At 43.0% G+C, this 288,358-nt stretch overlaps 2 protein-coding genes, 1 non-coding gene and 1 pseudogene across 5 annotated transcripts; 1 reads left to right on the forward strand and 3 right to left on the reverse strand.

Moving 5' to 3' along the window:
* The first annotated feature begins 664 nt into the window (after positions 1-664).
* Positions 665-101,016, forward strand: UHRF2 (ubiquitin like with PHD and ring finger domains 2). 3 transcript variants are annotated; one of them, XM_033237301.1, is made up of 16 exons: positions 665-1,155; positions 8,114-8,344; positions 21,485-21,744; positions 46,579-46,797; positions 68,947-69,056; positions 71,404-71,590; positions 75,376-75,499; positions 75,730-75,837; positions 80,529-80,633; positions 87,745-87,851; positions 91,129-91,291; positions 91,956-92,096; positions 93,776-93,872; positions 94,536-94,693; positions 98,523-98,621; positions 99,997-101,016. In XM_033237301.1, exons 1-16 carry the CDS (start codon positions 1,003-1,005, stop codon positions 100,141-100,143), a joined length of 2,409 nt encoding a protein of 802 aa, XP_033093192.1. In that variant the 5' UTR covers positions 665-1,002; the 3' UTR covers positions 100,144-101,016. The 3 variants fall into 3 exon arrangements, with proteins under 3 accessions (XP_033093192.1, XP_033093193.1, XP_033093194.1); XM_033237302.1 differs by lacking the exon at positions 46,579-46,797; XM_033237303.1 differs by lacking the exons at positions 98,523-98,621; positions 99,997-101,016 and having other exon boundaries at positions 94,483-94,614.
* A 20,868-nt stretch (positions 101,017-121,884) lies between these two features.
* GLDC (glycine decarboxylase) lies at positions 121,885-242,510 on the reverse strand. The gene is made up of 25 exons (XM_033237305.1): positions 241,979-242,510; positions 241,346-241,424; positions 217,730-217,865; positions 206,768-206,932; positions 202,149-202,226; positions 200,691-200,838; positions 200,133-200,329; positions 197,693-197,789; positions 191,135-191,240; positions 188,248-188,387; positions 186,631-186,711; positions 183,714-183,811; positions 183,128-183,212; positions 182,911-182,952; positions 181,357-181,499; positions 156,639-156,714; positions 149,600-149,725; positions 147,232-147,381; positions 145,268-145,380; positions 143,939-144,080; positions 141,379-141,490; positions 130,111-130,206; positions 125,486-125,658; positions 124,136-124,216; positions 121,885-122,564 (listed from the first exon to the last, which is right to left on the reverse strand). The coding sequence occupies exons 1-25, from the start codon at positions 242,231-242,233 to the stop codon at positions 122,421-122,423; spliced, it is 3,063 nt and encodes a 1,020-aa protein (XP_033093196.1). The 5' UTR covers positions 242,234-242,510; the 3' UTR covers positions 121,885-122,420.
* LOC117099519 lies at positions 157,934-158,034 on the reverse strand. Its single transcript, XR_004443854.1, has one exon. It is a non-coding gene; the product is annotated as a small nucleolar RNA U13 (small nucleolar RNA).
* A 32,409-nt stretch (positions 242,511-274,919) lies between the features above and the next one.
* Positions 274,920-277,604, reverse strand: LOC117099236 (annotated as a pseudogene).
* Between the last annotated feature and the right edge of the window lie 10,754 nt (positions 277,605-288,358).

Raw genomic sequence — 288,358 nt, forward strand, 5'->3', positions numbered from 1 at the left:
CCGGCTCCTCCAAGGCCGGAGGGTCGGCTGGGAGCGCTGCAGGTCAGAGAGGGCGATCCCAGCGGGACCCGCGGCCTGAGGCTGGGCCTGGGGCTGCCGCCCCCTCCAGCCGACGGGAAACCCTCGGAAGTGGGTTTCCGCGCGAAAACAGCATTGTGGCCAGGCAGGAAACGCGTTCGCGAAGCAGGAGGGCCCCTGGGGCCTTTCCCGGGCGACCCGACCTGCATGGCCGCGTGGCGGGAGCTTTCCTGTTGAGCGCGGTGGAGCGCCCACGTTTCCTGCAGTTCTTTCTCAGAAGTTTAGGCCGCACCCGCCCGCGCCCCCTTTCCACGATTATACAAGAGCACGCCAGGGTTTCTTATTTTTGGTGTGTTTTTGAGACCGAAGACTCCTATCCGCTAAGCCTAAGGAGACGCCCGCCCCCTCAGCCCTGAAATAAGGCCTCAAAACGGCAACCGATCTGGGCAGCCACGCAACCGCCCGAAACCCAAAGGCTAGAGGGCGTGCCCAGGGGCCAGGTGCAAGCGGTGGGGAAAGTAACGGCTTTTGGTAGCCCCGCCCCTCCGTCCCGCCCTCTCCGCGCCTGCCCATTTTCGTTCCCTCGGGTCTGTAACCGTCTCTCGGGCCGCTTCCTCTTTAAGGCGGAGCCCGGCGTGGATCTCGCGAGATCCGGTTTGGCGCCGTGACCTCCATGTGGGAGCTCCAGCTCTATAAGTAAACACTCTGCGCGGCGCAGACATGGCCTCTTCCTCTTTTTGAGGCGGTGTCTGCAGCAGCGCCTCAGAGTGGTTCCGGTCGTTTCTTCTCAAGTCGGCTGGTAGGTCGTGCGGACTGAGAGTCGGCGCCGCCTGTCGGGCCCGGCGTCCGGTAGGTCCAGTGCGTGCGCTCGCCCGCCTGCCGCGGAGGGCCCGAGCCGCAGGGGAAGCGGCGCGGGCCGGGCGGGGCGCGGCGCCCCGAGCGCAGGGGGAGACAAAGGGGACCGGCTCCTCTCTAGGCGCCAAGATGTGGATCCAGGTTCGCACCATTGATGGCTCCAAGACGTGCACCATTGAGGACGTGTCTCGCAAAGCCACGATTGAGGAGCTGCGCGAGCGGGTGTGGGCGCTGTTCGACGTGCGGCCAGAATGCCAGCGCCTCTTTTACCGGGGCAAGCAGGTGAGGCGCGCCCGCCGCGTCCCTCGCGAATCTGGGGGCTGGAACAGCTGGGCTCCTCTGGACGCACGGGTCCCAGGGCTCGGTGCGCCGCGCTCTGTTGTCACCTGGCTCCGCTGCGGGTGGGCAGCCCCCGCGAGGCGCAGCGTGCGGGGCCCCGTCCCGCCGGGTGGGAGGGAGTGGGTCCCTGCCAGCCCGAACTGGAGGTGCGCCGAGCGGGGTCAGGTGAGGGCGTCCGGGGCGCAAATACCTCGCCGTTTGTTTTTGGTAGGACAGCGGCCGTAGGCACTGGACGCCCAGGTCCCTCGCTTCCCGCGCTCGGCGGGGTCTGGGGCCCCCAGAGGGCGGGGAGGGTAGAGGGCTCTGGCGGCCATGCCTCCGCGCGGGAGACCAGGAGAGCTGGCTGACCCGGCTGAGCGTTCACCTCGCTTCTGTGGCTCTTCCGCGTCTTCGGCTCCTAAAAGGGGGAAAAGTCAGGCATTGAGTTCTCAAGAACCATACCTCTGCTTCCTGACTGTGGTAGAGAATTCGCGCAAACTGAAGATTCGAAGGGTTTCCAGAACTTCTCGTCCCTCTTCCTCGCCGCCTCTCCTAGGTTTGGAATGTCTCGAGGGAGGTTAGAGACCTGGGCATGAAGCAGCTGTCGGTTTAACCGGGTGCCGAGTTTACGACTGCCCAATATAGGCCAGAGTGAAAAGGAGTATAAGACTGTTTTGCTCTTCTTCTCGCCTTCTAATACTCATCTCGTTCACGCTTTTAGCACGGCACGGCAGCATAGCCAGCAGTGCATACTTGAAGGCTGTCTGTGGGCACCTCTGGTATTTTTATGGTCTGGCCAGTCTAAGATTTTTTTTTTTCCTATTCCACAAGTCTGTTACAGTCTATACCCCTAGCCACTCAGACCCATCATATTTTTCTTTGTCTTCATGTTTTTGTTAATACACTAAAAAGTTGGCATCCTGAATTGATAGACCACAGTTTGGCTCCAATCCTGTGGTTTGAAATAAGTGTAGCTCTTTGATTCGGTAGAAGTAGCCTACAGTCGGTAGAAGTAGCCTACAGTCGCAAACTACTTAAAAGGAATATTTTCCTCCCCTTCACAGGCTTAGTCTTCGAAGACTGTCCAGAAATTTCATAGTAACAAATTACACTTTGGGAAGGAGAGAGCTGCTTTTTTTCCCCCCGTTTCTTTCTCTCTTTAAAATAATGTTATAGCACCTTTGATTTGTGTTTGCAGCCAGTTTTGTACTGACTCCTTAGTGTTTGACTTGTAAAAACAGGTATTTAGTTGTAAGCTTTGCTTTTGAAATATTTGTACACTTGTTAATTACTACCTAGATTTGTTTTGCTGTGCCTCAGGTGGCTGATATTGTTTCCTTTCGATCGTAAGTGAAAAGGCATGTAATCATCTGATGCCTTTTATTTTCTAGCTAGGGACAAATAGTACATGAATTCCTAGGACACTGGTGATTTCAGCACCAGAAATAGAAATGAAGGATGTTTCTGGGTGACACCCCTAAAATCTTTATTATCAAATATACTAAAATAATTATCACGTATGGGATTGGGTTAAATTCAAGGCAACAAAGTAGACTTTCAGTAAACCTGGAAGCTCATTCCAGATTCCAGGGAAAACTGATGATAACCGTTGAACTTCTCTTCCAGGATCCTCGTGGGTAATTCAGTACTCTGGTTTCTTCAGCCCAGTGATAAACCAGTAGGGAAGAGGAATAGACCTTTGGTGCCAGCCATTAACTTGGAGACAGAAAAGGAAGGTCATTCGTACCAGCTGTGTGTTCGCTTCCTTAAGGGCTGACAAGTAGCTACGGCAAGAGTGTTCTTTCTTGGTCTTTGGAGCTCCACAGATGAGTTAGCCTGCCTGTAGCAGGTAGCTACTGGATTGGCATAACAGAAAGTCCCCATCCTGTAAAATACCATGTCCTCATTGGGAAAAGGTACCCCTTCTTCAAAATGCTTTACTGCCACGTAGTGAAAAATGTCATAAATGGCAGACAGTACATTTATTTTTGTTTAAGTGGACCCGCCCCACATACTACATTCATGTGTTAGGTTGCAGCTTTTAATCTTTGGTATGTATCAGAATCTCTTATGGATATTTATTATAGATGTTCAGCTCACCCCAGAACTGCAAGTAGTTGAATTTAACAAGACCCCACGGGAGATTCTGATAACACCAGAGTTTAGAAAATGAATGTTGAGAGATAGTCTCCTATTAGTCTCTTACTATTCAAAGTATGGTCCCTGGATTCTCAGGACTAGCAGCATTGGCTTTACCCGGAAACCTCACGCCAGACCTACTGAAGCAGAATCGGTATTTTAACGATCTCCAGGTGATCTGTATGTAAATGAAGTTGGAGAAGCAGTGTTAATTGACTCCCCCCCTTTTTTTTTTTAGCCGAAGTCTTGCCCTGTCGCCGGGCTGAAGTGCAGTGGCGCGATCTCGGCTCACTGCAACCTCCGCCTCCCGGGTTCAAGCGATTCCCCCGCCGCAGCCTCCCAAGTAGCTGGGACTACAGGCGCGCCACCACTCCCGGCTAATTTTTTGTATTTATTTTAGTAGAGACGGGGTTTCACCATTTTGGACAGGATGATCTCTATCTGGGACCTCAGGTGATCCGCCCACCTCGGCTTCCCAAAGTGCTGGGATTACAGGCGTGAGCTACCGTGCCCGGCCTTGACTCCACTTTTGAGTGTCAAAGTGGAAACCTGCAATACAAAGCTATAAGTTCTGGTTAGAGTGGGATAACATTCTGTGAACGTTCTTACCTGGGAAGCTGAGTTTGAGGAACGCGGGGATTGGGTCTTTTCAAGGAAGAGTTACGTTGGTGGATCTCTAAATCATTTGAGAATCCAGAGCTTTTCCTATTTTAAAGGATTCCCTCTCCTGTCATTCTTTCACTCCTTACCGCTGTAGAGATGGCCTTAAAATAGATAATAATGTGGGGCATGAACCATAGTTGAAGAAAAAAGTTGCCCCTCCCCCTTGGCTTTCACACAGAATATAAAAGTCCTTGCTTGTTTAAAGGAATATCGATGTATATATTATATATGATGTATATAATATATATATTATGTGATGGATACATGAAAGTTATTAACTTATCCCTTTACTGGCAGCACTCGTCAGTAGTTGCTTGGGAATGACTTCCCACTGCCCTCTCAGCCACTTCCCACTTGGCATTTGCTTTCTAGTATTCCCTTGCATTATTGTTGCAGTTCCTCTTGTTACCTGGAATTTCTTCTTTCAACTCAGTAAAATTTCGAGAGTGGTCTGACAAAAATTCCTAACAATTTTTGCTGCTTAAGTGTTGTAAATCCTGCATCCCCATCTTCAAGTATGGCAGTTCTCAAACATTTACTTTTGAGACATTGGTGGACCTAAGTTACATGCTTCTGACTCATAGATGTTTGTAATTTCTAAATGACTGCTTCCTGTTTTCCCTACTTGGAGCATAATTTGAGTGTCAGAGATAACTTTCAGTCTTCTTTCATTAAATATGGAAGAACTTCAGTACTTCTCAAGTAAATCATCTCAACACTTCACAGCTCTTCATAGTATGTGAAGCTTTGTGGAATAAAGTTGTGTGAAACTTGTTATTGCAGTAGATAAATGGTCACTGTTGTAGGAAGACTGAGGGAGTACCTATGAATTAGGGAAGGAGTGGATAATCTGGGTTTAAAAAGCCTGTCATAGCAAGCATGATGAAAGGTGGTTATGTGTTACTGTGGATATAACTTATTGTAGGGCCTCATGCCTTGATATGCTAAGACATTTGCTTAGAGACATATGCACTTACGACATTTTTTCCTGTCAAATCAAATTTTAAAAAGTACCACTTGAAACAGCTTGTATTTACTCATGACAGTCATTTAGTAGAAACTAACCAGGAGTTGAATGTAGAATTACCCTCAACGTCCCTCTGACTCTGGTTACTCAAACCTAAGTGGAAAAATGTTCTTTCAGTTTCCAGCAGTTTTATCACTTTAACTGCTATCTTCATTTTTGGAAATATCCTGCTAGTTAATTTGCATGTTTTATACTGTTAGAGTTTTTATTATCTTTAAACACTTGCATTTAAAAATAGTCATAATGTTTATCAGTTCTATGTTATGCTTTTTCAGCTCCTTCAGAATTAGGTATTTTGTTTGAGTTTTTTTGTGGGGGCTGTTGGAGAATGTCAAAACGATGGTGTGAATGCAGTGTTTGCTCCTTGAGTTTTTTGGGGTTTTTTCCTCCTCTATGGGAGTTCAAGACTAGAGGGTGTTCCTTTTTATGTTTTTTTTGTTTAGAGGGTGTTCTTTTTGTTTTGTTTTTAATCAAGGAAGCAATATTCACATCCCTATCCTTATTAAAGCTTATTTGCTTACTGACTTGGGATACTACTTAGGCTTGTTTAGAGTAAGCATGCTAACTTGTGAGGTAGTACATAATTTAATTCCCTGACTGGGAAACTTGTGAAATTCTTGATCCCTTGTTCTACTTGACAAATACGAATACCTATAGTGTTTGAGATTGTGCTTCTTGGGTTCTTGGACCAACAGATTTCAAATTACTGATCTAGTAGATTAAAAGTTTTAAATTCAAGACTTTTATTTCCTTTTGGTTGACTTCTCAAATATGGTGTTACTTTGTTAAGAGTTGTGCATGTTGAAAAGTAATACATATGAAGAGTAGAAAATGAACAATTTAAAAATCGATTATGTTTCTGGGAAAGTGATAGTTCTGGCCTGAAAGGAGTTTAGTTTTCTTGTTTCGTTGTATTATAGTGAAATTGCCAACTGAACTTTATAAAGAAACAAAATGGAGACTTAATTTCCTAGGGCTGTTGTATTAATGTAGCAAAACCTGGGTGGCTTAAAACAGTAGAAATTGACCCTCTCACAGTTCTAGAGGTCTACCAAGTTGTCAGCAGGGCCATCCTTTGATAGCTTTAGCGGGGAGAACCCTTTACACTTTGCTGGAATTTTTCTTTCTTGGCTTGTATTAAGTACATCACTCCAGTCACAGGGCTGCCTTTTTCCTGTGTCTTCACATTGTCTTCCTGCTGCATCTTTCCAAATGTCCCCTTATTGTGAGGACACTAACCATGTTGGATTAGGGCCCTAATGGCTTTGTTTTAACTTAATTACCTCTCTAAAGACCCTATCTCAAAGTGAAGTCACATTCTGAGGTACTGGTGGTTAGGACTTCAACAAAAAATTTTGGCAGGGACATAACTTCCTTAGCCCATAACAGTAGATTTTACGTTTCTTTTGTTAAATTTATTTCCTGATTATCTCTTTAAAAGACTCTTTCCAAATAAGGTCACATTCTCAAGTACCATGGATTAGGATTTCAGCCCATAACTCTTGCCAAAATATGGGTGGGTTGCAAGATAATTTATTCACTATTCATCCTGGAAGACTTCTTGATAAAACTTTATAATTCTTGCAGATGGATAGAATTAGAGAACTTCAGGCAAGTGGAGTAGCATGAGCAAGAATTAGAATTATTCCTTCTTGGTTTTTTTTCTGCTTGACTTAAAAAATAGAAACCTACTGATAATGCTTTATTTTACTCCGTCGCCCAGGCTGGAGTGCAGTGGCCGGATCTCAGCTCACTGCAAGCTCCGCCTCCCGGGTTCATGCCATTCTCCTGCCTCAGCCTCCCAAGTAGCTGGGACTACAGGCGCCCGCCACCTCGCCCGGCTAGTTTTTTTGTATTTTTTAAAGTAGAGACGGGGTTTCATCGTGTTAGCCAGGATGGCCTCGATCTCCTGACCTCGTGATCCGCCCGTCTCGGCCTCCCAAAGTGCTGGGATTACAGGCTTGAGCCACCGCGCCCACCCCCTGATAATGCTTTAGAAAGATAAAATATTTAACTTAATGTCTTTTAAAAAAGTGAAACACTGAGCTGATGACTTAATGTCTTTATGAAAAATGAGGTCATAAAACAACTTTGAAAATTCACATTTCTTGAAGTTGGTACAAGCATTGATTAAAAATAAAACGATGAGAAATTAAATCTAGTTTAGAGTTTTTCTGTTTAGGTCATAAGGTCACAGCAACCATGAAACATTTTGGGTTTGATTGATTGATTGATTGATTGATTGATTTAGAAACAGGGTCTTACTCTGTTGCCCACACTTGAGTGCAGTAGCATGATCATGGCTCACTGTAGCCACGACCTCCTGTGCTAAAGTGATCTCCCGCCTCAGTCTCCTGAGTAGTTGGGACCACAGGCATGTGCAGCCACACCCGCCTAAGTTTTTTATTTATTTTATTTATTTTTATTTTTTGTAGAGATGGGGTTACCCAGACTGGTCTGGAGCTCCTGGGCCCAAGTGATCCTCCCACCTTGACTTCCCAAAATGTTGGGATTACAGATGTGAGGCATGGAACCCAGCCTCTTTTTTTTTTTTTTTTTTTTTTTTTTTTGAGACAGTCTCTCTCTCTCTCTGTTGCCCAGACTGGACTGCAGTGGCACAATCTTGGCTCACTGCAGCCTCCACCTCTGGAGTTCAAGAGATTCTCTTGCCTCTGTCTCCTGAGTAGTGGGATTACAGATGCACCACCACGCCTGGCTAATTTTTGTATTTCTAGTGGAGACGTGGTTTCACCATGTTGGACAGGCTGGTCTTAAACTACTGACCTCGTCATCTGCCCTCCTCGGCCTCCCAAAGTGCTGGGATTACAGGCGTGAGCCACTGCGCCCGGCCCTTTTTTGTTTTGTTTTAATGGCTAGCAGTGTTCTCTGTAGTGAATATGGAGTAACTATTAAGAATTTATTGGGGTCCAGAGAAGACACTGACATCAGAGGCCATTAAGTAATAAGAATGGTTTTAAAATTTCTAAATTGTAGTGCTATGGATTTTAAGTTTTGCTAGGACATTTGAGCAACTGAAAATGTAGAAAGATACATTTTAGAGAAGCATTTCAGTATTCTTTCTTTATTTTCTAGTTGGAAAATGGATATACCTTATTTGACTATGATGTCGGACTGAATGATATAATTCAGCTGCTAGTTCGCCCAGACCCTGATCATCTTCCTGGCACATCTACACAGATTGAGGCTAAACCCTGTTCTAATAGTCCACCTAAAGTAAAGAAAGCTCCAAGAGTAGGACCTTCCAGTCAGCCATCTACATCAGCTTGTGCCCGTCTTATTGATCCTGGCTTTGGAATATATAAGGTATGTTGTTTTCTTCAGACTTACTGTTGTGAGAATACAAATGAATTTCTTTTGTGTTCAGGATGTTTTGAATAAGTAAACATTGATTGCCATTTGAAAATAAAGATTGGGATGTTAATACAGTAACTTTTAAAAGTAGTCTTTTAAAAATTGATATGAAATACATAGACAAATGTACAAGATGTATATGTACAGTTTAAAGAACAGTAAAGGAAATAATTGTGTAATTGAACCAAGGTTAAGAAGTAGATTGATTTGAAATCCTTTTTTTTTTTGGATACGGAGGCTTGCTCTGTCACCCAGGCTGGAGTGCAATGGAACAATCTTGGTTCACTGTAACCTCTGCCTCCCAGGTTCAAGCAATTCTCCTGTCTCAGCCTCCTGTGTAGCTGGGATTACAGGCGTGTGCCACGACACCCAGATAATTTTTGTGTTTTTAGTAGAGACGGGGTTTCACCACATAGGCCAGGCTGGTCTCGAACTCCTGACCTCAGGTGATCTGTCCACCTTGGCCTCCCAAAGTGCTGGGATTTCGGGGGTGAGCCACCTTGCCCAGCCTTAAATACCTTTTTAAAGCCTCATATGTGTCCCTATCAGAACACTTCTCCCTCTGTCTCCCTAAGAGGTAAACTGCTTATTCTGACTTTCATGCTCATTTTGTTTTTCTTTAGTTTTGCTACTTATGTATATTTCTCTAGGCAGTATGTTTTGTCTATTTGAATTTTATATGATGGAATTCTACTTTTCCTCAGCATTGAAAGATTGTCTGCATATAGCTGTGTTTTATTGCTTTTCACTATTATGTCATTCCATTTTATTAACATACCACAGTATATTTAATCTAATGCATAGATACCTGGCCTGTTTCCAGTTTCAACTATTTTAAACAGTGCTGTTTTGAACCTTCTGTTATCCTGGTTCAAGAATTTCTACCTAGGATTAGAAGTGCTAGTTGTTCACCCACAGGGTACTGCCAAACTACTATACTTGGTTCCATTGGTCTATTTGTCTGTCTCTGTTCCTATACTGTTCTGAGTACTGTGGTCTTATGGACTGTTTTGATCTCCCTTTCTCCTATCTCCCCAATTTCTTTTCACTTTCAGGGTCTCTTGGTTTTCTTGGCTTTTAATATTTGCATACAAAAACTGTAGAAATAGCATGTAAAGCTCTACAAATAATGTGATGGGATTCTATGGGAATTGCATCTATAGATGAGCTTGGAGAATCGACATCTTTACAATGTCGAGTCTTTTAATTCATGAATATTAAAAGACTTCTCCATTAACTTAGATCTTTTTCTTTCCTTCTTGTATTTATTTATTTACTTATTTTTTGAGATGGGGTCTTGCTCTGTTATCCAGGCTGTACTGCAGTGACGTGAACACGGCTCACTCTAGCCTTGACCTGCTGAGGTCAAGTGATCTTCCTGCTTGGCCTCCCAAAGTGCTAGGATTACAGGTGTGAGCCATTGTGCCCAGCTAACTTAGATCTTTGACATCTTAATTAGTTCTCTCTTTACATATTTAATATTTTGCTTTATTTCTGATAGCTTTGTTTTTGATGCAATTATTATATATGGTTATCTTCTAAAATAGTAATCTGTTTGCTGATATATAGAAATGAAATTGATGTATTTGACTTTTGTAACCAGCAACCTTTCCTATCTTTGTAACTTCTTAATTCTTTTTTTTTTTGAGACGGAGTCTTGCTCTGTCGCCCGGGCTGGAGTGCAGTGGCCGGATCTCAGCCCACTACAAGCTCCGCCTCCCGGGTTTTACGCCATTCTCCTGCCTCAGCCTCTGGAGTAGCTGGGACTACAGGCGCCCGCCACCTCGCCCGGCTAGTTTTTTTTTTTTTTGTATTTTTAGTAGAGACGGGGTTTCACTGTGTTAGCCAGGATGGTCTCGATCTCCTGACCTCGTGATCCGCCCGTCTCGGCCTCCCAAAGTGCTGGGATTACAGGCTTGAGCCACCGCGCCCGGCCGTAACTTCTTAATTCTTATCAGTTGGGATAAATGGGCACCTATACTCTTTTTCAAAGCATTTAAGACCAAATATTAAAAATCGGTAGATGAAGTAAATTATTCAAAATTCTTCAAATGGAGATAATTTTGGATGTATGGAAAAATGCCAACAGATATAAATATGTATATGGAAAGATTAAGAAGAGATAGAACTATGTTTCCAAAGAAGGTACCAGGCTTGGGTGGCTGAACTGTTGTAAACCTATGAGGAGTAGATCATTATAATGTTACCTAAAATTACCTACAACATAAAGAAGGAAAGCTTCCTATTGCTTTATAAATTGAGTTTAATACTGATACTAAAACATGACAAAAAGCACATCAGCATCACTAACATTGATATAAAACCTAAGTTCTAGTCAGCAAATAGAATTATGGCCGTATTCACTGATTTAACTTGCTTTTAAAAAATTATGGCTGCAGGTCCGGGCACGGTGGCTCAAGCCTTTAATCCCAGCACTTTGGGAGGCTGAGACAGGCGGATCACGAGGTCAGGAGATTGAGACCATCCTGGCTAACACGGTGAAACCCTGTCTCTACTAAAAAATACAAAAAATCTAGCTGGGCCAGGTGGCGGGCGCCTGTAGTCCCAGCTACTCGGGAGGCTGAGGCAGGAGAAAGGCGTAAACCCAGGAGGCGGAGCTTGCAGTGAGCTGAGATCCGGCCACTGCACTCCAGCCTGGGCGACAGAGCGGGACTCTGTCTCAAAAAAAAAATTATGGCTGCTTATTAAAAATATATTACTTAAAGCACATATGGTTTGTCAGGATGTGGGGACAGTTCATTATTATAAAATGTTTCAGTGTAATTCATTGTACTAATAAACCAAAGAAAACAAATTAATTTAAAATGTTTTCTGCATTTAAATACAAATTTGAGTCATTTGTGATTGAAAAAAAACTCTTGGCTGGGCATGGTGGCTCACACCTGTAATCCCAGCACTTTGGGAGGCTGAGGTGGGTGGATCATGAGGTCAGGAGTTCAAGACCAGCCTGGCCAAGATGATGAAACCCCATCTCTACTAAAAATACAAAAAATAAGCTGGACGCAGTGACTGGTGCTTGTAATCCCAGCTACTTAGGAGGCTGAGGCAGGAAAATCGCTTGAACTTGGAGGGTGGAGGTTGTGAGATTGTGCCACTGTACTCCAGCCTGGGTGACGGAGTGAAACTGTCTCAAAAAAAAAAAAAAAGGGAACTCGATAAAAGGAATAGACAGCATAGGTTAATACCTTAAACCACATTCTATACCAATATTCCCTTTAAAGACAAGCCAGATGAGGAAGCCAATTAATGCTTCCTTATTTGACATCTTTCTGGAAGTACTAGATAATGCAATTAGGCAGGAGAACAAAATGAAGTGTAAATATTAGAGAAGGCAAAGTTGTAGCCTATGGATACCTGGGAAAGCTGAGAAAATGTTTTAGAAAGTTATGAGCAATCACTAAAGTGGCTATCTTCAAAGTTAACATTGAGCTACTGATAGCTCAAGGAATTACTACATCAATTAGAACAGGAAAAAAAATTGCAATAACAAGAGGTAAAATCTGGGAATAAGTTAAGACTTATGTAAATTAAAATAGTGCTATGTAGTGGTCACAGGACGGAATTTTTAGCACTGAAAGCCAACTTGCCATTTTTTTCTATATTACTCTGATTTCTTCCACCTTTTAAATACCAGTACTTTCTGCATTTTTTACATTATTACTTTTTTATTTGTGTTACCACCTCCGTCATTACTTTTAAAATAAACTTATTTTAGAACAGTTTTGGATTTACAGCAAAATTGAAGGTAGTAGAGAGAGTTTCCGTATATCGCACACCTAGTTTTCCCTGTTAACATCTTAAGTTAGTATGGTGTATTTGTTGAAATTAATGACCCTTATTTTCTTAGCTTTTACTTCATGTCCTCTTTCTGTTCCAGAATCCCACTAGGATACTATACTGTATATAGTTTTTAAATCTCCTTTGACATTGACTGTGACAATTTCTTGGGTTGGGTTTTTTTGGTTTTTTTTCCTGGTTATGTGACTATTTTGAGGAGTTCTGGTCAGGTGTTTTATAAAATCTCCCCCATTAAGATTCATTTGTTTTCCTTACTTGTCTGCGTTTGGGGAGGAAGACTACAGAGGTGTTTTCATCACGTATATAGAGCACATACTATCAATATTCTGTTTCCTAAGTATAACTTAGGTTTTACATCAGTAATAACATTAACACTGATGTGAACCTTAATCATCTGCTGGGGAGGTGTTTTGTCAAGTTTCTCGACTATTAAACTCACCCCACACCCCCTTCCTGTCTTTCCATACTGTACTGTTTAAGATAAAGTTACTGTAAAGTCCACACTTAAGGAGTGGGAAGTTAATGTACGCCCTCTACAAAAATTATTTAAAATTATTCAACATGGGAGGTGTATTTATTCAGACATTTACATCAGTATGGACTCATGCTCAAATTGTTCCACTTTTGGCCATTAGAAACTCATTTATTTGATGACTGTGTCCCTTTGACATACCCCTATATCCTCCATTATTGTGGGTGTTTTGTTTTTCTTAAGCATTATCTTACTTTCTGGCACTACAGCATGCTTCAGGTACATCTTGTATATTTCCTGCTTCAGTCCTAGAATCAACCATTTCTCCAAGGTTCCTTTAATTGTCAAATGATAGGGGTCGGCCAAGGTGGCTCACGCCTGTTATCCCAGGACTTTGGGAGACTGAGGAGGGTGGATCACTTCAGGTCAGGAGTTTGAGATAAGCCTGGCGAACATGGTGAAACCCCATCTCTACTAAAAATACAAAACAAAAAAAAATTAGCCGGGCGTTGTGGCACATGCCTGTAATCCCAGCTATCGGGAGGCTGAGGCAGAAGAATCTCTTGAACCCAGGAAGTGGAGGTTACGATGAGCCGAGATCGCGTCACTGCACTTCCAGCCTGGGTGACTGAGACTTTGTCTCAAAGTAAATAAATTTAAAAAAATAAAACGAAGATCTTGACTCTAGGTATGCTTCTTACTATTGGTGTGTCATTGCTTTTAGAGCCTTCAACAGACAGCAGGGAAATAATACATATTTGTACTAACCTATGTATAGGTACATCTGTGAATATTTACCTAACCGTCTGTATATTAAGCTTACAATATTACTTTTCAATTACTTTTCATCTTTGACCAGAGTTTAGAATCGGCTGCTTTTGAATGGATTGTTTTGGCAGTGACAGGATGAATTTGCTTTCAAAGGAGGGCCAGTTTATGTATCTGCACATCTGAGATTAATCAAGGTTCAGCAGTTCAGGTCAACTTAAATTTCTGTTTAGCAAACTTCTCAGTACCCCACTATTCCTTCCTCTTCCCTCCCCAGTCTAATTCAGAAGAGCATCATGAGAAATTACTTCTCTCAGCAGGTCTTTGCTTTTTATTTTCGGTGTTAGTGCTTTGGCTCTGAACTACAGTATTTAAACTCTATTTGACATCTCTTCTATTTCCAATTATTGTGTAGTATAGATGTTAAAGACTTGAGCTTTGCCATGAGACCTGGTTTCAAATTTCAGTTCAGCTGCTGCTTGGTTATACAAATTGGGAAGTAAATTTTACATTAAGGCTCCCTTTCCCCATTTAGGAGCACATTGAAATCTAGTAATTCTCAGAAGGCTGCTGTTCATACAGTAATAAATTTAGAGCTGTGTTTAGTCTTAGTTGAAGCTACTGTAGATTTATTTACTTTTGGAGGGATGAACCTTAGTAATTGTCATAGGTATTTGAAATTTTGACTGATGCCTTTTTTTTTTCAGATAGAAGTACATATTTCTGAATAGTTCATTCCGTAAATAGTTGGATATCTAGCATATGTTTGTAATTGGTATTCTGCCTTCACAGAATTTTTATCACATACTGGCTTGTTGACTAAACTGAAAACCATTTAGAAGCTGCTGCTTTTGAAATGATTTGCTTTATTTTTTTTATTTTATTTTTGAGATGGAATCTTACTCTGTCGCCCAGGCTGGAGTGCAGTGAGCCATCTCAGCTCACTGCTACCTCTGCCTCCTGGGTTCAAGCAGTTCTCCTGCTTCAGCCTCTTGAGTAGCTGAGATTGTAGGCACCCGCCACCATGCCTGGCTAATTTTTGTACTTATAGTAGAGACAAGATTTCACCATATTGGCTAGGCTGATCTTGAACTCCTGACTTCAGGTGATCACCTGCCTCGGCCTCCCGAAGTGCTGGGATTACAGGCATGAGCCACTGTGCCTGGCCTAAATTGGTTTGTTTTAAATTTGCATTGGTTTTTTTGTATTTCCCATAGTGCAAGTCTGAGTAGTTAATATATAAAAACTTTAAGTTGATTATAAGTCACGTAAAAATTGGGTGTTTTATTGCTTTTGTCTTGAATTCTTGGTTATGCCACTTGGGAAATTTTTTTTTTTTTTAATAGATGTAGAGCTTTTTGTAGTTGAAATTGCTTTATGGATGAGCAAACCTGTTTGGACTTTTCCTTCTGACTGAAATATTCTTTGAATGTTATGATAAGCAGGTACAAAAGATGAATTTTCAAATTAACTTTATTCAGAACTGGCATAGGTAAACATTTAAACTATATGTTAAGATGAAATTTTAGGCCAGGCACAGTGGCTCACGCCTGTAATCCCAACACTTTGGGAGGTTGAGGCAGGCATATCACCTGAGGTCAGGAGTTTGCAACCATCCTGGCCAACATGGCGAAACTCCGTCTCTACTAAAAATACAAAAATTATCTGGGTGTGGTAATTCCAGCTACTTGGGAGTCTGAGACGGGAAAATCATTTGAACCCAGGAGGCGGAGGTTTCAGTGAGCTTAGACCGTGCCACTGCACTCCTACCTTGCTGACAGAGCAAGACCCCATCTCGAAAAAAAGAGAAATTTTAATCTGAAGTTATTTATTACCCAGTATCATTACTTTGCTCTGTTTTATAACTAAGCAATATTTAACCAGTTTCAGATATTTTCATAGTTACTGCGAGAAACTAGATACCACTACCACATATGGAGAGCCTATGAAAGATTGTACAGAGGCTGGGTCCATCCATTCACATTGTGTGTGCATTTAACATAAATTGAATCACATCGGGTCTAGATTGGGAACTGATTTTCTGCAATAAGATGGACGTTCGAACCTAAGTTGGTTTTAATTTTGGGTTTTGTATATGGAAGCTTTTTATGATACCAGAAACATCGTACTTTTCAAATGACTGTCATCCTGGCCTAAATGATGACGGTTTAGAATGACGGTAAGCCTTTACAGTTTAGCTGAACATGTGGCACTGTTAAACTTCTTACATGTTTTCTTATGCTTATTGTATAATTGAAAGTACTGGAAAGAGGAGAATTATCATTGATATCTTAGTATATTATTACTTTTATCCGTAGCACAGTTCTTGATGTTTAACCTTTTTGATTATGAAATGTATTAGACAATACAAAGAGTACGATCAGTGTCTATAAACACCACCCAAGTTATGAAATAGAATAAGAATACTCCCAGGAACTTACCAATTGCCTCCTCCTGATTATAACTCCCTCTTCCCTAGTTGTAACTGCTACCCACACTTCTATGGTAATCATTTCTTTGTTCTTTACTAACTTTCTTATTAATATTAACCTTTAACAACATATTAATAATCTTTTATTTATGCAACCCTAATCCCTAATTTTCTGGTTTCTGAACTTAACGTAAATAGAACCATATTGCTTTTACTTTTTTTTTTTTTTTGAGACAATCGCATTCTGTCTGTCACTGGACTGTAGTGCAGTGGCGTGATCATAGCTTACTGCAGCCCCAACCTTCTGGGCTTAAGCGATCCTGCCACCTCAGCTTCCTGAATAACTGGGACTACAGGTTGGTGCCACCATACCCAGCTAATTTTCAATTTTTTTGTAGAGACAGGGTTTCACTGTGTTTTCCAGGCTGGTCTTGAACTCCTGGGTTCAAACAGTCCTCCTGCCACTTCCTCCCAAAGTGTTGGGATTACAGTGTGAGCCATCACACCCAGCCCAGCATTTTAAAATTTGTGATTAAAGAAAGATGGGGCTGAGTGTGGTAGCTCATGCCTGTAATCCCAGCACTTTGGGAGGTGGGGGACAAGTAGATAGATCACTTGAGGTCAGGAGTTGGAGACCAGCCTGGCCAACATGGTGAAATTCCATCTCTGCTAAAAGTACAAAAAGTTAGCCACCATGATGGTGGATGCCTGTAATCCCAGCTACTCAGGAGGCTGAAGCAGGAGAATTGCTTGTACCTGGGCGGCAGAGGTCTCAGTGAGCCAGCATCACGCCACTGCACTCCAGCCTGGGCAACAGAGCAAGACTTTGTCTCAGAAAAAAAAAAAAGGAAGATGGTACAATGAAAGAACGATTTGCAGAGTTGGAGAACCTGTGTTCTCAGCGTAACACCCACGTTTTTTACCAGTGTCTCTCTTAAGCAAATGTATTTCTTGTCTGGACCTCATTAGAAAATGGGAATTATTTTGTATTATAATTAAAGGAGGTAAAGTATGTTATGGTAAACTGCTAATGTTTACTAACAGTATGGTAATAAGACTATACTCTGCGGTTTTTTGTTTTTGTTTTTGAGACAGAGTCTTGCACTATCATTCATGCTGGAGTGTAGTGGTGGGATCCACGCCTGGCTAATTTTTGTGTTTTTTAGTAGAGGTGGGGGTTTTGCCATGTTGGCCAGACTGGTCTCTAACTCCTGACCTCAGATGCTCCGCCTGCCTCGGCCTCCCAAAGTGCTGGGATTACAGGCGTGAGCCACTGCACCCAGACTATACTCTTTGAGTTTTAATGAGTCTTAACATTGAGCATATATACTTAGTAAGGAGACAGTTGTTTCATTTGTGTGTACTATATGCTTGCTGGGTTGGCATGTTACATGAATTTTCTCACTTTATTTCAAATACACTGCAAGATGCTGGAACAAATTAAGTAACTTGTTCATGGTTACACCTAGTAGGTGATAGATGAAGAACTTGAACCTAGGTTTACCTGCAGAGCTGAAGTGTTTTCTGCAGAACAAATGATACCTAGTATATAGTAAAACTGTCAAATATTCACTGTTGGTTTTTGTTGTTGTTGTTGATTGCTCCTTGCCTCCCATACTTTAGTTTTTAAAAATATTAGATATTTGGACAGGTAAAACCTTTTCTCTAAATGTGGCTTTTTTTTTGTTTGAGATGGAGTTTCACTCTTTTTGTCCTGGAGTAGTGGCACAATCTTGGCCCACTGCAACCTCCACCTCCTGGGTTCAAGTGATTGTCCCACGTCAACCTCCTGAGTAGCTGGGATTACAGGTGCACACCACCACACCTGGCTAATTATGTACTTTTAGTAGAGACAGGGTTTCACCATGTTAGCCTGGCTGGTCTTGAATTCCTGACCTCAGGTGATCTACCTGCCTTGGCATCCCAAAGTGCTGGGATTACAGGCGTGAGCCACCATGCCTGGCCCTAAATGTGGCTATATGTTTGATGTGAATAAATGCAGCTCTTAAGTATAGAATTATGTGGTTGGCTTAAACTTTTTTTTTTAGCTTTTTAGCTCAGCTCCTCTTCCCCCCCATATTAATCTTTTAAAAATAATTGTATATGATGTTTTGACATCTTTGGGGGCCTTACTGGCTGAGGAGAAATTGCCCTTCTTCCTAGAGCTAGCTTATTCCTGGAGATTGTAAACAGCTGATCAGTGACCCTGCCTTTCATATACAAAACATCTAATCCTGAGTCTATGCACTTAACTACCTCCCTTATCTAACTCTTAAACACCAAGCCAATATTCTGCCATGATCACCCAGGGTCAGGTACCAAACAACTACAGACCACCCCTACAATCCAAAGCCCACTGACATTATTCAAACTAGCCATCTTGTTTCCTCTGCCTTGCCTTTCCCATGGAAAACACAATAAAGGCTCTGGGTCCTAATTTTCGCCGTTCCCTCTGCCTCCTGACCAAACCTAGTGCTTTCCTATATGTCTTCTTCTCTTGGGAAGTAATTGTTCTTTCAGTGGCATTGGCCTCTCCGTGTTGTCACTCAGTTACATCAATAAAAATCTCATGAGTACAATTCAGATGTTCCCACATAGGCAAATTCTGTTTTCCTCTTTTGTCGTCTTGTCTGCTATTTTGCTACTCCTCTAGCTAATTATTTCAGTTCTTAATTTGTACTAGATTACTTAGTTACCATGGCAGGATCTTCTGTGTTCATATTAATCACACAGGCCTAAGTATTTTTCCTCTGAACTGCCTTTAAAATCCAGGCTTTATAACACAGCTTTAATATCTTGCATGCATCTTGGCCTATTCAAGTTTTGCCTGACTTAGTATGTGTATTCAATGTGCAGAAAGTTTTGAATTTAAGAGCATTTCTACCTCCGCCCAGTTTATATGCATTTCTGTGAGTGGTTACTCACAGCAATACTTAGTAGGATACTTACTATACTTAGTAGGATAATATTTTTTTGGCCAGGCAGGGTGCCTCGTGCATGTAATCTCAGCACTATGAGAAACCAAGGAAAGAGGATTGCTTGAGGCCAGGAGTTCAAAACCAGCCTGGGCAACACAGCAAACTCTGTCTCTACAAGAAGTAACGTTAGCTAGGTGTGATGGCATATACCTGTAGTCCTGGCTGCTCAGGAGTTTTGAGTTCAGGAGTAGGAGGCTGCAGTGAGCTGTGATCACACTGCTGCATCCAGCCTGAGCAGCAGATAGCCTGTCTTTTAAAAAAAAAAAAAAAAAAGAAAAGAAAAATTCTTGTTTCCAGTTGTAAATCTAGGTTTACTATATTCAAAGAATGCCCTACCTTTGTGAGTTGATATGTTCTATGTGTTGATGTTCAAACAATGGCAGTATTTTGAGGTTGATTTAGGTTTCTGTTAACTTTAGTTTTATTTTTAGATGTTAAGGTAGCCAGCTATTAGATCTTCGTGCTAGTATCTTACATTTGATAGGCAAATTCAGTACTTCATTTGTGCCTCCTCGTGTTCCTTAGTAAGGCTGATACAGCTTAATGTATTTTTGCTGTTACCATTTTAGTATCAACTATATGCTGCATTCTTTGCAATATTTTCATAGTGGTATATGAAACTTACATTTTGATTTGCTGCAAGAGTAGTAACCTCAGTTTATTCTCCCAAGTATGATGGACCTTAACATTGATTATTTTCATTTTTACTGTGTTATCTACAAGAGACTAAATGTCTTTAAATTTGTCAGTGACTAGTATGGGAGAAATGAGCCTATGTTTATTTGATACATGAATTAATTTATGTTATGTATGACATGCTCCATCTCTGATTGTCATACCCAGCCTGGTTGGCTGTTAGGTTTTTATTTTTTCCTAAACTCTTCATTCTTGTGTAATATCAAACCTTATGTCTTTCAAGCTATTTTATTGCTACAGTGTTCATTACATACACTGCCTTTGGTCAAATGTACCTCTTCTAGTAGTGACAGTTGATAGTTTTTGGTTTGTCTGTATTTCTATCCTCTGTCAGTTTGTGATTTGAAACCTTTTTATATTTTCAGTAACTTAACATCTAAGTTCCTCACTTCTTTTGAAGTTGCTGTTTACCTGTCTTGTCATTTATCAAGGTTCGTGGTATAATGGCAAGAACGTAAGCTTCAAAGTCAAGATGGCTTCAAATCCTAACCTTACATTTCATTAGCTTTAACCTAAAGGAAGTTAATTTCTCAGAGCCTTTGTTTCCATATTTTGTAAAACAGGAATTAAACTTGTTAGGGTTAGACATACCTGAGTAAGGAAACTTGCATGATATCTGGCATACTGATACTTAACTTTTAGTATATACTTCTCCCACAAGGTATGCCATCTATCAGACACCTTAGGAGTGGTGTCTTCTACCTTCAAGGAAAAGGTAACTTGATGAAATAGTGATCTTGTGTTGATTTCATTTTTTCCTTTTTAAGGGCTTAAAAAGAAAGTTGAAAGAATTTCTCTTGGTTATTGTCCTGAAAGGGCTCTGGCCCTTTTTTTTTCCCTTCTTGTTTTTATTTTTGAAACAGAGTCTCACTGTGTTTCCCAGGCTGGAGTGCACTGGCACGATCTCTGCTCACTGCAGCCTCCACCTCCCGGGTTCAAGTGATTCTCCTACCTCAGCCTTCTGAATAGCTGGGATTACAAGCATGCTCCACCATGCCTGGCTAATTTTTGTATTTTTTAGTAGATACTGGGATTTGCCATGTTGGCCAGGCTGGTCTTGAACTCCTGACCTCAAGTGATCCGCCCCTGCCTCGGCCTCCCAAAGTGCTGGGATTACAGTGTGAGCCACCATGCCTGGCCTGATCTTTTAAACAGTGTTTAAAAGGAGAGGATTTTTTATTTTAACCTTCCATTTCATAACTCTTAATTCTCTGATACACCTGTCTTTTAATACTGCTTCCTTTTGTCAGATTGCATGGGTTAGTTCTGGATCAGCCACTTGACTTGACTACATCCATTTTGTGTCTTACAGCCCTGTTCATTTTTATATTTTATCTTTGTTCTTTGAGGTGGTAGATAAACGTATTTGCCTAGTAAGTTACAAACTAGTGATGGAACTTCACCATTTCGTATAGATGTGTTCATTAGACTCTTTTTTTTTTTTTTTATTGTGCATAATTCTCTCATTTTCAAGTTTTGTTTTTCATACTTTACTGTTTTCTGGTTGGACTGATTATGTAAGTTATCTTTAGGATTATGAAGAAATTAATGGAACAGATTAGTCATAATAGTTTAAAGTCCTGGCTTTTCATTAGTGTCATTCTTACTTGATAACTTGGCAAGAATGACTCTTAGGCACATAAGAATTATATTTTCAAAAGTCTAGTGTATACGTCAATAAGGAGTAAAGAAAACACCTATTTCATTGAAGGAAATCAGGAAGAAAGTTAGTTTTCATCTTAGTCAATAGTTTGAAGATAGCACAATTCAGAAAGAATAGTTTTGATCTAATCTTATTAATCACTTTAAACATGAGTAGCTGCAAATATTGTTTACCATGATAACCCACAAATAACTTGAGTTATATTAACGTTTATGAAGCAGTAGACAAAATTAAGCTTCATTAACTGATTTTAAACTTTTTTTAGGTAAATGAATTGGTGGATGCCAGAGATGTCGGCCTTGGTGCTTGGTTTGAAGCACACATACATAGTGTTACTAGAGCTTCTGATGGACGGTCACGTGGCAAAACTCCACTGAAGAATGGCAGTTCTTGTAAAAGGACTAATGGAAATATAAAGCATAAATCCAAAGAGAACACAAATAAATTGGACAGTGTACCCTCTACGTCTAATTCAGACTCTGTTGCTGCTGATGAAGACGTTATTTACCATATCCAGTATGATGAGTAAGTGCTCAAGCTATTGAGGACTTTATTCATATTTTCATTTGTAGAAACAAAGCCTTCTATTGTCAGGATTCTTTTAAATAGTCTTTCTGAAGAAATCCTTTAGAGATTATGTTCAATTTGTTACTTTTTGGTTTTGGTCATTGTACTCTAATAAATAAGGACCCTTTAGCTCTCTATTGTCTCTGGGTCTTAAGTGGTTTATTTTTCAGTATCATAATATTGGCTTAATTTAGGGTGTATGGGTTTCTGTTTGTCTTTTTCTCTATTAGGTGGTCTTTTTTTGAGACAGAGTCTCTCTCTCTGTCGCCCAAGCTGGAGTGCTGAATGGCCTACAACACAGCCTCCTGGGTTCAAGTGACCCTCCTGCCTCAGCCTCCCGAGTAGCTGGGATTATAGGTGTCTATCACCACGCCTGGTTAATTTTTCTATTTTTAGTAGAGACAGGGTTTCACCACGTTGGCCAGACTGGTCTCAAACTCCTGACCTCAAGTGATCCGCCCCCCTTGACCTCCCAAAGTGCTGGGATTACAGGGGTGATCCACTGTGTCCGACCTCTATTACGTATTTTGATATGCATTTTAACAATATTTTGGAAACTATTTTATAACATGTAGTGTAATAGCATTAGAGTGGCATCTGTATGTATATGTTGTGGGGAGTGGGGACAGGATCTCACTTTGTTGCACATGCTGTAGTACAGCAATGTGATCATGACTCACTGCAGTCTCCACCTCCTGGGCTCAAGCGATCTTCCCACCTTAGCCTCCCAAGTAGCTTAGAATACAGGCATGTGTATTACCATGCTTGGCTAATTTTTTTTTTTTAGTTTAGTTTTAAGACAGTGTCTCACTCTGTCACTCAGGCTGGAGTACAGTGGTGCAATCTCTGCTTACTGCAACCTCCGCCTCCCCAGGTTCAAGCTAGTCTCTTGCCTCAGCCTCCCGAGTAGCTAGCATTACAGGCGTGCACCACCACGCCTGGCTAATTTTTGTGTTTTTAATAGACATGGGGTTTCACCATGTTGGCCAGGCTGGTCTCGAACTCCTGATCTCAGGTGATCTTCCCACCTCAGTCTTCCAGAGTGCTGGGATTACAGGCGTAAGCCACCACACCTGGCCGGCTAATTTTTTTGTAGAAATGTGGTCTCACTATAGTGCCCAGGCTGGTCTTGAACTCCTGGGCTCAAGTGATCTCCCGCCTCAGCCTTCCAAAGTGCTGGGATTAAAGGCATGAGCCACTGTGCCCAGTGCAAAATATTTTTTAACAGCTTTTTATTGAGATAGTTCATGTACAGTTTACCTGTTTAAAGAGTATAATTCATTGTTTTTGACATATTACCACAAACTAATTTTAGAGCATCCCCCCAAAAAGAAATCTCATATTGATTATCAGTCACTCCCCAATCCTACTTCCCCAAGAAAATAGGATTGATTGATTGATTTAGAGATGGAATCTTGCTCTGTTGCCCAGGCTGGAGTGCAGTGGTGCAATCTTGGCTCACTGCAACCTCCGCCTTTTGGGTTGAAGTGATTGTCCTACCTCAGCCTCCTGAGTAGCTGGGGACTACAGGTGCCTGCTACCATGCCTGGCTAATTCTTGTTTTTTTTGTTTTGTTTTTTTTTTTGAGACGGAGTCTCGCTCTGTCGCCCAGGCTGGAGTGCAGTGGCGCAATCTCGGCTCACTGCAAGCTCCACTTCCTGGATTCATGCCATTCTTCTGCCTCAGCCTCCCGAGTAGCTAGGACTACAGGCACCCGCCACCACGCCTGGGTAATTTTTTTTTGTATTTTTAGTAGAGACGGGGTTTCACCATGTTAGCCAGGATGGTCTCGATCTCCTGATCTTGTGATCTACCCACCTCAGCCTCTCAAAGTGCTGGGATTACAGTGGTGAGCCACCGCACCTGGCAAATTCTTGTATTTTTTAGTAGAGACTAAATTTGACTGTGTTGGCCAGGCTGGTCTCGAACTCTCTTTACCTCAAGTGTTCTACCCACCTTGGCCTCCCAAAATGCTGGGATTACAGGCCTGAGCCACCATGACCGGCCCAAAATCGGCTATAAACTGTTAGGTTGGAAGTGGTACTAAGAACTTGTCTTGAGGGTTTAGATTCTGACAGTAAACTATTGTCTTTACCCATTTAAAAAATTATAGTATGAAAGTTACTGTTGGGACAGATTTAGTATGTATTAAACACACTAAATGACCTTAAGCCACTAATCAAGTAATACATTAATATGTATGGAAGGTATTATGCTGCCAAATTCTTATGAAGTACAAGTCCAAAATCCTAGAATGGTTGTTATTTTTCATATCACAAAACAGTATAAAAAGACTTCCGTATTCAGATTTCCAGGATATCTGGAAACGAATCAAAAGTAGATCCCTTTAATCTTTACTTTTCTGGTACTTATTGTGGTTGTGGCTAAGCTGCCAACACTGCTTATTTGACATGGTAGATGGTAATAGTACCAACAATTATCTGAGTATTTAGATCCGGGATTGGCCAGAACTGAACAGAAGCTGGCGTAGAAAGGGGTTGAAGTTGGTGTGTAATAGTAAGTGGTCTCTGGGTTTATAAATGCTGCGTCAAAACAGGTAAATAAGTAGAATGTTTTAAGTTCTTGAGTTTTGTTGTGGAAATGGGAGAAATAATTAGGAAAAGTACTACCTTGAATCTGATTTTGGCCAATAAGAGTTATTGTTTGGCAAATAATAATATGCAAAATGGCACAACATAGACACAGAATAAGGAACTTTAAATAGTGAACAAAAGCTTATTAAATTTTACAGTTTTAGGGGCTCGTAAAGTTGCTGTTGAAGTAAGACTATCCAATGGATAGGCCCTACACTTCAGTTTGGTGTATCTTAGAGCACAAAACACAGTACTTTAGCATTTATTTGGCTGCTTTTTTTGTCCGTTAGAATGAATGTTAAGTAAAGGGAAATCTAAATCCAACATGTGAAAAGACTAAAATTACCTGCCCTAATAATTTTACGTGATGGAATTAAATGTTTCAATGCCGGCAACTTGAAGATATGATAGCTGAACTTTCTTTGAAAAATGAAAAATAACAGAAGCTTAGTAACAGGTAAATGTCACCTCTTTAAAAAGAGGAAAGGACTATATAAGATATGAGATGTATAAAATAAATAAGCTTCTGGATAAAAGAAACGTTATGAGCCGATATGGATGTGATACGAAGCTTGTTAAAGTTTCATTCTTTGTGATAATGAGAAAAATGAATTACAAAATATAATGAAGTACATGTTGACTTCAATAAGTCATCAAACAAGTTCTTCTTTGAATGGAGGATGCATTGAAGAAAGCTGGTGAAGTATATAGCCTAACAGTAGTAATGAACAGATTTTTTATTTTATTGTTTTTTAGCCAGAGTCTCGCTCTGTTGCCCAGGCTGGAGTGCAGTGACATGATCTCGGCTCACTGCAACCTCTGCCTCGCGGGTTCAAGTGATTCTCCTGCCTCAGCCTCACAAGTACCTGGGATTACAGGTGCCCGCCACCATACCTGGCTAATTTTTGTATCTTTAGTAGATATGGGGTTTCACCTTGTTGGTCAGGCTGGTCTTGAACTCCAGACCTCAGGTGATCCACCTACCTCAGCCTCCCAAAGTGCTGGGATTACAGGCATGAGCCACTGCACCTGGCCAGATTTTTTTGTTGAGTAGTAAGCTCCAAGTGAGTCTATAAAATGTGGTTGTCATATAGTTATGCTGTAAACCTGTTTTTACTTTATTTTATTTATTTATTTTTGAGACAGAGTCTTGCACTGTGGTCCAGGCTGGAGTACAGTGGTATGATCTCAGCTCACTGCAACCTCTACCTCCTGGTTTCAAGCAATTCTCATGCCTCAGCCTCCCAAGAAGCTAGGATTATAGGCATGCATCACCACACCTGGCTAATGTTTGTATTTTTAGTTGAGTCTGTGTTTCACCATGTTGGCCAAGGTGGTCTTGAACTCCTGAACTCAAGTGATCCACCCACCTTGGCCTCCCAAAGTGCTGGGATTACAGGTGTGAGCCACCACACCCAGCTAGTTTCATTAGAAGTAAGATACCTAGTACAAACCAGATGATGCTGCTGTTGCACTGGACCGGCTGTTCCCTATTAGGAATATTGTCCTCCAACTCCCATGCCTTAAAAACAATACCATCAGGACCTGGTGCATATTCAGAGTAGGACTCAAAATGTAAAACTACAGTGAAGAGTAAAGCTAAATACTTAGCTTAAAAGACCTGGATTATGGTATTTCTCTCAAAGAACTACTTTTTCATTTTTTCCTAGAGTGATAAGCATTATTTGGCAAACTTGTACACAATTGTATCTCCAAACCTGAGTGTAGCAGTGTAGTTTGAACAAGCCATCATTTAGCAAAAGCAGGGAGATGTATTGTACATGAGATAAAAGAAACCTGCCTCCAGAATTCTTTTGGGCTATATAATGTTTATCAGTTAAAATGGAGCTGTTTAAAAGCTATTTTTATAGTAATCTACATATCTAATAGATTACTAGACCAGATTATCGGTCTTTGAAATGAAGCTTCATTAAAACAATTATAAATCATTAAGTGGTTAATATGAAAAAGGGAGAAAAATCAAATGTTCTCGTATTTCATTTTAGTAAGTGTGTACTGTTCAGTTTTATAGCTTCCTCAATGTTCCATCAGTTATCCTCTCTGTAGTTAAGATATTAAAGGTTAAGATTAACATTTTTAAAGGCCCTAAACATCTGAATTCACAAAACTGACAGCAGTCTTGCAAGTAGAGACCCTGAAGCTATTGATGAAGAGTCAGGATGTTGACTGAAGGAAGTAGTGATCTTGAAGGACAGTCATTACATTAGTGTTTTTAATAATATCTGTGTCATACCTTATGATATTTTAGAGAATGTTGTCTTATGTGCCAGACTCTGAGCATAACTTCTTATACAGATGCTACGTAATCTTTAGCACGACTATAATGTAGCTACATTAACTCTTGTATGGGGAAACCAAGGATTAATTACATTATTAGCCAAGGGTCACATCTATTAAATTGTCTGATTCCAGAGCCCAAGAGTTAACCAATATGCAATATTGTGATTCAGCACAGACATGGTACATGTAATTGGTAGTAGCCTACTTGTGTGTTGCCTTCAGAGGTCAACATTTTATATAAATACTTAATTGCAAATATGACCTGAAGACTTGCTGTAGACTTTGCCTGGGATTTAAAGCAAAAAACACACGCAACTTCTATTGAGTTAAACCATAGGTATGGCAACAACTTGGGCTATCCTGTCAAATTTTATCTGTACTCATCATTTGACTGCTTTATCAGTAGACAAATGCTAAAATCTTGATCCTGCTTTTGTGTATAAGAAGCATCTGCTTTCAGTGGATTTTGTTTAGATTCATTTTAATTACTTAGACTAGTGGTACTCAACCCTGGCTACACATTGTCTAGGAAGTTTTCAAAATAATCAGTGCGTGAGACCTCTCCCCACAGAATTTGGAGATAGTCCTTCTGAGGGAGCCCCCTTACCGCTCCCTGGCATTGATGTCTTCAAAACTTCTAATGATTCTAATCATTCCCTGTGATTCTATTTCATTTCTTGTGATTCCCCGTGATAATAATTCCCTATGATTGTAATGTCTAGCCATGGTTGAGAACCCCTGCCTTAGTCCATTTATTCTCAAAATATGGTCATTGGCCAGGAGCATCAGCATCACGTGTTAGAAATGCACATTTTTGGCCTGTGTAATGGCTCATACCTGTAACCCTAGCACTTTGGGAGGCCAAGGTAGGTGGATCACTTGAGCCCAGGAGTTCGAGACTAGCCTAGGCAACATGGCAAAACCCAGTCTCTGCAAAACAAACTCAGCCAGCTATGGTGGTGTGCACCTGTAGTCCCAGCTACTCAGGAAGCTGAAGTGGGATGATGGCTTGAGCCCAGGAGGTGGAGGTTGCAGTGAGTGAATATTGTGCCATTGCACTCCAGCTTGGGTGACATGGTAAGAACCTCTCTCTACCAAAAAAAAAAAAAAGAAGTGCAAATTCTTGGGCTCACTCCAGACATAAGATGAATCAGTCCTGGGGGTGGCTGAGCAATATGAGTTCTAGTAAGTCCTTTGAATGACTCTGATGCACACTTCAGTTTGCAAACAAATCATTGATAGATTCCTTTTGACCCAACCTTATCCATTACTATCAGGCAGCTGCTGCCAAATAGCAGTGTGGGGGAAAGTAGTTGATATATGACAGTTTAAATATATTTTAGAGACCAGAGATGATATGCAATACCTGAAGAATCTGAGCATTCATTCTTACTTTAGTATGTCTACGTGGTTTGTAGCTATTTTTTTTCCATTTTGTTTCCTTATAGATAAAATTATTGGAACTAAGTCTTTTCTAAAATTATATTTCATTGAAGCTAAGTGATCTGTAAGTGACTTTAAATGAGGGACCATTTCTCCACTATACAGTCTTTACCCGTATTAATTTTTCATAGAAATTAATGTCCATAATGTATTTATGGGGAAATTTGTCTGTTAAATTCTTGAGTCGGGGAAATACTATGTAATAGTTGACTGTTCTGAGATCTAAGGTTTTTCTTGCTCTGTTGCCCAGGCTAGAGTGCAGTGGCACAATCTTGGCTCGCTGCAACCTCTGCCTCCTGGGTTCAAGCAATTCTCATGCCTCAGCCTCTCGAGTAGCTGAGATTACAGGTGCCTGGCACCACCACGTCTGGCTAATTTTGGCATTTTTAATAGAGACAAGGTTTCACCATGTTGTCCAGGCTGGTCTCAAACTCCTGACCTCAAGTGATCCACCCGCCTCAGCCTCCCAAAGTGCTGTATTAAAGGTGTGAGCCACCACCTCCAGTCAGTCCTTCTAAGACAAGCTTCCTGAATGGGAGATGGGATTGAACGAGATGTCAGATTCTTCCCTGGTTGTAAAATGCTTTTCCTTGAAATGTTACCAGTGGATGAAGCAGCTCAGTCTCTGTTCATTACAGAATGATCATAATCAACCCATAAATTTTCAGTCAGTTCAAAAGTTCTCTAAACATTGGCATAATTATTTTTTCTTTTTTCTTTTTCTTTTTTTGGAGACAGGGTCTTGCTCCATCACCCAGGTTGAAATGTGGTGGCACAAACATGGCTCACTGCAGCCTCGACTTCTGGGCTGAAGTGAACCTCCTGCCTCAACCTCTCAGGTAGCTGGGACCACAGGTGCACACCACTGTGACGAGTTCAATTTTGATTTTTTTTTTTTTTCTTGGTAGAGATGGGGTCTCACTTTGTTGCCCAGGCTGGTCTCGAACTGTAGGCTCAAGCAATCCTTTCACCTTGGCCTCCCAAAGTGCTGGAAGTACAGGCCTGAGCCACTGTGCCTGGCATGGCATGAAGTTCATAATGATATGGTCTAGGCTTTAATTTTTAGGCCATAGTTACCACACTACCACCTGTTCTCTTCATCCTCTTAAAACCAAGGATTTAGCTTGTACTGTTAGTCAGTCTTACAGGTCAATTAAAAAGGTAAGTGTAAGGAAGCTGTGCTTGTTAGTGACTTGCTTTTCCTTTATTGGTTTATTTAACTTAGTGGTCTAATTTAGAGGTCTTGGGTTATAACTTCTAGCTGATTTCTTTAAGAATCAAAGTAAGGCCGGGCGCGGTGGCTCAAGCCTGTAATCCCAGCACTTTGGGAGGCCGAGACGGGTGGATCACGAGGTCAGGAGATCAAGACCATCCTGGCTAACACGGTGAAACCCCGTCTCTACTAACAATACAAAAAACTAGCCGGGCGAGGTGGCGGGCGCCTGTAGTCCCAGCTACTCGGGAGGCTGAGGCAGGAGAATGGCGTAAACCCGGGAGGCGGAGCTTGCAGTGAGCTGAGATCCGGCCACTGCACTCCAGCCTGGGCCACAGAGCGAGACTCCATCTCAAAAAAAAAAAAAAAAAAAAAAAATCAAAGTAAGCTAGAAAACACCTAGTAGTTTGAACAAGGAGGTGTGTATGTAAAGAAGGAAAATTCTTATGAAAGTTAGTATGTCTGTATCTCATCTTAAGAATGAACAGTTACCTTCGGCTAGGCAAGTTGCAGTCTTTAACTATGGGCAAATGATTGCCAAGAGTCTTTTCATAGTGAAGCCCAAATTAAAGTAGCTTAATCTAGTAATTCTCTTATTAAAATAACACGGTGTGCCAAGCAGTATACAAATACTTCACCTGGATTATCTCATGTAATCCTCATAGAAACTCAATGAAGTAGATATTTTCTTATGTGAAAAGTGGGAATAACTGAGGTTTAAAGAAGTAACTTGCTCAGTGTTAGAGAGCTAGTAAGTCGTAGGCAGATTCCAAAAAGCACATGCTTGTAACTCCTCTGCCATACTACCTCTCAAGAGAAGCATGCTTTTAAAAAACTATTGTAGAGCACCATCTATCTATAGCATATCAGTTTGTTTACATAACTTAAAAATGTGTGTCTCTCAGTCAGAATGCTTTCACAGAACAGATACTATAAACCAGAGAGATTCTTTACTTGTCCATAAACACCTGTATGTACTTCTCTGTGGGGGAAAACACATACTCTTTAGTATTAAAAGGGTTGCTTAAACCAAATGGGTTCAACTGTTACTTTTAATACAGTATCAAGGCTTTACCATGGGATTGAAATCAAATGAAATGTTACAGCATCAGTTAGAATTTTGTGGGTAACTTAGGCTAGGCTATAATTAAAAACTCATCTGGCAAACGTCTTAAAATATGTTGTCATTGCTCCCAGCATTCTTTAAGATTTCTGGAGCTATTCTAAGTCTGTGGTACATGATTTTGAGTAGCCTTAATTATGGCTACTGCAAATAGAAGTCAGTGAGCCAATTCTGAATAAAATCAAGTGGTATTTTTAGATGAAAGTAGTTTTTCCAAAAAGTAACAAAACTGATTTTCTTGAGTATATTGATGTAGTGATCTTTTCCTAAAAGGGTTCCAAAAATGTTTTTAACAGTGTCAAATGTGGTTATTTCTAGGTTTTGATGGGAGAGAGAGTAGGTTTTTCTTGAATTAAGTGTCATGTCGATCTTGAGTACAGGGACCTAGAATGAGTTGTTGAATTTTAGAACCCTGGTAAAATAACCTATCTGCTCTATTGCTTCTTGGTTGTTATTGGTGTCTTTACTAAAGACTTAAGAGTATTTCCTCTGTCTATGACTTGTAGGGTCCTGAGTGGATAGTAATCAAAAGGAGGGAGGAAGAAGTTAGATATGTATGTGATCTTCTCATTGCTCATGTGTTACAGGATCACTTAGTACTTAGAAAAAGGACTTTACAGATACCAGTTGATTTCACCTCTTCAAACTTATATATTGTCCCTTTACATTTATATTTCTCAAAGATGGTCAAAAACACTGCATTTTCACCCATGTAAGGTGTTTAAGAAACAGATTTCTGAGGGGACCCTCTCTCCCTGCCTCCTCATTGTGTGGGTCTAGGAATCTGCTGCTTTTTTTTTTTTTAGACAGTCTTGCTGTTGTTGTCTAGGCTGGAGTGTTGTAATGGCATAATCTCAGCTCACTGCAACCTCCCCCTCCAGGGTTCAAGTGATTCTCCTACCTTAGCCTCCCAAGTAGCTAGGATTATAGGCGTGTACCACCATGCCTGGCTAATTTTTGTATTTTTAGTAGAGACAGCATTTCACTATGTTGGCCAGGCTGGTCTCGAGCTCCTAACCTCAGGTGATTCATGTGCCTTGGCCTCCCAAAGTGCTGGGATTACCGGTGTGAGCCACCACATCCAGCCTAGGAATCTGCTTTTCAAAGAGGTACCACCCTGGCCATTAGGTATACAGAGCAGTGACTCTGTCACAGGCTATATAGTTTAGGCACTGGATTTAGAATTTGGGTTGAGGCCGGGCACAATGGCTCACGCCTGAAATCCTAGCACTTTGGGAGACTGAGGTGGGAGGATCACTTGAGCCCAGGAGTTTGAGGCCAGCTTGGGCAACATAGCAAAACCCCATCTCTATTAAAAAAAAAAAAAAAAAAAAAAAAGGCCGGGCACAGTGGCTCAAGCCTGTAATCCCAGCACTTTGGGAGGCCGAGACAGGCGGATCACGAGGTCAGGAGTTCGAGACCATCCTGGCTAACATGGTGAAACCCCGTCTCTACTAAAAAATACAAAAAGCTAGCCGGACGAGGTGGCTGGCGCCTGTAGTCCCAGCTACACGGGAGGCTGAGGCAGGAGAATGGCTTAAACCCGGGAGGCGGAGCTTGCAGTGAGCTGAGATCCGGCCGCTGACTCCAGCCCAGGCGACAGAGCGAGACTCCGTCTCAAAAAAAAAAAAAAATTGGTTTGAATTCCAGGTCTTCAGTTTATTAAGTTTTTTGTTTTCTCTTAAATTTTTCAGCTTTTAATTTCCTCATCTGTAAATAACTATTTGACCTGTGTTATTTATGTATTGATTGATTGATTGATTGATGGAGCCTTGCTCTGTCTCCCAGGCTGGAGTGCAGTGGTATCATCTTGACCCACTGCATCCTCCACCTCCCAGGTTCTATTGATTCTCCTGCTTCAGCCTCCTGAGTAACTGGGATTACAGGGGCGTTCCACCACATTCGGCTAATTTTGTACTTTTAGTAGAGACGGGGTTTCACCATGTTGACCAGGCTGGTCTCAAACTCCTGACCTCAAGTGATCCGCCTGCCTCGGCCTCCCAAAATCTTGAAATTACAGAGATGAGCCACCACACCTAGCCTGTTTATTTTGAGACAGGGTCTTACTCTCACACAGGTTGGAGTGCAGTGGCACAACCACAGCTCACCGCAGCCTTGACCTCTTGGGTTCAAGTGATCCTCCTACCTCAGCGTCCTAAGTAGCTGGGATCACAGGTGCATGCCTCCATACCTGGCTAATTTAACAACTTTTTCTTTCTGTAGGGACAGGGTCTCCCTGTGTTGCCTACACTGGTCTCAAACTCCTAAGCTCAAGCAATCCTTCCCCCTTGGCCTTCCAAAGTGTTGGGCTTGCAGGCATTAGCCACTGGTACTAGCTCTTTCTTCTAATAATATTGAAAATAATCTGGTGATAGTGGAATAAAACTTTTTGCTTTTCATTTACTAATTAATAAAGACGGGTTTATTTTGGTAAATAACTGCCCCCCCACCCTCTTTTTTCCTTTTTTTGATATAGAGTCTCATTCCCGTCACCCACTCAGGAATGCAGTGGCATGATCTTGGCTCACTGCAGCCTTGACTACCCTGGTTCATGTGATCCTCCTGCCTTAGCCTCCTGAGTAACTGGGACTACAGGCACATGTCACCTCACCTGGATAATTTTTTTTTTTTTTTTTTTTTTTTGGAGACAGTGTCTTGCTCTGTCACCCAGACTGGAGTACAGTGGCTCAGTCTTGCCTCACTGCAACCTCCACCTCCCATGTTCAAACAGTTCTCATACCTCAGCCTCCCAGATAGCTGGGATTATAGGCATGTGCCACCACGCTTGGCTAATTTTTGTATTTTTAGTAGAGACAGGGTTTTACCGTGTTGGCCAGGCTAATCTCGAACTCATGGCCTCAAGTGATCCACCTGCCTCAGCCTCCTAAAGTGCTGGGATTACAGGCATGAGCCACCATGCTTGGTCTAATTTTTTTTTAATTTTTAGTAGAAACAGGGTTTTGCCATGTTGCCCAGGCTGGTTTCAAACTCCTAAGCTGAAGCGATTCGTCTACCTCTGCCCCAGTCTACATATTCTTAAATAATACTTAGATCTGGGTGTGGTGGCTTATTCCTGTAATCCCAGCACTTTGGGAGGCTGAGCCGAGTGGATCACTTGAGGACAGGCGTTTGAGACCAGCCTGGCCAACGTGGTGAAACTCTGTCTCTACTAAAAATACAAAAATTTGCTTGGCATGGTGGTACACACCTGTAGTCCCAGCTACTCGAGAGGCTGAGGCAGGAGAACCACTTGAACCTGAGAAGCGGAGATTGCAGTGAGCCGAGATCGTGCCACTGCACTCCAGCCTGGGCGACAATAAATAAACAAATAAACAAATGATAATACTTAGAAGTTTTATTTTGGGCATACTTTTTTTTTTTTTTGAGACGGAGTCTTGCTCTGTCACCCAGGCTGGAGTGCAGTGATGCAGTCTTGGCTCACTGCACGCTCCGCCCCCTGGGTTCACACCATTCTCCTGCCTCAGCCTCCCGAGTAGCTGGGACCACAGGTGCCCGCTACCACACCCACCCAGCTATTTTTTTTTTTTTTGCATTTTTGGTAGAGACAGGGTTTTACTGTGTTAGCCAGAATGGTCTCAATCTCCTGACCTCATGATCTGCCTGCCTCGGCCTCCCAAAGTGCTGGAATTACAGGCATGAGCCACCGCGCCCAGCTAGCATACTTATTTTTTAACCTAATTATGTTGTTTCTACTGTTAGCAAAACATATGCTGGGCAATCATAGTTTATTACATATTTGATTAAGAGCTTTTTATACAAAAGCGTATTTTTCTATTTAGTAAGTTGGACATGTTTCCAGACATTTGTAGGCCTGGTCTCTCCCAGACACACTATATTTTGAACATGGTACTTGGTCCTCAATGAAAAATTGCTGTTTTACAGTACAATAGAAGTATGCATACCTAGCTTTGAGAGTACAAAGGTAGAGGAGATACTTTAGTTCCTGAAGGAGAACAGCAGTATACGAGGATAAAGAGGCAGAAAATACAGGGCTACCTGGGAGTAGATTAATATGGCTGGAGTGTAGAAAGCATATAGTAAGTAAGAAGAAATGAAACTAAAGGCAAATAAAGATTTCCAGTTAAACATGGCAGGTTAAGATGCATGTTTCTTTCCACTCCTTCCTAAACCATTCTAGAAGACAGTAAAATAATAAATCCGTAAACCCCCAAGGACAAAAAAAAAAAAAGGCACAGAAATCAAGACACAAGAGAAAGCAACATTTTGGAAGGCACAACGGTAATGAATTAATATTACGTAGTTTAGCAGGCCAGAGAAAACTGAAACCTATGGACAAGAAGCCAACAAACAAAGCAAGCAAGCAAATTGGTGTTGGAGAACCTTGGGGAAGGCTCAGGCCTTGAATTCACTAGGCACTTTGGAGGAAGGCATGTGGAATAGAACTAAAAACAAGAGGACTGGTTAATTTGTATTAAAGAGCATTTTAACCACTTTTAACCCTACCTAGTGTTAAAACAAGAAAGAAGACATGCTCTCCAGGAAATAGGATTCAATATAGGAGGTAATGGAAGGAGATGCTAGCATGAAAGCTATGGACTAGGCGTAAAGCCTATAAAGCAAGGTGTTCAGATTGGAATTTGACAGAGGCACTAGAAAAAATGTTTCAAAGTTGCAAAAAGGTGGAGTACCTAAGATGTCTGAACAGTTTTACAGCTGTGGGAATGTAGATAAATTAATGATAGGTACATAGTAACAACCGAAAAGAGCCACCAAATTCTCAAAAGAAAACACAGATATGGAAGGAAGGAAATGTAATTAAAGCATACTTCATTACTTATCTGTGAATACTATTTAACATGTAAAAAATACTGATTTTACAGACTACCTAGTTTCTATAATATATTTAAGAAAAAGAAAAAAATTATCAACCCCTGTTAAGTATATAGAGTCTAGAGCCGGATGATCAGTTTGAATAATGTCTCTGTGCCTTATTACCATCCAAATAAATAACTTCTATGCTGCTTCTGTAAAATGGGGGTAGAATAATGCCTAACTGTCCTAAGGGTTGTTGTAAGTATATGTGAACACTTAATGCAGTGCCTCGTGTTAGTAATTGTAAGAGGAGGATGGAGGCAAGTGAACTGTACTTGGTGGATGTTAAGAGTAACAGTTTAACAGCAAAAAATACAAAGCATACTATTTGAAAATATGGCGGTAAATAAGATAAGAATGGGAAGTTTTTGCCTCTTGAGTAACAGGAGTTAGGAATGTGGTAGGTTGTGGCAGTAGACAGACTCCCTGTCTTGTAAGCCTTGAGTGTTACCTTTTCAAGTTTGTACACATAAGGAAAAACTTCAAAAAATAGGAAAAGCCTTTTGTGTTTAGCCAGTGTTTAGATTTTCAGTTGCATAGCATTTGTATTTATTACAGAAATCTTTAAACACTGCAGAACAACAATATGATGAACCCATCACCTTGCTTTAACCATTATCAACTCATAGCCAATCTTAAGACCTTTACAGACCAGCTGCAAGTAGTGCAGTTAGCGGATCGTCTTCAACCACAGCACTTTCTAACTCTGCCACAGTGTTTGAAGCAAAGCTATGCTCTTTCTTGGCCTTCCTCAGCCAGTGACCAAGTATGGCAGAGCTTCTAGATTTGGCAATTTTTGCCCAATGTTAATTTCACACCTGAGCTTACCATTATGCTTTCCAAGATGTCAGAGTTGAACCACACTCAGGCTTTTCCTGCCCCTTCCTTCTTTCAAAGTGATAGACCGGCATCATGGTCTAAGGGCTTTTACTACCTAGTTCTCCTTTCTTTCCCTATCTTTCATAGGTGTTACCTTCATCTTGTCGTCTTTGCCAGAGTATCGAACGGACAAAATGACTTAAAAAGGATGCTTTTTAGAGTTTGCAGAAAAAAGTTAACATCAGATCTGAGACTGGTATCCCTGAAATGGTCAGCTTATATGGGTTGTCCCTTGCCTGCTGTTTGGAAACCTTCAATTTCAGGAACATTCCCATTATTTTCTGATTAAAAATGGTTCTCTTTGTCTAAACTGTTTTTGCAAACAATATGGTTTATGCTGAACACTTGCTTCTGGGAATCTGGAATTCTGGTGTGTGCTAGGCAGTACATATTATCAGCTCCTAATTACCTTGAACACTTTAATCTGCCCTAGCAGACAATATTTGACCTGGGTTTTCACAGTTGGTTGTTGGAGGCATTAAGCATGCCCTGTGTGACTCCACTAGGAGATGACTCTTCAGAGAGCTTGTGTCTGGTTTCCTCTAGTCACCTCATGTGCCTTTTCCCTTTACTGATTTTGCTTTTTGTTGTTGTTTGTTTTTTGGCTGTATTAACTCAGCCATGGGTATAGCTTCATGCTGTAATATGTAGAGGAGTCCTATGAGTTCTGCTACATCAGTGAACCTGGAAATGAACTTGGAAACGCTGACATACAAAGTGTAACAACAAATGTCACATAAAATTCCCAGTGATTCCTTAACATCAGATAACAAGTCAGTGTTCGTAGTTTCTTAATTATCTGTTTAAAAATGTACTTAGGTTGTTCAAATAAGGTTCAAAAACAAACCCCACCCATTGCATTTAGTTGGTAAGTCCTGATCTACAGATTTCGTCCCCCTTTCCCCCCTGTTTATTTCAATAAACTGTGTCATTTGTCTTGCACAATTTTCTCAGTCTGGATTTTACTGATCACATTACTGTAGTGATATTTGACACATTTTTCTGTTATGTGTTAGTTTCCTGAGAAGCTAATAATTACATCTAAAGTTTGATTTGATTTAAACTCTATTAGATAAGACTACTTGAGAGACAGTGTTTGTTTACCTATGGCTTGTTATCCCATCAGGAGACACATAATACTTTTCTGTGGTAAGATTCAGGTATTGTCAGCCTGATACACTCAAAATTTGTTACCAGCTTGTATTGTAATTCCCTAGGATCCTTCAAAGGTTGACCGATGACATTGATACTTTTAAGTATTAGGAACTTCCAGTGCCTTTTAACACTTATTTTTAACCTATCCCAGTTGTTACTTTGGTGCTTAGATTGTCTCATCTTTAGCCTGTGGAAGATCCTTCAAGTTTAAAGTGACATAATAGTTTTTGAATGTTTCTTTATGTTCAGGTATAACAGAATGTTCCAGCGCTGGGTTCAGCCATGTCTAGGAATCCTAGTTATTTTGAATTGGAAATGGTATTTAGAGCACATAGTCTGTGCTGCTCATTGATACGTGCTTGATCATGCATGTTTCTAGATCTTTTCATTGAAACAGAACTAGGAAATACTTAAATATACCATGGGTGAATATTGATATTTCCAATTAAATTTAGAGGAGGAAAGGGTTATAACTTAACCTCTGTGATTTTGTATTTATTTTCTCTTACCCTGAAAATCACAGTTTCTAATGATATCACTGATTTGCTTTATCCTACTCATGGTAGTTTCAGACTAACAATACTCATATTGCAAACAATAGGACTACTGAAAAATTGTTATTTTTTATCCTTAGGAAATATATCATTTGGGCTGTCTAGTGAACTTGGTGTGCTTTCACATAACTTGTAATCATTTATCTTGGTGTTGTTAGGCTACCAGTTGTGTAGTTTCATTCATTATGCTTTTGGTTTTTAGGGATTTCACACATTTTGTTAATTGTGTTTATATTCGTGTGACACATTACATAGTTCTGTAGTTAAATCTCCAAAACAAAGTGTACTAAGAGATGCTGAGCTTCCATCCTGATTCCTTCTATCCTGTTTCTTACCTAGTTTTGTTTTTTGAGACAGAGTCTCGGTCTTTCGCCAGGCTGGAGTGCAGTGGCATGATCTCGGCTCACTGCAGTCTCTGCCTCCTTGGGTTCAAGCGATTCTCCTGCCTCAGCCTCCCACCTAGTTTTTTAAGTAACAATATTTGTTAGTTTAGTTTATGCTTCTGTTTTAATAAAAGTGTATTGTGTATATACGCATTTGTATATATGCCATATACCCATATCTAGTGTATATATGTGTATTTATACATATATACACTAGATAGAAAATATAACCCTACACATACCGTTTTACTCATGTTTTTTTAAGTTCATGTATCTTGAAGATCACTTCATAGTATATGTTTCTCATTTCTTTTTTATAGGAGCACAATATTCTGTTATATAACTGTATCATGTTATCTTGAGGGTTTCCGTTATGGACGTTTGATTGTTTTTAGAACTGTTAAAAATAGGGCAGCTGTAAATAGCCTTTGTATCTTTTCATCAGGAATTCCTGGGCCAAAAAGTAAATGTATAGACAGTGTTTCTAGTAATTAACAGATTCTCCTCTAAGAGGGGAAAATACCACTTTGTATTTGTCAGTAGTATATGAGAGTGCCTGTTTTCCCATAGCCTGTCAACAAACTGTAATCAAACTTCATAAAATATTTTAAGTAGATCTGTGTCTTAGAATCTTCATTTTGGCAGAAGTATGATATGGATTGAAAGGTGTGATCCTAAAGATGGGGAGATGTGTTGGGCCTAGTCTGAGAAATGTATATCTTAACTAAGGAGATAGAGTTACATTAAACAATCATTAACAGATTATCATAAGTGGGACTAAGTAACTGGATAAAGGCAATATAAGAGGAATTGGAGATAACCCTTACACTTCTAAGAGCATGAAGGGTTTTTCTCAGAGAATATTGAGCACCAGCAGATTATGGGGTAGGGAGATTCCATTTTGGATGCTTTGCATTTGAGGTGCTTCTGGGACATTTCATTTGGAGGTGTAGTTGGTTATATGAATCTGAAAAGTTAGGGCTACAGTGGAGCTTTGGAGTTATCACTGTATATGTTAAAATATGTGTAACTGAAGATGCCTAGGAAAATATTAGGTAACATTTGAGCATATAATAGGTTCCCAAGTTTAAGAGTAGTTTTATGTTCCTTTTCTGTTTTTGTTGTTGTTGTTGTTTTCTCCTAGCAGTTGACCTACTGTCTCCTTGGCTAGAATTTAAAAATGTACGCTTCATTTTCATGACCTACCTTCTACAGACTTAACTATGTGTATGTATGAGTACATACAGAATGTATGTATAATCCACTACGTAACTCTCTCCTGGATTTGTACAAATTTAGTTTAGGTGCAGGTATAGCTTAAATTCTCTTGCTGTGGTGTATGGAATGATTTATTTCGCCCTGTCTCCATATAAACATTACTTTATACACAATTTTAAAACTTTGTTGAGGTTCTTTACTTGGTTCAAAATCTTTCCATTCTGGGTATTTAATTTTGACAAAGTTAGGTTAATGGAGGTGGGTTTTTTTGCCACTGATACATGCCTTTTACATATAGAATGATGATAATGTGTTGTTCAAATAATTTTCACATTACAGCTGAGAAAGGAATCTCATCTGAAATAGAACAGGCTTCTGTCTTACATGGCCTTAAGAATATTGAGGCAGGAAATGAATTTACAACTGTGGAATTAGAAAAGCACTAAAAGATCTAGTTTAACCTCATTTTATAGATTGAGAAAAATTGTTCGTTATTTTTCTCACCAAACCATTGTGAAATAACATGAGTGTATAAACACCAGATGTTGGGCTACAGACTTTAAATTTAGGTTTGACCATTAAAAAATGGGATTGGCCAAGGCAGGCAGATCACGAGGTCAGGAGAGACCATCCTAGCTAACATGGTAAAACCCCGTCTCTACTAAAAATACAAAAAACCAACCAGGCATGGTGGCAGGCGCCTGTAGTCCCAGCTATTCGGGAGGCTGAGGCAGGAGAATCACTTGAACCCGGGTGGCAGAGGTTTCACTGAGCCGAGATCATGCCATTGCACTCCAACCTGGGTGACAGAGTAAGACTCTGTCTCAAAAAAAAAAAAAAAAGTGGGGATTGAAATGGAGAAGAGAACTATAGACATAATTTTGTACTTGTCAGGTTCCTTCTTTAGCATTATTTCTGCATAATAAAAAAAAATACATTTACTTACCCCATTATGTACTGTTCTAAGTGCTTTAAAAGACTTCTCATTTTAGTTCTCAAAACCACCATATGAGATACAGTTACCATTAGGTACATTTTACAGATAGGAATATAGTCCAAAAGGTTTGGTAACTTTCCCAAGTATACACAGTGACCAGAAGCTAAGTTGAGGAGTTGATGGAAAGTTGAGGGAGAAGCTCAGTTGGGAATCTAAACCTAGGCTGGCTGAAAATAGAACATCTTTTGAGTGAAGACACCAGGATGATACAATGATCCAAAACCTTGTCACATGAGTGGAAGGAAATTCATTAAAAATGGTTTGAATTGGGAAAGATGATGATTGAGGCTGGCAGGGACATTTAGGCTAAGTGTTATATCTGTTGTGGCAAGAGTGTGTCGATTTCTTCATGGACTTAAGGCATAGAATGAGTTCCAAAAGCTTATCTTTGATTCAGTATCAAGTACCTTCTCTTTCCTGTGTCGGAACGATGTGATCTCAGAGTGGCTTTTCTTAGAGTTCTGCCCCCCAACCCCCATCACCTGCTGTAAGATCCCACACAGGATTAATATATATTTAATCTAAATGAGTTAGGTATACTATTAGATTCCTGAGCTTTCGTAGTCCTTGTTTGATTTGGAAGAGCCAGGACTAGCTGTTTCTAACTTCAGGCCCACTTTCATTTTGAGCAGGCCACTCTTAGTTGGGTAACGGTTCAAGATTTCTTCCCTTAGTTCCTACCTTTTTAATGCTGCCTCACTATGATACGATATTTAATATCACAAATATTCTTATATTTCTGTGACTCTTTAAAATGAGATTTTAAACTTGAGCATGCATCGGAATCACTGAGGGGATTTGTAAACGTAGATTGCTGGACTTCATTTCTAGAGTTTCTGACTCAGGGTCTGAGATGGAGCCCAAGAATTTGGATTTCTAGCACATCCACAGATGATGCTGATGCTGCTGATCTGGGACCATACTTTGAGAACCACTGCTGTAGTAGTCTGGCCTACCTTCAATAGATTGAGCTTTTTAAGAGCACGAACCAGATGTTACTCATTTCTTTGTCCCCCTGCTACCTAGTAATACATAGGAGCAGCAGGTCTTAATTTTGTAGAAGCCAGTGTGGACTGTAACTGATTTCTTTGGTCTAATGATATTAGGAAGTTAGGCCTAAAATTGAAGAACCCCGCTCAACATGATTGCTTATGCCTATAATCTGAGCACTTTGGGAGGCCAAGATGGGAGAATCACTTGAGCCCAGGAGTCTGAGACCAGCCTGGGCAACATGGTGAGACCCTGTCTCCACAAAAAGTTTTAAAACTAGCCGGGCGTAGTGACATATGCCTGTAGCCCCCACTTCTTGGGAGGCTGAGGTAAGAGGATTGCTTGAGCCTGAGTGGCCGAGGCTGCAGCAAGCATGATCATGCCACTGCACTCCAGACTGGGTGATAGAGTGAGACCCTGTCTCTAAAAACAATAAATAAAAATACATAATATTGAAGAACCTTATAAAGCTTTAGGTTCAGGTCAGGTTAGATTTGTGATGCTTCCTATTAGGAAATATACATAAAGCCAAGATACTGCTAGAATTTTTACATGGTTTTGCTTTCTGATGAAATTTCTTGGCTTTTTCTTTTTTAAATGTTACTTGGAGAGCTGGCTACATATAAAAACTAGAATCTGTTTTTTCCTGACTTTTTAATGATTGCCATTCTAACTGGTGTGAGATGGTATCTCAGTGTGGTTTTGATTTGCATTTCTCTAATGACCAGTGATGATGAGCTTTTTTTCATATGTTTGTTGGCTGCATAAATGTCTTCTTTTGAGAAGTGTCTCTTCATATCCTTTGCCTACTTCTTGATGGGGTTGTTTTTTTCTTGTAAATTTGTTTAAGCTCTTTGTAGAGTCTGGATATTAGCCCTCTGTCAGATGGATAGATTGTAAAAATGTTCTCCTGTTCTGTAGGTTGCCTGTTTCACTCTGATGATAGTTTCTTTTGCTCTGCAGAAGGTCTTCAGTTTAATTAGATCCCATTTGTCAATTTTGGCTTTTGTTGCCATTGCTTTTGGTGTTTTGGACATGGAGTCTTTGCCTATGCCTTTGTCCGGCATGGTATTGCCTAGGTTTTCTTCTAGGGATTTTATGGTTTTAGGTCTTAGGTTTAAGTCTTTAATCCATCTTGAGTTAATTTTTATATAAGGTGTAAGGAAAGGTCCAGTTTCAGTTTTCTGCATATGGCTAGCCAGTTTTCCCAACACCATTTATTAAATAGGGAATCTTTTCCCCATTTCTTGTTTTTGTCAAGTTTGTCAAAGATCAGATGGTTGTAGATGTGTGGCGTTATTTCTGAGGCCTCTGTTCAGTTCCATTGGTCTATATCTCTGTTTTGGTACCAGTACCATGCTGTTTTAGTTACTGTAGCCTTGTAGTATAGTTTGAATTCAGGTAGTGTGATGCTGCCAGCTTTGTTCTTTTTGCTTAGGATAATCTTGGCTATACGGGCTCCTTTTTAGTTCCATATGAAATTTAAAGTAGTGTTTTCTAATTCTGTGAAGCAAATCAATGGTAGCTTGATGGGGACAGCATTCAATCTGTAAATTACTTTGGGCAGTATGGCCATTTTCACAATACTGATTCTTTCTATCCATGAGCATGGAATGTTGTTCCATTTGTTTGTGTCCTCTTATTTCCTTGAGCACTGGTTTGTAGTCCTCCTTGGTGAGGTCCTTCACATCCCTTGTAAGTTGTATTCCTAGGTATTTTACTCTCTTTGTAGCGATTGTGAATGGGAGTTGACTCATCATTTGGCTCTCTCTTTGTCTGTTGGTGGTGTATAGGAATGCTTGTGATTTTTGCACATTGATTTTGTATCCTGAGACTTTGCTGACATTGCTGATCATCTTAAGGAGATTTTGGGCTGAGACGATGGAGTTTTCTAAATGTACAATCATGTCATCTGCAAACAGAAACAATTTGACTTCCTCTGTTCCTATTTGAATACTTTCTTTCTCTTGCCTGATTGCCCTGGCCAGAACTTCCAATACTATGTCGAATAAGAGTGGTGAGAGAGGGCATCCTTGTCTTATGCTGGTTTTCAAAGGGAATGCTTCCAGTTTTTTTGCCCATTCAGTATAATGTTGGCTATGGGTTTGTCATAAATAGCTCTTACTTTGGGATATGTTCCATCAAAACTAGTTTATTGAGAGTTTTTAGCATGAAGGGGTTGAACTTTATAGAAGGCCTTTTCCTCGTCTGTTAAGATAATCGTGTGGTTTTTGTCATTGGTTCTGTTTATGTGACGGATTACGTTTATTGATTTGCATATGTTGAACCAGCCTTGCATCCCAGGGATGAAGCCAACTTTGATCATGGTAGATGAGCTTTTTGATGTGCTGCTGGATTCAGCTTGCCAGTATTTTATTGAGGATTTTCACATCGATGTTCATAGGGATATTGGCCTGAGATTTTCTTTTTTTGTTGTGTCTCTGCCAGATTTTTGTATCAGGATGATGCTGGCCTCATAAAATGAGTTAGGAAGGAGTTCTTCTTTTTCTGTTGTTTGGAATAGTTTCAGAAGAAATGGTACCCAGCTCCTCTTTGTACCTCTGGTAGAACTTGGCTGTGAATCCATCTGGTCCTAGGCTTTTTTTGGTTGGTAGGCTATAAATTACTACCACAATTTCAGAACTTGTTATTTGTTCTATTCAGGGATTCGACTTCTTACTGATTTAGTCTTGGGAGGGTGTATGTGTCCAGGGATTTATCCATTTCTTCTAGATTTTCTAGTTTATTTGTGTAGAGGTGTTTATAGTATTCTCTGATGGTAGTTTTTATTTCTGTGGGTTCAGTGGTGATACTCTTCATTTTTTTTTTTTTTTGAGTCTATTTGATTCTTCTCTCCTTTATTAGTCTGGCTAGTGGTCTATTTTATTGATCTTTTCAAAAAACAGCTCCTGGATTCATTGATTTTTTTTTTTTTTTTTTTGAAGGATTTTTCGTGTCTCTATCTCCTTCAGTTCTACTCTGATCTTAGTTATTTCTTGTCTTCTGCTAACTTTTGAATTTGTTTGCTCTTGCTTCTCTAGTTCTTTTAATTGTGATGTTAGATGCTGGAGAGGATGTGGAGAAATAGGAATGCTTTTATACTGTTGGTGGGAGTGTAAATTAGTTCAGCCATTGTGGAAGACAATTCCTCAAGGATCTAGAACCAGAAATACCATTTGACCGAGCAATCCTGTTACTGGGTGGTATATACCCAAAGGATTGTAAATGATTCTACTATAAAGACACATGCACATGTATGTTTATTGCAGCACTGTTCACAATAGCAAAGACTTGGAACCAACCCAAAGACTGTCAGTGATAGATTAGATAAAGAAAATGTGGCACATATACACTATGGAATACTATGCAGCCATAAAAAAGGATGAATGTATGCCCTTTGCAGGGACATGGATGAAACTGGAAACCATCATCCTCAACAAACTAACACAGGAACAGAAAACCAAACACCGCATGTTCTCAATCATAAGTGGGAGTTGAACAATGAAAACACATGGACACAGGGAGGGGAACATCACACAGCGGGGCCTGTCGGAGGGTGTGGGGCTAGGGGAAGGATAACATTGGGAGAAATACCTAATGTAGATGACGGTTTGATGGGTGCAGCAAACCACCGTGGCACGTGTATACCTATGTAACAAACCTGCATGTTCTGCACAGGTATCCAAGAACTTAAAGTATACATTAAAGAAAGAAAAAGATAAAGAAACTGGAATCTTTCCTTTCTCTTTCAGGGAAAATGGAGGCTATTGGAACATGATAGGTTCATGTTCTTATAAGTATTGCAAATGGCACAAGTTGATGAACTTGTACAAAGATCAGAAGGGCCATCATCTAGTCCTGTTAAAACTTAAACTTGGGGCTGGGCATGGTGGCTCATGCCTGTAATCCTAGCACTTTGTGAGGCTGAGGTGGGTGGATCACCTGAGGTCAGGAGTTCGAGACCAGCCTGGCCAACATGGCAAAACCCCATCTCTGCTAAAAATACAAAAATTAACCAGGCGTGGTGGCACATGCCTGTAATCCCAGCTACTTAGGAGGCTGAGGCAGGAGAATCATTTGAACCCAGGAGGTGGCGGTGAGCCGAGATCTCACCACTGCACTCCATCCAGCCTGGCCGACAGAGTAAGACTCCATCTCAAAAAAAACCAAAAACAACAAAAAAACTTGGGGCCTGACATGGTGGCTCATGTCTGTAGTCCCAGTACTTTGGGAGGCTGAGGCAGGAGGATTGCTTGAGGGCAGGAGTTCAAAACCAGCCTCATCAACATAGTAAGACCCTGCTTCTACCAAAGAAAAACATGTTAGCTGGGTATGGTGGCGCGTGCCTGTAGTACAAGCTACTCAGTCACCTCAGGATCAGGGATTTCTTGAGCCCAGGAGTTTGCGGCTACAGTGAGCTATTATTACATCACTATTCTCCAGCCTGGGTGACGGAGTGAGACCTTGTCTCAGAAACCAAAACAAAACTTGGGTTAAAAGAATGTAGAGCATGTAGAGCAAGAGCTTGTGTTTTTATCACTCTTCCCAGTCCCCTACTTTTCCCAGCTAGCAGTAAATGTCTTAATAAGACTTTAGCAAGAATTGTTTCGCTCTGGGAAGTCAAATCATGAGTGTGTATCATTTAAGTGCCATTACGAATATTCAGTCTCTCATTGAGAATATCTAGATTACAACAGTAATATGTGACTGAATAGATATGTTACTTATAGTTTATTCTAGAAAAAATAGCATATAGCTCCCTCAAAGTAGATGATTGTGGTTCTTGAATGTGGGCTGAACATTTATTTGCCTGACAACCTGCAAGCCATGAAGAGATCCACATCTCCAAGGCCTAGTGGGAATGGGGAGAGGGTTCATGCTCATACTTACAGTAACTACCCTGTAGGTATCACAGTACAGGTGAGAAGCCAACATGAAGTAACCCCTGCTATTTAAGGACACTGCAACCTATTTTACTCTTTCTCTTAGATGATTAACTCAGTAAATTAGGTTTTTCTGTGCATTGCATAAAACTTTAGTTGTCTTTGATAATCATAAGCCATGTTTTATGGTTTTCTCTCTCCTCAGATACCCAGAAAGCGGTACTCTAGAAATGAATGTCAAAGATCTTAGACCACGAGCTAGAACCATTTTGAAATGGAATGAACTAAATATTGGTGATGTGGTAATGGTTAATTATAATGTAGAAAGTCCTGGACAAAGAGGATTCTGGTTTGATGCAGAAATTACCACACTGAAGACAATCTCGAGGACCAAAAAAGAACTTCGTGTGAAAATTTTCCTGGGGTAAGATTGTCTTCACTGGTGCCGTTTAATTACTGAATTAATGAAGGAATGCATTTTTAGGTATTAAGCACGTGCACCTTAGTAAAAAAAGATGGAGTCTATAAGAGATGGAAATTTCCATACTGAAGGAGAATATTTTTATAAATTCTTAAGAATTTTTAAAAGTTAGCGTGGCTTAGATCTTCAACTTTAAGGTTGGAGATACTATTTGGTAGAATGTTAGAAATAACTGAGTGTTTTATTACAGAAATTCTTACCTCACGGGATTCTTATAGATCGAACAAAACAATATGTAAAAGCATTTTAGTAACTATAATTGCTATGAGGATCTGTGATCTGTGTTGATGTAATAGCAGTGGATGACTACTTAACCAGCTGTCTGCTGGACTTCTCAGACTAGCAGTAATTTTCCTTCATAGTAATTTTCAGCTTACAGAATTTAAACTTAATGAAGAGAATTCAGAATGCAAAATGTCACCTGAATCAAATCACTCAGATATTTCAGTCATTTCTTTTCCTTCTCCTCCTCTCCCCTCCCCTCCTCTTCCTTTTTTTTTTTTTTTTTTTTTTTTTTTTTTTTTTTTTGAGACGCAGGCTCGCTCTGTCGCCCAGGCTAGAGTGCAGTAGAGTGCAGTGGTGCGATCTCTGCTCTCTGCAAGCTCCGCCTTCACGCCATTCTCCTGCCTCAGCCTCCCGAGTAGCTGGGACTTACAGGCGCCTGCCACGACACCAGGCTAATTTTTTGTATTTTTAGTAGAGACGGGGTTTCACCATGTTAGCCAGGATGGTCTCAATCTTCTGATCTCGTGGTCTGCCTGCCTCGGCCTCCCAAAGTGCTGGGATTACAGGTGTGAGCCACTGTGCCCGGCCTTCTCTTTCTCTTTCTTTCTTGTTCTGTAGCCCAGGCTGGAGTACAATGGCATGGTCTTGGCTCACTGCAACCTCCGCCTCCTGGTTTCATGCAGTTCTCCTGCCTCAGCCTCCCAAGTAGCTGGGATTACAGGCATACGACACCACACCCACCTAATTTTTATATTTTTAGTAGAGACAGTGTTTCACCATGCCAGCCAGGCTGGTCTCAACTCCTGTCCTCAAGTGATGCACCCGCCTCTGCTTCCCAAAGTGTTGGGATTACAGGCGTGAGCTACTGCGCCCAGCTTTCTATCATTAATTTTTTAAGAAATACTTTCAGATGTTTCCTGAAGTGATAAAGTACTAGGCGTTATTTGAGTTACTGTTTTACACTTTGGAAAACATTGTCACTCTCTTTGTGTGTCTGCTGCTTCTGAATAATTTGCTGACTAGTCACTAATTTACTTTTTAATAAATAAAATCTCTATTAATAGTTTCCAGTTCTCTATTATCAGTAATTACATAAACATCCTCGTATATGCATTTTTGTGCATTTCTTTTCTTTAGAATAAATTATTAGATTTATTGTGTTGAGCACTGAGGGTTTTAGAATAACCCTGACAGTTGTGTTTTTAAAAATAATAATAATAAGCAGCTAAACGAATATTCTTGTCAAGTTCTGATTAACTGGATTAGTGATACAAGGTGACAAATCTTGGAACAATGATTAAAATCTAAAGCAAGGATAGGCAAGCTTATGGTCCACTAGCTGCCTATTTTTGTAAATAAAGTATCATTGGAACACAGCAATGGCCATTGATTTATGTATTATCGATAGCTATTTTTGTGCTGAGTAATTGCAACTGAGACCATCTTCTCTGCAAAGCCAAAACTACTTACTTTCTGGCTCTTTGTGGGAAAAGTTTGCTGACTCTGAGATTTAAAAATGCGAGGCGCTGAAAACTTAACATTTTAGAAAACAGGTTTCAGAACTTCTTATAAACAAAAGTGTGATTCTATTGCCAGACTAAGGGTATAGCTCAGTCACAGACTTCTAAACAACTTGAAAGCCTGATAGGGATGCAAATCATGAAGGAGAAAGCCCCTAAATAAATTGGCTACATTAGGAGTCTTATAACCTATTTGAGTGTTCAGGTGTACACAGTAGGATAATGGCACACATAGCATTGAGCTAAAAAAGCTTGCTGTTAAAAAAAGATTTCCTGGCTGGGCGCAGTGGCTCATGCCTGTAATCCCAGCACTTTGGGAGGCCAAGGTGGATGGATCATGAGGTCAGGAGTTCAAGACCAGCCTGGCCAATATGGTAAAACCCCATCTGTACTAAAAATACAAAAATTAGTCAGGCGTGGTGGCGCGTGCCTGTAGTCCCAGCTACATGGGAGACTGAGGCAGAATAATTACTTGAACCCGGGAGGCAGAGGTTGCAGTAAGCTGAGATCTTGCCATTGCACTCCAGCCTGGGTTACAGAGGGAGACTCCATCTCAAAGAAAAAAAAAAGTTTTCCCAAGTGATCCTGAGGTATAGTTAAGAGTGGGAATACACTGGCTTTAGAAGTGGAACTAAGACTGAGTGGGCCAGGTGCAGTGGGTCATGCCTGTAATCCCAGCACTTTAGGAGGCCAAGGTGGGTGGATCACCTGAGGTCAGGAGATTGAGACCAGTCTGACCAACTAGTGAAACCCTGTCTCTACTAAAAAATACAAAATTAGCTGGGTGTGGTGGTGCATGCCTGTAATCCCAGCTATTCGAAAGACTGAGGCAGTAGAATCACTTGACCTGGGAGGCGCAGGTTGCCATAAGCTGAGATCATGCCATTGCACTCCAGCCTGGGCCTGGGCAACAAGAGTGAAACTTCATCTCAAAACAAACAAACAAAAAGACTTGAGTGGAAATTATGGATAGGCAAATACCAGTTAGATAAAGAGAATGGTTATGTGATGGCTATCCCAACAGTACAATACAATGTAAAGTATTCTTTGTCATTAAAGTTTTTACTAGAAACATTAGGAACACAGTAGCTAAAAAGGAGCCATTGTGGCTTATGGATGGAAATTTTTTTTTTTTGGAGACGGGATCTCGCTCTGTCGCCCAGGCTGAATAGCAGTAGCACGATCCTGGCTCACTGCAACCTCCACCTCCTGGATTCAAGCAGTTCTTCTGCCTCAGCCACCGGAGTATCTGGGACTACAGGTGCACCCCACCATGCCCATTTCATTTTTTGTTCAAAACCAGGCTGGTTTTGAACTCCTGAGCTCAGGCAATCTGCTTGCCCCAGTCTCCCAAAGTGCTGGGATTACAGGTGTGAGCCACCGCATCCAGAGAAATTTTTTTTTTTTTTTTAATGATTAGAAATCTTTTATCCTCACTGGTAAGAATGGATAACAGGTTGAAAGAACAAATGCATTCTGCTGTTGATAGGCATTTTGGGGCTGTTAGAAACAATGCTGCCATCTTGATGTTCTTGTACCTATACCTATATCCTGGCACTTGTGTGCATTAGTTTCTGTAGAGTGTATAATGCCTAGGATTAAAATTACTAGGTTGTAGAATCTGCATCTTCAACTTGAGTAGGTAGAACCAAGTGTCTGTACCAGATTACAGTTCTGCAACAGTATGAGAGTTCCCTTTCTGTTTTCTCATCCATGCTTAGTTTTTTCAGACTTCAGTTTCCACTAATCAGGTGGGTGTATAATAGTATCTCATTTTGGCTTTGATTTGCAATTCTCTAACTCCTAATGGGGTTGAGAACCTTTTCGTATTTTTATTGACAAATTGGATATATCTTTTGTGAGGACCTGTTCCAATTTGCTGGCTTTTTTTGTTAATTAAATAAAGTTATTCATTTTTAGGAGTTGTAATTATGGAGACTAGGCCATTTCGGTTATATGTGGCAGAAATACCTTTTCTAATTCTGTGGCTTGTCTTTTTCTCCTTATGATGTTTGAATAGTAGTTTTCTTAATTTTAATGCAGTTGAGGTTATCAGAGTTCAAGAAAGTTTTTTTCCTTTATGCTTGTACTTTCTGTGTCTTTCTTAAAGATACTCTTTTATTACCTTCTAAAAGATTTGTGGTTTTGCCTTTCTTTAGGTTTTTTTTTTTTTTTTTTTTTTTTTTGAGGCGGAGTCTCGCTCTGTCGCCCGGACTGGAGTGCAGTGGCCAGATCTCAGCTCACTGACTGCAAGCTCCGCCTCCCGGGTTTACACCATTCTCCTGCCTCAGCCTCCGGAGTAGCTGGGACTACAGGCGCCCGTCACCTCGCCCGGCTAGCTTTTTGTATTTTTAGTAGAGACGGGGTTTCACCGTGTTAGCCAGGATGGTTTCGATCTCCTGACCTCGTGATCCGCCCGTCTCGGCCTCCCAAAGTGCTGGGATTACAGGCTTGAGCCACCGCGCCCGGCCTCTTTAGGTCTTTAATTGACTTGGAGTAGATTTTTGTGTACAGTGTGAGGTAAGGGTCTAATTTAACTCAATACATACGAGTAAACATTTTTCCTACCACTGTTTATTGAAAAGCCAATTTCCCTCCCATTGATCTTCAGTATCACCTCTATCATATCAAGAATCTTATATTTGATGAATGCTTCTGACTTCTCTATTCTGTACCATGGGTCTGTTTTTTGTGTATCCTTATATCAGTTCTACGCTTCCATAATACAACAGAGCACGTGATCCTTCCTTGTTCTTCAAGTAGGTTTTGTATATTCTTAGCTCTGTGTACTTCCATTTGAATTTTCCAGTCATCTTTTCTCTTTCTGGTATATAGGAATACAAGTATCCTTTGATCTTGGATTCAGTAGCTTTATTAGATTTACTAATTTTAATTTACAGGTAGATTGTTTCAAAATGTTTACAATTATAATCATCTGTGAATTCTGAGATTTTTGTCTTTTTCTTTACTTTTGATTTCTTCCTCTTGTCCTTATTTACCATTTGGGCCTGAATTACATTGTTGAAAAGAAGTAGTGATAACAGGCATCTTTTCCCCCTGCTTTCCAAGAGAAAACATACAAAATTTCTTCCATAACTATAATGTTTGATACTGGTATTTTGTGGATATGCTCTCCTAGATTTGGTTTGACAGTGTTTTGTGTAGGATTTTTGCATTGTATTAGTGCGTGAAATTTGCATGTTTATTTTCCTATCTCACTGTCCTTCGCAGATTTATACTAGTTTCACAAAATAATTTGGAATCTTCTTTTTCTTATGGTAGAGTTTTGTGTCCTTGTCTTGAATGTTTGGTAGAACTTCTCAATAAAGTCATCTGGGGTTGAGTTTTCTTTGTGGGATGGTTCTTTTATGGTTGATTCGGTTTCTGTAATGATCAGAGGACTATTCATGTTTTCTATTTCTGGAACTAGAATTTAATTTTCTAGGAATTTATCCATTGCATCTAAATTTTAAAATCTATTATCATAAATTTGTTCGGTAACTACATCTTTTTAATGTGTTAATCTGTTATGATGTTTTTTATTTCCGAATTTAGTTTGTGACTTCTTGACCATTCTCACCAGAGGTCTATCAGTTTTGTTAGACTTACAAAGAACTAATCTTCAGCTTTGATCCTCTCTATTGTGTTGAAGGTGCAAAGGAAGAAGCAAATAGAGGATGTGATTTTTAATCTGCCTTGGATATTTGATAAGGGAGCTTGGAGTTAAAGTTCATGCTTGTTTCTGTTTTTAATTTGTGAGTGCCAAAAAGTGCATATGCTTGAACTAATTCTAGTCATCAAATTCTATTTTCATGTTGTCATTTTCTGTTTATTTTAGCTTTGAAAAAAATTGAAAACAAGTTTGGAATTCAAAAACATTTTTAAAAATAATTTCTTCACTTACTATTGTAATACAATATTTAGTACCATGTGAACTTATGCTGATTTAGATTTTCATAAGTAAAGTAGTATTTGAATCCTATAGCAAGAAAATTAATTTACCTTACTGAAACTACAGATAAAGGCCAAGCATGGTGGCTTGCGCCTATAATCCTAGCACTTTGGGAGGCCGAGGCAGGTGGATCAGTTGAGGTCAGGAGTTCAAGACCAGCCTGGCCAACAGGGTGAAACCCCATCTCTACTAAAAATATAAAAATTAGGGCCAGGTGCTGTGGCTCGCGCCTGTAATCCCAGCGCTTTGGGAGGCCGAGGCGGGCAGATCACCTGAGGTCGGGAGTACTAGACCAGTCTAGGCAACTTGATAAAACGCCATCTCTGCTAAAAATACGAAAAAGTTAGCTGGGAATGCTGATGCACCCCTGTAATTCCAAGTCCTTGGGAGGCTGAGGCAGGATAATCGCTTTAACCCAGGAAAAGGTTGTAGTGAGCAGAGATCACACCACTGTACTCCAGCCTGGACAACAGAGTGAGACTCTGTCTCAAAAAAAAAAGAGAAAAGGGCTGGGCATGTTGGCTCACTCCTATAATCCCAGCACTTTGGGAGGCCGAGGCGGGAGGATCACGAGGTCAGGAGATCAAAATCATCCTGGCTAACAGGTGAAACCCCGTCTCTACTAAAAATACAAAAAAAAAATTAGCCAGGCATGGTGGTGGGCACCTGTAGTCCCAGCTACTCGGGAGGCTGAGGCAAGAGAATGGCGTGAACCCAGGAGCTGGAGCTTGCAGTGAAGGGAGATCACGCCACGGCACTCCAGCCTGGGCGACTGAGCGAGACTCCGTCTCGGAAAATAAAAAGAAAAATCTACAGATACATTTTAGGTTTGGTGTCATTTTTATGGAGTTTATTTACTAAATTTTTTTCATACTTAAGAAATTTCTATAGTGATATACTTACTAAGTCTTTCTTACAGGACACATACTTAATATGCATATCAAGTTATAAGTCACAGGTCACTGTGCTTCGGCCATGCTGGCCTCAGTGTGTTGCTCGGTCATGCAAACATGCTCCTGCCTTGAGGCCTTTGTACTTGATGTTCTCCCCTATGCAGATACTGATTTGGCTTACTCTGTCTCTTATTTCAGTTCTCTGCTCAAAAGTATCTTCAGAGTGACCTTTCTTGCTCACCCTTTTTAAAATCACATACATACCAGACATAAGCTATTTAAATTCTCCCTTACTCTGAGTTTTTCTGAATTCTTTATTTTATACATGACCCCACATGTATAGTTTCCTATTGCTGCTACAACAAATTACCACAAACATAGTATCTTAAACAAGAAATCATAGTACAGTTTGGAGGTTAGAAATCTTAAATGGATTTGGATTTCAGTAGGCAAAAATCATTGTCAGTAGGGATATATTCATTTTTGTGGACTCTAAGGGGGAACCCATTTTCTTGCCTTTTCCATATTTCAGAGGCCTCCCACATGCCTTTGCTTATTACCTGTTCTCTCCACCTTCAAAGCCAACAGTGTTGCATCTCTTTTACAGTTCTTTTTGTGGATGCATTCCCTTCATATTCTCTCCTCTGCCTCCCCTTCCCCTGTGATTATATTGGGTCTGCATGGATAATCTTCCCATTTCAAGGTTTTTAATGTGCAAAGTCCTTTTTGCCATATGAGGTAACATATTTATAGGTTCCTGGAATTAGGACATGAACCTCTTTGGGGCCCATTGTTTTGCCTGTCACACCACTGGAATGTTAATGCTTTGTTTTTGTTTGCTGTTGTGTGCCAGGCCCTGTTCTAGGCACTAGTTATAGTAGATTTTCAGTACGGTATTTCATAGATTCCGAGAGAATAGTTTTTTTTTTTTTTTTGTATTTTAACATCTCTGAAATAAAAGTGTGTCTTAAAATTGCTGTTGAGCTGACTGAAGTTGAATTCTTTCGAAGATTTGAATTTGCTTGTCTACCAGTCACTTGGGAGTGCCATTTAACTTTAACTTAAATTCTCTGCTTGAGCCTTTTTACACCACATGGGTAGCATGAATTCAGGTCTCTGAACCGGACTGAATCCTAGCTTATCATTTAATTCTTGGAGGATGCTTTTTTCCCCTTATACCCAGTGGCAGTATTGAAACAAGAATGTGTCTTTATCTGCAAGGTGACTTATTTCTCACTTTAACTGTGAGAACGGGTTGGTGTCTAAGCTTTATTTGAAAGTCTTCCTTAGACACCTAATCAGTCTTTTTTTCTTAGTTGAAATTACATAACGTGTCTTATAGTTGCCATTTATCATTTGGTGTTCCAGCTTTATTTGGGAGTTCTTAGACTGCCTGATTTCAGTCTAGTTTTTTTTCATAGCTCATAAATTGTTTTACAATTATCAGCCCATTAGATTCAGTGAAATAGGATATTTCTTGAGGAATGAATTGATTATATGCATGTTTTTATTATGATCAATGGTGTTTAGTTTTGTGCATAAATAATGTCTTGATAGCCTTTAACAAAAATGGTAAATAAGTGAAAAAGTGGCTTTGGCCTTGAATTTATGATGTTTATTGAATCATTTAAAGTGGTACATGGAAAGCACCTGTTTTCCAGATAGGGTGGGACAGCTGGCAGTAGATTAGTGCTTTTAGCTAAAACAACTAGAATAGCCTGATGAAATAGTCATTCTTTGAATGCATGAGAGAATCAAAGAGAACCACTGCGGGTATGTCTCTGGAGAGGTAAGAATCTCAGAAGGCAGCTAGCTTTGTAGTTGTGTTTTGTCCCTGGGGAATATGCTAATTCTGGATGCAGTGTAAAATCTAGTTCAGAGCAGCTAGGAGTCGGATGGAAAGAGAAATCAGTAGAGCTTTTGGCAGATATTTGGGATGCCTCAAGCATGTGGCCTGCTTTCAGCTTTGGTTGAATACTGGACTTCTGCTGGGCAAGAGGTTGGAAACGTAAGAAGTGACATTTTCAGCAGTCTTAGAAGGCATACACTAGATCTTAGGGTAACTGGTGTAATGGCTCCACAGAATATGTGGGTCTTTTAGTTTGAAAACTGGATGGCTGGCTGGGTGCGGTGGTTCATGCCTGTAATTCTAGCACTTCAGGAGGCCGAGGCAGGTGGATCGCAAGGTCAGGAGATGGAGACCATCCTGGCTAACACGGTGAAACCCCGTCTCTACTAAAAATACAAAAAATTAGCCGGGCGTCATGGCATGCATTTGTAACCCCAGCTACTCGGGAGGCTGAGGCAGGAGAATCGCTTAGACCTGGGAGGCAGAGGTTGAGCCCGAGATTGTGCCACTACACTCCATCCTGGGTGACAGAGTTGAGACACCATCTCAAAAAAACAAAAAAGAAAAGGAAATTGTATAGCTAAGGCATGCAGTTAGAGTAAATCTTATTTCAAGACTGTAAACCAGCCTTGACTCAGCTTAGATGCTGATTAAATGTTAAACCACCACAGTATCTCACCAGCAGAAGGAAGGTTGAGCTTTCCTTTATATAAGATAATATCTGAAGCTTTTGGCTCCATGCTGGAGCCAAAAATGCCATTCCACCAAAAGACGGTACCACATAATCAGAAAACAGAAGGAATGCCAATTATAGGAATAGACCCATAGGTGATCTTGATAATTCCAGTTATCAGAGAGACTTTAAAGTAACTGTGATTAATATGCTGAAAACATGGTGAATTTCCACTGAGAACTGGAATTCACAAAATAATTATATGGAGATTTTAGAACTGAGAATTATAGTAAGAAAGTAAGACCTTGTTAAATTGATTTAATAACAAATAAGGGCCGGGCGCAGCGGCTCACGCCTGTAATCCCGGCATTTTGGGAGGCTGAGGCGGGTGGATCACGAGATCAAGAGATTGAGACTATCCTGGCCAACACAGTGAAACCCTGTCTCTACTAAAAATATAAAAATTAACCGAGCATAGTGGCAGGCACCTGTAGTCCCAGCTACTCGGGAGGCTGAGGCAAGAGAATCACTTGAACCCGGGAGGTGGAGGTTGCAGTGAGCCGAGATTGCGCCACTAGACTCCAGCCTGGCGACAGAGCGAGACTCTGTCTCCAAAAAAAATTAAATATATATAATATATGGAGTTCCTAAAGAAGAGAGTAGAGTGAAAACGGTATTTGAAAATATAACTGATTAAAGCTATCAGTCCAGGTCAAAGAAGTTCTCTAAACTCTAAGCAGGATAAATATAAAGAAAATGCACAGTGGTATATCACAAATAAGAATGCTAAAAACTAAAGATAAAAACACAGGGAAGATGACCAAGTTTTCATTAGAAGCAATTTAAGCTAGGAGACAGTGGAATGGCATGTGAAAATACTAATTTAAGAACATTCCCAGCCGGGCGCGGTGGCTCTGTATAATCCGTGCACTTTGGAAGGCCGAGGTGGGCAGATCACTTGAGGTCAGGAATTCAAGACCAGCCTGGCCAACATGGCAAAACCCTGTGTCTACTAAAAATTTAAAAATTAGCTGTGTGTGGTAGCATGCACCTGTAACCCCAGCTGTTTGTGAGGCTAAAGCAGGAGAATCGTTTGATCCTGGGAGGTGGAGGTTGCAGTGAGCTGAGATCGTGCCACTGCACTCCAGCCTGGGTGACAGAGCAAGACTCCATCTCAAAAAATTAAAAAATTCCCAACTTAAAATACATTTTTAATGAAAATACCTGTCAAAAATAAAGCCAAAATAAAAATGTTATCAAACAAAACCTGAAAGAATTCACCACCAACGAACGGACAGGCACCAGGAGAAATAATAAAGGGAGTTATTTAAGTGAGAGGAAGGAGATTCCAGATAGAAACATGGAAATATAGGACAGAATTAAGAGCAGGGAAAGGGTAAATGTATGAGTAAGTATAAGTAATTATTTTTTAAAATAGTGAACTTTAAAAAATACATAGGCCGGGCGCGGTGGCTCAAGCCTGTAATCCCAGCACTTTGGGAGGCCGAGACGGGCGGATCACGAGGTCAGGAGATCGAGACCATCCTGGCTAACACTGTGAAACCCCGTCTCTACTAAAAAAATACAAAAAACTAGCCAGGCGAGGTGGCGGGCGCCTGTAGTCCCAGCTACTTGGGAGGCTGAGGCAGGAGAATGGCGTGCACCCGGGAGGCGGAGCTTGCAGTGAGCTGAGATCCGGCCACTGCACTCCAGCCCTGGCGACAGAGCGAGACTCCGTCTCAAAAAAAAAAAAAAAAAAAAAAAAACATAGAAAAAATGCATGACAACAATAATGCAGAAGATGGGGTTGGTAAATGAAGTTCTGAGATTCTGGCATCATTGGGGAAGTAGTGAAAGTAAAATTTAAAGTAGATTATATCAGGTTTGCATAGCCCAATCTCTAGTGCAACTACTAAAAATAAAAGATTTTTAACAAATTAACACACTGAAAATGAAAAAAATAAATTAGTCTAATCCAAAAGAAGGCAATTGTGACTAAAAGAAGCAGATAAGTAGAAAACATACAGTAAAATGGCAGAGACAAACACAGCTGTATCAGCCATTATATTAACTGTGTGTGAGTAAAGCATTTCAAGACAACGATCAACAAAGTAGGTTAAAATAAAAAATCCACATACTACTCTTAAGAAAGACTCCTTAAATATAAAGTCACAGAAGTTGAAAAGAGGTGGATAGTTGGGATTATAAGAAGATGTCAATAGCAAAGACTTTTCAGATCTCCTTAAATGTGCTGGTAATATAGAGCAAAATATTACTAAATTATCTAATTAACAAACTCATGGACAACATCTACAATGAAACGGGATAGTATGGTATCATAAGCCCCAAAATAGCTGGTGGGATAAACAGTGGAAAGTTTCAAGACCTGTGTAGTATCAGTGGCTATGCAAGAGAAATGTTTGTTGCGCCCAAGAATTCCAAATAATGAATTAGTTCAGCAAACTAATTTGAAAATAGCAGCTATGGTAGCCATCTTTTAAGGTAACCCCCAATGATTCCTACTTACTAATACTCACCCTCATGTGGTTTTCAGCCATATTTTACTAGGGTGACTCTTTGTGACCAGTAGAATATGGTGTAAGTGATGCTATGCCACTTCAAGATGAGGTTTTAAAAAGATACCAGCTTCCGTTTTGGGTGCACCCTCTTGGATCACTTCCTCTGAGGGAAGCCAGCTGCATGTGATGAGGCTATTCAGGCAGCTTTTTTATTTTCCCTGAGTAGAGCCTTTACATGAGACTGTACCCCTGGCCAATGGCTTAACTGCAATCTCATGAAAGATCTTAACCCAGAACTGTCCAGCTAAGCTACTCCCTGATTCCTGACTCACCCCAATATGATTAAGTACAAGCAGTTTGCAGTAAGATCTGAAGGGACTAGAGTACTCTTTAAACTCTTTCAATTGGTCGGCTAAAACTCCATTCCAGGACTAAAGCTCCATATTGAGAAGCAACGGGTGGGAATAGGATCCGCACCAAGTAGGATGAGGAGAATAGAGACAAAGGAAAAAGGGGTCCAGTTAGAAATAGGGGAGGAGAATACAGCCGAAAGATTTCAGTAAGTAAGCTTCCATGCTGTCTTTTGAAAATTGTTTTTGAGGTATAACTTACATTCAGTAATGTGTACTTATCTTAAGTGTATCTTAAATATATTGAACACTGACAAATGGATGTGCACATGTCACCACTAATCAAAACACAGAATGTTTTCATCACCCCCAAAAGTTCCCTTGAGTCCCGTTACAGTTACCACTACCATCTGTAGAATTGGTCCCAGACCACCACTGATTGGCCTTCTATCAGATTAGATTTTAGCCTCCAGAATTTTGACTGTTTATCCAAGAAATGTATAATCTGGTGGGGGGTGCCCAAAATGGCTGAAAAGGAACAGCTCCAGCCTCCAGCTCCCAGCGTGAGCAACACAGAAGACGGTGATTTCTGCATTTTCAAGTGAGGTACTGGGTTCATCTCACTGGGGCGTGTCGGACAGTGCTGGTCAGTGGATGCAGCCCAACCAGCAAGAGCTGAAGCAGGGCGAGGCATCGCCTCACCTGGGAAGCAAAAGGGGGAAGGGAATTCCTTTTCCTAGCCAAGGGAAACCGAGACACAACACCTGGAAAATCGGGTAACTCCCACCCTAATATTGCACTTTACCAGGGGCCTTAGCAAATGGCACACCAGGAGATTATATCCCACGCTTGGCTGGGAGGGTCCCACGCCCACAGAGCCTCCCTCATTGCTAGCACAGCAGTCTGAGACAACTGCAAGGCAGTGAGGCTGGGGGAGGGGCGCCTGCCATTGCTGAGGCTTAAGTAGGTAAACAAAGCTGCGGGGAAGCTCGAACTGGGTGGAGCCCACCACAGCACAAGGAGGCCTACCTGCCTCTGTAGACTTCACCTCTGGGGACAGGGCATAGCTAAACAAAAAGCAGCAGAAACCTCTGCAGATGTAAATGTCCCTTTCTGACAGCTTCGAAGAGAGCAGTGGTTGTCCCAGCACGGAGTTTGAGATCTGAGAATGGACAGACTGCCTGCTCAAGTGGGTCCCTGACCCCTGAGTAGCCTGACTGGGAGACATCCCCCACTACGTGCAGACTGATACCTCACACCTTGTACGGCTGGGTATTCCTCTGAGGCAAAGTTTCCAGAGCAAGAATCAGACAGTAACACTTGCTGTTCAGCAATATTGTGTTTTCTGCAGCCTCCGCTGCTGATACCCAGGCAGACAGGGTCTGGAGTGGACCTCAAGCAAACTCCAACAGACCTGCAGCTGAGGGGCCTGACTGTTAGAAGAAAAACTAACAGAAAGGACACCCACACCAAAACTCCATCAGTACGTCACATCATCAAGGACCAAAGGCAGATAAAACCACAAAGATGGGGAAAAAGCAGTGCAGAAAAGCTGGAAATTCAAAAAATCAGAGCACATCTCCCCTCCAAAGGAACGCAGCTGATCGCCAGCAACGGAACAAAGCTGGTCGGAGAATGACCTTGACGAGTTGAGAGAAGAAGGTTTCAGTCCATCAAACTTCTCAGAGCTAAAGGAGCAACTACGTACCCAGTGCAAAGAAACTAAAAACCTTGAAAAAAGAATGGAAGAATGGATAACTAGAATAAACAACGCAGAGAAGTCCATAAACGAACTGATAGAGATGAAAACCATGACACGAGAACTATGTGACAAAAGCACAAGCTTCAGTAACCAACTCGATCAACTGGAAGAAAGAGTATCAGTGATTGAAGATCAAATGAATGAAATGAAGTGAGAAGAGAAGTTTAGAGAAAAAAGAGTAAAAAGAAATGAACAAAGCCTTGAAGAAATATGGGATTATGTGAAAAGACCAAATCTACATCTGATTGGTGTGCCTGAAAGTGATGGGGAGAATGGAACCAAGTTGGAAGACACTCTGCAGGATATTATCCAGGAGAACCTCCCCAATCTAGCAGGGCAGGCCAGCATTCAAATTCAGGAAATACAGAGAATGCCACAAAGATACTCCTCGAGAAGAGCAACTCCAAGACACGTAATTGTCAGATTCACCAAAGTTGAAATGAAGGAAAAAATGTTAAGGGCAGCCAGTGAGAAAGGTCGAGTTACCCACAAAGGGAAGCCCATCAGACTAACAGCAGATCTCTCGGCAGAAACTCTCCAAGCCAGAAGAGAGTGGGGGACAATATTCAACATTCTTAAAAAAAAGAATTTTCAACCCAGAATTTTATATCCAGCCAAACTAAGTGTCATAAATGAAGGAGAAATAAAATCCTTTACAGGCAAGCAAATGCTTAGAGATTTTGTCACCACCAGGCCTGCCGTACAAGAGATCCTGAAGGAAACACCAAACGTGGAAAGGAACAACAGGTACCAGCCATTGCAAAAACATGCCAAAGTGTAAAGACCATCGATGCTAGGAAGAAACTGCATCAACTAGTGAGCAAAATAACCAGCTGATATCATAATGGCAGGATCAAGTTCACACATAACAATATTAGCCTTAAATGTAAATGGACTAAATGGTCCAATTAAAAGACACAGACTGGCAAATTGGATAAAGAGTCAAGTCCCATCAGTTTGCTGTATTCAGGAGACCCATCTCACAGGCAGAGACACACGTAGCTTCAGAATAAAGGGATGGAGGAAGATCTACCAAGCAAATGGAAAACAAAAAAAGGCAGGGGTTGCAATCCTAGTGTCTGATAAAACAGACTTTAAACCAACAAAGATCAAAAGAGACAAAGAAGGCCATTACATAATGGTAAAGGGATCAATTCAACAAGAAGAGCTAACTATCCTAAATATATATGTACCCAATACAGGAGCACCCAGATTCATAAAGCAAGTCCTTAGAGCCTTACAAAGAGACTTAGACTCCCATACAATAATAATGGGAGATTTTAACACCCCACTGTCAACATTAGACAGATCAATGAGACAGAAAGTTAACAAGGATATCCAGGAATTGAACTCAACTCTGCACCAAGCGGACCTAATAGACATCTACAGAACTCTCCACCCCAAATCAACAGAATATACATTCTTGTTAGCACCACATTGCACTTATTCCCAAATTGACCACATAGTTGGAAGTAAAGCACTCCTCAGCAAATGTAAAAGAACAGAAATTATAACAGTCTCTCAGACCACAGTGCAATCAAACTAGAACTCAAGACTTAGGAAACTCACTCAAAACTGCTCAACTACATGGAAACTGAACAAGCTGCTCCTGAATGACTACTGGGTACATAACGAAATGAAGGCAGAAATAAAGATGTTCTTTGAAACCAATGAGAACAAAGATACAACATACCAGAATCTCTGGGACACATTTAAAGCAGTGTGTAGAGGGAAATTTATAGCACTAAATACCCACAAGAGAAAGCAGGAAAGATCTAAAATTGACGCCCTGACATCACAATGAAAAGAACTAGAGAAGCAAGAGCAAACACATTCAAAAGCTAGCAGAAGGCAAGAAATAACTAAGATCAGAGTAGAACTGAAAGAGATAGAGACACAAAAAACCCTCCAAAAAATCAATGAATCCAGGAGCTGGTTTTCTGAAAAGATCAACAAAATTGATAGACTGCTAGCAAAGCTAATAAAGAGGAAAAGAGAGAAGAATCAAATAGACTCAATAAAAAATGACAAAGGGGATATCACCACTGACCCCACAGAAATACAAACTACCATCAGAGAATACTATAAACACCTCTACGCAAATCAACTAGAAAACCTAGAAGAAATAGATAAATTCCTGGACACTTACACTCTTCCAAGACTAAACCAGGAAGAAGTTGAATCCCTGAATAGACCAATAGCAGGCTCTGAAATTGAGGCAATAATTAATAGCCTACCAACCAAAAACAGTCCAGGACCCAGAAGGATTCACAGCCAAATTCTACCAGAGGTACAAGGAGGAGCTGGTACCATTCCTTCTGAAACTGTTCCAATCAATAGAAAAAGAGGGAATCCTCCCTAACTCATTTTATGAGGCCAACATCATCCTGATACCAAAGCCTAGCAGAGACATAACATAAAAGAGAATTTTAGACCAATATCCCTGATGAACATCGATGCAAAAATCCTCAATAAAATACTGGCAAACCGAATCCAGCAGCACATCAAAAAGCTTATCCACCATGATCAAGTGGGCTTCATCCCTGGGATGCAAGGCTGGTTCAACATATGCAAATCAATAAATGTAATCCAGCATATAAACAGAACCAAAGACAAGAACCACATGATTATCTCAATAGATGCTGAAAAGTAATTGAATTTATTCAACAGCCCTTCTTGCTAAAAACTTTCAATAAATTCGGTATTGATGGAACGTATCTTAAAATAATAAGAGTTACTTACGACAGACCTACAGCCAATATCATACTGAATGGGCAAAAACTGGAAGCATTCCCTTTGAAAACTGGCACAAGACAGGGATGCCCTCTCTCACCACTCCTGTTCAACATAGTGTTGGAAGTTCTGGCTAGGGCAATCAGGCAAGAGAAAGAAATCAAGGGTATTCAGTTAGGAGAAGAAGTCAAATTGTCCCTGTTTGCAGATGACATGATTGTATATTTAGAAAACCCCATTGTCTCAGCCCAAAATCTCCTTAAGCTGATAAGCAACTTCAGCAAAGTTTCAGGATACAAAATATGTGCAAAAATCACAAGCATTCTTTTTTTTTTTTTTTTTTTTTTTTTGAGACGGAGTCTCGCTGTGTTGCCTAGGCTGGAGTGCAGTGGCCGAATCTCAGCTCACTGCAAGCCCCGCCTCCAGGGCTTACGCCATTCTCCTCCTCAGCCTCCCGAGTAGCCGGGACTACAGGCGCCCGCCACCTCGCCCGGCTCGTTTTTTGTATTTTTTAGTAGAGACGGAGTTTCACTGTGTTAGCCAGGATGGTCTCGATCTCCTGACCTCGTGATCCGCCCGTCTCGGCCTCCCAAAGTGCTGGGATTACAGGCTTGAGCCACCGCGCCTGGCCCACAAGCATTCTTATACACCAATAACAGAGAGTCAAATCATGAATGAACACCCATTCACAATTGATTCAAAGAGAATAAAATACCTAGGAATCCAACTTACAAGGGATGTGAAGGACCTCTTCAGTGAGAACTACAAACCACTGCTCAGTGAAATAAAAGAAGACACAAACAAATGGAGGAACATAACATGCCTCATGGATAGGAAGAATCAATATTGTGAAAATGGCCATACTGCCCAAAGTAATTTATAGATTCAATGCCATCCCCATTAAGCTACCAATGACTTTCTTCACAGAATTTGAAAAAGCTGCTTTAAAGTTCATATGGAATGAAAAAAGAGCCTGCATTGCCAAGACAATCCTAAGCAAAAAGAACAAAGCTGGAGGCATCAGGCTACCTGACTTCAAAGTATACTACCAGGCTACAGTAACCAAAACAGCATGGTACTGGTACCAAAACAGAGATCTAGACCAATGGAACAGAACAGAGCCCTCAGAAATAATACCACACATCTAGAGCCATCTGATCTTTGACAAACCTGACAAAAACAAGAAATGGGGAAAGGATTCCCTATTTAGTAAGTGGTGCTGGGAAAATTGGCTAGCCTTAAGTAGAAAGCTGAAACTGGATCCTTTCCTTTTTCCTTATACGAAAATTAATTCAAGATGGATTAGAGACTTAAATGTTAGACCTAAAACCATAAAAACCCTAGAAGAAAACCTAGGTAATACCATTCAGGACATAGTCATGGGCAGGGACTTCATGTCTAAAACACCAAAAGCAATGGCAACAAAAACCAAAATTGACAAAGGAGATCTAATTAAACTAAAGAGCTTCTGCACAGCAAAAGAAACTACCATCAGAGTGAACAGGCAACCTACAGAATGGGAGAAAATGTTTGCAATCTACTCATCTGACAATATCCAGAACCTACAAAGAACTCAAACAAACTTACAAGAAAGAAAAAAACAACCCCATCAAAAAGTGGGCAAAGGATATGAACAGACACTTCTCAAAAGAAGACATCTGTGTAGCCAACAGACACATGAAAAAAGGCTCATCATCACCCGCCATCAGAGAAATGCAAATCAAAACCACAATGAGATACCATCTCACACCAGTTAGAATGGCCATCATTAAAAAGTCAGGAAACAACAGGTGCTGGAGAGATGTGGAGAAATAGGAACACTTTTACACTGTTGGTGGGATTGTAAACTAGTTCAAGCATTGTGGAAGACAGTGTGGTGATTCCTCAAGGATCTAGAACTAGAAATACCATTTGACCCAGCCATCCCATTACTGGGTATATACCCAAAGGATTATAAATCATGCTGCTATAAAGATACATGCTCACGTATGTTTATTGCGGCACTATTCACAATAGCAAAGACTTGGAATCAACCCAAATGTCCATCAGTGACAGACTGGATTAAGAAAATGTGGCACATATACACCATGGAATACTGTGCAGCCATAAAAAAGGATGAGTTCATGTCCTTTGTAGGGACATGGATGCATCTGGAAACCATCATTCTGAGCAAACTATCGCAAGAACAGAAAACTAAACACTGCATGATTTCACTCATAGGTGGGAATTGAACCATGAGATCACTTGGACACAGGAAGGGGAACATCACACACCGGGGCCTTTTGTCGGGAGGGGGAAGAGGGGAGGGATAGCATTTAGGAGCTATACCTAATGTAAATGACGAGTTAATGGGTGCAGCTCACCAACATGGCATATGTATACATATGTAACAAACCTGCATGTTATGTACATGTACCCTAGAACTTTTAAGTATAATAATAATAATAATAATGATAAGTGTGATCTATGACTGCTAGCAAAAAGTGAAGTTAGATCCTTTAAAGCATTCAGGAAATTGATGAAAATAAGCAAAAGGAAAGGATTGATGTTAAATTTTATGTGAAGTTAGAGTGAGAAAGTAAGGAACAGTATAACATGCTTACAAGGAAAACATTCCAGAAAAGCATGAGTCAAGGAGAGCCAAGGATTTTAAGTCTAGCCAAAGTAGCCTTTAGTATAACAGCTGTAGATAAACTGTCATTAACTTTCAAGAACTGGGGGAGTATTGTTTTCGTGAAGCCTTCCTAAGGAATATTCAGGAGAACTAGGTTCAAATAATAGAGGTGACTGAAGATAATTTGAAATAAAGAGTTGTGCTCAACATTTAAAATATTTCTGCATTTAGAACCAGGACTAATTGAACATAGAGGAGAAAGTGTAGTATGTACTGGCTCTATGACCTGACACAGTTAGCTACATTATAACTTAAAAAATGGAAGGGATATATGCAAAAAGTTTAAACTATTTTCAGTAATTGAGAGCTGGCAACAATGTCTTGCATGTAATGTGGGATAAAGCAAAGGAGTATTTGTAATGTTCTAATTCTGGTATCCTTAAGAACTAGGATTTTTCTGGTTGGGGGAAAAAGAAACAAAGATACATAATTTTTTAATAAAGTAAATATCCTTTAGCCCTGAATTTGAATACAAATTATTAGTATGAACTCATTGAGATGTTCTGTGTTTGAGTGTGTATATTAATGTGTATGTTTAAAATTTATAGGCTACAAACAGTAATCAACCCAGTTGTAGTAAGCTTTCCTAGTGCTTAACTATGGTCTCGAAATACCTTTCCCACCGAAAGAAACTCCTGGCTGGGGGCAGAAAATGTGCAAGATGAACCTGGAATATCTTGTCATGCAAAAAAGGAATCCCATAAAGTCTGCTAAATTCTTGTCAGAAGGATTTGAGAGTCAACTGGAAGCTCCCACTGGTCAAAGATGAGACAGTTTGAACATTGATAAGAAAAATAAAGTTGATTGAGACATACCAAATATATTTAAATCCATGAGTTTATAGTAACACAAAAACTTGTCACCATGGAAGGTGATAGAGAATGATTTATTTTTAAAACTGCTGAATCCGCATTTTATCTTTGTTATATAAGCTATACTACTGGGTCACTAACTAGTTAATGAGGTCATTTTTCTATAAAATTGTGCCAAGTAAATGAGATGAGAAGGGAATGATAGAATGGGAATATCAACATTTTCTAATCCCCAATGAATTAATGTAGGCATTGAGCATTAGTAGCTGCCATCATGAGAGGAAAAGAGACAAATAACTAGGCACTTCCTGATGGAAATAGACCTATGAAATTATCTTACCAAGAAAATGAGCCTAAATCTGATTGAGACTGAGTCTTTAGCCCAGGAGTTGGCAATTTTTTTTTCTGTAAAGAGCCAGATAGTAAATAGTTTAACTTGGGGGCCAGATGGTCTGTCACAGCTACTCAACTCTGCTGTTACAGCATGAAACCAGCCATAGATAATAGAAAAACCAAATGGCATAACTAAGTTCTAATAAAACTTTATTTAAAGATTTTTGACCTACACTCCAGATCAACTACCAGTGTACAAGAAATATGAATGACAGAAAAACCTGTTTGAACCATACTTTGGGAATGCAAATATCAAAAATCAAGACTGTGAGAAACACTTTAGGACAAATGGATGGAATTGTTAACAGATTTCAAGGAGGAAAGAGATGGCATGTGGATTTATAGATTAGAGACTTTTCAAACACAGGCAAAACTGTTTTAGGGAGGTAGACAAGTGACATGATGAAAAACGTTAAGGTAAATATAACTCTTGGGAGGACACAAAGTTGTCATTGTGAGGGGACAAGGTGAGGGTTTCTGAGGCAGTTGATATTCCTCTGTCTTCTGTCATTGTTGGTGGTCACAAAGGATGTGTATATTGATAATTGGTTCAAAGCTATGCATTTATGCAGTTTTCTGCATTTGTATATATTTGACATTGAAAGTTTTTAAAGAAAAGGTGGAAGGATGGAAAAAGTCTTCAAGCAAGTGCTAACCAAAAGAAAGTAAACTTTTGATTCAGAATGCGTTGTTAGAGGTAAGCTACTCAATAAGATTTAGCCTTCTTAAATCTATACCTAATAAAGCAAAAGCCAACAGATTAAAAGGAGAAATAGGCCGGGCGTGGTGACTCATGCCTGTAATACCAGCACTTTGGGAGGCTGAGGTGGGCAGATCACCTGAGATCAGGAGTTGGAGATGAGCCCAGCCAACATGGTGAAACCCTGTCTCTACTAAAAATAAAAAAATTAGCCGGGTATGGTGGTACAGGCCTGTAATCCCATCTACTTGGAAGGCTGAGGCAGGAGAATTGCCTGAACACCGGAATTGGAGGCTACAGTGAGCCGAGATTGCACCACTGCACTCCAGCCTGGTGACAGAGCAAGACTCCATCTTAATAAATAATAAAAACAAACAAATAAATAAATGGAGAAATGTACAAATCCACACCCATAGTAGGAAACTTTGAAGAAGTGTATACAAACAAATATGAATTGAGTCTGACAAGTATGGTTTAGTATGAAAGACTTTATGAAAAGGGTATCTTATTTTTGCCTAGAAATTTTATTTATTGGAAATTTATTTTTTGTAGGTTTTTAAAATCTACAAAATTATCCCATGTAATTACATTTTCACAAAAGTATATGAAAATATATTGCTTACATAAAAGAAATGTTAAGATTCTACCAAACGACAAAACTAACAGAAAACATACCTTATTTCTTGATAGAAAGGTTTAATATTGCACAGATTTAACAAGAAATTATTTAAATCTTCCATTGTAATTGACAGAATACCATTTTACCTAGTCTTGAAATTTACAAGATAGCTACTTCTTACTGGATAAACTAATGAAACTTGTATTTTTTTTTCTCATATTACACTATGAATGTTAACTAATCACTATGGACTTTTCCTACTATTGAAAACAATAGTTCAGAATGATTGGAAAAGCTCTAATCTCAGTTTATAGATAGGTAGATTTCAGTGAGATTCCAAACTGACTTTTAGTTTTAATTTGTTTATATACCTTAGATTTTGCTGGCAGAAGTTAACCTTTCTTCCTTTTTTAAACAGGGGTTCTGAAGGAACATTAAATGATTGCAAGATAATATCTGTAGATGAAATCTTCAAGATTGAGAAACCTGGAGCCCATCCTCTTTCGTTTGCAGATGGAAAGTTTTTAAGTATGGATTTTTGTTTTTGGGCTTAGACTGTATGTGTTGTACATTATTTTTTTTGTGTGTGTGTGTTGTACATTATTGAACTTTATTTGTACTGGTCAGTGAATAACTTGGAAGGAAGTATAAAAGTGTAGACCATACAAATTTATTTTCAGGACAACAATTTTGATCTAAGATTCATTTTGTTGTAATGAATTTTTCCCAAATGATAAAATGTTATTTTTGAAGAAATATATCATCTTGGTATTTTATTGCTATTCTTTTTTTTTTTTTTTGAGGCGGAGTCTCGCTCTGTCGCCCGGACTGGAGTGCAGTGGCCAGATCTCAGCTCACTGCAAGCTCCGCCTCCCGGGTTTACGCCATTCTCCTGCCTCAGCCTCCTGAGTAGCTGGGACTACAGGCGCCTGCCACCTCGCCCGGCTCGTTTTTGTATTTTTTTTTTAGTAGAGATGGGGTTTCACCGTGTTAGCCAGGATGGTCTCGATCGCCTGACCTCGTGATCCGCCCATCTCGGCCTCCCAAAGTGCTGGGATTACAGGCTTGAGCCACCGCGCCCGGCCTGCTATTCTTTATTTTAAAAATATTATGGATATATAATAGTTGTAGATATTTAAAGAGTATATGTGATATTTTGATACAGGCATACAATGTGTAATGATCAAATCTGGGAAATTGGGATATTCATCACCTCAAACATTTATCATTTTTTGTGTGTGTTGGTAACATTCCAAATCTATTCTTTTAGTGATTCTATCTAACTGTATCTTTGCACCCTATAGCCAACCCTTCTTTATCCCCTACCTCACTTCTCTTCCCAGCCTCTAATAACCATCATCATTCTATTCTTTACCTGCACAAGATCAATTTTTTTTTTGGCTCCCACATATGAAAGAGAACATGTCACATTTGTCCTTCTGTACTTGGCTTCTTTCACTTAACATAATGTTCTTGAGTTTCATCCATGTTGTAAATGAAGGGTTTCTATTATTTTTTATGGCAGAATAATATTTTATTGTATATGTATATACCGCATTGTCTTTTTATCTGTTGATGGGTTTCCTGTTGTTTCCTCTGTTACAGATTCTGTCCAAAGAAAAAACCTGTTTCTGTAATTTTAGTTTAGTTTTTAATAATGAGATTTATTTTTACACAAGTAAAGTCTTAGAATTATAGTGCTAATTGAGCCTTGAATTTCTGGGAGGTAATGAATGAGGCTTATATAAACATTATAAGGTTAGAATGCAGCTGTACCTCTTCATTTTACAGATTTTTCTTGCTTGATATCAAACATTTGGTAACAGAGATAGAATTAGATTCTAGGTCTTGTCATTCATGGTGGAGCTTTTTTTTGTTTGTTTTTTGTTTCGAGACAGTTTTGCTCTTGTCTCCCAGGCTGGAGTACAATGGCGTGATCTTGGCTCACTGCAACCTCTGCCTCTCGGGTTAAAGCGATTCTCCTGCCTTAGCCTCTAGTAGCTGGGATTACAGGTTCCTGCCACCAAGCCCGGCTAATTTTTGTAATTTTAGTAGGAACAGGGTTTCACTGTGTTGGCCAGGTTCTCGAACTCCTGACCTCGTGAGCCACGCCTGGCCTCAGGCATTTATTCTTAAAGCCTCACACTTGATTATTCTTTTTGGTTCCTTTCTTGTCATTAGAAAAGCTGTATGCTGGCTAGGCGCAGTGGCTCAAGCCTGTAGTCCCAGCACTTTGGGAGGCCGAGACGGGCGGATCACGAGGTCAGGAGATGGAGACCATCCTGGCTAATGCGGTGAAACCCCGTCTCTACTAAAAAGTACAAAAAACTAGCCAAGCGAGGTGGCGGCGCCTGTAGTCCCAGCTACTCGGGAGGCTGACGCAGGAGAATGGTGTAAACCTGGGAGGCGGAGCTTGCAGTGAGCTGAGATCCGGCCACTGCACTCCAGCCTGGGCAACAGAGTGAGACTCCATCTCAAAAAAAAAAAAAAAAAAAAAAGCTGTATGCTGGCCAGGTGCCAGCACTTTGGGAGGCCAAGGTGGGCAAATCACCTGAGGGGTCAAGAGTTTGAGACCAGTCTGGCCAATATGGAGAAACCCTACCTCTGCTAAAAAAATAAAAAGTTAGCCACGCGTGGTGGCGCGTGCCTGTAATCCCAGCTACTTGGGAGCCTAAGGCGGGAGAATCGCTGGAACCTGGGAGGCAGAGGTTGCAGTGAGCTGAGATCACGCTGTTGCACTCCAGTCTGGGCAACAAGAGCAAAACTCCATCTCAAAAAAAAAAAAAAATGCTATTTCCACAGACTTTTCTTTATGCGGTTCATAGATATAAAAAATGTTTTAAGACTAGGCTTGCTATAATTTTGTTCTTAATAGGGCGAAATGATCCTGAATGTGACCTATGTGGTGGAGACCCAGATAAGAAATGCCATTCTTGCTCCTGTCGTGTATGTGGTGGGAAACACGAACCCAACATGCAGCTTCTGTGTGATGAATGTAATGTGGCTTATCATATTTACTGTCTGAATCCACCTTTGGATAAAGTCCCAGAAGAGGAATACTGGTATGATTATCAGGTTTTTGTTGTTGTTGTTCTTGCTATGTAAATAATTAAACATGAAATATGTATTTGAACCACCAGAAGTAGATTTCTAAAGATGCGTAATATAAAAGTGCTTAAAATGTTATGGCCAGTGGTTACTTAGCATTCATAGCTTTATTCAATTACTGTAACAACTTCTGAACCATCTCTTGCTCCATTTTTTAATCCCTTCAGTTTCTTCTCTGATACTAGAGTCTGTGTTCATTCAAAAATGCAAATCTGATTGTGTTGCTTCGTTGCTTCAGAGGGTTTATGTTGCCGTACGGGAGTGATATTTAGTTGCTTCTCCAGCCTGTATCTCTTACCACTTTCCTCTTTCATTTCCCCAAATACTCTACACTCTAGCCAGATTAAATATCTTTCAACTCCTTAAGTAAGCCATGTTCTTTTCCAGGTTGTCACACTTGCCATATTTTTATCTTGGAAGCATTATCCTCTTTGCTTAACTTCAAGATGATACTAATCCTTCAGCTTTTCAGTTAAATGTGACTTCCTCTGGTTATCCTTTATGGATGGTCCTCTACCCTCAACCATGCTAGATATCCTTGTTATGGTCTATAATAGTACTTACTTAACATTTACTACACACTAACAAAGCGGTTTATATGATTATTGTATTTAATCCTGTGATGTTGATGCATCGAAGAAGACTCCAGTTACGCTTGCCAAAATCTGTTCTTCTCTTATGGCAAAAAGAAGTTATCAGAAAAGAGACTGGGAAAAATGTGTCCAAAGTTGGTCCTTTTAATACCGTGTTAAGGAGGATTTTTCTTTTTAAACTGTGTGCCATATTGCTACTGTTGAGCATTTTTAAGAAGGACGACTGAGTCAGAAATAACTGATGTCACAAGTGGGTAATTGGTATCTGTGAAAAATAGATTGTTCGTTTTGATCTCTCCCTGACCTGTTGGGAAGGCGGTTGCTATATTATGACAGAGGCTGTAGAGGTGAGAGAAAGGGGGAAAGGATATATCTTCTTCCTTTTACCTCCTACTACTACCTTATATGATTACACTCTGAATTTTACCATCACTAATAACTGTTTCTTCTGAAGTCTCGTATTTTCCTTCTTTCTTGTTCAGTGGATGACATATTCCTGCTTTTCTAAAATACAAACTCTTTCACCTGCTCTTACAGTTCCATAGTCTTTCCAGAAACTTCACTTCTTCAGTTAATTCCTCTCCCAAGTTACCATTACTTAGATCGTTCTCATTAGCATTCTAGAATCTCTTGAATTTTCAAAATACACACAAACCTCCCTTGATCCCATTTCTCCCACCAGCTGTCTACCCCATTCTCTGCTTCTTTCATGGCAAAGATTCTCAAGAGCTATCTCTACTAATTGTTTCCATTTCCTCTCCTGTTCATACTTCTGCGCTCCAGTCTAGCTTTCCTTCCACTGTATCTGCTTATGTCAGGTTCACAGACACTTTTTATGTCTACACCTAAAGGTCAGTTCTCATTCCTTACTCAGCTGCTTAGCTGGTTACTCTGTTTTATAGATTTGAGATCATATAATCCATTTTTCTACTTATTCATTGGCCTTTCCTTCTTAGTCTCTTATTGGGTTCCCTTCACCTACCAGATTTCAGAGCCCCCCACCCTAACCCCCAAAGCACTATCCACTTCTTTTCTATGCTAGGGAACTATGCTTGTTCCCTAGATGATCTCATCCAATTATAGATGTTAAATATGAAGCCAATAGTTCTGAATTTATGTCTTCATTTCTAATTTCCCCTGAGCTTTATATTCCTATATGCAATTGGTTAGTGGACTGGCATCACAAAATTAGTCCAGATGGAGTTCTTGATTTCCACAAACTCCCTAAGATCCTGCTCCTCCCCCAGTCTTCATTAAATAGAACTAATCATTTTATGTTTGTTCATGCCAAAAAGCTAAACTTCATCCTCAGTTCTTTTGTTCTTTCACATACTCTACATCAATAGATTTTGACAGTTCTTAATGTTTCTTCATTCTCATCTCCCAGCCCAAACAACCATCTCTTCCTTGAACTTCTATAACAGATGTCTAACTAGTCTCTTTGTTTCCATGTGCTATGTTTTCTCCCATAGCAGCAGAGTGAGCTTAAAAAGGCCTGAATTAGATCATTTGTCTGTTGGAAACTCTCTAATGTCTTCCTATTTCACTTAGAATAAAAATCTAAGCCCTTACCGTTTATGACCTGGCCCATGTCTACTCTCTAACTTCGGTTGCTTATCACTATCCTGTTTACTTACTAACCTTGGTCTCTACCCACCTTTATCTTCCTCAAAGCATACCATTTCTTTTTATGCCCCAGGACCTTTGCACTTAACTGTTTCTTTGCCAGGAATGCTTTTCTTGGGTTATCTACTGTAAGAAGCATATCATTTCTAGTCACTCTTGACACATAACCCTGATGTATTTCCACTTAACACTTTCTGGAATTCTTTCCTTGTATGTACTGGTTTTCCTTAACTACTATGTACAAACATTTTTAACCTCAGCACCAAAATAGTGCCTTGCACGTAGGAGGTTCTGAACAAACCTGTTGAAGGAGTGAATCAATCCCAGAGATGACTTTAGGATGATATAATTAGAAGAGTGTCTTCTATTACTCTGGAACATATCTCTACATTCGTATCAAGGTCTTTCACTTCATCTGGAACTCCTTAATCTTAAAATCTTTTCTGCTTCTCCAAATCATGTTGTCTGGATATTTAACCTATGCACTAATTTTCTCATCAAACAGATAATACTTGCTTTAAATCACAGAATCTTTAATAAAGTTAGTTCTAAAGATGAGCCCATCGGATAAAATACAGCTTTTCTTTAGGACAGTTTATTTTTGGAAGCCTTCCTGATTTTCCAACTAGAGAGGACTTTAATTCATAGTATTTAGTGCCTTCTCCAACATAATTTGCTCAAGATCAGGGACTGAATTATTTAAATTTTTCTTTCCTATAGTGCTCAACAAAGTATCTCATAATTGGATTGACTTGTGGGCATAGTATTCTTCTAAAAGCTACATAGAATAGATAATTGTGAAATAGAAAGTATGGGCAAAGAAATTTGAGATTAATTGGGCAGTGGCCATTAGATCTTTGTTAGAGTATTCCTAAAGTTTCCTTTTTTTTGGTGACATAAGAATAGCCTCATCTTACTCTGTAGACATATACCTTGCTTTTTAGAAAAGATTCAAGGTAGTTTATGAAATACAAGTTATAGTAGGGTAATCAATTACAGATAGGCTAAAGGACAAACAAGCACAAGGAATTAAAATGAAGCTAACGATAAGGTTAATATAAACAAACATCCTTGAAGTCATGTATACTTGTTATATCAACTACCATTTTCTTCTGGGAATTCTAATAACCAGTTTAGATGGGGAGTTTTATCTGTTACACAGTTGGATGTTCTAGGAAGATCTAGCTACTTTTGTTTTAATGACAGGAACTTCAAATTTCTATTCTCAGGGTTAGTGAAAAGTTTAGAGTTCATGGTATCATTTTGAATCTCATAGCTTTGAGTTTTGAACTGAATTTGAGGATTTATAAGTTATCTAAAGGAATGACAAGGGTATTTTTAAAGCCAGCCTAACCATGTAAATATTTTGAAAAGTTTAGTATTTTAATGCCAGTTAAAGCTCTGTAATGTATACCAAATAATACATCTTAAAACTTGCTCTTACCTAGGAAGGCTAATATTCTGTTACTAGCCTTAATATGGCATTGTGAAAATGTCTTCGTTCTTTTTTTCTTTTAAAGGTATTGTCCTTCCTGTAAAACTGATTCCAGTGAAGTTGTAAAGGCTGGTGAAAGACTCAAGATGAGTAAAAAGAAAGCAAAGATGCCATCAGCTAGTACTGAAAGCCGGAGAGACTGGGGCAGGGTAAAGAAGAAATTCCTCTTTTCTTCCTAGTAGCAATTATAGTATATAATGTTTTAATACCAATAGTAGTAATGGTATAAAAGATTAAACAATATCATTATTTGTTAATATCAGTGGTACTTAAATTACATAAACAAGTTGGGTTCCTATTTTATTCACATCTCAGAATTAAGGGCTTTCATTAAAATTTAACATTATGAATTTCTCAAAGTTTGTTTTGTGACTTGTAGGGAATGGCTTGTGTTGGTCGTACGAGAGAATGTACTATTGTCCCTTCTAATCATTATGGACCTATTCCTGGTATTCCTGTTGGATCAACTTGGAGATTTAGAGTTCAGGTATGTTTTAACATTGGCTTAGTTGAAAGGGGAAAATTGGCTATCAGATTATAGCAGTGTTAATGTCTGTTGATTGTAAATGACCCTAACACATGACATTGACTTGTTAGAATGAAAGATTTTATTTTAGGATGGGTATACTCTTCCTGGAGGTTAACAAAGGAACATACATCACAAAATTGGGCATTAGCTGTGCATTTTCATCACTTTGTTTTTACTGTTCTGTTATGGTTATGGTAGTAACCATTAATTGTTAAGCTTTCTAAACAGCCTTTCTTGCAAAAATTTAGCATTTGAAATATTAAACTTGAATGGCATAGCAATTTCTAGTTGAATGTCGATGAACTCTAAGCTTGTTTCAGGTGTTGTCTTTGGGATTTATCCTCCTGAACAAATGCTAAGACATTGGGTGAGGAAGTGCCAGCTAATCTGAGAATAAAATAATTTCCCATTTCCAATTACACCTAGGAATCTGAACATTAATTAAGAGTGACTTTAATTTTTTTTTTTTTTGAGATGGAGTCTCGCTCTGTTGCCTAGGCTGTAGTGCAGTAGTGTGATCTTGGCTCACTGCAAGCTCCGCCTCCCGGGTTCACACCATTTTCCTGCCTCAGCTTCCCGAATAGCTGGGACTACAGGCACCCACCATCACGCCCGTCTGATTTTTTTGTACTTTTAATAGAGAAGGGGTTTCACTGTGTTAGCCAGGATGATCTCAATCTCCTGACCTCGTGATCCACCTGCCTCGGCCTCCCAAAGTGCTGGGATTACAGGCGTGAGCCACCACGCACGCTCTGGCTTTAAGTTTTATATTGAATGGCCCTGGTACTCAGACCTTTAATACAATTATAAAATTTAGATAACATATACTTATCCCTTGGTATCTGTGGGGGATTGGTTCCAAGATCACCCATAGAACCAAAGTCTGTGGATGCTCAAATTGCACACAAGCTCAGGCTTGTGTGGTGGCTCACGCCTGTAATCCCAGCACTTTGGGAGGCCACAGCAGCCAGATCACTTGAGGCCAGGAGTTCGAAACCAGCCTCGCCAACATGGTGAGACCCGTCTCTACTGAAAATACAGAAATCAGACAGGTGTGGTGGCGAGTGCCTATAATCCCAGCTACTCGGGAGGCTGAGACAGGAGAATTGCTTGAACCCAGGAGGCAGAGATTATGCCACTGCGCTCCAGCCTGGGTGACAGAGCGAGACTCTGTCTCAAAAAAAAAAAAAATCCTTTATACAGTGGTGCAGTATTTTCATATAACCTATGCACATCCTCCTGTATGCTTTTTTATTAATACCTGATACAGCGTAAATGCTGTGTGAATAGTTGTTACACTGTATTGTTTGGGGAATCATGACAAGAAAAAGTCTGGACAGATTCAGTACAGACACAACCATCTATTTTTTTCCCCAAATATTTTCTACTCTCTTTAATTGGCAGGTGTAGAACCTGTGGGCCAACTGTAATACATAAAAATGGCTTAAAAAGCTATGTATATATTAAATACTAGTAAATAATTTATATTTTGAAAACATGCCCTACTTTTCACTTTTTTTTTTTTGGAGACAGAATCTCACTCTTGTTGCCCAGGCTGGAGTGCAATGGCACAATCTTGGCTCACCGCAACCTCTGCCTCCCAAGTAGCTGGGATTACAAGCATGCATCACCACACCTGGCTAATTTTGTTTTTTTAGTAGAGGCAGGATTGCCTCATGTTGGTCAGGCTGGTCTCGAACTCCCAACCTCAGGTGATCCACCCGTCTCAGCCTCCCGAAGTGCTGGGATTACAGGCTTGAGCCACTGCGCCCAGCTTCATCATCATTTTCTGTTTCTCAGAGGCAGCCACATAAAAATTTTAGTTGTCTCCTATGCATTTACCTTTCCTTCCTTCCTTCCGTCTGTCCGTCCGTCTTTCTTTCCTTCCTTCCTTCCTTCCTTTCTTTCTTTCTTTCTTTCTTTTTCTTTCTCTTTCTTTCTTTTTCTTTTCTTTCCTTTCTTTCTTCCTTTCTTTCTTTCCTTTCTTTCTTTCTTCCTTTCTTTCCTTTTCTTTTCTTTTCTTTCTTTCTTCCTTCCTTCCTTTCTGTCTTTCTGTCTTTCTTTCTGTCTGTCTTTCTTTCTTTCTTTCTTGACAGGGCCTTGCTCTATCATCCAGGCAGGAGTACAGTAGCAATTGCAGCTCATTGTAACTTCAAACTTCTGGGTTCAACTGATCATTCCACCTAGCTAAGACTAAAGATGTAAAGACATATACTACCATGCCTGGCTGTGTTTTTTTTTGTTTTGTTTTTTGGTAGAGACAGGGTCATGCTATGTTGCCCAGGCTAGTCTCAGACTCCTGGCCTAAAGCAGTGCTCCAGCCTTGGCCTCCCAAAGCACTGGGATTATAGGCTTGGCGGTGGCAGCTGCTGCTGTTCCTCCTCCTCCCCCTCTCCCCTCTCCCCCGCAACCCGCCGCCCCTGGCTGTAGTGCCATAATCACAGCCCCCTCCTGGGCTCAAGCTGTCCTCTAGTCTGAGCCACCAGAGTAGCTGGGACTACAGGCACACGCCACCACACCCAGCTGATTTTTGTATTTTTTTTTTTGAGTCGAAGTTTCACCATGTTGCCTAGACTGTTCTTGAGTCTCTGAGGTCAATCCCTTCTGCCTCAGCTTCCCAAAGTACTGGGATTACAGGTGTGAGTCACTGTGCCCAGCCCTACCTTCTTATTTCTATTAATAAATAATGTGTTTATACTGTTTTTTTTTTTTTTAATTCATCTTTTAGTTGTATTCACTTCTTTCTTTTTTTTGAGACGGAGTTTTGCTGTTGTTGCCCAGGCTGGAGTGCAATGGCACAATCTCGGCTCACCACAACCTCAGCCTCCCGGGTTCAAGCAATTCTCCTGCCTCAGCCTCCCAAGTAGCTGGGATTACAGGCATACACCACTACGCCTAGCTCATTTTGTATTTTTAGTAGAGACATGGTTTCCATATGTTGGTCAGGCTGGTCTCAAACTCCCAACATCAGACGATCCGCCCGCCTTGGCCTCCCAAAATGCCGGGATTACAGGCGTGAGCCACCTTGCCCGGCCATATTAACTTTTTTCTGTGGAAGATGAAACATTTAGTTTAATACTATCTGTGTTCTCTTATCTTTGCAATAGTTTTATTATAATTTCGGTTGAACCGGTATTCAAAGTTTAGGTTATTATGACTTTGGATCTATAAATACAATAAAATACTGTATATAAATAGAATATAATACTATAAATATAGTTAAAATACGTATTTCTAATCACCTTATTTTTTATTTGCTTTTTTTTCATATACCTGTCTGTCACATACTTATTTTCTGAACTCCGAAAGCCTCCTTATATAGTCTAAGATGACTATGAGGTTGTTTTCCTGAGCAACTAGTGAGATGGATTTGCTATTTAGAAAGAAGGGAAGATTTAGGAAAAACAGATTATTTTTGCCAGGGTTGATGAGGTGGGGATATCAAATGGTCCCTTCTGCTGAGGTATTTCAAAAGCCAAAACCTTTCCAGGTTCTGTTGCTATCAACTTCTTATTGGCTTCTAAAGTGCCTTCCCTGCCACCCCAAATTCTTGTGCAAGCTTGAATTTCAGCTTCTTTTACTCTGCTAAGAAAATTGTATTGGCCAGGCATGATGGTTAATGTCTGTAATCCCAGCACTGTTAGGCTGAGGCAAGAGGATTGCTTAAGCCCAGGAGTTCAAGACCAGCCTGGGCAACATGGTGAGACCCCTGTCTCTACCAAAAAAAATTTTTAAAGACCCAATTGTATGACAAACAGATGAACTACAATACCTTTCTCAGGGAATTTGAAGTTCACCAAGAAGTGATACTTGTTTCAGTGAGACAGGAATGAAGATACGGGGGAAAAGCAGTCAGCCATTGAAGTAGAAATGAGTAAAGTAGAAATGGATAGCATGTTTGGGTAACATTGAGCAGTTTTGGCTCAGGCATATATGTTCCTTGAAGGTGAAGCTGTAGATAAGGCTAGGAAAAATAGGAGCCATATTTAGAGAGGGTAATAAATCATGTTGACTTGGGTTTAATACTGTGTGACCACTTAATGTCAAAAGCAGAATTGTTTTTAAAAGAATCATCCAGTTTGTGATAGATAGGGTGGGTTTGAAGAAGCAAAACTAGAGGCAGTGAAAAAGGATCTATTGTAAACATTCATTACTCAAACTGAGACTCAAACTAATATTGAACTGTGGAAGTAAAAGTAGATGGATTTGAGAAATTTAGTAGGTAAAATCAGCAATCCTTGTAACCAAAAGGCTTTTAGGAATAAGGGAGAAGAATGGGACTAAAATAACTCCTGCATTTTTGACTTCACAAACTAGGCAGGCAACAGAGCCACTATCCAAGACTAGTAATAAGAGAGAAACGATACGGACTGCTGATAGTTCTCTTTTAGCTGAGTTGAGCTGGAAGTTCCAGTAGACCGAAAATGATTGTTTACTAGTTATTGTGCAACTCAGAATTCTACGCAATCAGTTTTAGAATTCTCAGAACCTAAAGGATATGTTTGAGGAGATTTAAAATGAGAGAGCAAAAGATAGAACTCTGTGAGAACTTCGTTCTTTAGGTACCAATAATATAGATGAAAACATTTTGTTAATGTATCTTAACTAACTGTTCAGAGGTGTTTTGAGACTCTTCAATTGTTTTATAGGTGAGCGAAGCAGGTGTTCACAGACCCCATGTTGGTGGAATTCATGGTCGAAGTAATGATGGGGCTTACTCTCTTGTCCTGGCTGGTGGATTTGCGGATGAAGTCGTAAGTCATTATACAACCTTACGCATTAGTACCTGCCTTGATCATTTGTAAAATACAATAGCTTTGCCTAGGATACATCAGATACTGCTGTGTCTTTTTAGCACAGTTTTTTGTTGAAGTAATCAGTTTTATACATGTTAGAAAGTAAATCATTTGACAGTGTTTATTCTTTACATGTACTGATTTGACTTATATGTGTTGTTATTATGTTATAAGGAAAACACTCACATTCTTGATAGAGCTTTTACTCCTTTTTTTTTTTTTTTTTTGGAGATAGAGTCTCGCTCTGTCACCTGGGCTGGAGTGCAGTGGTGCGATCTCAGCTCCCTGCAACCTCTGCCTTTGGGTTCAAGTGATTTTTCTGCCTCAGCCTCCCAAGTATGTGAGATTTCAGGCATCTACCATCACACCTGGCTAATTTTTGTATTTTTATGTTTTATTTTTTAAGACGAAGTTTTGGTCTTGTCACCCAGGCTGGAGTGTAATGGCACAGTCTCAGCTCACTGCAATCTCCTCTTCCCGGGTTCAAGCGATTCTCCTGCCTCAGCCTCCTGACTAGCTGGGATTACAAGCATGCACCACCTCGCTTGGCTAATTCTTGTATTTTTAGTAGAAATGGGGTTTCACCACGTTGGCCAGGCCGGTCTCGAACTTCTGACCTCAGGTGATCCTCCTGCCTCAGCCTCCCAAAGTGTTGGGATTACAGGTGTGAGCCACCACACCTGGCCAATTTTTGTATTTTTAGTAGAGATGGGGTTTCACCTTGTTGGCCAGGTTGGTCTCGAACTCCTTACCTCAGATGATCTGCCCACCTTGGCCTCCCAAACTGCTGGGATTATAGGTGTGAGCCACGGTGCCCATCCTCTATAGAGCTTTTTTTTGTCCTTCTTTAAGTTTTCTCTTTAAAAAAATAAAAACTGGGCCGGGCGCGGTGGCCCAAGCCTGTAATCCCAGCACTTTGGGAGGCCGAGGCGGGCGGATCACAAGGTCAGGAGATCGAGACCATCCTGGCTAACACGATGTAACCCTGTCTCTACTAAAAAGTACAAAAAACTAGCCGGGCGAGGTGGCGGGCGCCTGTAGTCCCAGCTACTCGGGAGGCTGAGGCAGGAGAATGGCGTAAACCCGGGAGGCGGAACTTGCAGTGAGCTGAGATCCGGCCACTGCACTCCAGCTTGGGCGACAGAGCGAGACTCCGTCTCAAAAAAATAAATAAATAAAATAAATAAAATAAAAATAAAAAAATAAAAACTGGTTCCAGTGTTAGATCTATAGAGCTTATTTTTTTAAATTGACTTATTATTTTGGGTTAGTTGTAGATTCACATGTAGCATTAGAAACAATACAGAGGGCTGAGTACAGTGGCTCATTCCTGTAATCCCAGCACTTTGAGAGGGTGAAGTGAGTGAATCTCTTGAGCTCAGGAGTTCAAGACCAGCCCTGGGCAACATGGCAAAGCCCTGTCTCTACCAAAAAATATAGAAATTAGCTGAGTGTGATGGCATATGCCTGTAGTCCTAGCTACTCAGGAGGCTGAGGCAGGAAGATTGCTTGAGCCCAGGAGGTCGAGGCTGTAGTGAGCCATGATCGTGCCCTTGCAGCACTCCAGCCTAGGCAACAGCGAGCGAGACCCTGTCTCCTTAAAAAAAAAAAAAAAAAAGGTGGGAAGGGGATCCTGTGCCCTCTACCCAGTTTCTCCCAATGGTGACATCTTGCTAGACTATATAATAAAGTATCAGAACCAGGATATTGACACTGTACAGTCAGGGGCCGAACATTTATATTATCACAATTTCCATTGTTGTGTTGCCCTTTTATAGCTACACTATCAGACACAGCCCCTCACTGCTTCTTAACCTCTGACAACCACTAATCTTTTCTCTTTTTTTTTTTGAGATGGAATCTTGCTTTTGGTGCCCAGCCTGGAGTTCAATGGCATCATCTCGACTCACTGCAACCCGCCTCCTGAATAGCTAGAATTACAGGCACCCGGTTAATTTTTGCATCTTAGTAGGGATGGGATTTCTCCATATTGGCCAGGCTGATCTCGAACTCCTAGCCTCAGGTGATCTGCCCACCTCAGCTTCCCAAAGTGCTGGGATTACAGGCATGAGCTACTGTGCTGAGCCTTTTTTTTTTGTTTTTGTTTTTGTTTTTTGAGACAGAGTCTCACTCTGTTGCCCAGGCTATAGTACAGCGGCTCAGTACCTCTGCCTCCCAGGTTCGAGTGATTCTCCTGTCTCAGCTTTCCGAGTAGCTGGGCTACAGGCATGCACCACTATGCCTGACTGATTTTTGTATTTTTGGTAGAGATAGGGTTTCACCATGTTAGCCAGGCTGGTCTCAAACTCCTGACCTTGGTGATCCGCCAACCTCAGAGTGCTGGGATTACAGGCGTGAGCCACTGCACCCAGCCTCATTTCTTTATTCCTGCAATTTTGTCACTTCAAGAATTTTTATAAATGAAATTATGTGGTATATCATACATTAACCTTTAGGACTGGCTTTTTCTACTCAGCATGATTCTCTGGAGATTGTGGCATGTATCAATAGTTCATTCCTTTTTATTGCTGAGTACTAGTCCATGGTGTGGATGTACCACAGTTCATTTAATCATTTACTTGTGGAATAACAGCTGGGTTCTTTTGAGTTTTTAGCTATTACAGATAAAGCTACAGTAAATATTTGTGAACAGGTTTTTTGTAAACATAAGTCTTTATTTCTCTGGGATAAATGCCCCAGAAGTGCAATTCCGGGGTCACATGTGGCAGTTGCGTGTTTAGTTGTTTAAAGAAACTGCCAGACTGTTTTCTCCAGTGACTGTACCATTTTACTTTCCTATCGGCAATATATGAGTGATCCAGGTTCTCTGCATCTCACCAGCATTCGCTATTGTTGCTAGGTTTTTTTGGTTTGTTTTTTGTTTTTGCCATTCTGATAGGTGTGTAGTGGTAGCTTATTGTAGGACGTCATTCATTTGCTTATTTGCCATCTGTATAGCCTCTTTAGTAGTTAGCTCTTCAGGTTTTTTGGTCTTTTTCTATTGTTTTTTTTTTTTTTTTTTTTTTTTTTTTTTTTTTTTACTGTTTATCGGATATGTGGTCTTCAGGTATTTACTTGCTTTCATGGATTGTTATAAAGATGAATTAATTTGAGTAGTTACGGAGAGCACAAAATATAGTATGTTTTCAGACAGAAATAGAAAAACTTGCTGTCTTTCTGAAAGGCAGATTTGGCAGTGCATTTACATTAACATGGCAAAGTAAATGAAAATGGAAATATTTAGGTTCATCCTTTGCATACTTCTTTAGCATGCATATTTTGAAGCTATATCTTTATGTATTTGTCAGAAATACAAAAGATGTTATATAGTTTAATACAGTCAGTGTTTGGAATTTTGTAAAGGCTTTATAAATAAATCAACTAGAAATGTAGTCTCTTTAACAATTGTTTTTAGTGTCTGGGCAATTGTATTTGATCTGGTCTCTGACATTTGTTGTATTTGAAACTTGGGCCAAATTATTTAACTCTGGTAACTCAGTTTCCCCATCTGTAAAAAGAAGAAATAGTAGTATTTTATGTCGGGAAGATCATTACATTAAATGAGATAATTTATGTAGCCCTTTGCACATAGCATGGACTGAAATGTTAGTTATATTCTCTGTAGCAGAATATTACTTTAAATAGGGCCAGTCACAGTAGCTCATGCCTGTAATCTCAGCACTTTCAGAGGCTGAGGTGGGCTGATCACTTGAGGTCAAGACTTCAAGACCAGTCTGGCTAACATGATGAAACCCCGTCTCTACTAAAAGTACAAAAATTACCCATTCGTGGTGGTGCATGCCTGTAATTCCAGCTACTCGGCAGGCTGAGGCAGGAGAATCACTTGAACCCAGGAAGCAGAGGTTGTGGTGAGCCAAGATCACATCACTGTACTCCAGCCTGGATGACAAAGTGAGACTCTGTCTTTAAAAAAGATAAAAGAATATTATCTTAAATATATGAAGTTTATTTTCTTGTTTCCATGTTTTTGAATATAGTTACTGGTCAAACGTTAAAACATTTGTGGAGATAAGTACTGATGAACTGCTAGTTGTCTTAGATAGTCAAGTCTATTAAATAATGTGAAGAAGAATTTTAGGACTAAGGTGACATATAGGCCTTGATTGACAGCTAAAATGTATCTGGAGATGTTTATATATTTTATAAGCATTTTCAACTTTTTGGTCATTCTGTTGTAGGCAAGTATATCTACAGGATTAGGAAAAGGAAACCTGAATAAGCTTTTCACGTTTAAGAAAAACATTTCCTGAATTCTTGAATTTGGTATAAATTTCATGAAGCCAGTGATCTTTGTTCAGTCTGGTTGAATGGATGTAATACTCTTGCGTACCTGCTGATAACTGAGTTAATATTTTAGCCTAGTAACTTAGGAAGTAATCAAATGCCAGTTTTAGTGCCCTGTATTTTGGTGACCTCTTTTGAGAAGTGAGGACCCACAGAGATGATCTGTATCCTCTCAGTTGTCTTGAGAAGTAGTTTGCTCAGTGTTCAGGAGAAGACTCTGAGGCCAGAGTCTGTTTGGTTTTGTGTCCTGGGTGTGGAGCCATCTCTCTTCCTAGTTGTGTGATTTTAGGCGATTTACTGAACCTCCGCCTCATCTGTAAAATAAGATTGATAGTACTTAAAGGCTTGCTGTGAGGTTTAAATGAATTAATTATATGTAAAATGCTTCTCCTAATACCACCTAACCCCCCAGTAGTAGATGTGTGTTATACTAGCAGTGGTACAGTTTTGCAGAGATGTAAAGGGTATTATAAGAGGAATTGGTAAACTTTGAGGCTATGGTCTAGACAGCCTTGAATTAAATCACTAAAGAAATTTGGGGAATGTTTGTCTTCATTGTGCTTTGGAATTATTTATCTGATAGTCTATAGGGAGGAGGCTGAGAAGTTTAGTATAAAGGTCTTCCACCTGATCTTGATGATGGCAAGAATAGGAGCATCTAGCTTGTTGTCTTAGGCAGTTGCTTTAGCAGCTTGGGAGAAGAATAGAGGTTGGGAATAACTGAAGAACTGAGTTACTTCAGGGCAGTGCTGTGTCCCTTGTGTAGATAGAGCTGCTTTTTGTGAGCTCTTCCCAGGCACTAGAACTTGTTTAGGCTACTGCCTCCCAGGCACAATTTAATGGATCATTGACTAGAAGATGCAACAAATTTAGGCTGATTATTTTATTTTTTAATAGAGACAAGGGCTTGCTATGTCACCCAGGCTGGTCTTGAACTCCTGGGCTCAAGCAGGCCTCCTGCTTTGGCCTCCCACAGTGCTGGGATTACAGGCATGAGCCATTGCGCCTGGCCTTTCCATAGGAAAAATAGTCTGAAATAATATTGGTTGAGCTCTTACAGTCTGACAGTTTTTTCCCTTGTGGTAATATAATGTTTTTGTTGATGTAATGATTAAAGTACAAATGAGTTAAAGGTACGAAATTTTAGCCATGTTTCCTTGATTTGCTGCTTGAAGAATAATCAGAAATGTTTTAAATACTATTTAGCTTACATTTGTCTTATTATGCTCTCTTACTTTCCATTACTTTTTCTTTATGGCACTCCCATAATAACTTGAAAAGTTGACAGAGTTATGAATATGAATATTGTGGAGTCTGTCCAGATACCGGGTGGAAGACTGGTTTTGATCAGTTTAAGAAGTATTCTAAACTGTTCTAGATGTACGTATTTATTAGAATTCCTTCTCATAGAATACATACTAAAGATTAAGTTTCGTAATACCTTGTTTAAAAAATATGTAGACCTTAATATTGGATTAACAAAAAGTGAAAGTAAATTTAAGGGTTTTGGACCAATAAAAACACTGTAAGACCATGAGATTTTTAGTTGTGGCTTTTAATCCAAGGAAAAAACAAAGTATAAATAAGTGACTTCTATAATAAGAATTTGGTAGACACAAAACATTGTTTAAGTTGTCTAAACTAATTAAAATGATCTTGCATTAAAGAATCAGTATTTTGCTAGTGTTCGTAGAATTAATTGTGCACTTGATAGTTACTTTTCTTAATTTGTTTCAAGTACTGAATCAGATAGAGACAATAATATCCATATAAATTTTTAGCTGCTATGGAAGTAATTGGAGAGCTAGTACATGTAACATCTTTTTTTCAAATTTTTTCCAAATTTCTTCTTAATGGGAGGCGATTTTTTTTTACCTGAATGTGATAAGAGTGAACCCACAGAGTATGAAATAAAGGGAACTTACTATGCTGTTAGAATTTTAATATGAAAGCCAGGGCTCAGTGGCTCATGCCTGTAATCCCAGCACTTTGGGAGGCCAAGGCAGGTGGATCACTTGAGGCCGGGAATTTGAGACCAACATGGCCAACATGACAAAACCCCATCTCTACTGAAAATGCAAAAGCTAGACAGGCATGGTGGCACATCACTGTAATCCCAGCTACTTGGGAGGCTGAGGCAGGAGAATCAGTTGAACCCGGGAGGCAGAGGCTACAGTGAGCCGAGATCGTGCCACTGCACTCCAGTCTAGGTGATAGAGCAAGACTCTGTCTCCAAAAAAAGAAAAATTTAATAGGAAGTTTTTAGGTAAACTTGCTTTGTAGTACTTATTTATTGTCAATGCCAGAATTTGAAATTTGAGACAGCACACTTCGGTATGCTATAGATGTCAGTTGGAAATCTGGTTATGGAGTGTTTGTTGAAGTGGTATTACCTATAAAGAACCTACAAGCTAGTATTGTTAAGTTTTAACATTGAATTGAATAAAATATAATATTTAAACCCATAAGACCTTACTTTGTTTGTAACATTCTATTGATTATTTTACTACATATATAGCATGAGTCTAACCATATTTGGAGATGTAGGAAAGTATAATTTAAAGTGAAAGTGTTAGGTCAAGTTATGTAACTTGAAGGTATACTACACACAAGATTGCATTTAAATTTTGCATTATTTTGGGAGATGCCTCAAGAGAAAACGTCAACTCATAACATCCTAATGAAATGTTTTGACTCTGAAATAAGCATTGGTGAAATTATACTTGGGTTTAGCTTTCTTAATAAAGAAAATCTTCTCTGACAGGACCGAGGTGATGAGTTCACATACACTGGAAGCGGTGGTAAAAATCTTGCTGGTAATAAAAGAATTGGCGCACCTTCAGCTGATCAAACATTAACAAACATGAACAGGTACTACTGTAAACACTGTTTAGAATTTGAACATTGAATAAAAGTTTCATCATAGGACTGTACATTGTAACTTATATTGCAGAGGAGAATCTCAAACTGGGAGTTAAAGATCTGAAATTAAAATTCCAGTGCCTGATTACGTAATTGTTTATCAGCATCCTAACATATCTTTATAGTATTGTTTTTTAAATGCCATAATTTCTAGTCTTACTGAATACATGTGGTATGCATTTGAAAAAGTTCACAACTTTGAAGGAAAGGAGCCTGTATAATTTAAGCGAAATTGAGAATAAGGTGGCTTGTCTACTGCCCCATTGGTCAAAGCTAAAAGTGACAAACTCCTTTTTAGAGTAAACTTAGTAACGTGAAATAAAGTTATGTTTGAGAGCCACATTTATGTACATAAATGAAGCATAAGGTAACTTAATCAAGTCTACACTGAATGTACTTTTGGGATGTCTGCTAATAAGATATCTTCTAAGAGTTGTTAAAGGGAATGTTCATTTAGTTACAAAAGTGATCTTTTCTAACTAAATCCCCTTAAGACATTACAAAAGAGCCACCGTGTGCTGACCTTTATTCTATAGAAATACTAATGACATCTCAGCTCCCATGTGTACAGAAAATTTATTAATTTCAAAAATGTTTTGTTTTATAAATGCATGCTAATACCAATATTAATAAGTAACCCAGACCACCAGATAGCAAAAATCACATTAGAGTTTGTCATACTGAAATTTTTGTGAACATTTCATAAAGTTAACAGTTTTTATATCCTGTTATTAAGGGTATTTTGTGGATTGAGTAAAAATGAGTGTTTTCCACTTTGAGTCTAAATCACTCAGTTTCAAGTAGTGTCCCCTTAATTTCTGATTAGTGTGTGATGTAAAGAATATATCAATATGATTTCAAGACTTTCATGTGGATCAACTTACATAGAATCTCTGTTTTTATGTGTTCTATATTGTTTCTGACAGTAGGATTATTTTTACTGAACCAGCAGAGGAGACAGGTCAGATTTGCTGGTGAAAACATTCTTGAGACAGGAGCTTAGCTGTTCTTTTCTAGCAAGAAAGCAGTCCTTCAAGAAGAATGTCTTAAAATAAATATTTTGATGTGTTTTTGTCAATGAAAATGTATCTCAAATTTGCAAAAGGACTCTTTCAAGTTGTCAAATCTGAAAATTATTTTTCCCTTTAATAATTGATAGTTTTGCTTGAAAGGAACTTCCTTCATAACCACCCACCTTTGTAATGTACATGTTAGATTCCTTTCACGCTTTTGGACAATCTAATAAGTACCGCTACAGTCTCATTAGAAGTTAATTCACAGACAGTAAAAATGTTTGCTATAAAGAGGAGATAGTGAAAATGAAGTATCAACTGAAAACAATTTACGGTTGAATTATCAGAGAGACTTTAACATCCCATCTGTCAGTTTATACATTAAGTTGTGAATACGCCTTGTGATTGTAAAAGTGCTTGGGCAAAGGTACCTGTACGTCTTACAAACATGAAAACTGAGGTGAGAGACCCTTTGCTCTGACCCATAGTATACTCTTTTCCCAGTAGTGTATGATTCAATTCATTTTTGCTTATTTGCTAGGAGGTAGTCCGACACCTTCTTACTTCTGAGTTTATTCCTATTTCATCCCAGCTCTTCCAACTTTAAGAAACTGAAGAGGGCAGCAAAGTAACCTGGGCATCTTTTATCAGGGCAGTCAGAGGCACCTGACTGGTTGAGCTGCAGATAGATTAATGGAGGAGCTCTGTTGCTGTATTGCCTAGTTTCATCCTCTTGGACTCTTTTCATATACTTGAATAGCCTAATTATCTGAAGTCAGAAGTGAGTTGACAGTGCCAGTTAGTAGTGGCAGTAATTATGACTGAAGGTATCTGTGAGCACTAAAGCATTCCATTCAGTGACACGAAGGTAATACTTACTCTAGCTCTTTAAGATAAAATATGTGTAATATGTCAATAGATATTCTGTAAGTGAGACGTAATACTAGCCCTAGAGTCGATGGCTGTATTTTTTTCTACCTCCCAGAATTTTAATGCATCTTCCTTTTAGTTTTAAAAAAAAAAAAAAAGGTAACTTGGTAAGCTTCAACTCTTTGACCACAGCTACTATATAAGTTATTTTTAAAACAAAATACTTTTAAGTTTATTTACTCACTAAAAATATAACTATAGTCAAGACATTTCTTTTCAATAGGTTAGTCATATTCTTGGAGTCTGTTTTTTAACTTGAGCCTGCATAAAAAGAATTAAACCCTGAAGACATATTTTATGTCATATCTGCTTTCACCAGATTGGGTATAATTCTGTTTTTTGTTTGTTTTTTAAACCTTAAGTGTTCTCAGTGTTTTCTTTTCACTTAAGACATAGGTGTCCTAGAGGAAAATGCTAATTTTAAACTGATTCTAAAATTGTTATTTTAAAATACTAAAAATAATTTAAATTCAGATTTTGGTACAACTAGGTTCTCCCAAGAGAAAGGTCTTCTGACATCTAATAAGTTCATTGATTTACTATTGTTAGGTGATGAATGTACATACTAAGTTCCAGCTAAGTCAGGTGCTGCTTCCAATTCAGTGTTCCGTTCCTCTTTGACCATGTATTATCAGTAAAATGTAGTGATCTCAAGCAGCCAGAAATCTTCGTTGTCATTAGCACAGACATTTGGATGCTTTAGGCTTATTGAAATTTATCTTTTTATGGAGGCCTTTAAAGAATATTCTCATACAGCACTTGTTCTTAATATCTTTTAAACTTTAAGGATTCTCTGTTGTCTGGAATGTGGAAAGTAGACCTGGGAAGGTCATTTGTACCTTGCTGACAAATTTATATTTCTGGATTTCTTTCTACATTATTCCAGCAATTTACCTCACACCTTTATCAAAGATCACTATTAAAACAATCATTTGCTTTAGTTTTCCAACGTTCTCCCTTCCCCCAACAAACGTTATTTAAAGAAAAATTCCATGTATTTCTAGTTGTTTTCTATTATACGTGGCACAGATGTTATTACTTTCAGAAGAACCCTACAGGCTATCTGAGAACCAATCCCCTGGCTTGGGGGTGACATCAGAAAACTGATTTGTCTTCTCTGCTGGTGGGGGAAAGCATAATCCTATTATCTGGAATAATATGGAAAGAATCATAGAATCTTAACCATCAGGTAAGGTATAATTCACCTTTTAATTGAGCTAATGACTCGATTGTATACTTAAAGAAAAATTACGTGGTATAAAGACCTTTTTGTTGTTTTTTAGGGCATTGGCCCTAAACTGTGATGCTCCATTGGATGATAAAATTGGAGCAGAGTCTCGGAATTGGAGAGCTGGTAAGCCAGTCAGAGTGATACGCAGTTTTAAAGGGAGGAAGATCAGCAAATATGCTCCTGAAGAAGGCAACAGATATGATGGCATTTATAAGGTGCTCTATCTGGCATGACATCTTGTTTGTCATTCTTCCTGGGCTTTCAAGGCCGGGTTGTTACAAGGGACTACTGTGGGTGGGCTCGAGGAAACAGTAGCCATCTTATGTTGCTACTTTTTCTGGAAATTTAACAGATACATAAAGCAAACTCCTAATTTCAGCACTTTACTTTTAAGGCTTATTTCGAGTTCCTAAGGGCAGAGTTATATTTTGGGTTAAGATTTTTTTTTTTTTAAATGTATGTTCTCTGTAATAAAGCCATTTAAGTAACTGGCTGTTGTATAACTTGATTTTTATATATCTTTTTAGAATAATTTTAGTTGTAATTGATTTTCAAAGCAGAGCACGTTATAATAATAGATTTGCATTCTTTGTTTAAAAAGAGGCATTTGCTGCCATCTTTACTATACAAAATTCTATTACTTAGCATAATCTTGTTACTCTATTAACTTTATAGCAGTCTGTACTCATATGGGAAGTACTGTGGTAGGAATTAAGGTCAAAACTGTTTTAGCGAATATTCTTGACTTACTGTCCTTACAGCAAAGCAATATATTCAGAAGTTGCATTTAATTCTGGCAAAGATTATTTTGATACCACTAATGTGATGAATAAGCCTAAATTTTAAATCTCAAACTGGCACTGAAATATTGTAATTTAGGTGGTGAAATACTGGCCAGAGATTTCATCAAGCCATGGATTCTTGGTTTGGCGCTATCTTTTAAGAAGAGATGATGTTGAACCTGCTCCTTGGACCTCTGAAGGAATAGAACGGTCAAGGAGATTATGTCTACGTTTACAGGTTAGATTACATTTGTCTAGCTACCTATGTGTTCATAAAAATATATACCTCCACTATCTACATGCCTTAACACTGGATATAACCCACAGCAATTGACTGGTGGACTATAAGGGGTGAGGAATAAGATCATGCAAATAGAGGAAAAGAAGAGAAAAAGTAGTATCCTAGATGTCAGAGTGCCCTAGGACCAAGGGTTGTGCTTGGGAAAAGCTGGACTTGTTAATTAAAAGTAAAATATTTCCAAATCAATTTGGAAATGACTTGAAGTGTGAGAGAAAGGGATTCATAAAATGTAGATATAGGAGGCCCTGGAAAAGCACATTTATCCTAGAGGGCACAGGGGATGTCTGTCTGGTAGGGGAAGGGTGGGAGGTGACTTTGTAAGAGTGGTCTGCTTTCTCCCTTTCTCACTTTTCCTCACCCCTTTTCTCTCTTCCCCCGCAAAGCTGCTTCCCTGCTCTGCCATCACCTTTAGTGCTTTGCCTTTTTCCCCCTTTGCCTATGCTCTGCTGTTAACCCATAAAGACTTCGTTGATTTTGTATGCATAGTGGATGGTATGGCTGCATTTCCCCTTCACTGCCTGTATACCCTAGAATTTGTCCCTGACACTGACTTCAGTGCATGGTTTAAGTTCATCTCCCATCATTCCCCATTGTTGTGCTTCCCATAAAAACTGCCAGCTTTATCATTTCCCCTGGCTCTGCCCACACTGCATGTGTAGGGACTGAACTATGGGCAAGTGTCTGACCACCCACGCAGGTGAGTGTGTGTCTTCTAGTGCAAGTCTGTTTCTGTTTTTGTTGTCTTTTTAAACTCATAGAATTGATTGTTGAAAATAAGACCATCAGCTGCTAAACAACTACTAAAAGAATTCTTTTTAATATAAAAAAAACTTCGTCAAATTTACTTTCAGAAGATTTTTCAGATGTCCCTGTTGAGACCATTGTTCTAGATAGGTTAGATTTGAAACTGTGAGCAGAAGCATGTGAGCCCATCTGCTATGAAGAATTCTAGTCATTGAGACCTGAAACATAACAGTGCTTTAGGCATGACTGTTATTACAAAGCATGCTCCTGCCACCCCACCCACCCCCTCAAAGAAGGTAGCCATTGAAACATAAGGATAATAGATAGAATGTATTACTTCAAGTCTAACTCTTAGCTGATGGAAGATTTAGTAAATTAGTTGCTTTAGGTTTTCTAAAAGCTCCTCCTCCTAATTTAAGGAGATGAGAAGTTTGACCCTTAATGTTTTTGATTTTTTTTTAGATCAACTCTACAATTTACTGTGATCCAATCTATTTGCTTTCTATCTGTTGTGCTCTGTGATTGGTTCTCATTTACCTTCATATCTGTATTCTACTTTCCTTACACTTTAAAGAAATCTAGTCACATTTCCTGAAGACTTACCTTTCTTAGCTGTGAAACTTAAGATCAGTGTATTATAAAATGGAATCTCTTAGTAGTCACAGCTATGTGATTTTACACTGAAATTGGGATTTTAATAGTTATCTGTGCTTTGAATTCTTTTCCTCTAAATGTCTATTTCTTTTATGTAAAGTTTTTCAGTTTGGGGAAAGTGTAGTCCTCCCCTCCCTTTTAATTTCTCACCAGGATCTAAACTCCCCTTCTCTGTGAAGCTTAAATCTACATTGTACTCTGCCTCCTTCCCCCATCAGTATCCAGCAGGTTACCCTTCAGATAAAGAAGGGAAGAAGACTAAAGGACAGTCAAAGAAGCAGCCCAGTGAAACCACAAAAAGGCCGATTTCAGATGGTAGGTAATCATTGCAAAATATAAATAATAAGATCCTTTTTTTGTTTTTGTTTTTGTTTTTTTGGGAGACAGGGTCTCACTCTTGTCACCCAGGCTTTAGTGCAGTGGAAAGATCTTGGTTCACTGTAACCTTGACCTCCTGGGCTCAAGCGATCCACCTACCTAAACCCCCAGAGTATCCCATGGCTGTACACCACCACACCTGGCTAATTTTTGTATTAGCCAGGGTTTTTTTCCTAATTTTTGTATTAGAACATGGAGTTTCTCCACGTCGCCCAAGCTGGTTTTGAACTCCTGGGCTGAAGGGGTCCTCCCACCTCAGCCTCCTAAAGTGCTGGGATTTCAGGCAGAAGCCACTGCATCCGGCCGACATACTTTTTAATAAAGAGAAATATTAAGAAAATAAATTGAGAGACAAGAAATGAAAGCAAAGGATTTGGCTGGGGGAGGGTGGTGGTAGAAGATGGATCATTTGTTTATTTTAATAGTGTCAGAGCCAAATAGCAGGAAATAACAGTATCCTAAATTTTAGGGGAAATGAGATGCTGTTTTATGTTGGTTATCTTTCTGCTAAACATTACTTGTGCCAGTTAACTCTTTTGTTTCATAGTTCTGCTTAGAACCACTTGTAAGTCTGCTGATACATTTTTAAAATAAATCTAGATGACTGTCCAAGCGCCTCCAAAGTATACAAAGCATCAGATTCAGCAGAAGCAATTGAGGCTTTTCAACTAACTCCTCAGCAGCAACATCTCATCAGAGAAGACTGTCAAAACCAGAAACTGTGGGATGAAGTGCTTGCACATCTTGTGGAAGGACCAGTATGTGAAGATTTTTTTAAATAATAACATTCTGATATTAACAAATGATAAATAATTGTCTCATGAAGTATGTTTTTCATGTGTCAGTCAAAACTTCATCCTTTTATCTGATTTTCTCATCCAGTGCCACTACCTTTCAGAAATAATCTGAGGCAACACATATACATGCTCCTAAATTTACTTTAAACCTCTTAGATGCTGGATTTTGACTTCTCTATGCCCAAGCTTACTTTACTTGGAGGTACTGTTCTCAGAAGAATTTTCAGGCCGGGCGCGGTGGCTCAAGCCTGTAATCCCAGCACTTTGGGAGGCCGAGACGGGCGGATCACGAGGTCAGGAGATCGAGACCATCCTGGCTAACACGGTGAAACCCCGTCTCTACTAAAATATACAAAAAATTAGCCGGGCGAGATGGCGGGCGCCTGTAGTCCCAGCTACTCGGGAGGCTGAGGCGAGAGAATGGCGTAAACCCGGGAGGCGGAGCTTGCAGTGAGCTGAGATCCGGCCACTGCACTCCAGCCTGGGCGACAGAGCGAGACTCCGTCTCAAAAAAAAAAAAAAAAGAAGAAGAATTTTCAGTTGTGAAACATGGTCAGTTTAATCTAAAAATCGCCACAAAAGTTTTTGTTACAGTTCAAGGTTACTTAACAGCATAAGTCTTAAGCAGTTCAGCACAATTTTCAAAACCTACATGTTAAACTAAGCGGTAAAATTAACCAGATTATTTATCTATTAAGTATTTTATGTTTTTAAATTTTTCATTTTTTCTTAATCACATAATTTTAAAGTAAAAACAAATCATAACGTGTGGCTTTTGTGTTAAGCTGTGTTTTGCAAGCAAGCCTTTCTTATCAAATCCCTAAAGTTGGAGGCTTCAAATATGAACGTCTCTTCATTCTTTACTCACTTACTGTGTCTTTAATTTTACTTATAAATTTGAATCTTCTTTTGAATATTGACCCCTTGTCATTTCTAATACAATTACTTTTCTATTTTCTTTCTCTCCAAAGTGTTGATGTGCCCGTGTCTGTATGTCTTTTCTATCTAGACTTAAAGCAGCAACACAAAAACTCTACAGCGTTTCCTTTGTGAGAGATAGTCATTATTATTAAGGAATAATTTTTTAAATATGATTTTTAAACTTTTAGAAATGCTGAAATTTATCAAATACCATTTGCATTTATATTGGAATTGTTATTTCCTTTGTCTGTAAATGTGATACATAGAGTTATCCTTGGCAAAATGAGGCTTACATGCTTACAGGACAGAGGAAAGTGGTTACACTTTGAGAAGTGTTACTTGTATTTTAGCCAGGACACCCAGGCATAAGGAGAGTCTTTGTTAGGTCACACTCATTTTCACTTACAGGAAATTAAGATACAGGAAGCAGTTGTTAATCAGCCTAATTATTCTCTGGTTGGGAAAGATACTGCTTGTTAGTGATAACAGGTGAGTTCCCACTGTAGGTGGGAAAGAAGCAATTACAGGTGGAGGAAAAAGCCACCTGAGTACTTGTGAAAGTTGTCTTCTCTATGGGTGGTATCCCACTGGTGACAGAATCTGACCTGCCTAGGTCATATTATTGTGACCTTGCTGCTAGTGATTACTCTGGACGTTATGTACTATTGCCCTGGACAAGTTGCATGCCCATTCTCTTCAGATAGGCCAGGAACACATTTATTAAGCCAGAAAAATCAGGTGTTAGCCAACAGTAACTTTAAATAAATACATATGTGAATATATATTTATGTCCAAACTCATTCCAAAGTCCCTGTGATCTGGAGCCTTACCTACATCTGTAGTCTCCTCTTTCTACTCTTGTGCCCAGATTGCTTGACTGCAGTGGTCACTTTTATTTATACACCCTCAACATCTTGATGCCCCTGGGCCTTTACATACGTACTGTTTATCTGACTGGAATTCTCTTTTCATGTGTCTCACTCTTTCATATCCTTTAAGTCTATATAAATAGAGATTCCTCAGAGAGGTCTTCACAAACCTCCCTTTCTAAAATAGCAGCTCTTTTTAAAATTTACTTTAAAAAAATCCACACAGATGGGGTTACTATGTTGCCCAGACTGATCTTGAACACCTGACCTCAGGTAGTCCTCCCGCTTCAGCCTCCCAAGTAGCTGGATTTATAGGCGTGAGTCAGTTTGCTCTGTTTCATCAGTTATTACTATCTGAAACTGTTTTTTGTTTGTTTACTCTCCTGTAGGAACATAAGTTCCAGGAGAGCACAGACTGCCTTTTTATTACCACTGTTGATGAGCACATTGTAGCTACCTGTAACTCAAAATACCTGTATTAGATACACCCATATTATAGGAACTATGGAAGTACCAGGTTAAATATTGGTCATTAACAAAGGAGTTTGTTAGGGAGAGAGTACCTGGTATAAAGTTTTCAGCATCTCCCCATAATTGCCATGTTTTAAAAATGTGTTTGTAATACTTTGTCCATAATGCATTTGACTTTAATGATCCATGTTCATAAATCAGTTAATATGAGACATCTTTTGAAATGTGACATTTGATTTTTAAATTTGAAACTTGTAAGGTTTTTGTTTGTTTGTTTTTGAGACGAGGTCGTGGTCTGTCGCCCAGGCTGGAGTACAGTTGCATGATCTCAGCTCACTGCAGCCTCCACCTCCTGGGTTCAAGTGATTCTTCTGCCTCAGCCTCCCAGGTAGCTGGGATTGCAGGCACCTGCCACGGCTCCCGGCTAATTTCTTTTGTTTTTTTCTAGCGACAGGTTTTGCCATGTTGGCCAGGTTGGTCTAGAACTCCTGACCTCAAATGATCCACCCGCTTCGGTCTCCCAAAGTACTGGGATCACAAGCATGAACCACCGTGCTCGGCCTTACTTTTTCTGTTAATATAAAAAATAAATATGAAATGCACTCCCTTACTACCTAAAATAACTGAAGGATTATCCTTATGACTATTTAGCAAAAAAAAATACTTCTAGCTTAAAAAAACAAACAGCCAAGATGAAATGGAGCCAGTAATGGCTTTTGAAGAATATAAGGTATCCATTTGATCATGTTTACTTTAGGTGTCTCTACTTTTTATAATTTCGTCCTACCGTAAGTAAACATTAGCATCAGGAAGGTATGGGATTTTAGGATTGAGGTAAAATATCACAGAATAATCCTAGGAAAATAAATGTTTGTGTGTGGTATTAGATACTACAGAGTATTGTTTCCTAGTGTTTTTGTTTTTTGTTTTCAAGCTCCAAAAGACAAATATTCAAGTTTTATAACAGCAGAAGATTGAATAGATAATACATGTTCATACACTGGAATACTGTGTAGAACAGCTTTTTGAAAAAAGGCAGTCAGTATGTAATGACCTTGAGACAAGCTGCCCGTGATTTTTTTAAGTGAAAAATAGTTTATCCCTGGAATGTGACGTTTAGAGGGACATTGACTTTTTAACATCATATGTTGACTTTGCAACTTTTCCTACCTAATACTAAGATTTAAAACTTAACATGTGTGGAATGGGGTTTCTTTATATAAGTTTGCTTTTTTCAGGTAGTTACAATCATAACTACTTCCTTTAAATAGAAGACATTAAATGTGACTGAAACATTTTTATTGCTAAATAATAGATGGATATATTTTGGGATACATGTGAAATTTTGATATATTCATATAACGTGATAATCAAATCAGGGTAATTGGAATGTTCATCACTATAAATATTTATCTTTTCCTTATACTGGGAACATTTGAATCATTCTCTACTAGCTGTTTTGAAATACACAATAGATGAATTTTATGAACTGCTAACTTTTCTTTCCTTATCCTTGGATACTGTTGTAGAATTTTCTGAAAAAATTGGAACAATCTTTTATGTGTGTTTGCTGCCAGGAGCTAGTTTACCAGCCTGTGACAACTGAGTGCTTCCACAATGTTTGTAAAGTAAGTGGAATTCCTTCGTCATTTTCCCTGTTAGGCATGAAGGCACACTAATATCTATACCTGTTTTTAGCATGCTAAGAATAAGAAACATTTTCCATGAAGCAGGATAGTTGTGGAACCTTCTAGTTAAGAAGCATTTAGTTACGTCTTGGTGGTAAATTCATGTTTTAATTAGATAGTAATAATAATTCAGATATATATCATTTGAGGTATTCTGTCATGTTTGGAATTTTGAGGAGAGGCTGAAATGAGAAAGAAAGTAAGAGGTCATTGCTCTTGTCTATGTAATAACTTGTATGTTTTATATATTATAGTGCAAACCGGAGTGTTTTCATTGATAATCAAACAGTTTATATCTAGCATCATGCCCAGATGAATTGAATTATTGTGTTTTCAGTGTGGTATAAAAGGAAAGTTTGTGTTTTAGTCAAGCCAAGGTTTGAATCTTGCTCTGCCCAGTGGTGATTATGTTTCCCTAACTTCAGAACTTTAGTTTCTTTTATAAAATGGAAACAAATCTACATATGAGTTTGTGCCTGATCTTGAGTTGATTAACTATATATTTAATGTATTTAGTACTGCTAAATGTATATATATGTATATGTGTGTGTATGTGTGTATTTTTTGTTTTTTGGTTTTTTGGTTTTTTTTGAGACGAAATCTCGCTCTGTCGTTCAGGCTAGAGTGCGGCAATGCGATCTTGGCTCACTGTAACCTCTACCTCCCCAGTTTAAGCAATTCTCATGTCTCAGCCTTCGGAGTAACTGGGAGTACAAGCATGCACCACCCTGCCCAGCTAATTTTTGTGTTTTTTAGTAGAGACAGGGTTTCACCATGTTGGCCAGGCTAGTCTTGAACTCCTGACCTAAGTAAGGTGATCCACCTGCCTCAGCCTCCCAGAGTGCTGGGATAACAGGTATGAGCCACCATGCTTGGTTGCTAAGTATATTTTTGGAAGACTCACCATATGTTAAGTGATTTGGTAAAATATAAAATTCATTTCTAAGCAAGGGAATCCTGATTCTCCCCCCGCCTCCCCCAGGGCTCTGTTTGGAACGAACAGGGTTAAAATCTAACCCGAAAGATTAGGCTAGTGAGAACCATATGTAGTCTCTAACTCCATCATTTTAGTAGATGAGGAAACTGACGCACAAATTAAATAAATAATTTACCTGAAGTCTGAGAATATTTGCCAGAGATGAAACTAAAGCCATGACTGTAGGCTTTTCCATAGTGCAGATTCAAGCCTTTATGTTTGTTCATTCTGTACATTTCCCTCATTACCAGTTTCTGGTTCATATTTAAAAGCGTAAGTTGCTGAGTACTTACATGCTTTATGCTCAGATTAAATTGGATGTTTTTGTTTTTACCATAGGATTGCCTACAGCGCTCCTTTAAGGCACAGGTTTTCTCCTGCCCTGCTTGCCGACATGATCTTGGCCAGAATTACATCATGATTCCCAATGAGATTCTGCAGACTCTACTTGACCTTTTCTTCCCTGGCTACAGCAAAGGACGATGATCTGTCTGCTTTCACTGTGTTGTTCATGGTGGCTTTTTGGACAATAAAGAATCTAAAATGGGCGGGGAGGGTGGAAGAAATGGTGGACTGTATCTCTCACGTTCTGAAGCAGCTAATCCTCTTTCCCACATAGCCATCATCTTGTGTGTGTAGTAAGAGGCCCATTTCTCAACTGTCTTTTAAATATCTAAAGGTAGTTCCTGTAACAACTAGTTTTAATGAGTAAAAAGTCAAAGCCTCAGCTCTAGTTGATATCCAAGTTATGATTTATTTTGCAACTACCTCAGGACAGAAAAGATTTATGGGGATTTTAAAAATCATTGAATAACTAGTTAAATGAAATTTTAGCTACACACTGCCTCCCAAATATTAGTTGTGCCTGGTTCTTGTAATTTGATTTTACAGAAAAGGAAATGACATTTGAGATCCTTGGAATGAACACAGCTTCTATAGTGTGCATATAATTTTTTAACGTCTCTTCTTCCATCACAATGTGTGTTTTGCAAGGACAGGTTCATTTTTTTAGCCCACTTTGTGAACTCCATTGTGCTTTTTTCTGGTGTTTTATGCAAGTTGACTACTAATGACTAATGAGAACAATAATGAATGCATTGTTGCTGCATTAGTGTAATGTGGTGTGGTTTTGCACTTAAAAGAGGTATTCATGCTCTAGTTGTAAATGTTCATGAAAATCCACTTCTGTACTAGTCGAACTGCTTTTAGTGTCTCACCAGTGGTTTTACATCTGCAGAGTTTTTGAGGGCTGTGCTGACCTTTGAGAGGATTTGAAATTGCTTCATATTGTGATCCTAAATTTTATATTCACTATATTCCCTAAAGTATACCTTAATAAATATTTTATGATCAGAAAAACAGCTCATTTTTCTTTACTTTTTTACACTTGTCTGGCTTATGTTACCAGTTTTAAGGGATCCTGTATTTCTGGAGTTTTTCATTGTATATCTCTATTGAAACATTTTTTTTACTTTGCACTGTTAATGAGAACCAGAATGAAATCTTAAGCACTCAGAACAGATATCTTCCCCAGTTTTTTTGTTTTTTGTTTGTTTTTTTGAGATGGAGTCTTGCTCTGTTGCCCAGGCTAGAATGCAGTGGCACAATCTCGGCTCAATGCAAGCTCCACCTCCTGGGTTCACACCATTCTTCCACCTCAGCCTCCCAAGTAGCTGGGACTACAGGTACCTGCCACCACGCCCGGCTAATTTTGTTTTTGTGTTTTTAGTAGAGACGGGATTTCACCATGTTAGCCAGGATGGTCTTGATCTTCTGATCTCATGATCTGCCTGCCTTGGCCGCCCGAAGTGCTGGGATTACAGGCATAAGCCACTGTGCCCAGCCCTCAGTTTGTTTTTTTTGAGATTGAGTCTCGCTCTGTCACCCAGGCTGGAGTGCAGTGGCACGATCTCGGCTCACTGCAAGCTCCGCCTCCCAGGTTCACACCTTTCTCCTGCCTCAGCCTCCCAAGTAGCTGGGACTACAGGCACCCACCACCATGCGTGGCTAATTTTTAAAATATTTTCAGTAGAGACAGTTTCACCGTGTTAGCCAGGATGGTCTCAATCTCCTTACCTCGTGATCCGCCTGCCTTGGCCTCCCAAAGTGCTGAGATTACACGCCGAGCCACCGTGCCTGGCCAGTTTTTTCGTTTGTTTGTTTTGTTTTTAAGTTTAATAGGAAAAAAATTTTAAATAGTCACCTAGTGACCATTTTGTCTGTAGTTTCTGTTCTATGTTCAATTTTAGTCTAATCAGTGCTACTTATTTCACAGACATAAGAATGTTTCAAAACATTGTTCTATTCTTTATACTGCTAGGCCCCGCACGGTGGCTTATACCTGTAATCCCTGTGGGAGGCCAAGGTAGGAGGATTACTTGAGCACAGGAATTCCGGACCAGCCTGGGCAACATTATAAGACCCTGTCTCTCAAAAAGTGAAATTAGCAGGGTATGCCAGTGTATACCTGTAGTCCCAGCTACTTGGGTGGCTGAGGTGGGAGGATTGCTTCAGCTCAGGACATTGAGGCTGTAGTGAGCCATGATCATTCCACTGCACTTTAGCCTGGGTGACAGAGCAAGCCCCTGATCCTCACCACACCCCCTCGAAAAACACTTTTCATCAGAGAAAAGTTTTAATGTGATCCAGTCAGTCTTTCCACGCCCAAGTTCACAGCCATATAAATATCATTCATTGAATACTTACTTTGTACTTTGTACTAGTCACTTGTATGTATTATGTGTATTCATTGAATTCTACCAACAACAAATATCCCCATCTTATGGATGAATATCAGTGGCACAAAAAGATTAAGTAACTTGACCAAAGGTCATACAACAATCAAAAGGTGGATCTGTGACAAACTTAGGCAATCTTGTGTCCAGAGCTGGTGATGTTTGCTATATAGGCAGGCCCTCACTGTTGGATATATGGCCAACTAGTTTCAGTGCTTTTCCTGAATTCAACTAAATTCCAAATCAGGTTGTGGGAAATGCCTGGAACTATTGTCTCTTAGAGGTAAACATTGGAATCATTTTTATTTTGAAGCATTGCGTTTAAATAGGACCTTCTTAAATGGAAAATGAATCATTAAGTTGCATCATTCAGTTCTATATCCCCTCTCGTATTGGCCACATTTCTGCATGAAGAGTGGGAAATATCTTCCAGTTTCAGCTACTTGAACTGGTTTATTTCTACCACTTTGATTAGCAAAATAGCTGATTCCACAGTTCTGCTTTGTATTGTCTGAGCTCTAGTTATAACTTGATAAACTAGGAAAGAAAGCTGATTGTGGCTTAGCATATTTGCAGATGTGAAGAACGGCCCAAAACTAAGCAATTATTTATTATTGAACCTTTGAATCATCACAGTTCTTTTACATAATATGTCAGTTGGTATCTAGAAAATGGGGACTTTCAGGACACATAACCACAATAATATTCTTAAACATGTTAAAAGGTTAAGTTTCTTTACATCATCAAATATCTAGTAAACGTTCCAATTTCCATAGTCTCAAATGTCATAAATTGCTGTTTCGTTTTCAGTTGGTTTGTCTGAATCAGGATCCAAATAAAGACCTCGCATTGTGATTAATTGCTGTCTCTTAAGAATATTGTAATCTGTATACATCCCCTCAGTCTTTCTTCCCCCTCTTCCCCTTTGCAATTAGTGTGTTGAAATTGAGTTGTTTGTTCTGAAGCATTTCTGAGAGAACATAGATAATGGAACCCTGTGGTGTAGTTTAACATGTTTCTCTTTATTTTCTGTTAATTGGTAGTTTAGAATTAAAGCATGACCAGATTCAGACTTGACTTTTGGGAGTGGGGGATGGGTAAGACTTTTTTTATAGGTGATGTGGTTATCCTTCAGGAGGTGCATAACACCTGGTTGTCTCTTAGTCCTAAGTTTGAAAGATAAGCTTTTTTCACTGGAATTTATGACATTTGGTAGGTTACAGTGATTACTATGAAGTAATCAATCACTTTAATTTGGATAGGATTTAAACTTTTTTTCTGATTAGATAGGGCCTCTAGTTTTACTCACTTCTAAGTAATACGGTTCACTGAATAAATATGTGCATGCTAGTGTTTGACTATATTGGTAAACTGTTGGAAGCCAGCAAACTTTCAGAAGCTGGCAATCTAAACATCCGTCTCTCATAAACCTGTTACAACATTTAGCTAACAGAAATGGACCCTACCTATATACTTAAAGCTTTGGATTTTAGTATCAATCCTGCTTGGAAGAGCCGAGTAGAGATCTGCTCTGATGCCCAATATCTGCTATTTGCCTATTAAGAACCAAACCTTTCCCCATTCTTCAGGACAGCCCTGATTGCAAGAATGAGCTTGATGGCCCCTTCACCGTGAGCTTACCTTGGAAAGAGTTATCCTTTCTTGCCCACTCTGGTCCCTACAAGTAGACTGTCACAATTCCTGAAGGAAGTGATATTTAGTAACCTGGCTTAATCTAATCCTACACAGAAAAAAGATTAAGTACCTTCACTGTATATAAGAAAATCGAAAGCTTCTTAGAGGGACCATGCAGGCAGACCAAGTGACTGCTATTGAGAAAGATAAAAAAAGGCCGGGTGCAGTGTCTCACACCTGTAATCCCAGCACTTTGCAAGGCCGAGGCGGGCGGATCACCTGAGGTTGGGAATTCGAGACCAGCCTCACCAACATGGAGAAACCCCGACTCCACTAAAAATATAAAGCGCATGCCTGTATTCCAGCTACTTGGGAGGCTGAGGCAGGAGAATCGCTTGAATCCAGGAGGTGGAGGTTGCGGTGAGCCAAGGTTGCGCCATTGGACTCCAGCCTGGGTTACAAGAGCAAAACTGTCTCAAAAACAAGAAAAAAGAAGATCTTACTGTTTCATGACTAGATTTGCAAGTATGGAACTGCATTGCATTGACAGAATAAAACAGGCTGCCATGTGAAGAGTAATTTGAGATTAAAATTCTCAGAAGTAAACATGATTGTGAAGACAAGATGCAACAGATGAAACAATTGGATACTGCCAAAATTTGAATGCATTGCTGAGTAATATGTATGGATATGCCACGGTTTATTCATCTGATGGATATTTGGATTGTTTCCAGGGTTTTGCTATCACAAAGCTGCTGTGAGCCATTGTCAGTCTTTGGAAAACTCTTAGAAAATTATGTACTTACCATACAACCCATCAGTGTCACTAATTGTTAAGAAAAATGACATGTTGAAAGTGGGTTATACAATTTTACATTCGTGCCAGCAGTGTATGAGATTTATGGTTGCACCCACATCCTCTCAATATTTGGTTTTGTCATTTTTTTTTAAATTATAAACCACTCGAGGGTGTGTAACTCCTGTGAGAGACAAGAATGGGTTGCATACTTGGTGACAGGAGAGTGGATTGTGGTAGCCATTTGTACTGTTCGCCAGGTATCTTTGACTCAGAAGTGCACTTGCTGGGATTGTTCTTCCAAGCTTCCTTGTGTTTGGATAGGGCCATGTGATGAGCTGGCCAGTTAGTTGTGAGCAGATATGCTGTATACCACTTCTAGGCCGGGCATTTCCTTGCCCTTCAGTTTTCTTTCTTCCATGGAGACTAGTAGCACTCCAGATGGGACTTTTCTGTCAACTTAGATCTCAGAATAAGAATGATAGGGAAGGCCGGGCGCGGTGGCTCAAGCCTGTAATCCCAGCACTTTGGGAGGCCGAGACGGGCGGATCACGAGGTCAGGAGATCGAGACCATCCTGGCGAACACGGTGAAACCCCGTCTCTACTAAAAATACAAAAACTAGCGGGGCGACGTGGCGGGCGCCTGTAGTCCCAGCTACACGGGAGGCTGAGGCAGGAGAATGGCGTAAACCCGGGAGGCGGAGCTTGCAGTGAGCTGAGATCCGGCCACTGCACTCCAGCCTGGGCGACAGAGCAAGACTCCGCCTCAAAAAAAAAAAAAAAAAAAAGAATGATAGGGAAAAAAACCAGCTAACCTGTGGTGGACATGCAACATGAGAGAGAGATAAATGCTTGCATTTACCCCTTAGGTTTTTGAGTTGTTAGCAGAGCATGACCTTGCCTATCCTGATTGATAGAAACATTCCTAACTTCCTCAGCCTAACAGCAGATACGGAGTTGAATTCGTTCTATATTTTTTCTTGAGATGGTCTCTCTGTCATAGTGGCGTGATCATGGCTCTCTGCAGCCTCGACCTACTGGGCTCAAGCTATCCTCCTGCCTCAGCCTCCCAAGTAGCTGGGACTACAGGCATGCGAAACCGTACCTGGCTAATTTTTCTACTTTTTATAGAGATGAGGTTTCACCATGTTGCTCAGGCTTGTCTCAAACTCCTGAGCTCAAGCAATCCACCTGTCTCAGCCTCTGGAAATGCTAGGATTACAGATATGAGCCACCATGCCTGGCCTGGAATTGAATTGGCCTTTTAATATTGAGTCTAAAATTTTCAGTATTTTAGAGCTAATTCTTTAATACCCAACTCAGTTGACTAAGCTATTTATAAATTGGTTGGTAATATAGTAGACACCCTCAAAGATGGACCCCAGTGATTCCTACCTTCTGCTCTTCATGCCCTGGTATAATCTCCCCTCGAGTGTGGGCTGAACTTAAATTCTATTGTAAACAACAAAATACAGCAGAAATGATCAGACCTAACTTCTGAGGTTAGGTCACAAAAATACTGTGACTTCCTACTTGGACTACCCTCTCTCTTTTAATCTGGGGGAAGCCAGCTGCCATGCAGTGAGCTGCCAAATGGAAAGGCGCATGTGGCAAAGAACAGAGGTCTCCAGTCAACAGCCAGCAAGGTCCTGAAGCCTACCAAAAACCACAGAAGTGAGCTTGGAAGTGGATTTGCCTCCAGGCGGTCCTTGAGATGACTTCAGCCCTTTATTGCAACCCTGTGAGAGATGCTCAGCCACAGGTACCGAACTAAGTCATTCCTAGATTCCTGACACATAGAAAGATGATGAATGTTGATGTTTTAATCCATTAGGCCCTGGGGTAATTATGCAGCAAAAGATTGCTAATACAGATAGGGTGACCCTGAGTGCCAGTTTGCCCAGGAAAGACTCAATTTGCACTTGTTGCTCCAAAATTATGAATACCATTTAATTTTCCTCCTTAAAGTGCCCCAGATTGGATAACATCATCCAATTTACTCCATTGAGATCTTTTATGACATAACCGTGAATTCACTTTTATTTCTGAAATAGTGTTTCCTTACCATAGCCAATAATTTTTTAACTCATTGATTTTCTTTAGGAGAAAATACAGGCATTTAAAGTAAGTCTCTAGTGAAGTCTCTAGTTAATAGATAAAAATGATAACTATAGAAAGTACAGTGATCCCATGAGCACTTTGCCTGGAAGTTCTTTGACTCTAAGAAGCTTCTAGATAGATCTTTGCCAGTTTCTAGATGCCAAGAGAAATTTTTGAGGTGCCCCACACTTCCGACATATGTTTATCCTTTATTTGTGTGGAAGATTGTGAACTAGATTGTTCAAATACTTTATCGTTTGAATTTACCTAGTTGATATCTACTTAAGAAATCATAGTAAATATTAGATGAGCTTTTGGGCTCATATCCACTCACTACCAAACGACCCCCAACCCCCAACATAAACTGTTTTTATTTGGGTCACAGATACTTAACAAAGTGTCACAAATGTGATCTTACCAAATGCGTATGTTATTATAAAATACTCCATTTCGATAAAGAACAATCCCCCCAGTTCATGTTAAAAACTCTATTTATTTATTTATTTGAGACGGAGTTTTGCTGTTGTTGCCCAGGCTGGAGTGCAATGGCACAATCTCAGCTCACTGCAACCTCCACCTCTCGGGTTCAAGCGATTCTCCTGCCTCAGCCTCCTGAGTAGCTGGGATTACAGGCATGTGGCACCACACCGAGCTAATGTTTTATATTTTTAGTAAAGGCAGGGTTTCACCATGTTGGCCAGACTCGTCTCGAACTCCTGACCTCAGGTGATCCACCTGCCTTGGCCTCCCAAAGTGCTGGGATTACAGTCATGAGCCACTGCACCCGGCCTTTCTTTTTAAATTTTGAAGTAATGTAGACTCACAAGAAGCTGCAAAAATAGGACAGAGAATTTCTATGTATTTTTCACCCAGTTACCCTCAGGGATGGCATCTTATATTATCAGTAGGTTGTCCAGACCAGGAAATTGACACTGGTATAATAATATTAAGTAAGAGCTTACTTGAATTTCACCAGTTTTTATATGAACTCATTTTTGGGTGTATGTACGTATAGTTTTATAGAATTTTACCTTATATATACATTCATTTTATACATATATACATAGGATGGTAGTGGTATAAACCACCATGATAATAGAAGATGGACTGTTTCATCATAAAAAAATTCTCTCCTGCTACCCTTTAGAGTCACAACCTTCCCCAACCCTAACTCATGACAACCATTGTTCTGTTCACCATCACTATAATTTTGTCATCTCAAGAATGAAATATAAGTGGAATTGCATAGTGTATAACTTTTTGAGACTGGATTTTTTCCCCACAGCACGATAACCTTGACATCCATCTAAGTTATTGCATATATCAAATAGTTTCATTCTTTCTTATTGTTGAGTAGTATTCCAGTTTATTAATCTGTTCATGCCTTGAAGGATTTTGGGGATGTTTCTAGTTTTTGTCTGTTATAAATAAAGATGATAAATGTTGCTGTGCAGACTTTTGTGTGGACATAAGTTTACATTTCTCAGTGACATAATTCTAGGTGGTATGATAAGTATATTATTAGCTTTATAATAAACCATTTCCCAGAGTGGCTGTACCATTTTACGTTCCCATCAGTAATGTGTGAGTTCCAGTGCCCTGCATTTTTGCTCACACTAAGTATGGTCAGTATTTTTATTTTAGCCATTGTAATAGATGTGTAGTAGTATCTCATCATGGCTTGATTTTGTATTCTCCTGATGGCTGATGACTTAGTCATCTCTTCATGTGTTTAGTTGCCATCCTACATATACATGAAGTGTCTCTTCAAACCTTTTGCCCGGGTTTTATTGGACTGATTTTTACTGTTGGGTTTAAAATTTCTTATATGTTCTGACATTTATTCTTCAACTTATAAACAATTACACTATTTAAGTTATTTTAAAATATACAATTATTATTGACTATAGTTGCCATGTTGTGCTATCAAATAGAAGGCCTTATTCTTTCTAGCTAATTTTTTGTACCCATTAACTATCTCCACCTCCTGGCTACCAGACCCCACTACACTTCCCAGCCTCTGGTAATCATCCTTGTACTCTCTATGTCCGTGGGTTCAAATATTTTGATTTTTAGATCCCACAAATAGGTGACAACATGTGATGTTTGTCTTTCTGTGCCTGATTTATTTCACTTAACATAATGATCTCCAGTTTCATCTGTGTTGTTTCAAATGACGGTATCATTCTTTTTTATGGCAGAATAGTACTCCGTTGTGTATGTGTACCACATTTTCTTATCTATTCGTCTGTTGGTGGACAGTTAGGTTGATTCCAAATCTTAGCTATTACAAACAGTGCTGCAACAAACATAGGAGTGCAGATATCTCTGATATGCTGATTTTCTTTCAGGTATATGCCCAGCAGTGGGATGGCTGGATCATATGGTAGTTCTGTTTTTAGTTTTTTTGAGGGACCTCAAAACTGTTATCCATAATGTTTGTACTAGTTTACATTCCCACCAACAGTATACAAGGGTTCTTTTTCCTCCACATCCTCACCAGCATTTGTATTGCCTGCCTTTTGGATAAAAGTCATTTTAACCAGGGTAAGATAATATCTCATAGTAGTTTTGATTTGCATTTCTCTGATGATCAGTGATGTTGAGCACCTTTTCATAAACCTATTTGCCATTTGTATGTCTTCTTTTAAGAAATGTGTATTCAAATTTTTTACCCATTTTTAATTGGATTATTAGATTTTTTTTCTATAAAGTTGTTTGAGCTCCTTATATATTGTGATAGTTAATCCCTTGTCAGATGGGTAGTTTGCAAATATTTTCTCCCATTCTGTGGGTTTTCTCTTCACTTTGTTGATTATTTCCTTTGCTGTGCAGAAGCTTTTTAACTTGATGTGATCCCATCTGTCCATTTTTGCTTTGGTTGTTTGTGCTTGTGTGGAGTATTACTGAAGAAATTTTTGCCCAGATCAATGTCCTAGAGAGTTTCCCCAATGTTTCCTTATAGTAGTTTTATGGTTTGAGGTCTTAGATTTAGGTCTTTAATCCATTTTTATTTTATTTTTGTATATGGTGAGAGAAAGGGGTCTAGTTTCATTCTTCTGCATGTGGGTATCTAGTTTTCCCAGGACCATTTATTGAAGAGACTGTCTTTTTCCCAGCATATATTTTTGTTAGATATTTGATTTGTAGATATTGTTTCTAGTCTGTTGGTTGCATTTTTTTGGTGGTGGTGTTATGTTAGTTGCATTTTCATCCTCTTAGTAGGGTGTTTCAGAGAAAAAGCTTTTAATCTTGATGAAGTCTGATTCATCAATTTCTTATTTTATGCATCATGCTTTTGGTGCCAAACATAATTTATTTTATTTTTTTGGGACTGAGTTTCGCTCTTGTTGCCCAGGCTGGAGTGCAATGGTGCAATCTCGGCTCACCACAAACTCTGCCTCCCAGGTTCAAGCGATTCTCCTGCCTCAACTTCCCAAGTAGCTGGGATTACAGGCCTCCACCACCACGCCCAGCTAAGTTTTTTTTTTTTTTGTATTTTTAGTAGAAACAGGGTTACCATGTTGGCCAGGCTGGTCTTGAACTTCAGACCTCAGGTGATCCACCCACCTTGGCCTCCCAAAGCGCTGGGATTATAGGCGTGAGCCACTGTGCCTGGCCCAAACATAATTTTTTAAACTGTGAAGGAGAAGAATGGTTTAATACCCAGATAGTTCTCCTTGCCATTGCTCTTTCCAAACTTAATTTTCTAAGTTTTTTTCTATTATTTCCTTTCTGCCTGAAGAACTTACTATAGTCATTCTTTTAGATCAGGTCTGCTAGTGACAACTTGTCTTAGTTTTCCTTCATAAAAGAATGTCGTCATTTCACCTTCATTCCTACGGGATATTTTCACTTTCCTGGGTTGGCATTTTGTTTAGCACTTGAAAATATCTTGCCATTTCTTTCTGGCTTCCATGATTTCTGATAAGAAATCTGCTGTTACTCATATTGTTTTTCCCCTGTGAATAATGCATTGCTCTTCTCTGGCTTCTTTCAAGATTTTTTGTCTTTAGTTTTCAGAAATCTGATTATGATGTGTTTGAGAATGGGTTTCTTCAGCTTTATCCTGTTTTGAGTTCAACCAGCTTCTTAAATCTAAATATTTATCTTTTGTCAAATTTGGGGAGTTTCTAGCCATTACTTCTTTAAATATGGTTTCAACCCTCCACTCCTTCTCCTCTTCTGCTGGAACTCCAATGACATGAATATTAAATATTTCATTACTGTCCCAAAAGCCTCTGAGATTCTGTTCATTTTTATTTGGCTTATATTCTGTTGTTCAGATTGGGTAATTTCTAGTGATTGAGTTCACTGATTCTTTTATCTATCATCTACATTCTTCTATTGAGCCCATCCAGTAAGTGTTTTCTTTGGGATGGCATATTTTTCCATTCTGAAATTTCCATTTGGATCTTTATAATGTTCTTTCAAGTTGAGACTGTCCTGTTTCTTGATAGGATCAGTAATTTTGCATTGTGTACTGGACATTTTGAGTACTATGAGACTCTAATTTCTATATAAATCTTCTATTTTATAAGGAAATCAAGCAGTTTAGGTTCAGAGTGCATGTTCTGGACCACTTTTATAGACTGTGTTTCAATGTAAATTTAGTTTTCAAAGCCTTTGCAGTGCTTTTCTAGTCAGCCTCGCTTGGGTGCTACCTAGAAGCCAATCTGAAACCTGAACTTTAGCCACTCACAGTTCATTTTGCTGTGTTGAATTATGGTCGATGTGATGCATGGTCTACTTGAGGGTCTGCCCAGGAGTTTCTGCAAGGATTTAAGAATTCATTTCTCTGGCTCCCTTTTCTATTCAATCCCACCTCAATCTCTACTTGGGGTGGTTGGGGTGCTGCCTTTTCGCAGCCGATCAGTCAGTGCAGGGCAGGCATAGTCTACAAGGGTCCACTCCACAGTCTTGGCCAGACCGAGTGACCAGGAAGAATGGGTGTGGTTTTCTCCCATGGTGTTCATGTGGAGTAGGCATGGTTTTTTTTTTTATCCTGCACGGTTACCCCTTTTCCAATTCATTTGACTTTTTTTCTTTGTCTGTATCCATTGATGTTTTCTAGTTGTAGACCATTGCACCCAAGCCAAAAGAGAGCAAAAGAAAGCAAAAAGTAAGTATAGGAAAGACCCCAGGAAGCTTACTCCCAGGATATTCCACATATCCTAGATTTTATTTATAATTAGCAAGAGGAATAGGGTGGAATATACTTGGCTCCATCTTGGGTGGAATTTGAAGTGCCCAAAGTAGCCTTTCAAAGACAGATTTTTAATCTAAGAAACCATAACACTTTACCACAAATGAACTCTATTTCAGAGAAAACTAATATTTCATTTTATTTGTTTATTTATTTATTTATATTTGAGACTGAATCTCACTCTGTCGCCGAGGCTGGAGTACAGTGGTGCGATCTTGGCTCACTGCAACCTCCGCCTCGGGGGTTCAAGTGATTCTCCTGCCTCAGCCTCGCAAGTAGCTGGGATTACAGGTGTGTACCACCATGCCTGACTAATTTTTTGTATTTTTAGTAGAGATGGGGTTTCACCATGTTAGCCAGAATGGCCTTGATCTCCTGATCTCGTGATCCACCCACCTCGGCCTCCCAAAGTGCTGGGATTACAGGTGTGAGCCACTGCACCTGGCCTAAGAAAAATAATATTTATTAAACACCTATGTGTCTATAGTATATGACAAACTTCCCAACAAAGAAGCTATTTCTTTTTTTGTTATAGCTAAACAAAGTCAGCAGAAGGAAAGTAACATCTATGCTGTGCTCTATGCTTATTGAGGTTTTTGTTTTTAAAATATGGAAACAACAAATACTGTAGCATGCAGACTATTCAGTATTGGTCTTTGTTACATATTTGTTTCTTAAATAAAAGAATAAGGCCAGGCGTGGTGGCTCACGCCTGTAATCCCAGCACTTCGGGAGGCCGAAGTGGGTGGATCACCTAGGTCAGGCGTTCGAGACCAGCCTGACCAACATGGTGAAACCCTGTCTCTACTAAAAATACAAAAATTAGCCAGGCATGGTGGTCGGCACCCAAGAGGCCGAGGCAAGAGAATCGCTTGAACTCTGGAGGCAGAGGTTGCAGTGAGCCAAGATCATGTCACTGCACTCCAGCGTGGGTGACAAGAGCGAAACTCCATCTCAAAAATAAAATAAATAAAAAAATAAAATATTACAAATGAAGCTGGCATACAGTCACACTTCCCATTCCCCTGTGTACCAAGAAATTACTGCAAAAATCTTGATACCTTTTCAGTCTATTTTTTTGTACTTAACGCACCTATGTATAGGTCACAATAAACAAAATGTAGGTATTTCAAGTGTTATAATGAAAACATATACAAATGATATATTGCATGTATTCTAAGCTGCTTTTTTCATTCACTTTATCCTTTAGGATAGTCTTCTTTTTTCATAGGTAAGAAGTCTCTTTACCTTTAAGACAAGTAGCTCACACTAGTTTTACTTCCCTCCAAATTATCTTTTCTGATCTATTTGCCATGTTAGTGTTTAGAATTTTAGTTATAGCTTATTTTTAAAATCCCAAGTTATTTTTAAAATATATGACTTACTGATTTACCGACACATTTTATCTGTTTCTTTGCTGACTATTGCTTGTTGAATACTTCAAGATGTTTTTGTACCATTAGACCTTTCAGTGACAGTCTTTTTTTTTTTGAGACAGTCTTGCTCTGTTGCCCAGGCTGGAGTGCAATGTGGCACGATAGCTCACTGCACCCTCCACCTCCTGGGTTCAAGCAATTCTCATGCCTCAACCTCCCAAGTAACTGGGATTACAGGCGTGTGCCACCATGCTTGGCTAATTTTTTTTGTTGTTTGTTTGGATTTTTTTTGTTTTTTTTTTTTTTGAGACGGAGTCTCGCTCTGTCGCCCAGGCTGGAGTGCAGTGGCACAATCTCAGCTCACTGCATGCTCCGCCTCCCAGGTTCATGCCATTCTCCTGCCTCAGCCTCCCAAGTAGCTGGGACCACAGGCGCCCACCACCACGCCCGGCTAATTTTTTTGTATTTTTAGTGGCGATGGGTTTCACCGTGTTAGCCAGGATGGTCTCAATCTCCTGACCTCATGATCTGTCTGCCTCAGCCTCCCAAAATGCTGGGATTAGAGGCGTGAGCCTCCATGCCCGGCCTCGCAGTGACAGTCTTTGAACAGTAAATATTCTCAATCTTACCAGGTCTGAAAATGTCTTCATTTTTTACACTAGTTTTAGAAAGTTAAATTGGCTGGGTTTAGAATTCTGGGTTGCTAGTTACCTTCCTTCAGCATCTTGTAGATATACCACTGTTTTGGCATCTATTGTTGCTGAAAAAGTTGAATGTCAGTTTGACTGTCTTTTCTTTGAAGGCTATGTGTTTTCTAGTAACTTCTGAGTTTCACTAAAATGTATCTAGATGTGTATTAATATCTATTTGTTCTATTTGGTCATTGTGCCCCTTTAAGTTGAAAGTGCTTATCTTTAGTTCTGGACATTTTTTATTACCTTTTAAATATATTTCTCCCTTCCCATTATATCTCCTTCTCGATGTCTTATAAGTTTTTCTTCTATCCTACACAACTTAACATCTATTAAATCCTATTAAATCCTCCTTCTGTGCTGTGTTCTAGGTGATTTCCCCACTTCATTAGTTTTCTTTCTTCCAATTCCTTATATTTTCTCATTAATTGTGTCTAGTCCACAGTTTAACCTGTCTAAATAAGATCTAAATAATTTTTTTCGAGAACTATTTTAAGCTTGTTTTCAAGTTTATCTGTTCTTGTTTCATAACCTTCTGTTCTTATTTATGGATTTTAGTTCATGATCTCTTTGAGCATTTTTTAAAACATACTTCTTTCAGAGTTCTTTTAATCTTTCTCTCATTTCTGACTCTTTAAGAATTTTGCCATTTGTTGGTCCGTAACATTGAATTTCACTTAAAAATAAATAAATTTGTATCTGCAAGCTTATCTTCTACAGGGCTTTTCTTCTGAGAGGGTTTTGTTCATGGCTTGGTTATGGATACAACTGCTTCCTTTGGAGAAATTTTTAGATTATTTCTGCTGAGGCCTTATATGGTTTTCTGAACCTGAACCGAATGTTATGTTTTGTCAAATGGGGCTCCTTCACCATGCAGATTGTATGAATTGGCTTCTGTATTCACATGCAGCCAAGCCTCTTGTTGGATGACTTTGTTTCAACCCATGACCTGAGATGGGGACACTTATTTTTCAGTCCTCATATTGGAACAGGGCTTTCCCAATTCTAAATGTGCGCATTTCTGCTCCTTACTATCCAATGTGACTGCAGCCTCAATTCCTAATATTCATTTCCCACCAGTTTTTTTTTTTTTTTTTTTTTTTGAGATGGAGTCTAGCTCTGTCGCCCAGGCTGGAGTTCAGAGGTGCAGTCTTGGCTCACTGCAACCTCTGCCTCCCAGATCAAGCAATTCTTCTGCCTCAGCCTCCTGAGTAGCTGGGACTACAGGCATGTGCCACCACACCTGGCTAATTTTTGTATTTTTAGTAGAGATGGGGTTTCACCGTATTGGCCAGGCTGGTCTCAAACTCCTGACCTCATGATCCTTCCGCCTCATCCTCCCAAAGTGCTGAGATTACAGGCGTGAGCCATCATGCCCAGCCTTCCCCAGCATTATCGAAACCCCCTAATTCCTAAGGCACAACGTATCCAGTCTAGGGACCTCTATGGGCCATGTGGTTTCAAGTTCTGTGTGTTCTCTCTTTATTTCTACCACCTGCACACTTCCTTTTCTTCCTTTAGAACCTATTTTTTCTATGGAAAATAGGTGAAGAGGAATATTTCCTGAGGAAATTTAAGTGAGGAAAACAGGAATATTTCACCAGCATGTACATGTCTTTGAAGTAGGGATGGGAATATTTCCCATACATGTTCAGTCTGTATCTAAAAAGAGAAGTGGGTGCTGTTGGTATTATTCACCTCTGTAACTGAAATAATGTCTGAACAATACCAACAGCACTCAGGTAAATGTAGTTATCACCATTTTACAGACAAGGAAGCAGTTTCAGAGAGTTAGTTACTTTCCCTAAGTCACAGTTAGTCATTAGTGGGGCTAGAATTTAAATTCAAATCTATAGGTTAGTTTTCACTATTTTTTCTGCCTCACTGTTGTTTAATTATTTATTCAAGAATTTACTTTTAATTTATCTTATGTCCTTTTGCCCTAGACATCAGGTTTGGACAGTATTCCAAAGAGACCTGGCCAGGTATGGTGGCTTACGCCTATAATCCCAGCACTTTGGGAGGCAGAGGTGGGAAAATCTGCTGAGACCACGAGTTGAGACTGGCCTAGGCAACATAGGGAGACCTTCATGCTACAAAAGAAACAAAGAACTGATATGCAACCTGACTAAATTTCATCTGAAAATACCTGACAATGATTGTTGTGTGATGCATATTTCTTTTAAAGACTCCCCTTATTTTCATACTATAACTACCATGGGCTTTTTTCTTTTTCTTTATTTCTTTTTTTTTTTTTTTTTGTGGGGGACCGAGTCTTGCTCTTGTTGCCCTGGCTGGAGTGCAGTAGTGCGATCTTGGCTCACTGCAATCTCCACCTTCCAGATTCAAACGAGTCTCCTGCCTTAGCCTCCTGAGTAGCTGGGACTATAGGTGTGCACCACCATGACCAGCTACTTTTTGTGTGTGTGGTATTTTTGGCAGAGACAGAGTTTCACCATGTTGGCCAGGCTGGTCTTGAACTCCTGACCTCAACTGATCCACCCACCTCGGCCTTCCAAAGTGCTGGGATTACAGGCATGAGCCACCACACCTGGCCAAGCTTCATTCTTAAATGCAACTTTTTTTTTTTTTTTTTTTTTTTTTGAGACGGAGTCTCGCTCTGTCACCCAGGCTGGAGTGCTGTGGCCAGATCTCAGCTCACTGCAAGCTCTGCCTCCCGGGTTCACGCCATTCTCCTGCCTCAGCCTCCCAGGTAGCTGGGACTACAGGCGCCGCCACCTCGCCCGGCTAGTTTTTTTTTGTAGTTTTTAGCAGAGACGGTTTCACCGTGTTAGCAAGGATGGTCTCGATCTCCTGACCTCGTGATCCGCCCGTCTTGGCCTCCCAAAGTGCTGGGATTACAGGCTTGAGCCACCGCACCTGGCCTCTTAAATGCAACTTACTTCTGGGAAATAATTGCTTACGGACTATATTGAGCCTGTGAAACTATAGCACCTTCATTCAGCCTCTTCTCCCAAAATATCCTCATGCTTAGTAGCATTAGGCTTCAGATTGACAGCACTTCTATGAATGGCAGACACTGTCCCAGGCTAACAGCTGACTTTGTGACAAAATGCAGAAATAGTGATGCTGGACCAATGCAGTAGCTTACACTTGTAATCCCAGCACTTTGGGAGGCCGAGGCGGGAGGATTGCTTGAGCTCAGGAGTTTGAGACCAGCCTGGGCAACATAGTAAGACCTCATCTCTTCTAAAATTCAAAAAAAAAATTAGCTGGGCATGGTGGCCTGCACCTGTAGTCTCAGCTACTTGTGAGGGTGAGGAAGAAGGATCGCTTGAGCCAGGAAGGTCAAGGCTGCAGTGAGCCCTTATTGTGCCACTGTACTCCAACCTGGGTGACAAGAGTCTTTAAAAAAAAAAAAAAAATGGGCCGGGCGCGGTGGCTCAAGCCTGTAATCCCAGCACTTTGGGAGGCCGAGACAGGCGGATCATGAGGTCAGGAGATCGAGACCGTCCTGGCTAACATGGTGAAACCCCGTCTCTACTAAAAAATACAAAAAACTAGCTGGGCGAGGTGGCAGGCGCCTGTAGTCCCAGCTACTCGGGAGGCTGAGGCAGGAGAATGGCATAAGCCCAGGAGGCGGAGCTTGCAGTGAGCTGAGATCCGGCCACTGCACTCCAGCCTGGGCAACAGAGCCAGACTCCGTCTCAAAAAAAAAAAAAAAAAATGTTGCTAGCTAACCCTCCATTCCCACCCTCCAACATGTCTGATGCCAGAGACTATACTCACTCTTTTGCTATTTGCAAGTTTATTTAATAGCCTACCCCTACTGCCTCGTCCGTGGATAGAATTTTCTTCATTGTATTTTGGAATGCATATAACCAGTAAGCTTCTTTTAACCAATAAAAACATCTAGATTTTGTATTTTGCATAACATTGATATTCCTTTGTAGCTCATATGGGATGAAATGTCTTGAACACAAGCAAGTTGTCTTTTTTTTCTCCCCATTCTTTATGCCAGACTTTTCAAGAAAGAATCTGCATCTAGTTCAACTTTGGCTGCTTGCTGCTTCTGCTGCGAGTAGCAGTTTTAGATCAAGTTCCCAGTGGCAACACCGGTGGGGGAAGTCTGCATTTTTTTAGGATGACTGACCTCACTCCTGGAGCTGTTGGATTCCACCCTGCTTTTTGAGAGTTTATGACTTTGGTTGTTATTTAATGCACTTAAATCTTCTGAGTCTCATTGAGTATTTTGTTTTGATATTTCAAATTTTCTTCACAACTCTTTTGTAGGAAATTTAAAATGTTACACCCAGAACTGTACAAATACTTTACTAGTGAGGTTAAACTAAATGCAACAATGCAACAAACAAATGAAAAGCACACTAAAATTTCACTTGGGTCAGTTCTGAAAACCCTAGACCTCTTACAGCAACCAGAGTTGTTTCCTTTCATGCAGTTCCACTCAAAAAGGAATTTGTAGGTTTTTTTTTTCAATCCTCCATAGATTCTGCTGAATTCAGAAGAAATTGCATGTAATCCCTAGCTTTGTTCCAGAAGTTAATTTGTGAAAGAATGAAAACCATGATCTTTTTCTTGATGTAGGTTGAAAATAATCATTTGTTTGTATGAATTTGTATGGATACTTCCCATAGGAACAATAATATGCAGGAGTGTCCAGTCTTTTGGCTTCACTGGGCCACATTGGAAGAATTGTCTTGGGCACACATAACATACACTAATGATAGCTGATGAGCTTAAAAGAAAAAAGAAAAAACCTTATAATTTTTTTTTTTTTGAGACGGAGTCTCGCTCTGTCGTCCAGGCTGGAATGCAATGGTGCGATATTGGCTCACTGCAACCTCTGCCTCCCAGGTTCAAGTGATTCTCCTGCCTCAGCCTCCCTAGTAGCTGGGATTACAGGCACATGCTGCCACACCCAGCTAATTTTTATATGTTTAGTAGAGACAGGGTTTCTCCATGTTGGCCAGGCTGGTCTTGAACTCCTGACCTCAAGTGATCCACCCACCTCAGCCTGTCAAAGTGCTGAGATTATAGGGTGAGCCACTGTGCCCAGCCCACCATATTTCTTTTCCTTTTTTTTTTTTTGAGAGAGTCTTGCTCTGTCACCCAGGGTGGAGTGCAGTGATCTCTGCTCACTGCAAACTCTGCCTCCCAGGTTCAAGCGATTCTTGTGCTTCAGCCTCCTGAGTAGCTGGGACCACCATGTCGTGCTAGTTTTTTGTATTTTTAGTAGAGACGAGGTTTCACCATGTTGGCCAGGCTGGTCTCGAACTCCTGAGCTCAGGCAATCTACCGGCCTTGGCCTCCCAAAGTGCTGCATTACAAGCATGAATCATCACAACCGGCCCATATTTCTCTTTTTTGTTGAACACATACTACTTGGAAGGCCCTGTCTCAGCACTGAGAATCCAACAATGGGTAAGATATGCTAGAGAGACCAAAACACAGAGACAAAAACTGAGTGAACATTTAAAACTTAATTATGATTGTGCCCAGGGTACAGGAGGAAACAAACCAAGGGCCAAGACAGAAGATAACAGAGAAAGCCTATTTCATGGGGATATGAAGAATGCATTTTTGAATGATGAAATACAGAGAACGACTAGCAAAGCAAGGTGGCTGGGGACAGGGTTCCAAGGGGAGGTGCCTTTCAGGATGAGACCCGAGGCAGAGAAAGACTGGCACAAGCATTAGGTAGTACATGAGCAATTAATAGTGAAGAACAAGTGATTCACTTGACTCTTAATCGCCTGTGTTTGGCTCTGCTATGTTCTAGGGGCAAGTAATGGATAATAGCCATGGAAACAACCTTGGCACTCAACTATAAACACTGTGTAAAATAAGTAGAAAAGAATTGCTGTTTGCTTCCATTATTTACTGTCATACACTTGTCCTTCCTAAGAAGGGGCCACCCCAGGCCCTGATGGATAGCTTGCACTAAGCATGGTTTCCAACTCAGGAAGGGCAGAGTCCCCAGATCTGCAGTTCCCATGGCAGCAGGGTATCCTGTTTTGGCCAATAGGTACTGGAGCCAGTCAGGCTGGGTCCAAATTCTGCCCCTCCCTCCCTCTTACTGGCTGGTAGTGGGACTTTAGGCATCTCTTCATACCCTTCCCCACATGCGTAAGAGTGGAACATTGTAAGGGTCAAATGAGGTAGTATATTTCAAACACTTAAAAGAATATCAAGCCGGGCGCAGTGACTCACGCCTGTAATCCCAGCACTTGAGAGGCTGAGGTCGGTAGTTGGAGGCCTGAGGTCAGGAGTTCGAGACCAGCCTGGCAAACATAGCAAAACCCTATCTCTATAAAAATACAAAAATTAGCCGGGCGTGGTTTTGGGCACCTGTAATCCCAGCTACTCGGGAGACTGAGGCAGGAGAATCACTTGAACCCAGGAGGCAGAGGTTTCAGTGAGCCAAGATCGCACCAATGCACTCCAGCCTGGGTGACAAGAGTGAGACTCTGTCTGAGGGAAAAAAAAAAAATTGATACCTGAGATGCACTATTTAATAGATATCATTTAATTATTATGTTAAAAAGGCCTATCACCTCTGTACTGCTTTGTTAGGCTAAATTGTATAAAGTTTTTAAATATAAAAATAAGTGGAATACTTGCAGATAATTCAATAGAGCACGCAGAGCTTATGTCCAGACCACTAGCATTAAAGCCTAGGGATACTGAGTAATACTGGAGGAAGCCGCCATGCAAGGAACCAAGTAGTCAGGATTAGAGCATTTGCTACTTCTAGGGGAAAGTCATTTGTGACAGGCATGCTAGTTGCCGACCTAAAACCCATTCTCCCCCACCTTTTTAAAAATTAACATACTCCTGATTTTGTTTGGGGCAGTAACATGCCCAGGTAAAAGACTTCCCCACACTTCCTTGTAGCTGGGAGTGAGATTTGAACCAGTTTTGGCCAGCTGCAGCAGTTACTGAGTGGAACCTATTGGAAAACATAAGAAGCAGACTTGGATGGAATCTGCCTTTTGCTCTTTTTTTTTTTAAGGCAAGGTCTCACTCTGTTGCCCAGGCTGGAGTGCAGTGGTGCAATCTCAGCTCACTGCAACTTCTGCCTCCTGGGTTCAAGAAATTCTCCCACCTCAGCCTCCCAAATAGCTGGGACTACAGGTGTGCACCACCATGCCCGGCTAATTTTTTGTATTTTTATAGAGATGGGGTTTCACCATGTTGGCCAGGCTGGTCTCCAACTCCTGACCTCAGGTGATCCTCCCACCTCAGCCTCTCAAAGTGCTGGGATTACAGGCGTAAGCCATTGCGCCTGGCCTTTGCTCTTCTCTTTTAATCCTAACTAGAATGGGTATGTGATGCCTGAAACTGCAATAGCCATCTTGAGATCATGCGGATGAAAACTATATGCAAAGGAAGGCAGAGCAGGAAAACTGAAGGAGAACCAGTGCTTGGCTTATTACCTCTGGACTTAAATGAGAAAAGATAAATTGCTATTTGATTGAACTTCCATAGCTAGAGTACAGTTACATGCAGTCTAACTCAATTCTAACAAAAAGGGCCAAAGTGACCTTCACTGTTGACCAAGACAACAACTGTTTCTTCAGCCATCAAAGGCAAAACTGATGATGTAACAATGGCTATTGGGTTGGTTGGTCTCATTGCCCTTCAGCTCCCACTGAACCTAGGGTATAATGGTGGTAAAACTATAAAGTAGACCAAGAAAAAGGAATTCTTCCAATCAAAATGCTTTTATTAGAATACTAATAAATGCAGATAAAAAAACTTACAGAAAAAGAGGAAAACACTCAGAAATGTGATTACAGATTAGGCATATTAGAAGAAAAAGAGTTCTTCAGGGTATACAAAATGTAAACATTTGCCCTGGGATTTCCCACAGATGGCACAGTCCATGTGGACTTTTTTGGAACAAATATGTGTCTATTAAGTCTCCAGGATAGCCTCTATGATGTCTGCAAACTTGCCATATTAAAAGTTAAAGTTCCTAAAACTTTCTATGCAAAAAACAAAATGGCTCCCAATCCAGGCAGCTGGCACACATGGAAGCAGAATACCAAAGCAAATCCATCTTCCAACCATCAGCTTCGACTCCCTCCAGCTACTGTATTTACATTTACCTTGACAGAGATTACAGAGATATACACAGTATATAAAACTCCTACTTGAGGCTGGGGTGGGAGATAAAATCTTTCTTGCTTATCAAATGATCTGGGGAGAGGCATCAAATCAGTCCCTTAAACTTAGGACTAAGAAGAGGCCCTCTTTTGTTCAGAAAATGGAGACTCATAAACTTCCATGGGTGGGCAGGTACAAACCAGGTGCTGATCTCCATATATGTCATCAATCCGGGCAATTGTTGGCCAGAATTTGTTCTCTGGTTTCACAAAGGGCTGCAAAGGACAAAAGATGGAAATGCTGTGAGATGTTCTGAGAGGTTTCTCTTAGGGAAAAGGAGTGGCCAATGCTATTCCCACAGCCTAAGACACCATCAGCCCAATAAATATTCTGAGAACCTAAAATCCAACCCTACATTACCAGTGAAAAAACGAGGCATCTCCCAGGAAACGTCCCTGATCACCACCCCTGCTAAGCATCCCCATGTGCTGTTGATCTCTGGATTGTTTATAGCAAAGTTGTGTTTGAAGGACTTCAACCTCTTAAAGAAGACTTTGGAATCTATGTTTATCTATGCCCATTATATCCTTAAGTTTGGATATTCAGCTGACCTTCTCTTTTAACATACGTCTAATTTATTTACCATGTCATTTTCCATAAATTCAGTTTATTTAAAAGTTAATTTCTCTGCCAGGCACGGTGGCTCACACCTTTAATCCCAGCACTTTGGGAGGCCGAGGTGGGCAAATCATCTAAGGTCAGGAGTTCGAGACCAGCCTGACCATGGAGAAACCCCATCTCTACTAAAAATATAAAAGTAGCTGGGCATGGTGGCGCATGCCTGTAATTCCAGCTACTCGGGAGGCTGAGGTAGGAGAATTGCTTTAACCCGGGAGGTAAAGGCTGCAGTGAGCCGAGATTGTGCCATTGCACCCCAGCCTGGGCAACAAGAGAGAAACTATGTCTCAAAAAAAAAAAAAAAAAAGTTAATTTCTCATACTGTGCATAAAATAAAAATTTGAACAATTTAAAAAAAAAAAAGCATCGGCTGGGCACGGTGGCTCACGCCTGTAATCCCAGCACTTTGGGAGGCCGAGGTGGGTGGATCACGAGGTCAGGAGATCAAGACCATCTTGGCTAACACAGTGAAACCCTGTCTCTACTAGAAATACAAAAAATTAGCCAGGTGTGGTGGCGGGCGCCTGTAGTCCCAGCTACTTGGAGGCTGAGGCAGGAGAATGGCGTGAACCTGGGAGGTGCAGCTTACAGTGAGCCGAGATCATGCCACTGCACTCCAGCCTGGGTGACAGAGCAAGACTCTGTCTGTCTCAAAAAAAAAAAAAGCATCATTTTGTTTGCCCTCCTCTCCAATGACAACCATTATCCTGAATACAGGATTTACCATTCTCATTATGTTTTTATACTATTACTGCACAGATCCGTAAATAGTACATAGCATAATTTGGCACATTTTGAACCTTCTCCCTATCTCACTCAGACTACACAGGACCTTCTCCTCCATATAAGAATCAGAAAGGAAAGGAAGGCTGCATTGGGCACCATCTCCCTGTCCCACGGTGGAGGGAAGCACATTGGTCCACTGGGCAGGACTCATATTCAGTTTTCCCCCACTGTGTTCCCTATGAGTTCCCAGACCTGTAGTTGATACTGTATGACCTCACCTCTGAAAGCCAATTTCTTTGCTCCTCATTCCTCGTCAAGGCCCTTATTTCACAAGGTGCCCCACATACAGTTTCTATAATGAGAAAGCTAAGAGTGTACACCCCTCAGGATAGGAGCTGGCCCATGCCTTCCCAGCTGGCACATTCAGATTCAGAGAACTTACGAGTGGGAATGCTGCCACCTCTCTGGAATAAGGCCGGTCCCAGTGGGAGGAGGTAACGCAGGTCAGGGAGTGTGGAGACATCTGAGACAGAGATATGGACAGGGGAGGGGTCAGAAAAATACACTCTCTTCTCCTCCCATCCTGCACCTCAACTGTCAAGCTTCTGACAGGAGCCCAGGCAGAGAAAGCTGTGGTTTTCTTTCAATTTAGGGGGTAGAATGTGATTTGTAATTGTGAAATATTTTAAATATCAGAATGTTATGGTAATAATCATCACATCTACCACCCAGCAGAGTCTAATGAACATTCTGTCATATTGGCTTCACCTTTTAGAAAAAATTACCTACATGTTTGGAGCTGCCTGTATATCCCCTTCCCAGTGCTAACCACTCTTCTGAATTTGGTGTTTACCATTCTCATCATGCTTTTATACTATTACTGCATATGTTGATAAACAGCATATAACATAATTTGGCTCATTTTAAAATCTGATATAATCCTATGAGCAGTATTACCCACTTGTATTATAACTATTATGCTCTTTGAAATGTTTATTGCCATTTGAAAGAATAGCCTAAATCCTGAAAGAAGAAGGAGTCTTCAGAGAGAAAAGAGAAATAAATGATGGTAAGAATAATCATCTTGTATGCCTCCATGACTCTGTGAACTCACCTCTAGAGAGGTGCCTGCCTTCTGCAAGTCACTGGTCCCTGCCCTCTCCTGCAGGCAGGCAGTTTGGGAACCTGCCCCAGCTGCTGCAGCATATCAGACTTGTTCTCTGGGTTATAGCCATGAAGACACAACCACAGCCTTCATGGTATTCTCCACTCCTGATCTTCCAGCTTAATATCTGGACTAACAAGAAACTTAGGACTCTGACCACATATACAATTAACATGTTTTAGAAGAGGTAGAGTAATGCCCAACCAACTTTTCCCCAACATGGAGCATAAACATTGTAACATCCAGTCCAAATGCCAATACAGTTTTCTCAGAGATAACTGCTCTAATATAAGAGGGTGTGCTTGTGCAGAGTTTGTGATATGAATATGTAAATTTTATTTCTGCCATAATCTCACTACAGTACATCAAACAGAGACACAGAATGTTACAAATTCTCCAACTAGACAGTTGTGGACAGCTTCCACAACCACATCATCCTTGAGTAACTGCTATGCTGTTCAAGACGATGCAAACTTCAGAGTAACAACTGCATCTTCTCAGAAGAATTACCTTATTCTAGGGAAGAGTATCATCCTCAGTTGAGAGTTCAGGAGGTGCTGGTACACTGTCCAGACATCATTTTCTAGTTTAAAGAACATTTCAAGCAAAGTTCCAGGGCCTACGCACCTTCAGCGGATTGACCCTGGGGTCGATGCGGCCCTCCTCAATGTCAGCAATTTCCTGCCGAATGCTGATCATGGCATCACAGAATCTGTCCAGCTCTGCCTTGTCCTCCGACTCAGTGGGCTCAACCATGAGGGTCCCTGCCACAGGCCAGGACATGGTAGGGGCGTGAAATCCTGCAAAGGGAGACAGGAGAAATTGCCTCACTGAAAGGTAGTGGCCTACCCAGTTTGGAAGAAAAGTTCCTATCCCTTCTTATACTTTATCCTAAGAAAATCATCAGATACATTTGCAAATGTATGTATATGGGGATTCATCTCAGCACTGTTTATAGAAGAAAAATTTAGGAAACAACCTAATATCCAACAATGGAAGATCAAATAAGCAAATTTTACAGAGCGCCCATACAGTAAATAGACAACCATTCAAAAGTATGTCAATTTGTTAAACTGGCTAAACATTCAAAAATATTAAGTAGGCCGGGCGCGGTGGCTCAAGCCTGTAATCCCAGCACTTTGGGAGCCCGAGACGGGCGGATCACGAGGTCAGGAGATCAAGACCATCCTGGCTAACACGGTGAAACCCCGTCTCTACCAAAAAATACAAAAATCTAGCCGGGCGAGGTGGCGGGCGCCTGTAGTCCCAGCTACTCCGGAGGCTGAGGCAGGAGAATGGCGTGAACCTGGGAGGCGGAGCTTGCAGTGAGCTGAGATCCGGCCACTGCACTCCAGCCTGGGTGACAGAGCGAGACTCCGTCTCAAAAAAAAAAAAAAAAAAAAAAGTAAAAAAGCAAGCCACATAATGATATTCCATGTCTATATATAAATAAAAGAACAAAGTACTTATATAGTACATGCAGATTTTATGAGGGAAGATGCCTTGAAGAAAATATAAAATGTTAACTGTAAATATGGCCAGAAAATGAGACTGGGATTTTTATTTCACTTCGATTATACTTTAGAATCTTTCAGTAATTATCATGTATTACTTGTAATTAAGAGAAAGAAATAAAAATATTATAGCTTAGCAAAAGTTAAATAATGAGATAACAAGAGCTAAGGACTCTGGAGCAAATCTTATTGTCCCCATTTTGTACGATAAGGAAACTGAAGTTTGGCCACTATGTGGAAAGCCTTTGCCTTTACATTGCACACAGGTTCAGTGTGTTTCTGTTTCCAAAGGTTTACACATAAGGTGATGCAACAAGACACGTAGTCAAGAGAGAGATTTCCAGGACAAAAATCAAAAACAACATTTTCCATTTCTTGTATTTTTTTCTTTTTTTTTTTTTTTTTTTTTTTTTTTGAGACGGAGTCTTGCTCTGTCACCGGGGCTGGAGTGCAGTGGCCGGATCTCAGCTCACTGCAAGCTCCGCCTCCCGGGTTCCCGCCATGCCATTCTCCTGCCTCAGCCTCCCGAGTAGCTGGGACTACAGGCGCCCGCTACCTCGCCCGGCTAGTTTTTTGTATTTTTTTAGTAGAGACGGGGTTTCACCGTGTTAGCCAGGATGGTCTCGATCTCCTGACCTCGTGATCCACCCGTCTCGGCCTCCCAAAGTGCTGGGATTACAGGCTTGAGCCACCGCGCCCGGCCTCTTGTATTTTTTTCTATGAAGTTTTTTTTTTTTTTTTTTTTGAGACAGAGTCTTGCTCTATTGCTCAGGCTAGAGTGCACTGGCACACTCACGGCTCACTGCAGCCTCAACCTTCTGGGCTCAAATGATCCTCCCACCTAAGCCTTCCAAGCAACTGAGACTACAGGTGCACGCCACCATAGCCGGCTAATTTTTTTGTTGTTGCAGAGACAGGGTTTTGCCATGTTGTCCAGGCTGGTCTCCAGCTACCGAGGTCAACTGATTTGCCTGTCTCTGCCTCCCAGCATGCAGGGATAACAGGCATGAGCCACCACACTGGCCCTATGAAACTTTTAAAAGCTGAAGAACAACTCCCAAGTTGAGACACCTCTGAACTAATCTTGCCCCAGTGTGCAGTGGTTCTCAAATTCTGGTGAGCATCATAATTACATGGGGTACTTTAGAGTCACATCCGCATGATTTAAAAAATTCTCTACCAACATTTTATTTAAAAATGTTCAGGCCAGGTGCTGTGGCTCACACACCTATAATCCCAGCACTTTGGGAGGCCAAAGCCAGCAGATTGCTTAAGCCCAGCAGTTTGAGACCTGCCTGGGCAATATGGCAAAACCCCATCTCTACAAAAAATACAAAAATTAGCCAGGTGTAGTGGTATGTGCCTGTAGTCCCAGCTACTTAGAAAGCTGAGGTGGGAGGATCACTTGAACCCAGGAGTTGAGCCTGCAGTGAGTCAAGATCACAACACTGCACTCCAGCCTGGGTGACAGAGTGAGACCCTGTCTCTATTTTAAAAAAAAAAAAAAAACACTAACATTCAGATGAGTTGAAAGGACTGTAGGTGAGCACCCATATACCCACCATCTAGATCCTACAATGCCATTGTTTGCTTTATCACATATCTACTCATCTAGCTATCTGCCTTACTTTCTGATGCATTTCAAAGTACACTGCAGTCATTAGTACACTTCACTCTTAAACCCTTCAGCATACATATCATGACTAGAATTCAATATCTGTTCACATATTTTTGTGATAAAACTTACAGTGAAATGCACAAATCCTAACTGTACCACTTAATGAGTTTTGGTAAATACATATACCTTTGTCACTCAAACCAGACCGGGATTTTTTTTTTAAGAGAACAAGCTGATTACCTATCACGTCTGCCCTTAATTCCCTGTGTGAGCAAATTCAGTCCGATGTATTCTGCTGTAGTGGTTCCCATATTTTGAACTACCTGAGTTCTTGCAAAAAAAATTCCTGCACCTGGACCCTGATTCAGGAAGTCCAAGGTAGGGCCCAAAAATCTATGGTCATAAAACATGCCAGGTGATTCTGATAATAGGTCTGATAATTAGCCTGGAACTGCTGTCTAAGGCAGTATGCCCCAAACTTGCCTGAAAGACTCATACAGAAGCTGCATGTTAAATATACAGATTATTAGCTCTCTTCCTTAAAAATTCACATTCAGCAGTTATGCTTAAGACCTGGAAACTATGTTGTCATGTTCCTTGCTTTTTGACTTAGCTATTCATTTGATCTCCCATTTATTAACACTATGTGTTGAGTGCCTACTGTGTGCCAGGCACCTGGACAATTCTGGGCTTTTGGACAAGTGTGGAAACGGTTCTATCAATCATCAAAGTAACACTGAGGTCGGGAGACAACATGATTTGGAAACACTGGGTGGTAACTTCAGTTACCATTTCCCTGTGAGTCCCTCCTCTCCTTGCAAATGCTGTTGCAGTTAGATGTGTGAAGTAGGCAAGGCATCCACAAAGTGTCTTATCCCGAATCAGCCATTACCCAATCTCTAGCCGGGAGGCTATCAGGAGAAAGGAGTTCTACTGTCAGGTTACAAGAGGTGTCAAGCGGAGATCTTGAGGATGGGATTGGTAATTTCATTAATGAAGCCTTTCTCTGGCTTTCCCATCTATTATCAGTGTAACTGCATAATAAGAGCATTCTTTGAGAGTGAGTCACACACGTGGGATTCCTATTATGATGCATTAGTGAAACTATTAAATTTAAAAGATTTTTCTCTTTTCTTCCCAAAACAAGTCATTAAAACTCAGATAGGACTCCATATCCATCGAATGGCAAAGTTCTCCCCAACTTAGCCTTTCTGAGAATTGAAAGATCCTTGATACTATTAATATCATTTTCATATTGTTATAATAGTAATATTGGCTGGGCGTACTGGCTCACACCTGTAATCCCAGCACTTTCGGAGACTGAGGCAGGTGGACTGCCTGAGCTCAGGAGTCCGAGACCAGCCTGGCCAACATGGTGAAACCCCGTCTCTACTAAAAATACAAAAAAAAAAAAGCTGGGTATGGTGGTGTGCACCTGTAGTCCAGCTACTTGGGAGGCTGAGGCACAAGAATCACTTGAACTGGGGAGGTGGAGGTTGCAGTGAGCCGAGATCGCACCACTGCACTCCAACCTGGGCAACAGAGTGAGACTCTGTCTTCCCAACCCCCTAAAAAGCAATATGATCTTAATATTATAATATTAATAACATTGTTCACTAGGAAAATGTAGTGAGCTAGTTGAATGAACACCCACTAATGCACATGTCTTTCAAAATGCTTCAAAGAAAGTTGCATTTTCTTTGTGAAAACTGCTACACTTATTTCTTCATCTCCAGAAGCAGCTGAAACAGCTACGCCATGACGGAGGTGGCTATAAAACTCCAATGCCATTTGTCTCTACCACTTCGATGGGTTATTTGCTCTGCTTCCTTCACCACTACACTCACTGCAACTCACTGGGGTTTTAATTTTAATCATAAACACTTCTTTTCTTGGCTGTTAATGGATTCAAGATGCGTATTTTAATATCTTCTGAAGGGCAGGACCAATGCGGTCATAAGGAAACTTTTTTCTCTATTATTTTGGAGGTTGCCAAGAATCCTGAGCTCCCCATTTATCCCCCAGATCAGTTTACTGTGGTGCCTGCACTTTCCATTTGTGCATTAGGAAGTTGTCCACAGCCAGCATGGGCGGCGGCATGAATGTCAAAAGCCACTTACCATAATCCTGGAGTCTCTTGGCCACATCCACAGCCTCAATATTTGCAGACTTTTTGAAGGGTCTCGTGTCCAAAATAAATTCATGACCCACATAACCTGTTCAGGAAAGTTGTTTCAGCCCAAGATTAGCATCAGCTTATTGTTTTACCCAAACAAATGAATAAGTAATTTAATGAATAAGTGTCGGCTTTTTACGTGTATCAGTGAGGACCAAGAAGCCATGGGTACTGGGTAAGTTTATTGTTGTCAATAACGATTTCATTTAGTCTTATTACAAATAAAAATGTTTAGCACATTGGGCCGATGTGTCTGATGTTCAGCTTACTACACACCTGTGAACCTGATTATGGCTAATGGCAGGTGGGAGGCATTACTGGAACATTTGACTGGAGGTGTCTGGGGATGAGATTATTTCTATTCTGCGGACGTAAAATCTACTGGCAACAGTTAAATGCGTCACATAGTCCTGATCCTTTTATACAAAATATTTCTAGAGCCATTGACACTTTTTAGCAACTTTACCCTCAATATCAAATAATTACTTTTGCGTGTGTATAGATATGGATATATCAAAGATAATATCCATAAGACACATACAGAATTTTATGTTTCTTTGAAGGACCTTTTGATGTTTTGGTTTCAGGCTGCAAACAAAGAATTAGAAATATGTGATGTCAAACAATATACTGTAAGTAACAAGGAGTTAATGAGGCCAAAGTCTGTGTAACCCAGTTCACTTTGTTCTACCAATGACATATCCCTTATTTGAAATTGTAGATCTTTATTTGAGTCTCATGTTGGCACCCAAAAGTTTTGGATTTTCAGGCCAGGCACAGTGACTCATGCCAGTAATCCCAGCACTTTGGGAGGCTGAGGTGGGCAGATCATTTTAGATCAGGAGTTCCAGACCAGCCAGGGCAACATGGCAAAACCCTATCCCTACTAAAAATAGTATCACCTGAGCCTAGCAAGTCGAGGCTGCCGTGAGCCACGATCACACGACTGCACTCCAGCCTGGGCAATAGGAGCGAGACCCTGTCTCAAAAAAATAAATACAAATTTTTAGAAAAACTTGTAGATTTTCAGATTAGGGATATGCAACCTGTAGTTCATAAACAGGCTTCTTCTCTAGGTCCAGGCTGCCAGTAGCTCCTCAGAATGAGCTACTGACCACACAACCATCATCAGGAATAAACCATTAAGTCAGCGTTTTAATAAATAGACCAGGCCGGGCGCGGTGGCTCAAGCCTGTAATCCCAGCACTTTGGGAGGCCGAGACGGGCGGATCGCGAGGTCAGGAGATCGAGACCATCCTGGCTAACACGGTGAAACCCCGTCTCTACTAAAAATACAAAAAAAAAACTAGCCGGGCGAGATGGCGGGCGCCTGTAGTCCCAGCTACTCGGGAGGCTGAGGCAGGAGAATGGCGTAAACCCGGGAGGCGGAGCTTGCAGTGAGCTGAGATCCGGCCACTGCACTCCAGTCCGGGCGACAGAGCGAGACTCCGCCTCAAAAAAAAAATAAATAATAAATAAATAAATAAATAAATAAATAGACCAATATTCCTCCGGGGCTTCCCAAATTCCACGGTCCATCAACTCACGAATTGCCTTCCAGGAAAGTATCTACTCATGAGATAATGATGTACTTCTTCTTCTTAACCCACTTTCCTCACTCTCAGCAAAAATGAATCCACTTACAGAGACTCAGAGCAAGCATAACTTCTCAAGCCTGTGAAGAATAGATTCAGTAATTAATAGCCCCTGAAAACGGTCTATGAACTGCTCTGCTTCTCATAGAATGAATAAATATGAAAGAGGTCACACCTATAATCCCAGCACTTTGGGAGGCTGAGGCAGGCAGATCACTTGAGGTCAGGAGTTAGAAACCAGCCTGGCCAACATGGTGAAACCCTGTCTCTATGGGGGAAAAAAAAAAACAAACAAAAATTAGCCAGGTGTAGGGGCAGGTGCCTGTAGTTCCAGCTACTCAGGAGACTGAGTGAGAGAATCATCTGAACCTGGGAGGTGGTGGGTGCAGTGAGCCAAGATGGCACCACTGCACTCAAGCCTGGGAGACAAAGCGAGACTTCATCCCCCCAAAAATAAATAAATAAAAGAAGTGGTTTTGTTTGAAAATTAAACTATAAAGAGCCTAAGACTCTGAATATATTGACACTGCATATTTTTAAACTATGCTTTAAGGAAAAAAAAAAAAAAACTTTAAAAAAATTGAGACAGGGGCCGGGCACGGTGGCTCAAGCCTGTAATCCCAGCACTTTGCGAGGTGGATCATGAGGTCAAGAGATAGAGACCATCCTGGCCAATGTGGTGAAACCCTGTCTCTACTAATAATACAAAAATTAGCTGGGCGTGGTAGCGCACGCCTGCAGTCTCAGCTACTTGGGAGGCTTAGACAGGAGAATCGCTTGAACCCAGGAGTCGGAGGTTGTAGTGAGCCAAGATCACGCCACTGCACTCCAGCCTGGTGACACAGCGAGACTCTGTCTCAAAGAAAAAAGAAATTGAGACAGGGTTGAGTGCTCTGTCACTCACGCTGGAGTGCAGTAGTGCCACCACAGCTCACTGCAGCCTTGACCTCCTGGGCCCAACCAATCCTCCCAGTTCAGCTTCCTGAGAGTAGCTGGGACTACAGGTGTGCACCACCATGCCCAGCTAATTTCTGTAGAGATGGGGTCTCACTATGGCTAGGCTGGTCTCAAACTCCAGGGCTCAAGTGATCCCCCCATCTCAGCCTCCCAAAGTGCTGGGATTACAGGCATGAGCCACTGCGCCCAGCCAAAACATGCTTTCTAACAGTGATGGAGAATAAATTGTAAGGAGTGTGATTCAAAAGCAGAAAATTCAGCCAGGCATGGTAGCTCACACTTGTAATCCCAGCATTTCAGGAGACCGAGGCAGGAAGATCGCTTGAGCTCAAGAGTTTGAGACCAGCCTGGGCAGCATAGTGAGAACTTGTTTCTACAAAAAAACAAAAAATTAGGTGCAGGTGTGCCTGCCTGTAGTACCAGCTACGTGTAAGGCTGAGGTGGGAGAATCGCTTGATCCCAGGAGGCTGAGGCTGCAGTGAGCTATGAAAATGTGACTGCACTCCAGCCTGGGTAACAGAGCAAGACCGTCTCTTAAACAAAATAAAACAAAATGCCCTGATTGTGACAATGATTGGAGGACAAAAGCTAATGGAAGCTCGCTGCTCAGAATGACACCAGACAGCAGGGAGGGGAGGAAGGGAGGGACACAGTGGGGGGAGGAGTCACTCTTGCTGGCAGCACAAGAGGAGAGTCTTCCAAGCAGAGGTTCAGTAATAGCTGAAAGGCACCATCAAGCCAAGCCCAACACAGCACTGCTAATACCACAGTGCCATCTGAAGAGGGCCCCACCACAGCCAAGAGGTTTGGGAAGGGCTCCATTTTCTAAATGAAGTTCAGATGTTAGTTTCTAAATCCATATTCTATTGCGTTCAAATAGAAACTACAGTGGAATTCCAGCATCTCTCTCCATCTCTACGTGAGCCCTGAAAGGGATGAAATTTCTTTTTTTTTTTGAAACGGAGTCTCGCTCTGTTGCCCAGGCTGGAGTGCAGTGGCCGGATCTCAGCTCACTGCAAGCTCCGCCTCTCAGGTTCACGCCATTCTCCTGCCTCAGCCTCCCGAGTAGCTGGGACTACAGGCGCCCGCCACCACGCCCGGCTAATTTTTTGTATTTTCAGCAGAGATGGGGTTTCACTGGGTTAGCCAGGATGGTCTCGATCTCCTGACCTCGTGATCCGCCAGTCTCGGCCTCCCAAAGTGCTGGGATTACAGGCTTGAGCCACCGCGCCCAGCCGGGATGAAATTTCAACTTGGTGGCTGTCAGAAGCCAGATCCTAAGATATTCTTTGCAGCCTTTAGGACACACAAACCTGCTATAGGGCAATGCCGGGGCAATATCAAGTGGAAATTGAATAAAGCACCCAGCACCAAGTTTCAGTGTTCACGGAGTAGGTGTTTCTGCTGGACCTAACTGTGACTATAGCTGAGAAGGTACCACGTGAAAGGGGCAAGGAGGACAGGAGGGGGTGGGATGAAGGAAAAGCAAAGTAAACGCTGGGCGGCTAAGTGGGAACCACCGCCCCCATATATAGACTGTCTTCTGAGGGTAAGAACAATATGGGAATGTGCTGTGGAAAAACAGGGCTTCTCAAAACCCTCCTTGAGAGAAGGGGCCAGACCTTACTTATCCCCCATCCTCAAGGTGGCTGCCGAGGAATCAATTAACTCACTCGGTAACTACTCTGGAAAGCTCTGCTGGGCAATCAATGCTTGGTCAAGCCTTTTAGCTGCAATCCACAGACCATGACTAACAGAATCAAACCTCCTGGCTGTTTCCTTGTAGTTCAAGCTAGAATGAGGTTTCCCTGAGAATGAGTTCAGGTAAGTGGGACTCAGCAGGGTCACTTGTGAGCCAAGGACATGAGGGCCCAGCCCCTGAGGCCCCTGCCCACCCATACAGCAAGGGTCACCTGGAAACCTCTGCAGGGACAAGTATTTGCAGGCAGAGTTGGGTTTGTCTGATTTAAAAAAAAAAAAAAAAAAAGGCAGATGGCCTGAGGTCAAGAGATCAAAATAAGCCTGGCCAACATGGCGAAACCTTGTCTCTACTAAAAATATAAAAATTAGCCAGGTGCAGTGGCGGGCGCCTGTATTCACAGTGGGAGGCTGAGGCAGGAGAATCGCTTGAGCCCAGGAGGCGGAGGTTGCAGTGAGCCGAGATTGCACCACTGGACTCTAGCTTGGGTGACAGAGCAAGACTCTGTCTCAAAAAAAAAAAAAAAGATAGGCTTATAAGAAATTAAAACATAAAGAAAACATTGGAATACTAACAAAGTCATCTCCTCCTACTAATGGGAACTCCATTCAGATCAAACAGTGACCTTTGCCTCCCACAAAAGTAGACAGCTATGGATTTTTGCAATTCTTCCTTTAAAATGTATCCTCTTGCCTGGTGCAGCGGTTCACACCTGTAATCCCAGTACTTTGGGAGGCCTAGGTGGGCAGATAACCTGAGATCAGGAGTTCGAGACCAGCCTGACCAACATAGAGAAACCCCATCTCTACTAAAAATACAAAATTAGCCAGGCATGGTGGCGCATGCCTGTAATCCCAGCTATTCAGGAGGCTGAGGTAGGAGAATCACTTGAACCCAGGAGGCAGAGGTTGAGGTGAGCCGAGAACGTGCCATTACAATCCGGTCTGGGCAACAAGAGCGAAACTGTCTCAAAAAAAAAAAAAAGTATCATCTTACCTGAGGTAATTCCTTTCTTTCCTCATTCTAGCAGAATACAGTCATGCATTACTTAATGAAGGGAATATGTTCTGAGAAGTGCATTGTGAGATGACTTTGTCATTGTGCAAACAGCATTGTGTGCTTACATAAACTAGTTGGTAAAGTCTACTATATATACTGAGGCTACATGGTACAGCCTCTTGCTCCTACTGTACTGAATACTGTAGGCAATCGTAACACAATGGTCCGAATCTGTGTATCTAAACATATCTCAACATAGAAAAGATAGAGCAAAAATATGGCATAAAAGATAAAAAATGGTACACCTGTGTAGGGCACTTACCATGAACGGAGCTTACAGGACTGGAAGTTGCTCTGGATGAGTCAGTGAGTGAGTGGTGAGTGAATGGGAAGGTATAGGACATTCCTGTGTACTACCATAGACTTTATAAACACTGTACACTTAGGCTATATTAACTTTTTTTTAAAAATTTTTTTCTTCAATAATAAATTAACCTTAGCTTACTGTAACTTTTTTGAGGCAGAGTCTCAATCTGTGGCCCAGGCTGGAGTGCAGTGGCACAATCTTGGCTCACTGCAGCCTCCGCTTCCTGGGTTCAAGCGATTATCATGCCTCAGCCACCCGAATAGCTGGGATTACAGGCGCACACCACCACGCCTGGCTAATTTTTGTATTTTTAGTAGAGACAGAGTTTCACCATGTTGGCCAGGCTGGTCTCGAACTCCTGAGTTCAAGTGATCTGCCCGCCTCGGCCTCCCAAAGTGCTGGAATTACAGGCGTGAGCCACCGCACCTGGCCTACTGTAACTTTTTTACTTTATAAACTTTTAAATTTTTAAAAATTTCTGACGCTTTTGTAATAACACTTAAAACACAATTGTACAGCTGTACAAAAACACTTTCTTTCTCGGTATCCTTATCCTGTATGCTTTCTTCTACATTTAATTTCTTTTTACTTTTTAAACTTTTTTGTTAAAAACTAAGACACAAACACACACCTTTGTCTAGGCCTACAGATTCAGGATGCTCAATATCACTGTCTTCCACCTCCACATCTTTTTTTTTTTTGAGACAGGGTCTCACTCTGTCCCCCAGGCTGGAGTGCAGTGGCACCATTACAACTCACTGCAGCCTCAACTTCCCAGGCTCAAGCAATCCTCCCGCCTCAACCTTCCAACTAGCTGGGACTATAGGTGTGTGCCACGATGGCGGTTAATTTTTTTTTTTTTTGAAGAGATAGGTCTCATGATGTTTCCCAGGCTGGTCTCAAACTCCTGGGCTCAAACAACTCTCCTGCCTTGGCCTCCCAAACTGCTGGGATTGCAGGCATGAGCCACAGCACTTGGCCCCTTCTCCGACATCTTGTCCCTCTGGAAGGTGTTCAGGGACACTAACACACATGGAGCTGCTATCTCCTGTGATGACCATGCCTTCTTCTGGAATACCTCCTGAAGTGTCTGCCCTGAGGCTGTTTTACAGTTAACTTTTTTTTTTTTTTACAGTAGAAGGAACACACTCTAAAATAATGATGGTGGCCAGGCGCAGTGGCTCACACCTGTAATCCCAGCATTTTGGGAGTCCAAGGTGGGAGGATCACCTGAGGTCAGGAGTTTGAGGCCAGCCCAGGCAACATGGTGAAACCCCATCTCTACTAAAAATGCAAAAATCAGCCGAGTGTGGTGATGAACACCTGTAGTCCCAGCTACTGGGGAAGCTGAGGCAGGAGAATCACTTGAACCTGGGAGGCGGGGTTGCAGTGAGCCAAGATCGCGCCACTGCACTCCAGCCTGGGTGACCAAGTGAGACTCTGTCTCAAAAAATAATAATAAAAATAATGATAAAAAGCATTATGTAGCAAGTACATAAACCAGCAGCATAGTCTTTATCGTTATTATTAGGTGCTATATATAAATATAAGTGTCATACTTTTAGACAACCCATCTCAGCCTCCCAAAGTGCTTGGATTACAGGCGTGAACCACCACACCCGGCCACTACTAAATAAAAGTAAACATAAGGAAGTTTAAAATATGAACAAATAAGCAATTAGGAAAAAAACCAATAGGATGCAGTTATATATCTTTTTAAAATATGGAAACAACATGATTTTAAGCTGCGAAATCAGAGAGCCGGCTGTAAAGGAGAGTGAAGTAGACAACTGATGGGGGAACACAGTTTCCCTGGATGGGCAAGGTTGGCACTAAGAACTGGGGAAACATTGAGAGCATTGGCTACATATACTAAAACAATAAGGTCATTTTCACCTGTCAAATTGGCAATGATATATTGTTTTCTTGTTCTTCTGTCTAGTTCTCAGTCCTCACTAGGCCCCAGTGTGATGGCCACTCTCATATGTTATCACTGAGAGATAAATTGGCACAAAGTCTCTGGGAAAAAAATTGAAGCCATACGTGTCAAGAGCTTCAGTGCATTCATATCCTCTGAGATAATAATTGTTTTTCTATGACTCTCTCCTAAGGAAATTATCAGGCAAGATTCTTTAAAATTTCAAGCAAAGGATACTCATTGCCACATTGTAATAAATGCAAACAAAGGGAACAAAACTATACAATTGGTTAAATCATGGCACATCTATACAATGGAATTGACAGTGCCACTTTCAAAGATTATTTAGTGACGGGGAAAATGCTCATAATATACAGTTAAAAAACAGGCTAAAAACTGTATTTTTAGGGTGGGTGCAGTGGCTCACGCCTATAACCCCAGCACTTTGGGAGGCCAAGGTGGGAGGATCACTTGAGCAGAGGAGTTTAAGACCAACCTGGGCAACAGAGCAAGACCCCATCTCTACAAAAAATATATATATAAATAAATTAGCCAGGTGTGGGGGTGTGTGCCTGTGGTCCCAGCTACTTGGGAGGATGAGTTAGGAGGGTCACTTGAACCCAGGAGGTCAAGATTGCAGTGAGCTACCATGGCACCACTACACTTCAGCCCGGACAACAAACTAATAAAACTATCTGTAGTATGATCAATTGTACAAACAAAAGAGGAGAAGAAATACAGAAAATATTAGTAATGCCTATAACTGTTTGATGGAACCATGGACCATTTACATTTTCTTTGTCATGCTTTATTATTTTCCAAAGGTTCCATGCTGAGCATATATACATTATTTATATAATCAGACAGAATAAATATTGAAGCTATTCCTTAAAGCCAATACACAAGCAGGATACATTTCACGGAGCAGGAGCTAAGCTAGGTTTGAATTAATTAGTAACTCTTGCCACTTCTTTAGTACCCACTTCACAGATGCATTTTATTGTGTTGCTTAGAGACATGTTGCCCACAACTGTGTTTTCTGCTCTCTGGGAAGCATTCTTAACCAGCGCTTCCGGTTATTTGATCCTATTCTTTTTCAAACTGTGGAACCACCCCTTTGGATACAGATTTATAAGGTAAGACCAGCCGTTAAATTAAAGATCACAGCTATAGAGGTATATTCCACCTGGACCAGAGAAAGCAAGATCCCATAAGCGCCGTGTTGCTATTGCCCAGGTGCAGGCGGGTGGGCTGGTTCCTGATGTCTGTCTCTCTGATCCAAGCTCCAGGTCCCGGTGTCTGTCCTGCTCTCACTCTGGGACCATAGCAAGGACTCGTACCTGGTTCTCAGCTCCAGCCTTTCCTTTCCAGGGAGACTTTGTCCCCCTATCTGTTTTTCTCTCAAAGGTATCTTCACTCTCCCTTCTCACAGCTTAAAATCATGTTGTTTTCATAGCTAAAAAGAAAATATAACTACATCCTACTGAAGCAACCCCCTCCTCCTTCACTACCAAACTCCCCGCAAACATGGAATCCTTCTCCCCTCTCCTTCCCGACCTCCATCCACATCTCGGCCCATTTCCATCCAGCGTCTGCCTCACCATTGTGCCCAAACTACTTTCAAAGGCTACCAAAGGCTTCCTAATTGTTATAGACAAAGGTTCCTTTTAAGACTCATAATTTAAGATCAGATGTCAATCATACCTCAGTAAAAGTGGAAAAAATATAAATAAATAAACTTAAGTAAGATTAAATCAGCCACCTGCCCTTTACAGTGTCTCTCCTTACTATGCGTCATCACGCGCATTTGTCTGTTAACTGCCAGAGAAACAAAGCAGGCGCAGCCTCCACCCTCTCCCGGACCCTGGAGTCAGATGGACAGAGCCAGACAATACCGAGGGGGAGAGCAGCTGCTCCGGGGTGGGGTCGGGGGTGGGCAAGAGGAAGGAGTGGAGGCTGCAGGGAGGAGGTGGAGCCACACGGCAGCAGGGGGGCCAGGCAGGGGTGGGGAGGGAGACACACTGTGCCAAGTGCTGCCAGGGTTCTAAAGCCGCCTTAGGTGTAGAGTGCCCCTCACCAGGCACCCGACTTCTGCCTCCCTCTTAATGTAGCCATCTACTTGAGGTGTTTTGTTCTGGCTTGTCACCTTCAATATTCTTTCCTGGGGCCTCACCGCTTCCAAGACTCAGCTATGAGGTTCTGAGCCCACAGCCCAGTGTGTAAAAGGCTGCCTGGTTTTTAGTTCCCTCCTATCACTTTCAGGGTGACTTTGTTCCCCGGCCTATTATTCCCTCTGTTGTAAGCCCTAGAGGCTAACCTTAAATCACAGGTGTGATTACAGGTTTGTGGGTGTGAGCCACCACCCCAGCCCCTTGCTGCCTCTAAGGCATGTTTCCCCCTTGCGCTGTCTTAATGCTTGTAACAGTCTCTTCATGAATCCCTGCACTCTCCTGCTCAAAAACCATTAATGGTTATTGTCCGGCTCAAGGGTGAAGTCCAGAGCCTTCCAAGACCTTCAAGGCCCCACGCTACCTTTGCAGCCTCATCGTCATTTGCTCCCTCTCCACCATCCATCCTTTTTTTTTTTTTTTGAGACGGAGTCTTGCTCTGTCGCCCGGGCTGGAGTGCAGTGGCCGGATCTCAGCTCACTGCAAGCTCCGCCTCCCGGGTTTACGCCATTCTCCTGCCTCAGCCTCCCGAGTAGCTGGGACTACAGGCGCCAGCCACCTCGCCCGGCTAGCTTTTTGTATTTTTTTAGTAGAGACAGGGTTTCACCGTGTTAGCCAGGGTGGTCTCAAACTCCTGACCTCGTGATCCGCCCGTCTCGGCCTCCCAAAGTGCTGGGATTACAGGCTTGAGCCACCGCGCCCGGCCACACCATCCATCCTTCACTCCAGACCAGACAGCTTCCTTTTCTCTGGTTTGCTCCTGTGTCTCTGCTTACTTAGGCTCTCATTGGCTACACTGGCTTCCGGGCCCATCTCAAATGGCTCCAGCGAGAAGGCACTCTCAACCATTCCATCCTGCCTCTACCCAGTCTGAGTTACTCTACTCTTTCAAAGCATATCCATAGCACTTTGTAAATAATTAGCTCATAGTATTTACGTATACATTTCAGTGTTGTGGACTCTTTATTGACCCGGGCTGCTGTGTGGACTAGGAGCCTAGGAGAAACTTGCATATAGTAATGTCCCTAAACTGTTAACTACAGTGGAGTTATAGCTGGGCGCGGTGGCTCACGCCTATAATCCCAGCACTTTGGGAGGCTAATACAGGTGGATCACCTGCGGTCAGGAGTTCAAGACCAGCCTGGCCAACATGGTGAAACCCTGTGTCTACTGAAAATATAAAAATTAGCCGGCCGTGGTGGTGCACACGTGTAGTCCCAGCTACTCGGGAGGCTGAGGCAGGAGAATCACTTGAACCTGGGAGGCAGAAGTTGCAGTTAGCCAAGATCCTGCCACTGGACTCCAGCCTGGGTGATAGAGCAAGACTCCATCTCAAAAATAAAAAAATAAAATAAAATAAACCGGAGTTATTTCCAAGAACTCTCCACTATTGTCTGATATGTGCTAAGAAACAGAAGTCTCTTACCCAGGTCAGAAAAGCACATCTAGATCACACTTAGTTTGGCCAAGAAAAAACCAAATTAATGATAGATTAAAGTTGATACTTGCCTCTTGCACCCCTGAAAAGAATTCTGTAGTGTTTTTCTAATCGCTTGGCCATGTAGTTGGCATTTAATATCGCAGTTTCCGTGGCCTGTTTAAGGCCCTTGCCTCCCATCATCTGCAACAGAGGGAAAAAGAGCCATGAGCCATTGAACGGGCAAACACAAAGGTCAAGACACCAACCACAAGACACCCCCAGATAAATTCCACCCACAAAGGAAGGCAGCCCACAATGACTCTGGAGTAAAGATGAGTGGAAAATTCCAACAAGGACATCTGTCAGATCCCTCTAAGCCTATAATACATTTTTGTTTTCCTCTTTTAATAGTAGTTTTATGTTTTTTATTGTAGTAGCAAAGCCTACAACAGAGCAAGTTGACTACTGACTACTGTGTTATCTAAAGAGAGAAAAGAATTGTTCTCATATTACATGTGTTTTGGAGTTTTTTGTTTATTTACTATGAATTTGAGAGATCTTGATAATTGCCAGGAATCCCATGGGATCTGGGCCAATAATACCTCCACTGTAGCAATTTTGTATGCTTTATTTTCCTATTGTCCCTAGTAGAGGCTGCTTATGTTTAAAAACTGCTCAGTATTGTCCTGGTAGTTAATAGTCCCTGTGATCATAAGGGATACATGTCATCACTGCAAAGAGCTTCAAATCAAGACTGCACCAATTGTGATGGCCTGCTTTCTTCCCAGAGTGCCTCACATGTGATGGAGTTGGCATATATATTAAATACATAACTAATGTAAAGAGAATGAGAGAACACCAAATAAAACAACAGTAGTACTTTGGTATCATTAAGGGGGTCCAAAGTTAAAAGGAGCCACATTGCTCCAGGCTGATCAAAGAAGGGTTCCTCGATTAAGAGCCAGAACTTGGCTAGAAACTTAGAAATACGTAGAATTTGGATAGGGAAGAGAAAGGGGAAGGCATACCAGGTGAGAAGAATGGCAGAAATCAAGGCATAGAAGGGGAGGGCACATGACTGTCATCTGGGAGTGGATGTAGGGCAAGGTGAATTGTGACTCCATTTTTAAGCCCAAACCTTCTCTAGGAAGGACTTTGACTTTGTCCAGCCAACCACTGGCTCTCAACCTGTATCTCATGGGGACATTTTTTAAAAATGCAGACGGCTCAAGTCCAACCCTACATATGCTCAATTTGGTTCTCCCTGGAATGGGGCCTAGGCCTGTGCATTCTGAAAGAATCCCTTAAGGATTTTGTGCAGGCTAGAGAGAACCAGGTAAAGCAATAGGAAGCCAGGAGAGGTATGTGGGTGCCTAGGGTGAGTCTAGCAGTCCTGTAGGTGCGCCTGTGGAATTGCAGCAGGGAGACAAGCAGCTAAAGCTAGAGTCCAGGGGATTAGTAACAACAGCCTGAAATAAGAGAAGGCCCAAGGCCAGAAGGGGCAGCTTAAACCCTACTTTATTTATTTAGTTTTTAAACTGAGGCACCGGCTGGTGTTCCAGGCATGTAGCCAGACCCCTTGGGGCACTTATTTTCTATATGTGGGAAGTCATCTCCAACCCAAATATGCTCATACAAATAACCCAGATTTACAGAACCCAGCGATCAAAAGGGAAGTGGGAATTTGATTCTGCTTACAAAGAAGCAGACCTTTATTTTGATTGCTTGTGTTGTTTGCAAAACAACTTGAGTATCATTTTTAAAAGCAAGTGTTAGTCTCTGAGGTACAGAATTGTTCTGGCTTCCAAGAAACTTTTTGTGAAGAATCATAAATGCCATACTGTTCCAGAAATAAACAGCCAGCTCCACAGAGTCCTCTGGCATGATTTGCATAGCTGTGTTTTGGGGGTGCTGTTTCAGTGGGAGCACCCCTTCCTTTAAAGAGGGGCACTGCTTTGGGGAGACTGCTCTAATTAGCAGCCGAACAAGTGTTCCTATTCACAGTCTTGTCGGTTAGGGAGGTGGGTAGGCCAGACTGAACAAGAACTGTAGAAAATCAGCTCTGGCCCTGGTGTTTTTTGGGATAAGACAAAGGAAGGAAGCCTGTTCTCTGACTAATTATGCAAAGAGCAAAGCACCACAAGCCCTAAAGGCCGAAGAGCTCTGGGAAACCAGCAGAGAAGCAAATTACCGCTACTTTTCATCTTCTCCTCCAGCCCCCTCAAGAAATATACAGCAAAGTGAGATGTATAGCAGGATCTCAGCAAAATGGGATAATTAGTACATGCACTGCTTTTCACTCAGAAGGGGCTATATAAATCCTGCAGGAAACCAAAGGACGCGGCCAGAACATCCATATGACTCATGGAACTTAGCTGTGTCTGGAAAAATATATCTGGCGCTTCAGTTTCTCTGATGTTAAACCCAGTCTGAGAACCCAAAGGAAGTGGTGTAATGAAGAAGAGATGAAATGAATTTTAGCTCATCTCTTTAGGAAGGTTTCTTCCACCCAGGTGATCAGCAATATTCTTTGAACCACATCTCAGATCATGAATTTATTTGTTTTTAAGCCAAGAAGGAAGTCTGCAGTCTCTGGTCCCCACCCATAGCTGACGCCCCTGCCCACCTATACATACTCCCAGGCCTCACCTTGATATAAGCCCAGGAAATGGGCAAGATGGAACTGGAGCCCCATGGGGCCGCGCTGACAGTTCCCACAGGGCAGGCATCCTCATTCCGCTTCAGTGAAATGATGGGATGATTGGGCAAAAACGGGGCAAGATGTTTCTTCCTGTATTTTTTTTTAAGTGCAAATTCAGAAAATGTAAACGATTCAGTTGTAATCTAATGGGAAAGTTCCGGCCCCTCCCAGGAAGCCCTGTTCTTAGCAGAGGAGCTCTGACAGTGATAGGGACCCTCCACCTGCTGGAAGGCAGATGTTCAAGAAGTGATCCTTCCTTCCTTGCTCCTCTGCTGGAGGTCCACCAGCCATCAGTGTCCCAGGGCTCACCCAAGAACTGTGGTGGAGGACTTGATAGAGGCAGGCAGTCATGAAACAGTGGAGTTCCATGCCCCTCCCTCCCCCTCCCAGCCCCATTCCCTCACCCCTATACACTTTCCCAAGGTGGACACAGGAGGGGCTGATGAGAAGATGCCCCACGGGCTGACACGAACATCATTCTCCCCGCCTCCCTGACGGCTGAAGCACTGGAGCTCACACCTTTACTAGAAATCATCATCATCAAAATGAATATCACTTTAACAGTAGTCAAAAAAACAAAACAAAACAAAACAAAAAACAAGAAAGAAAGAAAAGAAGAAAAAAGTAAGAAGGCCGAGCTTCCAGCAACTCTGAAAACTGGCTTCTTTAGCATATTTTTGGGAGACTGAAGCAGCTCAGGAAACAGCTGCTCTCATCATCATTTTCCCAAGATGATTTGATTTCAGTGTGAAAAGTTATCAACAGCTAAGAAACATTCCTTCAGTCCTACTCTGGCTTCATCCAATTATTTCTAGTAACAAGGTTTGTTTCTTCCTTACTTACGTGTTACTTATCTTAACACCTTATATCTAATTCACTTTCAATGGAACCATTCGCTGACTTTAAAAAAGAAAAAAAAAAAAAAGCTTGGAAATCCAAAAGTCCAAAAGGCACTTTCTAGTGCCAATATTCCAGTTACAATACATATGCTCAGGTAAAGTTCCCTATTCATTATTCTGTTAATAAACCTGCTGTCTATGTGCAACTGGAAGCTCAATGAGGCCAGAGGTTATGGTTAATAAAATCTAATTACACATTTCTTTGGACATCCCCTAAAAGCACCCATTTCGCTGCTCTTCCCCCAGACCCTACAAGTGCACTACACCAATGAGGGTATCCTCAATACATGAGGACTTTGATGGGACGAGTAGTCTATTTGGGGCCACTCCTTCATTCTGTCTCCAGAGCCATCCTGAAACCAGCAGCCCAGAACTCACACTCCGATGGGCCCCATGCCAGGACCACCTCCTCCGTGGGGAATGCAGAAGGTCTTGTGAAGATTTAGGTGCGAGACATCAGACCCAAAGTCTCCAGGGCGACAGATTCCCACCTACCACAAAGGCAAGGGCCAAAAGCAAAAGTCAAGAGCTTGGAAGCACCCTCCAGTGTGAAGACCATGACTGGCTGGTGCTGCCTTCTCCCCTGAGGGGAAAAGCAGGCAGAGCCACATCCATGGTGTTCACAGAAATGTCCTCTATACTGGCCCAGTTCTGTAGTCACAACCTGGCATCCTATAGGCAGAGTGCTTGCGGTTGCTATGGAAACAGCAACTGACCATTTAGCCCAATTTAGATTTTAAAATATGGATTTAAATACATCGTCTCCTCCTAATTATCCACACCACAACGGAAGAGAAGTGTCTCTTACATAAGAAAGGGCAGAACCTCCATGTTGTTGAAATAGGCAACTCTTCCCTGAGCAGTGCTCCCTTCCCCTGCATGGTCAGCTTTGGTATAATGTATGTTACCGAATGGCCCCATTGGGCACAATGATGGCAGGGGCTGCAGGGGCACCAGAGAGGAGGCTGAACTGAGAGACAGAAAGCAAGACTGGCAGTTTTCCTGAGATGATCCAGATACCAGACACAATATCCCACTAGCCTTCCCACCACTTGGGTGTTAGGACTAATTTTGATGGTGGCCAAAGATACAGAATTCATTTATGCTACAGAACCAACAGATAATCCCTGGATTACACTTGTGAAATGAATCAGAACCAAAGAAAGAGTCTAAAATGGTAGGGAAAAAAAAAAAGAGGCCAGGCATGGTGGATCAAGCCTGTAATCCTAGCACTTTGGGAGGCCAAGGCAGGTGGATTGCCTGAGCTCAGGAGTTCAAGACCAGCCTGGGCAACACAGTGAAACACCATGTCTACTAAAATTAAAAAAAAAAAAAAAAAAATTAGCCAGCGTGGCAGTGTGCACCTGTAGTCCCAGCTACTCAGGAGGCTGAGGCAGGAGAATTGCTTGAACCCAGGAGGTGGAGGTTGCAGTAAGGAGAGATTGTGCCACTGCACTCTAGCCTTGGTGACAGAGTGAGACTCTGTCAAAGAAAGAAGAAAGAAAGAAAGAAAGAAAGAAGGAAGGAAGGAAGGAAGGAAGGAAGGAGGAAGGAAGGAAGAAGGAAGGAAGGAAGGAAGGAAGGAAGGAAGGAAGGAAGGAAGGAAAGGAGGGAGGGAGGGAGGCATGCAAGGAGGCAGGGAGGGAGGGAGGGAAGGAAGGAAGGAAGGAAAGAAAGTAAGAGAAAGAAAGAGGAAAAAAGCAAACACCAATAAGAGACACAAAAAGGGCCGGGCGCGGTGGCTCAAGCCTGTAATCCCAGCACTTTGGGAGGCCGAGACGGGCGGATCACGAGGTCAGGAGATCGAGACCATCCTGGCTAACACGGTGAAACCCCGTCTCTACTAAAAAGTACAAAAAACTAGCCAGGCATGGTGGCGGGTGCCTGTAGTCCTAGCTACTCGGGAGGCTGAGGCAGGAGAATGGCGTAAACCCGGGAGGCGGAGCTTGCAGTGAGCTGAGATCCAGCCACTGCACTCCAGCCTGGGTGACAGAGCGAGACTCCGTCTCAAAAAAAAAAAAAAAAAAGAGTCACAAAAAGATTGTATCATTCCTCCTCTCCTGCAGGGGCTCCCAACAGCATTTCTTCAGAGGTTCACAATACATAGACCCTCTGTCCCCCAAGTAATCAGGATTGGGCCCTCTGAGCCCCCGTTTCACAGCTAATAAAGCTGATGCCAGGATAAATGACTTTCCAAGGCCATGAGAGATCAACAACTACCAGTGGTCAGGTCGTGGGTCTGAGTTCCCTCAGGCAGGAAGCCTCTCAAGAAGTCAGAATTTTTTTTTTTCACTTATCCTTTTTCTCAGTGGGAACTAAGGGCAGGCCTCTCCAGTTCCCACCTGAGCATTCATATTTGCCCCGTCTAGGTAGACCTGTCCTCCATGTTGATGGATGAGGTCACACACGTCACTGATGTTCTCTTCAAACACCCCATTGGTGGATGGGTATGTAATCATGATGGCTGCTAGGTTCTCCTTGTGCTTATCCACCTGTGAAAGAAAAGGGGTAGAGAAGGACATGGAGGGAGGATATATTTCTTTCTTGGCCAAATCCTCGCCTTTTATTTTAAAGGATGAAGAAAGATGAAGTCTTGGTCTTTACATTCCTGGAACTGTCTCAAAGTACAATGACAGCAATAAAAAAACCACAGCCATTACTCCCTTCACAAATCATTCCAAAGAAATAATAAGATTCTGGCTGGGTGTGGTGGCTCAAGCCCGTAATCCCAGCACTTTGGGAGGCCAAGGTGAGCAGATCACCTGAGGTCAGGAGTTCGAGACCAGCCTGGCCAACATGGTGAAACTCCGTCTCTACTAAAAATACAAAAATTAGCCAGGCATGGTGGCGGGTGCCTGTAATCCCAGCTACTTAGGAGGCTGAGGCAGGGACAATTGCTTGAACCAGGGAGGTGGAGGTTGCAGTGAGCCAAGATCACACCACTGCACTCCAGCTTGGGCAACAGAGTGAGACTCCAGGTCAAAAAAATAAATAAATAAATAATAAGATCTTTTCAGGCTAGGTCTCTATGGTCCAGACGAAAAGGGCTATTCACAAGATTTTTGGATATTTTGGGCCCAGTTCTCTAAGGTGGTTTTCCCTTGGTTCAAGTCATCTCAATAATGATTTCAGACATTCGTGGCTCTAGGCATGTCCATTCTCACAGTTAATCTCTCTGCTCATCTTCTCATATCCATTCCTTTCCCTTGCCTTCTGTTGAAGTTAGAATTCCCAAATTACAGCTGGATAAGAGGAGTAAGTTGTAGAGTTCTAAACCACTGCAGGATGACTATCTTTAACAATATATAATTTCAAATAGTTAGAAGGAGGATATTGAATGTTCCCTCAACCCAAAGAAATGATACATGTTTGAGATGATGGATATGCTGATTACCCTGATCTGATCTCTACACATTTTATGTACAGAAACATCACTATGTATCCCATGACCATGTACAACTATTGTCATTTAAAAAGATAAAGAACAGAGGCCAGGCACAGTAGCTCACGCCTGTAATCTCAGCACTTTGGGAGGCCGAGGCGGGCGGATCACGAGGTCAGGAGATTGAGACCATCCTGGCCAACACAGTGAAACCCTGGTCTCTACTAAAAATACAAAAAATTAGCTGGGTGTGGTGGCAGGTGCCTGTAGTCCCAGCTACTCAGGAGGCTGAGGCAGGAGAATCACTTGAACCCAGGAGGCTGAGGTTGCAGTGAACCGAGATCACGCCACTGCACTCCAGCCTGGGCGACAGGGTGAGACTCCATCTCAAAACAAACAAACAAAAAGATAAAGAAAAGGAATAAAAAAAAAAAAAGAATTCCCACAAGAAGTATTTCTGCTTAAAGTCTCCTTCATTCTTTCCTTTTACAGAAGGCAAGCATATATAAAAGTCATGTCCCTGTTTATTTTCCTGGCCAGCATATCAGAGCAGGCATGTTTGAAAACATGGGGGTGGCCAGGGAAGTCATGTCCTATATTACCATAATGGAGGGACTTAATACTTTCAAGCCCGGAACACTTGTGGGAAAAAAACTTTATGGGGCAATGGAAGGGTAGGGGTGGATCGAAGAGAGGTGCAGCGTTGTGGATTTTCAGCTTCCTTCAGAAGGCAACTGCACAGAGTTCCCAGTCTCTATGCCTAGTAACACCACCATCAAAATCACATTGCTATTCGACTGATTTCCTTCCCTCTTAAGATGCAGCCGCCAGTCCGCTGGTGGGAAGCAGATATGGTTGCTAAGCAACTTATTCCTGGAGGTTGGGAGGTTGAGAGTGGGGGTTGGTGGAAAGCAAGCTGCATGCTGCCTGGAATTCAGCACGCTGGGGTGGGCACAGTCATGGATATTTGCAAAGTTGACATCTGTATTACAATTCCTGACACAAACAGTAAGTGTGTGACTGCCATTTTGATTATTAAGTGGGGAAGGGGAGAAGGAGAGGGAAGATTGGGCAGAAAGAGGCAGGCAGGTCCCGCAAGGAGTACTCTTACTACCACCATGAATAATTCATTCAGTTTTTTACACAAGCTGGAATTAGAGAACTCCCCGTTGGTGGTGGGAGGGGTAGAGTAGACTCTGGTCAAAGGAGGAACTGCAGACTTTTCATTAGAATGCAAGAGAAGACGTTTACATAATCCATCAAGTCCCTGATCCCCACCACTGCTCCCCACTCTGGCCTCTCCCATCTACTAAGGAGAAGACAAGTACCATGGCCTTGAGGTGAACTGCATCAATATTCCCATATTTATCCACCTCCACAGGCTGAATCTTCATGCCTGCCATGTGGGCACTTGCTGGGTTGGTCCCATGTGCTGATTTCGGAATGAGGCAAACCTGCGGAATAGAAAGGAAGCAAAGAAATAGAAAAATCATCATCAGACTGTGAATAATGAGAGAAAAGTACTACAACATGCCTGTAGCACAAATTAGAAACCACCTGTTTTTATTTAAGCTGAACACTAGTGCTTTAAAATCTGCTACAATTTAATTATTTGTCATTGCAAAACAATGTCCAAAAAAAGAGTTTCCATTTGAATCCCTAAATATTGTTGCCTAAAGATGCTCAGGAAATCAATAAACTCTTCCCTTATCCCAATACACTAAAAATAGGCCTGGGCTTATTCTAACCATGTCTCAGTTAGGATACACAGAAAGCACCTTAGAAGAACATGAGATTGGAAGTTAAACTCAAGGACTCAGTGTCCACATTACAGCTTCAGTGCTCTACTTGGCTTATCCAGGAGAGATGATAATGATAGATGTAATTCCAAGGCCTCCCAGTATCAATACACCAATTATATCAATATTTATTGGATGCTTACTCTGTAATAAATTATTAGTTTCTATAAGAACCATAAAGTAAGCATTAAAAATGATCAACCGAGCCAGGTGCGGTGGCTCATGCATGTAATCCTAGCACTTTGGGAGGCCAATGTGGGTGGATCACCTGAGGTCAGGAGTTCGAGACCAGCCTAGCCAACATGGTGAAACCCTGTCTCTAGCAAAAATATAAAAATAGCTGGGTGTGGTGGTAGGCATCTGTAATCCCAGTTACTCGAGAGACTGAGGCAGGAGAATTGGTTTAAACCAGGAGGTGTAGGTTGCAGTGAGCCGAGATCGCGCCATTGCACTCCAGCCTGGACAAGAGTGAAACTCCGTATTTAAAAAAAAAAAAAAAAGATCAACCTGGTCGGGCATGGTGGCTCACGCCTGTAATCCCAACACTTTGGGAGGCTGAGGTCAGGAGTTCAAGACCAGCCTGGTCAACATAGTGAAACGCTGTCTCTATTAAAAATACAAAAATTAGCCAGGCATGGTGACGCACGCCTGTAGTCCCAGCTACTCAGGAGGCTGAGACAGGAGAATTGCTTGAACCTGGTAGGTGGAGGTTGCAGTGAGCCAAGATCATGCCATTGCACTCCAGCCTGGGCAACAGAGCGACACTCTGTCTCAGACATAAATAAATATAAAAATGATCAGCCCCTGCCCTGGGTTCACACAACTGACTCACTAACAATGGTGGCCTATGAATGACTGTTTAGAGTCCAGAGATGCAGCAGAAACATGGAGAAGAGGACGTGCCTTCAGGTTAAGGAAATCAAGGGAAAATGCCTCAAGAGCTGAGCCTAAGTTAGAGCTGACAGCTGCACTGAATTTTTATGGAAGCTGGACAGTAGGTGCAATGCTTGAATTCTCAGACTCAAATCATCCTTCATTTCCTCCAAACCACCATGTGGATGCAGGCTCTCGCAGAACTGATGATGATGTATCCCAGTGGGAAAGTAAGTCACAAGGTTTTCCCCAACAAAAAGCATCAAGGAGAAGCCATGATTACCCTGAAAATCATCCTCCTATATTTTATCCCACAGCCAATATTGCAAACCCTTTGAAGATAAATGGTTGGGCATTATTAAAAATAGGCTGCGAAGTTAAATCTTAGCTTCCAGCTCTTTCCTGAAAAACAGCAAAGGAGTCTACTTAAGAAAAATACACGCGTACAAAAAGAAAATGTTAGCCAAAGGCAAACATGGACTACTTTACACTCTTCTACTGTCAGGTTTGTGCCCCTTTAGAATGGCTCTTGGCCTCATACTGGTTGTGTCACATTGTCCTGAAATCGTTTTCTTGTTTGGATGCTTCCCTTTTGTAGTTAATTTTTTTCTTTAATTTCTCAGGACCCAAGCTGGAGGCACTGTCCTCTCTCACAGGTATTGTTAGTCTACAAAAGGATCGTTGGATGAAAGGATCCCTTCAGGGTAGAATACTGATAAGAAGGAGAAAGGTGAATATTAAAAATAAATATAAAATATTCATAGAAAACAAAAATGAAGAATTCATACCAGGTGAGTTCTGTTGAAACACAAACATGTAAAGAAGTCAACCACCCTCTGGTACACTGAATAACAGGCTCCCAAAGACATCCCTGTCCTAATCCTCGGAACCTGTGGGTGTTTCTTTATATGGCAAGGGGGACTTGAAGATGGGATTAGGGTAAGGAAAGATCTTGAGATGGAAAAATTATTCTGGATTTTGGGCTGGGCCCTAAATATATTCTTAAGTGTCCTCATCAGAGGGAAGCAGAGGGAGACGGGACCACAGAGGGAGCAGGAGATGTGCTGACTGAAGCAGGAAGCTCGAGCCAAGGAACGCAGGGGGCCTGCAGACGCCAGGAAAGGCAAGGAAACAGATTATTCCCTGTCTCCCCCAGAAGGAATCAGCCCTACCAACACTTTGACTTTAGCCCAGTGAAACCTTCTGACACCTGGCCTCTGCAACTATGAGAAAATTAATGTGTGTTGTTTTAAGCCACTAAGTTTGTAGAAATTTATCATAGCAGCCATAGGAAACTAATACACATCCTGGTACAAGGAGTGATGGAAAGAGAAGTCTCAGTGGCTTTGTCAAGGACTTATTTATATGTTTCTGTCAGACATTTCTGGTTTTCTATGAGGATTTAGAGGACTTTAATTATTCTTTATAATGTTAATTTTTTCCTCAGTTTAAAATTGTAGTGTTGGCTGGGCAAGGTGGCTCAAGCCTGTAATCTCAGCACTTCGGGAGGCTGAGGCAGGCGGTTCACTTGAGGCCAGGAGTTCAAGACCAGCCTAGCCAACATGGTGAAACTCCTTCTCTACTAAAAATACAAAAATTAGCCAGGCATGGTGGTGCATGCCTATAGTCCCACATACTCGGGAGGCTGAGGCATGAGAATCACTTGAACCCAGAAGGCGGAGGTTGCAGTAAGCCAAGATCATGCCACTGCACTCCAGCCTGGGCGACAGAGTGAGACTCTGTCTTGGGGGAAAAGAAACTGTATTGTTGTGAGGGATATGGAAGTAACAGGACCAGATTTGAAGCTTTGGTTTATCCAAAGCAAATCCAGCTTTTGGTGCATTGATGCCCATTTAGGGGGGTGCTATGTTTTCTAGACTCCCCAGGGTGCGTGGCATAGAACAGGCATAGGTCATCCTTAGACTTGTTGAATGAGTGAAGGATTAAGGAGTTCTCCTATGCAAGGGAAACTGATGTCTTACCACTGGTAAAATCTAACAACCAAAGGCCACTACTTTGTCTCAGGCAGCTGGGAAGAAAAAAATATTCCTATATAGGTTTTGAGCTTTCTTTGGTGATGTACATAAACATATAATTTGTTTCCTTTGATCAATGTTTTCCCACAGCAAACTTAATTGTTTTTCTTTAGAGTTTTTATTTTTTCATAAGGAGGTCTGCGGAATAAGTTAGTATTTGACTAACAAATTGAAATATTAATTATAAAGTGTTAAAGGTCATGCCTGGCACATGGTAATTGCCATATAAGTGTTTGTTAAATAAATTTGTATTCTCCCAAAGTAAACTCATAAATCACGAAGTTAGGCATTCCATTTTAGGAACCTCTGAAATTTAACCTAAGAGAAAATGTGAAAATAACTTCAAAAAGCAGTTTGAAAGGAAAAGACCCATCAGGAGCCCAGGCACTTCTGCAGCACATGATTTCCCCACGCTCCCTTTCAAAAAAGAAGGATATACTTTGCTGGATTCCATTAGAATCTATTGTGTGAGAGCAGCTGCCTCAGACATCAGTGATGTGAAAAAAATCTTCCCTGATTAGTGAATACTAAATCATTTTCTTCTCTAGCTAAGAAAGTTGGCTTTAAATTTAAAAAAATTTTTTTGAGAGGCAGTCTCACTCTCTTGCCCAGGCTGGAGTGCCGTGGCATGATCTCAGCTCACAGCAACCTCTGCCTCCTGGATTCAAGTGATTCTCCTGCCTCAGCCTCCCCAGTAGCTAGGATTACAGGCATGCACCACCATGCCTGGCTAATTTTTGTGTTTTTAGTAGAGACAGGGTTTCGCTATGTTGGCCAGGCTGGTCTTGAACTCCTGACCTTACGTGATCTGCCCGTCTCAGCCTCCCAATGTGCTGGGATTACAGGCATGAGCTACCATACCCGAGCTAATTAAAATTTCTGATCCAGAAGGATGCCAACATTTCCAGGGTTATGAGCTTTGTATTTCTACCAGTTTAGTGGCTGGGGGGCTTCCCTGCCTCTCCCTTTCCCCTTCTCCCTGAAGTGCAGCACCCAGCCCCCCTCCCTCCTGCAGAATGAAATGGCCTCTCATGACACTTTGCTGATGGCAGGATGGGCAATGGGGCCAGGAGAAACATCACACACAGTGGGTGGAGAAGGGAAGGAGGACAGGAAAACACAAAGAGAGGGAACAGGAACCAGAAAGAATCCATGAGTCACGGAAGAACCCTGTCCAGGCCAAACCCAAAGGCCCTTCATTCTTTCTCCTTGGCCTTTCCAGTTTGGTCCCCAGCTCCTGGACATTCACAGCTACTTCCTGGTGTCAGACTGGGGAATTTGGGAAATGGCGAGGGGTGGTAAGCATCACTGCATGGAAAGAATCTGGATTTTAGCTGGCCCTTTGCCATTAGCTAGTCACCTGCCTTCTCCAAACACCACTTTCTGAGGCCTGTCCACTAAGCAGTGGAGGAGTGGGGTGGAGATGTCACACAGGACAGGCTGCCCCTTTCCATCATCCCCAGGTTCCTGGGCACCTCATGGTGAAAGATGCTAATGAAGAGGAACTCCAGGGACGACCTTGGCACATGGAAGCCGTGAGGGAAAAACAGACAAAAGAGAATCTTGCCGGGCGTGGTGGCTCAAGCCTGTAATCCCAACACTTTGGGAGGCCGAGACGGGCGGATCACGAGGTCAGGAGATCGAGACCATCCTGGCTAACACAGTGAAACCCCGTCTCTACTAAAAATACAAAAAACTAGCCAGGCGAGGTGGCGGGCGCCTGTAGTCCCAGCTACTCCGGAGGCTGAGGCAGGAGAATGGCGTAAACCCGGAAGGCGGAGCTTGCAGTGAGCTGAGATCCGGCCACCGCACTCCAGCCCGGGCGACAGAGCAAGACTCTGTCTCAAAAAAAAAAAAAAAAAAAAAAGAGACTCTTGCATTGTTTTACTGGCTGGACAACCGGAGCTCAAAAGTTTCCTTTCTGATTCAGTGACAGTGCCGAGACTCTCAGGTCCCAAGAGCAATTATAGTTCTAAACAAATCATTCCTTAGAAAGCTGAGAATTCAGAACGACAAATGAACAAACTGTGGAAGAATTTCAGGGTCTATGTCTGTCTGGTTGGCCACTTCACTTCTCTCTGGACTGGCAAGCAGTCCTTGACCATGACCAGGGTTTAATCATTTATTCAATTCATAAATGGTCTGTTTTTCAAAGATCTTTAGACATGAATTCTAGGGCCAGGTGCAGAGGGTCATGCCTGTAATGCTGGTCTCCCTAACACTTTGGGAGGCTTCCTTGAGCCCAGGAGTTCAAGGCTGCAGGGAGCCATGGGGAAAAAAAGGGCCAGGCGCAGTGGCTCATGTCTATAATCCCAGCACTTTGGGAGGTCGAGGCAGGTGGAACATCCGAGGTCAGGAGTTCGAGACTAGCCTGACCAACATGGTGAAACCCTGTTTCTACTAAAAACAAAAATTAGCCGGGTGTGTTGGCATGTGCCTGTAATCCCAGTTACTCAGGAGGCTGAGGCAGGAGAATCGCTTGAACCCGGGAGGCAGAGATTGCAGTGAGCCAAGATTGGGCCATTGCACTCCAGCCTGGGGGACAGGGCGAGACTCTGTCTAAAAAAATTCTATTCCCCAATCAAGATGAAGGCCTGGAAAGACACACCTGTGGAATCAGGATGACCTACGCAAGGGAAGGAGAGAAAAAAATGTTGCTTCTTTTGCCCTGTTATGACAGGGAAGTGAAACACTTTCAGCATTCTTTATTGCCAGTTCCAGACAACTAGCCATAAGTAACCTTCCAGTGGTAATAAAACCAGAAATGGACTAAGACCGGGCCACTACCACTCCACCCTACATACTTAGGCAGCCAGCACCACCCTACACACTTTGTCTCCAACTTGCTGGTACCAGTAGATGCTTTTGCCCTGCTCTCAGCTCCTAGGCGATGCTCCTACTAAGGACTCCCACTCAACAGCTCAGTAGAAACTCTAGCATAGCACTGGCCATCAAAATGAAGGAACCAGGAACACAGGCCTCCTCTGGCACCAGCTGAGGCCTAAGTTAGGTCACTGCTATAGGCATTGCCCCTGGGGGGTGAGTGGTATCCATTAGTACCTGCTGGTCCCCACAGTGATCCCCAAGAGGCGGTTGGGATCCTGGAGACCAGGTTCTTATATCCAAAGCAAACAATGAAGCAGGACTGTGAACTCTGCTTTATGCCTTTTTAGGTGCTTGAAGTTGAGAATCATCTAATGGAGAATTTATTTATTCAACAAATATTTTTTGAGCATACGTATGACCAGAACTGGGCTTCAGCACAACAGGGGTTACTGAAGAAACAAAAGCGTGGTCTCTGCCCTTCATCCAGGCCCAGAGCTGGGGCTGAGCCAAGGAGAGGATGCTTGCAATGGCAACATTCCTGCCCTCTTCCTCCCTCTGCTCCCTAGAGAGCAGCTCCACAGCCAACTGGCTGACGTTTGCATTCTGGGTTTGAGCAAAAGTCTTTTATCTCTGAATGTTTTCCCTCAAAATGGTCAAGTGGGATGTCTTAGAAGCAAGGATCATAATGGCTAGTTCACAAAAATTTGTTTCTTGACTATACGTTCCCTCATCTGCTTCCAAGAAGGCTTGGAGGGAGTGTCCCACAAAGGAACCCTGAGAGCTAGGACTTCTGTGCCCCATGGTGAGCAAGCGCCACCTCCTGCCATACTCACCATTCTGTGCCCCTCTCCTTTCTGGTCTAAGTAGGCTCGGATAGTGGCCAGTCCAGCATATTCTCCCTGGGCTCCGCTTGCAAAGATAAGAAGAAAAGGATCACAGTTAGGTCTTCTGGCTTTCATTTACTCATTCAGTATTTATTGGGCCCTGGCCAGGGTTTCACCAGCGTGTGACACGTGGTCACTGTCCAGACACCGAGAGAAGCTCATCAAGGAGCTCTGTCGGAGTCAAAAGGTCTTGAACAATCAAAACAATCAAAGCAACAGCATCTAGTTTGTGCACTACAGCTCAACCACTCCTACCCAAAGATGGAGCTTTCTATACCCTTACTCAGGATCACGCATTGAAAATAGCCTTTTGGGCCGGGGGCGGTGGCTCAAGCCTGTAATCCCAGCACTTTGGGAGGCCGTGACGGGCGGATCACTGGGTCAGGAGATCGGGACCATCCTGGCTAACACGGTGAAACCCCGTCTCTACTAAAAAATACAAAAAACTAGCCGGGCGAGGTGGCGGGCGCCTATAGCACCCAGCTACTCGGCAGGCTGAGGCAGGAGAATGGCCGGAACCCGGGAGGCGGAGCTTGCAGTGAGCTGAGATCCGGCCACTGCACTCCAGTCTGGGGGACAAAGCGAGACTCCGTCTCAAAAAAAAAAAAAAGAAAAAAAGAAAATAGCCTTTTGTTATTATGAAAAATTTCCAAACTATACCAAAATACAGAGAAGAATAAAAGGAACCACCATGTGTGTGTCAGCCAGCTGTAACAATTTGGTTTATGGTCAATCTTGTTTCCAATTATATTCCTCACTAACCACTTTCATGCTGAACTATATTTTGAAGCAAACTTCAAACATCCTATCATCAATTCAAATGTCAATATGCAGCCTTCAAAGATAAGTATTGCTTTTAAAAATATAACTACAGGCTGGGTGCAGTGGCTCTTGTCTGTAATCCTAGCACTTTGGGAAGCCGATGTGCGCAGATCATTTGAGCTCAGGAGTTCAAGACCAGCCTGGGCAACATGGTGGAACAGTGTCTCCACTAAAAGAACAAAAAATTAGCCTGGTGCGGTAGCATGCATCTGTAGTACCAGCTACTGGGGAGGCTGACATGGAAGGATCACTTGAGTCTGTGAGTGGAGATTGCAGTAAGCCGAGATGGCGCCACTGCACTCCAGCCTGGGTAACAGAGTGAGATCCCATCTCAAAAAAATAAATAAATAACTACAAACACAGTGGTCACACCTAAAACAATGAACTTCAATTTTTTCCTTTTTTTTCCCTTTTCTTTCCCCCTTTAAATGGGTAATGTGTCAACATCTTAACAAGGTTTGAGGAAGGCACACCTCATACATGAGCATGAAAACCAATCATCACTCTTATAATTTCTTAGTGTCACCAAATATTGAGTCAAGGGCCTGATTAGTCCCAAAAGAATGAGGCACTTTTTTTTTTTTTTTTTTTTTTTTGAGGCGTAGTCTCGCTCTGTCTCCCGGACTGGAGTGCAGTGGCCTGATCTCAGCTCACTGCAAGCTCCGCCTCCCGGGTTTACGCCATTCTCCTGCCTCAGCCTCCTGAGTAGCTGGGACTACAGGCGCCCGCCACCTCGCCCAGCTAGTTTTTGTATTTTTAGTAGAGAAGGGGTTTCACCGTGTTAGCCAGGATGGTCTCGATCTCCTGACCTCGTGATCCACCCGTCTCGGCCTCCCAAAGTGCTGGGATTACAGGCTTGAGCCACCGCGCCCGGCCAGAATGAGGCACTTTTAATGTGACACCATTCCTGGCAGTCTCAGTGTCGGATCTCCCAGGCCCCGGATGCAGATGGTTGTTAGGGGCTGGCCATCCTCATCTCAACGGTCCTGGAAGGCGCCACTTTCAGGGCATATGCGATGACTAACATTCCGGTGAGCAATGCTGACTCAATCGTAGACTGTTATTTAATGTTCCCAGTACCCTGTGCAGAAAGGGAAGGGAAATGAGTAATAGATGTATCAGTCCCATTCAAAATGTGTATGTCTGCAGAAGCTGAAGGCAAAAATTAAATACTAAAAAAAGAAACAAAAATTTAAACTTTAAACAAATGAAAATTTAAAAATAAAATAACTTTTTAAAATGTTACCCACAGAAAATAGGTGAGAATTTTAAAAATGTGTATGTTCTCCACGCCATCACCCCCATTTTGCACACAAAGAAACTGAGGTCAGAGTGCTACGTGCCAAATGGTCAACAGTGACAGATGAAGACTTGGGTGTGGAGTCAGCCTGCCTCCCAGAGCTACGGGCTCCCTTTGCTAGCAGTGCTGCTCTTCTGAGCACACTGTGCTCTCCAAGGACAGAGAGTTGTGGGAGCAAATGCAGATTTTCTTTCACAGCAGAATTCTTGTCTGATTGATAGGACTGGGGGGTTTAGCTAAAAGCAAAAAAGAAAGAAAAGAAAAAAAGAAAGAAAGAAAGAAAAGAAAGGAAGGAAGGAAGGAAGGAAAGAAGGAAGGAAAGAAGGAATGAAGGAAGGAGAGAGAGAGAGAGAAAGGAAGAAAGCAAGCCTGTCTTACAAGACCTGAGTCACCCTGTTCCTCGTCACCCGCACTGAGTCAGCTGTAGCTTTCTCTGCTCTCTTCCAAGAAGAAAGGCAAAGACTGCTCTTCTGTTTTCCTGGCTTCTGAAAAACAAGTCCTGGTCTATTTGAGGTTTCTTTATTTTGAGGACAAGAAAATGAATATGCCGTGCTTCAGGAAACCACTCACATCACTGGTAACTTCATCTCCCTGTGCCTGTGTGCCTGAGAGATGTATAAAATGGGGATAGTAATGGTACCCATCGCACAGGGTAGATGTGATGAGTAATGAGATCACTGATGTCAAATGCTTCTCAGCCAAATCCTGCCCATTCTTCAACTGGCTACAACTCTCTGCCAAGCCTTTCCCAAAGCCACCAATCCAGCTCTTCGTCACTTCCTCAGAGAGGCCTTCCCTGAAGGCAAGAATCTTGTCAACCTTGTTCACAACTGTATTCTCTATTCCAAGAACACTGACATAAAGAATATTTGATCGATTTATTAAAGAAATAATCCTCTACCTCGTCCAAATTCTCATAGCATTTTACTCTACAATCTTATCTGACATTACCATCATATACATGTAGTGGACATAGAAAATTATTACCAATTTCACATTTACTTTGTGTGCCTGTCTTATCTCAATTAGAGCATAAGTTCTGAAAGTAGGGTCTAATTCTCAGAGTTCTGTATATTCCCCAACAGGGAACATATAGAACGGTACTCTGCATGTAGTACTTCTGCAATAAGTATTGAGTAAATATTTTAAAAATTGAATTCCTCCAGCACAGGCAATCAATATGAATGTCATCCTTTCCCCTATGGTAAGGAACCTCAAGAAAAACATTTTATATTTATCCCTATGTTTTTCTTATGAATTCTATTCATCTGACTTTCTTGAAAGGCCAATCAAGGTGTAGACTAGGAATGAAGGAAGAGACAGATTACTGGCTGAGCCAGTAGTGTAGGAGAAAGGCAACATGCTAAAGACTTGATCAGAAATGCTGGATTTTTCTCTCTCTCTCTGGCCTTAAACATCTATAAAATCAGCTATGTTTCAACTCAAAAAGTGCAGGTGATATATTCAAATGTGACACAAGGATTACTACTGGGGTATTATTAAAACAAATTGTTAGTGCCACCTGTTGGTAGAAAAGTATTATGAAAAAATAATTGCTTTTCTACATAACCCAGACTAAGCAACCATCAGCAAACTATTATATATGGAGGAGAGGCTAGGTCAGTGCTTTTCTGACATCTGTTTAAAATGAAGTAGTGAATGGTCTAGAGCTGCAGGGCTGGCCAGTGGACGGGGAGCCTCAGAAACACTAAGTTTATGTGAGCACAGCTTGAACTGTCTTAGAAAAACAAGGTCCTCTGGGCCGGTGCATAGTGGCTCAAACCTGTAATCCCAACACTTTGGGAGGCCAAGGCGGGTGGATCACCTGAGGTCAGGAGTTCGAGACCAGCCTAGCCAACATGGTAAAACCCCGTTTCTACTAAAAATACAAAAAATTAGCTGGGCGTGGTGGTGCATGCCTGTAATCCCAGCTACTTGGGAGGCTGAGGTGGGAGAATCGCTTGAACCTGGGAGGCGGAGGTTGCAGTGAGCCGGCATCACGCCACTGCACTCCAGCCTGGGCCACAGGGTGAGACTTCACCTCAAGAAAAAAAAGAAGAAAAGAAAAACAACAAGACTCTCCAGTGCATGGCATTCACTCAGGTTAATGAAGGAGCTGCTGTTTAATGCAGAACAGGAAAATTGAGCAGACAACTTCTTCCAAAACTCAGATTCATTCTACAAAGAATCCACAAGAAATTCAATAGACTAGAAAAAGTAGAACAACTGAGTAACAGCTATTAAGAACTCACAAGGTGAAAACAGTTGGAGTTGATGGAATTCAACACTATTGTGATGACTATAACCTAGGCCCTTTCAGTATCAGTGTATCATCATAGGTGTGCAAGTTCAGGAAAAATACTCAATGTAAACTTAGAAAAAAAAAATAATTTATAGATGACACGGCAGAGATAGGGTGAAGGTGATAGTTCAGAAGAGCTAAAAGTTATTTTGCAAGGTTAGAACAGGAGTTCAAAGAAAAAACAAATTTTAAAGATTTAAAAAATTAATTTCTCTTTCCTTTTACTAAGAACCCTAGCCAAACATATTGAGAATTAGAAATGGATGTTGTGGCTGGGTGCAGTGGCTCATGCCTGTAATCCCAGCACTTTGGGAGGCCGAGGTGGGCAGATGACAAGGTCAGGAGTTCGAGACCAGACGGGACAATATGGTGAAACCCCATCTCTACTAAAAGTATAAAAATTAGCTGGCGTGGTGGCAGGCACCTATAGTCCCAGCAACTCGGGAAGCTGAGGTGGGAGAATCGCTTGAACCTGGAAGGCAGAGGTTGCAGTTAGCCGAGATCGTACCACTGCGCTCTAGCCTGGACAGAGTGAGACTCCATCTCAAAAACAAACAAACAAACAAAAAAGAAATGGATGTTGCAGACCAGGCGCAGTGGCTCATGCCTGCACGCCTGTAATCACAGCACTTTGGTAGGCTGAGCCGAGTGGATTACCTGAGGTCAGAAGATTGACACCAGCCTGGCCAACATGGCAAAACCCTGTCTCTACTAAAAATACAAAAATTAGCCAGGTGTGGTGGTGCGCATCTGTAATCCCAGCTACTTGGGAGGCTGAGGCAGGAGAATCGCTTAAACCAAGGTCGAGGCTGCAGTGATCCAATATTGCGCCACTGCACTCCAGCCTGGGCGACAGAGTAAGACTCCGTCTCATGGGGGGAAAAAAAAGAACATCGTGGCTAACTTTATAGACACCATAAGCCATTTCTCAGATGGTGACTGCTTTGGAATATTTGGAGATGGGTCACTATAGCTGCATGCTTTTCATATATGCAAAAAACATGAAACCCATTTTGCAAGATTACAGAATGCACCAAAGTAATAATTTATGGTGAACACCAGCGGTCACCAAAACTCCCACTGAATCACATTGTAATTATATGGAGAAAACAGTATTTGTGTTCTCAAATAGAATGTTGTGTTTTTATACAAGTCAAAAGATGTTAAAAATGTGCCATAAAGAAAAGACCATGCTTGGATTCTAAAGTTTTAAAAATTATAGTACCAAGAAATTAAGATTTATATATTTTTGAAATACCAAATATCTAGATTGACCATATCTATTTTTGTTTTAATTTTCCCTAAATATTCTGAAAATCATTTCATAGTTTTTAACACACCATTATAGTTTGTGCACGGATGGCCACCTTTAGTGTGTGATTTCAGTGAAGGTCCCATTGAAGTTATTTATAAGCAGTGAACCTATTTTACTTCTTATATTTGAACTTCTTAAGAAGTTTCTTGACTAGGTGTGGTGGCTCACACCTGTAATCCCAACAATTTGGGAGGCTGAGGCGGGTGGATCACCTGAGGTCAGGAGTTCAAGGCCAATGTGGCCCAAATGGCAAAACCTCTTCTCTACTAAAAACACAAAAATTAGCTGGGCATGGTGGCGGGTGCCTGTAATCCCAGCTACTCAGGAGGGTGAGCCAAGATAATCGCTTGAACCCAGCAGGTGGAAGTTCCAGTGAGCTGAGATCGCACCATTGCACTCCAGCCTGGGCAACAAGAGCAAAACTCTGTCTCAGAAAGAAAAAGAAGTTTCTCAGGGTATGTTTTTTAAAAATATTTTATTACTGGTATATTTTTTCAAAAATATTTTATTACATTTAGAAAGACATTTTTTCATGAAAAAATATTTATTTTGTGAGTGATAAATTATAAGTTTAAATATGAGGTGAATTTGTTCCCTTCAACTACCTATAATATCTATAGCATCTAGTACACAGCCCTTTGTACAAAATGTAACATTTAGAAGCTAAAATATACATCATCCTCTCCCAAAAGAATGATTTTCTTGTAGACATAAGCAAGATTATTCTAAAATGCATATGTAAAGGCAAAATAACTGGAATAGCTACTTAAAAAAAAAAAAAAGAAAGAAAGAAACTGGCACAAATCAGTTTATCTGATGTCAAGGCTTATTAACAGTAGCCCCCTCTTATCTGCAGGAAATATCTTCCAGGACACCCAGTGGGTGCCTGAAACCATGGATGGCGCCCAAACCCACGTATACTATGAATTTTCCTATGCATACATATGTATGATAAAATCTAACTTATAAATTAGGCACAGTTAGAGATTAACAACAATAACTGAGAATAAATAGAATAATTATAACACTATACCATTATCACTACTCTTGTGCTTTGGGGTCCACCACTAAATAAAATGAGGGTTACTTGAAAACAAGCACTGTGACAGCATAGCAGTTGATCTGATAACCAAGGTAGCTACTAAGTGACTGACGGGTAGGTAGCATATACACAGTGGATATGCTGGACAAAGGGCTGATTCACATCCCAGGTGGGATGGAACAAGATGCTGCAAAGTTTCATCACACTACTCAGAATGGTGCACAATTTAACACTTAGGATGAATTGCTTATTTCTGGAATTTTCCATTTAATATTTTTGAGCCAGTTGACCATGGGTAACTGAAACTGCAAATAAGTGGGGACTATCATATATAGCTACAATAATTAAGCCTAGGTACACATAAATCACACACACATCAATGGAATAGAATATAGAATCCAGAAATACAGCCACACAAATACCCAACTATTTTTGACAAAGTTGCAAAAGCAATTCAATGGAGGAAAGATCGCCTTTTCAATAAATGAAACGGAAACACTTGGGCGTCCACAGGCACAATCTAAGTCTCACAGCTTATATAAAAAATCACCTGTAAATGGATCATGGACTTAAATGTAAAACATAAAACTATGAAACTTCTGAGAAAAACAAAAAACAATAAAAATTACTGGGATCTAGGGTAGATTTGAAACCAAAGGCACAATTCATAAAAGAAAAAAATTGATTGATAAATTGAACTGCATCATAATTAAAAATTTTTGCTCCCATTAGGGATACAAGGATAAGCTACAGAATGGGAGAAAGTATCTGCAAACTACCATAGCCAACAAACAGTAAGGATGAATGCAATTCAGAAACTGATGCTGGGAAGATGACATGTGGACTTGTTGTCAATGTGCTTAGAAGTACAAAGGAGGGTTACGTTAGGATGTTGAAAATCCACTGGGTTTTCATTGGTGCTGAGTTTAGAGGTGTGTGTGGGAATGCAGAGCCTTTCAGTGGCTTTATTATCTGGGGGAATTCCCTCTTGGTATGAGCCTATGGGAGAGACAGGGTCCTACACTCCCCAAGAAAGCAAAAAGGATTAGATTTTCCCAGTCACTAAACACTAATAAGACATGGAGGTATGAAACAGCCTGCAAAATACTCCACCTGGGACATTATGAATCTGGATGGACAGACCGAAGGAATGGGACAGTTAAAGATTTTCCACAGTGAGGATGGTGACTCTTCCCATAGCGAGACTCCATTTTGTTCTCTGCTGCCAGCCTCTCTTGGGTCTTGCTCACTGCTGAAGTCTTATTCTCCAGCTTTTCCATCAACTCTGTTAACTGCCCAATAACTTCCCTGTAAATTATTTTTCTGCTGAAGTTAACACAAGCCATTTTCTGTTGTTCGCAAACAGGAGCCCTTAGGTGGCACTTATTGTTAAATGTTTCCTACAACAAGATCATGTTTAAGTCACTCATTCCCAGGCAGATCTCACAAACAGATAGTTCCTGCAGCCACCCTGGAGTTTCTCTTGCCTCTAATATCAAAGTTGTTTTTTATTTGCTGCCCCTTTTCGAAGTTGTTTGGCTCCAAGCAAATTATTCCTCTGGATCTCATCTGTCACATGCACATAATGCTACCTATTTCACAGGTGAACTTAAAATTTGTATGATAGAATACATTTATATGGGCTGGGCATGGTGGCTCACGCCTATAATCCCAGCTACTCGGGAGGCTGAGACACAAAAATCGCTGTAATCCCAGCACTTTGGGAGGCTGAGGCAGGTGGAGGCAGGTGGATTACCTGAGGTCAGGAGTTCAAGATCAGCCTGGCCAACATGGAGAAACCCCATCTCTAATAAAAATACAAAAATTAGCCGGGTGTGGTGGTGCACACCTGTAATCCCAGCTACTCAGAAGCTGAGACTCAAGAATTGCTTGAGTCCAGCAGGCGGACGTTGCAGTGAGCTGAGATCATGCCACTGTACTCCAGCCTGGGTAACACAGCAAGACTCTATCTCAAAAATAAATAAATAGGCCGGGTGCGGTGGCTCAAGCCTGTAACCCCAGCACTTTGGGAGGCCGAGACAGGCGGATCACGAGGTCAGGAGATCGAGACCATCCTGGCTAACACGGTGAAACCCCGTCTCTACTAAAAATACAAAAAACTAGCCGGGCGAGGTGGTGGGCGCCTGTAGTCCCAGCTACTCGGGAGGCTGAGACGGGAGAACGGCGTGAACCCGGCAGGCGGAGCTTGCAATGAGCTGAGATCCGGCCACTGCACTCCAGCCTCGGCCACAGAGCGAGACTCCGTCTCAAAAAAAAAAATAAATAAATAAATAAATAAAAGAATACATTTATGTGATAAAAAAAAATTCATCATCAGTGCAGAAGGGTTATAAAGCAAAAAAGCAACCCCCATCCATCCTGCCCAGTGTCACTCCCCAGAAGGAAATACCTCACAATTTCTTGTGATACGTAAGGGTTGGTGTTGGACATCTTTGATGTCAAACTCCCCTCATCCAAACTCTCCTTTACTTTGAGAAACAAAAGTGATGCAAGTGAAACATCAGCTAAGAAAACTGATATGGTAAAAATGACAGCAGTAAAATGATCCTAACAACAACTGTTGAAATGACCCACTTCAGTTCATGGCAACTTCAGAGGACCACTCTCAAGAAAATAAGGTAAAAATGGGTGCAGATTCCTATCTTCCAGGTGGGAAAAACAGGTGACTAACAATTTAACAGTACAAATACCTTGGAAACAGTATGATTTTAACCAGTGAAACTCCATGTATTGCATGTCTCAAGTACCCTAACGTTACCCAGGTCTCTATCTCTACAGGTTTAAAATCAAAACCGCTCAACACGTCATTCTGTAATGTTCTTACCAACCTGTATCAATTTGCCATAAGTTTAGTTCCATAATTAACCTTTGCTATCTAGTCAAAAAACATAGATAAATCAGCTGGTATCAGAAGAACGCCTCAGAGCAGTGGTTCTCACGCTCAGTCTAGTCCCCAGACAATAGAGAGCATCAGCATCACCTGGGAACTTGTTAGAAATGCAAATTCAGGTCAGCACTTTAGGAGGCAGATCACCTGAGGTCAGGAGTTCAAGATCAGCCTGGCCAACATAGTGAAACCCCATCTTTACTAAAATTCAAAAATTAGCTGGGCGTGGTGGCGGCTGCCTGTAATTCCAGTACTTGGGAGGCTGAGGCAAGAGGATGGCTTGAACCCGGGAGGTGGAGGTTGCAGTGAGCTGAGATTATGCCACTGCGCTCCAGCCTGGGTGACACAGCAAGACTCTGTCTCAAAAAAAAAGAAAAGAAAAGAAATGCAAATTCGTAGGCTCCACTCCAGGAATACTGAATCAGAAATTCTGAGGCCGAGAGCAGTGGCTCACGCCTGTAATCCCAGCACTTTGTGAGGCCGAGGTGGGTAGATCACCTGAGGCCAGGAGTTCGAGACCAGCCTGGCCAACATGGTAAAACTCTGTATGGCCGGGTGTGGTGGCTCACGCCTGTAATCCCAGCACTTTGGGAGACTGAGGCAGGTGGATCACGAGGTCAGGAGATCGAGACCATCCTGGCTAACACGGTGAAACCCCATCTGTACTGAAAATACAAAAAATTAGCTGGGCGTGGTGGTGGGTGCCTGTAGTCCCAGCTACTCAGGAGGCTGAGGCAGGAGAATGGCGTGAACCTGGGAGGCGGAGCTTGCAGTGAGCTGAGATCACACCACTGCACTCCAGATTGGGTGACAGAGTGAGACTCTGTCAAAAAAAAAAAAAAGAAAGAAAAAGAAAAAGAAATTCTGGGGTGCAGTCCAGTGTTAAAACCACTGCCCTAAAGTCTAACAAATTTCAAAAATCAAAATATACTCTTGAGAGTTAAGGAAACTGGGGGAAAGGAGCTCCTTCTGACTGCTTTACATTTCCCCAAAGATGGCTCTCCTCATCCCTCACCCTGCTTTCTCCCCTTCCTGGCATTCTGAGTATTTCTTTGGGAAATCAGGGAAGACTCACAGGTCTCTCGTATTTGGCCCCCAGAGCACTCTGTTTCTGAAGTTGCACTAGGCTTGGTGGAAAACTTACCAGAAATGATCAAAGACGTCAACCATGAGCTCAGGAAGGGAGGGGAGGGAGACGGCAAATAGCAGGCTTTTGACCCTCCCTGCTCTAAATTATTTGTGATATGCACATGATAGCCACATCCATCTTGCTAAAACTCTCTTTGGTGTTCCTCCAGGTCAAATTGCTCTCCAACTCAGTGATGCACATTAGAATTAGAGAGGTGTTTCTGCTTGAAAACTCTCCCACTTCTTAGCCAGGTGTGGTGGTGGGCACCTGTAGTGCCAGTTAACTACTTGGGAGGCTAAGGCAGGAAAATCGCTTGAATCCAGGAGTCAGAGGTTGCAGTGAGATAAAATCGTGCCACTGCACTCCAGCCTGGGTGACAGAGTGAGACTCTGTCTCAAAAAAAGCAAAAAAAAAAAAAAAAAAAAACCCAAAACTCTCCCACACGAGCTCCACCCCCAGTGAAGATTCTGAGGTAACTGGTTTGTGCAGTAGGTAGAGCATCTGGGTTCTTCAAAGTCTCCCCAGGTAATTCTAACATGCAGCCAGGTCCAAGAACCTCTGTAAACCCAGTGGTTTTCACAGGCTGGTGGCCAGACCAGCAGCCTCAGCATCACCTGGGAATTTGTTAAAAATGCAAATTCTGGGGCCCTACTCCAGACTTCCTGAATCAGAAACTCTGCAGGGCGAGGCTTAGTAATTGCAGATTCCCTCCAGGTGATTCTCATGCACGATTAATTCTGACAGCCATTGACAGCCCTGTTCACACCTCAATTTAAGAATCTTGCCGGGCGCGGTGGCTCAAGCCTGTAATCCCAGCACTTTGGGAGGCTGAGACGGGCGGATCACGAGGTCAGGAGATTGAGACCATCCTGGCTAATACGGTGAAACCCCGTCTCTACTAAAAAATACAAAAAAACTAGCCGGGCGTTGAGGCGGGCGCCTGTAGTCCCAGCTACTAGGGAGGCTGAGGCAGGAGAATGGCGTAAAACCCGGGAGGCGGAGCTTGCAGTGAGCTGAGATCCGGCCACTGCACTCCAGCCTGGGCGGCAGAGCAAGACTCCGTCTCAGAAAAAAAAAAAAAAAAAAAAAAAGAATCTTCCCATGAAGGAGATTCTGAGAAAAGCAATGGCCAGCTCCGTCTACATTCACAATCACAGTTTGCAGTTTTTAAGGACAAAAACAACTACCTCAATTTTTTAAGCCAAGTGAGCTAATAATAATTCCAACTTGTCTTTCACTTTACATATCCATGGGAGGTGTTAATTACTCTTTCTGTCTGCCTTAAACATCACATTATAATTCTAAACCAGCAATTCCTAGAATGTCCTTGTGAGCTGCTGAATGATTTAAAGAGTGGCAAAGTGTTATGGAGAAAAAGCTGAAGCAAGCCCCGCTGGGCTCAGTGGGAAATGAAAAGGTAATTAAATATTATTTGGCTGTTTTCTACACCAAGCTGGAAATCCTCCCCGGGGTTTATGGGTTGAACAAATAAATAGGAGAAAATAGGGATAAGCTTCTTGACATTTTTTCTTTCAGGCCCTTCAAACACCCTTGGGATCAAAATGTCCTAAGGAAACTAGGAAGACCTGTGAAGACTTGGCTATATCAAGCAAAGTTTTCTTGACAAAATGTGTGGTTATTGTCTTAATCCATCCAGGTGCTATAACAAAATGCCAAACACTGGGTGGCTTATAAACAACAGAAAGCTATTTCCCGTTGTTCTAGAGGCCAAGATGTCCAAGATCCTAGAAGCCAGTAGACTTAGTGTCTAGTGAGGACGCACTTCCTGGTTCATAGATGGCTGTGGTCTTGCTGTGTCCTCACGTGGTAGCAGGGGTAAGGAGCTCTCTGGGGTCTTTCTTAAAATAAGGGCAATAATCCCATTCAGGAGTGTACAACCCTCATGACCTAATTACCTGCCAAAGCTCTCACCTCCTAATGCCATCACCTTGGAGTTAAAATTTTTCTTCTTTCTTTTTTTGAGATGGGGTTTCGCTCTTGTCGCCCAGGCTGGGGTGCAGTGGCGTGATCTTGGCTCACTGAAACCTCTGCCTCCCGGATTCAAGCAATTGTCCTGCCTCAGCCTCCCGAGTAGCTGGGATTATAGGCACCTGCCACTATACCTGGCTAATTTTTGTATTTGCAGCAGAGATGGGGTTTCACTACGTTGGCCAGCCTGGTCTCAAACTCCTGACCTCAGGTGATCTGCCTGCTTCAGCCTCCCAAAGTGCTGGGATTACAGGTGTAAGCCACCACGCCTGGCCTGGAGTTAGGATTTCAATAGGCTAATTTTGAAGGAATGCAAACATTCAACTATAGCACTTATAAAACCTTTTTATGATCCATATTGACTGTCTATTCCTGAATTAAATCTCATTCACTTTTCTGTTGCTAGGAGAGAAACCTACAACATGACTTGGTAGGAAGCCACGTAACAGACTCTTCAAAAACCTCACGTTTTCTAGATCTTAACCTTTCCCTTGAGCTGATGAATTCTCTCTTAGAAAGAAAATTCACTGACGAGAAAGGTCCCTGCTGCAGTATATATGTAGGCAGGGAATGACTGCAGAAAGAACAAAAGCCTTCTATTCGCATAACACAGAAACGCCCTGGATAAGAAGACAGCGCGGAAAGACGCAGCAGCAAGGATGAGGCTGAGCCAGCAGGGCCACACGCAGAGAAATGCAGATGCAGGCCTGAAAGTAACATTTCATTCTGCTACTTGGTCATTTGAGAACCAAGGAGTTGTATTTTGAGTCCATTTGATGTTAAATGTTATCCTATTCTGCAGAGTTTGAACTGGGAGCCTTGGGAGACCTCCTCACTATATTTATTAGGATGGAGGGCTGGTAAGGTAGATGGAGGTGGTACGTTTTGCCTTCAGCCACAGGGCAAGCTTCAAAGCCAACTTTATCACACATCCATCAGCTGATGGAGAAACCCTCTGAGCTCAGGAGAACCAGGTGCAAATGAGCCTATAACCAACTTACTATGCATTTAGAATATGCATGTTCTCCACCATAAAAATATCTCTTTTTTGAATTGACTAAATAACATATGATCAAGGCTCTAAAAAATTTAAATAATCTAAAAACATAAGGACAAAAAGTAAAATCACCTGATATTCTACCACCTAGAGACAACTGTTTGAGTCCCATCTTTTCATACATCTTTCCACCTATGCCCCTGTGCACACACACATACTCAGTTTTACACAGCTAAGATCTGTTGTTCTAAATTTTATTTCACTATATTTTATTTTCTTATAATTCCCCTCCTCTCCTGCTCCCCGTCTCTATGTTATTGACTTTTTTGCTTGAATCCTGATTCTTTCCTTCTTTCTGCTTGCTTTGAGCTTAATTTACTTCTTTCTCTTTTGTTGTAGGGTGGAAGATTAGGTTGGTTTAATATCTTTCTTCCTTTTTCTTTTTTTAAAACAGGGTCACCCAGGCTGGAGTGCAGTGGCACCATCACAGTTCACTGCAGCCTCAACCTCCTGGGCTCAAGCAATCCTCTGGCCTCGGCCTCTCGAGTAGCTGGGACTGCAGAAACTTGCCACCGTGCCCGGCTACTTTTTTAATTTTTTGTAGAGACTAAGTCTCACTATCTGGTCCAGGCTTCTTCTTCTTTTTTTTTTTCAAGACAGGATCTTGCTCTGTCACAGGCTGGGGTGCAATGGTGTGATCATGGCTCATTGCAGCCTAGACCTCTGGGTGTAAGTGATCCTCCCACTTCAGCCTCCCAAATAGCTGGGACCACAGATGCATGCCACCATGCCTGGCTAATTTTTTAATTTGTAGAAACAGGGTCCCACTATGTTGCCGAGGCTGGTCTTGAACTCCTGGGCTCAAGTGATCCTCCCACCTCAGACTCCCAAAGTGTTGGGATTACAGGCATGAACCATGGCACCCAGCTCTTTCTTCTTTTTTAATGTAGTCATTTACAGCTATACACTTTCCTGTTAGCACTGTTTTAGCTACAGCCCATGATGTTTGACATGTTGTATCTTCATTTTGATTCATTGGAAAGTACTTCCTCTCTTTTTTCTTCTCTTAGAAACAGGGTCTCACTCTGTTGTCCAGGCCAGAGTACAGTGGTGTGATCATGACTCACTGCAGCCTCAATCTCCTGGACTCAAGTGATCCTCCCATCTCAGCCCCCAGAGTAGCTGGGACCACAGGTGCTTGCCACCATGCTAGGCTATTTTTTTGGAGAGATGAGATCTTGCTATGTTGCCCAGGCTAGTCTTGAACTCCTGGGCTCAAGTGATCCTCCTGCCTCAGCCTCCCAAAGTGCTGCAATTATAAGCATGAGCTACTGCACCTGGCTTCAAAGTACTTTCTAGTTTTCCTTGTGATTCCTCTTTGTTCCACTGGTTATTTATGTGGGTGTTAGTTAATTTCCACATATTTGTGAATTTTGCTCATCTTTCTGTTATTTCCAGTTTCACTCCATGTGATCAGCCTCTGTTAATCTGTTTTCAACATGCCCTTATGTTCCTAAATGTTTGTTAAGAAATCATTTATTTCTCTATGTTTTTTTTTTTTTTTTTTTTTTTTTGAGACGGAGTCTTGCTCTGCCGCCCAGGCTGGAGTGCAGTGGCCGGCTCTCAGCTCACTGCAAGCTCCGCCTCCCGGGTTCACGCCATTCTCCTGTCTCAGCCTCCCGAGTAGCTGGGACTACAGGCGCCCGCCTCGTCGCCCGGCTAGTTTTTTGTATTTTTTAGTAGAGACGGGGTTTCACCATATTAGCCAGGATGGTCTCGATCTCCTGACCTCGTGATCCGCCCGTCTCGGCCTCCCAAAGTGCTGGGATTACAGGCTTGAGCCACCGCGCCCGGCCTTCTCTATGTTTTTAAATTTGTTTTTAAAAATGTTGGGTAGCATATGCTATTCTTTTATAATTCTTTTGATCTTATCTATATCTGAGTATGTTCTCTCTCATTTCTTATTTGTATATACATATTTTTTCCTTAGGCAAGAAAAAAGTTAACTGATTTCACTGGATTTTTCAAATAATCAGTTTTTGTATTTATTAATCCTTGTGACTACTTTATCTTCTAGGTCATTCATTTTAGCTTTTATCTTTAATCATTTCATTTTTTACCATCATTTTGGTTATATGATTTTTTTCTCACTTCTTCAGATGAGTATTAATTAACTCTTCCATGTTCTCATCCCCAAATGCTGGGTCTTCTGAATCTGTCTTCTGAGTTCCTTAACATTTCCCTCACAGCTTTAATCTGTATTATGGGTTTTTGTTTTGGAATATTTCCTCTAAGTAATTTTCCAAGTCACTAATTTTGTTTTCAAGAGTATCCCATCTTGATTATTTATTGGATAATTTTATTATTTTTTTGTGGATGGGGTCTTGCTATGTCACCCAGGCTGGTCTCAAACTCCTGGCCTTATGTGATCCTCCTATCTCAGCCTCCCAAAGTGCTGGGATTGTGAGCCACCGTGCCCAGTCCTGATTGTTTAAAATTAAAACTCATGATTTTAGTTCCAGAATGTTCTTTTTACTTAATATTGAATGTCAGCCAGCTCTGAGATCAAAATTGTACTGCTATAACTAGTTGACTTTGCCTCATGCCAGTGCCTACAGTGCTGGCTGCCCGGAAAACCTGTTCTGAGCACTCTCCCTGTGATTCCTCTCTGTTGCTGGGTCCACTGAGGTGTGCAGCTATTTTCCCTTTGCTGGCTATGGCTCCATTCACCCTTAGGGCTGAGTTCAGGTTGTTGCAGTATCTTAAGCAGCAGAACCAGTCTGCAAGCTGTCAGTCCTCTGTTGGGGGCTATGGGAGCATCACTGGGAGAATCTCCTCACCTACAAAGGCTAGAATCCACAGTCTCAGAACTACGGAAGACCTGGCCCTACTCCTCCTTCCCCCTGAAGTACTCTGAGGGCCAGAGACCTTCAACCCAGGAACGTTCCTTCAGACAACTGCCTTTCCTCTCAGGGTTTGTGGATCTCCATAAGCCAAGTTCTCTTCAGGCCCCAAAGAACTCCTGCCCTCACCTTAGGGCTCCCTGACTCCTGCAGGCTCTCTGCTTCTATAATCACAGGACCAGCCCACACTGGGCCTATTCTGTTGATAACAAAACGTTGAGTTACCTTATAACAGGGTCCACAGCTGCAAGTCATGTAGCCTGGGCATGTGCAATAGAAAAAGCTTTGACTTCTAACAACACCAAGAACCAGGGATTCCTCCCCTTGGAACCAACAAGACTGGAACAGAACCAGACCCTGCATGCCAGAGCTTCTTCAGAAGTGAGGGGTCTACAGACCTGGAAGATGTAGGACTCGGCATACCTTACCGTAAGCTGTCAAATCTGAAGCACTCTAATTAGAGCTTGCCAAGCCAGCATTCCCAAATTCCTTCCCCTGCCTTCTGATCCCTTAAAACTTGCCCCAGACCCCAAATTGGGGAGAGAAATTTCAGCTGACTCCTGTCTCCTTGCGGGCTGGTTTTGCAATAAATAAAGCCCTTCTTTTCTCAAAAGCTGGTGCCATAGTTATTGGCTTCTGTGCACATCAGGCAGCAAGCCCATTTGCTCAATAACACTTCCTGATCCTACCTCCTGTCAGTCCACTTCTCCATTCAGGACCCATTCAGGCTGCCATCTTCCCCTGAAAGGCACTAGATCTCTTCTCCTTCCTTAATCTAGTTATATAATACTTATTATCCATTTGCCAAAAGCCATGCCTACTATAGGCAACCTGTAGCAGACAGGATCATTGTCCTGCTCAGAGGTCTTTGTTTCATCCTGAAACTCACTTCCAGCTTCTGTGGACAGTTCCAATATGAAATGACCGTATCTGAACTCAAGCATCTGTGTCTCTCCACCTGAGGACATTCTCTGCCAGGCATGTTCTTGGTTAAAAGACAGGCCATAACTACCAAGCCTCAAGTATTGAGGGGTTAAGGCCTCCGGGGAGAGGCCCTCAACAGATGAAGAACAAGTATTGCTGACTCCAGCCTCTCAGTCCTTCCTGGGCAGTGAAGGAGCAGTTGGTAAATATTCTGGCTTCCTCAGCTCTTCACTGGGACAAACCAAAGGCATGTTCCATCCAGTCTCCCACAGTGTCCCCAGTGGGACCTAGCTCTAGAACCCTACACAGTGATGGTGATAACCTGGTCACTAATACAACCTTTTCCAGATGCCCTCACTTCCCTGTCTCACCTCTGCACTTCTCCACTGTGCTTTCTGGGATCAGCAACCAGATAAACTTCTTGTACTGAAGTCCCTGTTTCAGGGTCTGATTTTGGGAAACCCCAAATAAGACACAACATACCAGAGGCATAGTGGCATCTCTGACAGACAGTTACCAGCATTCAGGGCCAACTGGCATCTGGGTCAATAACAGCATTTCCAGTGCAGGGCCCTTCTCTCCAGTCAGGGTCTATGTCTCTTTCATGGGTCGGGTCAATGCAGATAATACAGAATATAAATCTAAATTGCACCATGGTAGATCATGAATAGTAGGAATGAAAATGTAAATAAAAAGGACTAAGAGTGGGTAAATGTTAGACTATCTGGGTTGACCAAAAGATAATATTTACCAGAGAAGGCCACAGACATTGTGCTAGATAAGGTGCAAATCCTTTATGTTTATTGTATATTTAGAGTTGCCTTTGTGCATCAAAAAACAGTGAAAAGGAAATTCATGGAATGAGAGGTGATATTTGTAAATCATATATCTGATAAGGAATTAAGAATACATAGGCTGGGCATGGTGGTCATGTCTGTAATCCCAGCACTTTGGGAGGCCGAGGCGGGAGGATCACCTGAGATCAGGAGTTTGAGACCAGCCTGGCCAACATAGTGAAACCCCATCTCTACTAAAAATACAAAAACTAGTCAGGTGTGGTAGCGGGCACCTGTAATCCCAGCTACTTGGGAGGCTGAGGCAGGAGAATTGTTTGAACCTGGGAGGCGGAGGTTGCAGTGAGCCAAGATCGCCGCACTGCACTCCAGCCTGGGCGACAGAGCAAGACTTTGTCTCAAAAAAAAAAAAAAAAAAAGGCCGGGCACGGTGGTTCAAGCCTATAATCCTGGCACTTTGGGAGGCCGAGACGGGTGGATCACAAGGTCAGGAGATCGAGACCATCCTGGCTAACCCGGTGAAACCCCGTCTCTACTAAAAAAAATACAAAAAAACTAGCCGGGTGAGGTGGCGGGTGCCTGTAGTCCCAGCTACTTGGGAGGCTGAGGCAGGAGAATGGCGTGAACCCGGGAGGCGGAGCTTGCAGTGAGCTGAGATCCGGCCACTGCACTCCAGCCTGGGCGACAGAGCGAGACTCCGTCTCAACAACAACAACAAAAAAAAAGCCAGGCATGGTGTCTCACACCTGTAATCCCAGCACTTCGGGAGGATGAGATGGGCGGACCACCTGAGATCAGGAGTTTGAGACCAGCATGGCCAACATGGCAAAACGCTGTCTCTACTAAAAATACAAAAAAATTCGCTGGCCATGGGGGTAGGCGCCTGTAGTCCCTACTCGGGAGGCTGAGGCATGGGAATTGCTTGAACCTGGGAGGTGGAGGTTCCAGTGAGCCGAGATGGTGCCACTGCGCTCCAGCCTGGGCAACAGAGCGGGACTCCATCTCAAAAAAAAAAAAAAGAGGCCGGGCGCGGTGGCTCAAGCCTGTAATCCCAGCACTTTGGGAGGCCGAGACGGGTGGATCACGAGGTCAGGAGATCGAGACCATCCTGGCTAACACAGTGAAACCCCGTCTCTACTAAAAATACAAAAAAACTAGCCGGGCGAGGTGGCGGGCGCCTGTAGCCCCAGCTACTCGGGAGGCTGAGGCAGGAGAATGGCGTGAACCCGGGAGGCGGAGCTTGCAGTGAGCTGAGATCCGGCCACTGCACTCCAGTCCGGGCGACAGAGCGAGACTCCGCCTCAAAAAAAAAAAAAAAAAAAAAAAGATACAAAGAACTACTATAACTCAACAACAAATCTCCTAAGAAACCCAATTTTTAAAAGGGCAAAGGACTTGAATACACATTTCTCCGCAGAAGATGTACAAATGCATGGTAAGCATATGAAAAGATGCTCAACATCGCTGATCATTGGGGAAATGGCCATTAAAACCACAATGAGATACCACTTTACACCTCTCACAATTGCTATTACTTGAAGAAACAGAAAATAACAAATGTTGGTGGGGGATATGGAGAAATCAGAACCTTTGTGCACTGCTGGTGGGAATGGCTATTCCTCAAAAAATTAAACATACAATTGCCCTATATCCAGCAACTCCACTTCTGGATATACACCAAAACAAAAGCAGAAAGCAGGGCCTCAACTAGATACTTGCACGTCAATGTAAAGTGGCATTATTCACTACAGCCGAAAGGATGGAACAACCCTAGTGTCCCTCGATGGATAAATGGATAAACAAAATGTGCTATATATATGCAATGAAATATTCCGCCTTAAAAGGAAGTAGGCCAGGCGCAGGAGATCATGCTTACATGTAATCCCAGGACTTTGGGAGGCCAAGGCAGGAGGATCACTTCAGGTCAGGAGTTCCAGACCAGCCTGGGCAACATAGCGAGACCCCTGTCTCTACAAAAATGTTTAAAAATAGCCAGTCATACTGGTGTGTGCCGGTAGTCCCAGCTAAGTGGGAGGAAGCTAAGTGAGGCAGGAAGATCGCGTGAGCCTGGGAGGCCAAGGTTGTAGTGAGCCAAGATCCTGCTACCGCACTCCAGCCTGGGCAAAAGAATGAGACCCTATCTGAAAAAAAGAAAAGAGGAAGTAAATTCTGACACACGCCACAACATTGATGAACCTTGAAGACATTATGCTAAAATAAGCCAGACACAAAAGGGCAAATATTGTATGATCCAGTTATATGAGATTCCTAAAGTAGTCAAATTCATGGAGCCAGAAAGTAGAATGGTGGCCGCCAGGGGCCAGGTAAAAGGGGAAAGAGGAAATGAAGAGTTACTGTTTAACAGGTTCTGAGCTTGAATTTGAGAAAATTAAAAAGCTCTCAGATGGATAATAGTGATGGTTGTACAACAATGTGAATATACTTAATGCCTCTGAACTGTACACTTAAAAATACTTAAAACAGTCAATTTTGTGTTATGTATATTTTACCACAATAAAAAATACTTTAGAGTTGTGAAATACTACTAAGGCTACCTCCTAAAAATACGTCATCTGCAATATCATACAATAATAATATCATACAATACAATATCATACAGTAAAGGAAAGGAAACATTCAAATTCAAAACTTTTTGTGACTACAGAACTCTACAGACACACTGACTGACTCTAATTAGTCAGGTATAAATGAAATTACCAGGAAATGGTTCCTTGATGATACCTGTGACTGCGCCTGCTATTTTGAGTATAACGTCAGTGGCTGACATGGTATTAGAAAGTCTTACTCTGTGCAGAGTAGTGAAGAAGCCTGTGTTTCTTCTTACAAAAAACGTGAAGTGCATATAGGTCCCCTAGACTTCACTGGACTCTAGCCAGCAGTACATCATGACAAACTAGCCAACATATAAGCCCTGTTGTAGACACAGAATAATTATAAGACAAGGAACTTGTCATCCACGTGTGCAGCGATTAGCACAAACAAGCCAAAATAGGAATTGAAACACGGTCAAAAAGAAATCACTTATATATGGAATAGGTGCTGTATCCCTTCTTTTTTTTCTGCAAATTAAGACACCAAATTACATTTACTCACTAGAAGAATGGCCCTGTACTTTCTCAACAAAGAATAAGGCATTTTCCCATCTGTCACAGCAGCTTCTGCTGATGACCAGAAACATCCTTCATTCCTTCATCTAAGCCTAAACCTTATGCAAAGCCCCTGCCATGCTCAAATCAGCTCTTGGGAATGGATGTTATAGCTGGGAATCTTAGGAACCGGAGAAGACATCATTACCAGGAATGACATTGTGATAAAGATCTCTTGCCCTCTGCAAGACTGGGATAGGGTATGGAGTCTCACTGTCCATCATACAAATGAGAAAAATTAGGACAAAGAAAGAACACCAGGTGTATAAGGAAAAGCAACGGAGACACTAGTTCTCAACCTTGGCTGCAAGTTGGAATCATGTAGGGAACTGTAAAGAAATACTCACGCCTGGGTCCCTTCCATCACCCCAGTCATTCTCCATTGAGATTATGATTCAATCCGGGATTGTGATACGGGCATCAGGAATGTTATAAAGTCACCATGGGATGGATGTAATTCCTAGCCAAGGTTGTAAACCACTGCTTTAAAAAGACAAATTTCCTGATTCTTAGGTCAGTCTTCCAGGAGCCTGGCTGGAATCACAATTTACTGCAAGAGCTAATAACCAGAATTAAAATAGTCTTGAAAAAACACTCTCCAGAATGACAGTGAAGATGTGATTATATTCCGTCACTAGAGGGCGAAATTTCTTAATTTTCAACATTTAATAACTATCATTGCCTCAAGGTTAAGAATTCACTGAGGTTCCTCTCTTAAAACAAAACAAAACAAAAACGAGTCATGAAGTTCTAACGAAGGTATACTAAAGCTTGACTTTCATGCTATCAGCTCCTACCTATTTATGAAGTGAGACTTTAAGACACAATTGAGGCTGGGCGCGGTGGCTCAAGCCTGTAATCCCAGCACTTTGGGAGGCCGAGACGGGCGGATCACGAGGTCAGGAGATCGAGACCATCCTGGCTAACATGGTGAAACCCCGTCTCTACTAAAAAATACAAAAAAATTAGCCGGGCGAGGTGGCGGGCGCCTGTAGTCCCAGCTACTCGGGAGGCTGAGGCAGGAGAATGGCGTGAACCCGGGAGGCAGAGCTTGCAGTGAGCTGAGATCCGGCCACAGCACTCCAGCCTGGGCGGCAGAGCGAGACTCCGCCTCAAAAAAAAAAAAAAAAAAAGACACAATTGAGAGCACTGTATCTTTTCATTGCTACATACCCTCTTCCCAAAGGGTTTGTATTTTATAGGGTGTATTGTTTTTACAAAGTACATGGCTTTGCTGTGTAGTCTATGTTACAAAATAGGAGGAACGGCATCTTGAAACAGAAATTTTGTGTTACTAACCAGCTCCCAGAGGGATCAACTCTGAGGCTGCTGGTAGAGAACTACACTTTGAGCAGTAGGAGGTGGAGAACCTAGGGGCAGATACCATAACTCATTTTCTGAAGATGTTCTAACATGGAAACTCACACACTGATAATATGTTTCCTGCCCATCTATTATTCATCTATCTATGTATCTATCAATCTATCATCTGTCTATCTGTCATCTATCATCATGAAGGCAGAAAGACCACAAATCCAGGGGATTCCAAATTGACTGGGTATTAGAATCACTTGGTTTTGTCTTAAAAATAAAGATTCTAGGCCAGGCGTGGTGGCTCATGCCTGTAATCCCAACACTTTGGGAGGCCAAGCCAGGCACATCACCTGAGGTCAAGAGTTAGAGACCAGCCTGACCAACATGGAGAAACCCCATTTCTACCAAAAATGCAAAGTTAGCTGGGTGTGGGGGTGCATGCCTGTAATCCCAGCTACTTGGGAGGCTGAGGCAGGAGAATCGTTTGAATGCGGGAGGCAGAGGTTGCGGTGAGCCGAGATCATGCCATTGTACTCCAACCTGGGCAACAAGAGCAAAACCCCATCTCAAAAAATAAATAAATGAATAAAAATAAAAATAAATTTAAAAATAAAAATAAAGGGCCGGGCGCGGTGGCTCAAGCCTGTAATCCCAGCACTTTGGGAGGCCGAGGCGGGTGGATCACGAGATCAGGAGATCAAGACCATCCTGGCTAACATGGTGAAACCCCGTCTCTACTAAAAATACAAAAAAAAAAAAAAACTAGCTGGGCGTGGTGGCGGGCACCTGTAGTCCCAGCTACTTGGAGGCTGAGGCGGGAGAATGGCGTGAACCCAGGAGGCGGAGCTTGCAGTGAGCCGAGATTGCGCCACTGCACTCCAGCCTGGGCAACACAGCAAGACTCCGTCTCAAAAAAATAAATAAATAAATAATAAAAATAAAAATAAAGATTCTTAGTCTCAACCCCTGGAGGTTATGATCAGTACCTCTGGAGTGGGGCCTGGAATTTGTACTTTTAACAAGTGTCCAGGAGATTTTGCTGGAGGCTGTTGCTTTTGAAAATCACTGTTCTTCTTCAAAGTTTTTCCTTTACAAAGAAATTGAGGCTGAAAGAGGAGACAGGACCTTTCAAAGTTAGTGACATTACCAAAGCAGGATCCAGGTTCTCCTGCCCCTACTAAACTGAGACACTTGTTGGAATTCAGCATGTGTGCTTGATTCTTCTTCTTATGCTGTGTCACTGACAGGTGTAGTAAGCTAGCTTCCAAAGACAGCCCACAATGAACCACATCTCCCAACATTCACACCCAGGTGTTGCCCCTCCCTGATTCAATCTGGGCTCGCCCTGTGACTTGCTTTAATAGATAGACTAATCTGGAAGGAATGCAGTGTAACTTAGGAGGTTGGGCCATTAGAGATTTGCAGCTTCTGCATGCTTCATCTGGGAACACGCATTTTGAACCCTGACATTGTGCTGTAAGGAACAAGGAAGCTCAAGGAACTACAAGGAGAGCCCCATATGGAGAAAAACCAAGGCCCTAGTGAACATCCTCAAATGCACTCCCAGCCCACAGCTCCTCACCAGCTATGTGAGGGAGAACATGGTGCACCTTCTAGCCATGCCCTCCCCAGTGGAGTGGAACTGTCTAGCAAGTCATAGAATAACATAAATAACAAGTTGTTGTTCTAAGCCTTTAAGTTTTGGGGTGTATGCTATAAAACAATAGGTTGCTGAAACAACAAGAAAAGAAATGCCCTTACCTGTTTGGCTGGAAACAGATGTGGTCATAACCTGTGAGTTCACACAAATCCTTCTCAAGCTCTCGGAAAAGCTGCTGATATCCTTGAGCTTGGTCCAGAGGCACAAAGGGGTGGATGTTTGCAAATTCTTTCCATGTGATAGGCTGAAAAGACAGAAAACAAAAACGCATATATACATATGATAATAGCAATAGCAATCATAACTTTAATAATAATGATGATGATGAGAAAAGCTATGTGCCAGGCATTGTTCTAAGCGCTATACATATGTCAATTTATTTAAGTTCCACCACAACCTTATAAGGTAAGTACCATTACTGTCTTCATTTAAAACTGGGACATAGTTGCCCAGAAAGGGAACTTATACAAAAATGCAATGTTTTGCTAGCTTTGCAGGGAAAAAAGCCCCCCAAATAGATCTCTTTCCATGAAACACAACGGGTTGCTTCAGATATGCTTGGCACAGACTCTTATATAGCAATATATTGTTCTCTTCACTAAGTGGAACAAGAAACAAACACAAAAGTAAATGGGTAGGCCAGTCGCAGTGGTTCACACCTATAATTCCAGAACTTTGGGAGGCCGAGGTGGGAGGACTGCTTGAGGCCAGGAGTCTGAGATCAGACTGGCCAACATAGCATGACCCTGATTCTATTTTTAAAAAAAAAATGGAGAGGGAAATCTTATCATGATATAAAATGATTTCTTTTGTCTGATACGATTTGTCACATCAGAATAAACGTAAGAAATGAAAGGAAAAAAAAAAGCTTTGCTAAAATGGATCCTGGCCTGGTAGAGATACTTGCCAACCACAACAGCGAGTTGTACAAATCTTCTGTTGACTTGAACCCCTATCTTTCTGATACAGGAATGGATCCCTAGAAAGAAGGCTTAAGGTTCTTAATTCTACCTGAGATTTAGAACTATAAATAATTTTTTTCAAAAAGCTTTTAATATGACAGGTTTAAAGCGGGTGGGGGTGGGTGAGGGATAGGATAGAAAGGCATAAATACCATATATATTTAATTAATTTTATTTAAAAAGGCCTGGTGAGGTGGCTTACGCTTGTAATCCCAGCACTTTGGGAGGCCGAGGTGGGCGGATCACAAGGTCAGGAGATCGAGACTATCCTGGCTAACACGGTGAAACCCCATCTCTAGTAAAAATACAAAAAATCAGCCGGGCGAGGTGGCGGGCGCCTGTAGTCCCAGCTACTCAGGAGGCTGAGGCAGGAGAATGGCGGGAACCTGGGAGGCGGAGCTTGCAGCGAGCCAAGATCGCGCCACTGCACTCCAGCCTGGGAGACAGAGCGAGACTCCGCCTCAAAAAAAAAAAAAAAGTATTAATAAAATAAGTTTACTCATACATTTAAATGATGAAGTGAGAAATACAGGGATTCTCCCAAGATTGGTGAATAGCAAGGTGAAGAATTATTAAAATAGTTCTTCAATCACAGAATCACAGTCCCAGTAGATTTCACTAGTTCTGGGCTTAGGTGGAAGCCAGAACCACTGCCCCTTGCTGAGTATCCACTTATAGAAGTGAGCTACTTACTGCGAGTTCAGACGAACTGTTCAGTTTCATGGTGCAGGATCCCTTTAAGAAGCACATCCAAAATGTATCACATTAGTGATTTTCTATAGTCCATCAATCAACCCTCCATTCTCCCAGCATGGCCACCCCTTTGTTGCTCTTGGAGCATATTAGGTAGGACCAAGAGAGGTGGGATTGGGGTAGCTTGGAAATGAGAAAAAAGGCCACAAATAACTACCAGTGGAATCATGCTGTGAACAAGGGAAATGTCTTTATTTTCCAGTTTCTTCATATACCGGACAATATTTGTTTCAGAGTGGTAACTGTGAACACAAAACATAGAATTAGGGGCCCCAAAAGTAGATATGAGTCCATGCACATCCTCCTGAAATATAAGACACACCAAAATCTACCTTCAAAATGCAGATCAATTTTGGCCATGGATAATAGGTCAACTACACTCAGAGAGAAGGGCACAGACCCCCACAAACCTCAGAGGATGCCTTGGACAATAAGCTGACTGTGGGTAGGAGTTGAAGGTTGGGAAGAAGAGGATATAGGGCTCTTGGGAATGAACTTCAGCCTGGCAATTATTCATCCCACATCCCTGCTTCTTGACTGTGCCAAGGGAGCAGAGCCACCAGGAAACAAAGTGTGCTTTTCCCAAGTCAGGAACGGGATCCTTACGAGGATGAGATACTTGTGAGCCACGGCTGAGCCACAATAACCAGGCCACAGTAGGCGAAGTCAGCAGCAGCACTCTGCCGAGCTCCCTAGCTGATTGCCAAAGCACAAAACGCAGAAGTCACACAAGACACACAAACCTGTTGAACACTTGATGGGTGAGGAACGGGCTGGTCCTCTTGAACATGGACCCTGGAATACCTCTACACTCCTCTCCCATGCTTTCAGCAACCAGTTCCTGAAGGAGAAACACAGAGATGACAGGGCCAGAGCTGTGCCTGGAGCCACATGTGGACATCCAGGCTTCTGGGTGGCTGGGCCACAAAGCATTCAAAATGGATCAAATATATAATTGTACTCATTTATCTACTTATTATTATTTTTTTGAGTCAGGGCCTTGCTCTAGCACCCAGGCTGGAGTGCAGTGGCACAATCTCAACTCACTGTAGCCTCGGCCCTACTGGGCTCGATCCTCCTACCTCAGTCTCCTGAGTAGCTGGGGCTACAGGTGCATGCCACCACACCTGGCTGATTTTTGTATTTTTCTAGAGACAAGGCTTCACCATGCTGTCCAGGCTGGTCACGAACTCCTGGCTCAAGCAATCTGCCTGCCTTGGCTTCCCAAAGTGCTGGGAATACAGTCATGGGCCACTGTGCCTGGCCAAAGATGTAAATTTAAAAGCTAAAACGACTAAAGCTTAGAAGAAAATAGGCCAGGTGCGGTGGCTCATGCCTGTAATCCTAGCACTTTGGGAGGCCGAGGCAGGCAGATCATGAGGTCAGGAGATCAAGACCATCCTGGCTAACATGGTGAAACCCCATCTTTACTAAAAATACAAAAAAATTAGCCGGGCTTGTTGGCAGGCGCCTGTAGTCCCAGCTACTTGGGAGGCTGAGGTAGGAGAATGGTGTGAACCTGAGAGGCGGAGCTTGCAATGAGCTGAGATCACGCCGCTGCACTCCAGCCCGGGCAATATAGCAAGACTCCAACTCAAAAAAAAGAAAATACAGGTGCTAATCTGCATGACCTTGGATCTGGCAATGGTTTCTTAAATTGACACCAAAGGAATAAACAATAAACATACCAAAAAATTAGATAAATTGACTTTCTACAAAATTTAAAATGTGTGTACATCAAGGAACATTATCAAGATAGTTAAGAGACTACCCACAGAATGGAAGAAAATATATGTAAGTCATATATCTGATAAGGGTTGAATATCCAGAATATATAATTAATACATGGCTTGATCCTCATTCCTCGCCAGCTAGTAATATGACTTCAGATTGAATACTTGTCCCCTCCAGATCTCAGGGTGAAATGTGATCCCCAGTGTTGAAGATGGGCTTGGTGCTGTCTTCACAATAATGAGTGAGTTCTCACTCTACTAGTTCCCATGAGAACTGATGAGAAATGATTGCTAAAAAGAGCCTGGCACCTCCCTCCTCTCTCTTTTCCTTTTTCTTTCACCTGCTCCCCCTTCCCCTTCTTCCACGAGAGGAAGCTTCCTGAAACCCTCACCAGAAACAGATGCTTCTTGCACAGCACACCCTGCAGAACCATGAGCCAAATAAACCTCTTTTATTTATAAATTACTTAGCCTCAGGTACTCCAATGCAAATGAACTAAAACAATGGCCCTCTTGACCCCTTAGTGATGCTCCAGAAACATTTCTGAAATGCATGAACCAAATTTAACCACCGATTAAATTTAGTGCAGAATTCTACAGAGAAGGAGCTAACTCAGTCCTGTTTATTAATTGAGCTTTAAAAAAGAACACTGTGATGCTTCTTTGATGATTTATGAATGTTATCTGTTATAACCCTTTGAAGTCCTCTCTCAAAGAGGGCACAGATAAGCAAGACAGCACCACTCAGCACTCTGGAAGGTATTTCTACTTCCTTTCATCTATCCATTTAACAAATATTTACTTAGTGATTAATACACACCAGGCAGTGTAGGCTGTTGTGATTAACACCTTGCCATAAGTCCAGGTAGCTACTGTCTGCTCTCTTTCACTCTCATCCCATGGAATAGTAACCCTTCTCTTGCTTGTCCCTGCTTCTTCATATTTTAGAAAGCAACTCATTACACTGAACTGCTTATAACTTTCATGTACTCCCTCTCCCAGCCTTTGTGACTGCTTTCTCCAGTGTCTAGAACACTGGGACCCCATCTTCCTTTCCCTCTATTGTGCCATCTTGGTCTAGATAACTCCTGCTCATCTTGTTGGTAAGGAGCTCATCCTGTGAGCTCCCAGAACATCTTCACACATCACCCACCTGGATTCTAATCTTAAGCTTGTCTGAATCCCTAATAAACTGTAAGCTCCATGAGGACAAGAAGCACGTCTAATTCACCACTGTGTCCTCAGGGCCTAGCATAGCACCTGACACATATTGGGTCCTCAATAAATATGTATTAAATGAATATCATAGTTTTCCAATGAATGACATAACCAAGATACCAATGTCTTGCATCTTTATATTAGAGGCAGTTTCTTTCTTTTTTCTTTTTTTTTCTGAGATGGAGTTTTGCTCTTGTTGCCCAGGCTACAGTGCAATGGTGCAATCTCAGCTCCCTGCAACCTCCGCCTCCCAGCTTCAAGTGATTCTCCCGCCTCAGCCTCCCGAGTAGCTGGGATTACAGGTATGCACCACCACGCCTGGATAATTTTGTATTTTTAGTAGAGATAGGGTTTCTCCATGTTGGTCAGGCTGGTCTCGAACTCCTGACCTCAGGTGATCCATCCCCCCCTTGATCTCCCAAAGTGCTAGGATTACAGATGTGAGCCACCGCGCCCAGCCTAGAAGCACATTCAATGAAAGAAACACCATTAACAATCTTTCCAACTAGCCTGGCTGCATAATACTGGCTGAAGCCCTACAGCAGTGACCTCCAGCTGTCAGCAGTGACCAGCAAGCGACAGTGGAATAATTTTAACAAGCTACCAGTGTCACACTTGGGCCCCTTCTCCCTCACACTCAGGGGAAAAGCTACCTTTGCTACCACCTCTAATAGCCATGACGGGGAATGCATGCTTTTATTTTACTTACTGCCGATGACTCACAACCAAAGATCCACAACAAATCGTCCAGATCTTTTTCATTGACTGTTTCATCAAGAGAAATACCAAGCTACAGAAACAAAAACAAAATGGGAAACATCAACTCTAAACTCCAAGATCACTGGAGGAATCCCAAGAGAGGTCAAAGGGGAGAAATCCCATCATTCCAAAATATCAGGGTACAATCATATCCAAGCTAAGGCTTAGAGGAAGGTGGCTAGACCAGTCCTAGGCTTCCCAAGGCTTCGTGTTTTGCCAGCCACCTCTGAACTCTAACATTCCATGGCTTCAGGACACTCCTTTTGAAGCTAGACATGCTTATCTTTTTCTTCCCTTAACCTACTTTACCATATTAGTTATCAGAGTCTTTATCTTAAAGTCAGTCATACTGTGAAGAGAGGAGTATTATTGTGGGGAAAAGAAAGCGAGATCAGACTGTTACTGTGTCTATATAGAAAGAAGTAGACATAAGAGACTCCATTTTGTTCTGTATTTGAGATGCTATTAATCTGTGACCCTACCCCCAACCTTGTCCTTGCAAGAGACGTGTGCTGTGGTGACTCAAGGTTTAAAGGATTTGGGGCTGTGCAGGGTATGTTTTGTTAAACAAGGGCCTGAAGGCAGTATGCTTGTGAAAAGTCATCACCATTCTCTTAATTTCAAGTACCCAGGGACACATACACTGCCAAAGGTCGCAGGGACCTCTGCCTAGGAAAGCCAGGTATTGTCCAAGGTTTCTCCCCATGTGATAGTCTGAAATATGGCCTTGTGGGAAGGGAAAGACCTGATCATCCGCCAGCCTGACACCCGTGAAGGGTCTGTGCTGAGAAGGACTAGTGTAGAGGAAAGAAGGCCTCTTGGCAGTTGAGATAGAGAAAAGCATCTGTCTCCTGCCTGTCCCTGGGCAATGGAACATCTCAGTGTAAAACCCGATTGTATGGATTGTATGTTCTATTTACTAAGATGGCAGAAAACCGCCTTAGGGCGAAAGGTGGGACTTGCTGGTGCAATGCTGCTCTTTATGCACTAAAAAGGTTTATGGAGATGTTTGCATATGTATATCAAGGCAAAGCACCTTTCCTTAAACTCATTCATGTCACAGAGATCTTTATTCATATGTCTTACTGCTGACCTTCTCCCTAAGATGATCCTATTATCCTGCCACTTCCCTTTTTCTAAGATGGTAAAGAGAATGATCAATAAATACTGAGGGAACTCAGAGACCGGTGCCGGCATGGGTCCCCTGGGCCCACTTTTTCTTTCTCTTTATTTGTCTCTGTGTCTCATTTCTTTTCTCAAGTCTCTCGTTCCACCTAACGAGAACGCCCACAGGTGTGGAGGGGCAGGCCACCCCTTCAATTATAAGCAAAATATGTGCATTTCAGTCCCACATATGAAAACACAAAGTCTAAAAGAAAGCAAAGGGTGAATGATCCTTTACTGAAAAGATCACAGTATTGCATATTGTAAATAACACTTGTTCATGAAAAAATAGACTGTGCCTAAAGTTTTACTTTTGATTTTTTAAAAACAAAGAGAAAAGCTTTTAATGAGAAGGGATGTGAAAATTTGAAAAACTGGTAAAAATACTGATAATTTGACTTACCGTGCCATCCTCAAAGAGCCGAAAATTGATCTGCCGCTGAGCAGCCCTGCCCAAGACCTCCTTCACTGAGCAGCCACACTGAATCTTCAAGGTATCAAAGAACAGGTCATGCTGGAGTTGATGCCCTGCTCGCTTGAGACCTACGCAAGATAGGAGAACCCCCAATCTCTGATATAGAAACCTGCTCCTCAGCCATTGACATGTCACAGAATAATAGAGATAAATTCTACTAGACTCTTGCTGGTCCTGGGGAGTGCTTTGGTGACTGCTTTTTAAAAAACTAAACATGTGGCCGGGCGCGGTGGCTCAAGCCTGTAATCCTAGCACTTTGGGAGGCCGAGACGGGCGGATCACGAGGTCAGGAGATCGAGACCATCCTGGCTAACATGGTGAAACCCCGTCTCTACTAAAAATACCAAAAAAAACTAGCCGGGCGAGGTGGCGGGGGCCTGTAGTCCTAGCTACTCGGGAGGCTGAGGCAGGAGAATGGCGTGAACCCGGGAGGCGGAGCTTGCAGTGAGCTGAGATCCGGCCACTGCACTCCAGCCTGGGCGACAGAGCAAGACCCCGTCTCAAAAAAAAAAAAAAAAAAAAAAAAACTAAACATGTTTATTATTACGCTGTAGAAAATTATGAAATACATATTAAAGAGTAAGGAAAATCACCATACCATTGCATTACTGCTTACATTTTCGTGTATTATTTCTCAAGAAATGGGGGAGCAGGTAATATCAGATATATATATCCTTTTTTCCTTTTCTTTTTCCTTTTTTTTGTCTCGCTCTTTCGCCCAGGCTGGAGTGCAGTGGCATGATCTCAGCTCACTGCAAGCCCCGCCGCCTGGGTTCATGCCATTCTCCTGCCTCAGCCTCCCGAGTAGCTGGGACTACAGGCACCCGTCACTATGCCCAGCTAATTTTTTTAGTAGAGACGGGGTTTCTCCGTGTTGGCCAGGATGGTCTCCATCTCCTGACCTCATGATCTGTCTGCCTCAGCCTCCCAAAGTGCCAGGATTACAGGCATGAGCCACCGCGCCCGGCCTTTTTTTTTTTTTTTTAGAGATAGGGTCTCACTCTGTTGTCCCGGGTGAAATGCAGTGGTACGATCATAGCTGATTGCAGCCTCAAACTCCTGGGCTCAAGCTCATGCAATCCCCTTGCCTCAGTCTCCCAAGTAACTGGGATCAAGGGCTCATGCCACCACACCCGGCTAATAGTTTTTTTTAATTTTTGAAGACAGTGATCTTGCCATGTTGCCCAGGCTGGCCTTGAACTCTGGGACTCAAGCAATTCTCCCACCTCAGCCTCTGGAAATGATGGGATTATAGGTGTGAACAACCACACCTGGTCTCATCTATGCTTTCCTGTAGATTACTATCTTAAATCATTTTTAATGGCTGTATAATAGTCAAACATATGGATGCACCACGATTGAATAACTTTTTTTTTGTTGTTTTTTGAGAGATGGAGTCTCACTCAGTCCACCAGGATGGAGTACAGTGGAGTGATCTCAGCTCACTGCAACCTCCGCTTCCAGGTTCAAGCAATTCTCCTGCCTCAGCCTCCCGAGTAGCTGGGACTACAGGTGTGTGCCACCACACCGAGCTGATTTTTGTATTTTCAGTAGAGACAGGGTTTCACTATGTTGGCCAGGCTGCTTTTGAACTCCTGACCTCAAGTGATCCATCTGCGTCAGCCTCCCAGAGTGCTAGGATTACAGATGTGAGCCACTGTGCCTGGCCTATTTTTGTTTTTTGTAGAGATGCGGTCTCGCTCTTGCCCACACTGGTCTTGAACTCCTGGCCTCAAGCAATTCTCCTGGCTCAGCCTCCAGACTAGCTGAAATTACAGACACGAGTAACCATGTCCAACTCACTACACAGCAGCGTTCTTCTGATTGTCAATGTAACAGGATAAATACTAGTTTATTGCTTTATTTTATATCTCTTTCATTAATAGTGAGGCTAAAATTCTATGTCTATTGGCCATTTATTTGTATACTTATTTCTTTTAAAATTACATTTAATGTCTTTTGCCTATTTTTCTATTAAGGTGTTCATCCTTCTTATATGTTTGGGGCTGGTGGGAGAGTAAGAGTCCTATGTATTAAAAATATCAGCTTGCCAGGAATAAAAGAGAAAAAAATGTTAACACTTAGTCTAGGCCAGGCATGGTGGCTCACACCTGTAATCCCAGCACTTTGAGAGGCTGAGGTGGATGGATCACTTGAGGTCAGGAGTTCGAGACCAGCCTGGAAAACATGGCAAAGCCCTGTCTCTACCAAAAATACAAAAATTAGCCAGATGTGGTGGCATGTACCTTAATCCCAGTTACCTGAGAGGCTGAGGCAGGACAATCACTTGAATCCGGGAGGCGGAGGTTACAGTGAGCCGAGATCGTGACACTGCACTCCAGCCTGGGAGACAGACAGAGCAAGACTCCATCAAGCAAGCAAGCAAGCAAGAAAGAAAGAAAACAAGAAAGCAAGCAAGCAAGTAAAAAAGAAAGAAAGCAAGAAAAAGGAAAGAAAACCAAGAAAAAGAAAGAAAGAAAGAAAACAAGAAAGCAAGCAAGCAAGTAAAAAAGAAAGCAAGCAAGAAAAAGGAAAGAAAACCAAGAAAAAGAAAGAAAGAAAACAAGAAAGCAAGCAAGCAAGTAAAAAAGAAAGCAAGAAAAAGGAAAGAAAAGCAAGAAAAAGCAAGCAAGCAAGCAAGCAAGAAAGAAAACAACAACAAAATACTCAATCATAGGTGTTGAAATTATTTTTCCTGGTTTCTCATTTGACTTAATTTTGCATACAGTATTGGAGATGCAATATTTCCAATTTTACTTACTCAACTTTATCAATTTTATTATGCCCAAATGTTATAGACAGATTACCAACTCACCTTCCGACAAAATCAAAGTGGCATTATGTACCCTTCTAGCAATATGCTCCAGCCCATGGGAACCATGGTAGATTGCAAACATGGCAGCCATATTCGCCAAGAGGGCCTAAAAGATAAGAACATTTAAAGAATCATTTAAAGAATCACGTGATGGAGGACAATTAGTGGGAGGGAGTAATTACCTGACTTGGGATGCCAAAACTGAAGACAGGGACAAAACAAAATGATCAGATTTCCTACATTCTTTGATAGTTGTGGACAATTAATGTATAATCTGCCTGACTACCTGAAGGGAACTAGCATCCAAGACACCCTGGAGTTATTACTATACCAAACCTTCACATTTGACCATTACAAAGGGCTTCTTCTATGCAAAGAAATCATGTCACCCTTAAGGGCAAAGATCACACTACCATCAGATATTGAGAAGCAATATTTAATGTTGGAAGACAGTGAAGCAATAAAGATCTCAGGGAGAAAAAGTGAGATCTGAGAATTTTACACTCAATCAGGCAATTCTTCAAGAATAAAAAGGGACAAGCAATTTTCAAACATTGAAGAACTTCGGGAATAAAATTCTCCTAAGACCTTAAATAAAACGCTAGAGGCTGAACTTCTGCCAACCAACAGTTGAATGGAGAATTTGTGGCAAAGGACTGGCAAAAATGGAAATGTGCACTTCAGCTGGGAGCAGTGTGGTGTGCAATTGTAGACCCAGTGACTCCAGAAGCCGAGATGGATCACTTGAACCCAGGATTTTGGGGTTACAGTGACCTATGATTGCGCCACTGGACTCCAGCCTGGTTGACAACACAAAACCCTGTTTCTGCACAATACAGTTGATGTTCAACACTGAGTCCATTTTGTTAGGTACATCTTTTTTTCTGCTAGACTGCTAGAGGAAATCTCTATGGAGCCAATGCAAAATAAGAAACAGTTTCCAAAGGTGAAGTCAGCAGACAATGAAGTAAATGAGGAGATAGAAACATCTGAAAATACAGAAATAGATGTTCTTGTACTTCTTGTACTAAAAGTCCTAGACAAAGTGTAAACACTCATGTGAACTGCTTACAACAATCAGAAATAAGCTGGGTGCGGTGGCTCACGCTTGTATTCCCAGCACTTTGGGAGGCCGAGGCAGGTGGATCACGAGGTCAGGAGTTCAAGACCAGCCTGGCCAAGATGCTGAAACCCCATCTCTACTAAAAATACAAAAAAATTAGCTGGGCATGGTGGCGGGTGCCTGTAGTCCCAGCCACTCAGGAGGCTGAAGCAGAGAATTGCTTGAACCTGGGAAGCAGAGCTTGCAGTGAGCTGAGATCGCACCACTGCAATCCAGCCTGGGGGATAGAGCGAGACTTGTCTAAAACAAACAAACAAACAAACAAAAATCAGAAATAAATACAGAAAATCCACAGCACTTTACAACTGTGGAGAAGGAAAGGCTGAGGTAAAGATTCTGTGACACACTGTGCCCAAATGCTCATGGCTGTGTTGCTGGGGAACAGAAACCCAGGCCTGACATTCACAGAATGCCCTGGAAGCCTCCACCACCATATTGTAGAGGTTGGTTCATGTCTCTTTTTAATCTAGAGATCATTCCTTCCATAATCAGAAGGCTATATCACACGGCTGAACAACACATTGATGAGAAGTGTAAAACCACTTTTTAAAAACGTCAAAGGGCATTAGAATATCAAAAGAAGAACCAAGAAATTAAAATAGAGACCAAGAAAATGACAATTTCTTCCACACATTGGACAAACTTAAAAATACAATGGGCTTGAATCGGTGGCTTACACCTGTAATTCCAAGACTTTAGGAGGCTAAGGTGGGAGGATTGCTTTGGCCCAGGAGTTCAAGATGAGCAAGAAGAACATAGCAAGACCCCATCTCTAAAATAAATAAATAAAATAACAATAATACAGTTAAGGTACTTAAAAGCATCAAAAGCTAATGAATGCTCAAAATCATTAGTTATTAGAGAAATACAAAACAAAACCACAATGAGATTATCACTTCACATCCAATAGGATGGCTATAACCAAAGGACAGGCAGTAATAAGCACTGGTGAAAATATGGACAAATTAGAATATTCATATGCTACTGGTAGGAAAGTAAAATAATGCAGCCACTTTGGAAAATGTCTGGAAGTTCCTCAAAATGTTAAATGTAGAGTTATATGACCCAGCAATTTCACGGCTAGGAATATACCCAAGAGAACTGAAAATATTACATCCACACAAAAATTTACACAGAAATGTTCACAGCAAGCTTATTTAAAATACTCCAAATGTTTACCAATTGATGAATGGATAAACAAAATGTGGCATGTCCAAACAATGGGATGTTACCCAGCCATAGAAAAGAATTAAGTACACATTCATGCTACAATATGGATGAACCTTGAAAACCTGATACCAAAGAAGCCAGGTACAAAAGGCCACACGTTGTATGATCCCATTTATGTGAATATTCAGAATAGGCAAATCCAGGGAGACAGAAAGTAGAATAGCAGTTGCCAGGGGCTATAGGAAGAGGAGAGGGATGAGGAGTGATTACTTCATAGGACTAGAATTTATTTTGGGGGTAATAAAAATATTCTGACATTAAATACTGGTGATAGTTGCACAACCTTGTAAATATAATAAAAGCCATTGAGCTGTATACTTGCAATGGGAGAAACTTATGGTGAGTTACATCTCAATAAAAAAACGAATAAAACGTAAATTATTCCTTACTACGCCTGACTTTAGAAAAGCCAACAAGGCTGGACGCAGTGGCTCACACCAGTGATCCCAACACTTTGGGAGACCGAGGCAGGAGGAGCGCTTGAGGCCTGGAGATCAAGACTAGCCTGGGCAACAAAGTAAGACTCCCATCTCTATTTTAGAAAGATTTTTATGTTAAAAATAAGAACACCTAATGAAAGAGCTGCTCATTGTGGTAGAAGCAAAGAAATAAGAGAATATAAAGAACAGAACATAATGAAAATTCAGACATCTGTAGCAATACCACAAATTTATAGAAAAATTGTTTCCTTTTTGTTTTGTAGAGGTGGGGTCTGGTTCTGTCATCCAGGCTGGAGTGCAGTGGCATGATCACAGCTCACTGCAGCCTGGACCTTCCAGGGTCAAGCAATCCTCCCACCTCAGCCTCCTGAGTAGCTGGGATACAGGTGTGCACCACAATGCCTGGCTAATTTTTGTACTTTTTTGTAAAGACAGCAGTCTCACTATGTTGCCTGGGATAGATATGAACTGCTGGACTCAAGCAGTCCTCCTGCCTTGGCCTCCCAAAGTGTTGAGATTACAGGCGTGAGCCATCACACCCTGTTTTTTTGGTTTTGTTTTAGAATGGGGCCTGTTGAGCCAGAATAGGCTCAGAGAGACTCCCTAGAGAAAATTTTATTTAAAAAAGAATTCATTAACACACTTTCAGAGTAAAAAAGAGTTATACCCCATCAATGATGCAAAACTAAGAGTGGACCCCCCAGTGCCAAGACAGAAGAACAAGAGTGAGAAGAATGTGGAACAGCTGCTACAACAGAAGACGTGGATCAAAGACCTACAGCACAAAAGGAGCAACTCAAAAGACACCAGTCATCTCCTGACAAAACAGGGAGACTTGCATGCTTACAAAGAGTGAAACTGCAGTTATGAGTGATTCTTTTATGCAATCAATTATGAAAAGACACACATGCAGTGAATTAGACAATGAAGAGTTAGAAGATCATCAAAATAAGAGGATGAAAATCACACAAGCTGGAGTATGGCCATCTCCAGGGCAAACATTTTAACAATTGCTGGAAAAGATACAGACCTTTCAACCCAAGTTAAATAATAAATTATCAGCTATACATGAACTGGAAGAAATTAAGCTACAGGAACATAAGGCTGGGCACAATGGCTCATCCCTGTAATCCCAGCACTTTGAGAGGCTAAGGTGGGTGGATCACCTGAGGCCAGGAGTTCGAGACCAGCCTGGCCAGCATGGTGAAACTCCATCTCTACTAAAAATACAAAAAATATTAGCCAGGCATGGTGGTGGGTGCCTGTAATCCCAGCTACTCGGGAGACTGAGGCAGAAGAATCGCTTGAACCCGGGAGGCGGAGGTTTCAGTGAGCTGAGATCGCGCCACTGCACTCCAGCCTGGGTGACAGAGCAAGAGTCTATCTCAAAAAACAAACAAACAAACCAAAAAACAAAAACACAAATAAATAAAGATCAGCTTGCTGTTTAACAGAGGAAAAGCTTGTGCCAACCAGCTTTCCTTCCTATGATACTGGAAGAGCTCTTATTTGAAAAGAGGTGGCACTTTCCTGAGGCAAAACATAATACAAAAGGACCAACTGAGGAAATGGCTCCAAAGACCCGTGGCTGCAGAACCAACTATAAGAAGATCTTATTGACCACTGCTTTCCTGGAGAAGCTTTTCAGAAGTGGTTCTAGATGCCAAAGCCCTGAGACGAAAGAGCACTATACCTCCCATTGAAGTATCTGTGATATCTCTCTCTGACACTTCATAGAAGAGATGCAATTACAATGGCCAGGCACGGTGGCTCATGCCTATAATCCTATCACTATGGGAGGCCAAGATAGCATCACTTGAGCTCAGGAGTTTGAGACCAACCTGAGCAACAAAGCGAGACCTCGTCTCTACAAACCTTTTTTTTGAAAATCAGCTGGGTGTGGTGGAATGTACCCACAGTCCCAGCTACTTAGGAGGCTGAGGTTGGAGAATCATTTGAGCCCTGGTGGTTGAGGGTTGAGGCTGCAGTGAGCTATGACCATGCCACTGCACTTCAGAATGGGCAACAGAGCAAGAATCTGTTTCAAGAAAAAAAAAAGGGGCCAGGTGCTATGGCTCACACCTATAATCCCAGCACTTTGGGGGGCCCAGGCAGGACCATCACTTGAGGTCAGGAGTTTGAGACCAGCCTGGCCAACATGATGAAACCCGCCTCTACTAAAAATACAAAAATTATCTGAGTGTGATGGCGTATGCCTGTAATTCCAGCTATTTAGGAGGCTGAGGCACAAGAATCACTTGAACCCAGGAGGCTGCAGTGAGCCAAGATTGCGCCACCCCACTCCAGCCTGGATGATGGAGAAACAAGACTTTGTCTCAAAGCAAAAAAAAAAAGAGAGAGAGAGATGTACTTAGAATGGACCCTATGCCCAGGAGTGGGCCTCCAACTGACCCTAGGGGTTGGCTGGGTTTCACAAACACATCGACCTAAGCCCTGGAGCAACTTCAAGGAGCAGAACCCAGAACCCTGGTCAGAACCCAGGAAGCTCTTCCTGCCTTATCCCATCCTTTTAAAGAATGCCAGACATGGCCGGGTGCAGTGGCTCACATCTGCAATCCCAGTACTTTGGAAGACTGAGGTGGGTGGATCACGAGGTCAGGGGTTCAAGACCAACCTGGCCAAGACAGTGAAACCCTGTCTCTACTAAAAATACAAAAACTAGCGTGGCGTGGTGGCAGGTGCCTGTAATCCCAGTTACTCAGGAGGCTGAGGCAGGAGAATTGCTTGAACACGGGTAGCAGAGGTTGCAGTGAGCTGAGATCGTACCACTGCACTCCAGCCCGGGCGACCGAGTGAGACTCTGTCTCAAAAAAAAAAAAAAAAAAAAAAGAATGCCAGTCATAATCTCCAAGTAAGAGTGCCTCGTGACTACCACCATCCCCTCAAGCAGTCATCTCAAATGCCCTCACTTTGCCTTCCTCAACCCATTCCTGGAGAGGCTCCTTCTCAGCCCTACGACAGGGTGTCTCAACTGTCACCCACAACAAACCTGGCCAGATGCCAAGAACACTAGAGACCCTGATATCCATCTTTCTATTTACATATATTTTAAGTGTGTATGTAAAAGTGAAGAGTAGCCTCTTTTGTCCTTTCTTAAGCTTAGCCTACTCAGGATATGAAGATGTGATTATGGGTAAAATGAAACCAATAATGCCCTTTATTTTTTTAATATTAAAACATCTATGGTGAAGAGAATGCATAGGCAAAGGGTGTGCATAGAAAGAACACCAGTAAAATATAGTGTATTTTTTTCAACTTTTTTTGTGGGGGCAGGAGTTGGGGACATAGTCTCCCTCTGTCACTCAGGCTGGAGTGCAGTGGCATGATCATGGCTCACTGCAGCCTCAACCTCCCAGCCTCCCAGGTTCTGGTGATCCTCCTACCTGAGCCTCCTTAGCACCTGGAACTACAGGAGCATACTACCACTGCCAGCTAATTTATTTTATTTTATTTTTCATAGAGACGGGGTTTTGCCATGTCGCCCAGGCGGGTTTCCAAATCCTGGGCTCCAGCAAACTGCCTGCCTTGGCCTCACAAAGTACTGGGATTATAGGCATGAGCCACTGCACCCAATCAACCAGTATTTTGGTTCTCATAAGACAACGAGCCTTCTACACCAATAAGATCTTGCCATTTCTAGTGTGCTCACTGCTCAGGAGGTGGTGAACAAATGAATGAATGAATGAGTAGCTTATTTCTGTATATCATAAGGCATTCAGTAGTCAGGTCAGACATGTGATTTACCTGAGCTGTACAGATGTTGCTGGTAGCTTTGTCTCTCCGGATGTGTTGCTCCCTGGTTTGAAGAGCAAGACGATACACTTCTTTCCCAGTGGTGTCTCTACACCAAGAATAAGGCATCCAGTTAGCACAGATAATCACAGCACTAGGGGCTGCTATAAATAGAATTACTTCTTTCCTTCCCAGCTTGAAGTTAATTCAGCAAACGTACTTGGGTGCAAGTTCATAAAGAAACAATTTCTAAATGTTCCTCATCTAAACAGGATTACTGATTTTTTTTTTTTTTTTTTTTTTTGAGACAGTTTAGCTCTTTTGCCCAGGCTGGAGTGCAATGGCGTGATCTCGGCTCACTGCAACCTCCGTCTTCTGGTTTCAAGCAATTCTCCTACCTCAGCCTCCCGACACCACGCCCGGCTAATTTTTGTATTTTTAGTAGAGACAGGGTTTCACCATGTCGGCCAGGCTTGTCTCAAACTCCTGGCCTCAGGTGATCCACCCGCCTCAGCCTCCCAAAGCACTGAGATTACAGGCACGAGCCACTGTGCCCAGCAGGATTACTGATTTTTAGATTGTACTCTGAGACACCAAGATATATACAATAAGTCTAGGAATTTTGAAAGAAAATTTTGCAGGAATTTCCCAGATAAATATAATAATGGTGACTGGGAGGATTAAGTTTCACTCTGAACTTCTCAGGAGACACAGGAAAAGTGGAAATAGCTGACGAAATTGAAAGGAGTTGGCTCTCTGTGGATTCTGCACCACAGATTCAACCAATCACAGACTGAAAACATTTGAAAAAATAAAAAATAATACAATTAAAACTCACACAAATTTTATGAGCCGGGCATGGTGGCTCACGCCTATAATCCCAGCACTTTGCAGGGCCAAGGTGGGCGGACTACCTGAGGTCCAGAGTTCGAGACCAGCCTGGTCAACATGGTGAAACCCCATCTCTACTAAAAATACAAAAATTAGCCAGACATGGTGACAGGCACCTGTAATCCCAGTTACTCAGGCGGCTGAGGCTCAGGAATCACTTGAACCTGGGAGGCGGAGGTTGCAGTGAGCCAAGATCGTATCACTGCACTCCAACCTGGGTGACAGTGAGATGCCGTCTCAAAAAAAAAACACAAATTTTTAAAAACAATACAGTGTAACAATTAGAGCATAACATTAGTGTTATAAGATGATTTAAAGCATACAGGGGCCAGGCATGGTGGCTCACACCTGTAATCCCAGCATTTTGGGAGGCTGAGGTGGGCAGATCACTTGGGCCCTAAGACCACCCTGAGCAATATGGTGAAACTCTGTTTTTACAAAAAATTTTAAAAATTAGTTGGACACAGTGGCCATGTTTACACCACTGCACTCCAGCCTGGGTGACAGAGTGAGACTTGGTCTCAAAACAAATAAATAAATAAATAAAATTTTAAAAAACACACACTTCACATTATCATCACATCATTCACTAATTCAGGCTACTCACGTTAAACTTCAGCTTTTATGAAAGATCAAAAACATAATTTTTTCTCTAAATTTCCCCAGTAATAATCCTGGAATGCATCTAGGTCCCCTGCTCCTTTTTTTTTCTTCCTTTTTTTTTTGAGGTGGAGTTTCGCTCTGTCGCCCAAGCTGAAGTGCAGTGACGCGATCTCGGGTCACTACAACCTCCACCTCCAGGGTTCAAGTGATTCTCCTGGCTCAGTCTCCCGAGTAGCTGGCACTACTCCCAGTAGTGGCGCCTGCCACCACGCCCAGCTAATTTTTGTATTTTTAGTGGAGACAGGGTTTCACCATATTGGCCAGGCTGGTCTCAAACTCCTGACCTTGTGATCTGCCCAACTCGGCCTCCCAGAATGCTGGGATTACAGGTGTGAGCCACTGCACCCGGCCCTTTTTTTCTTTTTTTTTTTTTAAGGAACAAAGACTACTTCTGAACATCTACGTTTTTAATCTGAGAAGTTTCACCAGTGAGAAGCAATCAGGAAAGCACGTTTGGAAATCTGGAAATTACTCAAATGGCCACGTGGCAGAAGCCTCTAGGAAGGAACGCGGAGCAAACTCAGTGTGTGCTTTGTAGTCTTTCAGCGCATTTGTCTTTACAGAGCCGTGTGGCATAATGCTTTTGAGAACAAAACTGTCTAAACACAAAACATGCCTAAAATATTTAGTCTTTCAAGGCTTCCATCAACCTAAGCAAATGCGTTATATGACTTCGATACATTATAAATTATACACAAATTTTTTCAAAACTTTACAAATTTACGGTATTTGAGAAGTACTAGCTCATACCCCAAATGGAATTGTTCTTCTGAATCTACGTTTCCTTGACTGACTCAACATGGCCCAGTTGAATTCAGATAGAAACCAACATCTGTGGTCAGAAGGAATCAAGCAAATCATAATCACAATAAAAGGAGAGAACCAGGAGCCCCTTTACCTTGTCACCCCCACCATTCTTCCAGGCATCATTCTCACCAAGCTTTCTCGGACAGCAAAAAAGGCTGCGTGGGGTCCCCCATAGCCCAGTGGCACTCCAAATCTCTGTGAGCTGCCCAGGGCGATGTCTACCCCAAATTCTCCAGGTGGCCTCAAGATGCACAGAGCTAAAAGGTCAGTAGCACAGCAGGCCAGGCTCTAGAAAGGAAATGAGAGAAAAGAGAAAAGGAATAAGATCACTACTTTTCCCTGAGAGTAGTGGGAAAGTAGCAAATTATCTTAACTACAGGAAGACTGGCAGAGTATGTTCACATCCTGTGAACACCATTTGCTCATTCATTCATTCATTCAGTAAATATGTACTGAGTGCCCATGATGTGCCAGGAATCAGTGAACAGAACAAAGTTGCAGCAAGGAGGCAGGAAGGAGAGTTTTACCATCGCATGTGAGAATGGTAAAGAAATTAAGGCACATGAAAAGACAGAGAGAGAGACAGGTAGACAGACAGACACAAGTTGGGATACACCTCCATGGACCCCCACAAGAAAGGTATGCCTACCCCACTCTGATGAGCTCTCTCCACGAGTTCCGTAAAGTCTTCCACCTTCCCCTCCGTGTCTGGGTACTGGAACAACACTCCACTGACGTCTTTTCCACTGAAGTCCATTTCACAGGGTAACTTCAGCTCAGTGAGGACTCCAGTGTATCTGGAAAGACAGACAACAAAGAAGAATTGTGCTTTTGGTTTACAAGGGAAAATTAATTAACTAACGTTTCTTTTTCAGTAAGACAGCATTCATTTTCTGTGTCCTCCCACAGTGGCCTCCCACCCGTGCCCCATCCCATCCCACACCAGGCCCTGCAGTGGTAACCGCGTCACAGCAACTCAAGAGCATCCGACAGCTCTGCTTCTGTTCCTCTCTTCTATCCTAGGACTCCCCTTTGCCTTTTCCTGTCACAATCTGCTCCTGAGAGAGACCCAGGAGCATTGCTTCCTAGGGCTAATGAGCCAATATTTATAACAACAGAGCCATCGCCTCTTTCACCTGGGATCACTCTCAAGTGAATAGAAAACCATCAGTAAGACAAGGAGGTAGCAGAGCGGGTGCGGTGGCTCACGCCTGTAATCCCAGCACTTTGAGAGGCTGAGGTGAGTGGATCATGAGGTCAGGAGATCGAGACCATCCCGGCTAACACAGTGAAACCCCGTCTCTACTAAAAATACAAAAAAATTAGCCAGGCGTGGTGGCAGGCGCCTGTAGTCCCAGCTATTCAGGAAGCTGAGGCAGGAGAATAGCATGAACCCGGGAGGTGGAGGTTGCAGTGAGCAGAGGTCGTGCCACTGCACTCCAGCCTGGGCGACATGGTGAGACTCTGTCTCAAAAAAAAAAAAAAAAAAAAAAAGACAAGGAGGAAGAACTTCCTTAGATTGCTGAAACTAATGCCAATTATATGTCAGAAACCCTCCTCTGAAGGGATGGTGGTATGGGTAGGGGAAAGAACGCTCAACTTTTACAAAGGAGCAAGCAAATATCTACAAATAGTGGTCGTTGCGAGGTTTGTTTTACCTGATTACAGCACGAACGAAAAGCACCACACTTTAAACTACATCGCATCTCACCTAGAGACTCTGTGCATCCTCTGTAAACTACGTTTGCAAGGAATACACACAAAATCCTAACAGTTGTATGTGAGTCCCATTTTTTTTCAAACTTTCCAAAACCTGATCAAAACAATATTTTTATTTTCTTTTCACAAAAAGGAAACAAAACACAACAACTTACTATAAAGCAATGGCAACTGTGTATTTCCCCACTCAATTCTGACACAGCTTACTTACCAGAGAGATCCCCGGAAGAAAGTGAGAGGGAAAGCAAAACTCAGCAACCCCAATTTAAACAGCAAAAAAGCCTGTTTCAGATTCACCTCCAATCAGTTTGGAAGTAAGAAAGAGAAAGAAACAGCAGAGATGAACATGACATTATCCTGAGTTTAAAACACGAATAAAATTAATTACTTGGCTCGAGTCTGGACAACAGCTATTGTCTGTGGGTGGCAACGGGGGTCAACAAAGAACTTCCTCCTCTTGTTGTGTCTGTTGAAAAGAAAAAGCACATTCCAACATGAACATTAAATAAATCAGACCATCGTCTAAGAATGCAAAGCAAACATGGTACCGAGGGTAAGTCTAAGCACAGTATAAAAAATACTGAGTAGGCCAGGTGCGGTGGCTTACACCTGTAGTCCCAGCACTTTGGGAACCCAAGGTGGGCGGATAACCTGAGGTCAGGAGTTCGAGACCAGCCTGGCCAACATGATAAAACCCTGTCTCTACTAAAAATACAAAATTAGCCGGATGTGGTGGTGCATGCCTGTAATCCCAGATACTTGGGAGGCTGAGGCCGGAGAATTGTTTGAACCAGGGAGGCGGAGGTTGCAGTGAGCCAAGATCGCACCACTGCTGCGCTCCATCCTGTGCAAGAAGAGCGAAACTCTGTCTCAAAACAACAACAACAACAACAACAACACTGAGCCATCAATAACTAATGGCATTTACTGATTAGCATTGCTCATAGATCCAATTCCCATTCTAACCCCATTTAGAAAGTCAGTCTTAAGATGGTTCAATTTCTATGTTTATTCAGTAACAATTATTTAATAATGGTTCAAAATTTTAAAAATATACCATGAGGAAAAAGAAAATAAAGCAAAGGACAGTGATTAGATACAAGTGTAAACTGGACAGGTGCGGTGGCTCACACCCCTCTGCTTCTTCTTCTTTCGTTTTTTTGTGTTTTTTTTTTTTTTTTTTTTTTGAGGTGGAGTCTCCCTCTGTCGCCCGGGCTGGAGTGCACTGGCGCGACTCGGCTCACTGCAAGCTCCGCCTCCCGGGTTCACGCCATTCTCCTGCCTCAGCCTCCCGAGTAGCTGGGACCACAGGCACCCGCCACCACACCCGGGTAATTTTTTTGTATTTTTAGTAGAGACGGGGTTTCACCATGTTAGTCAGGAAGGTCTCGATCTCCTGACCTTGTGATCCGCCCGTCTCAGCCTCCCAAAGTGCTGGGATTACAGGTGTGAGCCACCACACCTGGTCTTATTTTATTTTTTCGGGGGGGAACAGGGTCTCACTCTGTCGCCCAGGCTGGAGTGTAGTGGTGCAATCACAGCCCATTGCAACCTCTACCTCCCAGGCTCAAGCGATCCTTCTACCTCAGCACACTGCCCCCACATAGTTGGGACTACAGGCATGTGCCACCATGCCCAGACAATTTTTGTATTAAAAAAATAAAATTGGCCAGTCATGGTGGCTCATGCCTGTAATCCTTGTACTTTGGGAGGCTGAGGTGAGTGGATTGCTCGAGCTCAGGAGTTCAAGACCAGCCTGGGCAACATGGCAAAACCCCATCTCTACAAAAAATACAAAAATTAGCTGGGCATGGTGGCATAGGCCTACAGTCCCAGCTACTTGGGGGGATGAGGCAAGAGGATCATTTGAACCAGCGAAGTCAAGACTGCAGTGAGCTGAGATTGTGCACCCCAGCCTGGGTGACAAAGTCAAATCGGCCGGGCGCGGTGGCTCAAGCCTGTAATCCTAGCACTTTGGGAGGCCGAGACGGGCGGATCACGAGGTCAGGAGATCGAGACCATCCTGACTAACACGGTGAAACCCCGTCTCTACTAAAAACTACAAAAACTAGCCGGGCGAGGTGGCGGCGCCTGTAGTCCCAGCTACTCGGGAGGCTGAGGCAGGAGAATGGCGTGAACCCGGAGGCGGAGCTTGCAGTGAGCTGAGATCCGGCCACAGCACTCCAGCCTGGGTGACAGAGCGCGACTCCGTCTCAAAAAAAAAAAAAAAAAAAAAAAAAAAAAACAAAGTCAAATCCTGCCTCAAAAAAATAAATGAAGGCCGGGTGTGGTGGCTCACGCCTGTAATCCCGGCACTTTGGGAGGCAGAGCTGGGTGGATCACGAGGTCAGGAGATCAAGACCCTCCTGGCTAACACAGTGAAACTCCATCTCTACTAAAAATAATAATAATAATAATAAAACTTAGCCAGGTGTGGTGGTGGGCACCTGTAGTCCCAGCTACTCGGGAGGCTGAGGCAGCAGAATGGCATGAACCCAGAAGGTGGAGTTTGCAGTGAGCCGATATCGCACCACTGCCCTCCAGCCTGGGCAACAGAGCAAGACTCTGTCTCAGGGAAAAAAAAAAAATTAAAATAAATAAATAAATGAAATAAAAAGCAATTTTTTTAAAAAAGAGGGAAGATGAAAATTACTGAAAAGCTAAGAATAATAACCAGAGAGGCAGGTGATGGCACCCCTTTGTTGCTGTGTGTCCCTGACAGAAGGGAGAACCTGAACCCACCCCCAAAGGCTGCTCAGGAATCAGAAAGGCCAATGGCTGGAATGCACCAGAGGCCCCTAAACCTGCTGAACAAGTGTGGAGCTCACTCCCCACCCCAAGTCTGCAGAAGCCAAAAAAGAGGCTTACATGGGCATTCAGAGCTAGGGGCACGAGACCTAAGACACAGCGTGAATGTGGGCACCTTTCCCAACCAGATGACCATCTACATGAGAATTCCACCAGGAAGGTACGCTCCTAAGTACTGGCAAGGCAAATGAGGGAAGGGGATGAGCTGGAGAACCACTGTGAATTGTCCATCAATTCAGTAACTCCACTTCTAGAAATGGCTCTTCAGGAAATAATCAGTAGTGGGCCGGGCGCGGTGGCTCAAGCCTGTAATCCCAGCACTTTGGGAGGCCGAGACGGGCGGATCACGAGGTCAGGAGATCGAGACCATCCTGGCTAACACGGTGAAACCCCATCTCTACTAAAAATACAAAAACTAGCCGGGCGAAGTGGCGGGCGCCTGTAGTCCCAGCTACTCGGGAGGCTGAGGCAGGAGAATGGCGTGAACCCGGGAGGCGGAGCTTGCAGTGAGCTGAGATCCGGCCACTGCACTCCAGTCCGGGCGACAGAGCGAGACTCCGCCTCAAAAAAAAAAAAAAAAAAAGGAATAATCAGTAGTTTTGACAAAGATTTATTATAAGGATGCACATGAAGCACTATTAATAACAGTAAAAGATGGAAATAAACTAAATGTGTAATAGACAAGAGATTAAATAAATTAATGGCACTTCCATGCAAGTGCCATGGAGATAATAGAAGTCCTACTCTATGGGCCTGAGAATCCACCCTTGACCACAGTGCCAGGACCTTTGTCGCTCTTACAACCCCACCAAATGGACACCCTCACACCTTTCCACTCAGCTATGCTGTCAAGGTTTGGAACAACGGAGAGGCTCCCAAATGTTCAGTGATGTGTGTGTGTTATGGGGGGATCCTCACGACTAACCCACACTCGCCCTCAAAGCAGCACCCTCAACCCCACCCCCAACCACATCTATCCAAAGTCCACTTCTTTTTTTTTTTTTTTGAGACGGAGTCTCGCTCTGTCGCCCGGGCTGGAGTGCAGTGGCCGGTTCTCAGCTCACTGCAAGCTCCGCCTCCCGGGTTTATGCCATTCTCCTGCCTCAGCCTCCGAGTAGCTGGGACTACAGGCGCCCGCCACCTCGCCCGGCTAGTTTTTTGTACTTTTTTTTTTTTTTTTTTTTGAGACGGAGTCTCGCTCTGCCGCCCAGGCTGGAGTGCAGTGGCCGGATCTCAGCTCACTGCAAGCTCCGCCTCCCGGGTTCACGCCATTCTCCTGCCTCAGCCTCCGAGTAGCTGGACTACAGGCGCCCGCCACCTCGCCCGGCTAGTTTTTTGTACTTTTTTTTTTTTTTTTTTTTTTGAGACGGAGTCTCGCTCTGCCGCCCAGGCTGGAGTGCAGTGGCCGGATCTCAGCTCACTGCAAGCTCCGCCTCCCGGGTTCACGCCATTCTCCTGCCTCAGCCTCCGAGTAGCTGGGACTACAGGCGCCCGCCACCTCGCCCGGCTAGTTTTTTGTATTTTTTAGTAGAGACGGGGTTTCACAGTGTTAGCCAGGATGGTCTCGATCTCCTGACCTCGTGATCCGCCCGTCTCGGCCTCCCAAAGTGCTGGGATTACAGGCTTGAGCCACCGCGCCCGGCCCAAATTCCACTTCTAATTGAGCTTCCCCCTCCCCTGCTCCCGCCCTCTGTCCTCCCAAAGCAAGGCGCCGAGTCAGCTGTTTCAGGTCACGTTGCCACTCTAACCTCACTGCCTTGCCTTGAGAGACCTCGCCCTGTCCCCCAAACAACCCCGCTGGCCCCTGGAGCCACCCTCGCAGCCCCCAGGCATGCGCTTGGCTGCTTCCCCATGCCAGCACTTCCCAGTGGGGGACCTGGCACCGGCTCCTTGTCCTTCCTCCCAAAAATGGTACCCTCACCAAACGCGCAGATGTCTTCACCCCTCACCTGCCAACCTCAGCCCTCCCGTCTAATCTTCCCCAACCCCAACCAAAATTCCGGCAGAGACACCAAGAAAGACCCTGGGAGGAAATATCCAACTTCTAGGTTTTTGAACCTCTTGAGTTTTTCAGTTTCTTTAAAAAGTCATACTCTAGAAAGCTGACTAAAGTAATATTCACAATATACTATAAAAAGAAAACAAGGCCGAATGAGGTGGCCCACACCTGGAATCCCAGCACTTTGGGAGGCCTCTCACCTGTGGCACAGCTGCAGCGCCTCTGCGGCTGCAGTCCCCTCATCCAGCAGGGATGCATTGGCCATGTCCAGGCCTGTGATGTCACACACCATGGTCTGGTAGTTGAGTAAACTCTCCAGCCTCCCCTGAGACACCTCAGGCTGGTATGGAGTATACTGGGTGATCCTGCAAGGGAAACAAAAGGTCTTGTCCAAACTCTGACTCTGCTGTTTAGAGAAGCACACAAAATACCTTCGTTTTAGGATTCAGTACCTGAAAATAATTAGCCTATCTTAAAGAGAATTACATAACACATCAGTAAGCTTCTTTTTGGCCTTTGTAAAGAAGCTTAGAATTAAATCACAGTAACAATATTACCCTTTGTTTGGGGATAAGCAGTACTTATTTTTCTGTCTCTGGTTTTCTTTTTTTTTTTTTGAGACAGGGTTTCACTCTGTCACCCAGGCTGGAGTGCAATAGCATGATCACGACTCCCTGAGCCTCAATGTACAAGGCTCAAGAGATCCTCTGGCCTAAGTCTCCAAAGTGGCTGGGACAACAAGCACATGCCATCACGCTTGGCTAATTTTTGATTCTTTGTAGAGCCAGGGTTTTACCATGTTGCCCAAGCTGGTCTTAAACTCCTGAGCTCAAGCAATCCACCTGCCTTGGCCTGCCAACGTGCTGGGATTACAGGCATGAGCCACTGCACTTGAGGCTACCTATAATATTATAAACAGAAATTTCATTTGCTATTATCTTTCCCCTAGATAAAAGACCTCATTCACAGTTTACAATAGGAAAGCATCCAAGAATCTAACATTTAATACTCAAATATTTTGTTTATATATTTATTAGGAAATTTGTTTTATGTTAACCAGGAGAAGTTCTATATGCTAAGAAATTAATAGAGGTCTACTTAAGAATTCTCATTATCCAGTTACTAAGAGTCCATGGCAGTTAATTCTATGGCTATTGAAATTCCAGGATGGAAATGTTTAGAAGGCAACATAAACATGGATTCTAACTTTATCTCCTTCAATTATTAGCCAAGAATGTGGCTTTGGATATGTGAGTTAGCCAATTGAGTTCCTTCATCCTTACAGGCGAGATCCACCACGTCTGACCTATTTTACTTGGAAGGCTGAGGTGGGCAGATCACGAAGTCAGGAGATTGAGACCATCCTGGCTAACACAGTGAAACCCCATCTCTACTAAAAATACAAAAGATTAGCCGGGCGTGGTGGCACACGCCTGTAGTCCCAGCTACTTGGGAGGCTGAGGCAGGAGAATCATTCGAACCTGGGGGCGCGCAGCTTGCAGTGAGCTGAGATCGCACCACTGCACTCCAGCCTGGGCGACAGAGCAAGACTCTTCATCTCAAAAAAAAACAAAATTAGTATATCATGAACATCTCCCGCATCAGCAAATATTTTTTACAGCATCATTTTCAATGAGTGCATAGTATTATATTCATATTGTCTAATTATCATTTCCTTTAGCAGACACTGCTTGTTTTTCCTGTTCTCTTTTGTGCTGTGATGAATTCTTTGGAACATTGTTCTCTCTCTTCGTATTGTACATCCTGTGCCTGTCTTTATGGATACACTAAGTCTTTCCTATTTAACAGATGGACTAACTTATATGTGTGTATACCTGCGTGTGTACGCGTTTCTACACAGCAAATAATGATTCTGAGTAAAATGAAAGTTTTTTATTAGTCAAGCAATCTAAGCACTTGGCTGGAGTAGTGCCACATCTGTCTTCACGGTGTCAAGCCATGTGTGTAGCTCTTGTCTGATTCGAGATCACAACTGCCTGCCTGTTGTCTATGCCTTTTATATGACCCCATTTCTGTTCAGATTTCCCTTTCTATTTGCCTACACCATGTATTGTGTGCCTCATTCATTCCAGTTCACCACCCACTTAGAATTTGGCAAACTAATTTACAGTTGCTGAGCCAGTCTGTTCAAGCAAAAATCCATTCTGTTGTACACACACACACACACACGCACTCTGTTTCTCTCTCTCTCACACACACACACACAAACACACACTCTCTGTCACACACATACTCTCTTTCTCTCTCTCTCACACACATACACACACCCACACACCAACACCCCAATACAAGTCTCAGGAAATTATTTCAAAGTCCTGATATTGTACTGCTTGGAAAGGCAACATCCCCACCACACTCCCTGTCAAAGATAAGAAGATGTTGGTTTCAAAGCTTTCAAAAGAGAAAGAAAGAAAAGTAGATGGAGGCTGGGTGCGCGCTGGCTCACACCTGTAATCCTTGCACTTAGGGAGACTGAGGTGGGCAATCACTCGAGCCCAGGAGTTCGAGACCAGCCAAGGCAATATATGAACCCCCCCCCTACAAAAAAATAAGGCTGGGTGCAGTGGCTCATGCCTGTAATCCTAGCACGTTGGAAGGCAGAGGCGGGTGGATCACGAGGTCAGGAGTTCGAGACCAGCCTGGCCAATACGGTGAAACCCTGTCTTTACTAAAAATACAAAAATTAGCTGGGCATGGTGGCGTGTGCTTGTAGTCCCAGCTACTTGTGAGGCTGAGGCAGAAGAATCGCTTGAAACCAGGAGGCGGAGGTTGCAGTGAGCCAAGATCAAACCACTGCACTCCAGCCTGGGTGACAGAGCAAGACTCCGTCTCAAAACACAAACAAAAAAAAAAACACATGAGGCTGGAGGATAGGTTGAGGCTGCAATGAGCTGCGATCACATGAGCCGCGATCACACCATTGCACTCCCGCCTGGGTGACGGGAGTGAGACCCTGTCTCAAAAAATAAATACATAAAATACAAAATGATCTCGCTTTTATAAGTTTGTAAGAACAAGTAGATGAACCGAAATGTAAGCTGGTTTTCTCTGTGTGGTGAGATTATTAACACTAATTTTTTTTTTTTATTGTGTGTTTCAAACGTTAAAGAAACCAGCTACCATTCATTAACCATCCCTTATGTGTCAGGAACATATTTACTACCTTTTTTATGATTATATTATATATGTTCTTTGTAACAAAAGAACCCAGATAACTACTGAGAAATAAAATCACTCAATTTCCAAACTTTAACATAACTACAGTTAACATTCAGATGCATTTTTCCGATCTCTTTTCTACATCATAAACTATTTATACTAAAAGTAGTATTGGCCAGGCATGGAGGCTTACACCTGTAATAACAACATTTTGGGAGGCCAGGGTGGGAGGATCACTTGCACCAGGAGTTCGAGACCAGCCTGGGCAACATAGCAAGACTCTGTCTCTACTAAAAATAAAAGAAGTTTTTGTATCTTAACTTTTTTCAATTAACATTATTCCATGAACAATGTCTAACATCTTTAAATACAATTCAAAAACATAATTTTAACTGCTCTATGGTATTAAATAATTTATGAAATAAATTATTTAAGTTATAATTTCTTCATGTAAATCTTAATTTATTTAATGCGTTCCTTCCAGTTGACTATCACTTTTGATTTCAAATATTAGAAATAGCATAATAGTGAAGATCCTTATCTCTGTCTTATTTCCTAAGGATACATTCTTAGAAGTAGAATTCCAAATTATATGTGATAATTAGTTTTTTGGGTCTTTTTTTTTAGATGGGGTCTTGCTCTGTCATCCAGGCTGGAGTGCAGTGGCATGATCTCGGTTCAGTGCAACCTCCACCTCTTGGGTTCAGGCCATTCTCCTGCCTCAGCCTGCCGAGTAGCTGGAATTACAGGTTTGCGACACCACACCCAGCTAAATTTTGTATTTTTAGTTGAGATAGGGTTTCACCATGTTGGCCAGGCTGGTCTCGAACTCCTGACTCAGGTGATCCGTCCACCTTGGCCTCCCAAAGTGCTGGGATTACAGATGTGAGTCACGTGTAATTATCATGCCCAGTCTGATAATTAGTTCTGAGGCTCCCAGCGCATAGTGCCATGTTCCTCTCCAGAAAGAGCATATCTGTCTGCATTCTCTTAAACAGTACAGTGATTTACAGGTATCCCTGCATCTTCAAAACTACTAAGTATTAAGAAGCACTGAGTTTTTGTTTTCGTTTTGTTTTTTGAGACAGAGTCTTGCTCTATCACGCAGGCTGGAGTGCAGTGGCCTGATCCTGGCTTGCTACAACCTCCATCTCCTGGGCTTAAGCAATCCTCCCACCTCAGCCTCCCGAGTGGCTGGGACTACAGGCATGCATCACCATGCCCAGCTAATTTTTATATTTTTTTGTAGAGATGGAGTTTCACCATGTTGGCCAGGCTGGTCTCAAACTCCTGGGCTCAATGACCCCCCCAACTTCGGCCTCCCAAAATGTTGGGATTATAGGTGTGAGCCACCACACCCAGCTGAAGCCCTGGGTTTTAATCTTTTTTTTTTTTTTTTTAAATAGAGACAGGGTTTCACTCTATTGTCCAGGCTGGTCTCAAATTCCTGGGCTCAAGTGATCCTTCCATCTCAGCCTCACAAACTTCTGGGATAACAGGAGTGAGCCACTGTGCCAAGGTTTAATCTTACTAATTTTCTTTTTTTTTTTTTTTTTTTTTTTTTTTTGAGGCGGAGTCTCGCTCTGTCGCCCGGGCTGGAGTGCAGTGGCCGGATCTCAGCTCACTGCAAGCTCCGCCTCCCGGGTTCACGCCATTCTCCTGCCTCAGCCTCCCTAGTAGCTGGGACTACAGGCGCCGCCAACTCGCCCGGCTAGTTTTTTGTATTTTTAGTAGAGACGGGGTTTCACCGTGTTAGGCAGGATGGTCTTGATCTCCTGACCTCGTGATCCGCCCGTCTCGGCCTCCCAAAGTGCTGGGATTACAGGCTTGAGCCACCGCGCCCGGCCAATCTTACTAATTTTCTACAGTCATACATGGCTTAACAGAAATGTGTTCTGAGAAATCCATCATTAGGTGATTTAGTCATTGTTGTGTGAACCTCAAAGAGTGTACTTACACGTACTTAGAAGATGTAGCCTACTACACACCTAGGCTACATGGCACAGCCTGTCACTCCCAGGCTACCAATATGTACAGCACGTAACTGTACTGAATACTATAGGTAAGTATTTGTGTTTCTAAATACAAAAAGCTACAGTAAAAATACAGAAATACAATGTTATGGGACCACTGTCATATACACAATCTGTCAGTGACCAAAATATCACTACACAGGGCATGAGTGTACTTGTGAACGGGGACAAATAACTAAATCTCGCTCTAGCCAGTATCTCTTGGCGCTCAGTGGAAATAACATCATCCATATGAGAGATTTTTCTTAACTCTCAAATCAGACTAATGTACTGTCCAAAGATTATTCAAGTGAATAATAGCAACTGTAAATTAGCGTCTGTAAATTATTTTGAATTTATAAGAACACTCAAAAACTTTTAAAATCCCTAGCTTTCTGACTATATGTGTCTGTATGTGTTTTAAGACTCAGTATACAGGCTAGGTGTGGTGGCTCACACCTCTCAGCACTTTGGGAGGAAAATCTCTTGGGGCAAGTAGTTCAAGATCAACCTGGGCAACACAGAGAAACCTTGTCTCTATTAAAAATTAAAAAAAAAAAAATTAGCCTGCTGAGAAACCTGTAAGTCCCACCTACTCAGGAGGCTGAGGTGGGAGGACTATGTGAGCCAAGGAGTTCCAGTTTACAGTGAGCTATTAGAGCACCACTGTATGCTAGTTAACCCTGTCTAAAAAAAAAAAAAAAAAGAAACTTAGTATTTAACCAGTATTTTCTTTTCCTTTCTCTTTTCTTTTTTTTTTGAAAAGGAGTCTCACTGTCACCCAGGCTGGAGCGCAGTGGTGCAATCTCCACTCACTGTAGCCTCCTCCTCCTGGGTTCAAGTGATTCTCCTCCTTCAGCCTCCCGAGTATCTGAGATTACAGGTGCCCGCCACTATGCCTGGCTACTTTTTTTGTATTTTTTGTAGAGAGAGGGTTTCGCCATGTTGGCCAGGCTGGTCTCAAACACCTGACCTCAACTGATCTGCCGACCTCGGCCTCCCAAAGTGCTGGGATACAGGTGTGAGCCACCGCACCCGTATTTTCTTTTCTGTTGTTTGTATACAGGCTTGTGCTATGCTACCCAGGCTGGAGTGCAGTGGCTGTTCACAGGTGCAATGATTGGGCACTACAGCCTCAAACTTCTGGACTCATGTGATCTTCCTGCCTCGGCCTCCCAAGGAGCTGGAACCACAGGTACAAGCCACCATGCCTGGCTTAAGATCAGTATTTTCAATGACCCACTAGCTCTTGAAAAGTTGGAGTTTTTTTCATTTTCATCTTCAAAAAAATGTTTAAAGCATATGCTGATAGACCTTTCCCAAAAGGACTTCCCCAGAACTCTATTTAGATATTATTACATATTTCCACTTAAAAACTATTTATTCTAGGGCCGGGTGCAGTGGCTCAAGCCTGTAATCCCAGCACTTTGGGAGGCCGAGACGGGCGGATCACGAGGTCAGGAGATCCAGACCATCCTGGCTAACACGGTGAAACCCCGTCTCTAATAAAAAATACAAAAAACTAGCCGGGCGAGGTGGCAGGCGCCTGTAGTCCCAGCTACTCGGGAGGCTGAGGCAGGAGAATGGCCGGAACCCGGGAGGCGGAGCTTGCAGTGAGCAGAGATTGCGCCACTGCACGCCAGCCTGGGCGACAGAGCGAGACTCCGTCTCAGAAAAAAACAAAAACAAAAACAAAAACAAACAAACAAAAAAACTATTTATTCCAATTAGTTACATCTTTTTCATCCCTTATGTAATATTTCTCTCTCAACCCTTTTATAAGTCCAAGGTGAGGTTAATGTTATTTAGCACTGCTAAAGGTAGAGACCTTTAAAATTGTTGTTTTGCAAAGATGCCAAATATGTAATCTCACTCCTTTCACTGTAAACTTCTTGTATTAGTCTACAGGTGTTTGGCACCACTGAAATAAAACAGATATTAATGCTCCTAACAATGATCTATTAAAGGACAGTGAGCCTCGGATCTGAGGGATGATACATAACCCTCATTTCAGGAGAAAAATGCTATCAAAAGGCCTGCCATCATGTTTACAAGAGTTTGACTCAATTAGGTAAAACATGGTGATTAAGAAAATGTGTCTGTGATCTATAATGTCTATGTTCCAACTGACTAACTCAACTGGTTTGTTCCTAAATATATTTTAACATATAAAAAGGTATCTGCACATACAAGAAGGCATTTAGCTCAGCTCAAATAGGAGGCTTGATATATTTAACATGGCATTAACATTTCACCCAAAATATTCAGTGTTCTCTATCATTTTGGCTGTTACTTTCTTTTGGAATTAATTGGGAAAGGGGGTCATGGGGGTTGGCAGGACAAACACTCCTGAGATTCTCTCATTTTAACCCTGCTGCCAAAATTATACCAAACAGAAATAGCTACAAGGAAAATGTAAATGTTTTGATGTTATCAGTAGTTAAAAATTTGGAATAGTGAACCCCGTAAAATAAATTCTAGACCTGATGTAAATTGTCTTTCAAGAGCCCAAATGTTTGTTTTCTTTCGAGGCTATGTCATCCATTTATTTTCCCCTCACGTCACCGGAATTTGTTGGTTCCATCTCTATGGAAACCATTCAGAAGGATGATAATGTGAAGTCTACCACCCACATATGCACAGCCCTCCCTATCAGCACTGGTGGGGCGCAGTATCACTCTCTGGTTCAGATCAGCTTTCAGAGAATGGAAAGAAACAGTATTTAGAATGCACCCGAAAAGCAAATGAAAAGTACAGGACAACATCATCTCCTTCTCAAAACACTGGCTGCTACTACAGTAAATTAACATCCGCCCACAGCCAGAAAGCAATATGGTGAATATTCTGTATAGTCACCAAGAGCAAAGGCTGCTGGCCAGTATTCAGATGGCTGGAACGCTACAGCCCGTTCATGTACTTTTGAGGCTTTTCTTAAGGGGGAAGAGAAACAGGCCATTTTCTTTTGAAATTAACCTTGGAGTTTACCTTTCAAATTTTTACCAATACCACAATGAAAAAGAAGCCTTCGTGAATGCAAACGCATTCACATACACTGCAAAGAAATTAGTTCTTTGATTTTCCTGTCCCCTTATTAATAAAGTGGAACATACTGAAACTAAGAGTTATGTACAGAGACAGCAATACAGGAATGATTGTGCTGAGACATCCGGCTCCTATAATGATAAAAATAATTGCATCTAGGACAAAGCGCATGCATGCACCAAGATTACATTTGGAATGATGGAAAAGCAGACAAAGATGCAAAGTGTTGATCAAATTGTTAACACTCATTGATTGGGAGCATGTACTTGGGTATTTCAAAGTCTCCTGTTGATGCAACTAATGATTTCCCATTAGTGAAACCTGAATTCCCTTTAGGAAAGTTGGTTTTTACATATGTTAATCTGAAAGCCAATATGTGCTCCTTGCTAGGAATACCTTTGAATTGCAGAGGCAACAATTTACTCTGTCCTCATATCATGATGATCTTGCTAGAGATTAAAGTTACCTCTTCCACAAACTAACTTTTTAAAAATCACCTAGGAATTATCATCATACTTCATCTATATTTGATTTGTTTCCAGGCTGGAAATGAGAAGTGTACACATATTTTCAAACAAGATGTCTTCCTTTTTTTTTGTTGTTGTTTTTTTTTGTTTTTTTTTGTTTTGAGGCGGAGTCTCGCTCCGTCGCCCAGACTGGAGTGCAGTGGCCGGATCTCGGCTCACTGCAAGCTCCGCTTCCCGGGTTCACGCCATTCTCCTGCCTCAGCCTCCCGAGTAGCTGGGACTACAGGCGCCCGCCACCTCGCCCGGCTAGTTTTTTGTATTTCTTAGTAGAGACGGGGTTTCACCGTGTTAGCCAGGATGGTCTCCATCTCCTGACCTCGTGATCCGCCCGCCTCGGCCTCCCAAAGTGCTGGGATTACAGGCTTGAGCCACCGCGCCCGGCCGATGTCTTCCTTTTAAGACTAAAAATTTTAAGTCTTAAAATTTCATTTGAAATAAAATTTTAATTCAATGTTTCTGGTGTCTAAAATGGCACCAATCCAAAAAGATGGGAAAGAAGGGCTTAGGAGTCCCCACCTTTCCTCCTCCACAGTTCGATATTATTTCCCAATGAACAGAAGAGGCAGATGTCCTGAACTCCCCAGGCTGGAGTGCAATGCTGCAATCTGGGCTCACCACAACCTCTGCCTCCCAGGTTCAAGCGATTCTTCTGCCTCAGCCTCTCGAGTAGCTGGGATTACAGGCATGTGCCACCATGCCTGACTAATTTTGTATTTTTAGTAGAGACAGGGTTTCTCCATGTTGGTCAGGCTGGTCTCAAACTCCTGACCTCAGATGATCCACCCACCTCAGGCGATCCACCCGCCTCAGGCTCCCAAAGTGCTCCCAAAGGCCTATTTGATTATTTACATCATACAGCAAACAGTAATGGAAAACAACGAAATAGCATGGAAGTGGACTAGAAGTATTTTCTCAAATGCAGGACAAATGCTTTCAGTGTTGTTCTATGAGTGAGGGCTGGAGTGGGCAGGAGACACAAACATGGATGGACAGACACACACACACACACACACACCCCACCATCAGTGAGGACCAGAGTGGACAGGAGACAGACACAGATGGACACACACACACACACACACACACACACCTAGAAGTAGGAGTGACGGCCGGGCGCGGTGGCTCACGCCTGTAATTCCAGCACTTTGGAGGCTGAGGCGGGTGGATCACGAGGTCAGGAGTTCAAGACCAGCCTGGCCAAGATGGTGAAACCCTGTCTCTACTAAAAAATGCAAAAAATTAGCCAGGTGCTGTGGCTGGCGCCTATATTCCCAGTTACTCTGGAGACTGAGGCAGGAGAATCGCTTGAACTTGGAGGGCAGAGGTTGTAGTGAGCTGAGATTGTGCCACTGTACTCCAGCCTGGGCGACAGAGCGAGACTCTGTCTCAGGGAGAAAAAAAAAAAAAAAAAAAAAAGGAGTGACTTATCTAACTGTTGAGGTGAGATTGGAATAAGTAACTGAGCGTGCATAGCTCAGGCCTCTCTCTTATCTTTTCTAGAAGAGCCTATCTACAGAATGCACATGTTCTCTTTCTCTAGAAAGTACTAGCAATAAAGCTGATATTATGGTCTCCAACACTATGTCTTTTTGTCAGTCATTTGTGAATCAAAAATTTTGGGGGTGGAAGGGGAAGGGAACACGATTGTCTGTCCCCCTTAGAAATCCTGACAGAAGAGCCAGGTGTGGTGGCTCACGCCTATAATCTCAACACTTTGGGAGGCCGATGTGGGCAGATCACCTGAGGTCAGGAGTTCAAGACCAACATGGTGAAACCCATCTCTACTAAAAATACAAAATTAGTCCAGCGTGTGGCGTGCACCTGTAATCCCAGCTACTTGGGAGGCTGAGGCAGGAGAATTGCTTGAACCTGGGAGGCAGAGGTTGCAGTGAGCCAAGATCACGCCACTGTACTCCAGACTGGGATACACAGCAAGACTCCATCTGAGCAGGGTGGTCAGGTGGAATCCTGACAGAAGACAGTGGACCAAGATTCTCTCCCAGACTCCACCACTGACTCACTGAGTTAGCTCAGAAGTAGCCTAAGTCCCAGGGTCTCCAAGGAGGAGTAAAGCCCTGAATCTACCCACCTGCAGGTTTCACATCTTACTCAAATACAGCACAGAAATTAAGTTGGAGAAGAGGAAGAGATGACCAGATCCACAATTTAACATCCTAGCAGATTTTATGGGACTAGAAGTGGGAAGAAACTTCTATTTCCTCAACATTTGAGCAAGAACATTTCCCAATCCGGAGAAACCTGGTAGGTTCCCGGAGGTTGGAGACAGCACTGGGGGGTGGGTGTCAGTGTGGAGTCCCTGAGACTGCCAGGAGACAGATGGAGGATGGAGAGAATTATGCAAATCATAGTAGTCCTGTTCCTGAACTGAGAAATACATTACCATCCTGAGTTCTCCAGTAAGTTCCGCAAAATCGTCTGTGGCACTGAGCAGTTATAATAGCCCATGCCAATATACGATCTCCAGATCTGGTTTTTGCTTGAAATGGCATGCAGAGTTGCAAGGATTTCATTTTCACCTGATTGTGGGAAAAAGAGAAATGTTACAGAGAGAAGATGTCTCAGAGAGGAGTTCTAATTACAGTTTAAAACCCTCACTTTGTTTGAATATTTATGAGAGAATAACTATATGGAAAATGTTAAGAGTCATCCATCCAACCAACACTAAGTACTGTATGCGATTATCTCAGAAAAAAAAAAAATTCCCAAACAACACTCAATTTCTCCTCAAGGTTGGCCCCTCGTCATTGTTTTGACTCTTCCTTATTCAGTTCTGTTTGCTAGAATTGCCCATTTTTACACTTGTCTCATTCCAGGCTTTTTCTGTTCCCTTTCTGTTTCTGCTGTATATACGCTAAATAAAAATTCTGTCTTACTCCCAGTAAAATACTGTGTTTTACCTTCTAAACTGCCTTATACTCTCTGGAAGTAGACACGGCTTCAGTCTAATTAACCCATAACCTACATTTTATCTAAAACTGTTATACTCAGTTACACATTCTTCCTTTGTGTCACTGAAAGGGCAACTTATAAAAAGGCCATCACCCAAAAATAGAAAATATCAGTTGTAATCAAAGACCCTCATGCAAGGCTAGAGACAGTGGTTCACGCCTGTAATCCCAGAACTTTGAGACGCTGAGGTGGGTGGATCGCTTGTGCTCAGGAGTTCAAGTCCAGCCTGGGCAACATGGTGAAACTCCATCTCTACCAAAAATGCAAAAAATTAGCCAGGCGTGGTGGTTCACACCTGTGGTCCAGGATTCTTGGGAGGCTGAGGTGGGAGGATCACATGAGCCTGGGAGGTGGAGGTTGTAGTGAGCTAAGATGGCGCCACTGCACTCAAACCTGGGTGACAGAGTGAGACCCCCATCTCAAAAACAAAAACAAAAACAAAAACAAAACACCCTCATGCAGTTTCTACCAGCATTTTCATGAAGGCACTTTGGTAATGAAGAAGTATAAACGTACTTGGATGCAGGTGGGACCCTTTCTCAGGTCATTCGTATAATAACAAAATAATAATAGCATTTGACATTTATTGAACATTATTCTGCCAGGAATTGTACCATATGCTTTTCATGCGGCCTAGGACACTGAGGATTGAAGACAGTCACTTGGCTGGGGTCACATGACTTTAAATTAAAGGATTAGTAATCCAGTCTCACACTTTAACTCATTGGACTAAAATGAGAGCTGCTGCATGGACAGCTCTTACACTGAAGGGTAACTTTTTTTTTTTTTTTTTTGAGAGGGAGTCTTGCTCTGTCACCCAGGCTGGAGTGCAGTGGCTTGATCTTGGCTCACTGCAACCTCTGCCTCCCAGGTTCAAGTGATTCTTCTGCCTCAGCCTCCCGAGTAGCTGGGACTACAGGTGCATACCACCACACTCGACTAATTTTTGTATTTTTAGTAGAAACAGGGTTATACCATATTGGCCAGGCTGGTCTCAAACTCCTGACCTCATGATCCACCCACCTCGGCCTCCCAAAGTGCTGGGATTACAGGCGTGAGCCACCGTGCCCGGCCACTGAAGGGTACTTTTTAGATACAAATGACAACATATGGTTCTTTATTTGCCTCTCTGCATAGAGATAGATCGTGCTACTAAAATTTAACCGGGACTTAACTACTTAGGCAAATGTCTGTCTTCTTTAAGATTTTCTTAGGGACTCAGTCACTTAACCCTGGGAAATGATTTATTTTATTGTTCCTCTATCAGAGAAAAATGTAGATACAGCAAAATCTAAGACAGCAAACTGGCAAGGAAGACACTTAACATGTTTTAACCCTACTGAACTCTATCTGAATATTATTTGCATCAATCTTTATCCTCAAGTAAAATACTTTCACCCTCCACCACACACATGCACACACACACACACTCCCCACTCCACGTGCTTTCCCGGGAAATAAATTCACAGGAGATATGGTACTTTGCCAGAGTAGGGTAAGAAAGAAAAGAGAGGATAGTCTTGAAGGTATTAGTTTCATGAGTAATATAATGTAACTACCTTATGGAAGATGATCTTGCCTTCTTCCACTGAAAGTTTAGGAAACAAGTAAAAATGCAATAAACCCACATCTGAGAAGATAGGCAAGGACAGCATCCCTAGGAACAATCATGCAAGAAGTCCAATCACCTCCCAAATAATCTTCTTAGGGGCAGAATGATTCAGACGTCCAGTAGGAGGAAAGATTAATTAGCAGTGCCTTGTGGGCGAGTCCGGCTTCAATTATGATCCTGTGCAGGGGGGACAGGTCCCTGTTCCACACCGGTCCAGCTCTCCAATGACAACAGCCTGTGAAGGGCTCTGTCTGTCAAACTGAGTTTAGCCTTTGGAAATCAAGCTGGAGAATATGATTCTTTTTACAATATAAGAAGATAATTCTACTGCTGGTGTGGAAAGGTCACTGAGGGGAGACCCTGGCCCAGGGAGATACGGTAAGAGGCCAGCACTATAGTTCAGGAGAGAGATGGGTAAGAGGAGTGTTACGAGTTGAATTGTGTTCCCAAAAATGATACTTTCAAATCCTAACCCCATGGTACCTCTGACTATAACCTTACTTGAAAATAGGGTCTCCACTGATGTAATCAAGTTAAAATGAGATCATGCTGGATTAGGGTCAGCCCTAATCCAATGATTGGTGTCCTTATAAGAAGAGCAAAATTGGGACACGCAGACACACACGCAAGAAGAATGCCACATTTGATGGCAGCAGAGGCTGGAGCAATGCATCCACAGGCCGAGGAGTGCCACAGACTGCTAGCAACCCCCAGAAGCTGGGAGAGAGGCAGGGAACTGATCCTCCTTCAGAGCTTCCAGAAAGGAGCCAACCCTGCCAACATCTTGATTTCTGACTATGGAACTGGGAGTGAACAGGCTCCTGTTGTTTTAAGCCACCTAGTTTGTGGTACTATATTACATGGCAGCCACAGAAAACTAATAAAGAAACCATATCAGTCATTTTTAGGAGACATGGTAATACGCTTGGGCCCAGCTGGCCAGTTAAAAAAGGCTCAGGTTGGTCAGGCGCAGTGGTTCACACCTGTAATCCCAGCACTTTGGGAGGCTGAGGCAGGAGGATCACTTGAGGTCAAGGAGTTCAAGACCAGCCTGGCCAACATGGTAAAACCCCATCTCTACTAAAAACACAAAAATTAGCTGGGCCTGGTGGCATGTGCCTGTAATCCCAGCTACTTCAGAGTCTGATGCAGGAGAATTGCTTGAACCCGGGAGATGGAGGTTGCAGTGAGCCGAGATCATGCCAATGCACTCCAGCCTGGGCGACAGAGCGAGACACTGTCTCCAAAAAAAAAAAAAAACCACTCAGGTGAACTCCAGCACTTTGCCAGACACAGTTTCCTACACATCATTAAGATTCTACTAGTGGAAGTAATCGACCCCAATAATACCATTCTCTTTACTAACCAACATCATCCACTGGCGTAAGAGAGCTGGTGCTACGGTTCTGGAATGTGTTGGAAGTCTGTGCAGAGGGGTGCAGCAACCTCCCCCACAGTCCCTCAGAGTGACTCAGCCAGAGGTCAAACCAGCAGGCCAAACCAGCACCACCAGTTATCTAGCCCAAAGATTTGCACTGATTGCTCTCTCACTCACATGGCCTGGCATGGGAAAGGAAAGCCTTGCAGTCAGGTTGTTCCACAAGCAGCATGGCTGAGAGAACCAACTCAATGGCTGACTTTTAATTGGCTGCATGCCTGGAGAAAAATAATATAATAGTAGTTGAAATAATTAGAAATAGCTAAATGAACATTGGTGGGAGCCAAAAGGGTTATTTAAACCAACTGTCCTCATAGTGAGTGAAACTGCTAACCTAATTCTTCCAGTGCAGGACTCTCCTTCCTCATACCCAGCCCCAGGAGACAAAATAGGATTAGAGAGATAGGAATTTGGCTATTGTGCCAACAGCCACAATCCCTAGTAAGGGACTGTAGCAAAAATCTAGCTCTCGCCCCGTATAGAGGTGCTCAAATGTGTTGTTTTGATTTTGCTTGTAGACTTTTGGAAGGTCTTTTTACTGTGGTTTTATTTTCCACTCCTGTGATAGTAGCCCTAGCTGTTAGGTTAACTCCCACTGATAGGAAAGGTGGGGTTAAAGTTTTATGGGTCTGCAGCAGAGGCCACCTCCTGGGAAGGAGTAGATAGGCTCTCACTCAAAGGAAGGGGAAGAGTAGGATCCACGTTTTCTGAAAAATGCACTTGAAGGACTCAGATTCAGGAAAGTCATGGAGGTGACAGAAGGCCTGGAGCTCGGGGCTAGAAGCTGAGAAGAATCCTGAACTAAACCAAACTCCAGATCGCTTCCCTCTGAGAACACAAAATGCCACCCCTCTGCCTGCCTTCAGCAAAAATCTACACTGTCGCCCCATATAGAGGTGCTCAAATGTGTTTAGATTTTGCTTGTAGACTTTTGTAGGTCTTTTTACTATGGTTTTATTTTCTACTTCTGTGATAGTAGCCCTAGCTGTTATGTTCATTCTCAATGATAGGAAAGGTGGGGTTAAAGTTTTACGGGTCAGCAGAGGCCACCTCTTGGGAAGGAGTAGATAGGATCTCACCCAAAAGAAGGGGGAGGCTAGGATCCCAGGAAGGGGGTGGAGCACCACCCTAGTCCTGACAATTAGCTCCGGGAGACCAGTCAAAAAGCTTAATTGACTACAGAAGGAGCAGGATTGAAATGAAAGATAAAAAATAAAAAGAAGCAGCTCCATTGAACGGGAGTGTTGTGGAAGGTGAAAATGGTATTTTATTTTTTCACTTGACAGAAGAAGGAACACAAGAACTAAGATGGTGCCTGCCACTGTTTCAAGATTGACCACTTATATGCTGCCGGGTCTTTTTTTTGTTTTGTTCTTCATTTATACTAATTGGCCTTTTAAAAATTTCAAGTGTTTCATTCAAATGTGAAAATCATCAGAGCTACTATGGGGGATGATGATGTCTGGAGTCCCTAGACTCTCAGGTAGAAGAGAGATTTGAATTTTCCTTTCACACGAAAACCCGTTCCCTTATACCTCTCTGCACAGCTGTCCGGGAGGTAAGAGGTAAAGGTTAAGCCCCTTGTGAGAGCGCCCTGAGTACAGCCCAGCTCCCATCTCCCTCCCTTCAGTCTCCACCTGCCACTCAGGCAGTGTTCCTGCCCTGCCCCATGTCCTCAAACAGTTAAGGAAGAGAAGATGTCACATTAGACCAGCCAGGAACCCACTGGCCCGATCCACATGAGTTCCGGGTCTCCAGATACAAATCAGCATCCTGCAGAGCAGCCACTGATGTCTTCCACACTTGAATCAAACACCTGAAAATTTTAAAAGGCAAACTAGTGGGCCGGGTGCAGTAGCTCATGCCTGTAATCCCAGCACTTTGGGAGGCCGAGGCGGGTGGATCACAAAGTCAGGAGATCAAGACCATCCTGGCTAACACAGTGAAACTCCGCCTCTACTAAAAATATTTTTTAAATTAGCCAGGGGTGGTGGTGGGCGCCTGTAGTCCCAGCTACTCAGGAGGCTGAGGCAGGAGAACGGCATGAATCAGGGAGAGGGAGGTTACAGTGAGCCGAGATTGCGCCACTGCACTCCAGCCTGGGCAACAGAGCAAGACTCCATCTAGAAAAAAAAAAAAAAAAAAGGCAAACTAGCTTAAATAAAGAACAAAATATCTGTAAGACCCAGAAGCATAAAAGATGTCAAACATGAGACAAAGAAGTTTCTAAGGCGATAAATACATACTCTAGTCTCTATAGGACTAGCCAAACTTCTCAAGTACCTGTGAACTCTGTCCCTATCCAGCTTGGGACTAATGAGTTTTCCTGGATTGGTTCTCATGACAGCCTGGTAGTTATGCCCAATTTTACCTTGAGAACAAAGTGAGTTAATAGAATGAGCTGTCCCCTATACAACAAGTTAATGGACACTTTTGAGCCATTAAGGGTAGGTTCCTAGTCATGCTTCTTTCCATTCACTCATCCGTCGCCCAACGCTACAAAACTTCCCAAGGAAAACTTCCCAGATAGAAGCCAAGACAGTCTGTGACTTGATGAACAGAGGGGTAAGCTGCTTCTTACTGTGATAAAATCTAAGACCTCAGGCTTCCACAGCCACATATAATAAAAATAATTCCCCAAACATACAGCCTAGTGAGTGTCTGAATTGTCTCAAATGTTTGTTCACTGGTTGCCATTTCTCAGACCCAGTCATGAAATGCCAGATCTGCAGGAGAACCAGCCCAGTGTACCTAGAAGCCCAGGGTTTGAGTTACTTTGATATCAAGACAGCAATACATGCAGAGAAAAGGAGAGAAGACAGAAAAGTCCATGTTCAGAGATCTACCTGCTGAACCAACATGAAATTGAACTTCATAGAATCCAGTCTCTAAGTCCAAGTTAAGGGACATGATGATGTCTAAATAAAACCCCAAATCCTAACTAAGCACACAATTCCCACTACTGTACATCTCTTCTCCTGTGGAAAAGAGCTCCCTTTCTAGAGGAAACAGTATGGGGTCCTTAAATCCCAAAGTGGCAGCCTTTTCCTCCTGCGTAGTAAAAGAAGCATTCTGAGAAATGATTGTGCCATCCAAACCTTGGGCAGCAGATGGGAAAAGGGAAAAAGAAAACTAGATTTTCCCACCAGAGCAAAGCTCACAGCAGAGCACATTCCTCACACTTTTCCTTTCAACTGGACAAAACCAGCTTGCTCCTGTGCACAAGCCTAATTCCTGAACATGAACTAAAACGAAACTAACCAGCGGGGAAAGAGACCAAATGAGAAAGGGGGACGTCCATGTCAGGAGATCGAGACCATCCTGATTAACACGGTGAAACCCCGTCTCTACTAAAAATACAAAAAAACTAGCCGGGCGACGTGGCGGGCGCCTGTAGTCCCAGCTACTCGGGAGGCTGAGGCAGGAGAATGGCGTAAACCTGGGAGGTGGAGCTTGCAGTGAGCTGAGATCTGGCCACTGCACTCCAGTCCGGGCGACAGAGCGAGACTCCGCCTCAAAAAAAAAAAAAAAAAAAAAAAAGAAATGATTGAAGGCAGGCCGGGCGCGGTGGCTCAAGCCTGTAATCCCAGCACTTTGGGAGGCCGAGACGGGCGGATCACGAGGTCAGGAGATCGAGACCATCCTGGCTAACACGGTGAAACCCCGTCTCTACTAAAAAAATACAAAAAATTAGCCGGGCGAGATGGCGGGCGCCTGTAGTCCTAGCTACTCGGGAGGCTGAGGCGAGAGAATGGCGTAAACACGGGAGGCGGAGCTTGCAGTGAGCTGAGATCCGGCCACTGCACTCCAGCCTGGGCGACAGAGCCAGACTCCGTCTCAACAACAACAACAACAACAACAACAACAACAAAAAAGAAATGATTGAAGGCAGGGGACAGTGGCTCATGCCTGTAATCCCAGCACTTTGGGAGGCCGAGGCAGAAGGTTTGTTTGAGCCCAGGAGTATGAGCCTGACCAACACAGTGAGACCTTGTCTCTACAAAAAAATCAAAGAATGAGGCAGGGGGATTGGTTGAGCCCAGGAGGTCAAGGCTGCAGTGAGCTGTGATTGTGCCAATGCACTCCCACCTGGGTGACAGAGTGAGACCCTGCCTAAAGAAAAAGAAACACTTGGAGACAAGATGTTGTCTTCCAGATGCTTGCCTACAGCTATGCAGGGCAGCCAGCAACTGTGCATTATTTTGCACTCTCGGCCAAGAAGGAATTCAGGCAATCCTTCAGGAACCTACACAGTAAGTTCTTTTCTTGCAGAATAAATGCCTGCTTCTGACCTTGTTTATTATTCTGCCTCAGAGCATTGCATAATCTCCTGGTCCTAATGTACCAAGAACAGAGTTCAGTGGCCTCTAGGTACCACTTCCTAAGAACTGCAGGTAAGAACTTGCACTGCTGCTGCTTCTCAGAATTTCCTCTTTACATCATTCCACATAAGAGCCTTGCTATAGCAACTCCCTTGCCATTACGCCTAAAATAGCAACAGTTTTGCACTAACCAATGCACCAAATAAATGCTTTCCAATAGCAGTAAGATGATTTTGCTGTTAAATTTTCTTTTTTCTCTTTGAGATGAAGTCTTACTCTGTTGCCCAGGCTGGAGTGCAATGGCACGATCTTGGCTCACTGCAACCTCCGCCTCCTGGGTTCAAGCGATTCTCCTGCCTCAGCCTCCTGAGTAGCTGGGATTAGAGGCACCCGCCATCACGCCCAGCTAATTTTTGTATTTTTAGTGGACATGGGGTTTCAGCATATTGGACAGGCTGGTCTTGAACTCCTGACCTCAGGTGATCTGCCCGCCTTGGCCCCCAACAGCTGTTAAATTTTCAATACATTACTAGGACTAGGTTTTAATATCCTATTTATGTAAATTTCCACAAGAACTGGAAAAGTGTCATTAACATGGACAGGCAATCTGTATGAGTCAAGATTCCTGCTACAACTAAACACACACACACATACACACATTATTTCCCATCCTTAGCCCATTACCCCAAACACAACCCTACAATTTCTTTTGGCCTCAATTATAAGGGAAAATGTATTCAGGTTTTGCTTTTTGCTTCTTTGACAATCTAAAATTGCTATACCTAAAGTTTTACACTATATATATACATATACACACACAATATTATGTTATCATTTATATTTTTAAATAATTATATATGCATATGTTTATATGTTAGCAGAACATCTTTGTGATGATTCACAAGAAATTGATAATAAATAGAAGATAACAGATGTGGGAGGGAGGCTTGCTTTTCACTGTATATCTTTTTTTTTTTTCTTTTTTTTAAGAGAGACAAGGTCCCGCTATGTTTCCCAGGCTGGTTTCAAATCCTAGCCTCAAGCAATCTTCCAGTCTCAGCCTCCCAAAGTGCTGGGATTACAGGCATGAGCCACCCTGCCTGGCCTCCCTGTATATATTTTTGTGCTTTTGAGTTTTGAACAATGTGTCTATATTGTTTATTTGAAATTAACATTAAAATGTTGCATGTAGAATGAAATCCTCCTTGTAAAATACATGGGTACGTGGGTGTATATGCCATCAGTCCTGGGCTTCGGCAGGCCATCCACAAAGCATGGTTCTGGGGGGCCCAGCCAGCAGCACCTCACACACAGCAGCCACTAACTGCGTGAGAGCCTCCCTCACTCTTCGCCCTCCATGTGCTTGGCAAGACACTAGGAAAAGGTCTCCAAGGAAGTCATCAGGACTGAAAACCAACATACTCATATTTGAATTTGCCCAATGTCACCAATTTGAGAAAGGCCTTTCTCTGCTAGAGGGTAAGGAGAAAGCTAGGGCCAGAATGTGAGGACAGAGACTGCCTGGGCAGATTGTTCTTGCCAACATCCTAATCCTTGGCTGTAAATCTGCACAGGAACCATGGCATGGGGCTGGGTGTCAATCAAGATAAACAAACCATGAATGACAGCACGGCAGGACTTTCTCTTCTTTCTGAAGGGAATTCAGAATTTGGATGCAAATTCCATCTGCATGCTGAGCCTTTCCCCAGCATCATCCAGTCATTTATAGCACTCTTTTCTCTCCCCTATAGCCACCTGGATCAAGCCCACTTACCCAGTCCATAGACCCAACTCCCTATTACTTGTCAAATTTCCTCCCTGGGCAGAGGAGGGTTTCACTACCTAAGTCAGTTGAATCATTCCAGGAAGCCAAGCCAATCCATACGCTCTGCACAGAGTACAGAGGAAACTGAACCTAAAATCCTTGCAGACCGGCAGAGCTGTGCCATGTGTGAGGATGTGGTCAGGGCAGCAGCATGCCGGCCCAACCTGGGGCTCTGAGTCTCCTTGCTCTAATCCTGCCAGGCTCTTCCCTGTCTTCTTGCTCAGCCAATTAATACCACATCTCCTTCAGTCCTTCATGACCCTCAGGGGTTACCGCCCTCCTCAGGACATCTCCACTCAAAAGGAGCTGAGGCGTGTCCCATCTCTGTTTCTGATGACTCCTTGGTTCCTTGTCTCTGTAGGAGTGAGCAGTCTCTGCAGCTATTCCTGATCACCCGAGAGATGCACAACTTCAAGACCCTACCAGCTGTAGCAAAACCAAAACAACATTCACAGTGGGGAGTGGGACAAGTGATGCTATGTCTGTTATTTTACTCCTTGAACTTGGATCATACTCCTTCCTGTGGGAGGCCCCTTTTCATTTAATCTACAAATGTTTTTTAAAGAAATGTACAGAGAAACATCGTAATTCATAGTATTTATCTGGAGTACCAACTGACCTATGTAATCAGGCCAAATGCTGAGTTTGAAATGAGAATCAGTGGAAGTCCCAGAGGATTTGTTTTCTCTCTTTGCTGCCCCAAAGGTACATTGCCATGGCCTGCAGAGCAAGAACAAGAAGGGAAGGCTATGTCCTAAGAGTCCAACTCAAACAATGTATCATGCTTGAGAAAAAGATCATTTTTTATAGATCAAAGGCATATGGGCCGAGCACGGTGGCTCATGCCTGTAATCCCAGCACTCTGGGAGGCTAAGCGGGGAGGATGGTTTGAACCCAGGAGTTTGAGACCAGTCTAGGGAACACAGCAAGACCCCCATCTCTACAAAATAAAATAAATTAGTCTATGTGGTGGCACGTGCCTGTAGTCTAGTTACTTGGGAGGCTGAAGTGGGAGGATTTCTTGGGCCCAGGAGGTTGAGGCTTCAGTGAGCCATGATCATGCCACTGCACTCCAACCTGAGTGACAAAGTAAGACCCTGCCTCACAAAAAAAAAAAAAAAAAAAAAGCATATGGGGCCGGGTGCAGTGGCTCATGCCTGTAATCCCAGCACTTTGGGAGGCCGAGGCAGGCGGATCACAAGGGGTCAGGAGATCAAGACCATCCTGGCCAATATGGTGAAACCCCATCTCTGCTAAAAATGCAAAAATTAGCCGGGCGCAGTGGCACGTGCCTGTAATCCCAGCTACTCAGGAGGCTGAGGCAGGAGAATAGCTTGAACCAGGGAGTTGGAGGCTGCAGTGAGCCAAGATTGTGCCACTGCACTCCAGCCTGGTGACACAGGGAGACTCCGTCTCAAAAAAAAGGCATATGGAGAAATTTGCAGTCCAACCCAGAATCACACCAAGTGAATTGTAATCTCTTATAGTAAACGCTCAGAAAATACAGGTGAATCAATGTGTTGCAATGAAATTCACCTAAACTTCCACATACAGCTAGCTCAATATTCCCAGGAACTCACCCGTTACAGAATCATGATGATAAATAATGCACAAATTGTTCCCACATTTGGTTCAACTACATCTCAAAGTGCATGAGCCTCAGAGAAACATTTATCAGTGGAAACCTGCAGCTATTAAGAAAGTTGTATAAAATAATGCAGTGTCTACAATAATTTCAGATTTTCCAAAATTTTATTTCTTCCTTGTTCAGTCAATTAGCATGTTGATGATACAGGCATTGAGAATTCTTACTAAAATTCTCAGTTTGCATTTTTGTATAAATACTCTGGACTTACAAAAAGTAAAGCAAATTTTAGTCAAAATGAGATCAAAGTTATTCGTACATCATATAACTGACACTTGTTAAAGCAAGGCACAGTGCTATTTAGTGAGGTGGGAAGAGGACATAAAGAATGGAAGTCACAACACAGATTCGCCCACAGTGGCTCACGTCCTTGTTCTCTAGCACCCGCCCTCGTGCAGCCTGGGCCCTCACTCCTAGCCTCCTGAGGCAGGTCACTGAGCTTCCAGGCAGAATGTGGGTGGGACTGCCCCACCTCTCTCTCAACCTCACTGAGCTGACTAACGGACCTTGAAGTCCTCCCCTTGGCTGAACTCAGTCACCACATTTCTCTGTTCCTACTTCCAGATCACTGACCGATGGTGAGGTGGAGGACACTCAAACATGCCTTACAAATTCCCACCATTCAATCTCAGCAGACCCTGTCTGCAGGCCAATCGAGGGTCCTCGCCACCCAGATGCTCTCAGCAGACCCTGCCTGCAGGCCGATCAAGGGTCCTCGCCACCCAGATGCACACAATAGCTCTTCTGAAATTCACTTTTCCCTAGTGCTCAGTCTCAGCTTCCTGTCTCTCATGCAGAGAGATCGTCAGACCTGTAGCCCCTCAACTCCTCCCACCTCGGAGGATCCTTATGTCTTTATGGAGACTTTCTTCCCTCTTCTGCCTAAGAAAGGTCCAGAATACAACAAAGGGGTCCACAACTCGTTGCCTGAAAATATATCCTCCTGCCTCTGATGACTTCATCTCAGACTGCCCTGCCTCTCTTCTTCTGCATGTTTTATTTCCCTATATCCTGGTTTCTGCTTTTTTCCCCACACTCCATCCCTGGGAAATTTCACTAATTCTCATGAATTTATTCAGAGAACTCACTAAATCTGCAACTCCATCTCTTCTCTCTCTGGATCTCTAGACTCTACTTTCCAACTCTTGCTTCAACTTTTCCAAATGCATATTCCACGAATATCTCCAACCCAATTCTGCTCAAGACCCAATCTCTCCTTCCTCTTCTCCCTGTTACCCCTCTGTTAATGAATGACATCAACATCACTACCCCATCTAGAAACTGACTGACACCTCACCTCCTGCCTCTCTGGATCAACCACCATGTCTATACAAAAACCATGCTCCTGGCCAGGCACGGTGGCTCACACCTATAATCCCAGCACTTGGGAGGCTGAGGAGGGTGGATCACCTGAGGTCAGGAGTTGGAGACCAGCCTGGCCAACATAGCAAAATTCCATCTCTACTAAAAATACAAAAATGAGCTAGGTGTGTAATCCTAGCTACTTGGGAGGCTAAGGCAGGAGAATCGCTTGAACCTGGGAGGTGGAAGCTGCAGTGAGCTGGGATCGTGCCACTGTACTCCAGCCTGGGCAACAGAGTAAAACTCTGTCTCAAAAAGAAAAAAACAAACAAACCCAAAACCATGCTCCTCACGCCTCTAATTCCAGCACTTTGAGAGGCCGAGGCAGGCAGATTGCTTGAGCTCAGAAGTTCAAGACCAGCCTGGGCAACATGGTGAAACTCTGTCTCTACAAAAAATACAAAATTGGCCGGGCGCGGTGGCTCAAGCCTGTAATCCCAGCACTTTGGGAGGCCGAGATGGGCGGATCACGAGGTCAGGAGATCGAGACCATCCTGGCTAACACGGTGAAACCCCGTCTCTACTAAAAAAAAAATACAAAAAGCAGCCGGGCGAGGTGGCAGGCGCCTGTTGTCCCAGCTACTCGGGAGGCTGAGGCAGGAGAATGGCGTAAATCCGGGAGGCGGAGCTTGCAGTGAGCTGAGATCCGGCCACTGCACTCCAGCCCGAGCGACAGAGGGAGACTCCGCCTCAAAAAAAAAAAAAAAAATACAAAATTTAGCCGGGCGTGGTGGCTCATGCCAACAGTCCCAGCTACTAGGGAGGCTGAGGAGGGAGGATCACTTGAGCCTGGGAGGCAGAGATTGCAGTGAACCAAGATCGTACCACTGCACTTGAGCCTAGGTGACATGGCCAGACCCTGTCTCAAAAAAACAAAAACAAAACAAAACAAAAAAACTCGCCATGCTTCTCCTGGGCTGCCCCAAGCCAGTGACTAAGCTCTGCAGGAAAACTAATGCAGACTCATTCATTCTCTAGAGGTATGAGACTCCTCCCACGGGCAGCTAGCTGTAGCTCCAGGACTCCATGTGGGCCTGATGGAAACTCTCTTAGATCTGTTCTGTACTGTAAGACTCTTTCTACCCGGTCTTCATTCTACTTCTCTCCCTTTCCACCAAAGTTAGACCTGCATTAGTTTGGAGGCTCCCCTGCCCTCTCCTGCTTCTACCACCAGTAAAAATGTCTTGTGTATCTAACATTGTTTTGGTGTCTGCTACCTGGTGGACCTGAACTAATGCACATTTACATCTCATATCTAAAGTCTCCAATAGTCTCCCACTTGGTTTCACTGCTTCTGATCTCAGAGGCACTCTGCAAAACACAGGATCAATCCTTCCACTTCTCTCTATAGTAACTTTTCCTGTCTACCCATTACTTAAAGGGGGAAAAATAAATCCCTTTTGGCTCTGAGCCCTCCATATTGTGGCCCCACACCTTGTTTTCCATGTGCCTCTGCAATCTAACATTCTAACCACATGGTCTATTCACCATCCCTCAAATAACCATGTATTTCCACACTTTCATGCCTCTGCTCATGCCATAACTTCAGACTAAGTCTCCATCCTATTTGCAGACCCATCAAATTATTCAATATCTATTTCCTTATAAGTTATAACCTATAGCTGGGGATATCTTTATCGTCTTTTACCTCCTGACTTTTGTACACCAAGTGCCTAAAGCAGTATCTTATCTTCTACAACTGACTCTCAATAAGTGCAGAATGGAAGCAGATGGAGGAAGCTGTAGAAGGAGATTTGGCAATAGCAGCTTAATCACCCACTGATAACAAATGTGATAGCAAACACCAATCCAAAAACCAAAAGCTAAGTAGGCTAGGGCACTTTATGTATGGGCAAATGGTCCTATGTACCATAATAGTCCTCAAGAATAGCACTATATTTATAATACAGTATAACTGATTTCAATTTGATAGCACTGAATACATTTTGAGGTTAGAGTGAGTTATAGTCACACCACTGCACTCTAGTCTGGGTGACAGTGCAAGACCCTGTCTCTAAATAATAATAATAATAATAATAATAATAATAGGATCTGGGCATGATGGCTCACACTTATAATCCCAGCATGTTGGGAGACCAAAATGAGAGAATCACTTAAGCCCAGGAGCTTGAGACCAGCCTGGGCAACATATTGAGACCCCTATCTCTACAAAAAATTTTAAAAATTAGCCAGGTGTGGTGGTCCTCCCTGTGGTCTAAGCTACTTGGCAGGCTGAGGTAAGAGGATTACCTGAGCCAGGGAGGTCGAGGTTGCACAGAGCTGTGATCATGCCACTGTAGTCAAGCCTGGGTGACATAGCAAGATACTGTCTCAAAGAAAATAAATAAAATTAAATAAAAATAAAATGTTTTAAAATAAAAAATATAATAATGAATAGATGTTATACTACAGTTGTCTAAACCCCTAGAATGTACAACACCAAGACTGAATCCTAACATAAACAATCTTCACTTTGGGTGACACCGGGCACAGTGGCTCATCTGTAATCCCAGCACTTTGGGAGGCCAAGGTGGGTGGATCACCTGAAGTCAGGAGTTCAAGACCAGCCTGGCCAACATGGTGAAACTCCCATCTCTACTAAAAATAGAAAAATTAGCCAGGCCTGGTGGTTCATGCCTGTAGTCTCCGCTACTCGGGAGGCTGAGGCAGAAGAATCACATGAACCCAGGAGGCCGAGGTTGCAGTGACCCAAGATTGTGCCTGCACCACTGCACTCCAGCCTGAGTGACAGAGTGAGACTCCATCTCAAAAAAAAAAAAAGAAAGAAAGAAAGAAAAACTTTGGGTGATAATGGTGCATTTACATAGGTTCAATTGTAGCAAATGCTCTGGTAGGCAATGCTGATAATGGGAGACTCCACGCTTGTGTGGGGGCAGTGGGTTTAATGGGAAATCTTTGTACGTTCACTCAGTTTTGCTATGAACCTAAAACTGCTCTAAAAAATAAAGTTGGTCCGGCAAGGTGGCTCATGCCTATGATCCTAGTATTTTGGGAGGTAGAATCGGAAGCATTTCTTGAGCCTGGGAGTTTGAGACCAGCATGGGCAACACAGTAAGGCTGTCTCTAGAAAAAATACAGAAATTAGCTGGGCATGGTGGCATGCGCCTGTAGTCCCAGCTGCTTGGGAGGCTGAGGTGCGAGATCACTTGAACCCAGGAGGTTGAGGCTGCAGTGAGCTGTGATCGCCCCACTGCACTCCAGCCTGGGCAACAGAGTGAGACACTGTCTCAAAAATAAAATTAAAAAACCCAAAATTGGCCAGGCACAGTGGCTCACGATTGTAATCCTAGCACTTTTAGGCTGAGGTGGGCAGATCACTTGAGATCAGGAGTTCAAGACCAGCCTGACCAACATGTTGAAACCCTGTCTCAACTAAAAATACAAAAATTAGTTGGGCATGGTGGTGGGTGCCTGTAATCCCAGCTATTCGGGAGGCTGAGGCAGGAGAATTACTTGAACCCAGGAGGCGGAAGTTGCAGTGAGCCGAGATGGAGCCATTGCACTCAAACCTGGGGGATAAGAGTGAGACTTCTCTCAAACAAACAAACAAACAAACAAACAAAAAAGATGCTTTATTACTTTATCAAGATTGAGAGTTTTTTTTTTTTTTTTTTTTTTTTTGAGACAGAGTCTTGCTCTGTCGCCCGGCTGGAGCGCAGTGGCCGGATCTCAGCTCACTGCAAGTTCCGCCTCCCGGGTTTACGCCATTCGATTGAGAGTTTTTTAAATCTTGTTTTGTTTTTTATTTTTTAAGATGAAGTCTTATTCTGTCACCCAGGCTGGAGTGCAAGGGCGCAATCATGGCTCACTGCAACCTTCTCTTCCTTGCAACCTCCACCCCCCAGGTTCAAGCAATTCTCCTGCCTCAGCCTCCTGAGCAGCTGGAATAACAGGCATGCACCACCACACCCAGTTAATTTTTGTATTTTTAGTAGAGACAGGGTTTTGCCATGTTGCCCAGGCTGATGTTGAACTCCTGGCCTCAAGTGATCCACCTGCCTCAGCCTCCCAAAGTGCTAGGATTACAGGCATGAGCCACTACGCCCAGCCAAGACTGAGCCAAGACTAGTTTGGGATTCTAGTTTTAATAAGAAAGGAAAAACTGATCATAATTTATTTTAGGACTCAACACATTAAAAAAAAATTTTTTTTGCTTTTTTTTTTAAAGAGACAGGATGTTGCCCAGGCTGGTCTTGAACTACTCGGCTCAAGCAATGCACCCACCTTAGCCTCCCAAAGTGCTGAGATTACAGGTGTGAGCCACCACACCTAGCCTCATCACTTTTAAAACAAATATTTTCACCCCTCCACTTTTACCATGATATACTTCAACATTTATCTGAATATCCCCCAAATAATTGATAGCATAACTATTTAAGATTCCATCAAGGTGATCCTTCAACAATACTCAAGTGCTTGCCGAATTATGTCTTGCACAGTGCATTTTTCCACTTCCTTTTTCTCAGTGAAGGTACTGCCTTTCCTTGAGGTTTTTTTTTTTTTTTGAGACAGAGTTTATTATTGTTTATTGTAGTAAGTGGGTTAGTTGCCTGGACAGGTGTGGGTGAAAGTTCTATTTTTAAATATGGTCTGGTAATTGCCCATTTGTATATGTAGTCCCTCACAGCAGAATCTGTTTTGTCTCTGTCCTAACATAAACAATCTGTCTATGTAATCCCAGGTTGCCATCCCTCAGATAACCATGTGTCACCCAGGTTGGAGTAAAATGGCGCAACTTAGCTCACTGCAACCTCCAACTCCCGGGTTCAAGCGATTTTTCTGCCTTGGCCTCAGCGTTCCAAGAAGCTGGGATTACAGGCATGCACCACCATGCCCAGCTAATTTTTGTATTTTTAGTAGAGACAGGACTTCACCATGTTGATCAGGCTGGTCTTGAACTCCTGACCTCAGGTGATCCACCCGCCTCACCCTCCCAAAGTGCTGGAATTACAGGTGTGAACCACTGAGTCCAGCTTCATCTTTGCTTCTTTACATTGAGAAGATATATGCCAACTCCTAACTCTGTCTTTCCGTCCCATTTCACATCATTTCTGAACACTCATGACATTTTACCCACAGCTCTCATGGCACCTGGAACTTTTTAACTGTCTGACCTATTTATATTAAGAAGGTAAGATGTAAGCTCCTTGGAGATAGTGACTATGTTTATTCAAATGTATGTCCTCACTGGGCATGGTGGCTCATGCCTGTAATCCCAGCACTTTGGGAGGCCGAGGCAGGCAGATCACGAAGTCAGGAGTTTTAGACCAGCCTGACCAACATAGTGAAACCCTGTCTCTACTAAAAATATGAAAATTAGCTGAGCATGGTGGTGTGCGCCTGTAGTCTCAGCTACTCGGGAGGCTGAGGCAGGAGAATCGCCTGAACCCAGGAGGCAGAGGTTGTGGTGAGCCAAGACTGTGCCACTGCACTCCAGACTGGGCAACAGAGCGAGACTCTGTCTCAAAAAAAAAAAAAAAATGTATATCCTCAGAGTGTCTTCCAATAGTAATCGGTAAGCGTTTAACAATTTAGGCAACAGAGTGACTGTCCAAGGTTATCAGTCAAGTATCTGCCTATTGAAAATTAAGGACAGGCCGGGTGCGGTGGCTCAAGCCTGTAATCCCAGCACTTTGGGAGGCCGAGACGGGCGGATCACGAGGTCAGGAGATCGAGACCATCCTGGCTAATACGGTGAAACCCTGTCTCTACTTAAAAATACAAAAAACTAGCCGGGCGACGAGGCGGGCGCCTGTAGTCCCAGCTACTCGGGAGGCTGAGGCAGGAGAATGGCATAAACCCGGGAGGCGGAGCTTGCAGTGAGCTGAGATCCGGCCACTGCACTCCAGCCTGGGTGGCAGAGCAAGACTCCGTCTCAAAAAAAAAAAAAAAGAAAAGAAAATTAAGGACAAAAATATAAGGGCAAAGCAGATTCTGCTGTGAGGGACTACATATACCAGACCATATTTAAAAATAGAACTTTCACCCACACCTGTCCAGGAAACTTACCCACTTACTTAGAATAAACAATCCAGGAAGCCAGCCTGCTACAAATTAGACTTACAGAGAAAGCCAGATTGCTATCTCTAGTGACAATCCAGGAAACCAAACAATAACTTCCATAACAATTGGCCCCAAATGGCCAGAACTTGATTAATAACTGATAGCTTCCCTAATTTTTGTCCCACTTCCAACATAGGACCAATCAGGCGAAGCCAAATATGTACCCATACCCAATCATATCAGATGCCCGACTTCTAGTTAACCCTCAGACAGCTTCCCTTGTAAACAACCTCCAATCGGAACATACCCAAAGCCTTTCCTTTTTTCCACAATAAAGCTTTCCTCTCCTCTGTCAAAATGGAATTCTGACTCCCTTGCTACAGCAAGTTCATTATAGCCTTTGTTTCTCTCATTTAGCTAGTCTTTACTGCCACAGTCGTTTAATGGAAATTTATTGGAATCATCCTAAAGAAGAAATCATAATTCATGTAAGTTGGGAACTGATGAGCGAGGAATGCCCAAAGGAAAAACCTTGTCACAGACTGCGGGGCCTGCAGGCAGGACCTGGCAATGGGCATCATCTGGCTAAAGACAAGTCGTGGCCTCAGACTGGAGAACAGCTGCCCTGGCCTAGTTGCCCCTGGGGTCAGCTCAGGAGAGTGCACAACCCAACGAGGGTGACAAAGCCAACACCTGCAGCTGCATTACATAATGTTCCCTCCCTCCGCTCACTGCCCTCCATTAACCATTTAGTAGAAATCACTCTGGAACATTCAGCTGGCACATGTCCACCATTCTGACAACTCATCTCCTCAGCTCTAGTTGAATAATGTGAACACTGGAGGGTTTAGTTTCTCCTCTCTCTTCACAAGCAATGTGCAATTTTGTGTAAACTTTAATCCCTGCAGTTTATCTAAGATTAGTTCAGTCTAGTTCAGTCTAGTTACCTTGAGATGAATTCACTGGAAAGACTACACAGCCAGGCATACCATAGCTAAAAGTAACTGGCTTTGGTCATAAAGTAATTTTTAACTTTGAATTAATTATAAAATGAATACCTACACTGCAGAAAATTCCAAAACTGCAAAGTAATTAAGGGAAAGCTAAAACCACTAATAAGGGCACCATTCAGAGAAACCAGTGCTCCCAGTGACACATATCCTTCTAGTCTTTTGTCGTTGTTGAGTGCGTGTGGTTGGGGAATGGGGGATTCACTTGAACAGGATAGGATTTTGAACTGAATAGCTTTGCTTGTTTCTCTGAATAATGACTTACTTAGCAGCCAGTTCATGATCACAGTATTTTCTCAAGGCACTTCCTGAATTGTCCAAGAAGAGGGAGAGCATCCTTTATGACTGATGAACCACCCGTCCTTCCCTGGTTCTGTTCGGCCATTCTGTCCTATACATGTTAATCCCCCTACCTCCAGCAGCCTCCCCCAGATTTATCTAGCAGAGCATCACTGCTCATTCTTCAGTATTGCACTTCCGTGACCCCTTCCCTCGCCCTGGCAGCAGGCCTGAGTGTTCCCACATCTGTGCTGCCAGGAAGCTGCTACAATTCTGCTGAGGCAGTTGGCATATGGCAGCGTGCTTCTAGTGCAACTGGGTTTGTGCACATCTGTAAACTGGACATTCCAGGTGAGTCAGGACAGAAGTTTTCTACTTTGTACACCCACAACCTTACAAAGGACAAAATGAAGAGAGAGAGCAAAGTAGTGGATGGAGTGTGGACAGTGGAGCTGGGCTGCCTGGGTTTGAATTCTGCCTCCACCACTTACCAGTTATGACCTTGGGCAAGTCATGCATCATCTGAATATCATGGTTTCTTCATTTTTAAAACAGAAGTATTAATGGTATTTTCCTCATAGGATTGTAATATACATTAATACACAAGAGCATGTTAAAGAGTGTCCAGTACATGGTAAGCATTATGTAAATGTCTGAGATTACTGAGTTATGTGTAATAAGTAACCCAAGTATTTCCTAACTGATTACAACCCTCACAATCTTTACTCTGCAATGAGGACATTTAACACTCTTATAACTAGCTCTCACTACAGCTTTCTCTGTACATGGCAAACAAATATTTAATCCAGAATTCCTCTCTGACTACACTAGAACACAGGCATTCACATGAAACCAAGTTTGAGTAATGGTGCTCCACTATTAAATGGAAATGCTACTACCAGAACTTACATGCACCAATTTGCTCTCCCTACCTGGAGAATATTCATTCACCGTGACACGCTCACACCTCAGAGTCAGAATTCCTCCTTTGCAGATGCATTCTCCTCCACTCTCCCAACACCCCAGCTCACTATTCCAAGAAGCAAGCTTTGTTGGAGAACTGGTCCATTTCAGGGAATGGGGGGACTTCTGATTGTGCAATATTTTCTGCGTCAATCATCCCAAACTAGATGGAACAAGCCCAAAATGTCACAGAAGCTACTAGATTTAAAGTTTATATGGCATGGGCGTGGTGGCTCACGCCTATAATCCCAGCACTTTGGGAGGCCAAGGCGGATGGATCACTTGAGGTCAGGAGTTCAAGACCAGGCTGGCCAATATGGAGAAATCCCATCTCTACTAAAAATACAAAAAATTAGCCAGGAGTGGTGGTGCACGTCTGTAATCCCAGCTACTCAGGAGGCTGAGGCAGGAGAATAGCTTGAACCAGGGAGGCAGAGGTTGTAGTGAGTTGAGATTATGCCACTACACTCCAGCCTGGGCAACAGAACAAGAATCCATTTCAAAAATAAAAAATAAAAAAATAAAGTTTATACTCAAGTTGCAAATTACTTTTCAGGAGCCTGCTTCCACAGTGAAGAATCAGAATCCCTTGATGTTCAAATTATTCAGCTGGAACCAAGAACTAAACTAAAAAAGGATACACAACTTCTCCATGTTTCCCAGGCTCTAATGCTCTGAAAAGAACATTTTATTTTAGAGTATATATATTATAAAAATAGCTAACCTAAATGTTCCCTGACTTTAAAAATCTCAGGAAGGGATTCACTTGTTCAAATATTCACCTAAAATACCCTGCTTTAAAGATACACAATTTTTCACTCTTCACACATCAAATGAATTAGGATTCTGATTTTCTTTTCTTTTCTTTCTTTTTTCTTTTTCTTTCTTTTTTTTTTTTTGAGACAGGGTCTCACTCTGTTACTCAGGCTGAAGTGCAGTGAAGCCATCTTGGCTCACTACAATCTCTACTGCCCAGCTCAAGTGTTCCTCCCACATTAGCCTCCAGAGCAGCTGGGATTACAGGTGCACACCATCACGCCTGGCTAATTTTTGTATTTTTTATAGAGATGGGGTCTCCCCACGTTGCCCAAGCTGGTCTCAAACTGCTGGCCTCAAGCAATCCACCTGCCTAGACCTCCCAAAATGCTGAGATTATAGGCGTGAGCCACCGTGCCCAGCCAGGATTCTGATTTTCTAAAATGGAAATAGATAAGGCTTCCTTCCAGCTATCCCTACATCTCAATTAGTTCAATGCAACAAAACATGCAGCTTTTCTTCAATGACCATCAGATTGGAAACCAACAAAGGCAGCAGCCCTCAGCATAGCCTGAGCAGCCAACTTGAAGCAGATAGACTCCATACCTCAAATGTCCACCTTCACACAAAATAAAGCTTGCCATCTGCACGCTATATCCTTTCTATCATAGCAACAAAATAAAACAGCTGCTGTCTCTTCATTTTACTCTAGAAGAAAAAGAGATAAGTATCTCCATGATTGAAAGTGAGATAACCAGATGAGTTTTTTTTAAGAGCTCTGCCTGTGCCCTTGACTTATGGATTGTCTCCCCACCCCATGCAAGTCAAATACCCACATAAAAATACCTGTGAAAAGCAATCTTGGACCATTAAAAATATTTTAAACCTAAAATAAAATTCTAAGAAACTCTATGACTAAACTGACCTTTCTTAACCCAATGTAAATCTTACTTGTGTGTTTTTCTAGAAAAACCATTTGGGGTTGGGTGCAGTGACTCGCGCCTGTAATCCCAGCACTTTGGGTGGCCGAGGCGGATGGATTGCCTGAGGTCAGGAGTTCGAGACCAGCCTGGTCTCTACTAAAAATATAAAAATGAGCCTGGTGTGGTGGCGCGCCCGGTAACCCCAGCTAGTCAAGAGGCTGAGGCAGGAGAATTGCTTGAACCGGGGAGGCGGAGGTTGTAGTGAGCCGAGATCAAGCCACAGCGCTCCAGCCTGGGCGACAGAGACTCTGTCTTAAAAAAAAAAAAAAAAAGAGAGAAAAAGAAAAGTAAAACCATTCGGACTCAGAAAGTAATGCTGCCTTTCAGTTGGGAAATAATAAAATGTGGACGTGAGATAAGAAAACAACTGGAAGCTACTGCGATCTAAAGAAGCGTGGGGGAGGGAGGCCAGATGTCTGGTCACTTCCCCAGTTGCACAACCTTAGGCAATTCCTAGATCCTTTAAGTCTATCCAGATCTGCGCAGGTGATGACACCTCTCAACCCAAAGTATGAGAGCACCCTGGCCGGTGAGAGGGTGCCTGGAAAGTGGGGAATTTGCTACAAAACGCAGGGGAACCTCGCGGGGGCCCTGGGATAAAGACCAAGAACCGCACAACATCGACTCCGTCCTAACACAAAACTGTCTGCTCCAAGAATCAAATATTCCACCCTCTCATGGTTCCGGAGGTACCCGCCACTGTTTTATTTTAATCCATACATTCCCAGTCCTGAGCAATCCTAACCCCAGTGCTGGATCTTCAGGAAACTACAAAAGGCAAACAGGCCAGAATAAGCCGAGTCCAAGGGAGCCCTCCCGGCCACTTACAAACAGGGTCTTCCATTTTCAAGGGTCTTTTCAAACGGATGTTGGCAGGAACCGTCTTCTCGATCAATTCATCAATGCTCTAAAATTAAAACGCAAGGCAGAGGAAAGTGCCTCTGAGTTAAAAGAGTCACCTCTGTGTTTTGCGACTACAAAGGCTTGTGGGAACCTCATTTAAATCGCCTAATTAGGGTTCTTTTTAAAGAGAAAAGGAAAATTTTGAGCAAGCCAGAATGACTTGGAGGAAAGAAAATCATGAAGCGGGGTGGAGATTCCGCCACTCGGGGTTGGATTTCAGTTGCAACCGGAGCTAACCGGTAAGCCCACTCTTAACCAGGGGGTCTTCCTCCTCTTGCAAAGTTAAGGTTCATCTACAGGGCTACATGGGCTGGGGGTGGTTTAAAAACGTACACTTTTGAGGCACGAAGACTGGATGCAGGAGAAAGTAAGCAGTTAAGACGTGAGAAGGCACGAGGAACCAAAGGCACGAATTCGCTTCCACGCCACGGCCCGGGACCCAGGGTGCGGGGACCACGCGGAGCGCAGCAGAGCTCAGGGCAGGAGCCGGGAGGCCGCGCAGGCAGAACCCGGGCAGGGTGGAGGGGAGGCCGCGGAGGGCCGGGTGGAGGTCCTTACCGCCAGCCCCAAGGTCTGCAGCATCTCTCTCTGGTCTTTGTCCCCAGGGCCGATGTGTCTCCGAGCGAAGTCGTCGTGTCTGGGCAGAAGGCGCTCCAGCAGGCGCGAGGCCCCAGCCGCGGCACTGTCCCCGCCGCCACTGCTGCTGTCCCGGCCCCGCGGCGCCCAGCACGGCCCCGATCCCCCAGCCAGGAGGCGGCCGCCCCCGACCCCGCGGCCCAGGCGCAGCCCCCACGCCCTAGCACAGGACTGCATGGCTGCGGCCACAGTCCCCTGCCCCGGCCCGCAAGGTTCAGCCGCGGTCTCGGCCCCTTTCCTGGCCTGGGTCCCCCGGTTGGCTGCTGCGTCCGGCCTGGAGCCCCTTTCGCTGGACCGCCGGCCGGACAGATGGATGGACGCTCGCGGGCAATGAATGGGCGCTGCGCTCAACCAAGACACTCGCGCAAAGTTGTGGCTCCACCCAAGGCACCTGCTCCGCACACTTTAAGCGGCTCCCTGGAGGCGGGAAGTGGGTTGGGGCCAGGAAGCCTTGGCCAATGAAAGCAGACAGAGGGGAGGGGCGGAACAGTTCCCGCCCCCGCCCCCTCTCCCGACCCTCTTCCCAGCCCTTCCGTAGAATCCAGCTTTCCCTGGACCGGAGGCTGCCATCTCCAGTCCTGCCCACTCCAACGCTGGCTGGTGCCTGGGGCCGGGACGCTCCGTACGCCCCCTGCCAGGGTGTGGAGCTGCATTGGTGCAGGATCAGGTGGGACAGCCCAAAGACTCCGGGCCAACTTCCTGGGGGACTCAGCGGAGATAGAATATAATTCTCGAAGCTCTCCATTTCCTTACTTTTGAGGTATCTTTCCCTGTCATATTTCATCTCAGGGAAATTAATATGGGCAGATGGCGGTTCTTTTATCTTTGCGGGAGCGTGATCAAGTTACTCAACCTCTCAGAGCTTCAGTTTTCTCATCTCAACGGAGCTGGATGGGATTTTTAAAAGAGATTATATGTACATGGAAAGCACTTGAAAGTAGATTTGAACACTCTCTCTATGTATGTTTTCTCTTCTCTTCTTCTCTCTCTGTCTCTCTTCCCCCGCCCCCATATGTAACGCTATGGCTCACGCCTGTCATCGCGACAATTTCGGAAACCCACGAGGTAGGATAGCTTGAGCCCAGGAGTTCGAGATCAGCTTGGGCAACATTGTGAAACCCTGTCTCTACAAAAAATATAAAAATTGGTCGGGCGTTGTTGCCTCCACCTGAAGTCCCATCTACTCTGGAGGCTGAGGTGGGAGGATTGCTTGAGTCCGGGAGTTTCAGGCTGCAGTGAGATCTGATCACACCACTGCACTCCAGCCTGGGCCACAGAATGAGACTCAGGAAAAAAAAAAAAAAAGAAGTGTGTGTGTGTGTGTGTGTGTGTACTGTATATACATATATGTATGTGTGTAAAAGTACAAAGGATATTTTGTTGTTGTTGTTTTTGAGGCGGAATCTCGCTCTGTCGCCCAGGCTGGAGTGCAGTGGCGTGATCTTGGCTCACTGCAGCCTCCACCTCCCAGGTTCAAGCAATCCTCTTGCCTCAGGCTCCTGAGTAGCTGGGATTCCAGGCACGTGCCACCATACCCAGCCAATTTTTTTTTTTTTTTTTTTTTTGTATTTTTAGTAGAGACGGGACTTCACCGTGTTAGGCAGGGTGGTCTCCATCTCCTGACTTCGTGATCTATCATTACAGGGGTGAGCCACTGTGCCCGGCAAAAGTACAAAGGATATTAAGATATACATTTTTACTGTCATCTTACTTTGAGAGTTAGCCATCTAGAACTGGATTTTTTGTAAATGTACCATCTCCCGCTGTCTCATGACAGTTTTAGCAAGAGAATGAACTTTTTTTTTTTTTTTTTTTTTTTTTGAGACGGAGTCTCGCTCTGCCGCCCAGGCTGGAGTGCAGTGGCCGGGTCTCAGCTCACTGCAAGCTCCGCCTCCTGGGTTTAAGCCATTCTCCTGCCTCAGCCTCCCAAGCAGCTGGGACTACAGGCGCCCGCCATGTCGCCCGGCTAGTTTTTTGTATTTTTAGTAGAGACGGGGTTTCACCATGTTAGCCAGGATGGTCTCGATCTCCTGACCTCGTGATCCGCCCGTCTCGGCCTCCCAAAGTGCTGGGATTACAGGCTTGAGCCACCGCGCCCGGCCGAGAATGAACTTTTAACATTCCAGTTGTTCTAATATGGGGAAGAGAGGACAGAGTAATCAGAACATACTTGTACTTAGACTAGGGGAAAATAGAACTTGTTCTCGTTCTTGCTTATCTGCTAAGTTTCCTCCTCCAATCACCCTTAACAGATTCTGGGCTCTGTACCCAGGAGGCACAGACTATCCAGAGAGGCAGGAAAGTAGAGATGGAAAAGAGGGCAGGAAAATACACCACAAAGAACAGTAGGTAAAATGTCTGTGTGGCAGGTGGAGGCGAGTGGTGAGCTAGGAGGGCTGGGCTGAATGTCTCTGAAAAGATTTTCAGTCATTTGGAATTGAAATTACAGCCTTCATAAAAGTTGGGAGATCTCCTCAGTGCCAGATGGTGGGGGTTGTGGGGAAGGATTGGAGGGAGGGGGTAATCTGCATTTATTCTTATTCCTGTCTATGTTCTTTCTATGTATCAGAGGGACTGGAAGCCAGGGAACAATAATTTCCAGATCCCTTTGGCTCCATGGTGATGGATGTTATTTGCCTTCTGCCAAAAAATATATGTGTGTGTGTGTGTGTGTATGTATATATATATAAGAATGAGAATTGGGGCTGGGTGCAGTGGCTCACTCCTGTAATCCCAGCACTTTGGGAGGCTGAGGCGGGTGGGTCACTTGAGGACAGGAGTTCAAGACCAGCTTGGCCAAGATGGTGAAACCCCATCTCTACTACAAATACAAAAAAAATGTACCCAGGTTTGGTGGCTGTGCTTGTAGTCTTAGCTACTCAGGAGGCTAAGGTAGGATAATCACTTGAACCTGGGAGGCAGAGGTTTCAGTGAGCCGAGAGCGCACCACTGCACTCCAGCCTGAGTGATAGAGCAAGACTCTGCCTCAAAAGAAAAAAAAAAGAGAGAGAGAGAGAGAGAATTGGGAAATGGAACAAAAGTAAAAACTGTTTTCTTATTTTCTGACTGCAGCAGACAGATGCATAGACCGCTGCAGACATGATGTGCTTCCTTACCAGCACCCCACCTTGATGTAGCTGGGAAGCTGTGTCCACCAATGGGAATGTCCTGCAGTTCCCCAGCAGGAATTTCTGTGTACTAGACTAGAGCTTCAGTGGTTGACTTGAAGATAGTGTTGGTATTCCCTGGTTTTTGCTCTTCCAGTTTTTCGAGTGGTTTTGTATGCACCTATTCCTGACATTTAATTCTCCTCTGCTTGAAATGCATTGAGAGTTTTTTGTTTATTTGTGTGTGTGATGTTGTGAAATACATATCTGGTATTCATCCCATTTCCTGGCCTACAATTCCTAAAGTCCTGGGAATCTCCACACTCCTGCCTTTTTGTATGCTAATGTGATGGATGGCTCCTAACTAAGCCTCTATAAAAACCAAAGGCCGGCTCACGCTTGTAATCCCAGCACTTTGGGAGGCCAAGGCGGGCAGATCACTTGATGTCGGGAGTTTGAAACCAGCCTGGCCAACATGGTGAAATCCTGTCTCTACTAAAAATACAAAAATTAGCTGGGCGTGGTGACGGGCGCCTGTAGTCCCAGCTACTCAAGAGGCTGTCAGGACAATCACTTGAACCCGGGAGGTAGAGGTTGCAATGAGCCAAGATCGTGCCACTGCACTCCAGCCTATACGACAGAGCGAGACTGTCTCAAAAAAACAAAAACAACACACACACAAAAACCCAAGAGGACAGGTTTCAGAGAGCTTCTGGATAGCTGAATATATACAGAGTGGCACATGCGGAGAGGCCATGGAAGGTCCTCGCCCCTTCTCCCATACCTACCTCACCCTGCTTATGTCTTCATCTGTGTTATTTGTAATATCTTTTATAAAAAAATCAGTAGACATAAGTGTTTCCCTGAGTTCTGTGAGCTGTTCGATCAAATTAATCAAACCCAAAGATGGCATCATGGAAACCCCGGCTTGAAGCTGATGTGTTAGAAGTTCTGGAGGTCTAGAATTGCAACTGGTGTCTTGGGGACTGAGACCTCAACCCTTGGGATCTGACGCCATCTCTAGATAGAGTGTCAGAATTGAAGTGGAGGGCACCCAGCTGCTGTCTGCCTCAGAACCAACTGCTTGCTTGTTCCTGGGGAAAAATCCCCATATATTTTGGGATCACAGAAGTCATCATCTTCTTTTTTTATTCCACCGAGACAGTCTTGGTTTATTGCCCAGGCTAGAGTGCAGTGGTGTGATCTCGGCTCACTGTGACCTCCACCTCACAGTTTCAAGTGACTCTCCTGCTTCAGCCTCCGGAGTAGCAGGGACTATAGGCACATACCACCATGAGCAACTAATTTTTGCATTTTTTTTTTTTTTTTTTTTTTTGAGACGAAGTCTCGCTCTGTCGCCGGGGCTGTATTGCTGTGGCCGGATCTCAGCTCACTGCAAGCTCCGCCTCCCGGGTTTACGCCATTCTCCTGCCTCAGCCTCCCGAGTAGCTGGGACTACAGGCGCCCGCCACCTCGCCCAGCTAATTTTTTGTATTTTTAGTAGAGACGGGGTTTCACCGTGTTAGCCAGGATGGTCTCGATCTCTTGACCTCGTGATCCGCCCGTCTCGGCCTCCCAAAGTGCTGGGATTACAGGCTTGAGCCACCGCGCCCGGCCGCATTTTTTTTTTTAGTAGAGACGGGGTTTCACCGTGTTAGCCAGGATGGTCTCGATCTCTTGACCTCGTGATCCGCCCGTCTCGGCCTCCCAAAGTGCTGGGATTACAGGCTTGAGCCACCGCGCCCGGCCGCATTTTTTTTTTTTAGTAGAGACGGGGTTTCCCCATGTTGGCCAGGCTGGTCTCAAACTCCTGACCTCAAGTGATCCACCTGCTTTGGCCTCCAAAAGCGTTGGGATTACAGGCATGAGCCACCACGCCCAGCCTGATCATGGAAGTCTTCTGTGTTGATTGTTGTAGTGTGGTGTGAGACCAGAGGAAGCACAGTTATGGTGCTTTTTCAGAACAATTCATTTTCCGAATAAACCCAAAGCTATAATGGAAGCCAAAAGCAGATTCAGGAGGGCCTAATGTTTGGGTGAAAAAGGCAAGAGATTCCTGAGAGACACATTCACTCCCTGCCATTGTATGAGTTTTCAGGGAGTTTTTTCCTTTGCCTCCCTTTTTTTTTTTTTTTTTTTTTGATTTTGCTCTTGTTGCCCAGGCTGGAGTGCAATGGCCTGATCTCAGCTGACTGCAACCTCCGCCTCCCAGGTTCAAGCGATTCTCCTGCCTCAGCCTCCCGAGTAGCTGGGATCACAGGCATGCGCCACCACGCCCGGCTAATTTTTTTGTATTTTTAGTAGAGACGGGGTTTCTCCATGTTGGTCAGGCTGGTCTCAAACTCCCAACTTCAGGTGATCCACCGCCTCAGCCTCCCAAAGTGCTGGGATTAAAGGCATGAGCTACTGCACCTGGCCTGCCTACACTTTTGTTCCTCCCCTGCCTGTTCTGCTCTAGTACAAATATTTTGTCCTGAGCCAGCTTCCACCTCTTATTCAGAAGTCTTATCAGAATACTATTTTTTTTTTGAGACAGAGTCTTGCTCTGTTGCCCAGGCTGGAGTGCAATGGCATGGTCTCAGTTCACTGCAACCTCCGCCTCCCAGGTTCAAACGATTCTCTTGCCTCAGCCTCCCGAATAGCTGGGATTACAGGCGCCCACCACCATGCCCAGCTACTGTTTGTATTTTTAGTAGAGATGGGGTTTCACCATTTTGGCCAGGCTGGTCTCGAACTCCTAACCTCGTGATTCACTGGCCGCAGCCTCCCAAAGTGCTGGGATTACAGGCATGAGCCACCATAACCAGCATTCATCAGAATATTCTTATGTGAAGTCTAAAAGAATAAAGACTTAAAAGTAAGAAGAAAAAAAGCAAAGAGAAGAAAAGAAAAAGAGCAGAGGATGAAGAAACCCAGTTTGAAGTTGTTAGAATCTGGTGGACAATAACATAACAAACTTGGTGATATTTTGGGAACTACAGCCCTTGAAATGAATAAACGGGCCAGGCGCGGAGGCTCACGCCTGTAATCCTAGCACTTTGGGAGGCCAAGGTGGGTGGATCACCTGAGGTCAAGAGTTTGAGACCAGCCTGGCCATGTGGTGAAACCCCATCTTTACAAAAAAATACACAAATTATCCAGGCGTGGTGGCACACATCTGTAGTCCCAGCTACTTGGGAGGCTGAGGCAGAGAATCACTTAAACCTGGGAGGTGGAGGTTGCAGTGAGCCGAGATCACCACTGCACGCCAGCCTGGGAGACAGAGTGAGACTCTGTCTCAAATTAAAAAAAAAAAAAAGCCGGGCGTGGTGGCTCAAGCCTGTAATCCCAGCACTTTGGGAGGCCGAGACGGGCGGATCACGAGGTCAGGAGATCGAGACCATCCTGGCTAACACGGTGAAACCCCGTCTCTACTAAAAATACAAAAACTAGCCGGGCGAGGTGGCGGGCGCCTGTAGTCCCAGCTACTCAGGAGGCTGAGGCAGGAGAATGGCGTAAACCCGGGAGGCGGAGCTTGCAGTGAGCTGAGATCCGGCCATTGCACTCCAGTCCCGGCGACAGAGCGAGACTCCGCCTCAAAAAAAAAAAAAAAAAAGAGATGAATAAATGAACTTATATATGTGCAGTTGACAATGGTCTTTTTACACAGAGCTATACATACACAAGTTGTCTATGGGGCTGAGTGTGATGGCACATGCCCGTAGTCCTAGCCACTTGGGAGGCTGAGGTGGGAGGATTGCTTGAACCCAGGAGTTCTCTAGACCAGCCTGGGGAGCCCAGCAAAACCCCATGTCAAAAAAGTTGGGGAGAGTTGATGCAGACCCTAGACTTGAACAGTTTACAGGTGTCTAATTGCCTGATTCCAGAATTGCTCTGAATTCTGGCTATGGGTAACATGACATAAATTCAGATGAACTTCTTGGGCACTGTGATGAAATTGGACCATATGTGAAATTTTGGAATTAATTGGAAACCCTCGGTATCCATGAGGTCTTGGGAGTACTGCTCCAGGAGTCCCAGCTCTTTAAAAATTTAAAAAAAAAAAAAAAAAAAAAGGCTTGGGCAACAGAGTGAGACTCTGTCTCGAATTAAAAAAAATGAAATGAATAAATGAACTTATATATGTGCAGTTGACGATCGCCTTTTTACACACAGCTATACATACAGAAGTTGTTTATGGGGCTGAGCATGATGGCACATGCCTGTAGTCCTATAATCTCGGCACTTCAGGAGGCTGAGGAAGAAGCATTGCTTGAGACCAGGAGTTTGAGACCAGCCTGGGCAGCATAGCCTGGCTGTCTCTACAAAAAATTTAAAAATTAGCCAGGACTGGGCGTGGTGGCTCATGCCTGTAATCCCAGCACTTTGGGAGGCCAAGGTAGGTGGATCACCTGAGGTCAGGAGTTTGAGACCAGCCTGGCCAACATGATGAAACCTCATCTCTACTAAAAATACAAAAATTAGCCAGGCGTGCTGGCAGGTGCCTGTAATCCCAGCTACTCAGGAGGCTGAGGCAGGAGAATCACTTGAACCTGGGAAGTGGAGGTTGCAGTAAGCCCAGATCGCGCCACTGCACTCCAGTCTGGGTGGCAGAGTGGGAATCCATCTCAAAAAAAAAAAAAAGCCAGGTGTTGTGACACATATCTGTGGTCCTAGCTATAATCACACCACTGCATTCCATCTTGGGCAACAGTAAGGCTCCATCTCTTAAATGAGAAAGAAATGGCCAGGTGCAGTGGCTCATGTGTGTAATCTCAACACTTTCAGAGGCCAAGGTGAGTGGATTTCTTGAGGTCAGGAGTTCAAGACCAGCCTGGGCAACATGGTGAAACCCCATCTCTACTGAAAATACAAACATTAGCCGGGCTTGGTGGCAGGCGCCTGTAATCCCAGCTACTCAGGAGGCTGAGGCAGGAAAATTGCTTGAACCCGGGAGGTGGAGGTTGCAGTCAGCCCAGATTGAGACACTGCACTCCAACCTGGGCAACAGAGCAAGACTCTGTTTCAAAGAAAGAAAGAGAGAGAGAGAGAGAAAGAGAGAGAGAGAAGGAAAGAAAGAGAAAGAAAAGAAATCCTTGAACTTGGAATGGGAACCATTTTATAGCTTGGAATGAATTCTATTGTCTTAAAACCCCAAATCCCACTGAGTCTCCTTTGATAGGTAAACCCATTCCTCCTGCCCTCTTTCATAAACTGGCCATACTTTGCATGAAGATCCTGTAATGACTTGGCTAAAGGCACTAACCTTGCGATGGAATGTCAATGCTTCTTTGCTTTCAGATCCACAACCAGAATCAGATCTTAGCATACCCCCAGAAGATGAGTAGAACATTTGACACCAGAGGAGAAGCTTATACAAGGAAAGAATTGCAAAATGTTGCTAATATATATTATCACCAGAGGATTTCTATGTGGGAGTGGATTCTAAACCAGACAAAAAGGAATGTAAAGTTGAAATTATTGATTTATTTGTAGTACAAGAGATTCTGGATTCAGTGTGTTAGCTCAATCAGCCAGGAGTGGCTTTTTAGTTTGCTGAGTTGGTTGATGAAACCATACTTAACAGTGGCCTTCATTAAATTAGGTTAAGATACTACGACTTCTGTCTGGACACACAGTGGCTTGCACCTGTAATCCCAGCACTTTGGGAGGCTGGGGAGGGTGGATCTCTTGAACCCAGAAGTTCCAGACCAGCCTGAGCAACATGATGAGACCTCTGTCTCTACAAAAAATACGTAACTTCGCTGGGTGTGGTGGCACGCCCTTGTGATCCCAGCTACTCTGGAGGCTGAGGCAGGAGGATTGCTTGAGTCTGGGAGGTTGAGGCTGTAATGAGTCATGATTGTGCCACTGCACTCCAGCCTGAGTGACAGAGCAAGACCCTGTCTCCAATAAAATATATATATATACTGGAAGTTTCTTGGAGTAATAGAGAAGGATCTAAGTCTTGGTGAGAAAGGAATGTTGGAGTAGATTTGTCATGAGTAACACACTCTTCCACCCTTTCAGTGTATCCCTCAGAAGAAACCAGAGGACAATCCCTTCACCAGAGTATTGAGAAGTCCTTTGGTAAGAGGAGCACCAGTGTTTTTGAAAAGTTCTGTGGCTGCTGTCCTCTACAGGTATAGAATGGTGTTACACAATGGAACTGTTGAGATGGGCTCCTTGATTCTAATGTTAATGGTGGAATCCTGGAGTGGTAGAAGCCAAGTGGCAGCACTAGTCAATAGAGAAAGATGAGCAACGTTGTCATAATGGGCAGTGGATCAGAGGTCCACTGTCAGATCATCCACAGGGATCTTTGGTGTTCACAAATTGATGGGTAGACTACTAAAGACATAATTTGATCTGGTGAACAAAAACTTGATATAAGTCACCAAAATTGAGAGACCCAGCTTCTCAACCAATTCCCTGACTTCAGACAGTTCATAGACCCAGATGAAGGGGATATTGAAGAAGGACTATTGAAAAAAGATCTTACCCTACTATGAGTATATACTATAAATCTTCCTCCTGAACTCCCCAAAGATACCTGTGGCCATTTACTAAGGAAACAAAAATACCCAGGCATTGGGTGGATTACTAGAACCTGACTCTAAGACAATGGTAAACTTTACATATCTAAAACCACTCTGGGCTGGACACAGGAGGCTGAGGCAGGAGGAGCACTTCAGCCCAGGATTTTGAGGCTTTGGCGAGCTATGATTTTGACACTGCACTCCAACTTGAGTGACAGAGCAAGACCCTGTCTTAAAAATAAATACATAATAATAAAGGCTAGGCTCATGCATGTAATCCCAACACTTTGGGAGGCCAATGTGGGTGGATCACTTGAGGTCAGGAGTTCGAGACCAACCTGGCCAATATGGCGAAACCCCATCTCTACTAAAAATACAAAACTTAGTTGGGCATGGTGGCTTGTGCCTGTAGTCCCGGCTACTCAGGAGGCTGAGGCATGAGAAACACTTGAAGCTACTAGATGGAGGTTTAAGTGAGCTGAGATGGCACCACAGCACTCCAACCTGGGCGACAGAACAAGAGTCCATCTCCAAAAAAAAAAAAAAAAAGAACAGATTGAAAATCAATAAAAATTTGTTGACACATTAGGTAGGAACATGTAAATGGTAATATTTTTGATAAATTAAGGAAGGCTGAGTGTGGACAGATTTGAGGAGCATGTCCAGAGCTTTCTTCATAGCAAAAGCCTACTCTCCGAAGGAAAGGACTTTGCCAGAGCTTTATCCCAGCTGAGGAATGGAATGCCTCCTACTCTAGCCTCCTCCAGCCTTCTTGTTTTACATAATGAAGGAAAAAAAAAACCAAAACAGAGCAGAATAAACAGGGGTCAGGGCTTAGAGGAAATCAACCATCGACTCTGCAGCCAGAGAGAGAGTACAGGGCAGAAGAGAAAGGAACTGTATCACTGGAAAAATGCTTGTGAAGTTCATAGCCCAAGACAGAGGGCTGTGAAAATACCAATATTTAATTGGAACATTAGAGAACACTCCCTGTTTCCAAAACGTACTACAGCACCAGCAGGGCTTTCAGAGTAACAACTGAAGGTGCTGCAATACACAGACTGCCCCTGAGGAAGAGTGCAGTAGACCCCCTTATGTGTGGGTTCGCTTTTCATGGTTTCAGTTACCTGCAGTCAACCACCTTCTGAAACCATAAATGGAAAATTCCAGAAATAAACAGTTCGTAAGTTGTTTTCTTTCTTTTTTTTTTTCTGAGACTGAGTTTTGCTTTTGTTACCCAGGCTGGGGTACAGTGGCGTGATCTCAGCTCACCGCAACCTCCACCTCCCGGATTCAAGCGATTCTCCTGCCTCAGCCTCCTGAGTAGCTGGGATTACAGGCATGTGCCACCGTGCCCAGCTAATTTTGTGTTTGCAGTAGAGACGGGGCTTCTCCATGTTGGTCAGGCTGGTCTTGAACTCCTGACCTCAGGTGAATCACCCACCTTGGCCTCCCAAAGTGCTGGGTTTACAGGCATGAGCCACCGTGCACGGCCAACAGTTCGTAAGTTTTAAGCTACGTGCTGTTCCAAGGAGCATGACAAAATCTCGCACTGTCCTGCCCTATCATGCCTGGGATGTGATTCGTCCCTTCGTCCAGTGTATCCATGCTCCTTATGCTGTGCACCCTCAGTCACTTTGTAGCCTTCTCAGTTGTCCCATTCTCAGATTGACTGTCAGGATATTGCAATGTTGTGTTTTACTTAATAATGGCCCAAAATTTCAGAATAGTGATGCTAGCAATTTGGATATCCCACAGAGAAGCTGTAAAGTACTTCCTTTAAATGAAAAGGTGAAAGTTCTTGACTTAATAATATGTACACCATGGAATACTATGCAGCCATAAAAAGGAATGAGTTCATGTCCTTTGCAAGGACACAGATGAAACTGGAAACCATCTTTCTCAGCAAACTAACACAGGAACAGAAAACCAAACACCGCATGTTCTCAATCATAAGTGGGAGTTGAGCAATGAGAACACATGGACACAGGGAGGGGAACATCACACACTGGGGTCTGTTAGGGAGTGGGGGCAAGGGGAGGAATAGCATGAGGACAAATATCTAATGCATGCAGGGCTTAAAACCTAGATAATGGGCATGTCTGTAATCCCAGCCCTTTGGGAGGCCGAGGCAGGCAGATCACGAGGTCAGGAGATGAAGACCATCCTGACTAACATAGTGAAATCCCGTCTCTACTGAAAATACAAAAAATTAGCTGGGCGTGGTGGTGGGCGTCTGTAGTCCCGGCTACTAGGGAGGCTGAGGCAGGAGAATGGCATGAACCTAGGAGGTGGAGTTTGCAGTGAGACGAGATCGCACCATTGCACTCCAGCCTGGGCGACAGAGCGAGACTCCGTCTCAAAAAAAAAAAACCTAGATGATGGGGCTGGGCTCGGTGGCCCATGCCTGTAATCCCAGCACTTTGGAAGGCCAAGGTGGGAGGATCACCTGAGGTCAGGAGTTCAAGACCTGCCTGGCCAACATGGTGAAACTCTGTCTCTATTAAAAATACAAAAATTAAGTCCGGGTGCGGTGGCTCAAGCCTGTAATCCCAGCACTTTGGGAGGCCGAGACGGGCGGATCACGAGGTCAGGAGATCGAGACCATCCTGGCTAACACAGTGAAACCCCGTCTCTACTAAAAAATACAAAAAACTAGCTGGGCGAATTGGCGGGCACCTGTAGTCCCAGCTACTCGGGAGGCTGAGGCAGGAGACTGGAGTAAACCCGGGAGGCGGAGCTTGCAGTGAGCTGAGATCCAGCCACTGCACTCCAGCCTGGGCGACAGAGCGAGACTCCGTCTCAAAAAAAAACAAAAAACAAAAAACAAAAAAAAATACAAAAATTAGCTGGGTGTGGTGGCGTGTGCCTGTAATCCCAGCTTCTAGGGAGCTTGAGGCAGGAAGATCGCTTGAACCTGGGAGGCAGAGGTTGCAGTGAGCCAAGATTGTGCCACTGTACTCCAGCCTGGGCAACAAGAGCAAGACTCCGTCTCAAAAAAAAAAACCCTAGATGACAGGTTAATGGATGCAGCAAACCACCATGGCACATGTATACCTATGTATCAAATCTGCACGGTCAGCACATGTATCCCAGAACTTAAAGTATAATAAAAAGAAGTAATAAAAAGAAAAACAAAAATAGTATATATGGAGTTTAGTACTATTCAAGGTTTCAGGCATTGACTAGGGATATTGGAATGCATCCCTTAAGGATGCATTTAGAAAATGCAAGAGAAGGAAAGTTGATTGTATTTACACTTTTTCTCACTATTGTTTTTTATTCTTTTCTGATGTTCCAAGAGTCCTTCTTTTGTCGTTTGCTTTTTGTCTAGACAAATTTCTTTTCTTTCTTTTTTTTTTGAGACAGAGTTTCACGCTTGTTGCCCAGGCGGGAATGTAATGGCACGATCTTGGCTCACTGCAACCTCTGCCTCCCGGGTTCAAGAAATTCTCCTGCCTCAGCCTCCTGAGTAGCTGGGATTACAGGCATGCGCCACCATGCCTGACTAATTTTTGTATTTTTAGTAGAGACAGGATTTCACCATGTTGGCCAGGCTAGTCTCAAACTCCTGACCTCAGGTGATCTGCCCACCTTGGCCTCCCAAAGCGCTGGGATTACAGGTGTGAGTCACTGTGCCTGGCCTTTGTTGTTGTTGTTTTCTTACATTAGGAGACAGGGTCTTGCTCCATCACTAGGCTAAAGTGCAGTAGTGTGATTGTGGCTCACTGCAGCCTCAAACTACTGGGCTCAAGCAATCCTCCCACCTCAGCCTCTCCAGTTTCAGGGACTACAGGCACATGCCACCACACCTGACCAGTTTTCATCTTTGTTTTTTTTTTTTTTCTTAGAGACGGAGGCTGGTCTTGAAATCCTGGGCTCAAGCAATCTGCCCACCTAGGCCTCCTAAAGTGCTGGAATTACAGGCATGAGCTACAGCACCCAGTCTCAGTCATTATTTCTTGATTACTTTTTCAGCCTTGCCCTCTTTGTCCTCTGTTCTTTTTTTTTTTTTTTTTTTTTTTTGAGACGGAGTCTGGCTCTGTCGCCCAGGCTGGAGTGCGATGGCCGGATCTCAGCTCACTGCAAGCTCCGCCTCCCGGGTTAAGGCCATTCTCCTGCCTCCGCCTCCCAAGTAGCTGGGACTACAGGCGCCCGCCTCGTCGCCCGGCTAGTTTTTTGTATTCTTTAGTAGAGACGGGGTTTCACCGTATTAGCCAGGATGGTCTCGATCTCCTGACCTTGTGATCCGCCCGTCTCGGCCTCCCACAGTGCTGGGATTACAGGCTTGAGCCACCGCACCCGGCCTGTCCTCTGTTCTGAGACTTCAGTAGCATGAATGTTAGATCTTTTGTTGTAGTCCCACATGTCCCTGAAGATCTCTTCATTTTTTTCTGTTTTCTCTCTCTTGTTCGGATTGGGTAATTGCTATTGCTTTACATATGCATTCACTGATTCTTTCCTCTGTGCTTTACATTCTACTGTTAAACCCAGTCATAGGCCGGGCGCGGTGGCTCAAGCCTGTAATCCCAGCACTTTGGGAGGCCGAGACGGGCGGATCACGAGGTCAGGAGATTGAGACCATCCTGGCTAATACGGTGAAACCCCGTCTCTACTAAAGAATACAAAAAACTAGCCGGGCGACGAGGCGGGCGCCTGTAGTCCCAGCTACTTGGGAGGCAGAGGCAGGAGAATGGCGGGAACCTGGGAGGCGGAGCTTGCAGTGAGCTGAGATCCGGCCACCGCACGCCAGCCTGGGCGACAGAGCCAGACTCCGTCTCAAAAAAAAAAAAAAAAAAAAAACCCAGTCATAGATTTGGATTTTTAATTATTTATATGACTATATTTTTCAGTTCTAAAATTTCCATCTGTTCTTCTTTCTCATTTGAGTTGGTTTTTCATACAATCTTGTTTTTTATTTCTTTGGGTTTTGTTTTTATTTTATTTTGTTTTATATTTTTGTAGGGACGGGGGTCTTGCTTTGTTGCCCAAGCTGGTCTTGAACTCCTGGCCTCAAGTGACCTTCCTGCTTGGGCCTCCTAAAGTACTGGGATTACAGGCATGAGCCATGGTACCTGGCCCTTGATTTGATTCTGAGTACTGTGACACTCTGGTTCTTATTTAAATATCTAGTTTAGAAGGGAATTCTGGTATAATAAGAAATATTGTACCTGGTTCCTGGTATAAAGTTTCTAAAACCCTTGGAATTTCCTGAGTGCTGGGATTGTCTTTTGTTATTTATAAGGAGCCACGTTTGATCACAACTGAGTTTATGCTAATAAGGTGGCTTAAGATGGGTGCCCTTAGATAGCCTCAGGATGGGGCTGGTCACCAGAAGGACCAAGTGATTAGAGGGTCGAAACTTTTAGCCCACCTACCAACCTCCAGGAAAGAGTGGAGGGGAAGGGAGCTAGAGATTAAGCTCCACAAACACCCTGAAAGACAACATTTTATGAGCTTCCACGTTGAACAGGTGGAGGTGATGAGAGGGTGGTGCACCCCAAGTACACAGGGACAGACGGTCCTGTGCTTGGGACCCTTCTGGACCTTGCTTTATGTACCTCTTCATCCAGTTACTCATCCATATCCTTTATAATACCATATGCAATAAACCAGTCAATATAATAAAATGTTTTCCTGAGTTATATGGGTTATGCTAGCAAATTATTGAACCTTAGAAGGGGATCGTGGGACCCCCAATTTATAGCCAGTAGGTCGAAAGTGGGACTTGTAATTGGTGTCTGAAGCGGAGGCAGCTTGTGGGACTGAGCCCTTAACTTGTGGGATCTGACACTATCTCCAGTTAGATAGTATCAGAATTGAAGTGAATTATAGGCCACCCAGTTGGTGTTCGCCATAGAATTGCCTGGTGTGGTGGTAAAAACCCCCACACATCTGATATCACAAGTGTTGTATGGAAGAATACAGGAAAGAGGCCGGGTGCGGTGGCTCACGCCTGTAACCCCAACACTTTGGGAGGCCGAGGTGGGTGGATCACCTGAGGTAAGGAGTTCGAGACCAGCCTGCCAACATGGTGAAACCCTGTCTCTACTAAAAATACAAAAATTAAGCCGGGCGCAGTGGCTCAAGCCTGAAATCCCAGCACTTTGGGAGGCCGAGGCGGGTGGATCACGAGGTCAGGAGATCAAGACCATCCTGGCTAACATGGTGAAACCACGTCTCTACTAAAAATACAAAAAACAGCCGGGCGTGGTGGCGGGCGCCTGTAGTCCCAGCTACTCGGAGGCTGAGGCAGGAGAATGGCGTGAACCCGGGAGGCGGAGCTTGCAGTGAGCCGAGATGGCGCCACTGCACTCCAGCCTGGGTGACACAGCGAGACTCCGTCTCAAAAAAAAAAAAAAAAATACAAAAATTAGATGGGCATGGTGGTAGTTGCCTGTAATCCCAGCTACTCAGGAGGCTGAGGCAGAAGAATCGCTTGAACCCAGGAGGCAGAGGTCACAGTGAGCCAAGATCGTGCTACCACATTCCAGCCTGGGCGACAGAGCAAAACCCCATCTGAAAAAAAAAAAAAAGTGTACAGGGAAGATTGTTTTTCCCAACAGTCAAACTGTTTAGGCTCAGAATACATGTCCTGGCCCACTTTTGTGGGCTGTGGTTGAAATGTCAATTTAGTTGTTTTTTGTTTTGGGGGGTTTTTTTCTTGTGTGACGGCCACAACTGACTGACATCCAGCACCACAGCAACACTGTAAACCTGGAAGCCATTGGCAGCTTCCCTTGACTTCCTGTTCTTCAACTTTGTTATAAACACCTGATTCCCCAGTTCAAACCCTCTGCGTGAAATACCCAGAGTGATTTCTGTTTTCCTGCTTGAACTGTGATGGATTTCCTTTCTTATGTCAAATGAACACATCTAAAGCTCATTACAGCCATGATTTGGGGATTAATTCCTAGTAGCTGATAGTTTCTCCATAAGTTTCAAAAATCCCCTCTGCACAGCTGGCTTGAACTGTTTAAATTCTAATAACCTGAGAGTCTTTAGGTTGAGCTCTTACATATCTGAGAATCTAGAAGAAAGAAGGTAGCCTAACTTTACCATACAGTTAGCTGACATGAGTTTCTTATAAAATTACATATACTTTTCATGTACCACTATTTTACCTCACTAGAGATTGTCATTGTCTTATGGCTAGAAGAAAACATCTGTTGATCCATGTTGTCTTTTGTGTAGTAGTGGGGGTAAATCTCACCATCTTGCCCGGCCCAGTCTCGAACTCCTGGCCTCAAGAGATCCTTCCACCTCAGCCTCCAGAGTAGCTGGGATTACTGGCATGGGCCACAGCGCCCTCTAGAAACTAATCTATGGAAAATGCGTCAACTTAAATCTGTGGAACAAACCTTACCCTTTAGCTGATTTTCCTGGTCACCTCCCCCAGGACTGTACCCACACCTTTCTTTCTTTGTCTCAAGTATTGAAGCCTGAATTCAAAGCCACCTCTTTGAGATTTTTTTTTACTCTGGGAGATTTACTCATTTTTCCCAGCATGTCTCCCCTATATACAGAAAATATTCAGGTTAATGAACTTCTGTTTTTCTCTCATTCATCTGGTTTTTGTTTACAGGGTTTCATTCCAACTAAGAACAGTGAAATGCCGAGAGAAAATTACTTTTCCTCCCCTACAGCACTCAACAAGGACTTTTTTTTTTTTTTTTTTTTTGAGACGGTGTCTCGCTCTGTTGCCCAGGCTGGAGTGCAGTGACCGGATCTCAGCTCACTGCAAGCTCTGCCTCCCGGGTTTCTGCCATTCTCCTGCCTCAGCCTCCCGAGTAGCTGGGACTACAGGCGCCCACCACCACGCCCAGCTAGTTTTTTGTATTTTTTAGTAGAGACGGGGTTTCACCATGTTAGCCAGGATGGTCTCGATCTCCTGACCTCGTGATCCACCCGTCTCGGCCTCCCAAAGTGCTGGGATTACAGGCTTGAGCCACCGCGCCCGGCCCAACAAGGACTCTTAATCCAATCTCCCTTCCTGATTTTAGCATGTATTTCCTGGCAGATCCCAATTATAGGCAGAAAGAAACTAATATTTACAAAGGGCCTACTATGTGCCCAGTACTTTCAAACATATTACTAAATTCCAGATAAGTGAAGTGACTTGCCTAAGATTCTGAGACTACAAAGCCAGGAAGGGGGGGTGGAAACCAGGATTTAGCATGTAGATCCCAAGCCTTACAATTTCTGTCACATTACCCTTTTTTATTTTTCCAAGAGTGCTCCTAAATGAGTGTGAGATACCAGGCAGAAGTGAAGAAGCTTCTTTTCTTTTCATTTTTTGAGGTGGAGTCTCGCTCTGTCTCCCAGGCTGGAGTGCAGTGTGCGATCTCAGCTCACTGCAACCTCTGCCTCCGGGGTTTAAGTGATTATCCTGCCTCAGCCTCCCGAGTGGCTGGGATTACAGGCACGTGCCACCACGCCCAGCTAATTTTGTATTTTTAGTAGCGATGGGGTTTCTACATGTTAGTCAGGCTAGTCTCAAACTCCCAACTTCAGGTGATCCGCCAGCCTCTGCCTCCTTTTTTTTTTTTTTTTTTTTTTGAGGTGGAGTCTCGCTCTGTCGCCTGGACTGGAGTGCAGTGGCCGGATCTCAGCTCACTGCAAGCTCCGCCTCCCGGGTTTATGCCATTCTCCTGCCTCAGGCTCCCGAGTAGCTGGGACTACAGGCGCCCGCCACCTCGCCCGGCTAGTTTTTGTATTTTTAGTAGAGACGGGGTTTCACCGTGTTAGCCAGGATGGTCTCGATCTCCTGACCTCGTGATCCGCCCGTCTCGGTCTCCCAAAGTGCTGGGATTACAGGCTTGAGCCACCGCGCCCGGCTCTGCCTCCTTTAAGTGCTGGGATTACAGATGTGAGCCACCGCACCCGGCCTTATTTTTATATTTTTAGTAGAGACGGGGTTTCACCCTGTTGGCCAGGCTGATCTCAAACTCCTGACCTCGAGTGATCTGCCTGCTTCAGCCTCCCACAGTGTGGTGAGCCACCGCACACAGCCAGAAGTGAAGTTTCTACATGAATGTCAATGTTATTGCACTAGGTTTAATGCCATGCTGTGACCTCTCAGATTCTTTTACTAAAGATGAGATATGACATATATAGATTCTAGATTCCTAATAAAACAGTCAAGCAGGACTGGCTCCCAGGTGATACTTTCTTTCCCAGGGAAAGCAGAATTACAAAAGATTTAGATGCAAGGTCGGTACCTTAATTTTCTTCCCTGGCTGGCTAAGTGTGAAGTGGGGAATGTAGGGATACCAGGGGCCCTGTCCAAAAATATCACTTCCCACTGTAAACTAATTAAAGATACATTTGTGTTAACTAGTTTCTCCTTTGAAAGCAATTACTGCCATGTCAAGCCTCATTAACAACTCAGTATGACTTCCTTTGAACAGACAATCCACTCAGCTCTTTTTTTTTTTTTTTTTCCACTCAGCTCTTAACTGGCCCTGTGAGGGTCCAGCTCGAGTCCTTGGATTTACTGAAGAGCAAATTTACGAAGTAGATACGTCTTCATTTATTACGATTAAAGAGGGAAGGCAGATTCGAAAAGATGACTGTGGTCATAGGTGGTAGAGAAAATGCACTAGAGGAGAACCCGCCTTCAAGTATCTCATTGACCAGCACAGGATTGTGAAAGGACAGAAAGCCAAAGACCGATTCAAAGCCCAGAGGCCACTAATGTACTGTTAAGGACACACAGGCAATGTGCATAGAGCATTTGCTTCCACACCTGGCTGTTATTTTGTGTGTTTGTGTGTGTCTGTGTATCAGGATTCTAATGCACAGCTGGCCAGTGGCTCAGCACAACTCCCTGGCTCTGAACTGTCTCATTCAAATTGTAAGTTTCACTGCATAAGTAATAGGTACTGCTCTTTCTATACATCCAATGGAAAATAGACTTTTTTTTGGGGGGGGGGGTTCTAGCTCTTTTCCTTGCAACTTTATTTACATTTAAATTTTTTAGCACTGGGCCTGGTGGCTCATGCCTGTGATCCCAGCACTTTGGGAGGCCAAGGCGGGTGGATCACCTGAGGCCTGGAGTTCGATACCAGCCTGACCAACATGGTGAAATCCCATCTCTACTAAGAATATAAAAACTAGCCGGGCATGGTGGTGGGTGCCTGTAATCCCAACTACTCAGGAGGCTGAGGCAGAAGAATCACTTGACCTGGGAGGCGAAGGTTCCAGTGAGCCGGGATCATACCATTGCACTCCAGCCTGGGTGACAGAGCAAGACTGTGTCTCAAAAACAAAAAAATACTATTGCCCAGGCTGGAGTGCAGTGGCATGATCTCAGCTCACTGCAACCCCTGCCTCCCGGTTTCAAATGATTCTCCCGTCTCAGCCTCCTGAGTAGCTGGGACTACAGGCCCATGCCCCCCACCTGGCTAATTTTTGTATTTTAGTAGAGACAGGGTTTCACTGTGTTGGCCAGGCTGGTCTCAAACTCCTGACCTCAGGTGATCCGCTCACCTCGGCCTCCAAAAGTGCTGGGATTACAGGTGTGAGCCACCACGCCCAACCAATTTTTTTGTGTGGTTTTCTCTTTTTTTTTTTTTTTTTTTTTTTTTTTTTTTTTTTGAGATGGAGTCTTGCTCTGTCGCACGGGCTGGAGTGCAGTGGCCGGATCTCAGCTCACTGCAAGCTCCGCCTCCCAGGGTCAAGCCATTCTCCTGCCTCAGCCTCTGGAGTAGCTGGGACTACAGGCACCCGCCACCTCGCCTGGCTAGTTTTTTGTATTTTTAGTAGAGACGGGGTTTCACTGGGTTAGCCAGGATAGTCTTGATCTCCTGACCTCGTGATCCGCCTGTCTCGGCCTCCCAAAGTGCTGGGATTACAGGCTTGAGCCACTGCGCCCGGCCTTTTGTGTGGTTTGGTTTTGTTTTGTTTTTGAGGCGGAGTCTTGGTCTGTCGCCCGGAATGGAGTGCAGTGGCCGGATCTCAGCTCACTGCAGGCTCCGCCTCCCGGGTTTACGCCATTCTCCTGCCTCAGCCTCCCGAGTAGCTGGGACTACAGGCACCCGCCACCTCGCCCGGCTAGTTTTTTTTTTGTATTTTTAGTAGAGACGGGGTTTCACCGTGTTAGCCAGGATGGTCTCCATCTCCTGACCTCGTGATCCGCCCGTCTCGGCCTCCCAAAGTGCTGGGATTACAGGCTTGAGCCACCGCGCCCTGTTTTGTTTTTTTGAGACGGAATCTCGCTCTGTCGCCCGGGCTGGAGTGCAGTGGCCGGATCTCAGCTCACTGCAAGCTCGGCCTCCCGGGTTTACGCCATTCTCCTGCCTCAGCCTCCCGAGTAGCTGGGACTACAGGGGCCCGCCACCTCGCCCGGCTAGTTTTTTGTATTTTTTAGTAGAGACGGGGTTTCACCATGTTAGCCAGGATGGTCTTGATCTCCTGACCTCGTGATCCGCCCGTCTCGGCATCCCAAAGTGCTAGGATTACAGGCTTGAGCCACCGCGCCCGGCCTTGTGTGGTTTTAAAAATAGGGTCTCCCTCCATCACCCAGGCTGGAGTAAGGTGACATGATCATAGCTTATTGTAGCCTCTGACTCCTAGGCTCAAAAGATATTTCCATTTCAGCCTTCCAAGTAGCTGGGAATACAGGCGCATGCCACCACTCCCAGCTTTGAAGTTTGTTGTTGTTGTTGTTGTTGTCGTTTTAATAAAACTTTTTTTAATGTAATGGGTTTTTTAGTTTAGTTTTGTTTTGAGACAGGGTCTTGCTCCATTGCCCAAGCTGGAGTGCAGTGGTGCGATCTTGGCTCACCACAACCTTGCCTTCCCAGACTCAAGCAATCCTCTGACCTCAGCAGCACCTGCCCTCCCCACCGGGAAGCTGGGACTACAGGTGCTCACCACCATGCCCAGATAATTTTTGTATTTTTTGTAGAGATGGAGTTTCACCATGTTCCCCAGGCTAGTCTCAAACTCCTGGCCTCAAGCAGTCAGCCCACCTTGACCTCCCAAAGTGCTGGGATGACAGGTGTGAGCCACTGCACCTGGCCCAATGTGTTTTTTAATGGAAAAAAAAAAAAAAAGAATCACACAGAAGACATTCATGCCCTGGCCAAGCCAGGGGGCTACCCCAAGTAAATGGCGAATTGTTGTGGGAATGGGAGCTGGATCTCGGTCCTGACCAAGATCCCTGTGGATGAGTCCGGACTCTGCCACTTACTGAAAATGTACGTTGTAACAGATTACTTAACTTTATTCTGCCTCTGTTTCTCATTTGTAAAAGACAGTCATTGTGAGTTTTGAATAAGTCATCATTTCCTTCCCTTCTTCTTCTTATACTACCAGAGTGTTAGTCTTTGCAAACTCAAATATTTAAAGAGACTGCTATTTTTATTTGCTTTTATCACAGTGTCCTAACTTGGGTAAATCAACATGATGCAATAAGATCAAGACCTCTTTGGTCATTTACTAGGCTGAAATCTTGTAATAAATGCTCACAAGATATCAAATGGCAAAAACTATATCATTCAAAAGATCTGAGTATTATAAATCCAGAGTAATGTCTGGTATAGAATAAGAGAATTAGGGGGTTCTTTAGCCACCCCTAAATCTCTGATACATATCTTTATATTAAACATCATTGATGGGCAGCCCCAAGCTGATATGATGCCAGTCACCTAGGTATTGAGCAAGTTGTGTAACCTCTGCAAACTCCTCCTGCAAGATCCAGGTCAAGAGGAGCCACTCAAACCCTAGCCTGAGCACGAATCCTAGAGGTTGGACCATGAGGAAGAAACAAACCAGCACTTAGGCATCCTTTTACACAGGTTTTCAAAAAGACCTACTTACACACCTACATGCTGGGGAGATTCTGCTTTTCTATTTTTTTTTTTTTTTTTTGAAGCGAAGTTTTGCTCTTGTTGCCCAGGCTGGAGTGCAGTGGTGCAATCTCAGCTCACTGCAACCTCCACCCCCCGGGTTCAAGCGATTCTCCTGCCTCAGCCTCCCGAGTAGCTGGGATTACAGGCATGCGCCACCATGCTGGCTAATTTTGTATTTTTAGTAGAGACAGGGTTTCTCCATGTTAGTCAGGCTGGTCTTGAGCTCCCGACCTCAGGTGATCTGTCCACCTCAGCCTCCCAAAGTGCTCAGATTACAAGCGTGAGCCACCACACCTGGCCTCGGGTTGTACTTTTCTAGCCTCTGTATTTACAGATAGGTCAAGGAGAAGAAAGTTGGGACTCTCTTAGGTCAGAATAAGTTAATATGGTTATATATTTAAATGCTAATAATTAAATCATTTTAAAAAGGAGAGATTGATCAGGCATGGTGGCCCATCCCTGTACCCAGCACTTTGAGGCTCTGAGGCAGGACAGCTGCTGGACGCCAGGAGTTGGAGACCAACCTGGGCAATAGAGAAAGACCCCCATCTCTACGAAAAAGAAAAAATTGGCTTGATGCGGTGGCTCATGCCTGTAATCTCATCACTTTGGGAGGCCAAGGTGGGCGGACTGCCTGAGGTCAGGAAGTCAAGGCCAGCCTGGCCAACATGGCTAAACCCTGTCTCTACTTAAAAATACAAAAAGTAGCCAGGCGTGGTGGTAGGTGCCTGTAATCCCAGCTACTCAGGAGGCTGAAGCAGGAGAATCGCTCGAACCTGGGAGGCGGAGATTGCAGTGAGCGGAGATCACACCCTTGGCATCAACAGTGAAACTCTGTCTCAAAAAAAAAAAAAGAAAAGAAAAGAAAGGCCGGGCGCGGTGGCTCAAGCCTGTAATCCCAGCACTTTGGGAGGCCGAGACGGGCGGATCACGAGGTCAGGAGATCGAGACCATCCTGGCTAACACGGTGAAACCCCATCTCTACTAAAAAATACAAAAAACTAGCCGGGCGAGGTGGCTGCGCCTGTAGTCCCAGCTACCGGGGAGGCTGAGACAGGAGAATGGCGTGAACCCGGGAGGCGGAGCTTGCAGTGAGCTGAGATCCAGCCACAGCACTCCAGCCTGGGTGACAGAGCAAGACTCCGTCTCAAAAAAAAAAAAAAAAAAAAAAAAGAAAAGAAAAAGAAAAAAATTAGCAAGACGTGGTGACATGCACCTGTAGTCTCAGCTACTTGGGAGGCTGAGGTGGGGATCACTTGAGCCCAGGGGTTCAAGGGTGCAGTGAGCTATGATTGTACCACTGCACTCTCGCCTGGGCAACAGAGTGAGACGCTGTCTCTTCAAAAAAAAAAAAAAAACAAAAAAAAGCCAGGCACAGTGGCTCATGCCTGTAATCGTAGCACTTTGGGAGACTGAGACAGGCAGATTACCTGAGGTCAGGAGTTCGAAACCTCTTCTCTACTAAAAATACAAAAAATAGCTGGGTGTGGTGGCTATAATCCCAGCTACTACGGAGGCTGAGACAGGATAATTCCTTGAACCCGGGAGGCAGAGGTTGCAGTGAGCCGAGATCGCACCACTGCACTCCAGCCTGGGTGACAGAGACGAGACTCCATCTCAAAAAAAAGAAAAAAATAGATAAAATTAAGTTGGGTTTTTCTTTTTTGAGATGGAGTCTTGCTCTGTTGCCCAGGCTGGAATGCAGTGGTGTGATCTTGGCTCACTGCAACCTCTGCCTCCTGGGTTCAAGCAATTCTCTTGTGTCAGCATCCCCTAGTAGCTGGGATTACAGGCACGTGCCACCATGCCCAGCTATTTTTCGTACTTTTAGTAGAGACGGGGGTTTCAACATGTTGGCCAGGCTGGTCTTGAACTCATGACCTCAGGTGATCCGCCCACCTCGGCCTCCTAACATACTGGGATTACAGGCATGAGCCACCACGCCCAGCCAAAATTAAGTTTTAAAATGTATGTAATTAAGCCTAATATTAGTGGGGGGAGGAGATCATGGTGGAGGAATACACTCCTGAAAAAATTTTGTATACAAAAATATTGAAAGGAACAGTTGTGAGTTGGTAGCCAAATTTCTTAAGATCTTGCTTAGTGGCCGGGTGCGGTGGCTCAAGCCTGTAATCCCAGCACTTTGGGAGGCCGAGACGGGTGGATCACGAGGTCAGGAGATCAAGACCATCCTGGCTAACACGGTGAAACCCCGTCTCTACTAAAAAATACAAAAAACTAGCCGGGCAAGGTTGCGGGCCCCTGTAGTCCCAGCTACTCGGGAGGCTGAGGCAGGAGAATGGCGTAACCCAGGAAGCGGAGCTTGCAGTGAGCTGAGATCCGGCCAGTGCACTCCAGCCTGGACGACAGAGCGAGACTCCGCCTCAAAAAAAAAAAAAAAAAAAAAAAAAAAAAAGATCTTGCTTAGTTAGGCAAGGCTTAAAAAGTACAAATAAAAATTTAACAATGAAAATATTACATGAGAGGTCACATAGATGGCACACCCTGCCCTCTATGCCTACATTCTCATATGAGTTGCATTTCCACCTTTCTGGCTCTTTGGGCAGCGACTTGGTGGTTGGCAAGAACAAGCTCCTTATGAAATGCAGCAAAAAGGGAGCCAAGAAGAAGATATTTGATCCATCTTCTAAGAAAGATTGGTACGATGTGGAAGCACCTGCTATGTTCAATGTGAGAAATATTGGGAAATACTAGTCACCAGGACTCAAGGAACAAAAATTGTCTCTGTTGGCTCAAGGGTCATTTGTTTGAAGTGAGCCTTGCTGAATGATGAAGTTACATTTAGAAAACTCAAGTTTATTATTGAGGATGTTCAGAGCAAAAACACCCAGCTTGCATGGCATGGATCTTACCAGTGACAAAATATGTTCCATGGTCAAAAAAGGGCAATGATTGCAGCTCGTGTTAATGACAAGACTACCAATGTCTTGCTTACCAAAACTACTACTATTTGATTTGTCTGTTCTGTGTTGGTTTTACTAAAAAACACAACAGTTGGCTGGGTGCGGTGGCTCACACCTGTAATCCCAGCACTTTGTGAGGTTGAGGTGGGTGGATCACCTGAGGTCAGGAGTTCAAGATCAGCCTGGCTAACATGGTGAAACCCTGTCTTTACTAAAAAAAAAAATTAGCCGAGTGTGGTGGCACACACCTGTTATCCCAACTACTTGAGAGGCTGAGGCAGGGGAATTGCTTGAATGCAGGAGGCAGAGGTTGCAGTGAACCAAGGTCGTGCCACTGCACTCCAACCTGGGCAACAGAGCAAGACTCCATCTCAAAAAAAAAAAAAAAAGTCAGATACAGAAGACCTCTTATGCTCATACCAACTGCCAAAGAGATGACTAAAACCATGCCTGAGAGGTGCAGAAAATTGACTTGAAAAGGTAGTCAATAAATTGATTCCAGATAGCATTGGAAAAGACAAAGAAAAGGCTTACCAGTCTGTTTATACTCTCCCAGATGTTCTGATTAGAAAAGTGAAAATGCAGGCCGGGCGCAGTGGCTCACACCTGTAATCCCAGCACTTTGGGAGGCCGAGATGGGCGGATCACGAGGTCAGGATTTCAAGACCAGCCTGACCAACATGGTGAAACCCCGTCTCTACTAAAAATACAAAAATTGGCTGGGTGTAGTGGCGCGCCTGTAATCCCAGCTACTCAGGAGGCTGAGGCAAGAGAACCTCTTGAACCTGGGAGGCAGAGGTTGCAGTGAGCCGAGATTGCACCAGTGCACTCCAGCCTGGGTGACAGGGCAAGACTCCATCTCCAAAAAAAAAGAAAGAAAGAAAAAAAGAAATGCAGAAGAAGCCTAAGTTTGAATTGGGAAAATTCATGGAGCTTCATAGTCAAGGTAGTAGTTCTGGAAAAGCTCCTGGGGACAAGACAGGTGCTAACGTTGAATGAGCTGATAGATATGAACCACCAAGTCAAGTATCTGTTTAAAATTCAGACTTTTAATAGTGACAAAAAGTCCTACTTGTAAACAAACAAACAAAAACCAGTTACTTGCCCAGGCGCGGTGGCTCATGCCTGTAATCCCAGCACTTTGGGAGGCCAAGGCAGGCAGATCACCTGAGGTCAGGAGTTCAAGACCAGCTTGGCCAAGATGGTGAAACCTCGCTCTACTAAAAATACAAAAATTAGCCAGGTGTGGTGACGAGTGTCTGTAGTCCCAGCTACTCAGGAGACTGAGACAAGAGAATTGGTTGAACCTGGGAAGTGGAGGTTGTAGTGACCCGAGATCACGCCGCTGTACTCCAGCCTGGGCAACAGAGTGAGACTCTGTCTAAAACAAAACAAAACAAAACAAACAACAGTTACTTGATATTAGTAAAATGCAATGAAGATCCTTACTACTACTTATAGGTGAATGATCAAAGGTCATTCCTGAGATTTGAGTCTAACAAATGGGAGGGTTTTGGCCGCCATAATGGAAACAGGGCTGTCCATGAAGAGAGTGGGTCCAGGGTGTAGGAAGCTGACTAGCTCTAGAAAGGTGAGCTTGGGGGTTGGTGGGAGCACAGAAGGGGAAGGACAGAGCAGGCCAGTGCTACTGTGTGGTGGAGGTCAGAGGTCAGGTCGAGGGATCTGAGCTCCAGAGCTATCCCCAGGGGTGGGGTAAGGGGAAGTGAGTTAGTATACAGTGTTCAAGCAGGCTATTTGGGAAAGGATTCAACCACACAGATCCAACCAAACCTTGAGGGTCACCTATATTTGAGGAGAGAGAGCAAAGCTCCTTAAGGAAGCAAAGAAGTCTTGAGAGAGAGGAGGCAGGACAGCATAGAGTCCTGGAGACCAAAGAGGAGAAAATGTCATAAATGGGGTGGGAACACTGTGACCAGACAACCCGGTGAGGTCAGAGGGAAGGGAAACAGGAAAAGACTCCACAGAATGTGTGCCCAGGAGATCCCTGTGACCTCTGAGATAACAACTACCCCCAGCTCAGCCCATTCGTGCAAGGCTATAGAGCAAATGACAAGGAAGGGATGTACCCGATTCCAATCACTGCTTATGATGGCCAGTGATTAAAGACGGGAAGAAATCCCACAGTGGCTCAAGGGAACAGGAACAAGTTTTCGGAACGGTCAGACTTTGACCCCCCTTATGGCACTGGGCAATACACTTAAGAGGGTCACCTCACTAGAGGCCTTTCCCTTCCACATGGAGTTTCCTGGCGTTGCTGTAATCCAGCACTGCCTGGACAGCACCAACAGGTATCAGAGTGAATTCCAAAGTTCACTCAGTGGCCAGCTTGTGAAAAGAGCAAATAAACCATGGGTGTTTTATCTCAAATGCCATTATCTCTGCAAAAATGACCTCTGGAATAGCACATAGAACATCCTCCATGCATTTTAGAAAGTGAGTGCATTGGATATAAATACACTGCAATGGCCAGGCGCCGTGGCTGACACCTGTAATCCCAGCACTTTGGGAGGCTGAGGTGGTTGGATCACCTGAGGTCAGGAGTTCAAGACCAACCTGGCCAACATGGTGAAACCCTCATCTCTACAAAATTACAAAAAATTAGCTGGGCATGATGGCAGGTGTCCTTAATATCAGCTACTCAGGAGGCTGAGACGGGAGAATTGCTCGAACCTGGGAGGCGGAGGTTGCAGTGAGCCAAGATCATGTCATTTCATTCCAGCCTGGGTGACATAGCAAGACTCCATCTCAATAAAACAAAAAACAAAAAACAAAAAAACATACTGCAAGAAGACGAACAACTCATCCATACATTTGAAAATATTAAAGCCCAGACAAATACAGTCTTCACAAAAAGTGAAGAGGAAAAAGGTCAAGCAGAGTGAAGATGAAACATGTATGGGAGAAAAGAAGTAATTTTCCTTTACTCATCTTAGGGTCTCCAGCTGATTTCCCTTAAACTAGTCGGCAAAAGACAGATTAGCATGAGTAAAACAAAACAGAAGTTCACTAACTTGTGCGTCTTGCGTGCACACGTGGAAACACCCATACTAGTAATCCAAAGGGCTGGTTAGAACTTGGACTAATATAACATCTCAGACTAAACAGAAGAAAAGGAGTTTTGGGTTTCTGGGAGTGGGGAGGCAAGCAGTGGGGAGATGACCAGTGAAAGCATAGTAAACAATGCTTGTTTGGTAAGATTTGTTCTGCAGATTTGAGTCAGTGCCTTTCCAATTGACAAGATTTGTTAAGAGTCTTCCTCTTCCTTTTTTTTTTTTTTGAGAGGGAGTTTCGCTCTTGTTGCCCAGGCTGGAGTGCAATGGCGCGATCTCAGCTCACCACAACCTCTGCCTCCCAGGTTCAAGCAATCCTCCTGCCTCAGCCTCCCGAGTACCTGAGATTACAGGCATGTGCCACCATGCCCAGCTAATTTTCTATTTTTACTAGAGATGAGGCTTCTCCATGTTGGTCAGGCTAGTCTCAAACTCCTGACCTCAGGTGATCCGCCCACCCCAGCCTCCCAAAGTGCTGGGATTACAGGCACCAGCCATGGTGCCTGGCCTCTTCCTCTTCCTTATAGGAAGAGGGAGGCAACTTTTACCATGATAATTTATAAATGTAAATTTCCTTTTCAAGAGGAAAACTTGTGCCCTGCTTTTAGAACTTTTCTTTCATCTGCTGGTTTTCAATGGCCTTTAGCTCAAAATAATCCACATGCCAAAGAGGCATATTTTGGGGTGGCATATTCTGGTACCTTTGCACACACATGATGGAAGCACCTCTGTTAGGCTGTTACTAGCTGATGGTGGTGAGAGTAGGGCCTCTCGCAGAGGGGCCTGGAAAGCCTGTGAGATGGGGAGGGTCATAGGGCCAGCTTAGAATTCACAGGGTTGCATAAGGGTGTGGGTGGGGGTCCTTTAGGAGGTTGAAATCTGGGAGGTTCGGTTGTTAGTGACATCCACTGTGGGGTGGGGAGAACATCTTTCACAACCAGCAGCCTGAACTTGGTGTCAAGTGATCTTTTTTTCTGTCTTTTAAGCTGTTCTAGGCAGAGGTTCTAGCAAGCAGTAACTCCGAAGAAAGGTCCAGACACTTGAGAAACCGGTGGTGAGACCTTAGAGACACTGGACTGAAGAACACTCAGAGAGGCAGATCATTTGGGTGGGGGATCACTGAATGATAGAGTGTCCACTTTAGTAAACCGAGGTAAAAGGCAGGAACCTCATTCCAAGCAAAATCCCAGTTACTGGAACCAGGAAACAAGGTCCCATTTCTACCCCCACCCTGTACTAAGCAGGAAAACAAGATGCCTAAGTATTTCCCCTGTTTGGAGACCAGATTAGTGGATTAATCTGAGTCTGGGGAGGGTCAGGGATGAAGTAAGAGGTATTTGGGACCAGAACCAGGTCAGTCATTTCCAAAGCTACATTTCCACCTCAGCCCTGGGCACTGAGATCTCACTTGGAATCTGAGTGGGCTAATCCATCGTGGCATTCTAGCTCCTCAACATCCAGTCAGAATTCTCAGGCTCCATGGTCTCTGAATCGGTGGGCATCAGAGGATTAGGATTCTCCAATTCTAGGCAGTGGTTTTTCCGGGGCAGAAGCAGGGTTGGAGAAGAGCTGGGCCTGGCCTAGGATCTCTCCCTCTCAGCGCAGAGGAGCAATACGAATCTCCCAAGTGGAGGTGGAGGCTGCAGTGAGACAAGATCACGCCACTGCACTCCAGCCTGGGTGACAGAGCGAGACTCTGTCTCAAAAAAATAAAAATAAAAAAAGAAAGAGCTCCCAAGAAGAGGAACAGACTCAGTCAGTTTCCAAAGGTCACTCTTTCATGCCGGGTGCGGTGGCTCATGCCTGTAATCCCAGCACTTTGGGAGGCTGAGGCGGGAAGATCACCTGAGGTCAGGAGGTCGAGACCAGTCTGGCCAACATGGTGAAACCCCGTCTCTACTAAAAATACAAAAATTAGCTGGGCGTCATGGCACGCACTTGTAGTCCCAGCTACTCGGGAGGCTGAGGCAGGAGAATCGCTTGAACCCGGGAGGTGGAGGGTGCAGTGAGCCTAGATCACACCATAGCACTCCAACCTGGGCAACAAGAGCAAAACTCTGCCTCAAAAAAACAATAATAATATTTGTAGGCCGGGCACAGTGGCTCAAGCCTGTAATTCCAGCACTTTGGGGAGGCCATAGCGAGCAGATGGGTTGAGCCCAGGAGTTTAAGACCAGTCTGGGCAACATGGCAAAAGTCTGTCTCTATTTAAAGAAAAAAAGAAAAAGCAGTTGTGACTAGACAGCCTTTTCGCAAAGGTGGTTGCCCAGCCTCCTGAGTAGCTGGGACTACAGGTGCCTGGCACCATGACGGCTATTTTATTTATTTATTTATTTATTTATTTTTGAGATGGAGTCTTGCTCTGTCACCCAGACTGGAGTGCAGTGGCACAATCTCGGCTCACTGCAACCTCCACCTCCTGGGTTCAAGCCATTCTCCTGGCTCAGCTGTCCCAGTAGCTGAGATTACAGGTGCGCGCCACCATGCCCAGCTAATTTTTGTATTTTTAGTAGACATGGCGTTTCACCATGTTGGCCAGGCTGGTCTCAAACTCCTGACCTCGTGATCAGCCCGCCTCGGCCTCCCAAAGTGCTGGGATTACAGGCGTGAGCCACTCCACCCGGCCATGATGGCTATTTTTATTATTATTATTATTATTGAAATGGAGTCTTGCTCTGTCGCCCAGGTTGGAGTGCTGTGGTGTGATCTCGGCTCACTGCAACCTCCACCTCCCAGGTTCAAGTGATTCTCCTACCTCAGCCTCCAGAGTAGCTGGGATTACAGGTGCCTGCCACCACACCCAGCTATTTTTTGTATTTTTAGTAGAGACAGGGTTTCACCATATTGGCCTGGCTGGTCTTGAACTCCTGACCTTAAGTGATCCACCCGCCTCGGCCTCCCAAAGTGCTGGGATTACAGGAATGAGCCACCGCCCCCAGTCTTATTATTATATTATATTATAATTATGTAAATATTATATTTTAATTATATCAAATGTTATGTTAATATATTTATAAATGTTATGTTTATATATAATATAAATATTATATTTAACAATATGAAATATATATTATGTACTTTATTTATTATTTTATTATAAAATTAAAAATAGCCGGCATGGTGGCAGGCACCTGTAGTCCCAGCTACTCAGCAGGCTGAGTCAAGAGGATTGCTTGAGCCCAAAAGTTGGAGGCTGCAATGAGCTACGATCACATGTCACTGCACTGCAGCCCAGGTGAGAGTGAGACCTGTCTGTACAACAACAGAAAATTTATAGTTCCCCTCTATATCAGAGGGGGGTTTGTGAACTGGAGTTTTGTTAATATATTTACCTACTCTTTATTTTATCATATGTAAAAGTGCTTAGAACAGTGAATGCCTAGCTCATGTAAACACTATCAACTCTTATTATTATATACTATAACTCTACCTAGGAGAATTCTTTTAGTTTTGCCCCTGGCAATTGCATTCCTAAACAGTATCCCTCAATTGCTGTTCCAACTGAGGCACTCGGAAGCATAGCTTGTTTATGTGTTTTTGGTGGAAGTGAAGAGGGGAGAAACTTGTTTGGTCTGATACAGGAAATCCCGCCTGAATGCTGCCATCTAATGGTCATATTAAAAAATTAGATGCACGCTAACTAATCCAGTGTTTTCCCTCTGCAAAGAGCATTTCTTTTAATACTTGAATAATATTGAATATATTTTACTACCAATTTAATTTTTCTTTCTTCGGCAAAATATGTCACTGAACCAAGTTCTCATGGAACTTAAGATTTTGTTTGATTCTTTCCAGGACCAGAAATTCCAAAATTACAGGGAAGAAGAATGGAAAAAAAAAAAAATAACATTGCATGACAATGGGCACTAAGTTCATAAAGAACTTCTTTTTAAAATGAGATATGGCCGGGCGCGGTGGCTCAAGCCTGTAATCCCAGCACTTTGGGAGGCCGAGACGGGCGGATCACGAGGTCAGGAGATCGAGACCATCCTGGCTAATACGGTGAAACCCTGTCTCTACTGAAAAATACAAAAAAAAACTAGCCGGGCGACGAGGCAGGCGCCTGTAGTCCCAGCTACTCGGGAGGCTGAGGCAGGAGAATGGCGTAAACCCGGGAGGTGGAGCTTGCAGTGAGCTGAGATCCGGCCACTGCACTCCAGCCTGGGTGGCAGAGCGAGACTCCGTCTCAAAAAAAAAATAAAATAAAATAAAATAAAATAAAATGAGATATTATGGAAGAAAATACCAGGAAAAGAATAATCCTATGAGAATTGTTTTTCAGGACAGTAAATTTGAGCCTTGGGTCTTCAAGAAGATACTACAGTTTATATAGAAAAGTATAAATATACAAGACTCTGGGGAGAAAGAAGTCAGAATACATAATATTTAACATTCTGTATGACTAAAAATCTTTTGAGGGGAGCGGGAAAAGGACAGCCAACTGAATCTTTAAGAATACAGAAACTATTAAAAATTCCTGGATCAAAGGGTGCTCAGAGTGGAACCACACTTTGTGGGGAAAAAAAACCACAAGAAACTTTAGATATTTTTTTTTTAAAGGAAAGAAAAAAGTACTGAATAATTGTAGTCCCTTCCAAAAAGGAAATCTTAAGTTAAGGGGAAAATATTTGAATAGCGTAAACAAATCTGGCTCAGAAAGAAAACTGAACAACATATCCAAGATCTGTCCATAAAAGTAATGCCAGTACATCTTTAATATTAAATAAATGGGCTATAAAAAACTTCAGTCTCAGAATTGGTTTTTAAAAGCTCCTTTGTGCTCCTTTGTATGTGCATAGTAAAGTTTCATGGGATTGTTCATTTTCCAGTATTTCTCACCGACCAATTCCAAAGAAAAACAGCCATTTAATAGAGGGAACTGGCCACTAGCTCTTGCTATATAAATGGTATACTGCTTCTTACTGGCTGTATCAAGGTTCATCTGGTTTGATTCACCTTTGCTTCGAAGTTTTTTTGTTTGTTTGAGACAAGTTTCACTCTTGCTGCCAAGGATGGAGTGCAATAGTGCAATCTCGGCTGACTGCAACCTCTGCCTCCTGGGTTCAAGCGATTCTCCTGCCTCAGCCTCCCAAGTAGCTGGGATTACAGGCATGCACCACCATGTCAAGCTAATTTTGTATTTTTAGTAGAGACAGGGTTTCTCCATGTTGGTCAAGCTGGTCTTGAACTCCTGACCTCAGGTGATCCACCTGCCTCGGCCTCCCAAAGTGCTGGGATTACAGGCGTGAGCCACCATGCCCAACCCTGCTTCGAAGTTCTTTAAAAGCTAACCTCGGCCGGGCGCGGTGGCTCAAGCCTGTAATCCCAGCACTTTGGGAGGCCGAGATGGGTGGATCACGAGATCAGGAGATCGAGACCATCCTGGCTAACACGTTGAAACCCCGTCTCTACTAAAAGAAAAAAAAAAAAAAAAAAAGCTAACCTCACAGCCAGATACTTGGATAAGTGATCAACAGTGGCATTACCAAAAGTCTTTATGTGTCTTGCCTGTGCACTGTCATCTTTTTCTGTAAGTGTGGGAAGAGGCCTAAATACTAATTCAATTTCACTAGCGCCATCCATTACTGGATCAGTTTCCATTGCTGCATTGTTATTATCAAGCTCAAGCCCAGAATCATCAGTTGTTTTGGTCTGTCTGTTACTAGGGCCTGCTTCCTGATTGCTATGTGTGGAGGCATTACTACAGTGTGAAGTGTCACCATTATCTTCCGCTCCACTACCATTTTCAATCTGTTGTTTCTTGCCTCACTGCAGTCTGTTTATGGCCTGTATCTTCAGTCCTTCCTCGATGCTGTGACTGTGTGCTTGCTGATTATTGTGCTTGCTGATCCTGGCTAGTACTCTATCTTGATGAGTTTCATACTCATTATGACTTGGATAAATTTTGCTGATGAGGGCATCAAAGTTTGGGTCTGGCCTTAGTGATCTTTTGGAAACTAGTTTTTTCCGACAGGTAGGACATTCTCTGTTGCCACTTCTAAGGGCTATGATGATGCAGTCTGCACAGAAACGATGTAAACACTCCTTTGTAGTCATGGTGTTCTTCAACATATCCAAACAAATTGGGCACATTAATTCACTGTGTAGACTTCGAGGTGAAACCACAATTTCTGTTTTTCTTTTTCTTTTCTTCTTCTTTTTTTTTTTTTTGAGACAGAGTCTCACTCTGTCGCCCAGGTGGGAGTGCAGTGGCACGATCTCTGCTCACTGCAAGCTCCGCCCCGTGGGTTCACGCCATTCTCCTGCCTCAGCCTTCGGAGTAGCTGAGACTACAGGCGCCCGCCACTATGCCCGGCTTATTTTTCGTATATTTAGTAGAGACGGGGTTTCACCGTGTTAGCCAGGATGTTCTCTATCTCCTGACCTCGTGATCCGCTCGCCTCGCCCCCGAAAATGCTGGGATTACTAAAGGCGTGAGCCACCGCGCCCAGCTGAAACCACAATTTCTAAGCCATCTGTTATTGCCTCCTGTAAGACAGTCACTGAGGTGTTCATTGTAACTCATATAAACTGAGTTCCCGTGTTTTGCTTAATGGTTGAGTTCCGTTTGTCTGCACAGCCTGAGACATTGAGGCTCCTGCCTCAGGCTGGGGCTCCGCTGGCCGAAGCCAGAGCCAGACTCATCAGCCCCCACGGCCGCCGGCTCTGCCGCACAACATGGCCAGCGGCAAACAGCATTTTTAACACAAGCCTCCAGGGTTCTAGGACACCCTCCTCTTTCCCCACGGATACCAAAATCTGCGCATGTTCAAGTCCCTAATATACTCTGGTGTCAAATTTGTATGTACCAAATACTCTAAATCTCTAGGTTATTTATAATACCTTAATACAATGTAAGTGCGATTTAAATGGTTGTTATACTGTTTTTTTATTTGTATGGTTTTTATTGTTGTATTATTGCTTTTTTTTTTCTGAACATTTTTGATCTGTAGTTGGTTGGATCTAGGATGTAAACTGCAAGTGTGGCAGGCCTACTGCACTGTTTCTTTACTAGAGGAAGTGAGGACACACCTGTGGACTTGAGCACCTTCCATTCACCAGTTGCTCCATGGGCATACTCTAATTCAGGTCTCCCCACAACCCTCTGAGTTAATATTTCTTTCCCTATTTTAAAGATGAGAAAATAAAGCCTAGACTGTTTAACTTTGCTTCTGTTTTGAAACTAACTGAGAGATGAATTAGGGTTTGTACCCATGTCTATCAGCTTCAACCTTTATGCTTTTTCTTCTGTACCCCAGCACCTGTTAAATTTTGGAAATCCCAGAAACAGCCCACAAACTTGGGTTAATCTCCTTAGAGATTTTGACAATGTCCTTTGAGAACCCACTGCACCACAGAAACACAAAACCCTTTGCATATTAATGTCATTGAATAAATTGTACCATTGAGACCTGAACCAATACTTTTAGATATGTAAGTTAGAAACAGTAGCTGCTAGGTGTAGTCGGTGCAAAAGTAATTGTGGTTTTCAGCAATGAAAGTAGTGGCAGGCAGGTGCAGTGGCTCACGCCTGTAATCTCAGCACTTTGGGAGGCCAAGATGGGCGGATCATCTAAGGTCAGGAGCTCGAGACCAGCCTGACCAACATGGAGAAACCCCCTCTCTACTAAAAATACAAAATTAGCCGGGCGTGGTGGTGGGTGCCTGTAATCCCAGCTACTCGGGAGGCGGAGGCAGGAGAATCACTTAAACCTGGGATGCAGAGGTTGCAGTGAGTGGAGATTGCACCACTGCACTCCAGCCTGGCTACAGAGCGAGACTGCGTCTCAAAAAAAAAAAAAAAAAAAAAGGTATCCGGGCGTAGTGGCAGGCACCTATTATCCCAGCTACTTGGGAGGCTGAGGCAGGAGAATCTCTCAAACCCAGGAGATGGAGGTTATAATGAGCTGAGATTGCACCATTGCACTTCAGCCTGGGTGACGAGAGCAAAACTCCGTCTCAAGACAAAAACAAAAAAAAACAAACAAATCTAATTTTAAAATAAGCTTACTCTCAATGGTAATATTTTTTTAAGGGGTAAAGAAAACTAAAAAAATAACAAAAATCTCGAAGCTCCAATCAATCTAAAGTCCAATAACCTCTCTTTTTTTTTTGAAACAGGGCCTTGCTTTGTTGCCCAGGCTGGAGTACAGCGATACAATCCTGGCTCACCACAACCTCTGCCTCCAGGGCTCAAGCAATCCTCCTACCTCAGCCTCTGGAGTAGCTGGGACTACAGGCACACACCATCATACTTGGCTAATTTTTTCTTTTTTTTTTTTGAGATGGAGTCCCACTCTGTCACCCAGGCTGGAGTGCAGTGGTGCGATCTCGGCTCACCTCCACCTCCCGAGTTCAAGCGATTCTTCTGCCTCAACCTCCAGAGTAGCTGGGATTACAGGCATGCACCATTATGCCCGGGTAATATTTGTATTTTTAGTAGAGATGGGGTTTCACCATGTTGGCCAGGTTGGTCTTGAACTCCTGAGCTCAAGTGATTAGCCCACCTTGGCCTCCCAAAGTGGTAGGATTACAGGCGTGAGCCACCACTCTGGGCCATATGTTATCATCTTTTATTTAATCAGACTCAATATGGACACGTAGTTTATTTCAGATTTTTACAAATACAAGATAATGCAGGAATAAACAGCTGCATATATAAACCTAACACATATTTCTGTGTTCACATTCAGAGAAAAACAGCAGTGAAACAAAAAGTGGCTTTAATCAAAACGGTCTTGAAGAAAACCAAGCATACAAGAAAAGACTTAAGAGAAAAATAATGAATAATCAAGCAGACTAAGCAGGACCAGGATTAGGTGGCGGGAGGTGGAGGTTGCAGTGAGCCAGTATCATGCCACTGCACTCCAGCCTGAGTGACAGAGCGAGACTCTTTTTTTTTTTTTTTTTGAGACGGAGTCTTGCTCTTTCGCCCGGGCTGGAGTGCAGTGGCCGGATCTCAGCTCACTGCAAGCTCCGCCTCCCGGGTTTTACGCCATTCTCCTGCCTCAGCCTCCGGAGTAGCTGGGACTACAGGCGCCCGCCACCTCGCCCGGCTAGTTTTTTGTATTTTTAGTAGAGACGGGGTTTCACCCTGTTAGCCAGGATGGTCTCGATCTCCTGACGTCGTGATCCGCCCGTCTCGGCCTCCCAAAGTGCTGGGATTACAGGCTTGAGCCACCGCGCCCGGCCGAGACTCTGTCTTAAAAAGAAAAGTAAACTAAGCAGTAAAGCTGCCCAGTAATTAATCCTCTTGCCCTAAATGTCCCCATCAAAGTTACACTGACAGAAATTGTTTTCTCAGAGACTGGACTCTGGCTCTTCCTGTGTGCCATCATGGCAAAGTTAGAAGGGATCAGGATGCAGTACAAGAATGGCAAGCTCTCTTAGTCTGCTTTGTGTTGTTATAACAGAATGCCACCAACTGGTAATTTATTTTAAAAAGAAATTTATTTCTCACAGTTCCGGAGGCTGGGAAGTTTAGTATCAAGGTGCCAGTGAGGGCCTTGTTGGATGGGCAAGAGATAGGGAGAGGAAGTGGTGTCAACTCTTTTTTTTTTTTTGAGACAGAATATCTCTCTGTCGCCTAGGCTGGAGTGCAGTGGCACAATCTCGGCTCATTGCAATCTCTTCTTCCCAAGTTCAAGCAGTTCTCCTGTCTCAGCCTCCCTAGTAGCTGGGACTACAGGCACATGCCACCATGCTGGCCAACTTTTGTATTTTTAGTAGAGATGGGAGTTTCACCATATTGGTCAGCTGATCCACCTGAGACCAGCCTGACCATCCTCCTGACCTCAGGTGATCCACCCGCCTCGGCCTCCCAAAGTACTGAGATTATAGGCGTGAGCCACCGCACCTGGCCCCAATTCATTTTTTTATATCAGAAACCCACCCCCTTGATAACTAACCCACTCCAGAGATAATGGCATTAATCCAGTTCACGAGTACAGCCCTCATGACATAATCACTTCTTACAGGCCCCACTTCTCAACACTGCCAGGCAAACAAAATGATCAGAAATCCAAGTGATGTTTCCAGACAGGTTCACAAATCTTAGGCAGAGTTAAGATTGAGGTGAAGCAGAGAGGATAAACCAGACACAGTACCCTGTAAAGTCAGGGCTATGGAGTGGGGTGGATCAACGTTGGAATCTCAGATCTCCAATTACAGGAATTATTAACTTGGGCCAGATATTTAAACTCCTTGACCTTCATTTTTCCACATTTCCTCATCTTAAAATGCAGAATGGTAATGAATCTTCCTCAAAGTTGTTAGAAGGATTAAACGTGATATCGGATAGCTTCCATGCAGAGTAAAGCAGATGGTATGGAGTGTGGTGTTCAATAACTGATAGCTATTAACCAGGAAACACAGTTATATCTAATTAGGGTAGAAGAGGCACTGTTGTTTGGCCTCAGAGGCTGAAACTAGATAGACCTCAATCCCAAGGTTCACAAAGGGGATGCAGGTGACAGTGGTGAGGGTCAGACCATGGGAGGCTAGGTCTCAGAAACCAGGGTGACCCATGAGGCCCAGGAAGGGTGAGAGGACACAGGGGAGCACAGCCGTGGGTTGAGTCCAAAAAGTAGGTCCTTAATGGAAACTCCTCTAATTCCTTTGATTCCCCCAAAAAGCCCCCGAGCTGTATAGCTTTTACTTAGCTCCTTTTATAGGCATTTCCCTCTTTCCTCTAACTATGTTTGCCTAGGTTATGTGTCATGTTGACCAAATTTTCAATGTTTACTTTCTGCTTCCTGAATAGTATAAAGCCTTATTCCAGAAAGAAAATATAAATCTTTCGTTTTCCTGTGAGGAGTGAGAGGAACCTAGATTACTTCAGAAAAGTACGGCAGCTCTCTTGATCATCTCATCACATCAAATTTATCCCCACACTCCCAGGATCCTACCTTTTTATTTTTTTTTACTTTATTTTGAAATAGGGTCTCACTGCATCATCCAGGCTGCAGTGCAGTGGCACAATCATGGCTCACTGCAGCCTCAACCTCCCATGCTCAAGTGATCCTCTCACCTCAGCCTCCTGGGTAGCTGGGACTACAGGCACACACCACCACACCTGGCTAATATTTTTATTTTTTTGTAGACATGGGGGTCTCCCTATGTTGCCCAGGCTATTCTCAAACTCATGGACTCAGGTAACCTTCCCACCTCAGCCTCCCCAAGTGTTAGGATTATAGTCATGAGCCACCACGCCCGGCCTGATGCTACGTTTTAAATGCTTTGTGAATCTATACACTTCTTTAGACTTCACTATCAAATGCCTTCATCTTTTGCTAGACTCTCAGTCATCTCACTGGAGTCTGCATTTCCACTTGTGCCCATGTCCATCCTCCATTTTCAGCTAAGTAATACTGCATTATAAAAACCAAAATTTGGCTGGGCACTGTGGTTCATGCCTGTAATCCTAGCACTTTGGGAGGCTGAGGTGGGTGGATCACTTGAGGTCAGGAGTTCGAGACCAGCCTGATCTACATGGAGAAACCCCACTTCTACTAAAAATACAAAATTAGCTTGGCATGGTGGCGCATGACTGTAATCCCAGCTACTTGGGAGGCTGAAGCAGGAGAATCGCTTGAACCCGTGAGGAGGAGGTTGCAGTGAGTCGAGACTGCACCACTGCACTCCGGACCGGGCAACAGGAGCGAAACTCCATCTCAAAAAACAACACCAAAAAAAACCATAATTTGAGTACATCTCCCCCTGGCTTAAAAATTTTCTAATAATTCTCTTCCCACCATCTTGGTTCCTGTGAAGGTCTGCTGGGAACAGGACTTCTAAAAGGAACTATGTCTGGAAAGCTGTGGTCCAAGGTCATTTTTGCCAGCCATAAGCGCATCTCCAGAACCAAAGGGAGCAGACAGCTCTTCTTAAAATTGAAGATGTTTATGCCCGTGATGAAACAAAATTCCATTTGGGCAAGAGATGCACTTATGTACACAAAGCAAAGAACAATACATTGACTCCTGGCAGCAAACCAAACAAAACCAGAGTAATCTGGGAGAAGGCAACTTGGGCCCATGGAAACAGTGACCTGATTCGTGGCAAATTCTGAAGCAATCTTCGTGCTAAGGCTATTGGACACAGAATCCGAGTGATGCTGGATCCCTCAAGGATTTAAACTAATAAAAAGTCAATAAATAAACGTAGATTTGTGTTCTTGTTTTTTGTTGTTGTTTTATTTTGTTTTATTTTTTTTTTGAGAGGGTGTCTAGCTCTGTCGCCCAGGCTAGAGTGCAGTGGCACGATCTCAGCTCACTGCAACCTCCGCCTCCTGGGTTCAAGCAATTCTTCTGCCTCAACCTCCTGAATAGCTGGAATTACAGGCACGCGCCACCATGCCCGGCGAATTTTTTTGTATTTTCAGAGAGACGGGGTTTCACCATGCTGGTCAGGCTGGTTTCAAACTCCTGACCTCGTGATCCACCTGCCTTGGCCTCCCAAAGTGTTGGGATTATAGGCATGAGCCATCACACCTGGCCTGTGCTCTTGTATTTTTCAGTGGATTAAAAAACTTACTACTTTAAAAAAAATTCTAATAATTATATTATCAGGATGATGTCACAATTCCTTTTTTTTTTTTTTTTTTTTCTGAGAGGGAGTCCTGCTCTGTCACCCAGGCTGGAGTGCAGTGGTGCAATCTCAGCTCACTACCACCTCTGCCTGCCGGGTTCAAGCAACTCTCCTGTCTCAGCCTCCTGAGTAGCTGGGACTACAGGTGTGAGCCACCACGTCCCGCTAATTTTTTTGTGTTTTTAGTAGAGACAGGGTTTCACCATATTGGTCAGGCTAGTCTCGAACTCCTGACCTCATATGAACCGCCCACCTGGGCCTCCCAAAGTGCTGTGATTACAGGCATCAGCCACCGTGCCCAGCTAATGTCACAGTTCTTTAACGTTGCCCACAAAGTCCTATATGATGTGGCCAGATTCATCTTGGCAACTCTCCTCTCTTTGCTCAGAATGCTGCAACAGCACTAACCTTTTTTCAATTTCTGTAAGTTTTCGAGCTCTGTTCAATCTCAGGACCTTTGCACATTAAATTCCCTCTGCCCACAAGGCTCACTTCACAACTTTTTCACCCAGCCAGTTCCTCCTTCAGTTCTCTCATTAATTTGTAACTTATTCATTGAAACCTACCCAAATCTCCCAAATTAGGTTATGTTTTTCTGTTTTATACTTTTATAACACTCTGTACTTTGTCACGGCTGCACTTATGACAATTCTAATTAAATAACCGTTGCTTGGCCATGTGTGGTGGCTCATGCCTATCACTATGGGAGGCCCGGGTGGGTCACTTGAGCCCAGGAGGTCGAGGGTGCAGTAAGCCATGATTGGCACCACTGCACTCCAGACTGAGCGACAGAACCAGACCCTCTCTTAAAAAGAAAAAAATAGGTTGCTTCACTATTCTCAAAAATCTAGCTCTTTAATTGACTATATGCTTCATAAGTCCAAGAACTTATATTCAAAGGTATAAATCAAGCGCACAGCAGAGTTTAAGGCACATAGTGGGGACGCGGTAAATAACGAATGTCCATAATCACCCATATTGCATCAATCATATCTATGTGTACATGCACATGTGAACACTAAAACATACAAAACTAGAACACAAAAAAATTAGCTGATTTCCTGCATTCTCCCTGGAAGTTGGGGGTTGTTCTTTGCCTACTTAGCTAGTGGGAGAGGGACCCAATAGCTAAGAGACTAATTACAGTAAATCTTCTCCATGTCTGACCCTGAAAAAAATGTCCTATCCATATAAAAAGAACGTGTCAACTAAAAAGGATAAGGAAAATCAGTCTGACTTTGGCTATCTCCCTATCAAAATTCAATGACCAACATGGTGAAACCCCAACTCTATTAAAAATACAAAAATCAGCCGAGTGTGATGGCACGTGCCTGTAATTCCAGCTACTTACGAGGCTGAGGCAGGAAAATTGCTTGAATCAGGGAGGCGGAGGTTGCAGTGAGCTGAGATCATGCCACTGCACCCCAGCCTGGGTCACAGAGAGAGACTCCATCTCAAAAAACAAAACAAAAACCAAAAAAAGATATAGGAACTTAGCCTTCAGTAATGTATCTTCAGATCTAAAATAAACAGACTGAAGAAAATGAATGAAATGTCAAACATCTATTCCCAGTTATGATAAGCTGGTTTATTCAACCAATGTGCCCAATGACAATGACTAAAGGTGCTGAACAGGCTGTGCACGGTGGCTCGCACCTGTACTCCAAGCACTTTGGGAGGCTGAGGTGGGCGGGTCACCTGAGGTCAGGAATTCAGCACCAGCCTGGCCAACACGGTGAAACCTCATGTCAACTAACAGTACAAAAATTAGCCAGGCGTGGTGGTGGGCACCTATAATCCCAGCTACTCAGGACGCTGAGGCAGCATAATCGCTTGAACCCAGGAGGCGGAGGTTGCAGTGAGCAGAGATTGCGCCACTGCACTCCAGATTGGGCAAAAGAGTGAGACTTTGTCTCAACAAATAAATAAATAAAATCCCATCTTTGAGTAGATGTGGTCACTGGGCAGCTTTCGCCCATGTCTGTAACCTGCATTTGCTTTGACCCAATGAACTTCAACCCATGAAAGCTAGTCTCAGACTGAAAGGACTTCAAGGCACCTAGCAGAAGCAAACAAAGATCTTCTCCAAAAGAAGCCACAAGTACTTTTTCTCATACTTTTTCAAGAACAAAAAGTAAACACACAAAGAAACAAGACACTATGGGTGTGCTGGCATGCACCTGTAGTCCCAGCTACTTGAGAAGCTAAAGAGGATCTCTTGAGTCCTGGAAGATTGAGTCCAGCTTGGGCAAAATGAAAAGACACCATGGATGATACACAACATAAACATCAGGCAGCAGAAAAAAAAACTTGAAAAAGGCCGGGCGTGGTGGCTCACGCCTGTAATCCCAACACTTTGGGAGGCTGAGGTGGGTGGATCACCTGATGTCAGGAGTTCACGACCAGCCTGGCCAACATGGTGAAACCTCATCTCTACTAAAAATACAAAAATTAACCAGGTGTGGTGGCAGGCGCCTGAAATCCCAGCTACTTGAGAGGCAGAGGTAGGAGAATCACTTGAACCCAGGAGGCAGAAGTTGCAGTCAGTCGAGTTCGTGCCATTGCACTCCGGCACTCCAGCCTGGGCAACAGAGCAAAACTACATCTCAAGAAAAAAAAAAAAGTAGCCAGCTGTGATGGTGCACACCTGTAGTCCCAGCTACTCAGGAGGCTAAGGCAGAAAAATTGCTTGAACCTTGGAGAGGGAAGTTACAGTGAGCTGAGATTACACCACTGCACTCTAGCCTGGGTGACAGAGTGAGATTCTGTCTCAAAAAAAAAAAAAAAAGAAACTTGAAAAAAATTCAGACACTGGAATTACCATAATACAGATTACAAAATAATTATGATTACTATGTTCCAAGGAATAAAATAATCCAACCATACCAATTAGCAGGAAACAGGACAGAGAAACATGTTGAAATGGTCTATGTATATGGAATCAGCAAAGTAACAACTGGGGGAAACTCTGTAGAGTTAAAGGCCCCAAGTTCTTAAAGATAAACGCTTTCAATCCTTTACCATTAAGTAGGATGTTTGGTGTATGGTGTTTTGCAGATACCTTCTATAAGATTAATTTCTCTTCTATTCCTGGTTTTCCGTGTTTATCATGAATAAGTGTTAAATTTAATAATTTATTCTACATTTACTAAGATGATATTTTCTCCATTAATTAATATCTTGAATTACAGTAATTTGTCTTCTAATGTTAAAAACAACCTAATTTGGCCGGACGAGGTGGCTCACGCCTGTAATCCCACCACTTTGGGAGGCCCAGGCGGTTGGATCACTTGAGGTCGGGAGTTCCAGACCAGCCTGGCCAACATGGTGAAACCCCTCCACCATCTCTACTAAAAATACAAAAACATTAGCCGGGCATGATGATGCACACCTGTAATCCCAGCTACTTGGGAGGCTGAAGCAGGAGAATCACTTGAACCCAGGAGGTGGGGGTTTCAGTGAGCCAAGATCGTGCCACTGCACTCCAGCCTCAAGAGAGAGCAAGACTCCATCTCAAAAAAACAAAACAAAACAAAACACCACTTAACTTGGGTATGGTATTATTCCTTTCACATAATATTAGATTTTGCTAATATTTGCTTACAGATTTTTCCGTCTACACTCAGCAAAACTTGCATACACTTTTCCTTCCCTTCGCTGTTCTTGTCAGGTTTTCCTATCAGGGTTATGCTAGGCCATTAAAAAGTTAAAAAGTGTTCCCCGCTTTCGTCTTCCTTCCCCCTTTTATTCTGGAACTATTTAAGACTGGAATTATGTTTTCCTCTTATATATCGTTCAATTTGCTAGGGAAGCCATGGTGGCTTGGAGTCGTCTTTGTGGGAAGACTTTGGACTACTCTTTCAATTCGTTACTAAACTATGTAGGTTTTCCATTTCCCCAAACATGGAAACAGAAGACCCTCCTAGGACGTCTCCATTGCGGGAGGGAGACTGCAAAGGTCTCGGGCCACAGGACTAAGGAAAACCGCAAAAGACGCAGAGTCCTCACAGGGCCGCGACAGAACCACCGCACGATGGGACACGCGAGGGTAAGCTCAGGTCTCAGCGCATCGTGTGGGCGTCGGGACAGCGTCCCAGGCACCTGTTCAAATATCTTTCCCTTCTGTGAAGAAGGGGGCTACGGGCCCCATCCCCAGGGAGCAAGAAGACGCAGAGGGCCGCGCCGGTTCAGGTGCCGCTGGAGGAAATGGAATCTGACGGAGAAACTGGGCGGCAGCCCGCTAGGTTCGCCTGACTCACTAAATGCTACTACAACGCCCCACACGGACTGCCACGAGCGGGTCACTTGACTGGACTCTAGCTCGAATGTGCTGTGACGCCGCGTACCGCGCGGCTCTGCGCGCGAGACGATAGGCCTCTGGGACACTGGTGCCTGCCCGCGGTCACCGCCTCCACCCGCCTGGCCGCTTCCATCGGCGCATGCGTAGCACACCGACTCCAGGATTGTCTCCCAAATCCCACTTCCGCCACTTCTTCCTCCCGAGACCCGCCAAGCGTGCCTGGTTGTCCGCCCTTCTTGGGCTCCTGGGGAGAACGTGGTCCGGGAACTGGCGGTCACTGGGAGGCAGCACAAGAGGTTTTCGCCCTCATCTGCTGGTGCAACTATCGCGACCATCACCTTGACAGCGAGAGGAAGGGTGCCGCAGGCAAAGGGTGGACCACCTGCAGATTCGGTTTCTTGTTCGGGGCTCTCGCGAGAGCCGGCGCTGGAGTGTGGACCGCGCGTGCCGGTGACGCGTGGTGGAGACACGTCGCCGGCGCCTCTCTCCTTTGGCCTTCCAGGGGGTGAGCTACCGTCCCAGTTGCCTTCGGTCCTACATTGCTTCCATTTCTTTCTTCCTTTACCTTTCCCCTCCCTTCCCTTTCGCTTTCCCATCCCCTTCCCCTTTCCTTCTTGAGACAGGGGCTCACTCTGTCACCCAGGCTGGAGTGCAGTGGCGCTATCTCGGCCCCCCGTAACCTCCGCCCGCCGGGCTCAAGTGATCCTCTCACTTCAGCCTCCTGAGTAGCTGGGACTACAGGTGCGTGCCCGGCTAATTTTATATTTTTGGTAGAGACGGGGTTTCGCCTTGTTGCCCAGGCTGGTCTCAACTCCTGGTCTCAAGTGCTGCCAGCCTTGGCCTTCCAAAATGCTGGGATTACAGGCGTGAGCCACTGCACCCAGCCCTACGCCCCATCTTTCTGTGTTTCTGCGTGGTATTGCTACATCTCCAACAG

The sequence above is a fragment of the Trachypithecus francoisi genome, unplaced genomic scaffold, assembly GCF_009764315.1.
Source record: "Trachypithecus francoisi isolate TF-2019V2 unplaced genomic scaffold, Tfra_2.0 Lachesis_group16, whole genome shotgun sequence".
In the NCBI taxonomy this organism is placed as follows: domain Eukaryota; kingdom Metazoa; phylum Chordata; class Mammalia; order Primates; family Cercopithecidae; genus Trachypithecus; species Trachypithecus francoisi.

Coding starts and splice junctions, on each gene's coding strand:
- UHRF2 (XM_033237301.1), top strand. CDS start 1,003: ATGTGGATCCAGGTTCGCACCATTGATGGCTCCAAGACGTGCACCATT. Junction 91,292..91,955: donor GATATGATGGCATTTATAAG/GTGCTCTATCTG, acceptor ATTGTAATTTAG/GTGGTGAAATACTGGCCAGA. Junction 98,622..99,996: donor GCTTCCACAATGTTTGTAAA/GTAAGTGGAATT, acceptor TTTTTACCATAG/GATTGCCTACAGCGCTCCTT.
- GLDC (XM_033237305.1), bottom strand. CDS start 242,233: ATGCAGTCCTGTGCTAGGGCGTGGGGGCTGCGCCTGGGCCGCGGGGTC. Junction 217,866..241,345: donor GAAAATGGAAGACCCTGTTT/GTAAGTGGCCGG, acceptor TCCCACAATCAG/GTGAAAATGAAATCCTTGCA. Junction 200,839..202,148: donor GTTGTCCAGACTCGAGCCAA/GTAATTAATTTT, acceptor CTGTCTTTCCAG/ATACACTGGAGTCCTCACTG.